Source organism: Erpetoichthys calabaricus, chromosome 10 (assembly GCF_900747795.2).
Source record: "Erpetoichthys calabaricus chromosome 10, fErpCal1.3, whole genome shotgun sequence".
NCBI lineage: Eukaryota > Metazoa > Chordata > Cladistia > Polypteriformes > Polypteridae > Erpetoichthys > Erpetoichthys calabaricus.
Window position 1 is genome coordinate 144,236,355 of NC_041403.2, and position 253,737 is coordinate 144,490,091.

Here is a 253,737-nt window from a genome sequence, read left to right on the forward strand (position 1 = left end):
AGTCTTACTCCCACTAGCATGCCTCCGCATAAACTCAATTCACTAAGTCCATGGCAAGCAAGACGCACGCAAGACAGAGCCCTGCCCACCAACAATTCACTAAGCAGCCGACCATAGCACACAAAACAGAGCCCTGCCCGCCAACTCTAACACTCCTCCCACGTCCATTACCGTCACATAGATTTCCTTTTATTTCTGATCCCGTTCAACAACTATATGGCAACATCGACTTCTCAACTGTGACTCCAGAACAACTCAGTACGCGAGCTATATTAAGCGTCACCAATGAAGACTCGCTACACCTTAATGAACAAGTACTGAAACTTATCCCTACCAACGAAGTAACTTTCACCAGCGTTGCCTTCATCGTCACAGACGATCCTGCAGATCAAGTTTCATTCAACGAAGAATTTCTTAACTGTCTTACTCCCACTGGCATGCATCTGCATAAACTCAAAATTAAAACAGGTTCAGTCGTCATGCTTCTCAGAAACCTCATGTAAGCAAGTCTGTGATGGAACTAGACTGAGAATTACCAGCATTCACCGCAATGTACTGGAGTGTAAAACTATCGCAGCTCCTACCTCACAAACTGTCCTTATTCCCCGGATATCCCTGACCCCATCAGATTCAAATTTGCCTTTTACTTTTACACGCAGACAATTTCCTGTTAGATTGGCCTTCACAATGACAATTAATAAGGCACAGGGCCAAACTTTCAAAACGATATGCCTGTATCTGCCAAAACCAGTTTTCAGTCATGGACAATTGTATGTTGCTCTCTCCAGAGTTCCATCTTTTCATTCACTTAGTCGTATCCTCAAACCCACCCCATTTGGACAACTGTGTCATTCAGGAAGTGTTCACCCATCAATACATAATTATGCGGCGGGTTGGCTAGTAATAATAATAATTCATTACATTTATATACAGGTAGTGCTTTTCAAGGTACTCAAAGCTCTTTACACAGTGAATGGGGGGCTAATTCAGCCACTACTAATGTGCAGCATCCATCTGGATGATGTGATGGCAGCCATTATGCACCAGTACACTTACCACACATTAGCTGGTAGGTGGTGAAGGGATGAGAGATAGTTAGCCAGTTAGAGAAAGGGGATAATTAAGGGGCCAGAATGACCAGGCCATGGTGGGCAATTTAGCCAGGACATTGGGATACACTCTACTCTTTACAAAGGATGCCCAGGGATCTTTAATGACCACAGAGAGTCAGGACCTTGGTTGTATGTGTCATCCGTGGGGCGGCGACATTTTTACTGCAGAGTGTTCCTGTCAATACCCTGGGGCATTGGGCTCCACATTCAGACCACAGGGTAAGTGCCCCCCGCTGGCCTGACCAACACCTCTTCCAGCAGCAATCCAAGCTTTTCCTGGTTGGTCTCCCATCCAAGTACTGGCTGGGACCGAACATGCTTTGCTTCAGATGGATGACCTGTTCTGAAGTGCATGAGGTGTGGCTGCTGTGTTTAAATGGATACATTTGCCTTTTTTCCCATCAAGCTACACACAATAACCTATACTGACAATACTGACATCCACATTACTAACCGAGAATGCTAAACCGGATGGACGCAGGGACATCCGGCAATGGGCCGTGGACGCAAAAGACGTACTGCGCAGGCGCCCCACAAATCACCCCCCCCCCCGCAAGCAACGGGAACCGGATGGAATGCAACTTAAAATAAGAAATGAGGCGTCGCGCACAGAAAAAAGGAGTCAGACCACAGAAAAAAGGAGCACGAAACCCATTGCACACGAAACGGAACACACACAAAGATGAGGATTCAACAAGCCCCTAGCACACAAAAAAAAAGAAGCCGCGAGCACCACACAAAGCCCATTGGACATGAAACGGGACAGACTACGGACATAGCACATGAAACGTACACAAAAACGACGATTCAGACCCACGACCACAGTAACATAAATAACAAATGACACACAAAGCCCCATTTCTAAATGAACCGTCCGTATTAAACATACATCATCTCAACACGTTCACACTATGCAGCATAGGTAGATCTCATTACAATGAGGCACTATTAACCGTTCAACCGCAGAAAAGGCTCCATATTAACAGTGAGTGCGATCCTCCTTATTACTTATCCATATTTCTCACGCTCAAGAACAAACAAGTCATGAATTCACGATCACGGGTACAAAACGATACCGCTCGGATAACGGTACCAAACACAATTCACACTATGCAGCATAGGTGGATCTCATTACAATGAGGCACTATTAACCGTTCAACCGCAGAAAAGGCTCCATATTAACAGTGAGTGCGATCCTCCTTATTACTTATCCATATTTCTAGAAGAAAAAATGTCTCAGCTCCAAAAACGCAAAGCTCAACTAACACAGTTACAGAAACGAACCCAAATGGACAGACACACTGAACGTAGACGCATGCAGGGCGCGTCTCACGGTGCTGCATCGAAACAGGCACGGCTTCAAAACGAAACACCTCCCGTCTCAGACATACAGAAACGGCAGCGAGGGGACAAAATAAATAAACGCAGACGTCTACACCGCGCATCTCAAATGCCGGAAAACAAGCAGGCAAGGCTCCAAAAAGAGAAAGCTCAACTGACCGACATACAAAAACGGGCAAGGCTCAATACAAACAATGCACGCCGTAAACTACAACGGGCTTCTCACACAGCACAGGCAAATCGATTACAGCTCCAAAACAACACGTCCCAAATACTACACATGCAACAACGCGCCTCTCAAACGGCACAAGCAAAACATACACGTCACGGACATCAACGACAGACACCTGCTAAACGCTTGCGTTAGCTGACAACGCGTTCAATAATGAGTCCACTATTCAGGAAAATTCATTGGGATTAATGAATGTCATTTGCAATCATTGTCATTCACTTAACTTCCCTGAAGAAACAACTAGCAATACAAGTAATGAATTTACACGTTGTTCTCAAATGGGTCAAATTAGACTGCCTCCTTTACATTCATATCCTGAATATCCACAGAACCTTCTAACTAACGATGTACCTGAAAGTAAAAACTTTATGAACTGCATTAGATCCTACAAATCGCTATCCACTATGAACATAAACAGTAGCAACTGCACGTGACATCCGTCTTGCAAAACTGTTATTGATGAATGTACAATGTCATCCAGTCACTTACTCAACACCATTCATAAACTTCTACAAACGTTGATGAATAATAATATTCTCTTTGGAGGAAAGGTACTTTTATTAGGAGATTTTAGACAGTGCTTACCTATTGTTCCACATGCCATGCGCTCAGCTATTGTTCAGTGCACCTTAAAATACGCAGACAATTGGCATTGCTTTCAAAAGATACAGTTAGTACAAAACATGCGATGTCCACATCCAGATCATAACAATTGGTTATTACAACTGGGAGATGGTACACTCACCAATACAGATAGACCTCACCCAGATATTATTACAATTCCTCAAGCCTTTATCTGCGACGACTTAGTTACAGAGAAGCAATCTCATTAGACCAAATGCCCCTTTTAACACAACGCACTATATTATGTCCAAAAAATATTAATGTGGAAAATATAAATACACAAGTCATTGCATTACTTCCTGGAGAGACACAACTCTTTCTAAGCTCTGACAAACTTGACTCTGATCACGACAATGACCATCTTCATTGACCTTACAAGTTCTGACCTGGAATTACCTTTTACACTTAAAAGGTGTGTACAAAGAAATTTTCCAATAAACCTTTACACTGTGCCACACACTTTATTGTTTGCTTTCTATTTGCATCATCTACACCTTCACACTATTCTATATCTCATTCATACATTACGCTCTTTGTCATTTCCCAACACCAGGGGTTGGCGAGCGAAGCGAGCAGGGGGTGGAGCCCCCTAGTGTTTTCAGAAAGGCTTCCAAATGTATTAAAAGTCATAAACTGAAATTTCTCATTTTTGTAAGTATTCAGAACCTCAATTTGGTATGTTGTAGAAGCCATTTTAGCAACAATTACAGCTTTGAATCTCATCTCCTTGGGTAAGTCTGTACAAGCTTTGCAAACCTGGATTTATCCTGTTTATCCCATTCCACCTGGCAGATCCTCTCATGCTCCATTAAACTGGATGGGATGCGTCTGTAAACTGGCAACTTCAGGTCCGTCCACATATGTCCAGACGGGTCTGGGCTTTGGCTAAGTGACAGTCAGAGACTTGTCCTGAAGCCACTTCAATGTTGTCTTGGCTGTATGTTTTGGGTCATTCATTGTCATGCTGAAAGGTGAACCATTGCCCCAGTCTGAGGTCATGTGCACTCTGGAGTAGGTTTTCTTCAAGGTCCTCTCTGTATTGCTGCATTCATCCTTCCATCAATCCTGCTGCTGAAAAGCCACCCCATTGCATTCTGCTGTCACCATCATGCTGAAGCTTCAGGATAGGGATGATATTAGACACATAGTGAGCAGTGCCTGGTCTTTACCAGGCATAGTACTTGGACTTCTATTGAAAAAGTTACATTTCTGTAACATCAGGCTGGAAAATATTTTTGCTCCTGCTCTGCCATCCTCTTACTCCTTCTTTCAGAGTCATTTAAATGCTGTTTGGCAAACTCCAACTTCCAACACGTTCTCTCATCTCAGTAGAGGACTTCTGAATCTCTCTTAGAATGACCATTGGGTTCTTGGAAACCTCCCTGACCAATGGCATTCTTGCCTTGTTACTCAGTTTGTCCATCTCTAACAATAATATGGGTGATTTCAAACTTCTTTCATTTCATCATTATTAAGGTCAGCAATATTTTGATGCCCTTTCTATGATATGTGCCTCAACACAATTTGATCAATAGAGAGTTCTTTGGACTACATGACTTGTTTGTCCTGACATGCAGTGTGAATTATCCAAGCTCATATACACGGACATGTGACTTTCTAAATGATGTTCTTTCAGTTAAGTTTGCCACAAGTGGACTCCAATCAAGTTCTGGACACATCTCAAAAAGAGAATTACAGCAAACAGGATGCATCAGCACCATTTGGAGTGCCACAGCAAAGGATCTGAATACTTACAGAAATGAGAAGAAGGCTAGTTGGAGCAATGTTGGGGGGGCTGACTTATTCAGACCAATGCTATCCATCAATAATCACAATAACTGAAGTCTGAACTGCTGTGCAGGAGGCTGATGTCATCTCACCCTGGTCAGATCAAACACCTGTCAACATCAATGACAAAGAGATGGACCTTGTCTTTGCAGGTATGGCAGAGGTGGGTACGCAGTGTCTGCTGTCTTTTATTTCTATTCTGCTAGAAGTTAGTCCTCAGCCCCGTCCCATGTAAACTGGAGTTCTTAAACTGAGAAACACACAAAGAACTGCACTAATTGATGTCACTGCTTTTCTTCTCAGTACTGCTGCAGTCAGTTGTCTTGTTAGGCTGCCAAGTAATTATTGTGCTGTGCTGCGTGCCTTTAATAAATGCTCCAGGGTCAAGCTCCGAAGTCCAGCAGTTCTTTAATTCCAAAATTGCTTGATGTTTCTCTTTCAAGCTTTGTTTAGATGTTCCCACTGTTCCCACTTCAGTCTGTGGCCTATGGCCGCTCAACAGTGGGATAGCTGATGCATCTGAATCAACAATGACTGTGCAGTTTCCCCATGGCATTTCATCTCTGAACATAATGAATTAAAAATAGTATTGCGGCCTAAAGTAAAAGTAACCAGTAATAATAAAGAATTATAATTAGTTTAGCTGAGCTTTGGTAAAAGAGTGTGTTCAGATCCTGTTCTTGAGTACTGCATCTCATTCTTGTTCCTTGAAGCCTGCTGTGTCTGATGGCGTTCATTGCAGATACTGTACCAAACCATGCAGCAGATTTTGGCTGTAAATACTGTGAGAGAATAATGTACTTATCTAAGGGTAATAGGGCTATTGTGCATGAAGCACATTGATATGCTTTCCATATTAAATAGCATTTATCTTATACCTAGCAGAAAGGGTTAAGCAAACTTATTAGGAAGCCAAATAAAGGATGTGTGAGCAACAAGAAGATAAAATGTCCAAGGTAGTTCAAGAAATTGGCTGATGTCATGTCATGTACCCAGTAACTCTTAACAGACTCATTTCTATAAAAGGATAAGAGCTGAACTTAAGAGGTAGAAATTAAACTTTTATTTAAATACCCTGCTCGCTTCACTTGCCAACCCCCAGGCATGCGCTACACTCTAGCCTCTTTGCGGTTGTGTCGCTCACGTATGGGGATGCAGTTGTACAGTTTAAACAGATTTTTATTTTCATGGGAATTGTTACATGTGCATGATAAAACTATTTTATATTGCAGCGAGTAATTAACCATATTAAAAAAAGAGTAAAACATAATATTTTGAAAGTAAATTATGTTTCATGTTGCGTTAAGAGTTATTCGTTGATAATACAATTTCGTTCTGTTTGGCTTTGAAATTAACATGCAAATACATTTTAAATTTACACTTTTACTGTAAAACCTCAGTCAAAATATTTTTTGAATTAAATTTAGATAGATAGATAGATAGATAGATAGATAGATAGATAGATAGATAGATAGATAGATAGATAGATAGATACTTTATTAATCCCAATGGGAAATTCACATTCTTCAGCAGCAGCATACTGATACAATAAATAATATTAAATTAAAAAATGATAACAATGCAGGTGAAAAACAGAAAAACAGACAATAACTATGTATAATGTTGAATGTTAACGTTTACCCCTCTGGGTGGAATTAAAGAGTCGCATAGTTTGGGGGAGAAACGATCTCCTCAATCTGTCAGTGGAGCAGGACAGTGACAGCAGTCTATCGCTGAAGCTGTTCCTCTGTCTGGAGATGACACTGTTTAGTGGATGCAGTGGATTCTCCATTATTCACAGGAGCCTGCTCAGCGCCCATTGCTCTGCCACGGATGTCAAACTGTCCAGCTCCGTGCCTACAATAGAGCCTGCCTTCCTCATCAGTTTGTCCAGGCGTGAGGCGTCCCTCTTCTTAATGCTGCCTCCCCAGCACACCACCGCGTAGAAGAAGGCGCTCGCCACAACTGTCTGATGGAACATCTGCAGCATCTTATTGCAGATGTTGAAGGACGCCAGTCTTCTAAGGAGGTATAGCCGGCTTTATACTATTTATACTTTATACTACTAATTTATACTATGTTCTTGTCTAGTTGATGCTTATAAATAATTATATGTGAAAAATTATTGATGAATAAGTCTATGCAAAATGTATCTTAATTTTTCTGTATACGTCATTCTAATTTCTATTTAAATAGGCTAACATATTCAGATATGTTGAGGGTGGAAAATTGGAGCACTGCCCCGCCTCAAGCGGCACGAACTCGAGCTACGCCACTGAGCACTCGTGCCACACAACAGGTATACACTTGTTACGTGTTTTAGCTTGACATCTTTTAAATACCAGCTGCAGCAATCCTCATCCTCACTTACATTGCACTGTCTTGCTTTTACAACTTCAATAAAGTTTGGCTGATGTGAAATGACGCCATTCCTAAGACGCTGATTCAGCTTAACATTACTCATGGAACTTAGTGTGCTTGTTTTAATGACATTCATATGACAAAACCTTGACTCACAGGTTTAAGTGGATCCACACATTGTCAAAGCTAGCAAGGCCAGTTCTCCCATAGTTGGGCAGTGATGTTGATAAAGCTGAATAATCCAAAGGTCCACTGCACCCTCAGACCACAAAGACTGCTTTAATAGAAAGGACTACTGTATATCAACTACAGTATTTCCATTGTAATGACCTTGTGTCAATACACAGCATTACCTTCTTAGCTTTGGCAGTGAATTCCGACTCAGGTTTGAGGGGAAAAAGATCAATCAAAGATCTCAATAGGAATAATGGAAACCTTGAAATGTCTCTACAATGTTCTCTTTCACTTTTTGGAGAAAGTCTGTCGTGACAGGTGCAATGTGTGCTCTTGTTGATGTGCTCAAGAATACTCAAAGCCATAAGAAGTGCTGCAACCTCATTGTCATTAGGTCAGATGTGAAATTCTCTAGCCTTGTCTTGAATGTGACCCACCAAGTTGCCAACAGACTTCTCCTGCCCCTTGTAATTGTAGATTTAATGAGTTCAAGCATTTGAAAATGTCTCACAGAAAGCAGACAACTGCCATAAATTGGTTGTCCAGCTTGTGCTACAAGAAATGCAGTATCCGTTTATGTTTATACTTGTGCAGGAAGGACAATTTCCTCACAGAGTTCACAGAAATAATTTATGATCTTTCCTTTGACCTTTGGAATTTTCCACTGATATGTCAGTCAGTAGCTGGCCAAAGAGGCAATGCTGCAGGCTGGAAGTTGAGCAATGAGTCACTTATGATGACTTCTTGCCTTTAACTCTCTCTCTCTTTGCTGCCATCATTCTTGTTGAGTATGGAAGTGTAGTGTAAGTGTAGTGAAAGGCAACAGTGCTGAACAGACAGCGAGGGTTAGGGGTAGGGGTAGGGTTAAGGTTAGGGTCTACCATGCAGTGATACTTAGAAGTCAGAAATTTGCTTGGTCACCAAAGTAAGAGGAGTTCCCTTCAGCTCAACTGGATAAACTAGCGTTTTATGAGTCTGGACCCCAAATCCATGACTAGCAACGGGGCAGCGCATTGAAAGATTTTAACTGGTGACATTTGTAGGTTTAACTGGAATTCTAATGGTTGGCTTTATAGATTAGTCTGGTATTCTAACTGGTGACACCTGTAAGTTTATCTTGGGATCTAACCAGTGACATTTATAGGTTTGTCTGGTATACTAACTGGTGGCATTTAGATAGATAGATAGATAGATAGATAGATAGATAGATAGATAGATAGATAGATAGATAGATAGATAGATAGATACTTTATTAATCCCAATGGGAAATTCACATTCTTCAGCAGCAGCATACTGATACAATAAATAATATTAAATTAAAGAATGATAATGCAGGTGAAAAACAGACAACAACTTTGTATAATGTTGAATGTTAACATTTAACCCCCCGGGTGGAATTAAAGAGTCGCATAGTTTGGGGGAGAAACGATCTCCTCAATCTGTCAGTGGAGCAGGACAGTGACAGCAGTCTGTCGCTGAAGCTGCTCTTCTGTCTGGAGATGACACTGTTTAGTGGATGCAGTGGATTCTCCATAATTGATAGGAGCCTGCTGAGCGCCCTTCGCTCTGCCACAGCTGTTAAACTGTCCAGCTCCATGCCAACAATAGAGCTTGCCTTCCTCACCAGTTTGTCCAGACATGAGTCGTCTTTCCTCTTAATGCTGCCTCCCCAGCACACCACTGCGTAGAAGAGGGCACTCGCCACAACTGTCTGATAGAACATCTGCAGCATCTTATTGCAGATGTTGAAGGACGCCAGCCTTCTAAGGTAGTATAACCGGCTCTGTCCTTTCTTGCACAGCGCATCAGTATTGGCAGTCCAGTCTAATTTATCATCCAGCTGCACTCCCAGGTATTTATAGGTCTGCACCATCTGCACACAGTCACCTTTGATGATCACTGGGTCTATGAGGGGTCTGGGCCTCCTGTAGGTTTACCTGGAATTCCAACTATTAATATTTTTAGGTTTGTCTAGGTTTTCTTCCAGTGACATTTGTAGGGTGTCTGGTGTTCTAACTGGTTGTAGGGTTGTCTGGAATTCTAACTGGTGGCATTTGTAGGTGTGTCTGGAATTCTAAATGGTGACATTGATAGGTTTATCTGGGATTCTATTGGGTGACATTTTTTGGTACACTGTATTAATCTCCGAGGAGAAATTGCCTTTTCACGTGACCTTTGGGGGTCAGAGTGCAGGTTGAGCCATTGTACAGCACCCCTGGTTATTGGCCTTGCTCAAGGACTCAACATTGGTTTGTCCGAGATTCTACCTGGTGGTGGCATTTGTCAGTTTTTCTGGGATTCTAACCAATGATATCTGTAGATTAATCTGGTATTCTAAACCAGCGACATTTGTAAGTTGGTCTGGTATTGTATCCATTGTAGGTTTTTGTAGGATTCTTACCAATGACATTAGTAAGCTTGCAGTGGGGATGTAGCTCAGTGGTAGAGCGCATGCTTTGCATGTATGAGGCCCCGGGTTCAATCCCCGGCATCTCCACACTGCACTTTTAAATGTTGTATGCCTGATGCGAATTTCCCCTTGGGATTAATAAAATATCTATCTATCTATCAATCATTTTGTCTAGGATTCCAACCATTGACATTTGTAGGTTTGTTTGGCATTCTAACCTGTGATGTTTGTAGGATTGTCTGGAGTTGCTTACTTGGTCAAAGGGTATACTCAGTGCCTTATGTCTCAAAGACCCCAGATTCATGACATGCTTGTTTGTGAGAGAACATGAAATGGGCATAAGTGGGACTCTTGTGTGTTTTCCCATGGGAAGTCAGTTTGATAGCTATGTACTGTCAAAACTTTGCACATAAATAAGTCTCAGCACTTAGTTTTCTATTTTAACTTATATTATTTTAGGTGTTGGCTGATTTATTTTACTGCAAATAAGGCACAAAAAATAAGGCACAAGGCAGAATCAACACAAAACAGGGCACTCCCTCTGTCACATGGAGCCAATACAAAGTCACTGGTTAAGACGTGGGAGGAAAACTGTAGTTCTCAGGGAAAAGCTCATTCAGACATGAAAGAACCTGCAGACTTCATACAGATAGTGAGTGACCTTTCCAGCATCAGAAGTCAGGACATTGGATCTGTAAGGGTAATCTAAATTCCTCTCTCATGCCAAAAATGTGTGGTAGGGAAATCAGTGATTCTAAACTGGCTTTTGATCCTGATCAGGAGACTGCACTAGGGTACATCAAACCATCTGTCCATGAGCTGAAGCTCAAATTTTTTTGAATAAAACTTCAAGACAATGATGAGAAACAAACAGGCAAATCCAAGAATGACCAAACAAAGATGTTTAGAGCACATGAGAAGTCCATCCTGATGTTACTAAACTGAAGCAGCGGGTCAAAATGTGCCCATGGCAATCTAACATACTTGTTAGGAATTACAGTAAGCTAAAGGTGATGTCACCAACTCTTCTTCTTCTTCTTTCAGCAGCTCCCATTTAGGGTTCATCACAGCAGATCATCCATCTCTGTTTATCCCTATCTTTAACATCATTTTCTGCCATGCCGACTGCCTTTATGTCCTCCCTCACCACATCCACAAACCTTCTTTGGCCTTCCTTTTTTCCTCTTGCCTGGTGGTTCCATCCTCAGCATTCTTTTCCTAATGTACCCCTCATCTCTTCTCTGCACGTGCCCAGACCATCTCAATGTACCATCTCTCACTTGGTCACGAAACTGTCTTACCTGTGTTGCCCCTCTAATATACTCAGTCCTAATCATATCTACCCTTGCTAATCTGAGTGAAAATCATAGCATCTTTAGCTCTGCCACTTCCAGCTCTGCCTCCTGTCTCTTCGTCAATGCCTTCATCTCTACACCATACAATATAACTGGTCTTGCAGCCATTTTATAGACATTCCCTTTCACTCTTGCAGGTTCTCCTCTATCACAAATCACTCCTGCCGCTCTTCTCTACCCAGTTCACCCTGCCTACACTCTCTTCTTAGGCCCCCCCTACCATACTCCCCGTTGCTTTGGACTGTTGAACCCATCCATTCATCCATCCATTTTCCAACCCGCTGAATCTGAACACAGGGTCACGGGGGTCTGCCGGAGCCAATCCCAGCCAACACAGGGCACAAGGGTACTTGTTGAACCCAAGTATTTTTAAATTTGTCTGCTTTCACTACCTCTGCTCCATGCAGTCACACACGTGTACTCTTGTCTTACTCCTGCTCATTCTCATTCCCATTCCATCCAGTGCATACCTCCAGGTTCATCCCAACCTGCCTTCTACTCTCACTACAGATCACAATGTCATCTGCGAACATCACAGTTCACGGAGACTCTCAAACAGGAAACGGCTCAAAGACCATCCTTGAACCTGGTTGTCACACCTCAGTGCAGTCACACTGTCCTCATACATATCTTGTACCACTCTCACATACTTTTCTGTTACTCCCAACTTCTACATACAATACCACAACTCCTCTCTTGGCACCCTTTCATACACTTTTGTATCTGCATTACTCTATATTGCATCTGTAGTACTCTTTCATGGCATGAAACCAATTACTGCTTACAGATTGCCATCTTTCCTCTCAGCTAGCATCCATCTCTCTTTCCCATATCTTCATGGAGTGGCTCAGCTCTGCACATCTCCCTTATTCTTGAAATTGGAATGAATATACTTCTTTACCACACCTTAGGCATCTTCTCTCTTTTCAAAATTTTGTTAAATAATCTAGTTGGAAACATCTCACCTAAACATCCCCATGCTTCCACTGGTATATTTCCTGGGCCAACTGCTTTTCCACTTTTCATCCTCTTCATAGCTTCCCTCACTTCAGCCTTGCTGATCGCTGGTACTCTGTGATTTACTATCTCCGCTTTATCTAACCTACACTCTCTTCTCATTTTCTGTATTCTCAAGTTCTTCAAAGTACTCCTTCCACCTTTTCAACACAATCTCCCTGCTTGTTAACAAATTTCCATCTGAATCCTTTATCACCCTGACCTGCAGCACATCCTTCCGTGCTTGGTCCCTCTGTCTGGCCAATCAGTACAATTGCTTTTCTACTTCTTCTGTATCCAGCTTCTCATATAGCTCGACATACATCTTTTCCTTAGCCTTTGCCACCTCTCTCTTCACCTTGCACCACATCTCTTTGTAACTTTCTTCTTTTGTCAACTCTCTGGTTATCTCAATTCTTTTCCACTTACTTCTTCCTCTTCATGCTTTCCTGTACTTCCTCATTCTATCACCAAGCACCTTCCTAGCTTCTCTTCCTTACCACTTCAGTTATGGTGTTCCAATCATCTATTATGTCATCACCACTACTCAGAACCAGTCTAACTTCCTCTCTGAATTTCACACAATAGTCTTACCCTTTCAGCTTCCACCACCTGATCCTTGATTTCGTTCTTACTCTCTTCCTTTTTTTCGCCTGGACATTCAACCTGCATACCACCAATCAATGCTGTCTAGCTTCACTATCCTGTGCCACCACCTTACAGTCTGTAATCTCTTTCACATTGCTTCTCCTACATAGGACATAGCCCACCTGTGTGCACCTTCCTCCACTCTTATACGCCACCCTGTGTTCTTCCGTCTTCTTAAAATACTGTATTAAAAAAAACGTCGATGTCACCAATTACAGATTCTAAAGGTCAATTAGTTTTTTCTACAGCAATTTTAGACTTTGGATGACTTACCTTTTGGAATGAATGAATTGGCCAGAACAGTGAATAATGATTGGCCCTACTGCTTCATCATTTAAGTATGTGGGTTCAACATCCAACACTTGTTTTCTACGAAGTTTACTCTAAATTTGGCTGTATGTGTGTGATTGGACCCACTGGTAAAGTGATGTCCGATCCAGGGTTGTTTCAAGCTTAGCACTTTATACTGCTGGGCCTGACCTGCAAAATAATAGCCTAAAAAATTAAGGATAAATTCACTAAAGAGTGAACAAAAGCAAAACGTAATGTTATTTGTTCATTCAGGTCTATCCCATTTGCCTGTCATTAGGATTTGGATGGACATCTGAAAAATGTTACAATATGCAAACATTCAGAAAATCCAAAACCGACAGAATACTTTATCACGGAATCATCTATTAAAGCAATGCTTGGAGCTGCTTCCAAGAAGTGATCTCATTAAGTGGTGGTTCATCTAGGGACAGACTGACTCAAAGCTAACTGTTCAGACTTCCACTTCCCCACTGGCTTGGAAGGACGCAGGGTTAGTCGGACAGGACCACACGTCATTAGATTGCTGTGTTAATGGCTCTTCAAATTGTAGGGCACTGACACTTTGTTCCTTTCAGCTGATTGACAAGATGACTGTATTTGTGTCCTTTGTCACCCATCAACTAATGCGCAGAAGCCTCATGGACCAATCTCTATGAAAAAATAATTATAATCTCATCTGACCTAACACTGGCCATTTATTTGTTTTCTTTCTGTTTTCTTTTCCATCCATCCATCCATCCATTTTCCAACCCGCTGAATCCGAACACAGGGTCACGGGGGTCTGCTGGAGCCAATCCCAGCCAACATAGGGCACAAGGCAGGGAACCAATCCCGGGCAGTGTTTTCTTTTCCCCTGCAGTGAATTTTTTTTCCTCATAATTTCTGTGATTATAGGTTATTTTATTAATTTTTTTAGGGTTACCCTTGATCTACAGTATTTAAATTAGGTATACATCTTAATGGGAGTGCAGCTGGATGATAAATTAGACTGGACTGCCAATACTGATGCTCTGTGCAAGAAAGGACAGAGCCGACTATACTTCCTTAGAAGGCTGGTGTCCTTCAACATCTGCAATAAGATGCTGCAGATGTTCTACCAGACGGTTGTGGTGAGCGCCCTCTTCTACGCAGTGGTGTGCTGGGGAGGCAGCATTAAGAAGAAAGACGCCTCACGCCTGGACAAACTGGTGAGGAAGGCAGGCTCTATTGTTGGCATGGAGCTGGACAGTTTGACATCTGTGGCAGAGCGACGGGCGCTGAGCAGGCTCCTGTCAATCATGGAGAATCCACTGCATCCACTGAACAGGATCATCTCCAGACAGAGGAGCAGCTTCAGCGAAAGACTGCTGTCACTGTCCTGCTCCACTGACAGATTGAGGAGATCATTCCTCCCCCAAACTATGCGGCTCTTCAATTCCACCCGGGGGGGGTAAACGTTAACATTTAACATTATACAAAGTTATTGTCTGTTTTTTACCTGCATTATTATCAATCTTTAATTTAATATTGTTTATTGTATCAGTATGCTGCTGCTGGAGAATGTGAATTTCCCATTGGGAGTAATAAAGTATCTATCTATCTATCTATCTATCTATCTATCTATCTATCTATCTATCTATCTATCTATCTATCTATCTATCTATCTATCTATCTATCTATCTATCTATCTATCTATCTATCTATCTATCTATCTATCTATCTATCTATCTATCTATCTATTGTTATTTGTTTGAGATATAAAATCCAAATATTTAATCAATTTTTCCATTTAAGCACAATATTAAAAAGCTTAGAACTATTATCATTTCATTGCAACGCCATATTTAACTTGCTATGGGTGCCACTATTTCAGAAGCTACCCACCAGGCATTTCATTTGCAATCATTCCCAAAATTCCCTGGGAAGACTGATGTGCATGACGCCTTCGATGCAACCATAGTTAGGTTGGCAAAGAGATTGATTCCGTATCCAACTTCTCATTGCATGCTTTGAATTCTTCTTGCCTGATATTTCAAATTTAGTTTCTTTCATTTGGTTTATGAATCTGGTTAGCAGTTCCATTTTTGATGACCCGATCTGTTGGTTTTCTGGCTTTAATCTTGGTTTGGTTTGATTGTGTCTTTCTCCTGGTTCTAACATCACTGCCTCTTACAAAGTCAGTATAGGAATCACTGCCTAAGACCTTGATGAGGCAATGAAATATGAAATGAAAATTGATTTCTAGAAAAAAAAACTCAGGCCTGCTACTTGCAATTGTGACTTACCATCTTAAGATCAAATATTTGTCAAAGGTGTAGGGAGCAGCAAATCATAAGAATATGTTTATTTCAGCAATGACTAGAGTAGACAATCATCTTTATTGTGTCGAGGAGATACAAGGATAGGGAAACAAAATCAGAAGAACAAAATTGGAGTGAAATGTACTGTAGCCTAATGCTGTTACTGAGAAGCTTAAACACGATCAGCAAAAATAAATTTGGAACCAAAACATTGAAGTTTGGTTAGGTTATCCGCAAACTCGGATAAGACAAAAATGAAAGTTGCTGGCTTTTACACGTAATTATTTGTGATGCCATGTGGCATGCAGCCTTGGACTTTACTACATAGCAACCTTATAGCAACCTAGAGGCTAGCCTTGTGGGGTCAGATGTGAATTTCAAATGAGAATAAATGACTGGGGACAACCAGTTAAAAAGTGTGTAGAGAATAGTGGCAAAATCCTGCGCTGCAAAGGCCACAACCACAGGGCTTCTGCCTGCAACACTCGCCCTCAGTTCCTCCAGTCTGTGCATTTTAAACCACCACCAGGGTATCAGAGAGAGAGCAAAAGAAACAGAACAAAAGAATTTGACACTGAGAGAAAATAAAAAGCTCAAATTGCTATTACCCATTTAGGAGCTCAGTGTGTCACTATATGACATAACAACAGTATAGAGTTTAGATTAAGCATTGTGGACTGTGGATATGCAACGTGTTAAAACACTGCGGCTATTTTGTCATGGCATGTTTACATTTTCAATTAGACACGAATGTTAAATTTTGTCACTTATTCATTTAGATGTTCAGTCAGAAGGTGGATGTTGCGCTGCCTCATCTGTGCATCTACTGTTGTCTTTAGGTAGATTTGTTGATTTGGGTGTTTTGAGCACTGAAATCTGCATCTCCAGCGGCTCCTCATTATCAGCTCTCTTAACTGCAGTTCTTTTGATGGGGTGTGACACATCAAAAGCAAATCCATGCAGTTAATATTTTCACAAGCATAGCTGTAATTTCTTTCAAACTCACATCGACTCTTACACTGTTGTCGTACAACAGAGAGCACAAATGGCACCTGCGACAACGTATCATTCATGTCAACCATTTGTCCATTGATGCAGTCGAATGCCAATGTACAGTATTTTCTGATGTTGAAATGCTTTTCCCTTGCATCCGGTTATGTTTATTTTTAAAGCATGCAATGTGCTAGGGTTAGACTAAAAGGGAGTCATTTCGACTGTGGACAGTTCATTGTAAACAGAAACTTGTTTTCAGTTGGACCAGGTTAACGAGAGCACCTCTCTCAAATCCCTGCCCCTACATTGAGCGTCGCCTTCATGAGGTGTTAGATTGATTTAGAAATGTGACCGTCAGTGAGCTGTCTAATTGTTCCCACCCAGTTTTAAGCAAATTTCACCAATGGTTGATCTCCAGGCGTATATATTATATGTCTGGTTTCTGCCAGACTACCTAGATTCAAACTCATAGAAAATCATAACGGGAGCAAAATAATACAACACAATAAAAATGGCTAAATGAATAAAAATGAATGGCAAAAATTGATTGAAAATGATAGTGAAGACCAAAGGAGTGCATTAACAAGTGCCAATCATGCCAATCTTCCACACAGAGATCCTTGCCAAGCTTACATTGGGCTATGTGTCTACACACGCAGGTATCTGAGGACAGAATGGCCCTACTCTTTCTGCTCTCATTGCCAACTTTTATCGTCATGCAGTTTCCAGCTTCTACTCTAATTGTGGTTTCTTTCTGGAAATTTCCACATGAGAGGTAGTTTCAATACCATGCCTTTATCACACTGTCACCTTTTCTCTGCATGCATTTATCTCATATGGTGTTAAACACCAAAACGTAATGCAGTTATTTTGTATAAGAAGTTAAGAAGGTTTTATGTACATCTATATCAATGTATACAGTCAATTTATGGACCTAAATTTTGTGGAAATTCCTTGTTAAAAAGGCAAGGATTTGAATTCCAAGAAAATTATTCCTAATATTTCTTAAGGGGAAAGTTATACTCCATTAATTTTAACAATACATTTATTTTATGCACTTTTTGAAATTGTTAGTATTGTTATCTTGGTAGCAGTGTTACCTCAAATGGTGATGGTGCGAGGAACCTTATCAGAATTGGCCGATGTTAAGAGTGGTGTTACACAGGGGTCAGTGCTAGGGCCGCTGCTATTTTTAATATATAAAAATGATTTAGATAGGAATATAAGTAACAAGCTGGTTACGTTTACTGATGATATCAAGATATTTGGATTAGCAGATAATTTGGAATCCGTTATATCATTACAGAAGGACTTGGATAGCATACAGGCTTGGGCAGATTTGTGGTAGATGACGTTTAATGTCAGTAAATGTAAAATATTACACATAGGAAAATGTGTAATAAAATGTGTAATAGGAAAAAAACATAATAAAAATGTTAGGTTTGAATACACAATGGGTGGCCGGAAAATTGAGAGTACACCTTATAAGAAGGATTTAGGAGTCACAGTGGACTCTAAGCTACGACTTCCTGACAGTGTTCAGAAGCCATTAAGAAGGAAAACAGAATGTTAAGTTAAATAGCACGATGTCCACAGAGGTTATACTCATCTGGAGTACTGGGTGCAGTTTTGGTTTCCAGAGTACAAAAAGGACATAGCAGCACTAGAAAATGTCCAGAGAAGAGCGACTAGGCTGATTCAGGCTATTGGGGATGAGTTGTGAGGAAAGATTAAAAGAGCTGAGCCTTTTAAGTTTAAATAAAAGAAGATTAAGAGGTGAAATGATTGGTTTAAAATTATGAAGGGAATTAGTTCAGTGGATCGAGACTGTTATTTTAAAATGAGTTCATCAAGAACACAGGCGCACAGTTGGAAACTTGTGAAGGGTAAATTTCGCACAAACATTAGGAAGTTTTTCTTTACACAAAGAATGATAGACACTTGGAATAAGCTACCAAGTAGTGTGGTAGACAGTAAGACTTTAGGGACACTTAAAAGTCGAATTGATGCTTTTTTGGAAGAAATAAGTTTTATAAGTTTGGTGAGCTTTTTTGGGCTGAATGGCCTGTTCTCGTCTAGATTGTTCTAATGTTTGTTCTAATGTTCTACCTGACAGGAACTTTAGTTCCCAGCAGGCTCCAGGATCACTGTGTCCCCTCATTTCTTTTGCCTGTTGTACAGGAGCCATCTGCTATGCGCCTACAAAGGTGCAAAATTTAAAAGGACACTAGGCCTTATAATAAAGTTGAGATTTGGAGTCATGAACATGTCAAAAAGGAGTTGAGACGTACAAAAAGTGCCTCAAAAAGTGAGGTTTGCAATTGCTGATAGTTGGTCATCAATGAACCTAAAATAGCAAAACTGGCTCATGGGAAAAGGTAGAGAAACACAAGCATAAGGAAAAGCAGTGCTAGAGCTATTTGGAGCAGCACTGATCAAAACAAACGTTAAAGAGTCCTCCAAGAGTCAGAAAACATATGAGACCCTATGTAAAATAACTATAATAACAGAATATTACTGTGGCTGGTTTTGGCAATTTTTAGAACATTATTAACCTTTTTGTATTTTCCTATGACCCTTGGCCATAAATACAAATCACCTTAACTTAGTTGGCCGTAATTCGGCTGATGACTGTACTTAGACCCTTCACTGACAAATGACTATATTTTTTATTTCTTTTTCTGAAAATCTGTCATTTCCAGGCAATTAATAACAATTTTAAAGGATACATTGGATTCACTGCGAACAAACTTCATGACAGTTCCAAACCAAACTCAGTCTCACTCATAAATTGCCCTAAATTAGAAATACAGTAATCCCTCACTTATCACGGGAGATAGGTTCCAAGGCCGACCGAGATAACTGAATTTCCGCGAAGTAGGGACACCATATTTATTTAATTATTTAACGTGTATTTGGATGTTTTTAAACCCTCCCTGTATTGTTTACAACCCACCCTTTACTCTATTAATAACAGGGACAACTGCTAAGCAATATGAAATCGGTAGATAAGTTTACACTTACTGTATAGCGAAGTACACGTAGCAGCTTGTAGGCGGTCATGACATCGTCGACCTTGTTGCAAAGATTCCTTTTCCTCCTTTTTAAATAAAAAGAATCGTTGACTCATTGATGCTGTAATGGCGTCTGCAGCGGTGTAGCTGTTCCCTTCCTTCAACATATCCAAAACTTTTACCTTTTCTGCAATCATTTGCATCTTCTGTTGGTGCTTGGACACGGCCCCTGAAGCAGTAGCACATTAATGCTGAATGAGTGAGATGAGACTTCCTGGTTAATGCAGCACTCCGTTGCTGAGCCAATCAGCAGCACACAGGAACTTAACTGCGTGCTCTGATTGGGTAGCTTCTCAGCCATCCGCCAATAGCATCTCTTGTATGAAATCAACTGGGCAAACCAACTGAGATAGCAAGTACCAGAAGTAAAAAGACGCATTGTCTGCAGAAACCAGCGAAGCAGCGAAAAATCCGCGTTATACTGTATATTTAGATATGCTTACATATAAAATCCACAAAGTCATGAATCCGCGAAAAGTGAACCGTGAAGTAGCGAGGGATTACTGTACACTAGAAGTAATTTTCTGAGACTACTAAAGAACGTAATCATCATCCATTGAGCCAACTGTTAATGTAAAATAATGATGGAAAATGTAAATTAGTACTTGTTTCTTAAACAATAAGTTACACACAGGTGATACACTCAAATACTGCATATGGCAATCATTTTGACATTTCCGAAAGGTCTTATGAGCAAAGTTAATAAAATGCGAGCGAGCCTGAAGTTCTTAAGGGAAAACACGGGAAGAATAGTCTGGACAGAGCTGAAGTCAAAACACAGAGAACTTTGATTTTCTGGAAAAAAAGTCTTCTCTTCATTGAAAGTGGAAACTATCAGGAACACATTAGAAATTGGAATTCTTTGATTCGGAATGTTATTCTTTTGTAAAATATTTTATCCTACTCCCATATTTTTCATTTAATGGCCATGAACGCATTGCATTGCCAGGTAATGTGCCACACATTTGTGCAGCAGTTTACATATTAAAAGAAGACAGAGCAAAACAAAGCATTTGAACATTAAAGCCAAACCTTTCCTGTGGCTCGTGATTAGTGATGAGCGAACCCTGTGGAGCTGGCTTTTGCTGCAAGTTGGTGAAATTAGAGAAATGTTCGGAAACTTTGCAGAACTCCAACGAAATGCAGTGAAGTCAATGGGGAAGGAGGAGCGGAACTGATTTAATTGGATTATAATGGTGCAATGGTCTTAAGCGTCCCTGATGGCTAGGGAAGTGTCTACTAACTATACTGGTTTTGTGGCCAAACATGTGATCTGTCCTGTGAGGAAGCACCACTAACCACCGTGCCACCATGCCTCAAAGAACAAAAGATGCAGAAATATCACACGGAAAATTAAACAAATGGCCACAAACTAGTAAGAAGTAAATAAATTAAACAGAAGATCATTGCACTCACAGTATTCCAGTCTACACATTGCAGTGCTACAAAATCGGTGCATTGGACTGGAAGTCATGGCTCCAGATGTACCTGGAACGTCTTGTTAATTTATGTGCAGATGCTTTGTACTTTTTTCTTCCATCAAGAAGAAAGAAACACCTTGTAAATAGTATTTCTTCAGCTAATATTATTATTATTATTATTATTATTTCACAGCGTTTCCTATGCTTTTTACACACGGTTTGGGCTAGTTGTGGCATTATGTATGCATAATTAGCCATGTGGCATTCCTGCTGTGAGGGCACAGGGATCAGTGTTACGTATCCAGTGGCAGTACGTTGGCATGGAGCTAGACAGTTTGACATCTGTGGCAGAGTGAAGGGCGCTCAGCAGGCTCCTATCAATTATGGAAAATCCACTGCATCCACTAAACAGTGTCATCTCTAGACAGAAGAGCAGCGTCAGCGACAGACTGCTGTCACTGTCCTGCTCCACTGACAGACTGAGGAAATCGTTCCTCCCCCAAACTATGCGACTTTTCAATTCCACCCGGGGGGGTAAACGTTAACATATACAAAGTTATTGTCTGTTTTTACCTGCATTACTATCAATCTTTAATTTAATATTGTTTTTTGTATCAGTAAGGTGCTGCTGGAGTATGTGAATTTCCCCTTGGGATTAATAAAGTATCTATCTATCTATCTATCTATCTATCTATCTATCTATCTATCTATCTATCTATCTATCTATCTATCTATCTATCTATCTATCTATCTATCTATCTATCTATCTATCTATCTATCTATTCTTTCTCATTATGCTCAGCTCATGTACCCCTCTACGGAAGCTGAGACAGGATGTGCAATATCGTTATTTTTTTAAACTGTCTCCTCGAGATAACAGAGTAATTTTATCGAGATCTCGAGAAAACGAACTATGTTTTCTTGAGATAACGGAATAATTTTATCGAGATGTCAAGAAAACGAAAATTAGTTTTCTTGAGATAACGGAATAATTTTATCGCAATCTCAAGAAAACGAAACTTAATCTTTGCTCCTGGCATTAGACTCGCTTAGACTGCGACACCTATACAGCTGAAGCCTTGCTAACCATCTTCTTAAATGACGGACACTAACGCTATAATTTTCTAAACTAAGGCATAAACATATTTCAGCCTGCGTCAGCCCTTGATTGAACAAAAATGTGACGAGCTGATCAGTACAGTTCTGCTCTTCTGCCATTTCAAACAGGATGTGGCTTCAATAAGCTAAACATTAAACACTAGATACAATTATTTCATAATTTTGAGAAAACAAGATCTTTTGTTTTATTGAGATCTCGATAAAATTAGTCCGTTATCTCGAGGAAACAATTTAAAAAAATAATGATATTGCATGTCCTCTCTCGGCTTCCGTGCCCCTCAAATGAAAATACGGTTCTGGTTTTTGGTTTTTTTTAAACACATGCAAGGCAGAAATCCTTTGGAGTACTAATTGGATTGAAACTTCTTATATGTATGAAGCAGACCAGCAATGATCTCATAGTATGTATGTGTGAAAGTTCTACACAGGGTTGCCACAGTACGGTGATATCATATTGACCTCACAAAGCATTATGGGGCACTGGGAAGCAAATGTTCATCTAGGCCATCTGCATTGCTAATTTCTAGGAAAATATTCCTTAATAAAGAGTGTATTACAATTGTATTTATAGACAATAGATTACTCTTTACTCAAAGAACACCATCCTAAGGCAAGCTATAGTACAAAGTGTCCATGTGGAGTTTCTATGTCCTCTCACGATATTCTGCTTTTCCTCGCACATCCCAACAATAACTGGAGACTCTAAGCTGACCCCATATGAGTATGTAAAGTATGTAAAGATATGAGTGTGCCACACAATAGACTGGTTCCTTCCTAGCACCCAGCGTTACCAGTCCAGCCTACATTAAGTGGGTTTGAAAATGGAAGAACAAACTGGATTGAGAGCATCAAGATAGCAAAGTGCAATCATTCAAATCCGTAGACTGTTCTGCTTTTGTAATTACACTGTTGTGATGATCCTTGAGGGGACATTAGCTCAGCAGCTTGAACTCTAAATGACTCCAGTGAGTTAATGTGTCCTGTGATAGGCTGCTGCTCTGTCCAGTCTTGGTAATGGCTTACACCTAATAGCTTCAGATCCCTTCTGCCCCAGATGCAGGTTCATTTTGGCTTCTCCTGGATATGAAAGAACATTGGGGTACACCGCCAAGGGGGTGCCCTCTCCATATTGATAGCAGGCTCTTTGAGGTCACTGATTCGTGAAGGTCAGGGCTCTGCAGGCTTACCCGATACCCTCAGTAGAGTGCAACACTTTTCAGGACACTCAAGCCGGCCCACCACCCTTCCCCCCACCTTCCACCCACCATGCTTCAGAGAGGCTCATTCACAGGGCTCACAGATGTTCAGATGGGACAGCCGAGGCGCGAATATCTGAAGCCTTGAGCTGCGTCAGGGTCCCGTCTATTCTGGGCTGTAAACTAATAGTGGAGTCAGGCACAAGGCGCACGACAAATCCACTCTCACACGTCGCAGGGTTCCACAGCCCCTCTGTTGTTGAGCAGAGGGGAAATTTGAAAAAAAAATCAAAAATCTGTTTATGATTACACAGAAGGAATTTTTTTTTCTTCTCTTGTTTCAGCAAGGCCACAAGTAAACATTTTAGCAAGACAAGCTGCGATGCCGAGCGCAAGTTCAGGGCCGCCCTTCAGACCCTGTGTGGAGTCCTAATTAAAGAGCTGAACTTTCCCAGTATTGGAGCCAGGAAGAGGGGTGGCTTTGTGCAGAAAGGCAGGCTTGGACCGGCGCTACAGGAACGCAGCGAGCCTCCACAGCCAGTCAGCTGTTGTGCCCTGCGTCTTCTGCCTTTTCTTGGAACTGTCCATCCTTTTTTTTTTTTTTTTTTTGCTGCTTTTTTTTTGTTTTCATCACAGAACCGCAGCGGTGAGATATGTGCCTATCAGCAGGGTGCACATTGCTGTCCTGTGTGGCTGTCACACGCTTGGATCGACGAGGGGTGTGGAGTGACTGAGGCACCACCACAGTAGAGCGCAGAGGAAGACAGGACAGCAAACAGGGTGGCAGGACACCTCAGACACAGGTGAGTACGCCAACCTGCATGCTCCGGGGCGGGTTAATGGATCATCTCTGTTACTGTGCTGGAGGACATGGGGGACTGAATTTGTTCACTAAGAAGGACGCACGTTCACTTAATAAGGTCAAAGAAAATGACATGTCTGATTGTGAATCATGGAGTGGAATACACAGACAGGTAGGTAAGTGGGTCAGTGGGAAATTGTTCATTGTGGCAAAGCAGAAAGTGGGTGGACAGGCTTCTTTGTAGGCAGTGGATGGGTAACTGAGCTAGTAGGTGCCTGGATATTTCCAGTCATGGCTGTTGAAAATTGGCAATTAGATACACCAGTGAATGGACATTTAGGCTTGGTGGGTGGACAGTACCTTTTCAAACTGGATGCTAGATAGTTGCACAAAGGGGCTTAAAGGTAGGCATCGGATGGATGGAAATGAGGTCTGACTGGAAGGGGGGTTCTGTTCTGGAAGTTTGGTGTTTGAAAAATTGGACAGTTAAACACATGGAAGGATGGACATTTGAGCTGAAGGGTAGATGGGAGTCTCGTCAAGCAGGCTGAGTAGATAGATAAACAAGAGCCCAAGAAATCGGATATGCAGACAGATGATCCTTTGGTGTAATGGATCGATATCTTTTCAAGGCTGGCAGAAAGATCGCCTGACAAGTGGTTGGAATTTAAATGATTGGGCAAGTGGGCCGATTGTACAATGGGTATCTTTTCAGACAGGTGGCTGGAGACATGGATGGGTGGACATTTGAGCTGATGGGCAGGTAGATAATCTAACGCATTGGCTGGAAAGTTAGGAATTGGGTATTTGGATGGATGGACATTTTGACTTGGTGAATGTTTATCATTTTGGAAGGGAATGCAATTATACGGAAAACGAATACAGTAGCTATCAGTCATCATGAGAGAATAATTCTATCATAAGAGTTTGTCTTGTAGGCGTATATAAATTAGAGGCAGACACTCCAAAAGTAATAAATTAATATATCGCTTGAGATTGTCAACATATGGATTTAATTGCTTATTACTTAAGGAAGTGAATATTTTTAATGCTTTGGTATTTAAAATTTTAATTATAAAGTAATAGTTTTATCTAATTTCCTTGTTTAATATGTCACCATTTCCTATAGTTTGTATAATTTATATTCACCATCATGTATACAGTAAATTCATTGTAACTCTGTGGTGCATGGTGGTACATTGGTTAGTGATGGTCTCTCGGAGTTCCAGAGAGCAGAAGCTCAGTTCTGTTTCTTATTGTAATTAGCGCTCTTCACTGAGTGCAGGCACACACTGCTGTGACAAGTTCTTAGGTAAGATGCAAATACCATTTTATAAATTATTAATTCCATTCTTAGTCAGTTCCCTGTCTGTATGGGGTGTCCACATCATTTGTATGTCTGAGTCCTCCAGCTTCTTCCCATGTGTCACCGGCGTGTGACTTGGGTGCGTTAGTGAGTGTAAACTGGCCCCATGTGAATGAGTGCGGCCAGTGATAGGCTTGTGTCATATTCAGTCAGCTTACTATAGGAGGTGCTCCAGATTCCCTGCAATGGAAAAATAGACTTGAAAAATTAATACATTGATGCCACAAATGTCAGAATAAACAGGCAGACAGGCAGCAGCAGTTTGTGACACTTTAACCAGCTCTAATCATTTTGAACATTGCTATCTTTATCATGGAATCTTCCACAAATTCCGGTCCCTATATTTTTTATTTCTTTATTTACAATGACTCAAGACTCTTGAAAGTCCGACCCTCTTAATTCTTATGAATATTTTGAAGCAAATTGAGTTTTATTTTCTTTTTTTGATGATTACTTTTTTTATATCTTTCCATCCATTTCCTAACCCACATATCTAATGATGAATCATCCAACCCTGGAATGGTGCTGAGATCAACCAAAGGAGCTTCGGAAGGAACAGTTAGTACGTTTACATGTGCTTTAATAACCTGAGTATTCTCAGAAACTAAAACTGTCCTGTACTTTATACGCTTATTTCAGTTAGAGAAACCATCCATCCATTTTCCAACCCACTGAATCCGAACACAGGGTCACGGGGGTCTGCTGGAGCCAATCCCAGCCAACACAGGGCACAAGGCAGGAACCAATCCCGGGCAGGGTGCCAACCCACCGCAGGACACACACAAACACACCCACACACCAAGCACACACTAGGGCCAATTTAGAATTGCCAATCCACCTAACCTGCATGTCTTTGGACTGTGGGAGGAAACCGGAGGGCCCGTAGGAAACCCACGCAGACACGGGGAGAACATGCAAACTCCACGCAAACCAGTTTAAGAAATGTTGTTTTCTCCACGCGCAACTCAGTCATATAAACCCTTCACTGCATTGCAGTTGTGGATGTTGTAGTGTGCACATGACCAGTGTGCTTTGTTAGACTGCACAAGTCTATCATACTCTGTCAGTTTATGCATGCTGGTGGCCACTTATGTAATCATAAACATTTGAACATCGAGAGTGGCAGCAATGAGAAAAAAATGGGTAACAGTAAATCCATGCAATTTTAGAGTGATACCAAAACCACTGTAATGCTGAACCTCATGAAGGGATTTAATATTTTAACTTGTTTACATAGATGAAAGCAATGCAGCTGTAAAAAGATGCATTTCCATCGACAAGTGCCCAGTCGATCACAGTATTACTTTTCCTAACTGAAATAATCTGTTTTGATATTTAGATTTGATTAGATTGTTTCTAAAGAGGAAATTCAAATTTTACAGCAGCTCTAATATATATATATATATATATATATATATATATATATATATACAGGTGCTGGTCATAAAATTAGAATATCATGACAAAGTTGATTTATTTCAGTAATTCCATTTAAAAAGTGAAACTTGTATATTAGATTCATTCATTACACACAGACTGATGTATTTCAAATGTTTATTTCTTTTAATGTTGATGATTATAACTGACAACTAATGAAAGTCCCAAATTCAGTATCTCGGAAAATTAGAATATCAATTAAGACCAATGCAAAAAAAGGATTTTTAGAAATGTTGGCCAACTGAAAGGTATGAACATGAAAAGTATGAGCATGTACAGCACTCAATATTTAGTTGGGGCTCCTTTGGCCCGGATTACTGCAGCAATGCAGCGTGGCATTGAGTCGATCAGTCTGTGGCACTGCTCAGGTGTTATGAGAGCCCATGTTGCTCTGATAGTGGCCTTCAGCTCTTCTGAATTGTTGGGTCTGGCGTATTGCATCTTCCTCTTTCAATACCCCATAGATTTTCTATGGGGTTAAGGTCAGGCGAGTTTGCTGCCCAATCAAGAACAGGGATACCATGGTCCTTAAACCAGGTACTGGTAGCTTTGGCACTGTGTGCAGGTGCCAGGTCCTGTTGGAAAATGAAATCTGCATCTCCATAAAGTTTGTCAGCAGCAGGAAGCATGAAGTGCTCTAAAATTTCCTGGTAGACGGCTGCGTTGACCTTGGACCTCAGAAAACACAATGGACCAACACCAGCAGATGACATGGCACCCCAAACCATCACTGACTGTGGAAACTTTACACTGGACCTCAAGCAACGTGGATTCTGTGCCTCTCCTCTCTTCCTCCAGACTCTGGGACCTTGATTTCCAAAGGAAATGCAAAATTTACTTTCATCAGAAAGCAGCAGTCCAGTCCTTTTTGTCTTTAGCCCAGGCGAGACGCTTCTGACGCTGTCTCTTGTTCAAGAGTGGCTTGACACAAGGAATGCGACAGCTGAAACCCATGTCTTGCATACGTCTGTGTGTGGTGGTTCTTGAAGCACTGACTCCAGCTGCAGTCCACTCTTTGTGAATCTCCACCACATTTTTGAATGGGTTTTGTTTCACAATCCTCTCCAGGGTGCGGTTATCACTATTGCTTGTACACTTTTTTCTACCACATCTTGTCCTTCCCTTCGCCTCTCTATTAATGTGCTTGGACACAGAGCTCTGTGAACAGCCAGCCTCTTTAGCAATGACCTTTTGTGTCTTGCCCTCCTTGTGCAAGGTGTCAATGGTCGTCTTTTGGACAACTGTCAAGTCAGCAGTCTTCCCCATGATTGTGTAGCCTACAGAACTAGACTGAGAGACCATTTAAAGGCTTTTGCAGGTGCTTTGAGTTAATTAGCTGATTAGAGTGTGGCACCAGGTGTCTTCAATATTGAACCTTTTCACAATATTCTAATTTTCTGAGATACTGAATTTGGGACTTTCATTAGTTGTCTGTTATAATCATCAACATTAAAAGAAATAAACATTTGATTAAACATTAGTCTGTGTGTAAAGAATGAATCTAAGTTTCTCTTTTTGAATGGAATTACTGAAATAAATCAACTTTGTCATGATATTCTAATTTTATGACCAGCACCTTTATATATATATATATATATATATATATATATATATATATATATATATATATATATATATATATATATTGTAAAAAGCCCAGGCTCCTAGAAACTATTGAAATCGTCACAAAAAAAATTGAAATGCAGAGTCGGAGGTTTCATTTTGCAGACATGCTCGCCCCCCTTGTCTATCAGCAGCTAAGTGAGTTTCTCTCTTGTTTGTCTTTTCTCAGTGGTCTCACTTTGGCGATGGAGTCGCTTTCTTTCAGCTTCATGCTGTAGCCTCGTACTTTGTTCTTCCTCCAACTCGTTAACTTGGGGTTGCCTTGCCAGCCCTTTGAGCTTCATGCTTTGGCCTCGGACTTCCAGGCCGGATAGACAGACACACACATTTCCACGCATAGACATTTATATATAAAACCAGCTATGTAAGCCCGTGCTGTAAAAAGCCAGGGGTCCTAGAAACTATTGAAATCATCAGAAAAAAATTGAAATGTAGAGATGTCAGGTAATTGAAAGGAACAACTCTGGGCATCTCTCTTCTAGGAGGATTCGTTTTGACGACATGCTCGCATCACTCGTGCAAAAGTAAAAGGGATACCGTTTTGCTGATGTTAGCGTCTAAGACAACTTTGTCTTTTTTCTGAGATTTCATTTTGCAGATGTGCTCGCCTCGTTTTTGTTATTAGAGACTAAGGGAGTTTTCTGTTTCCTCGGAGGCGAAACCCTTTCCCTGATTCCACCTCTTACTTCCGGGCCAGACAGACACACACACTTCCATGCATAGATGTTTATATATATAAATATACTGTATATATAGTGATGAAAACAAACAACAACCCCCCAAGCACACATAAGAACTTGTGCCTTGAATAATAGAGAGCTGCTATTGTCAAGGTTGTAGGTGGCAGTAAAACAGGGTGAGGTTTATATTAATTCTGTAGAGCAGGTCCAGCTGGTAGTGTCCACAAATGTAGCATACTGTTAAAAAACTGATTCCCTGTCTGAATGTGTGGGTACCAGTGCTTGCTCCCCAACCTGACCTGACCTTGTCACCAGAATTCAGAATGATTTATCATTAAGATGTTAGTACAGAATGAATCATTTCTGTTGCTGAGTAAGCCTGGATGATGTAAGTTATTTTCCTGGGCAGTAACGTGAGTAAATTCAGTCAGCATTTCGATGTTGTAATCACATATTTTGTTTTAATTCTACTGAGCTCCCTTTTCCACCACTGCACATTCGCAGAAATGTTCAGTCTCCCTCCTGCTTTTTCCACTCAGTCTGATGAAACTCATCCAGCATTAAAATAATGTCTGAAATAACAGGTTTAAGGCAGTACCCAAAATGTCATAGTACCTGAACTCACCATAACTTACCATGAGATACAACAGATAATACAACTTAAATACATGAAATCAAACATTTCTCATTATATGGAGCCAGGCCATTTCATTCAAAAATGTATAGTAACCAGCCAGAGGGAAAATCTTAACATTAATAACTTTAAAATCATTAATAATTGTACAAAAAAATAATTGTAAAATAAATTGAAAAAAGAGAGAGGCTAGGGCATGGTGTAGTGCCTGGAAATATAGAATAAAATATTTCAAGAAATCTCCACATTTATGCTGCTAAGCTTAGTAGTACAATCTTAGGAGGCATGGGACCCATGCTTGTTTTCGGATTCACAGTGGCCAGTGATGACATTTAACTCATATTTGCACAGTTTAATGAATTTTGAAGATTTTGTCAAGGGAGAAGTCTATAGGTGGTCTCGTTCATGTATACAGGCTTATTCCTTAACCATGTTGCTCACCGTATCCTGGTTTTGTGTGTGTTTGTAAATGCACTCATTGACCAGGTTCCATCAGTATGTGTCACTTCCCATTCGTGGACCTGCTTTATTTAAACGTCAAAGATGCCTTTAAAGGTAAACCCATGGCACAACTGGCAGATCTGACCACAGCCTGATCCACTGTACTCCCACCATAAGCATTTTATTAAATGGAAATCAATGTCTTATCATTGGCCAAACCAGAAGGTCTTGTGTGTGTGTTTCGGTAATAATATTTATATATTTTTCTTGAGTATTTTGTATAAATAAAGTATTATATATATCTAGTTCAGGGTCAGGGTCAAAGGGGAGAATATGACAGTATTTTACAAATAAAGCAGAATTTGAAACTTTGGTTATCATGATACTGTATTCTCAAAGCAGATATGCAAATGGAGTTCATTTTATAAATCTGTTACTTTAGAAGAGCAATAGCATTTGAAGTTTATCCTTCCACGTGTCCACTATCTGAGACTATTTCACTTGAGATGAGTAGCAAACATTTGCAGTAACAACATTCACTTCTTCAGTAGAGATAAAGACAAATATTAACAAACTACAGCACCTGCCTTGTTTTCAGAACAACTTCTACATCTTCTTGTCCTCCAAAATAATCCCCCCATTTTTTAACCTTTAATAAAGCAGAACCACAAATTATTGGGCAGTTCTCATTTTTAGTAACAATCTGACTAATGTGTACCTGATTTTCCGGTTACTTTAAATTTATGTTCTTTTCCACCTTAAACAGAAAGCCAGTTATTTACAGTATTTCTTGTTTCTACTTTTTGGTAAGCTGGCAGTATTTTTGAAATATTTGATTCATGTGACATGAAGGTATTTTAATGTTGCTGCTTTTCTCCCCCTTTGCAGAGTAAAAGTCTGTTTGCAGTCCCATAAATTGTAAAACACACACACACACACACACTCCATTCCGCTTGGTTACCTCCTTACCGATTTGGACCTTTTAATTCATTTTACAATCCATATGACGGCCCTTCAAATACAGTCGGTCCACATGTTCCCCAGGTGACCTGCTAGAGCTCCCGCTGTGCAGCACTCATAGCCGGTGAACCAAGTCTGGCATACGACGGACTGAAGGCACATAACTCATGCTTTCGAGAAGAATGCAATCCAACAGGATGCTTAATGGTCCTGAAAAGATCCACGGCTGCACTTGCAGTCCGCTTTGGCCACAAATAATTAGCACCAGTTAGCTCGCTTCTGCTTTTCTATTAAATCATTTCTTTAGCTTGTTTCATTAGTCTACGTCTTGCTTTACAGCTCCCAAGCTTTCAGAGCGTTAGGTTTGAAAAACTGCAAAAACAAAGATCAGCGGCAAAGAAAAGCCAGGCAGGGTCCAGAAGTGGCGCCCCTTGGGTTCACACTGGGGTTACGGCTGATCCACATCTATATTTCTTTTTCTTAAGTGTATAAACAGACTAATTTTTCCATCCACATCACTGGCGCAGATGAACAAATGGGACCATCAACACCTTTAATTATGAAATTCTAAGCAAAAGTGCAAGCTTACGTCTTTCCTTAACTGAACCTAACAGATGACCACATCTAGATAGCTGGAACTGGTCACTCAACAGCTTTCTTCAGTCCTAAACCATTGTCAGCTGCCATCATTGCCTGAGGTGTTCCTAAGCATTCACCCCCAGTCAGTCCTTTGTCTCTTATCTAACTGGATTCTGACTTCTGTACAGTGGCATCCTTAGAAATTGATGGTCTCTAATGCAGAAAAATGAATTAATAAAAACACCAATAACATTGAGATACGTCAAGCGCATAAACTACATTATAGTCCTAATTAAGTTTTATGGAGTAACACTGTCAACCTTCTTATTCCAAGTTCATGTTTTGCAAGGAAAAAACCCAGCAGTCATCATGAGCCCTTCAGCCCCATGGGTCCTAGTGCAACCAACCCAGCTACACTGCCTGTAGCTACCCCACAAGTTCTTCAAAATCTAAACCAGCAGCATTTGTCTATTTTCTGGCTTTGTTGTTATCCACTCTTTTCTAACACTGTTACACCTTGACTTCTCTTCAGCTTTGCACAACTTGCCTCTCTGCTCTTTGTGGATCACAGATCACTGCACCTCCAGGACTTTGTCTAGCTGTTTTCTTTGGTTCAGGAAAAATCTGCACCAGCAGCATTTGTCTAACAACTCCTTTTGATTTCCAATCATCTTGCACCTATGAAGGTTGTTTAAGTATGGCAAAAAAAGCAAGTTAAACACTGTTTTTTGGAAAAAATTGCTTCAAATGTTTATAGAACAAAAACAACGTGTCTCTTCTGGCTGAAATTTGGCCTGACCTAGTTTGAAGAGTGACACTTGCTAGCTGTGACATCACCAAATGAACTTTGGCGCCATCTCAAATTTACCAAACCTATCAAACAACCTCTGTATGAGGCTTGTTTAGCTGCTCTTGTCATTTCGACACAACACTTGTCTCATTAGTTCCTACACAACTGCCACCAGCAACACATATCTAACTGCCATCTGTGGCTACTACACAATATGTCCCAGTGACACTTTTCTTACTCTGTTTCTAAGCAATCTGCATCAACTTGTTGGACGTCTCCACGTGTCTTTTGCACATTTTGCACCAGCAATGCTTGTTTAACTTCACTCTTCAGTTCTATGCAATTGGAAGCAGCAGATTTGTAGTAAGTGTTCTCTTCTTCTCTTTAACACACTAGGAAGGTCTGCAGGATTGACAGTCTTAGTTGATCATCCCTGTCAAATTTGCTTCTATTTTTTTCCATAATTTGCACCATCAATGCTCGGTTAACTACTCTCTTCTGTTTTACACAGTTAGCAGCAGCAATGCTTGTCTGGTTGCACTTTTAACTTTGTGTTCAGATGGTATCATTAAAACTGGCTGCCCTATTCTTCTTGGTCCCTACAGTCGTTACCCATACTTCTTGTGCAAGTGTTCCTAATGGTGCCACCTACACAGAGCTCAGCTTTTCCTTGGATCTCACATGGTGTCAGTGAATTGCAGTGGATAAAAGTGGATTTGGTCATTAAATGGCATACAAAAATTTGACAGGGATCATCAACTAAGACAATCAATCCTGCAGGTCTTCCTGGTGTGTTTATTCAGGTATTGGCCATCCAAGCAGGACCACACTAGCAGAACATCACACACATTTAAGCAACATATGGTAGATTCAGCCATGCATTGACTATTTCCTCACCTGTCTGCATAGTCAGCTTCACTCTCTACTCCTCTTCTGATGTCTTATCAGATCAGTTGGGAAGAGAGCAGGAAAAGACCTATATTGGCAAGGTAGTTAGACCTGAAGGCTCTTTGGGGCCTATCAACACTTCTACAGCAATTCTTTGAATTTACTGAGAGTACCATAACTGTGAAAGACATCCTACTTTGTCCCAGTGCCTAAACGTGTGCCCCCCACAACCTCTTGCATCACATATCATGAGGAGATTGGTCTTGAAAAATTAGGAACCTATGATCAAAGACCACCTCAATCCCTTGCTGCTCTAATACTATTCACATATAGGGATAGATGATGCTCCAGTCTACATGCTCCACAGAATCTTTTGCCACCTAGACAAAGCTGGCAGTATGGTCAGTAACTTTTCACTTTGGGGATACGTTCAAGGCAGTTCAGGTAGATGCTCACTCACATAGTGCCTTGGATTGTGGACCGTTTAACTGACAGTTGATTTGTTTGTTGGAGACGTCCATCAGCAATACTGACATGTCTCCTTCTGCTCATCCTGCACGCAACTGATTTTAAACACAACTTCAATTCCTGTTTCCTCAGATGACTCCTCTCTTATAGTCTGTATCAGCAATGGAGATGAGGAGGCATATAGAACACTGGCAAGAGACTTGGCCTTGCGGTATAGGGACAGTCACCTCCAATTGAACATGACTAAGACAAAGGAGTTGGTGGTGTGCCAGGGAGCCTAATACACAGAAGGTGGAGGTGGTGCAAGCTTATAAACACCTAGGGGTCCATCTAAGCAGAGGACTGGATTGGGTGGACTTCCTGTACATATAAAATGGCCAGAGCAGGATGTGCATTTAATGTGTGTGACAAGCTGTTGGGAATGATCTACAAGGCCAAAGTGGCCAGTGTATTGTTCTACAGTGCGGGCAATAACAGCAGCTCAGGCGGATGTCAGATGTCTGAATATTCTGATCAGGAAGACAGGCAAGATCTTGTCTTGTCTTGTGTCATCTTGTCTTTTCTTGAGGTAAGTAGTTACCATGCACACTGATTCCTGTCAAGCACCACTCTGACGGGGTCTTGGTATACGCCAGGCCTTGTACATGCTTAAGGGGAGCCTGACGGCAGCTGGCTGTTTGCTTTGGGAGGCAAATCAGTGCACAAGCCAGAATCCACATTTTTAAAGCCTCACTAATGAAGTTGTTGCACATTACAAACTCTTTTTATGAGTCCTCCAGGTGCAGGAGGCTCCTGCTGTTGGTACTTTGATATTAATATGCACACAAAGAGCACATTCTTTACACAAGTGTTGCTACAAAAGTTAGTGCTTCCCCAGATGACAAATTGCCGACCCACCTGCAAAAAAAAAAAAAGCATGCCGAAATCCGTAATGTGTCTGCATGGAGGTCATAATACAGGCAGGCACTATGATGTAGCTGCTGAGGTCCTGGACTTTAAACCACAAAGCTGCCAGATTAGGTCCATCTGAGCCAGCCATTCCAATTGTTAAAAAATGGGAAAATACTGTACTTTTAATGTCTTGCAGTCTCATCAGTCATCTGGGATAAACAAGCCAAAAATGATGGTTGTCTCCCGGCTCCCGAGCCCTGCGTTTGAGCCTCGCTCCTTCTGCTGTCTGTGTGCGGCCGTACTTTAGTTGTTAGCTCAAAACACTGGCGTGCTTTGCGTGGCGTGAGTAAATGTGGGTGTGTGCATAAGTATCCCCTGCTGTGGACTGCCGCTCTGTCCAGGGTTGGATGTTGCCTGAGGCCACCAGGAGACATGAACCCTATCTCTAATACTTGGCCCTTGCATCAAATAACAACAAAGGAAATGTCATGTCAAAGTTATCCCAAAAAATCAACCATAACGTTACCAATCCAAGCATCAAGTAAGTAAGCCTTGAGAGGGAGTCAGTCTCAGGCTGGCTCAGTTATCATCACCAATTAACTGAGGAGACACACTTTTTGGATGTGGGAGAAAATTTGCTGTTTACTACTATTATTATTATTATTATTTTGGCAACAGTTTAGATTAGGTACTCCAAAAATGCATGACTTACTAATTTACTCTTAAGTCCAGTAACATGACTTTAACAAAGGCTTCTTTTGGTCATCATAACACTTATAAAGCATCAGTAAAGTGTTTATTCACATCTGCAATGTGACCCCCTATTTAAACTTTGGAGTGGTGGTCTGAGGTGGTTTAACTGAGACACATTTCTCTTGATATTTCATATTCAGTATTTGCAATGGTGATGGACAGGTTGACAGACGAGATTAGACAGGAGTCCCCGTGGACTATGATGTTTGCTGATGACATTGTGATCTGTAGCGATAGTAGGGAGCAGGTTGAGGAGACCCTGGAGAGGTGGAGATATGATCTAGAGAGGAGAGGAATGAAGGTCAGTAGGAACAAGACAGAATACGTGTGTGAATGAGAGGGAGGTCAGTGGAATGGTGAGGATGCAGGGAGTAGAGTTGGCGAAGGTGGATGAGTTTAAATACTTGGGATCAACAGTACAGAGTAATGGGGATTGTGAAAGAGAGGTAAAGAAGAGAGTGCAGGCAGGGTGGAATGGGTGGAGAAGAGTGTCAGGAGTGATTTGTGACAGACGGGTATCAGCAAGAGTGAAAGGGAAGGTCTACAGGATGGTAGTGAGACCAGCTATGTTATATGGGTTATATACGGTGGCACTGACCAGAAAGCAGGAGACAGAGCTGGAGGTAGCAGAGTTAAAGATGCTAAGATTTGCACTGGGCGTGACGAGGATGGACAGGATTAGAAATAAGGACATTAGAGGGTCAGGTCAAGTTGGACGGTTGGGAGACAAAGTCAGAGAGGCGAGATTGCATTGGTTTGGACATGTGCAGAGGAGAGATGCTGGGTATATTGGGAGAAGGATGTTAAGGATAGAGCTGCCAGGGAAGAGGAAAAGAGGAAAGCCTAAGAGAAGGTTTATGGATGTGGTGAGAGAGGACATGCAGGTGATGGGTGTAACAGAACAAGATGCAGAGGACAGGAAGAGATGGAAAAAGATGATCCGCTATGGCAACCCCGAACAGGAGCAGCCAAAAAAAGAAGATATAGAAGAAGTGTAAGGCCTGTGAATCTTTCATATGAACAAGTCATTTGACTATCACGTCAATGTGCCATACTGCACAGAGATGAATAACCAATCTACAGAAGTTTTCTAAGCGTTATGAAGACCAAAAGAAGCCTTTGTTAAGGTCCTGCTACATAAAAGTAAATGCAAAACCTAAACTAAAGGGTTACCCACTATTCTTTATCCAAGGCAGCTCAAAACATGTGAAACTGAACTGGTTCATTTCTGTTGTTATTTCAATTGGAGGTGAAGTGACTTGCTTATGGTCACACAGTGTCACACAGTAGCAGCATTTGAACTCACAACCTCAAGGTTTGAAGCCCAAAGCCTTAACCACCAGGCATTATCACATAGAAGCTTATTTATGCAGTTAGCCCTTTGACAGATTACTAGAAGGACCATCACTTACACTTGCTGTTCACCTCTGGGAAAATCCTGGAGAAGCTTAGGCTGTGTACTAAAAATCACAAAACACTTGAATCTCTGTTTTTCTCTGTCGCTCACCAAAACTCATTTGGCTCTTCCATTATTCCTGTTCCTATCACATTAATATTTTTTTCGGGGCTGAGTTACCAGGATGAAGATGTCCAGCCACTCCTCATCACTTTGGTCTGCATGGTGGAGTAAACCTGAATAGTTATACAGCGACAAACTGCCACCGAGTTTGGTTATAATAAGCCAGAGAAAGCCGCCTTGTTAGACCGGTCACTTTTGAGTGTTTATTTAAAGAGTTGTTGCTTTTTTGACTTTTTTAGGTTTATTTTCAGCTCTTTAATTCAAGTCAGTGATTTATATATTTCAATTATACCTTGGCTGCTAAACCTCCCATTTTGCTCGACACATCCTGTTCTTGGACACCAAGAATAAAGTGCCGCTGCTTGCTTTGGCTTTGCTCTCATACAGATCTGCCACCTACATAAAGCCACAGTCCCTTCTCAGAGGTGTCATCCATTGCACTACCATCCTAATAGCTAAAGCTATGGACTGAAAACACAAGGCTGTCAGTTCAATTCACTTGTAAAAAGTATTGACACAGCTCTGAGCTCTGAAACTGCTCCAAGATCACTAATGTCTTCAAATCTTGGCGTGAAATAGTAACTTGACAAGAACACATTACAATTCCTTCACACACTAATGAATAAAATGAACGGGAGAAAATGATGATTAAGAGTGGCCAAAACAAATCAAATTATAAAATTAAGAGAACTGTGGGCCAATCTGCAGCTCTGCTCCATTTTCGTACCTGCCTATCCAGTAGAAACTTCTTCATCCTCCTCTTCATCTTTTCCCACTTCTATGTGCTTGATCAGCCTTCTCCAAACAGCTCGGGCCTGTTTCTCCTCACCAGTTAAGCCCTTTTCCTTCAGATCCTCTTTTACTTTATCCACCCACCTCCAGTTTGGCTTTCCCTGCTTTCTCTTCCCCTGGACTTCCATTCCCATCACTCTTTTGCCCACATATTCCTTATTTCTCCTCATTAGCCTACATGTCCATTCCACTTCAACCTACTTTCCTGTACTTTCTTAGATATTCCTCCCACTTTTGTTGTACCTCTGCTTGTCTCATTTCTTATTCTGTTCTTTCCTGTAACTCTACACATCCATCTCAACCTTCTCATTTCTGCCACATCTAGCTTCTTCTCCTGTGCGCCCTTTACTGTCCACTTCTCGGCTCCAGACATCATTGCTGGTCTTACCACTGTCTTTAAAACCTTACCTTTAACCTTCTCCTTAGGTCGTGAATCACACAGTACTTCTGATACCTTCTTCTAATTGTTCCATCCACACTGCACTCTATGGGTTATCGCGGCATCTGATTTTTTATCTATGGGCTACCACTGATCCTAGATATTTAAATGTCTCCACTCTTTTCAGTAGACAGACAGACAGACAGACAGACAGACAGACAGACAGACAGACAGACAGATAGATAGATAGATAGATAGATAGATAGATAGATAGATAGATAGATAGATAGATAGATAGATAGATAGATAGATACTTTATTAATCCCAAGGGCAAATTCACACAATAAAAAAGAGAAAAATAAAAGTAGAAAAATAAAGTCATACACGGAGCTGCTAAAAAGGCTGCCACTCTCGGCGGCACCTGAGTCATGATCCCAGTAGCTCACCTTTCAGGCCAACTTCTGAAACGTGATCATCATTAAACCTCATATATTCTGTCTACTTCCTATTTAACTTTAATCCTGTATCTTCCAAAGCCCTTCTCCATTCTTTCCAACTTCATCTCCACTGTATGTTTTCTGGTGTTTCACAACTCTGCACAAGGGGATTTTGTCTTGTATCCCATGACTCAACACATTCATAACTAGATCAAAGAGTTAAGACTTAAAGACTTAAAGAAGATCCCTGGTGCAGACCTCCTCTAACTGGGATCTTGTCTCTGTGAAGACCCAGGGGTGCACCTGCCACTCCAATCCGACACAAATAGACAACTACACCAGCTCAGTGTTTATAGAAAGGCAGCCAGACACACAAAGCAGTCTCCAAGGACTGGTACCAACAAGTCAAAAGTACAGTGAAACTCCTTCCTTTTCCTCCAGAGCCTTCTCTCCTTCACAGGCAAGTCTCATCAGCGTTATCTTCCAACTCTGACTCCTCTTGGGAGGCGGCCGGCTCCTTTTTAAAGCATACCCGGGAGAAACTCCAGGTGGTTCATTAAGGAGGTCTGGAATTGCTCCCAGGTGCATCTGAGGCACAAAGTAGGGCTCAACAGCTCCTGCATTTCCCACAGCTCCCCCTTGCAGCATCCATGGATCCCAACAGGGCTGTGCTGGCAAACAGTAATTCCCACACAGTCCTGCAGGAATCTGAGATGGCGTCTCAACTCAAGGGGACTGCCAAATAACAGTTTGGGGAATAGAGAGCATCCCCCGGAAGTCCTTTCCAACTGTCCTTCTGTCTCGGAGGCATCCAAGCTGGGTAATGGTGCTGGCCACCATCTGTCACATCTCTTCCCCAAGCACTGCTTTTAACCCGAGTCCTTACTCTGTCATACATATCCTGGACAATCCTCACACACTTCTCTACTACTCCTTTCTCTCTAATGCTCCTCCAGATCCCTTGACATGGCACTCCATCATAAGCCTTCTCCAAATTATCCATCCATTCATCCATCCATTTTCCAACCCGCTGAATCCGAACACAGGTCCCCAGGTCTCCCAACTGCGAGGCAGCATCACTACCCACTGCGCCACCATGCCGCCCGTCTCCAAATCAATAAATGCCATATGCAAACCTTTCTGTTTTTCTCGATACTTCTCTATGAACTGTCTCAATGCAAAGGTGTTCATCTCCTTTGGCATAAAACCAAAAGTAGACAAGAAGAAAGCTTATGGCAGAATTGACTTAAGGGTCCATCCATCCATTATCCAACCCACTGAATCCGAACACAGGGTCACGGGGGTCTGCTGGAGCCAATCCCAGCCAACACAGGGCACAAGGCAGGAACCAATCCCGGGCAGGGTGCCAACCCACCGCAGGACACACACAAACACACACTAGGGCCAATTTAGAATCGCCAATCCACCTAACCTGCATGTCTTTGGACTGTGGGAGGAAACCAGAGTGCCCGGAGGAAACCCATGCAGACACAGGGAGAACATGCAAACTCCACGCAGGGAGGACCCGGGAAGCGAACCCAGGTCCCCAGGTCTCCCAACTGTGAGGCAGCAGCGCTTCCCACTGCGCCACCTTGCCACCCTTCTCCAAATCAATAAATGCCATATGCAAACCTTTCTGTTTTTCTCGATACTTCTCTATAAGTAGACAAGAAGAAAGCTTATGGCAGAATTGATTTAAGGGTCCATCCATCCATTATCCAACCCACTGAATCCGAACACAGGGTCACGGGGGTCTGCTGGAGCCAATCCCAGCCAACACAGGGCACAAGGCAGGAACCAATCCCGGGCAGGGTGCCAACCCACCGCAGGACACACACAATCACACACTAGGGCCAATTTAGAATCGCCAATCCACCTAACCTGCATGTCTTTGGACTGTGGGAGGAAACCGGAGCACCCGGATGAAACCCACGCAGACACGGGGAGAACATGCAAACTCCACGCAGGGAGGACCCAGGAAGCGAACCCGGGTCCCCAGGTCTCCCAACTGCGAGGCAGCATCACTACCCACTGCGCCACCATGCTGCCCGTCTCCAAATCAATAAATGCCATATGCAAACCTTTCTGTTTTTCTCGATACTTCTCTATGAACTGTCTCAATGCAAAGGTGTTCATCTCCTTTGGCATAAAACCAAAAGTAGACAAGAAGAAAGCTTATGGCAGAATTGACTTAAGGGTCTCCAAAAGTATTTGATCCAGCACATCACTGAAGGTTGGCATCAGTAAGAACATAAAAAGATGGATTTTAAATTGGTTGATTGGCGGGACAGACAAGAGGGGAGTGCTGCATATAGTGCCCTGTGGAGTCCCTTGGGGGGTCTCTCCCTGAACTGCTACTTTTTGCAATTTATATTAATGACATTAGTTAGTAAGCCTGGTAAGCTCACACACTACACTAAAACTGGAGGAATATTAAAAATTGAGGGTATAGCAAAACAATTCTAGTTTTCAAAACTGTGTGAAAACTTTGGAGAATGCCTTTTAATGAAGAAATGTTTGATGTACTACTTGTACGAAAAAGAAGCCCAAATTACAAGTCCAATATGGGAGACACCATCTTACAGAAAGCGACTTCTGACAAGGATTTGCGGTTTATGTTGACGCAACATTCTCGTCATCCGCACAATGTTCAGCAGCATTTCAAAGGCAAATAAAATATTTGATTATATTTTAAAAACTTGACTCTGAATCAAGGGGCATAATGGTCAAACTATATAATGCACAAGTGAGTATCGTGCGTAGCTCTGGTCACCACACAACAAGGAAGACAAAGCAGCACTTGAAGCTGTGCAGAGGGGACATGTGACAGACTCAGGGAACTAAACCTGCTTAGTCTCAAGAAGAGGAGGCCATGGAGACCTAATTCTCATCTTCAAAAACCTCAACGGCATTGTTACGTCAGATTGAGCACAATTGTTTAAACTAAATATCAACATACACAAGGACAGCAGAAGAAATTAAAGGGAAGTGGATTTAAAAATGAAGCCTTAACAAAAAGAACCATGGGAATCTGGAATAAACTACCGAGTCACCTAGCTGAAACGGACATCTCCACAACTAGACCACTTAGCGATTAGCTAACCAAACAAGCTTGATGGACTCAATGGTCTCCTTTCATTTATCACAATTCTTGTGCTCTTATTTTCAGTGTAGAGTTGAGAATTTGCCTAACATGCACACCTTTGGGAGGAAAACCTGAAGAAGCGAAAGAGAACATGAAAACTCAAGCACACTGGGATTCAGTCCGACCTTACTGGAGCTGCTAGGCAGCAATGCAATGCTAATGTCTTTTCCACCAAACCAGCAAGGTGACATAAATTATTTTATCTTGAAAGGCCCCAAAACATCTGAGACAAGACAATTCTGTCGTAAATGGTGACCTAAGCCCAGACAACAAAGGGTGGCATTCATCATTGATTTGCTCTGTCAGGCACGCGGGTCCTTAACAGATAAAACTGGCAGACCGCAAGTCCTTGATAGAGGGACCGAGGTCAGTGGAACAGTAAGAGATTCCGACACAGAAATGTAACTTGATAAAAAATGCAATTTATTGTGCAATAAATGGCGAAAACAGTCACAAAGTTGTGCATTGGAAAAAGGCAAAAAAAAAACAAGAATATCCTGTAAAAAGTGCACCCATCCAATTGTTCCCTCAGGGTCCTTCTCTCAAATACAGATTCATATTATTAACAGACTCCTGTTCTCAAGCAACAGCGTACGTCCTCCTGCTCACCTAGCTTATTCTCCCTTTCCACTTCCCCGATTGGCTTTCATAAGTTCTCCCAGCAATCAGCTGACAATGGACCTGGACAGCCATCCCCCTGTCCCACGTCTCGTGCACCTTTAAACCTGGGAGCTATCCGTGCGCGCGTGCTCACCTGATCACCAGATGGCGCTAGCTCTCACCCACGCACACCTCCCAACACCCGCACTGGTCCTCCTCAACCACCATCACCAAACAAAAACCATCGCAAACACAAACACAGCCCTCAAAGACCCATCACCGGGCAACATCTCGCTGCCTCGAAGCCCCCGAGGACACGGACAAGCAGCCGCTGATTCAACTCTCCGAGAGCCTGTCAAGGAGAGATGCCACCAACACCATCCAAAATCCTTCTAAGACGTGCCACTCAGTGACCACCGACACTGTCCCACACCCCCCCACGAGCACCGGAATGTGCCATTTCTCAAAGTTTAATTATAATACCACGGATGAACAAGGCACAGTTAATTATACTCATTAGGACACCTCTGGGAGGAACCAGAAACTGTCCTGCATGAAGCTGATAAGGCCTTATAAATACCTACATTGTGCTGAAGGGAGTTGCATCTTCACATGCTCCTGTGTCTGTTTCCTCAGGTAAGTAAGTGTTGCTCTGGGTATAAAATTAAATAGCAAGCAAGGTTCATGCTGGTGCCACATCCAGGGTTCCGAAAGGCCCTGAAATGTATAAGCAGGATAGAAATGTCAGGATGGATAATTATTTGTGTAGTTTGTGACTTGTTTATGCACTGCAAAACTCCCTTAAACATGTCAATGTACAGGAGTGAGAAGTCAAGCAAAATGACACCTTTTATTGGCTAACTAAAAAGATTACAATATGCAGACTTTTGAGGATGCAACTCAGGCCTCTTCTTCTGGCAAGATGTAATACAGAACCTGGAGTTCCCTGTGCTTATATGGACACCAGGACAGATGCAACATTGGAAAACCTTTAAGTGAGACATCTTAAATGTAAAAAAATTAATAGACCTCTTCAGGCTAAGATTCATTAGGCAAGAGAGGAGAACAATGTATAGGCAAGATCTTTTGATGATATAACTGTCCTACAAAGTCTTTTGATGTGTCTGATGAGTTTTTCAATACAATGTAAATCTGTGGTCAGTCCGAGAGATGCAAACAGACCTCATATCTGGCCATAAAACTCTTGTCTCTATTCAAACCATCATGTTGTAACATAAAGGTGTCATTTGGCTTGACTTCACACTACATTCATAATGGCTAACATGGTACAACACCCTAATACTACTTAAACATGTCAAAATAGGCCGAGTCATCTCTGGAAATTCATTGTTCAACAATCAAAGCTGAATTGGAATTCTTCCATAAAACCCTGTGCTCCTCTCTCTCCATCCACCCATCCATCCATCCATCCATCCATCCATCCATCCATCCATCCATCCATCCTCTTCCGCTTATCCAAGATCAGGTTGTGGGGGCAGCAGCTTGAGCAGAGATGCCCAGACTTCTCTCTCCGCGGCCACTTCTTCTAGCTCTTCCGGGGGAATCCTGAGGCGTTCCCTGGCCAGCCGAGAGACATAGTCCCTCCAGCGTGTCCTGGGTCTTCCCCGGGGCCTCCTCCTGGTTAGACATGCCTGGAACACCTCACCAGGGAGGCATCCTGATCAGATGCCCGAACCACCTCATCTGACTCCTCTCGATGCGGAGGAGCAGCGGCTCTACTCTGAGTGCCTCCCAAATGACTGAACTTCTCACTCTATCTTTAAGGGAAAGCCCAGACACCCTGCGGAGGAAACTCATTTCAGCCGCTTGTATTCGCGATCTCGTTCTTTCGGTCACTACCCACAGCTCATGACCATAGGTGAGGGTAGGAACATAGATCGACTGGTAAATTGAGAGCTTTGCCTTTTGGCTCAGCTCCTTTTTCACCACAACAGACCGATGCAGAGCCCGCATCACTGTGGACGCCATACCGATCCGCCTGTTGATCTCACACTCCATTCTTCCCTGACTCGTGATCAAGACCCCGAGATACTTGAACTCCTCCACTTGGGGCAGGATCTCGCTCCCAACCCTGAGAGGGCACTCCACCCTTTTCCGGCTGAGGACCATGGTCTCGGATTTAGAGGTGCTGATTGTCATCCCAGCCGCTTCACACTCAGCTGTGAACTGATCCAGAGAGAGCTGAAGATCACAGCCTGATGAAGCAAACAGGACAACATCATCTGCAAAAAGCAGTGACCCAATCCTGAGCCCACCAAATCGAACCCCCTCAACGCCCTGGCTGTGCCTTGAAATTCTGTCTATAAAAGTTATGAACAGAATCGGTGACAAAGGGCAGCCCTGGCAGAGTTTAACTCTAATCCGGAAACGGGCTCGACTTACGGCTGGCAATGTGGACCAAGCTCTGACACTGGTTGTACAGGGACCGAACAGCCCTTATCAGGGCTCTCTCACCTGTATGTATTAGAAATAAAGACTGAAAATCGGATCATTGAGAAAACCCCTCATTGAGCAAAACTACAGACCTACAGGCCCAGACTGCATGAAGGAGCACCAAACATCAGACAGAATAAAAATCAAAGCCACTGACAGCTTGATGTCTGACAGATTTATTGTCTCACAACCTGAAGCAGGGAAAGCATCAGAGTTCTTCTATCACACCTGGAGTCCATGTCTGATCAAACTGGAAAAAGAAAAAAAAAGATGGCTATATGTCATCAAAATGATGGTAGACCCCAATGACACCCCAATCCCCCCCAAACCCCCCCCAAGGCTGCTACTCTGGGCTTCAGGAAGATTACACAAAACATCTGTGATTTAAATATGCATTTAACATTGTGAAAAACAGTCATTCTAATCGGGATGTGGGATGAAATAACCTACACTGACAATGGGAGAACATGCAAACTCTACAAAGGCAGTGACCAGGTTGACTGGAGCTATTTAGGTAGCAGGACTAACCACTGTGCCACTCCACAGATGCCTGTTATGCCACCGAAACAGTCTCAATATAATCATTCATCCATTTTACAAACCTGCTTAATCTAAGTAGCGTCACAGGGGAACTGGAGCCAGTTCTGGCAAGCATCGGGTACAAGACAAGATCAATCTATGGCCCGGGTGGCACCCGCACATTAACAGACACATCAGGGGTCAATTTAACTAACCTGCATGTTTATGAACTCGGGGAGCAAACATGCAGATGGCACACAGAGGGGACCCCAGACTGTGCCACCACGCTACTCTCAATATAATTCACGAGGGAGAGACCTTCATGGAAGATCTACCATATTGCTAAACTCAAAGGTGAACCTTCATGCTTCAAAGAAGAAAGAATGGGGTACGAGTGAAGTATGCCCACCCATTCATTTTCACAATCTGCTTTTTCCAGAATGGCAAGACTATTCACATCCACTTTCTAAGCTGCTCATACGGTTCAGAGTAGTGGGTAGTGTGGGCCTCTCTTGTCAGTAATGGGTACCAACCCTGACGTGACACTCACCAGGCTGGAATTTGTACGCAGAATCCTGGAGCTGTACCACAAGCACGCCTTAAACATGCTAATGAGTTTGAATCCTGTGCCCAGCCATTGCATACACATTGTCTGAATGTTCTCCACATGCTTGTGTGGCTCCTGTGCTTTTCCTGGCCCATTCACACTTGAGTATTATTACTATTACTTGGCCGATGCCATTATTCAAGGCAAGGTGTAATATTTGAGACACAATTGGTTCTATTTCTTGTTTTGTTGTTCCCAATTGGAGCACAGGCAGATGAAGTGACTTGCTCGTGGTCACACAGTGTCAGCAGCAGTATTGGAATCCACAGCCTCAGGGTTTAAAGTCCAAGGCCTCACTCACTACATGACACACTCTGTTAGAGCTGGCCCAGATTAAGTGGCTGTGTGCAGATAGGACCTCTGGGGTTGTACGCCAGCAGCACTACCCAGTGTGCCACCATAGCATCAGACAGTTATGTTGCACCACCATACCAGTTTTATTGTCCCAATTATCAATCATTCAGATAAAAGCATGACATTCATTCCTCATTCACTGCTTTGAAGATCCTCATGAGCGGCCCATAATGTTCATTCATTCATGGCAGGAGATGGAAGGTTCTCGAGGACTGAACAGACAGTGAGGTCGCCTTTGGATACCTTAATGAAAGGATTAAGGAGAGCAAGCGAGTGAGCGAACAAGCGTGAGGGGGCGGAGAAAGTGCCCAGACGAGCAGGCCCAGCTGCGATTACCCCCAAACGTGCACCCCCACCAACATCTGGTAATCCTTTCCAACACATAGACGAGTCAGGCAGAGGTGTCGTGTTGCCTGGAGTTGTGTTTCAGACAAAGCTACAAAAAAAAAAAAAAAAAAAAAAAACAAAGAATGACTAAGTTTAATTTTTCTTCATGCTTAATTCCAACAATTAAAAAAAAACAAAAGCCCAAATGTCAAGTGCTAACCAATTTGTGATCTCCCAGACGACTCGTCATTTTCCAAAAGTAGCCGACGTCTCATGGTCCTTATAAAATGCCCAGCAGCCAGTCTAGCCCTCTCTGAGGCAGATCATCACCAGACATTTCAGATAGAAGTAGACAGCCAGGAGGATGATCATTCCGCTGCTCAGTCCCTGAGGTGGCCTCTTAGCAGGGGGGCTCCTAGGCTGTAAAGGAGGACCTATGTAAATGTGTCAGGAATTGAACATGACCTGTAGCCTGGCTGGTGGCCATCAAGGTAGTCAAAAGGAGCAAAACTGCTGGCTCGCTAGGCTCCAAGAAAACGCAGAAGAATTCATTTGGAATGAGACGGGCTTGCGGATTTACGAGAGCCGACTGAACTCCCAGAACACCCAAGTAAATCTGAACAAACCGGTGAATCATTCAGCACATTGTCTAGTGTGTTGAAAAACGGTGGCCTAAAACTCATTACTTTTAAAAATTTTACATTCAAAGTAACTTACAAATAAATACACATTTTTGCGACGATCATTCCATCCACAAGGGTTGCTTGCTTAGATAACAGAATGATTCTTCCAAAAATCTTCTGTAGACCTTGTCTAACACACGTCAACTACATACCTGCAAAATCTGCCCCTAATTCTTGTGCAGATATGCAGTTCCTGTTAAATTCCACTAGACGTCCTCAAGGTCTCTAAGCAGAGTAATTTCACTGGATCAGCTTAATCATTATGGAAACATCCATCCATCCATCCATTATCCAACCCGCTGAATCCGAACACAGGGTCACGGGGGTCTGCTGGAGCCAATCCCAGCCAACACAGGGCACAAGGCAGGAACCAATCCCGGGCAGGGTGCCAACCCACCGCAGATTATGGAAACATAACATTTCAAATTCTTAAGATCTGTTTCCCCAATTCAGGGTGGCAGGGTTGGCCCAGTGCCCACTGTTGAGGAGCACACGTGAGTACAAGGCATGAGCCTGCTCTGGACATTGGTCACTCAGGCACACACCCACACTCACACTGCACCGGCATTAGAGATGCCAGTTAGGTGGACTTGTTTGTCTTTGAGCTGTGGGAGGAAAACTGAAGTGCCAGGAGACACGAACGCCGACTTCAGGAGAATATGCACATTTAACCAGGTGAAATAAATTAGGTCTGACAAAACCCTAAACCCTAAGCCTAACCCTAACTTTTTTGTTCACTAAATTCCTTCAACAGGTCAGCCTCATATGGGCCCCTTTTCACCTAAGGATGCTCTTTCTTGCTCTTCTTTATTTGGCGACTAGTGCTGTTCTGTCTTTTTGACCAAATTATACAGATCTGCTCCAGCAGTGGTGTAACTAGAGGAGTGGTTTCCAACCCCAGTCCTGAGGATTACTATGGCTACCAGGTTTCGTTCCAACAAGTTTCACAATTACTGACTCATTTTCCCTCTAATTGACCCCATTGTTTAATTTAGAAATATTCATGTTTTTGCCATAGTTTCTTAACTCTCTTTTGTCATTTTCTTTCTACTAATTCACCCTTTTCTGTGAAGTTTGTTTCCTTAATTGTTTCCTAATAATGACAAAATAACAAATGGTAAAGACAGGTAACACGGGTGTCCTATATGAAAGTGAGAAAATCGACATATGAGAGGAGATCATTCGGGCCATGAGGCTCATTTGTTTAGCTAAGAGCTAAGCTGTCCTAATATCTCATCCAGACATGTTCTGCTTCAACTCCATGTCTCAGTAGTTTGTTTCAGATTCCAACAACTTTTTGCGTAAAAAAGTACTGTCTGGCTTCAGTCCTAAAGGCAACTCTCCTTAAATTTCATCGAATGCTAAAATGCTGCAGTTAGCACAGGGTCAGACCTGTTAGTGTGGTCACTACAAAAAAAATAGAATTCCTGGAAAAGCAGAAAGAGGATCGTAATATTGATGATGATGACAAAAAGCTTAGAAACCATAATATGAATCACTTTCTTGTACGCAAACCTTTTTAATGATTTAGTTTTGAATATTTTGTTAAAATATCAAATGCTATGGGTTTTCCCCGTTGTGAAAGGAACTTGAACCTCGATCTTAGTCTTAATCGACAGCTTATGAAGTGACACGTGTAACACAACCAAAGAATCGTGGAACGGGCTACCTCAGTCATGCGTGCAATCAGGCTTCTGATCCTTCTCATGTCAAATGGTGATGCAGCCACGTGCCATGGCTGACAGGAAAAGCAAAGGAGTGTCGGCATGCAGCATTTAGAGGGGAAAAAAACTGCAGTAACTTCTGCTCAAAGTGAAACACATTGCACAGGCCGTTTGACCATTTTAAGCGTAAACTCTAAGTGCAGCAGAAAGTCATACACGACCAAAGAACAGGAGGTGTGAGCTTCCTCTGTCACATTATTGGGCTTTGGGTCATGCAAGAGCTGGTGTGGACATGAGACAAGGCTACCAAGAAAAAAACAAGCGGGCAGCCACACAGCATGTCTGTCAGGAGCAGCACCGTGGTGACACTGGCTGGCAGTCGAGGACATTGCAGAGTGATAAGAGTGTTACAAGTTTAATTATTAAGGAACCATGCTTTTGTCATACGTGCCAGGGGTTTTAATGGCTCCTCTATTCCTTTAGCACATAAAACTTAATCTTGGCAGCTTCAGTCGGTGAAGATTTCAAAGCTTTGGAGTCAGGCTCATTTTGTGCCTAGTCCTCACTGAAGCCCTGAGACCTAGTTTTTGAATAAAAAATAGTTTTAAACATTTTGTAAATAAAAAACTAGGGGGCTCTTCCCCCTGTTCGCTTTGTTCACCAACCCCTGGAGGGCGCTACTCACTAGCCACTTCACGGCTCTGCCGCTCGCGTATGGGGAAACAGATGTACAATTTAAACAGATTGTTATTTTCATGGGAATTGTTACATATGCATAATAGAACTATTTTACATTACAGCGAGTAATTAACCATAGTAAAAAATTGTAAAATGTAATAAACTGAAAGAAAATGATGTTTCATGTTGCGTTAGAGGTATTTGTTGCGTTATACATTTTTGAATTAACTTTCCATCAATATCACATTGAATTTTGATTCCGTGTTTGGACTTACATCGTGACGATGAAACGTATAACTGCCCGTGAGTGCATATCGTTTCTTTCTCTCTAATAAATAAACCGACTTTTTCGAATGTTTGTCCCCGTGTATTTGTTAATTGTCATATCAAAAGCTATTCTAACAGGAAACTGTAAAAGTTTTAATATGATTGGCATATCGGCGGCACGGTGGCGCAGTGGGTAGAGCTGCTGCCTCACAGTTGAGAGACCTGGGGACCTGGGTTCGCTTCCTGGGTCCTCCCTGCGTGGAGTTTGCATGTTCTCCCCGTGTCTGTGTGGGTTTCCTCCGGGCGCTCCGGTTTCCTCCCACAGTCCAAAGACATGCTGGTTAGGTGGATTAGCGATTCTAAATTGGCCCTAGTGTGTGCTTGGTGTGTTTGTGTGTGTCCTGTGGTGGGTTGGCACCCTGCCCGGGATTGGTTCCTGCCTTGTTGGCTGGGATTGGCTCCAGCAGACCCCTGTGTTCGGATTCAGCGGGATGGAAAATGGATCTCCTTTGGTGTCTAATGTTATCCACAGAAGATATATTACATTACCTTTCTTGTTGCATGTTAAAATTTTACATGTGAGAATTGTTCAACCAGATTTGAATACAACTAATCTTGTCTTATTGCATACTCCATCACTCATACATAAACTACACAATAACATTACGATACATCCTTCTTTCAACAGTAATTCGGCTGGTGGAAGACCGGATGGTGTTAACGGTTGTAGATATTTTACGGGATATTGTAAGTTGATGTTTTCATCTTACGCACCATCACCACCAACTGTTTCAGCAAGACTATTGATGCACATTTAACCAGTTTGCCGTGTAATCGTTCAACAATTTTCACGTTAATTCGTTTGACTTCATCATTTCTCGGTGCTACGATTGCCCGTGTACTCATTTCTTCTGTTGATAACCCTTCAGGATGAAATTCTTCTATAAGATTTGGACATAATAAGTCTTCTTTTATTGGGAACTTAAAGTGAGGAAAACGTAAAAATTTATAAGAGCTGAAAGCACAGGAACTGTGTCTGACAAAAGCATTCACACAAATGAGAGTTGAGAGGACTGTGGGCATGGGCCATTAACTGGAAATGGTTGAGAGGAGGGCGGGACCCCCTCTACCAACTTGAAAAAAATCTCTTGGCAATACTCTTGTCGCGTCCCAAGATTTTCTTTTAGACTTAATTATAAAGGAACCATATATTTGTCATTTGCTCCAAGGGTTTTTACATTTTTCCCTCTCCCTTTAGTGTATAAAATTCAGTCTTGGCAAATTTAGCGACCACCTCAAAGCCTGCTTTTCGAATCTGGGGCCAGGCTGACTTTGCATCTAGGCCTCATTGAAGCTTTCAGACCTATTTTTTTTTTTTTTTTTTAAAGCTTGTTTTAAATATTTTGCTAATAAAATATTTAATTTTTAAGGAACCACATTTTTGTCATTCAGGGGTTTTAAAAGTTTCCCCCTCCTTTTAGTGCATAAAATTCAGATTTGGCATCTTCAGTCGGTGAGCCTGCTTCTCAAGTTTGGGGCTAGGCTCATTTTGTGTCCAGCCCTCAGGTGAACTTTGGTGCCTAAGTTTTGAATAATGGCCTGATGTTTGAGTTTTGTGAACCAGCAAATCCTAACAAAAGGAAAAGACTATTAAGAACCAAACATTTCTACATTTCTTGTGCGTGTAAATCTCACACTACTGCTCTTTTCTAAATGCACAGTAAGAGAAGAGAAAAAGACCAGCTAATCAAACAATGAGATCAATTAGAAGGAAAATGACTCACTTGGTTGTGAAACTGAGTGGAACAAAAGGCTCCAGACACAGGGATCCCACAGGACTGAACATGGAAACCACTAAACTAGAGTGTTATTGTTATAGTAACATATTTGCATCTTTCTATATGATATAGATTTTATTTCTAAGAATGAGACTCTTTTTAATAACCTCTGCAGTTCAGTGATGGCCTTATAACTAGTATTTCTCTAAACAGTACTTGGCACATGAGAGTCACATAAGTTAAAAATGTTACAGTCCAAGAATTCACGGCAAATGTTTTAAATACAAATGCAGAATACAAAAAAACACAACACTAGAATAGTAAGGTCAAAAGGTATCAGCAACAGAGTTCTAAACTGAATATCGAAAAAAACAGAGTTCACCTGCTACACACAGTTGCTATTAACACACTTAGTCTAATGTGTCCAATGTGTCCAATCGTCACACACCTCCCTGTCAGCAGTAATACGTCCGCAGCAGTGGATGTGATTGTTGGTCATCTCTGACACTTCTGTGGTGCATACAGGTAAGACAGCAGCCATTTTAACAATGCTATAAAATGACCACAGATAACCAGGTCAGTTCAAACATGTTTGCGACAACTTAACTCCATGTCATATAAGATGACTGTTCAATCATAGCCTTAATTTACATAATCTTAGTGAGTTGGAGACAGTCAAATGTGAGCTCCTGTGAAGCCGGTCACCTACAGTGCATCCGGAAAGTATTCACAGCACATCACTTTTTCCACATTTTGTTATATTATAGCCTTATTCCAAAATGGATTAAATTCATTTTTTTCCTCAGAATTCTACACACAACACTCCATAAAGACAACGTGAAAAAGGTTTACTTGAGGTTTTTGCAAATTTATTAAAAATAAAAAAACTGAGAAATCCCATGTACATAAGTATTCACAGCCTTTGCTCAATACTTTGCACCTTTGGCAGCAATTACAGCCTCAAGTCTTTTTGAATATGATGCCACAAGCTTGGCACACCTATCCTTGGCCAGTTTCGCCCATTCCTCTTTGCAGCACCTCTCAAGCTCCATCAGATTGGATGGGAAGCGTCGGTGCACAGCCATTTTAAGATCTCTCCAGAGATGTTCAATCGGATTCAAGTCTGGGCTCTGGCTGGGCCACTCAAGGACATTCACAGAGTTGTCCTGAAGCCACTCCTTTGATATCTTGGCTGTGTGCTTAGGGTCGTTGTCCTGCTGAAAGATGAACCATCGCCCCAGTCTGAGGTCAAGAGCGCTCTGGAGCAGGTTTTCATCCAGGATGTCTCTGTACATTGCTGCAGTCATCTTTCCCTTTATCCTGACTAGTCTCCCAGTTCCTGCCACTGAAAAACATCCCCACAGCATGATGCTGCCACCACCATGCTTCACTGTAGGGATGGTATTGGCCTGGTGATGAGCGGTGCCTGATTTCCTCCAAACGTGATGCCTGGCATTTACACCAAAGAGTTCAATCTTTGTCTCATCAGACCAGAGAATTTTCTTTCTCATGGTCTGAGAGTCCTTCAGGTGCCTTTTGGCAAACTCCAGGCAGGCTGCCATGTGCCTTTTACTAAGGAGTGGCTTCCGTCTGGCCACTTTACCATACAGGCCTGATTGGTGGATTGCTGCAGAGATGGTTGTCCTTCTGGAAGGTTCTCCTCTCTCCACAGAGGACCTCTGGAGCTCTGATAGAGTGACCATCGGGTTCTTGGTCACCTCCTTGACTAAGGCCCTTCTCCCCTGATCGCTCAATTTAGATGGTAGGCCAGCTCTAGGAAGAGTTCTGGTGGTTTCGAACTTCTTCCACTTATGGATGATGGAGGACACTGTGCTCATTAGGACCTTCAAAGCAGCAGAAAGTTTTCTGTAACCTTCTCCAGATTTGTGCCTCGAGGCAATCCTGTCTCGGAGGTCTACAGACAATTCCTTTGACTTCATGCTTGGTTTGTGCTCTGACATGAACTGTCAACTGTGGGACCTTATATAGACAGATGTGTGCCTTTCCAAATCATGTCCAGTCAACTGAATTTACCACAGGTGGACTCCAGTTAAGCTGCAGAAACATCTCAAGGATGATCAGGGGAAACAGGATGCACCTGAGCTCAATTTCGAGCTTCATGGCAAAGGCTGTGAATACTTATGTACATGTGCTTTCTCAATTTTTTTATTTTTAATAAATTTGCAAAAATCTCAAGTAAACTTTTTTCACGTTGTCATTATGGGGTGTTGCGTGTAGAATTCTGAGGGGAAAAAATGAATTTAATCCATTTTGGAATAAGGCTGTAACATAACAAAATGTGGAAAAAGTGATGCGCTGTGCATACTTTCTGGATGCACTGTACCTACCTGAAATTTACAAAGAATGGAAAAAGACGTAAGGACAAAGTCAGTAAAGCCAAATGAAATGACATTGAAGACAAGGCAGACCCATTTAATGCTCCACCATTCATTAACTGATATTTAAATCCATGGGGGCGTTATCCTTGGCATAAATAATAGCAACACCTAGATGCTTTATTTTTACATTTTCCTCTAGAAGACTGCGGTCTTACATTGTGCCAGACACGAATGACTCCATCTGTTGCCTTAGATGTCCCATAAAGCTCCCCTCCCAGGGTATTGCTCGCTGAATTACTGACATGAGAATTCAGTGGCCAACCCCAAAGATCAGTAAATCTTGAAGGGCTGCAGGATCTAGCAGAGTGATGTTTTTTTTTCTGCTAATTATTTTAAAAGATGTGAGGAAAGCAATTCTGAAATACTAGCAAGTGGGCACCGTGAGTGCAAATAGGCTCAGCTGGTGGAAGTTGGCTGGAGCTGCAGGACTCCTCTTCTGTACAACTTTGCTCCATTGCCCCACACAGCTTATCAAGCAGCCCAACTGCAAAGGCTTGCCTGACAGCACGTGCAATGAACTCGAATCCTGCTGTTTTGTTATTCTTAGACAAACTCAACCCCGGCCTATCTGAGCCTCACATACACCCGCCTCAGCTCTGCCTTCATGAGATAACGTCAGGGGGCCATTCCAGAAAGCAAGGGGACAAGACTCAAAAACCTGTCAGACCTCATGTTTAGGGAGATGTATAAAGTGGGCAGCAAAGAAAAGAAACAAATAAATAAATAAAAGCTGGAGTGGCGCAGTGGTAATGCTGCTGCCTGGCAGTAAGGAGACCTGGGTTCGCTTCCCGAGTCCTCCCTGCGTGGAGTTTGCATGTTCCCCCTGTGTCTGGGTAGGTTTCCTCCCACTGTCCAAAGACATGCAGGTTAGGTGCATTGGCGATCCTAAATTATCCCTGGTGTGCATGTGCCCTGTGGTGGGCTGGCACCCTGCCCGGGGTTTGTTCCTGCCTTGCACCCTGTGCTGGCTGGGATTGGCCCCAGCAGACCCCCGTGACCTTGTGTTAGGATATAACGGGTTGGATAATGACTGACTGACTGACTAAATAAAAGCTAGGCAGATAGGGCATGTTCATTTACAAGTTTAAACTGTTGGCTGTGCTGATGATCCAAGCCAAGCACAAGGCCAGTCTTGAGCAAATTGATAAATAATGTAGGGACAAAGGAACCTTTAAGATGAGGCTACACACATGCTAAACAACGAGAATTAATTCATTCTAAACTCAAGACACTGGCACATAAAACGGCAGGGTGAGGTCTCCACTGGCCTGTCATTATATAGGAAGTGGTCACTTATTAGCTGAGATGAACCGCCATTTGCCCCCCAGAACAGCCAAACTTTTTCAGATTCATGGATTCGGAGGCAGAGCACAGGAATACTGGCCTCTGCTAGCTTTGCGGTATTCCAGAGGTGTCATAAACAAACTGGTAATGCATGTCAACTGTAAATGAAGAGCTGACGACTGAGGAGACCTTCATTCAAATGATCTCATGTTCATGGCTGGAGTCTTATCCTAGTGAAAACGTCTGTGCTTGATTGTAGTGATTCTTTTCACATCACTACACTGGTGTCCATATTAAGTTCAAACCCTTGATGCTTATAGTCAACGGCTCAGCACCCACAGTATAAATAAGGAGTCAATTGTAAGGTCCTGTGCTCCTTCTCAACAACTAAGGGTTGCTCATGAATAGCTGGTGATGCCGCCTTTATGTGATACCAGATCTCATTTCAGACTCTTTTCATGTGTATCTCCTAGCTGGTGGAACAAGCTTTCCACCTCCATTCGAAATTCTGACTCCTTCAAGTTCAAGTAAGGAAACACGTTTCCCTGTACAATGAAATTCTTTCTTTGCTGTCCACACCAAATGACAAAACCAACGTATAAAGATAAACATAAATAATAAGTAGCAGATAGATAATAAGTAACAGAGGCAGCATAAAGTATAAAAACAGAAGTATAAAGTGTAATGTGCAGGTAGGTGTGTGATGGACAAGTCAAATACAGTTACAGTTGTGTGAGGTAGACAGAATGAGGTGAACCATGGTTATAAACTCCAGTCAGTTATTTAAGAGTTCTTTAGCCTGGAAGTCCTGTATTTCATACTTCTATACCTCCTGCCTGAGGGTAGAAGTATGAACAGTTTGTGTTGGGGGTGGGTGGGATCCCTGAGGATCGAGGCAGTTCTCCTGCGGACTCTGAAGTTGTAGATGCTCTGCAGAGAGGACAGTGGGGTCCTGGTGATCTTCTCAGCAGTCTTTACCACTCTCTGCAGGTGTTTGCAGGCCATAGTAGTAGTGTTGCTATACCACACGGTGATGCAGCTGGTCAAGATGTTCTCAACAATGCAGCTGTAAAACTTGCTGAGGATCTTAGTCAACATACCAAACTTCCTCAGCCTCCTCAGAAAGTACAGCCGCTGTTGAGACCTCAGCTGTGTGGTATTAAGTGTCCAAGTGAGGTCCTCACTGATGTAGATGCCCAGGTATTTAATGCTGCTCATCCTCTCCTCTTCAAGCCCTCGGATGAACAGTGGCCAGCGAGGTCTCCTCTCCTTCCTTATGTCCACTATCATCTCCTTCGTCTTGTCTGTGTTGAGGGTGAGGTTGTTGTCCTCACACCATGACACCAGACTGGCCACCTCCCTCCTGTAGGTCACCTCATCCCCACCAGTGATGCGTCCTATCACTGTGGTGTCGTCTGCGAACTTTAGGATGATGTTATCAATGTGTATAAGAAGCATTTGAAGACTCTCTTGTTTGGTGAATTTCTGTCTAACTGATCAGTTAGGTTTAGTAAACTAGGATTGGTAGTTTGCTTACGTTTTGTTCTGAACTCTTCACTTGTGGTGATTAATTTTGTACCCTTGTCCTGTAACACTTGCCCCCAAACAGACTGATCTTTTGAACAGAACTCTTTTGTAAGTCACTTTGGATAAAAGTGTGTGCTGAGCAAATAATTGTAAATATATTTCCAAACTAAGTTTAAGTATCCTGTGGCATTCACACAGCACTCCGCTTGTATCAAGGAGCCCATCCATCCATCCATTTTCCAACCCGCTGAATCCGAACACAGGGTCACGGGGGTCTGCTGGAGCCAATCCCAGCCAACACAGGGCACAAGGCAGGGAACCAATCCCGGGCAGGGTGCCAACCCACCGCAGAGGAGCCCATTATGAACCATGTAACCCCATGCCATATCACTACACCATCACCACCACCACCACCCAGCAGTGCTGACACATGGAGTTTTGGGCACATTCTCCTCCATTCATCAATGTCCATCAGCAGGAATTGAGACTCAGCAATCCATCAGTAATTCATCCAAATCTAATAATGTCCAGTGCCTGTGATCTTCAGTGTGTTGGGTCTTGTTGCTTGCTATCAGGTCTTTGGCTGCCATAATCCCCTGGAGACAAAGTACAATGAGCTGTACATTCTCAGAGGCCTCATTTGGCACTGCTGTTACTTGAAAGCTTAGCACAGGTCATGTCAACCTTTGTTGTCCCCTTTCTGATTGCTGGACTGCCAATGACTTGACGTGTCAGGCTGTGTAAGTGTTTCAAACCATCTCGGCATGCTTTGAAAGATTTTTTTTTCCGTCTTTAGATTCCTTGTAATTCATTTTGTTTATATTTGTATGACCTTAACATCTCACTAGTTTCCAGAGATTTTTTTCTACTGTGCATATTCCAGTTAGTTCTGTGGCAGTGGACTTGGAGTTGTAGGTGCACCCTGACTGAACTTTAAATGAAAAAGATAAAGTTAATCTAGAAAAAGAATAAAAGTATTCATTTTAAATATTTCAGGTCAGGGACTCAAAAATCTCAAAGTTTTTGGTTTACCTCTTGTGATGGACGGCTGGCAGTTCAACCTGGCCGGGACGTCCCGAGAATGGAAGAACAGGGGAAGGCAGCTACTTTTGGACACTGCCTCCCCCAAGACACTAGATGGCAGCTCCCCTGGAGTATAGCAGTACCCTGGAATGCCCACAGGGCATCATGGGACTTGGAGTTAACTATCTCAGCCCTGTTGGGTGCCGTGGGTGCTGCCAGGGAGTGCTATGGAAGGACCGGGAGAGTTGTGCTTCCCTTATAGTCCGGAAGTACTTTTGAGTCATGAGGACATAAATCCAGAAATACTTCCAGGCTAAAGAAAAATTTGAATTCTCCGTCTGACCCAGAAGTGCTGGCAAATCACGTGGGAGGAAGAACAGAAGCACATCCGGGTCAAGAATTATATAAAGGACTGCTGAAGACCCAGCCACAGTTGGGTGGAGGTGGACAATGCTTGCTGGGTGCTGTGGAGGAAAAATAGAAAAGTATTGTGCTTGTTATTTGCCTGTTAATTTGTGGCTGTGGTGCTTAGGGCACTGTTTCAAGAAGAAAAGTATTAAAATACCTGTTGGTGCTTTTAACCTGTGACCTGAGTGTCTGTTTGTTAGGTTTAAAGGGGCAACAGTAACCTCTAGTGTCCATACTCTTAAAGGAGTACTCTGGCCAAAAAATGACCTCATGCAGTTTGTACTGATGGCCAAAAAAAATGCATCTCATGTTTTCATGCAGAATGGAGATAACAAAATTTCAGCTATAATAGGATTCTATGGTGACCAGAGCAGGACAACAACAGCAAACAATATCAAAAATATCCATCAAAAAAAATCTCACATTACTTGGGTCACATAATCCACATGTCACGTCATCCTGTCTTATGCTCACAATTCCCCAAACACATGTATTATTACTAAAATGTTGTTAAATAAAACGACCCCACAAGACATTCTTGTGAACAAAAATGGAATGTGCCCAGATGTGAAAGAACATGAATTGAAGGCCTGTCTCCCCCCCTCATTCATTGATCAGGAGTCCAGCGGTAGTAGCAGCTTTTTCATTGGCTAACATTGTTCTTCATGTAATATCAAGAAAAAGTGTGCAGTGAGAAGCGTGTTAAACGAAAGATTAAAGGTTAAAGAAAGGTGAGTGAAGACATTATCAGGAGTAGAATGTGCCTCATATTTGTGCATATCTGAGATGCTTTAACCAGCAGAAGGTCAATCCACATGTGCAGTTTCACTGACTGCCACCAAAACGATTCCACGGTACTCCAGTTGAGAATCTTATATATAAACGTCTACGCGTGGAAGTGTGCCTGTCTATCTGCCTTGGAATTAAGAAATGGAGTTGGGGTAAGGGCTCCACCTCTGAGGAAACAGAAAACTCGCTTAGTCGCTAATAAGACAAGTGGGGCCAGCACGTCAGCAAAACGAAACCTCAGAAGAAAGACAAAGTCGTATAGCCGCTAACATCGGCAAAATGCTATCCCTTTTACTTTTCCTTTGCTAATGCACAAGCGATGCGAGCACGTCGGCAAAATGAATCCTTCTAGCAGAGAGATGCCCAGAGCTGTATCTTTCAATGTCAATGTCAATGTCAATTTATTTATATAGCACATTTAAAACAACATAGGAATGCTGTGGACAAAGTGCTTTACGATAGTAGAATAAAAGAAAAAACAAGCAAATAACATAAATAACATAAATATAAATAAAAATATATGAACATAAATAAAAATAAAATAAATAATAAATAGAAGTGATGTTATATAATAACAACGAGGAAACCATCAGCATTACTGAAGGTCACGGAATGCAAGTGAATAGAAATGAGTCTTTAATCTTGTTTTAACCCTTTAACCACCAACTCCCTAAATATTCCCCACGCCAGGCGAAATCTGAACAATTTTCGTTTTTTTACTTTTTTACATTTTTTTTACATTTTTTACATTTATTCAAGCAGTATTGACCACTAAATGTTGTGCAAGTTGTAGAAATGGGCAAACACATAATAAAACACAAAATGTACCTTTTCTCAGGCTTCTGGATTTATTGTCTACTACAAAACGGAACAGTCAAAAGTAATTCAAAAGTCAAAAGTAGTTCAGTCAATCATAGTTTCATTCCCAGTATTTGAGTTTGCTGTGCCACAAGCCAAAGCAGGGAACTGCACAAAGTCCTGCATTGCTGGGACACTTTGAGTAGAAGGTCTTGACATCTCTACGCTGACCCTTCTTTGAACAGACACGACAGCGTTTTTCTGAAAGTCCAAAGTCCTTACATTCATCTGGCAACACTGCTGAAATACTACTCATAGGATCCTCTTTGCCAGTGTATACACGAAATCTATAAATGTAACCTGAATTCTCAGCTAAGCAAAACATCTTGATACCAAACCGTGCCCTTTTCAATGGTAGATACTGTCGAAACTGTAAGCGGCCCTTCCACAACAATAAACTTTCATCAACTGCAACTGATGGTCCTGGCATGTAGGGCAACTGAAATGCTTCAAATAAATGGTCAATCAAAGGACGTAGCTTGAACAAGCGGTCGCGGTTTGGATCTTTATTTTCTGGCTCATTTCTGTTGTCATTTAAATGAAAGAATTTCAGCAGCAAAGAGAATCGGTTACGTGTCATGATAGCTGCAAAAATAGGTGTTGCATACATAGGATCTGTAGACCAGTACATCTCAATATCTGGTTTTCTGATTATTCCCATCAACATCAAAATCCCAATGAATTTTTTCATTTCGTTTTCATCAGTGTCTACCCAAGCACGAACACGGGAATGTGGAGGTAAATTGGGATTTTTCTCAATAAACTGTGCTGCATACAGATTTGTCTGATGAACAAAATGTCTGATCAAATCAGGTGACACAAACAGCTCATAAAACTGCTCAGCAGTGTAATTGTTTACATCAACAGTAAAGCCACACGTTGCCTCAAACGGATGCAGAAAAGGTAGTTCACCTCGGGCAGCAGTCCAGTTGAGATGCTGGGGATACACCCACTCATCGCCGTCATCCGATGCGTCTTCATTCACAGTATCATGCAGCGCACGTTGCTGCTCATCATTGTCGCTAAAATCTTCTTCAGAACTGCTACAATCATGATCAGAACTGTCCAAAATCGCCTGCAAAGCCTCACTTGAAGTCAGTTTACTTTTCTCCATATTCACAGTTTTCACTTTCGAATCACATCACGTGATCGGCCAATACAAGCGCAGAGTTGTCGAAATACAACGTAGTAATACCCACGCCAAACTGTCAGTTGTACTACGTGCCAGGCATTCACATAACCACAGGCAAATGTGCCGGATAATTCCGGCAGTATGGCGTTAGCAATAAAACAACGGTGCCGGATATATCTGGCAGAGGGCGGTTAAGGGGTTAAACAATTCAATTGTTTATGTGATGAGGTAAAGAGTTCCACAGGCGAGGAGCAGCAGCTGCAAAAGCCCTGTCCCCCTTAGTTTTACACTTGGTACAAGGGACAACAAGAGACAACTGACAATTACTTGGCATCTCTACATTTCAGTTTTTTTTCTGATGATTTCAATAGTTTCTAGGACTCCAGACTTTTTATAGCACAGGCTAGTATGAATATAAAGGTAAAGATGGGAGGCAATTCATACAATGTGTTTGAGAGTTGGGGAAGCTCTGCTGTGAAACTTTCCCATTAAGAAAAAGGCAAACATAAAAACAAGAACAAAACTCAAAGGTTTGAATGGCCTAAGCTGAATGGCACAAGGTATCATATCAGACTTGTGTAGAACGCAAGGTAGGAGCTCCATCTCCTGTCTTGTCTGGTTCTTTAATAAACTACCTGTTCTGCTGGTTTGTGAGCTTATTATATTGTATGCCCTGGAAGAGATGGAACTTACGGGGAATTGAGGGAAATGACCTCAGTCGGCTTCTGAGTGTTCTCCAGGACTGCAGAGGAACTGGGAGAAGGCATTAGCAACTGTACCCCCTGTTGGTGTGGACCTTATTAGGGATGTGAAGGTGTCCCCTAAACACTTGTGTCTGACACAATTTTTTATATTGTTTGCTGTCATCCAACATTGGTCACCATTGTCCCTTTTTATATTGCTATCTCTGTTCTACATGAAAGCAAGAGATTAAGAACATGGGATAAGTAACATAAAAAATATCATGTTTGGGTGGAGTATTACTTTAATGAAAGTTTGTTTGATTGATCAACCCGCACTTGTCTTTTGCTTTCAGTTTTTGGTCTACCACTTGAAAAAACAAAACTAGGTATGTGTAAGACGAGCTTGTCAGTTACACAGGTTTACGCATAAAACCTTGGTAGGCTCGCCACTCCTAATCACTGATGTCCATTGGCACATCATGCTATGTTCAAAGCCACTCTCTTCTTGCCCTTTATCCCTCACACATATGTCTTCTGTTGTTCCTGGCCTACTTACCTCAGATAGCACATGAGATTGTGTGGTCATTGACATAGGACCCCATTAAGCTCCCTCCGTGTATAGCTGCATTCACAGTGACGCCCCTGCCAAAACTCTTCAGCATTCTGAGGTTTAATAGAATTTGCCACACATATCTGAGCGGGTGGCACAAACTGAGACAGTGATTCTCTCTATGCTTCAGCGTACTGCTCATCAGAAACGCGTCTAAATCATCGAGCCTGGCTACACAGCACCCCTAATTCACTCCATGCATGTCTGGTCTTTGGAGAGCCTCGACGCCTTCCTGTCGGCTCTGCCGTGCTGCTCAAAGTGACCAGAAACACGCACAAGACATCTGAACACAATTTCAGTAAGGATGACAACAAAAACAAAGCCTACAATGGTAGCGGAGGCAATGAACGCTTTCTCTTTTCATGTTTAATCTTATTACAAAATAAAGATTTGCCAGCCCACGGAAAGCCCCAGTGTTCTTAAAAAAAAATAAAAACGGCTGAAGTTCTTATGCTTTCCAATTAATTCTGGTGATGGCTTAAAGGCTCGATTCATTTTGCTGTCAGCGGAACAGAAGGGAATGCAATAGTTGTTCTGCAGCATCATTGATGGCACTTTGCCAGGCACTTTAAGGCCTCCTGTGGGAGCGCTGCAGTTGGTGTTAAAGTTCATTCCAGCCGGAATCTTCTCCTGGGATCAATGATTTCACTGCAGAGATAGAGAGCGTCAAACAAAGAATGAGAAGGCCGAACTGCTCCATAGCTACCTCAGTTCCCCAGATGTGGCCTCGGCATGTGCACAGTTACAGCTTGGCTGCCCGCTCCCCCATTCGTTGGGCACATTCTTATGTCAGGGACACCCCAGTGGCCACTATGCATCTTATTAAGCAGCTAGTGTGTTTTATAAACTGCTATGTAAGCCTTGAAAATAAATTTTAAATCCATGCTTAAACAGAATCGGTCCAGAACATCGTGGTATTCAAGTTCACAGAATGGGGCGAAGCTCAGAAGTTGAGTGTAAGAGGATCCTCAAAATGCAGGGTCCAGCCTGATTCTGCCATAGTCCATATCTTGTCCATCATACAGGCCTGTTCAAAGTTTCCTTTTCCCTTTAGTATGAGCCTCTGGGCCAATGATGTGGATTCCATGCTTGTGCCCATCTGTCAGCTCCAAAAGATTCTCACAAGAACAGGCAACTTCTGTGAAAGAGAGGATAGTTCTCAGAGCTTCAGGCCACTTCTCTCTTGTCCGTGTTGAGCCCAGGACCTTGTATACTTGTCAGCCAGCCTCTTCACAGCTAAGTGACTATCTTTTGGAGATACACCACCTTAGAATAACTGTAAAGTAAATCAAGTATGGGCCCCATGTTGGGGAGTTCTGTGGACCACATATTTCCCTCCAAGGGCAACCATTTGAATGAGATATGTACATTGGGACATGTGAGTCCTTGTCTTGCACCCCAAAACACGAGGCTGAGTCTCAGTACTTTAGCAAAACCAGCTTTATTCAGCTTGAAGCAGGAACAGCACGGTTATTTATTGTAGCGGGATCTCCTATACACAGACACAACAATCAGGAAGGGTCGTGGCCAGGTTAGAGGCCAAGTAATCCTGTTCTCTGCATTTATAAGGTTCCTTGCATTACCCATCAATGGCAGGTGCTTATAGCGTGACCGCGATTGACTCGGATTTGCTTTCAAGACAAGCCACTGCAGCTGGTAGCCCGAGGTTGCCCAGGCAATGGATAAGCTGTTTTCCACAGATGTGGCGATCGCACTTTGGGACACTCTTCTGTGTGTCGCCCCGTTGAGGGAAGTCCCAATAGAGGTTAGGTACCTTACAACATAATGGTCATTCATTCCTATGATGAAGCCTACGTATTCCAGCACATATTCAACTGATTTGCTCTGGGAACCTCATGTGCAACCTCATGTGCGCAATATAGGAACCAACCCTGGAAATGGAAACCGTAGCATTGTAAGCCCAAAGACCTGAATGTAAGGCTTATTGCCAGTCTGAACTGATGTACTGTGCGTGTTTGGGTCTTTGTCTTGAGCTTGATGTTCCTAGGATACAGTACATGTGTAATGGAATAAGTGAGTTCTTAAAAAAAGGGAATGTGGTAACACTTAAGAAAAGGTGCTTTAAAACTACAGGCTTGTTATAGGGTCTCTACTGGTCACATATAAACTGTACATGTAACATCAAACAAGGCCTTTGTGATTGTCTTGTGATTGATGTTGTGTTCACGCCCTGTAAAGTCGGAGGTCCAAATCAGACAATTCGCAAGAAACAAAGCTACCTGAAGCTGAGCTGTAAAAATTATAACCAGGCAGAAATACCATTTTTGTGGTCGAATTGCATTTACATAAAAAAATAAGGAATTTGTCGAACGAGAGAAGACCATTAAGCCCATTGAGTGCTTTTGTTTGGCTAACAGCTAAACCATCCCAATATCTCCTCCAGATTCTTCTTAAAGGTGGTCAAGGTTTCTGCTTCAACTCCGTGTCTCAGTAGTTTGTTCCAGAGTCCCATGACTCTTTGCATAAAGAAGAGCTTCCTGGCTTCAGTTTTAAATGCACTTACCCTTGAAGACACATTTAATACATTTAGTTTGCTCTTTATTTTCACAAAAAATATAAAATTTAATTGCTGTTTTTGCAAACCAAATAACAAGTCACTCCTGCATTTCCAACAGGAAATTAACATGAATGTACTGAAATGGAAAGGTGAAACATCACAAGTTGGAGCTCCAGACGCTCTAATAGCACGTGAACGCAGCCATAAGCCTTCTGCAGGTAGTTTCTGTTTTAAAGTGCTGTCACTGGTGTGTTGAAAGTCTTATTAATAATAATAAGGCAAAACAATGCCTTTGATAAGGTCTCATCATAAAGTAGCCATAATTGAAAAGTGTTCCCAGAAACATTCTTTACTCTTCCTAAATATGATGCCTTTTTAAAAGTGGTGGGTACATGTTGCACGTGCTCTTCTGGTTTGGTTGGATTTTCCTCCTGGTGCTCCATTTTTCACTCCCATATCCATTTTAGAACATTAGAACATTCAGCCCAACAAAGCTCGCCAATCCTATCCACTTATTTCTTCCAAGAAAACATCAAGTCAAGTTTTGAAAGTCCATAAAGTCTTATTGTCTACCACACTACTTGGTCACTTATTCCAAGTGTCTATCGTTCTTTGTGTAAGGAAAAACTTGTTTGTGCAAAATTTACCCTTAACTAGGATGGGAATCGAAAACCAACCGGTTCCCACTGTTTCAATTCCTTGGAATTGTTTGCCATTTTTGCAAACGATTCCCCTATCAATTCCAGTCGCCTCGAATGACGTCACCACGTTGCGTAGCGTCATTTACCAGGCAGGAAACATGGCACCTAAGCGGCACAAACGGTCAAAAGTTTGGTTATACTTTACGAGAAAGGATGACAACAGGGCAACTTGCAATACTTGCAAAGTAGATATTTCATCAAAGGGAGGAAACACTACGAATATGCAAAAGCATTTGCTCACAAAACACGCGATAACCTTAAATGAATGTAGTATTTTTGATCCGCTCCGGACTAGTGAATCTCAATCCAGCAGCAGCGGTAACGTTTGCACGTCCTCTCCCGTTAATACGGCAGGTAACTAATCAACTAACATTGCATATTATGTTAGCGCGATTTGCCTTATTGCAAAACCTGCTATTACTGTGCATTGCATTTAGATGACCATGGCGAGAGAGACAGAGTCTGGCTGTTTCAGATGCTGGCAGTTCTTGCTGCAGTCTACCGGTAGCTTCTCCTTTCACAGAGGCGGGGAAAAGTAAAATGACACAGGCCAGGATAGACGAATGTCACCGAGCAGTGACTAAGTTTGTGGTAAAAGGCTTGCACCCATTTGCCACAGTAGATGCCCCCGATTTTCGGTAAGTGAATGTGTTTAATTGTAGGCTAAGTCAGGGAATGTCAAAGTTGCATGTTCTCCTCTTACCAGATGTTTCATCTGTTTCCATTTATATATCTTTTAGAGAAATGACAAAGACTCTGAACCCTAAGTACAAAGCCCCAAACAGAGACAGTTTAACCAACCACTTGATCCCTGTTTGGTATGCGGTCGAAAAGGCAAATCTGATTTCTGAGCTGAAACATGTGTTGATGGCAGCCATCACTGCAGATGGGTGATCAAGTTTTAGTCAAGATCATTACCTCACAGTAACGCTGCATTATGTCAGGAATGGCCAGGCTCAAGAAAAAGTCCTCAAAACCAAACCAGTGTACCAGGCACAGACAAGGACAGCTGTAGCAGAGGAGATTGATGAGATCTTGGAGGAGTATGGTATCAAAGACAAGGTTGTGGCAGCCACTGTTGATAATGCGACCAACATGGATGTAGCTGTCAAAATAGTTGATGGTTGCAGAATTGCACTGTGCACAGTTCCATTGGACTTGAGTTGATTGTATTTGTTGCTGGCTGATGTAGTTTTATTTTTGAGTGCTCAGCTCATACATACTTTTAAAAAGGAGAGTGTAAATGTTACTGGACATTCTTGTGTAATTGCCACAGAATAATTTATGTTATACTTTGTTATTGCTACAGAAGAATATTTATTTTATTATTATTTTAAATTTACAAATTTTTTTCTGGGGACCCCGTGGCACCCCATCAAGGAGCCGTAGGCTGTGGATCTGTTAAGATTTCACTGTTGGGTTTGTAAGGTCATGCTACTCCTAAATTTCTATCTTGTTCAAAGATAAGATATAAAACAAAGTTCTAAGCTAATCGACCTGTGTGTTCTCCTTTTTTAAAAATAAGAATCAATAGGAGAATCGATAAAGAATCAAATTGTTAAACAGAATCGAAAATGGAATCGGAATTGTGAAAATCTTATCAATTCCCATCCCTACCCTTAACAAGTTTCCAACTGTGTTCCTGTGTTCTTGATGAACTCATTTTAAAATCACAGTCTCGATCCACTGGACTAATTCCCTTCATAATTTTAAACACTCCAATCATGTCACCTCTTAATCTTCTTTTGCTTCAAGTGTAAAGCCTCAGCTCTTTTAATCTTTCCTCATCACTCATCCCCTGTAGCCCCGTATTCAGCCTAGTCGCTCTTCTTTGGACTTTTTCTAGTGCTGCTATGTCCTTTTTTTAGCCTGGAGATGAAAACTGCACACAGAACTCCAGTGATAGTTCTAAACAGGTCTCATGTTAAATGCGTGCTGGTGGGATTGCGTCCTGCTTGATGAATATACGGATGGATTTATGGGTGGATGAAGATGAGGTCATTTCAAAAAATGATAACACTTCATTGTGTATTACACTCATAAACTACGCTCAGTGTGGAAGTATTATATGTCCTGACACATCAAGTCATTGGCAGTCCAGCGATCAGAAAGGTTGACAGGACCTATGCCTATCTGCATCCCTCAAAGCAGAGCCAAATGAGGACTGTCAGAATGTAGAGCTCATTGTACTTTGTCTCCAATGGAGTATGGAAGTCCATCCAGGTTCCAGACCTGACAGCAAGCAACAAGATCTAACAGTAAAGATCACAGGCACTGGTGAGTCTTCTGTACCACCATAATTTCTTACTACTCCTGATGTGCCAGCTGTGCCAGCTGAAGATGAACCTCCCAAGCCTTTCAGAAGACCCACTGGATCTGACGACATCTGATATCACATATTTTAGCAAATCAGCATGAAGTGTGCGTCACATCCCTCACATGAGTGGAGTTGTGCCCATGCCACAGTCGTTGTGTTTCCGTAGTTAGCCATTCCTCATCAAAGTCTCCAAGCTCATTCCTTGAATTTGCTGATGGCAGTCTTGATAGGACTTGAGCACCTTTGGGACAGAGAGTCCCAGAACCTCACCCACTCCCTATCCAAGCCAACAATGGCCCCTCAGCATGTCAGACTGGTCCCAGTTTCTTTAAAAAAGGCTCTCAATAATTTGATTCTCACATCATGTGGAAGCACTGAAGCTCTCCAAATTGTACCCTTGTGTTGAAACAGTTTGGCCTCTAAATTGCAGCCTAGACTTTGGCAGAGATGTTTACTTCTCATATCCCGGGTCCAGCCCACCATCATAAAATGCCGACCACTCTTTTCATGCCACATTCTATGCAGATTTACAGCACCCACAAATGTTCACAACAGTTGGCAAGGGTGGCAATGCAATTTAAAGAGGCTCTGTAATGAAACCCTTGTTTTGCATCTCTCCTCTGCCCAGCTCGAGGCCGCCACTGAGCCGTGTTGCTAGCATCTTTCATAAATTCAGCCTGGAAGGATGAATTTGAAATACAGACGGGCTTCATTAAAGTCAGGCTGAGTTGCCACAAAAAGGCCCAGAATTACCCCCCCCCACCACCAAATCCCCCAGTGCCCATATTTCCAGAACACACATACACCCCCCTTGGCTTTTTTCTGGTTTACCTCACTGAGGGCCACTAAAGACAGAAAGCCTGCTCTGTTTAACCTTTCCTCAGCTCCATAATTAAAACCATTGTGTCTGTTTCCTCTTGGGCACTGTACCTCTTAAACAAAAAATACAGAAATCTAATTTTTCTATTAAAAAGGGACCCCTGTCAGACATTTTTGTAAAGAATCAAGCTGGCTTTGGAGCAATTGGATCAATACCGGGCACTTCGTTGTACTTTTTCTGTACCGGCATGTTAGTGAAGTGTGTGATGGGAATCCTCATATTTGTGACACGGGCCAGCCTTTAGTGCATGGTGTGGCTTGAGCACTATAAGGCGGACTTCTCCGACTCTTTGTGGTGTAAATCTTTATAAAAATGGAGAATATGTGGGAAAAGCCACTCCTTTTGCGAATGACTCTCTCCTGTTTATACAGTTTACATGTTGCAAAATTGTCAATAACAAGCAATCAGATCCTGGAAGGGCGGCACGGTGGCGCAGTGGGTAGCGCTGATGCCTCGCAGTTGGGAGATCTCGGGACCTGGGTTTGCTTCCCGGGTCCTCCCTGCGTGGAGTTTGCATGTTCTCCCCGTGTCTGCGTGGGTTTCCTCTGGAAGCTCCGGTTTCCTCCCACAGTCCGAAGACATGCAGGTTAGGTGGATTGGTGATTCTAAATTGGCCCTAGTGTGTGCTTGGTGTGTGGGTGTGTTTGTGTGTGTCCTGCGGTGGGTTGGCACCCTGCCTGGGATTGGTTCCTGCCTTGTGCCCTGTGTTGGCTGGAATTGGCTCCAGCAGACCCCCGTGACCCTGTGTTCGGATTCAGCAGGTTGGAAAATGGATGGATGGATGGACCCTGGACTGATGCACTCGGAGGGAAGGAGTTGCTTAAACAATGCAGTTCAGACCATTTAAGAAATATTGAACAAGGGATCAAAAAAGGATGGATGGATAGGTAGGAAGACAGATGGATGGCTTATGTTCTCTGCTCTTGTCATACCACCATTATCTCATTCAGGGCGGACGTCAACTCTTGTCGAAATTCAGTTCTGGAGGACAATAATTAGCTGTAAACTGTGATAAAAACTCGGCTTTACATTCTAGTTCATCTCTGTTTGCCTGAAAGAAAGTTGATTTGACCCCGACTCCCTCCATGTTCATAAGTAGTGAAGAGCAAACAACCTATATGGCATCGACATCCACAGACAGATCGAAGTGAAAGAGCAAAGCAAAATATTCCATGGACAACGTATCATTGATGAATCAGACTCTGATTTTGATGCAAGTGATCTGGTGATTGAAAACACAAGCGAGGAGAGCATGTTGGCAAAACAAAACCTCAGAAGAAAGACAAAGTTGCTTATCCGCTAACATCGGCAAAATGATATCCCTTTTACTTTTCCTTCCACCTCTAATGCACAAGCGAGGCGAGCACGTCGGCAAAACGAATCCTCCGAGGAGAAAGAGAGAGATGCCCAGAGTAGTTCCTTTCAATTACCTGACATCTCTATATTTCAATTTTTTTTCTGACGATTTCAACAGTTTCTAGGACCATGGGCTTTTTACAGCATATCCTTACACAGCTTGTATGTACATCTATTTTAATAATATATCTTAATAATATTGATTATTATTGTTGACAATGAATACCTAATTGTTTATGCACAGAACCATAAGGGCTAACATACAGTGCATCCGGAAAGTCTTCACAGCGCATCACTTTTTCCACATTTTGTTATGTTACAGCCTTATTCCAAAATGGATTAAATTCATTTTTTTCCTCAGAATTCTACACACAACACCCCATAATGACAATGTGAAAAAAGGTTACTTGAGGTTTTTGCAAATTTATTAAAAATAAAAAAACTGAGAAATCACATGTACATAAGTATTCACAGCCTTTGCTCAATACTTTGTTGATGCACCTTTGGCAGCAATTACAGCCTCAAGTCTTTTTGAATATGATGCCACAAGCTTGGCACACCTATCCTTGGCCAGTTTTGCCCATTCCTCTTTGCAGCACCTCTCAAGTTCCATCAGGTTGGATGGGAAGCGTCGGTGCACAGCCATTTTAAGATCTCTCCAGAGATGTTCAATCAGATTCAAGTCTGGGCTCTGGCTGGGCCACTCAAGGACATTCACAGAGTTGTCCTGAAGCCACTCCTTTGATATCTTGGCTGTGTGCTTAGGGTCGTTGTCCTGCTGAAAGATGAACCGTCACCCCAGTCTGAGGTCAAGAGCGCTCTGGAGCAGGTTTTCATCCAGGATGTCTCTGTACATTGCTGCAGTCATCTTTCCCTTTATCCTGACTAGTCTCCCAGTCCCTGCCGCTGAAAAACATCCCCACAGCATGATGCTGCCACCACCATGCTTCACTGTAGGGATGGTGCCTGGTTTCCTCCAAACGTGATGCCTGGCATTCACACCAAAGAGTTCAATCTTTGTCTCATCAGACCAGAGAATTTTCTTTCTCATGGTCTGAGAGTCCTTCAGGTGCCTTTTGGCAAACTCCAGGCGGGCTGCCATGTGCCTTTTACTAAGGAGTGGCTTCCGTCTGGCCACTCTACCATACAGGCCTGATTGGTGGCCTGCTGCAGAGATGGTTGTCCTTCTGGAAGGTTCTCCTCTCTCCACAGAGGACCTCTGGAGCTCTGACAGAGTGACCATCGGGTTCTTGGTCACCTCCCTGACTAAGGCCCTTCTCCCCTGATTGCTCAGTTTAGATGGCCGGCCAGCTCTAGGAAGAGTCCTGGTGGTTTCGAACTTCTTCCACTTACGGATGATGGAGGCCACTGTGCTCATTGGGACCTTCAAAGCAGCAGAAATTTTTCTGTAACCTTCCCTAGATTTGTGCCTCGAGACAATTCCTTTGACTTCATGCTTGGTTTGTGCTCTGACATGAACTGTCAACTGTGGGACCTTATATAGACAGGTGTGTGCCTTTCCAAATTATGTCCAATTAACTGAATTTACCACAGGTGGACTCCAATGAAGCTGCAGAAACATCTCAAGGATGATCAGGGGAAACAGGATGCACCTGAGCTCAATTTCGAGCTTCATGGCAAAGGCTGTGAATACTTATGTACATGTGCTTTCTCAATTTTTTTATTTTTAATAAATTTGCAAATATCTCAAGTAAACTTTTTTCATGTTGTCATTATGGGGTGTTGTGTGTAGAATTTTGAGGAAAAAAATGAATTTAATCCATTTTGGAATAAGGCTGTAACATAACAAAATGTGGAAAAGGTGATGCGCTATGAATACTTTCTGGATGCACTGTACATCCTGTTGCACACAGTGAATGATCAGAGTGAGCTGGACATTATGAGGTGACATCTGGTGTTGAATATGAAATTACAGAAAAATATTTGGCACTTTAAACTTTGTTCAAAATAAAAATCAAAAGTTTGTCAGACCTAATACAAATAAACACATCATATGTCGTGGAGCAGGGCTCACCAACTCTGGTCTTGGAGGACCACCGTGGCTGCAGGTTTTCATTCTAACCCTTTTCTTAATGAGTGACTTGTTTTTTCTTGCTAATTAACTTGTTTTGAATTAATTTTAGTTGAACCTTTTAAAGATTTGTACCTCTGAATTTCTCAATCGTTTCTCTGAATTGCTTCATTTCTTTCCTTAAATGGCACTCAAACAGAAATGAAATGTGAAATGAGGGAGCCAACAGAAGACCAACTAAGTCAGGGCCTCAAACTCCAACCAATTTCACTCCAATCAGCTGCTTAATTAGGTGCTGATTCCTTTTGTTAATTAAACCCGTTCTTTAATTCCATGGCTTGTTACTACTCACAGTGTGCAACAGCAGACATATCCAAAATTTTTGATTTTCTCTTTTCTAAGACCGCTGGTCAAATGTTTTGTGGACCTGAGCAGATCAGCATTCCTAAGACCTTCATCTTTCTTTATTTTCAGATATTGTATGATGGACACCAGTGGTTTTGGTTCATTTTGTATCTTATAATTTGGCAGCTAATTAAGGAAAAAGAAACAATTAAAGGGGCCAACGTTTTCAAGAGCAAGGCAATTAAAATGAATTCAAAAGAAGCTAATTAGCAGCAAAACCAGGTCACTAAGAAAAGGGTTAGAATGAAAACCTGCAGCCAGGACTGGAGTTGGTGACTCCTGTCATGGAGGACAGTTGAATCGACTATGTGTTTCAGTATGTTACACCAGTACACTTGTGGTGCAATTAAATCCTTGGCTATACGGAAATCAATTTTAGCATCCATTATTCCAAACAATGAATGAGTTAACGCTGCATTAATTTGTTCGTTTTCAGATAACTGATTAGAAATGTTTTACTAGTCACCATATCCTGAACTAAATGTAGTGCTTTTTAAAGAGGTATCAGCATCAGCTGATCGGTCCCCAGCTGATCATGGTGCTGAACATGTTTGTGTAGCTGACACACCTGCAGCAACGTTCCCTTGTGAGAACCACCACTCATGATGACAAGATTGTGTTGCACTGTGACTGCCACCGCTGCCCACCTGCGGTGTGAAGACAGCCAGGCAGCCAGCCTTCTGGCCTCTGAGTTGCCCCTATGCAGCCTCTGCTGCCATAGATGCTAAACGGGCACCGACAGGGGCCTCAGCACGCAGCGACAGATGTTTTATGTTGATTTATGTGTGAAACCATTGCCTTGTGTTGCTTTCAGAAAACTGAATTTTTTGGAAAAAATATTCAGCCCTCAAATAGTTAATGAACAGCTCTACTGTAGGGGGCACTCATAAGACATGTTGAGATTCTAATTCCAGTGATATATATGTGATAAGGTGAAATGGCATGTGCGTTTAAGCAGTACTCTGATCATCAGCCTTAGCTCATCCGTTTTCCTCTTCCTGTGTTCCTTTTGGGACGCTGACTTGAAGAGACAGCTAGGAATTTAACAAAGAGGAGACTTCAACAGAAGCCGTGCCAAGTTCACTAACCAGAAATCAAGCCTATCTTTCACCAATGCAAAGTACTTATCAAAAATCAAAGTCAAAAAGCTCAGAACATGAAGTCTTTAAAACAAAAACATAGCAAAGAAACAATTTAATAATACAGTACCTTATCAGGTGGATCGAGGAGCCCAAGTCCACTCAGGCAGCCAGTTTGGTGTAGTGGTTAAGGCTTTGGACTTCACACCATGAGGTTGTGGGCCCAAATTCCACTACTGGCCCTGTGTGACCATTGTCAATAATGACAATATTTAAACGGCTGACTCCATCAAGGGGAACTTGTCTTACTGACAATGGCTTTGATAGGTTCTTGCAACCTGGTGTCAGTGCCACATGGGTTGGATGGGAATCCTGGCCAGGGAAGAGGAAGGAGCCAGACCCAGGAGGGATGGCAAGAAGGGATGGATGGACAGCCCATCAGTTGTGAAAGACACACCAGGGGATGTGTTATTCTCCCAGGACATGAGAGGGCAACAGCCCTCCGTATTGGCGCCCATTTAGGAACCAACAGGGAATGTTGGGAGATGTAGTCCTGTAACACAACCCTGCTGGGGACCATGGGTGCTGCAAGGGTTGCTGATAAGAGATGCGCTCCCCAATTTATAGGACTTCCGCATGACCCGGAAGTACCTCCATCGGGCAGTGGCTCTGGCACTGGAAGTACTCCTGGGTCCTGCACATCCTTGTCCAGGCAGGTTGGAACTGGGAGGACGTGGAGCAACCCTCAACTGGAGGAGGGCAGTGTGGTGAGAAGAAGAGAGGTGATTGTAGAGAGAGAAAGGATACTTGTGTTTGTGCTTTTGTTACTTTGTTACTTTACTCTAACCAATTAGAAATTGTTTTAACGGTCACTGTGTCCTGAACTAAATGTAGTGCCTTTTAAAAAGGACACAGAGCTAGTTGTTGACGAGTACACCCAGTATTCTCTCAGGTGAATCTTTGTGTTTTTTCATTTGCTGATAAAAGTGATCGCTAGTTAGGCTCCGGTTTACCGGCCAATGCTTTGCCTGGATTTGCTAAGGGGTCCCTAACACTCATTTGCTGACCCTTCTGCTGGAGCTGAGGAGTAGCTGACCGCCGCCTGCCCTTCATCTTGATGGTGAGCTACTTGTTTCCTCTCAGTCTTGTGTCATTTTAGCTGGCTCAGATGCTTCAGATGGAGAGACACCACAAATTGAATCCATGAGTTAAGGCTCCTTGTCGTCGTTGTGACAGTCCGCTTTCCTCAACGTGGACACAAACCGTCACATGGCCTCTCGCTTGTTCTATCTTTCTTTTCATTCTTTTAATGCAGATAAAGTGATAAATTAACAGACCTCTTTGCATCTGACGTACAGTAGTAGCAACACAAACATAAATATTGCTTGACACAGACTATTGCCTTGCAATATTGATCTTTAAACATATAGAAAGAAAAGTGACATCAATGATGTGCTGTAATTGGGGTCCACTCGGAGTGTGCCTGCATAGGCATAAATCCAGCCCTTTCTGCAGTCCCCCAGACTGATGCTGACTCTATTATGTTCACCTGTTTTGTAAGTTACTTTGGATAAAAGCATCTTCTAAGTAAAGCTTTGGACTTCAAAACCTGAAGTTGTGGGTTCAAATCCCAGCACTAACCCTGAGCAAGTCACTTCACCTGCCTGAGCTCCAACTGGAAAACAAAAGAAATGTAACCAATTGTATCTCAAACATTGTAAGTTGCTTTGGATAAAGGTGTCAAACAAATAAATAAAGGTAAAACATAACCCACAGTTTTTTATTCAATTTCAAATAATATGGAAGTGTTCACACTGACCTTTATAAAGTGTAAGGGCGTGAGGAGGCACAGCGACTCTCAAAACAGTTGTCTGCCAACTGGGCAAACCCAATTTATTTATTTTAACATTTGATTGAATTTATTAAAATCAAATAATATTCCATACAAGCAAGTCAAATTCTACAAAACTAGGTTTGAGTCCAATTAACCTCCACCCATGAGAAAGAGAACTAGACCAATAGAGTAAAACGTTAATAGTAGGAAAAATAAGTAAGTAAATAAATAAAAAAATAAAACAAATACAATGAAAAAGGAAAGAGAATCCGCTTCTCAATTTACAGTAAATGATCCCACTTTATTTCAAAGAAAAAAACAAGTTTAAAAAACAAATAAATAAAATAAACTTATCAGGTTGATGGTTAAGGACAAAGCAACCAGTGGCCTTTTATCGCCCTCCAGCAGCATTCTCTGTTGTTTTCAGGTCTGGAGTCATGCCTTGCAGTTTGGGCTCTCAGGTCAAAATGAGACAACACCTTGAGGGGCCGAACCTGAGTGGGCGGAGCTTCTCCAGCTCTGTGGCCCTCAAGGGGCAGTTTGTTGGCATTGTGAGGGAAAAAGAAGACAAGACTGTTTGCAACAACACCTCCTGTCATCCAGGGGTGGTACTACATACCTTAGGTCAGCCTGGAAGGCGACCCTCTGGTGCTCATGGGTGACAATAGTCAAGTCGATGACATCACACACAACACAGCCTTGGGGAATTTTGGCAAGAATTATAATGGAAATTACTCATTTCAAAGCCAGAAGAACAAAGTGATGTCTTTAACCACAAAATACATGCTAGGATTCCTTGGCTATCAAAACTGGAGAATAGACACATAAATAAATGGTCACAAACACTTCTGGGAAGCGCAAAAAGAAATGAAAGAATGACACCAGTCTCTATCCTCAGCATCCTTCTCCCAATATACCCAGTATCTCTCCTCTGCACATGTCCAAACCAAAGCAATCTCGCCTCTCTGACTTTGTCTCCAAACCGTCCAACCTGAGCTGACCCTCTAATGTCCTCATTTCTAATCCTATCCATCCTCATCACACCCAATGCAAATCTTAACATCTTTATCTCTGCCACCTCCAGCTCTGTCTCCTACTTTCTGGTCAGTGCCATCGTCTCCATCCCATATAACATAGCTGGTCTTACTACCGTCCTGTAGACCTTCCCTTTCACTCTTGCTGATACCCGTCTGTCACAAATCACTCCTGACACTCTTCTCCACCCATTCCACCCTGCCTGCACTCTCTTCTTCACCTCTCTTCCACAATCCCCATTACTCTGTACTGTTGAGCCCAAGTATTTAAACTCATCCACCTTCACCAACTCTACTCCCTGCATCCTCACCATTCCACTGACCTCCCTCTCATTCACACACATGTATTCTGTCTCGTTCCTACTGAACTTCATTCCTCTCCTCTCTAGAACATATCTCCACATTTTCATGTGTTTATTGTGTCTCTATTATTTCCACTCCTAAAAGTCACTTTGTGACTTTCACATATAGGTCTCTAGTTCAATAATTACAATTGCGTCACCAGTTCGCATAATCTCAAGGGACTCAAACAAACAATGGAAAGAGGGCAGAGTTCAACCTAACAACTGCTCAGTAATTACAGATGCATGGCAATTGCAAGCAGAAGGTGTTGCCAAGAAAATCCTGCATGTGGGACATTAAAAGAGGGGGCGTCCAAAGCATGTCCAGACTCACAATGGCTGTTCTCCAATATGCAGGCCTAGCCCAAGATGGGTAGTGTTATGACCAAGGTTATTATAGTTTTGTCTTTTTATATTAGTTTTTATTTCTATATTTTTTCTAACCTTACTTGGGAATTCAGTTTAGTTTTAGTTTAGTTTTTATTTTACAAAGACTTTTATATTTTATTTTTATATATATTAGTTTCAGTTTTAGTTTTAGTAATTATGGCATGGAGCGCCTACGGAGTTAGTTTTGTGTCACAATCAGACAGAACTGTACACTTAACAGATTTGGATATGAGTTTAATGTTAGTGGAAGCTTACTACACTGCCTGGTTTACTATCTTGTTTTGTTTTTGTCTGATAAAAACAAGCATAATCAAAACTAGACACTGAATATGAACAGTTTTACACATTTTTATAATTTTTAAAATATTTTCTCATGAAAATCACAGGGGCTTAGGAAGAACAGGGCTCTTAGACTTGAATCAGTGTGTAGACCCCACCTAGTTGTATTGAGGGAAACAAAGAAAAACAAGCATATAGTGTCAAGGTTAGGGGGCAGTGAGTCTTGAATAGCCCACCATAAAGGACAGTAATCCCATAATGAGCAGAGTAAGAGCAGGTAATAGGACTATGGACAGGCATAAAACAACAGAGACAGCGTCTGAGATTAAGAACAATATATACATTATCTACACCTGTTTATCCAGAGCAGGATTGCAGGAAATCTGGTGCCCACCGCAGCAGGTTTGAATGTATGGCAGGAAAACTCCCTGGTATACAATATGTATGATATGGCTGATGTTAAGAACAAAAACAATATGATATTTCAACTATCTATTTTGAGAGAAAGAGAAAAGCATTGAAAAAAGGGAGGTAAATATTTTAAAATATACTTCTGCTAAAGGATTACTTTCACAATATCAGGTATTTTGAGTTGTGAATATGAACTAAAAAAGACAAATGAATAAATATGGAATAAATACAAAAACCCATTAGTATGTTTAGTTTTTCATCACTTGTCAGACTCTCTACCTTTGTTTATATCGCTTCGTTGTTAAACGATGTTTTTAAATAAAAGGTGATTGGTCAGCAACAATATGCTGATCTTGTATGATGACCTAGTCAGTCTCTCGATCAGTGCCATTTTATTTTAAAAAATCGGGAGTGGTCTCCCCTCGACTTTCTTGTATACTCAGATATGGGGATGGATATTTGAGGAGTAAACGGCAAGACAATGATTATATTTTTATATTATGTACGTTAAGGAACCATCAACAACAAATCAAATTAATTATATATTGAACAATTATTATGAAAGTAAAGTTGAATAAATCGGACTCTGCAGCTGTATAAATAAAAAACAAATCAAGTATGTGTTCAGGTAAAGTACCTCTTCCGGGTGATGGATTTGGCCCAAAAGTTAACACAGATCTACAATTGTGGTGTAACAACCACATGCCGAATTTCATCATTCTATCTAGTTGCGTTTTTGAGTTACCGTGTTTACACATACACAGACACACACGCGCACATGCACTCTCACAATTCCAAAATACAGTATTGTTGGACACTGGTTAGTCTATAACGTCAAGATTCATCAAAATATCGAGGTCAAATTTTTTTATGATTTTTTCGTATATGAGAAAGTAAAAATGATTTCTCCTGTGCGAAGTGGCAGGAGAATTGCTGTCAACAAAAAGCAGACACCAGAGAAATAAACTGAAACGTTACTCACTTGTGATTTTTCTGTCCATATGGTAAACGTTTTGTTGACCAGCACATTCTGATTTCAGCCTTTTGAATTACATCTATACAACAAGCGCAAAGAAAGGCGGCACGCAGATCGCTTTCTATTTCTCGCGCGCTTATTTCTTTACGCACCCACACTCAGCTTGCTCTGTCACCGCAAATGCTGTGTGAACAGCCGCCCTCTGTCATCAGCCACCGTTCACTGGATGAGTATGTGCGGGGACGGCTCGTGGTGGATGACTTTCTGTTTTAGGGAAAACTTACAAGGGTTAAAGACTAACAGCAAGAATATTCATTCAAAAACAAAAACTAAAAATACTTCAGTAAATTATTATCTTATTTCAGTTAGTCTTTCCAGCAACTTTAATAGTTTCGTTTAGTTTTAGTTTTGTTAATTATTTTATTTCAGTTTATGAAAATGTTTTTTTAATAATAGTTTCAGTTTTGATTTTAGTTTTCGTTAACTATAATAACCTTGGATAGAGCTGCAAGGTAAGAGGAAAAAAGGAAGGCCTAAGAGGTTTATGGATGTGGTAAGAGAGGACATGCAGGTGATGGGTGTAACAGAGCAAGATGACGAGGACAGAAAGATATGGAAGAAGATGATCCACTGTGGTGACCACTAATGGGAGCAGCCAAAAGAAGAAGAAGATTGCTAAATATATTTCAAAGGATTTTATTAGATGATAATAATAATAATAATAATAATACATTTTATTTCTATAGCACCTTTCCCATGCTCAAGGTGCTTCACAGAATCTTAGAAAAAACAGCAGGGTATATGGAACATTGGATATGTTTTCCTAAATAGAACAATGAAACAGATAACAAAGCATTAAATAGAATAAAGAACAATAAACCAGTAAAATACTAAATTCAATACTAAAAGAAAAACTTAACAAATAACCTAATTTGTGATATAACAGACACACAAATTATCCTGAGCACCTGGACAGAGAGGTAGACTGAAAGAAAGGGCAGAATGTTAAGTTAAGTTAAAAGCCTTCCTAAATAGATGAATTTTAAGTTGTTTTAAAAACAATAAATGGAGTCCACTGATCTAATTAATTTTGGGATGTCATTCCAAAGTCTGGGTGCTATGGACCTGAAGGCCCTGCTGTCACCCACAGAGTGCAGGTTAGTGTGAGGCACAACAAAATTACCAGAATCAGAGGACCTTAGTAGGCCAACAGGAGCCTAGTGATTTAGAAGGTCACTGATGTAGTCCGGTGCAAGGCCATTTAAAGCTTTGTAGGTTATTAATAGAATTTTATATTCAGTCCTGTAAGACACAGGGAGCCAGTGAAGGTGAAGCAGGATGGTTATTACATGCTCGCTGTTGTTCATGTAAGGACTCTTGCAGCAGAGTTTTGAATCAACTGGAGCTGTGATATAAGATTAGAAGGGGCACCAGCCAGCAACGAGTTACAATAATCGATGCAGGATGTGATAAAAGGATGGACAAGTTTCTCAGCATTAGAGAAGGAGAGGAATGACCGAACATGGGATATGTTATGGAGGTGAAAGTAAGAAAGTTTCTTAATGTGGTTAATGTGGGTGGAAGAAGAAAGGGAGAAATCAAAAATGACACCAAGATTCCTTGCATCAGAAGAAGGTCTGATGAGATCACCGTTAAGAGAAACCGAAAAGGAGCTCATTTTCTTAAGTAGCGCTTTAAGTGCCAATTTGCTGGAGTTCAGTTTTGTTGCAATTTAATTTTAAAGAGTTCCGCTCCATCCAGGTTTTAATTTCACTGAGGCAAGTTGTGAGCTGAGAAAACTCTGAACTTGCACTTTTGACATTGAAATAGAGTTGAGTGTCATCTGCATAAAAATGATAACCCAGTCCAAAGCTACGAATAATATGGCCAAGGGGAAGCATATAAATACAGAAGAGAAGAGGGCCGAGGACAGAGCCCTGTGGAACTCCTTGTGTGACTGGCGCTGAGCTAGATCTGTTGTTGCCAAGACTAACAAACTCTTGCCTATCAGTCAGATAGGACTTGAACCACTGGAGGGCAGTGCCAGAGATACCCAGCATGTTCTCCATTCTGGACAGTAGAATATCATGTCTGACCTGAGTGTCAAATGCTGCACTGAGGTCTAACAGAATTAATATGCTGGTTTGTCCAGAGTCTGCTGCCATAAGCAAATCATTGGTTACCCATAGCAGAGCAATTTCACAGCTGTGCTGTGCCCTGAAACCAGACTGAAAGGGTTCCGTCAAATTATTAGAGGTTAAGTAATTGGTGAGCTGGGATACAACACACTCAAGAAGTTTTGACAGAAAAGGTAAGTGGGAAATAGGCCAAAAATTGTTAGGATCGTCACCATCAAGACCAGACTTTTTTAACATGGGGGTTACAGAAGCGATTTTAAAAATGGCTGGCACAAACCCAGTGTCGAGGGATGTACTGATTATTGTCGTAACAGTCGGGATTATGGCATGAAGGCAGGATTTAAGAAGTGTGGTGGGGTCCAGTACACAAGTAGTGGGCCTCATCTTACAAAGCAGGTCATTAACAAATGCCGATGTGACTGGTGAAAATTTAAAAAAGGAGCTGGATGGAGTGGGGAGACAGGGAAGGATATAAATGGATGATGGATTTATGTTAGTTGAAGTATTTAGATCTTTAATTTTATTGCGGAAAATGTGGAGGAATTTTTCACAGACTTCAGTAGAGGAGACAATTGGGCCAGATGCAGGTTGAAGTAATTTATTAACTACAGAGAACAAAACCCTTGGGTTTTCATGGCCACTTTCTGTTATTCTAATGTGTGTTCTTGGCTGCAGTTGGTGCATCCCTGTAAGCCCTTTGATGGTCAGAGAAAGCCTGGATGTGAACAGTGAGGCCAGTCTTACATGACATTCTCTCAAGGCATCGGCCAGTTGTAATTCAGCCATGGTTCTTTCTGGCTGGTCCTTAAACGTGTTGATTCCTTTCTTTATGTTAATAGTGTTGGTAATTTAATTTGCATGAGCTGTGAACACCAGAGGGTGCTTCAACTCCCCAAACACCCAGCACAAGCAGGCTCAGACACAAGTTAAAAGACTAAAGAGTCTTTTATTGTGGGAAACTCTTTAAAGCAAGCATTTCCCACCACAGGTACAAGTATGATAAGCACAATACAACACACGGCAACTCTTTCCTTCCTTTTCTGTGTCTTTCACTGCCTTCTCCACTCTTCCTCCTCCTCCCGACTCTGACTCCCTGAGTTTTAGGTGGGCAGCTCCTTTGATGTAATCTCTTGGAGTGCTTCCAGTAAAATGACACTGCACCTCCAAAGCACTTTTGGGTGAAATTGAACTTCCCAGTCCTGCAGCTCCCCCTGGTGGCTCTCACATGATCCAACAGGGCTGTCCCCCAGGACTACAATAACTACAATGCTTTATGGGTATTCATGTAGGGATCCGAGCCTGGGCTCGCTGCCAACTAGCATCCTAAGGGAGACAAAGCTCTGTGTAAGTTGTCTTCCCTTGTCCTTCCATCCCGAGGGATGTCCCTCACAGGACAAATGCTCCGTGTGTTTTGTGGGTGGTCCTCCACAAGGCAGGACCTCCTGTTCATCACCGTCAAGGGACTTCCCTCAGTGCTATAAAGGTTGAGGGAAGCCCCCAGTCCCCTTGTGTTCGTGGTGTGGTGAGATCTCTTGAGTTTATTATGTGCTTGTTGTGATTTGTTGTTGTTTTTTGACTTCGGCTTCTGGATTGCATATTTGGACATTGTTTACCTTCTGTGCCTTTGAGCTCCTCAGAGCTATTTTTGTTTAACAGAGCTTTTTGTTAAAATAAATCTTTTATTAATATTGATTTTTCATTGGGCTCTTTTTAAACTAGCCAGGGTTTGATGGTAGTTCTCCCTCTAGTGGACGTTATTGGAATTTTTGTGACTGTCCTGCTTAGAAACTTTTTAGCTCCTAGTTTCTCGTATGTATGGGCCATGCAGGGCTGTGACTGACCGTTGTATTTAAAGGGAATGATTTGCAAAATGTCTCACAATGAGCCGTTTAAGCAATTGACATTGCTCCTGCTAAGGCTGTCAGTGCGCGATTCTCCCCTGATCTGAAGGTCATTATGGACTGACTCTCGAAGACACTAAGAAAGGCAAGATTGGGTAGCGAGAAAAATATTTCAGAAACACTGCATTTGTTAATAACAAAAAAACAACATTATTTTTATTTTTTTAATTATTGTTAAGATTTTTTTTTGTTTTGTATTTGTATTTCTTTCTTGAACTAATTTTATGTATAAAACACACAATAATTTTGTAGTTGCTGAATTCATTTTCAGTGTTAATTTTTTGACTTGAAGTAGTGACTTTAAATAATTTATGCCTTTTTTTCTATCCCATCTTGGTTTTTATAAATGCTGCCATTGTGTGGAATGGTTGCTAAGTGTTGCTATGTAATTAGCGTTATAAGTGTGTCACTTGACATCATCAATACGATGGCATACAAGATCACTCCAGATGTTTGGTTCATGCAAGATTTGTATGACAAGTGTGAAATGTGGGCTTTTTGCTTTTCTTTGTTCTTTCTGGTGTAGCCTGCAGGGAGCGCTCCAGCTCCCCTAACCCAGACAGCGCAACACACAGGCTTTTATTTAGCTGTGGGAAACTCTTCTTTAAGCTTTTCCCACAATTCAGCCACAATACACGGAACAAAACACAAATAATGCAAGCACATCTCTTTCTATCTGTTTCCAGTCATCCTCCAGCAAGCTTCGTCTTCTCCCTCCTGACTCTGGTCTTGTAGGACTGGTCCAAAAGCACCTCCGGGCTAGGTGGGAGCCTGATGACATAGGGCTCAGGAGTCCCTACAGCACCCCCTGGTGGCACACCTGAGACTCAACAGGGCTGAGCCACCAAACTCCAACTCCCAGTATGCCCTGTGGGAATTCAAGGTGCTGTACCAACCTAGGTGGCCTGCCACCTAGCAGCCCGGGAGGAGATGATGCCCTGAGCACAAGCCTCTCCCCAGGTCTTTCCACTTTGAAAGGTACCAGCCGTCCATCACACTGGTTATAGACAGTTTAGGTGTGATGTTTGACTAAAATTTAGGCTTTTGTTTAATAGTTTTTCAAAAGATCGCTTCATCTTCTCGTTAACAACTCGGTTAGGTTTTTGAAGCCCGCCTATTCTTGTGGTCCCCTTTTCATAACAATTATATTTCAGCTTCTGTCCTTTCCTTTTGCTGTGGATATGAATGTGTTCCAGCATCAGGTGTCATTTTTTTTAAAAATGCGCTATATAAAACTAGATTTTTCACACTAAAGTTTTATTTCCATAGTAGGGGATGCTATCAACTTACAAGCAGGCACTGCTTTACTCCAAAGTTAAAAAAAAAGTTTAAAAGAGGCCAACTTTGAAATAGAAGAGAACATGAAATAAAAATCATGCAGGCATCCCCTTCAATTATCAAGACCACTTAGTATGGAGGCCTGCCAGTTCAGGAGTGGGCCTGCAGAATTCATTCCGACTGAAGCACTGCTGTCTGGATTCAGGTGAAGACACACAGGAGCCCGCCCAGTGTCCCGATGGACCTTCTCCACACAGCCGAGAAGCAAGAATAAATCACAAAGTAGTAAAGGGGAAACTCTCATTTTTCACAAAACCCTGGAGACATGTCGGACTCTTCATTTCTATAGAAGGAACATGTAGAGCGTAAATCACCCTGCACCGGCAGAGCGTTATCTCGGCGTACCCACATGCTGACACTTCCTGTTGAAACAAATGCAAAACTATTTTGTCAATCTGTTTTGGATTAACAGGGAACAGAATTCTTTCACAAATTATGGGCATGAAACAACACCCTGCAAAGGGCCTTTTGGGAAATCCCACGCCTGCATGGTTCATCTCCATGGCATGTGTCCTACATTTTTAAATATGGCTGTAAAAAAATAAATAAATAAAGCCACAGAAAGTCGTATTTTCCAGGCAAAGGTTGAAGACTGAACTCTCCCCTTGAAGGCCTGATGTTGTCCTATCAGTCCACAAGTGACGTCACAGAGGTTAGCCATTTTTCCATCACACGCAAGTCTATAATAAAATGCACAAAGCAGCAGCCTAATGGGCAGATGTTAGACACAAGCTCGGTAGCTTTTAGGATGAGGAAAAAAATTCTGATCACACTGCTGGGCAAATTCCTTGTTTGTCTTTCTGCGTCCTTATGCTTCTTGTCCAGATTGCTGCTTTTAATGCGTAAAGAACTGAACTCAGTGACTCGGCAGTAAGTCTCAGGTGGACTCGAGTGCTCAATTCAAGTCGATGGGACAGTGGTCAGCACTGCTGTCTCACATCATCATGGAGCTGGGTTCAAATTTTACAGCTGGTGGCTGTCAGTATGGAATGTGTACATTCACCATCAGAATTTTCTCCAGAAATTTCAATTTCTTCCAACCAACCTACAGCTTATGTTGGTTCATGGCATGGATGAGCTGCTGTGACAAACTGCCATCTTGTCCAGGGTTTGTTCAAAAATAGATGGTCTAAATTGAAGTTGCTTTTTTATATATACAGTAGATTCAAAAAGTATTTAGACCCCTTCACTTTCTTCACTTCACTTATTGTGATGTAGATTTCAATTTAAATTGAAAAAGTTGCCATCTTTGCTTTGCAATTTCCCCCACAAATAACCTCTCATCTATGGGTCAAGAGTGAAAGCTTTAGATTCGTCAAAAATTTCGATGGATCTCAGCGTTTTAGGGTCCCCTGATACCAAAAACATTGATATCTTGATGATTGGTGTGTGTCGCAGTTTCTTGAGGACGGTCTAGAGCTAAACTGGAAACTTGTAGCAGGGAGTGCGTTTTGTTTCATCGTCCCGTTTACTGTCCGTTATATGTGCGTCAGTAAATGTTGTCCCCGTAAGTGAAGAGGGGAAGGATAATGGAGAGAGACCACAACCCCAGAGATGGAAAACTTTGCTTTTAAACAAGAGGAGTGAAAGGCGAGAAAGAGGTGAGGAGAAAGGAGAGAGGAGAAAGGAGACAGTTTACACAATCATTTACAAACTCATCACTGCCGTTTATTGTATCATTCCATTGCTTGCTTTTTTCAGCTTCCGATTCGACATCACGACAGCCAGAGCCGAGGAACCCCGGGGTTTGAATTCATCCCAGCCATTGCCAGGACTTTCACGATGAGGTCGTTTTGTTTTCGCGAAAGGAGCACAATACACTACAGCCCGTATCAGTACTGCCGGACTTTATTTTGAACTCATTTTTCACTACTTTTCAATCGCTGTGTTTACCTGATCTGTGTTTGTATTTGTGTTACGTGTTTTTATTTATTGTTTAGGGGCAAGGGAAGGTCAATGTAAATATTTGTACTGTATATTCGTGTTTTTATATTGTAATTAGTCTCTGGTGTTTTTGGGATAGTGGTGTTGTGCACACACATACATATATATATATTGTGAGCTGCAAAGCTAATCGTACCCCCAAAAGATACCGACGCCCCTGGGAAAACCCCTAGGAAACCCCTAGGAAACATAGACAGGCTACCTTCACATTTCTCCTTTCCCTTCTGGCCAGCTCTGTCGCGTAATCTGCCTCTCGCGCGGTGCTCCGCCTTCTCATAAAGCCTGTATAGGCTTCTCTCAGTTTTGTTAAATTGATCTCTTTATCTCTCAGACATTCTCTGCTCATGGCGGAACTGTCATCTCTGTCTTGTCATGGAGCACGTTTAAACTTTCGAAAAAAGACAAATGTTTGTTTGCAGTGCTTTGAATAAAGTTCCTTTTTTTCTACAACCTCCTGTGTCTCTGTGCAAATCTGTGACCCAAGCGTGACAATATATATATATTATCGAATATTCGTCTGTCCTCGTATCTATCACTTACAATATATCCATACTTGATTTTACATATCTGTCTACTGTTTTATGGTTATTTCGTCGTGTGGGGGAAAAAAAAGGACAACTTGTAAGGAGTACGACTTGTTATTAGAGCAAGAAGCCTCAGGTGATCCATGGAATAGTCTTGGTAGTGTAGTGGCTGGTCTGGGTAAGGGGTCGGCCGTTACAAACTTAAGCCTGTTATGAGGTGACAAAGTGCTGATTAGTTTTTGAGCCAAATTGTGCAAGAGAAAGAGAAACTCTAGAGGAACCTTCTAATACTGGTGGAGTGGTGGCTCTGAGGCTAGGGATCTGCACTGGCAATCGGAATGTTGCTGGTTCAAATCCCGTAAAATGCTAAAAGGGACTCTGCTCTGTTGGGCGCTTGAGCAAGGCCCTTAACCTGCAATTGCTGAGCGCTTTGAGTAGTGACAAAAGAGCTATATAAATGCAAAGAATTATTATTATTACTGTAATTCTGCAATCAATTATGAATTCTTCTTGTCAATTGATTTTCGTAATGACCTGTTTCATGATCAGAAAGATCAGCATCAGAGCGGTAAATAATTGCTCAAATGTTATAGAATAGTTCAGGTAACTCGATTTCTAGGGCTTAACGCCTACTGACACTCACATCTGAATTTTTTCCATCAGGGTACTCTCAATAACCCATAATGACAAAGTGAAAACATGTTTTCAGTTAGATTTACACATTTATTCAAAATCAAAAGCAAATCTTTCATTCCTATAGGTATTTAGATCCTTAATTCAATACTTTGTAGAAGCCCCTTTGGCAGCAATTCCAGCTTTGGGTCTTCTTGAGTAAGTCTCTGCAGGCTTTGCACACCTGGATTTGGGCAGTTTCTCACATTCTTCCTGGCAGATCATCTCAGGCTCTGTTAGAGTGGATGGTATGACATCTGTAAACTACAATTTTTAGGTCTCTCCACAGATGTTCTATGGGGTTTAAGTCTGGGCCACTCAACGTTGTAACGGCCGACCCCTTTACCCAGCCGGCAGCTACACTTCCAAGACCTGTGGCCTGGATAATCGACTGAGAAATAATCTAACTATCAAGCCGTACTTCTAACCAATTAAACTTTTCCCCCACAATCGACGGTGAAAAGATAAGTACAAAAACAGGATGTAAAATTTAAACGGATTATATGTATTAAGTGAAACAAGACATGCAAAAAATAGAAACATATAAATATAAATATCCCTCCACCCCAGAAACAACAAGACACCACCAAATATGACTATAACACCCCAAATATAAATACAACAAAAACCCTCCCTTGTCCCTGTAACATATAAACACACAACACGAATAACGACAATGACTAATAAACTGAATGCTTGTGAACGTGAGTCCGGTAATAAAGAAGCTGTCCTGAAAGCGGTTGACTGAATTAATGAAATTGAGACGTTTGATTCTCCCCGGAAAAAATGGAGCAGCCTCACCATGAATCCTCGGTGTGTGGTGGATGATTAGGTCCAACCCCGGGGTCTCTCGTGGTGAAGTCCTTGAAGCAAGTCCGGCAGATGGAAAAACAAACTGGATGGATATGCGCGATATGGAAAATAACAGGTACAGTTGGCTCGTGGTCGTGAATGTGAAAAAAATCTCCTTCTTTCCTCCCCCCTTCCTTCTCCTCCTGCTGACTTAAATAGTCCTGTGACGGCTGTGATTGATTAATTGTAAACAGGTGTTTTCCAGGTTTGTGGCTGTGGTCTCCTTCCATCATCCGTCCCCCTTTACGGGGACGGCATTAACTGATACACAAACAGTAAACGGGACAATGAAACGAGACGCACTCAGAACTGACATTTAACACTAATTATGTGACCCTGCTACAACGTCAGCCAGAGACTTGTCCAAAAGCCACTCCAGCACTGACTTGGCTGTATGCTTTGTGTTGTTGTCATGCTGAAAGGTGAACCGTCACCCCAGTCCATGGTGGTGTGCACTCTGAGCGGGTTTTCATCAAGGACCTCTCTGTATTTGCCTTCCTTCAGTTCTTTTTTTTAACATTTTATTGAATTTATTAAAATCAAATAACATTCCATACAAGCAAGTCAAATTCTACAAAACTAAGTTTGAATCAAATCAACCCCCACCCAGCCTTCCCTCAATTCTGTCCCATTTCCCTGCCCCTGCCACTGAGAAGCCCCCCCATAGAATGTGGCCACCATCTTGCTTTAACTGTATGGATGGTATTAGTCAGTGATGAGCAGTGCCTGGTCTTCACTAGACATCGTGCTTAAACTTCTGCCCAAACAGTTCAGTTTTTTGTCTCATCAGACAAGAGAATCCTTTACCTCCTGCTCTCAGAGTCATTTACATGACTTCTACACAAAAGCAGCTTCTTTTTAGCCACTCCACCTTAAATGCCTGACTGATGAAGTGTTGCAGAGATGTTGTCCTTCCTTCTTTTGGATTAGATTAACTCTAGGAAGAGTTCTGGTGGTTACAAACTTCTTCCATTTCACAAGTATTGAGGTCACTATGCTCCTGGAAACACCTCAAAGCTTTAGAAATGGTTTTATAGCCTTGTCTTGATCTACGCCTCGCCACCATTTTATTGTGGAGGCCTACAGAGTTTAAAAAAAAATTAAACTTTATTATGCCAATTACACCAATTCCAAATCCATTTAGTCACCATCAAAATACTACCATTGGGATGCAATTTACTTGTCTCGGTGTTATTCCCTTTCCTGGAAACATTTCTTATACCCATCTGTTGCTACCATGTCTAGAGCCTCCTGCAAACTGTCTTCCCTGCAGTCTCAATTTTAATATTAGGAACAACAGAAGTCACAGGGAATGAGATCATGTGAATAGGTAGTCATGAAGAAGCAGCCATATTGTTTTTGGCCAAAATCTTTGACTGACGGAATGTGCAGGTGCTCTGTCGTGGGGGAAAATGCAGTTTTTCCTGCACCACTGCTCTGAACATTTTTTTTTCCTGATACTTTTCCACAGATGTCTCAGCAGCAGCTCATTGAAATGTTGATCATTAACAGTTTGCTCACAAGGAACAAACTCTTTATTAAGAGGTCTGTCAATGTTGAAAAATGCAATCATTAGTTGTTTTTGATATGACCTTGTAGCGGTCACGGGGATGCTAAGATTCACAGGCAGTGATTTGTTAATTTTATTGTGTGGATCCTAGCAACACATCTAGCCTTGACCCAGCACGCACACACTCACACACAGAGGCACTGTTAGTGGCACAATGAATGGATAATAAACTATGAAATATATTCATCAAATAATGAAAAAAGAACACACAATATAACTAAAGCCAGGTACACAAAGGCCCTCCCTGGCTCCCTGACAATGATAATAAATTACAACAGTAACAACTAACAATAAACACTTACAATGTCCGAAACAGTCCAGTATTGCAGGGGAAGTTGATGGTGGGTGTAGCGTTTCTGAAAACCCAGCTTTTTAAAACCCGATGAGTCCGGGTCGGGTTCAGATCCAAAATCATTGTATTAAAAAAATCCAAATTTTACATTTGATACAAAAGGTTTATTATTATCTACATAAAGTTTACAAGTATTTTTTTATTAGCTCTAATATAATAATATTTAAGGAACACCAAAGCATTAAGAGACTTATCTCCCAATGCCGATCTAAGTTTGGTGCAAAACTTTTCAGACACCGAGAATGTTCTTTCGTTATCCGTTGAAGTAGGTTTCACTGTGCATAGCGCGTCATAGAGCCTCTCAAGATAAATGGTTCACTTTTTGGTGTTTTTGAAAAGTAAAAAGTCCTTTCGTAGATTTCCGAAATCATCAGCTTGGATATCATCAGTTTTTTATGCATTTTTCAGAATTAAATTTAACTCTTCCTCCATTGTTAATACTGTTTCATCTTTGTCGATTAATATTTAAAATAATTAGAAATAATTTAGTCGATCATAATCTAAATAGGATATAATCATTATATTTATATTTAAGACCATTTCATTCGATAATTACCTTTCTTGTAAATGGCCGATGACGGATCGTATGCAGTGATAAGCCTTCTCAGTCCCGCTGTCAGTGACATACTAAAGGCCAAGCTACATGTCCAACCCGACATCGGACCCGACAAGAATAAAAGAAGCCATAAATCATTCCGCTTTTGTGGTATATCGAGCATACGACGTTATCTCTTGCTTTGAAGTCTAGCGCTTGCTGCACTACAGACGTGTGTGTTTAGTTACGGGTAACTTTAAATGGTAAATAATTATAAATGCTGTTACGTATCCTATATATTTATTAATTATCATATTATTTATTTAATATTTCGTCGAATTGTTAATAGTACTACCGAATTACCGTGTTTTAAAGTTTCCCATAACTAAACGCAAACGTCTGTACGTCTGGAATCGATCGATTCTAGAGTCTAATTATAGCTTTGTTATGGTGCAGTTCGCCTGGGGTATGCAAGAAAAAATGCGCACTTGGTCGAATATTTCATGTTATTTATTTTATTCTTGTTTTTTTTCCGAAATATTGTTAGTTACAATTAAAACAATTTAAACGTAATAATACATTTTGATTTTTACAAAAATTGAAGTCATTACCCGGCGGGTTTGGGTCTGGGTCGAGTCGAGTCCACAAATGCTAGGTGGGTGTGTATTTGAAACACTCTGTGAACAGCTTTCTGAAAGCAATGAAAGGTTTTATCCTACCAGGTTCCTAATGTGGTTTGGGTTTAGAAGTGATTGGGAGCTCTCCCTCAGGCAAAGACACACCCAGTCAGCACAAACTCACATGGACAGGCAGGCACAGGACACCACATAATCTGTAATTTAAGGTGCTCAATATGTAATCCAATTGTGTGTATGAGGTGTACTGTATTAACAAACAGACAGAAGATCACACCTCCTTGGCGTCTTTTAGGCTCCTTTTTAAAGGGCCTGCCTGCTCAATCTTCTTCCCAGCTTCCCCTGTACCCCCGGAAGCAGTCCAATAGCGTTATTCTCCTGGTGCTGTTGGGAGATGTAGGACATTTTAAGTAGCGCTGCTACAGTCTGATTTGCGTTTTTTCAGCTTGGAGAGAAACAATTGTCTAAGTTACGCACATGATTGTAGAGTAAATGTCAAAAATGCAAACTCAATCAACTTAGCACAATGCCACTTGGCAGACTGATTAACAAGACTATAGGCATAGGACCCATGTGCTAGCTTCACCCTGCACAGGCCTAAAAGGAGCCCTAGCTGTCAAAGTTCCAAGCACTTCTTTAATGTCCCAAAATCTATTAAATGCACAAACATGTCCTTCTAGGGAAATAAACTGTAACACCTTTGGCTAGGCAAGACAAGTCTCAGAGAAGAATATCAATAAATTTGACTATTTATTGGTATAAATACGAGAAGCACAAACAGTGGCAATAATGCAAAAAATGAGGCAAACCCACAAAACACATGGAGAACACATAATAGATACAAATACATACATACATAAATAATACATACAAAAATAATACTTTACACAAGCCAGGGAACACCCCATGGCTGAAAGGTGACAATCACCAGGTCTAAATGTACTGGAGAGGGCAGCCAGAGTAGGGACCCAAAGTCCTTTCCACTGCACCTGTGTTCAGCTTCGGAGACTTAGCTGGTTTCATTTTCACGTGGGGTCCCCAAACTTTGGGTTTGGGCCCAAAAGACTCACTCAGGGGTCCATGTAGGCCTTTGACCAGACCTTTCTCGTGCTGAACTGCAGTATATCTTTCAGTGGGGAGTATTTAAAGTGAAACGGTAAGGCTCCAAGATATGACACCATATTTAGCTTCAAAACGTAGTGATGGTATGCTGTAATCACCTTAGAACATTAAATCAATCTAGATGAGAGCCTGCCATTCAGCCCAACAAAGCTTGCTAGTCCTATCCATTATACATCTCTGTATATTGTGAGAGACGGCCGGTAGCCTTACCAAGCTGGGAAGCCCTTGGAATGGAAGGACACAGGCACAGAGCATTATCTCCCACAGACCATTAGATGACTATTCCCCTAGGTTGCAGTGGTGCCACAGATTCCTACAGGGCAGCATGAGACATGGAGTTCTTCAACTTAGCCCTGTTGAATTCCGTGGGTGCCGACATTGGGGTGCTGCAGAGACTGTGGGGCCCTACTTCATGGGGATTGTTTTCAAGTGTTTTTGAACCTTGTGGTGGAAAATAAAAGGAGCTGCCTGTCTCAGAAGGACGTGCTAGAGTTGGGTGGAAGGTGGACAAGCTTATATGGAGGAGTCAGTAAGAGAACAGAAGAAGACAAAGAATTGCTATATTGTATTGTGCTTAGTGTACTTGTGGGTATGGTGGTGGGAAACGCTTATTGATAAGAGTTTCCCCACAATTAAAGACTCTGTGCTTTTACCTTGTGTCCTTGCCTGTGTAGGGGGTGTTTGGGGAGCCGGAGCACCCCGTGGTGTCTACAATATACAGAAATGGTTTTGATAAATATAAAATGAATGACTTAAAGTCAGTGAGATATATAAACCTCGTGAGTAGAGTGACCAATGGTGTTAAAAGCTGCAATTAAATCTAACACCATAATAATTGTAGCACCTTGTCCTTAAGAAGAAATTAGGTTGTCTTTGCCAACTTAAGTTACTGTTGTTATTGTGCTGTGAGGAATGCAAATGCCAAACATCTACTCAGTGAACATACTTTACAGTAAAGGGTTACATTAAGATAATTTTGAGGAAACAAAACCCAAATAAATCTCTTCTCAAATCCATTTTAAAACATTTCTGTTCAAAGCCAGTCGTGGCATCACAATGTAAAACATGTGGGTGGCCATCTGAGTTTCCTTAAAACAATTACAGTCTGGTCTGTTTGTTTCTGTTCCACAATATGAAGGGAGGGGGGTCTGTACAGCAAGCCAACCGTCTCTTTATAAAACTGCATGTCGCCTGTTCACAGGACGCTGGCTGCACTGGCATCTGCTCTCACCAGCTCACATGGTCATTGAAGTATTGCACATACTGAGAAGCGGATCATATACAGTAAATTCATTCTTGAAATTATTTTACTCGTTTCGCTGTCTGCCTCACTGTCTGACTTGTATATCTGGAAGAGTGACACATTCCAGTTAAGAATCATTAACCTTTGAGAGACAATCATCCTGACAGGCAACTTTATAAAGCACCGTTCAAAATGAAAAGCAGAAGGAGCTCTACGAAAGCCTGCAACTCAAAAAACACAAATCACAGCCAGTGATATCAAAACTTCAGTCAGGATGGAGGGCAAAATTAAATGTCAGGAATGGCTATGATTGGAAAGTGACAAATTTGTGCCAAGTTGACCAACATATTTAGTCCACAGAACAATTTAGACTTTAATTGCACAACAGGATCATGAGAGAGTTTTGCCAATTTAATGTTATATATTGTTAGGGATGGCCTGGACGCCCTGGTGCCAGGTGTTACATGGGTGTCCCCCTTGGCCTGGTCCAGCCACTCAGGCCCTCAACAATGAGGATCCTGTGAGCCAGATCACCCTTGGTGAATCGTGCCACATGGCTATAGTGTCGTAAATGACGCTCCCTCACAATGCAGGTTATGTGCCTCATTCGGGACTCCACAAGCAACTGGTCATCCGACACAAAATCAAGCCAGCGGTACTCAAGGATTCACCGAACAGACACAGTGCCGAAGGAGTCCAGTATTCATCTAAGGTCACTGGATAGCATCCATGTCTCACAACCGTATAGTAAGACAGGGAGCACCAGGACTCTAAAGGCTTGGACCTTCATTGTTTTGCATTCCGGAGGAGGTGGCAACAGGCAAATTCATAAAGAAACATTCAAAGAATGTGAAACATGATCAACATGGAGGACCTCTAAAAAAAAAAGGTTTGATGATGTGGAGAAGAGAGCTGGGCTGGACTGAATGGTGAAGACATTCAGCTCTTCAAATCTGTCTTCATGGCTAATCTTCTACAGTCCTGGTTTCAGTTACTTCTCTGGATTTTCTTGAGCTCTCTTATATCTTTTTAGTAATACGAAGAACAAAACTTCACATAACATTTCAGAAATGCTAAAGACAAACTTTTCAGTTTGTAACTCGGCACCCTATCAGACTTTTAAATAGCTTGTGCACACTGACCAGTCGTGGACTGTAATTGGTCTACTAGGACCCACAAGTCCCTCTCATAAAATACACTTTCTAGCTCCAAGCCCCCAGTGTGTAATTATATTTAATGCCTTTAGTTCCTAAGGGAAAGACTTTCATATTTATTTGCATTAACCTGTGTTTGCCAAGTATTTATTTGCCCATGTTTGAATTATTACTGACTTTCAGTCATCTGCAAATTTAACTTGACTGCTTATTCATATCATTTACATGCAGTATTGTAAAAATATTGAACCTCAGATGACCTTAACTAATTCTCAATAGGCATCATAATGCCCTTTCTTTACTAATGCCAGCTCATTTGTGCCTGGAAACCCAGCTGGAGGACTCTGAAAATGCCACATGGAATGAAAATGAGCTGGCCATCCGATCTGGCAAATGAGGCCCCTGCGGCCACTGTGACCATTGTGCCACCCTGCCACCTTACACGCCGATGTAACTGTTGCTCAGTGTTTAGATGATTACTGGGATCGGCTCCAACTTCCCAGTAATGGAAGGGTTTGGAAAATAGAAAGATGAATGGATGGATGTTCTCACACTCTTTGATCCTAGGAACTATAATGTCATTGGGTAGGTGTGTGTGGCTATTGTAGTGCCATACTGAAGTGCAGCTTTTCCTGGCTTTACTCTTCACAAAACGAAGGATGCAGTGATTCAGGTAGCCACATATAGAGCAGCACGCACATGAAACACACTTGACGCTTTATTCTCCATACTTTAAACCTTTCATTCATTTTCTAAACCCACTTACTCATTTCACAGTTATGTGAGCCTATCTTGCCAGCATTGAACACAATGAAGAACTCAGAACTAGATGGTGAGCTGGACCACTGAACGTCACGGTCACACACCTACACCAAGCCTTTTTACCATTGTGAACTAACTTAATCACACATGGTTTTAGGATGTGCCAGGAGAAACATCCAGATGAACACAAGGGGTACATGCCAGATCCACACAGGCAACCATCAGGCAGAGATTTGAACCCCAGATTCACCCGAGATTAAAACACCACTCTGCCATCCTCACTTATAACCCTTCATGTCCAAATGGAAAACTACCTGCCACAGGAAGCTGATTTCTGCGTTTCTAGGGAATTCTGACACATTTTTCAGCCATTGAAGCTTAACTGAATGACAGGCCATATTTCATGCGATTCTACACATCTATCAACCACTTGCATTAACAAAAATTTAAAAAGAGAACATTAAAATGGAACATTCCACAATAACCCTTAATCTAATCACTCTCTAATGTGGCTGCGCACAGTAACACTTGTGTTTGGACTTTATCTGCTTGGGTTGAGAGGGGCATGTTGTCTGTTCAAGTCTCCTGTGTTGTCCTTCTTCTCTTCACTGGCTTCCTGTTCGCTGCAGAATTGAGTTTAAAATGGTACTGTCTGTTTTTAAGTCCCTGGATGGTTTAGCCCCCTTCTATCTTACTGACGTCTTGCACCCTTACTCTTCTTCACGGTCATCGAGGTCCTCTGACCAGACATTATTGGTCATGCTGCTGACTTCCAGACTTGAGCTTAGAGGGGACTGCGCTTTTGCAGTAGCTGCCCCTAACCCTTGGAATAGTCAACCTTTATATTTTAGGTCAGCACCAACTTTGGTTTTGCATTGTGAGGGAGCGTCAGTTACGGCACTACGGCCATGTGGCGCATTTCCCCGAGGGTGATCCAGCTCACAGGAACCTCATTGTCGGGGACCCGAGTGGCTGGACCAGGCCAAGGGGTTGCCATTGTAACACCTGGCTGCGGCAGATAGAGGGTCATTTCTGGAGGGTGGGACTGGACCACGTGTCTGCCTGGTGGGGTTACCAACCGGAGTCCCGAGCTGTTTCGCCGTGTAGTGGGTGCTGCAACACACTGTAGCGGTGCATGCTCCCCAACTTGACCTGACTTGACCAACTATGGTCATTTTTACATCTCACCTGAAAGCTTATCTTTTTGACTTAGCTTTGTAAACTTGTATGTATTTATTTTTGGTGTATTTTTTAAGTGATTTAGTGATTATTGATACAATTTTGTGTACTGGGAATTTGTCATTTTTCGCATACCCCAACTTACTGTTCAGAGTGTTTTGGGATCAGAGAGCAAGGTCAGCTATTTGTACAACACCCCAGTAAGCAATTCCTGGTTAAGGGTCTTGCTCAAAGGCTCAACAGAGTAGCATTCCTTCTGTCACTGCCAGGATTCGAACCGGCAACCTTCAAGTTACCAGCCCAAATTTATTGTGGCCACCAGGGGCTGCACCACCTCTCCAAACCTGACACAGACAGGTGGGGGACACAAGTTCAGCACAACACATTTTTTAGTTTCCTTGTGGGAAATGCTTCCTTTTTGTTTCCCACCTGCACAGCATAGTTACAAGCACCAAGCACTCTGGCTCTCGGAGCAGTGGCAGCTGGCTCCTTTTACCCTGCACCTGGGAGCACTTCCAGTTAGCATGGTTCTGAAGCACTTCTGGGTGAGATGGAAAGCCCAACATAGTAGCATCCCCTACCGTCAACCAAGGAACTGAACAGGGCTGTGCCGCACTCCAACTCCCATGAAGTCCTGTGAGAATCCGCAGTGCTGCAGCAAACCAGGGGTGGCTGCCATGTGCTTATTTTCTCCCTGAGTCGTGCCTCTACATACTGTAGGTGTTCATGCCTGGTAAGGGCCCTGCCCGTCCACCACAATATATACTGTATGCATTTAGTGTATTTATGGACGCTGTACAGTACTTGGCCGACTTCTGTTATTTTTAAATGTACTCTGTAAATAAAATTGACTTGACTTGTTAGAGTGTTGGGTGAGCTGGCAAGCATTAATAGCAATTTTGTTCGCTATCCCTTGGCTACGTCCCAGGACATCTACCATTTATTTGAAGTGGCATGCACCTCAAACTGCAATACTTTTCATTTCTTTTTGCTTGTTAGCTCCATTTTAAAGATTTTGTGGCTTAGTTCATACTGTATAACATAAATGGTGACTCATGCCTAAATGTTAAAAAATTCCATTTTCTCATTTTATTTTCCAACCGGTAGAACTTAATAACGCATTTTGTGTAATTAAATAATTCATTCTTTTGTGTTATGATTATTACTTTTTTTTGCATTTTATACATTTTTCTATATGTTTTCTTCATTGTTAACTTACCTTTTACAGGTCAAAGGAATACAGTTGTTTCATTTATTTTTGGATTTGAAGTGTTTGTGACTCTGTTAAAGATGAATTGCTTTTCCCATGATGCCATTTTGTGTTTTTATGGGTGTTGCCATTTTGTGATTTGTGTAATGTGGGTTGCCATGCCGTTGTGGAGCCTTGGGCTCATATCAGACACTTGTGCTTTGTTTGCGACTACTCTTTACAATCGAATTACTTATCTTTTCTGGCTAACAACTATCTGTTCTGTTCTGTGAGTTTGATTGTTGAATTCCCATTTTTTGACAATTGACAGATTGGCTTCATTAATTTGGTTTTGATGCGTGCTTTGTTTTGACCACATTTCATTCACCTTCTACCTACCTCTGTGTTGTCAGAGCAATTTGCCTTTCAAACTTTCAAGATACAGGTTCACGGAGCTCTTCTTTGGCTTTGATATACCAGAACTGAACTGTTCAGTGGCACAGTGGGGCCTGCTACCCATCAGGGCTCTCTTTGTGTTAAGTTTAACTTGTAGCAGGGCTGCATCAATGGGGATGACTTATTGTGTTTTCTGCCGTGTCATGTCTTTCATAGTGTTGTCGCGTTTATGTAGTCTATAGTGCGTCTGTATAAATGTTGTCCCCTGGAAACAAAGGGTGGAAGGAGAACGCTGCAGGACTGTGACACCTCAAGGTAATTTTCCTGTCCACCCATCAAGTCCACCTGGTTTATTTCCTATAAAAAAAGAGGAGAAAAGGAGGAAAAAAACCAACAGAACACAACACAGAAACGCATCAAGAAAGAGAAACGTCAATCCTGGTCGTCATGCACCGTTCCACAGCTTGCTGCTCTCAATGCCGGACCTGTAACGATCTCGCCATTTTCACAAAACCCCGGGGTTCAGTAGTAACAGGACACGCCGAGGACCTTATGGTCAGACCGTTTCTTTTTATTTTGGGAAAGGAGCAAACATGAGGCAAATTGGGGATCATACTCTACCAGAACACAAGTGGTGGCTTACACGTGATGTGAAATGAGTCTGGTGATTTTCTTCACTAGAATTCTTTACTTAATAATATTAACTGACAGGAAGATGCAAGCAGAATTAATGCACATAAATTCTTCCAGTCAGGACTAAACACCTTTCTTACTGTGTCAATGGCACAAATTTCACTGAAAGTGAAATACAGTTTGTGCCAAGTGAAAAACTGTGTTTCACTGTAATACAAGGTGATGTGACACATTGTACTCATTACTAGTTATTTTCTTATATTCACTTAACTGTGGCAACATGTATTTGGCTAAATTAACAAGAAACATAGCCAGATTGCCTCATTTCTTAGTTTTCAGGTAGGACGATCATTTAAAAACCTCACACCTCAAGCACCCCGACCCACCATCACACTCATCTTCCAAATTCTCTCCTGCTCTCTCCTCAAATAATTTCACAAAAGCTTCTGCCTAAAGTTCAAAATCATTGTGTAAGCACACAATAATAATTCCTTTCGTAAACGTGCTTAATCCATTACAGAGTTGTGCCAGTCCATCCCAGAACACACTAACAAATAAACAGACCAATATACTCACCAATCGGCCCAAAGTGTGCTTTTGCGGCATGTGGGAGCAAAGCCATGTACCTAGAGGTTTCCTTCCCTGACTTATAGACAGTAATCGAGCTGAGATTAGAGCCCAGGTATCTTGAAATACGAGGTGAGACACAAAAATAACCAGAATGGACTCGGGGTTTTCCTGGAAAACCGTCTGGAAGTCGGCTGAACGTGAATCATAGAACTCTATCCCCTCCTACACGCCCTCATAAACTGACGACCGGCTTGGTATATCCTGTGAATAGCCCAGTCAGTACTTGTACAACAATCGCTACATGAGATTTCGCTATAATGTCGGGTGAAAAAAATCGAACAGCGAATCAACATCAAATTTCTCACGAAATTGAACAAAACGGCCACAGAAACTTATGAAATGACAAAAATAGTGTACGGTGATAACAATTTGTCTTGCACACAAGTTTTTGAGTGGCACAAACGTTTCAAGGAAGGACAAGAAAATGTGGAAGACGTTCAACGCCCAGGTTGGGAAGGGGGTGGGTACTTCACCAAGACAATGCTCCCGTGCACAATGCTTGTTCCGTAAAGCAATTTTTGACTGATAAAAACATTCCTGTCCTCGATCATCCTCCCTTTTCACCTTTAGCTCCCTGTGGTTTTTATTTGTTCCCAAAAATCAAAAGTGACCTGAAGGGAACACATTTTTCTTGAATGGATGAAGGAAAGACAGAAATGGCAAGCCTGTTGAAGAGCCTCAAGCAAGAAGACTTCCAGCACTGTTTCAATCAATGGAAGATACATATGGAGCGGTGTAGAGATCAGGAGGGGGGAGTATATAGAAAATGACAATGTTTACAATGCTGTAATTCATCAATAAATATATTTTTTACCAATTATTTTTGTGTCTCACCTCGTATCAAGCAGTAGCATTCACCACGCTACCACTACACTAACATGAGTTCTCCAATCACCACTTTAACACCGTCCATAGATTCCTCTCTGATTCTCCCCAGCTGTCAGATTAACTCCACACATGGAAACTGATGGAAAGAAAAACTTCAAAGTAATCATCATCTACATCAACCCGGCACGATCAAATCCCCAAGCACCACTTTAACAATCTGGTGCCTGGCAATAACCGAGCAGATCAACTGTGATGTTGGAGCGAGCTCTTTTGTGTGGAGTAGGTACAGCAAATCCAATTTTAAAAGCAGGTACAGAGCTTACCCTGAAGGGTCTGTGCAAGTCTCTGAGGTATAAATTAAAATCCAGACTCGGTCTTGCCAATCCTGCTATTCCAATTAAGTGTGTCCCGGTGGCTCAGTCCAGTCGTTTCTCGTATCCTTTGTCTGGGGAGGGCCAAAGGAGAGTGAAGCTCATCATTCTACACTTTCTGACAGGTTGCAGCTCCTACTAAGAAAGCAGAAGGAAATGAAAAAAACTGGAAAGAAAACAAATGCTGAAGCCAATAAACAACAGCTTGTTGGCTTCTCCGAGAAATCGGGAGTGCATCTTCTGCTACAATGGTGTCCCAAAAACAAATGACAGCCAGGGGTTGCATACCTTTCCCACTTCCTTAAAATAAAATGTTTTTAACCTCTCTGTGCATTTCAAGTTCACAAAATATCCCCAATGACGGAAACCATCAAGGATATGTGTCGCTCCAAGTTTCGCATTTCTCAAATCTCTGGTCTATTGAGATTTCTAAGACTCTTTTGTTGTAAGGCTTGTCCTCTTTAATAAAACCCTTGTGTGCGTCCAATGTCCAGTGAGAAGTCTGATGAAGTGCCCATGTGCGGGGCACGGTGCGGCGCTTTCAAAGCAGATGCTTCAAAGGCCGCCTGACGTGTCACACAAGACAGAGAGGGCGGGTCCTATAAAATATCGTGCGGCCAATCCAATCGGATTTCGGTAAATGAGGTAAGACCTAAAACATAAAACACAAAAAATCCAATCGGGTACTGAGACCCAGAGACCAGCTTCCCGAATCCCCATTGTTGCGCAAGTGTTCACTCTGAGGATATCAGATTTGCGATTAAGAAGCTTGGCCCGGTAAAGTGTAAAGTGTCAGTCGTTGAAGGGGTTTTCCTAAATATACGAATTTTCATAATATTACAATACAATGACTTTTATTTTCGTGCACATTACATCAGTTGCTGGGAAGAATGTGCTGATTGCCCACTGTTGTGACAGAAAATTAAACGCATATTACGGACAGCAAAGCCAGTATTACTGTCAGAGAAAATTACAGGCATTTTACGGAAAAAATTTAATGAGGTTAAAGGTCCCTTGCCATTTAATATAGACTGTTCCTACTAATGTTTATGGACTACTGTTCTAGTGCCCGTTATTGTAACGGGCTTAATGTCTAGTTTTATCATAAGTCAAGAGTTTGTGACCCAACTTTAATGTGTAAGCCAAAAATGTAATGTTTTCCAATTCAGCACGGTTAGTGGTTGTATGGTTGGTTGGGCTAATTGCATAGACATGAGTTCTGTGTTGGAATCTCATTTTTGGTTTTCTCCAATTGAATGCTTTCCATTCCTCTACCACTATTCTAGATTAGCCCTTAACAAAGCTCCAACATCAAATTAGATTACTTCTTTTCCAGAGCCGAGACATGACTGTCACTACTGAGAAGTCTTTCAGGACATTGCATCTCTCAGCTTCATGGCCTCACATGGAGAGACAGGCTATTAATAATAATAATAATAACTAGGGGGCTCTGCCCCCTGCTTGCTTCACTCACCAACCCCATTGCGGTCATTTCCTGGATCTGCTGCTTGCAATGAATCGTGCTTTACTTTTGGATAAACACGATTATATCAACTCTGTCTTTGATATTTCTGAAACTATTATTGCTGACAATTCGTCACATGTTGGTTTATTATATATGCGAGCGTGATCATTTGGATTCATATAGAAATCCAAGAAAACGTCTTTGTCTGTATTTTTCAGATAAATTTAGTATAAAGTGCGATACTTTTGGACATATGGATTTTTATCCATTATTGGCTATAGAATTTCTAATATGTCATATCATTTAAATCATTCGATTATATGTTGCATCGCTTCTCCGTGATCATAAATATGAACCTGACCGAAATACGGTTTCTTTGAAATTAAACTTGTAGTAGCTTTAATTGTTGCGGGACCACAGATTCTCATAGTGTATGGTCCTGAATTGTGTAAGTCTACGTTTTGAGAATTGAATGATGCGAACCCGAACAGATTATTGAAGGTTTGGAAATTTTGCCTATAGTGTTTGTGGATTTCACTTTCATCAAATAAATCTTTTATTTCTTGTGGATATGCCTCTTCATTGGGAAGAAGCACTACTTTTCCCCGATGGCAACACAAATTAGACGATCTACAAGTCTCTGACTTAAACTTTAAAACCAAACAATATCTACATACGTCTGTCATATCACCTATGTCCATATATTCGATCTCTTTTCGCTGTTCCATTATTTCACTGAGTAATAATTTCCGTTTGTTAGTGCTAATGCGACCTTTATTATCAGTTTTTTGAGAATCATAATCTCTAACCTGCTCTATGTGTGTGTCGCACCAACGTTTTTGAACCTCTTTACGACGTTCTACTTTGTCTTCTACTCTTTGATTTGTATTTCCGCCCCCGCATGGACCTGTTAGGTTTTCAATTCCACTTGGTCTGGACTGATTATAACTTTCCTTATTTTCCGAATTTGCACTTAGATTATTATTGTTCTTTTTTGAATTCTTTTCTCTCCAACGCTTTTGGGCCTCTTTTCGACGTGCTGCACTTTCTTCTTTGTTTAGTCGTTGACGTTTCATCTAGAATGTATAAAATAATTGTCCAGAAAAGGATTACATTGAAGGAAACGAAAAGATTGTATGTCTTGTATTAAAATGAGGAAAACGTAAAAATGTATAAAAGCTGAGAGCACAGGAACTGTGTCTGACAATAGCATTCACAGTAATGAGAGGTCAGTGGTCCATGGACGGGGTTAAATCTCTTGGCCCAAAGTCTCATCTCGTGGGACTTGAAGTTATCTCTCTGAAAAAAGTCTCATCTTGTCCCAGGATTTTTTTATATAATAGAGAGATAATTTAATTTCATTTTATTAACTTGCAGCCCTAAAGTCAGGAAGTGGCAGTTTATCGAGCTGAGCGAAAGGAAGTGTTCCCCTGCTTCATTAGGCTTCTATCTACAAGAATGTCTCCAATACAACAGCCTCTCTGTATTTGCCTCTCCGCTTACACTTGTTCCTATGATGAGTGGGGGATTTGCTGCTATAGGAAGTACTCCTTTATCTGAACAGTTGTAAAAGATCCAGGGGTCGATTCAGGACATGTTGGAAAGAGTATGTGTCCCAGATAGTCAGAAAGCATCTTGGAATTTTCTAGCTTTCTGACCATGGATTGTGTAAACCTTTGTGGATGAAGAATTTAATTTCACTAAGAATGGACCTTGCATTAAGTGGTTGTAAACGTAAAATTTGCTTTCAATTAATGGATGGCCACCCTGTTAGTTCTGATTTTACAGAATGTATTACCAAGCCCCCCAAATTTGAGAGCTGCATTGCGATTCTGGTTAGACAAGACATCCTCATAACATTATATGAAACACAATGGAGGTGCAACATTGTCATAACTTGTTTAGAGGTGTGGATCAAGGTGTACAATTCAGATGAGAAGTTAAGCAGCCAAGGATCATATTATGGATGAGTTTAACACTTGTAATAAATTAAAGACGCTGGGAAAACTCCAAGAAGAGTTGGGGAATAACCCTGTATAATCAGACACAATGAAAAAAACAGCAAAATATGGATCAAAAAGCAAGAGCATTTGACAGTTTGGTAATGGTTACATGGAGTTTATATAGAAAATGGTGGCAGGAAATGATCTAGACAGGAAATTACATCTAAAGCAGACAGACGGAAGTGATGTCATCACTAAGGGCCGGAAGTGACATCATCATGTAGGGCTGGAAGTGACGTCATAAATGGCGGAGCCAGAAGTGACGTTGCCAATGGAATTTGGAGATGGGATTGTTGGATAGTAGCCATTTTGGGGAACCGAAAGTATTGTGGGTGTAATATGATTTTCCTTCTTTGATTCTGTTGATGGAGAGAGGCATTAGTACATACAATCAACCCTTCATCTCTAGTAATATCACTCACCTTAGGGCTTGTTGGCTGCCTCCTAAGTGCTCGTGTGTGACACACTGTCCTTATTGCAGTAGCGACATACTAGGACGCAACCAACGATCTGGGGAAGCCTCGTTCTTCATGTTTATTTCAAATATTTGAAAAGGAAGTCTACCACAGTGACAGACTTCCCATTGGCCTTGCTATTCTCCCATTGAAAGGGTGCAGATTCAGGGAATGAGGCTTGTGATCCTCACTGCTGTTCCTTCTTATTTTGTCTGTCTCTCTCTCTGTCTCTTGAAGAAGTTATGTCTCCTCTTCACCTCCCAGGTAATTTTTGAAACTGTAATGCCCTTCTTCTTATGCTGTCAGTAGTGTAACCTCGTATTTGTGACTTGAATCCAGCACTAACACAAGGGCACTTCTAGATTTCAGAAGATGAACAACTGAAAGGTACAGATCAGGGCACAGGTGGGTCTAGAGCTGTGTGCAAGCCCACTTTTTGAATCCCACTCCCAGACACTCTGTCTGCTTAGCCTGCACACTTTGATTTGGCCAGGGAGCAGTAAACAAGCATATCCCAGCAAGCCACAGGTAGCTGTTTTTAAAAGTCTACCACTTTTATCATAGCTAAAAGAGCTCAGCTCCTTTCCATTTAAATTTTAAACCAGTGAAAATCTGCTCCCAGTCTCTGATTGTCCTGTCATTTTTTATTGTAATAGTCTGGTTGGTTTTGATTACACATCAACTATCTCCATTTTCTCCATATGCTCAGAGTATCTGGCACTTGGAAATGGCATCATAACAATAACAGTATCAGGTTCAGATTTTGAATACGTAAACAACGGGAATTTTTCTGATGTAATGGTTTTTTTTCTTCATATCCAAAGCAACTGTAGTGTTATTGTCTTATTGTCATTTGTCATCCTGCCTGTTCCTAGCTGTATGAAAGTGAACCGGTCCCATGATCACTACTTCTGTGTTGAGGCTCATGGGTCCTCAAACACATCTCTACTGACGTCTTTGTATGAACGGGCCATTTAATTATTTACTCTTCTTACTGGGAAAGCAGAATCCAGTAATTAGTAGGAACAGTTAATGTAATCGGTGCCTACAGAAATTTCATTTAGATGCCACCATCAAAACAGAAAGTAAAGCAAGTCCATTCTGCTACTCAAGGGGTACTGGCTGTCCAAGTAACGTGCTGACTTGGCCATTCAGCTCAAGCTCCTATGTTTGCATCAAACTCCTCTTAGAGGGTCACACAACCAAACAGTGGATAGCAGTTCTGCTTCATTGCTCCAGCGTCCTGGGTTTGCCAAGATGTTGTCCCTCTGTCTGTGGAGGTTCGACTTCCAGAGAGGGTCTTCCTCTCTGAAAATATGATCATGATTTCTGTGGGATGAGTGTGAGTGTAGGTGTGTTTGTAAGTAAGCCCTGCAGGGTGTGACATAAGTCTGTGGTGTATTAGCGAGTGTGAAGGGTTTTTTTTCCTTTTAGTGCTGCTCAGATTCATGTTCAGTGTATGTGTGTGCAGGAGCGACTATGCCTAATGGGGGACTGGACTAATTAGATATTCACGTGCAGAGAAAGCTTAGCACTGCCATCCCTCCATAGCAGCTCCATGAGTCAGTTAGTGTAGCATCTACACTCAAAGTTCTGAACCCAAAGGGAGGGGAGGTCAAAAAACAATGGCTGGAATAAAAGATAGATGACAGAATGTAACCAGTGAAGGAGAGAGAGAATGAATCAGTCTTGTAGATGTCCAGGGAACTAGCAAGGAGTTCTGTTCCAGGAAATGTTGATCGAGCCTGCTGATTGTTTGGGACCATCAAGGGAGGTTGTGGACTAAAGGGGGTTCACCGCAGTGACCGGTGGAGATGGCAGCGTGTGAATGACAGAGAGAGAGAGACAGGCATAAGGGGAAAGATCGCTGTGGTGACCAGCAAAGATGGCAGTGAGAAGAGTGGGCTCTAGTGGACTCTGCGGGTACTGACGGAGGTGATCGGGAGAGGGAGCCAAGAAAACCAAGTCCATTGGCATCTCATGCCTCTTGACTGGTTTTATGGTAAAGAGCTGAAGAGATCATGGGCTCTATGGGCTCCACGCTGTGACTGGTGGAGGTGGCAATGAGAAAAGTGGGCTCTAGAGAACCCAACAGGTACAGATGGAGGTGGCTGGGAGAGGGAGCTGGGATGTCCATTGATTTCACAGAAACAGCAAAGGAGATGAGAGGGGAACACTGGAGAACAAAAACTAAGAAGGCAAATTTTGATTTTAACCAGGGGATTTAATTATTTATGGACTTTTAAATTATTTTTACGTAAATGCCCTATTTAATAGATTTATTTTTATTAAAGATTTGTAACTACTTGATGGTTTCTATTGCGTAATAAACGCACACTTTGGCACATTTTGCACCTTACCTTACCTGCTCTAGTCCACGCTCAGTTCATGGACCACTACATGCTCCAGAAGCAATGGTGCCCATGGCTGTGGCACTGGAGCATCACAGAATGAGGATGGATGTTGATTCCTGTTAGGATCCATCTATATATATAATTCACTAAGTCCATGGCAAGCAAGACGCACACAATCCATGGCAAACAAGACGCACGCAAGACAGCCACGCCCGCCAACAATTCACTAAGCAGCCGACCATGGCACGAGATCGAAAGCATTTGCCAAGAATGTGTTCATTAATCAAGAATGAAAGTCGGAGATTCGAAGAAGATCACATACCGTCGTAGTTCCGACCATACACGATGCCGACTGGCAATCTGGCGGCGTTATTCCCATGACCCGCCGGGCAGCCAACCGGGTAACCAAAGTCTTTGGGTTCCGAGGGGAGTGTGGTTGCAAAGCTGAAACTGAAAGGAATTGATGGAAGGCCACCACAGGTGTGGAGCCTGTGGCTTAATTTGACTCAACACAGGAAACCTCACCCGGCCCAAACATGGCTCACAGGTGCATGCGACTGAGGCGGTGTTTGGAAAATGAACAGTCAACGTGACTCACAAGTGCATGTGGACTGCACACAGATGAAAACAATTCAGGTGAGGAGTTGGGGGCGGACCCATGAGCAGCCAGTGCGTACTGAACGATGACTAAGAGATGACTAAGAAATCAGCAGACTAGAATGGCGGGGGTGGAATGAGCGTCAGACTATCTAGAGGATGTAAATGTCCTAACAAGGTTTCCATAAGTGAACCTGCGGAAGGATCGTTACCGGTTGTGCTGACCTGTCGTTGGACGGTTAGGACCCAAAACCTCTCGGGCCCGCTTCCCCACCCTCTCTACAGAGTTCCATCTTTTCATTCACTTACAGTCGTATCCTCAAATCCACCCCATTTGGACAACTGTGTCTTTCAGGAAGTGTTCACCCATCAATACATAATTATGCGACGTATGCTACGCCGCGCGGGTTGGCTAGTTTATGTTAATCGGCTTGGAGGTGCTTATGTGTGTGCATTATATATATTAGTAGTACATAAAGTTTGTGGTTCTATTTTGACCTGTTATAAGAGTTACAGCACACTAAGGCTAAAGTGCGCTCTACAAAAACAAGCTGAACTGAGGTTTTCTGAGATCCTGTGGTCCTGCACCGGGAGCTCAGAGTTTGTCTGAGTTACCAGTCAGCTTTGCCACCTCGTCTTTTGTTCTTGAACAGCTTTCTAATATCAGCCAAGAAACTCTAGCTGTGAAAAGAAATCATTCATTTTGAGAGGTAGAAGTGGTGTGGGACAAATGTTAGAACTAACATTTCAATAGAGCAGAAGATGCCGTGATGGATGAGAGTTTTTAAAAAGTGAATGTGATGATTTGAGATGACTGCTGGTCTCTGTTAGAGAGCTCAACAAAATTCAACTCCAGCAGCTTCATGTTTAAAATGTGCTTTTGCTCTGCATCCCTGACTTCTTGCTTTGCCTTCTAATTTCTTAGGCATGTCAGTCAAGCTGCACTTCTCCATTCCAGTGGAGGGCGCCGGAGTCAATCGGAGTCGCTCCTTTGCTGGCTTCAGTGGAGTCCACAGCAGGAGGGCACAGTAAGTCAATCAGCTAGCAGTGGCGTCTGTAGCCTGCCATAGTGATATCCTCTAATCCTGGCCTTGCAAAGTGAGGACCTTAACAGATAAAGTAATCGAGGCCCAGATTAATTTAAATGAATGCTAAAATAACACAACTGCTTGCACACTCTGATATTGGATGCTTTGACAGAATCGTTAGAATCTTACCCTTTTAAAATAATCCAACCTTTTATCTATTTGATTAACTAAATCAAACTTGAATAAAGGTGGACTTGTGTTTTTCACATGTGTATGACCAACGTAGAGACCCTTCTTGGTGTATCCTAATACCAAAATGGCAACCAGAAAGTCTGTGACTTTAGAAATGATGGCTGATATTTCTTAAGCACACAAAGGTAGGAGACACACAGAGGAAACACAAAAGTATAAAAAAGCAGAACAGAAAAAAGAATTGAGCTTTCCTGCCCAGGTCTAAGTTTCAATCAGTTGTGCCCACTCACCCTTCACTAAAGGACTCCCTACTTGCCGTCCGTCTCCCTCTCTGTTTCTCTTTTCACCCTGGCCTATTACTTTCACTTATATCCTAGTTGCTAGTCTCATTTTGGGTCATGTGAAATGTCACAGGTGACCTGTTTTAGTTTGCGGGGTCATCAGGCCGGAATTTTCCCAGCAGCCCCTGCTCCACTCCCATTCCCTTGAAGAAGATGCCATTTTTGGTCAGTGTGCTGCCATTTGAAGGGATGAAGGCAAATGATGCCAGCAGCTTTCCCTTACCCCTCACACTCACTCAGATGTCCTGGTTAGGGGCTAAGTGCTGCTACTTCTTGGCCAGAGGGGTCTTCTGTCATCTCACCGAATGACCTTGGCTTCACTCACTCTTTCATGCCATCATGTCAATCGCTTCTCGGATGCTCAGTACATTCTGCAGATCTTATCTTAATCTGTTGCCCTAGTTTAAGTGTATTTCTTTTGTTTTTAGTTTTTTGTGTTGTTATTTGAATATAATTTTTGTGTACTATGTTAATAATTCTGTTTTTGGCTTTCTTTTGCCTTTGTATTTTGACAAGTTTATCATTTTCTTTGTCATATTGTTTCTTTGAAGTGTTTTTTTTCCCTCTGCTATGCTCTTTGCATGTAGAACCTAAGGAGGCAGGGCCACCTGATCATGAACTTAGGGTGCTGGCCGTAGCAGAACGTAAGCCGAAGCTTTAGAGTATTCTAATAGCGGTGGCTATTGCTTTTGATTTGCTTTGTTTTTAGGTACATTCGCATGTCTGTCTGTACGTCTGACCGCTCACATGAAACAACCCCCTCCCCATTTTGGCACATTTAGTACTGCAAGAAATTTGTGGAAGCGGTTCAATTTTCGTAATGGTATCTTGAAAAGATTTTTATACAAAGTTAAAATTTCATAATTTCCCACTGAAAAGCATTGGCGAATTTGAGAACTTGTCCATCCTAAAGCAGAGAAACGTTCTGTGTGACTTAAACTACGAGTTCATTTACTGTTTCAATCTTACCTTGAGTGTAGTTGCTTGTACTTGTTTATTTTGTATATTTTCCTCTTTTACTTGTCTGACAGCTGCTCAGATACCCAATGCAAGCGAGTCAAACTGTGGAAATCAGTGGAAGGGGAAGCATATATTTAAGTATGAGTAAGAATGAAAGACTGAACAATATTATCTACAGATTATTATTATAAGAAAACAACGTTAACAACCTGCAACTAAATGGTGTTTGAACTGAACTGATTTATTGACTGATTGATTGAATTGTGTTTAATTAATAACATGGGAAAGGTGAAGCTGCCCTAACTGATATAAACACAGGATGATTTTAAAAATGGACAGTGGTGGGAAGCTTCAGAGGCTTTGGTCCCTGATCTCTGACACCCAGCAGCCCCTGATTTTTCACTCCTAGAAATATACACAGGCAATCGTGGGAAGCCACGTGTGCCATTCATATTCCTATTATACAATATATCGGATCCTTTCCAAGTTCTTACTTATTTATAAAATTTTAATGAATTGCTGTTTTTTAACTAACATTAATAGTTAGATGGGGAACTTATTTCATTTACTTTTCTCCTTTCATAGGGTAATACTGTATATATACTGAATTTATACAAGTTTTGATCATTTTGCATTAATAGATTTTTTTTCAATTGCTAACTATTGGATGCTGCTCTATTGAGTATACTTTCAAAAATGTTAAGTTTAAGAAAACTGAAGGACAATTGGCCACAGACTATTTAGTCACATCACTTGAATTCGACTCTGCTGTGTATGAATGTTATTGAGCCACCACAATGTGCTTCATTTCTAACTCCATTGTAAAGTGCTGTTAAAAAACATATATTTAATGTAGTCTCCTAACACATAACTGTTACTTTGATTACTTCTAAATATAATTAATTGTTACTGAAACTATTTAATAAAAATGTAATAACTGACTCTTGGATGAACTCAGTTGCCCAATGCACCTGAATGTAATGCCATGCGTATATCATTTAACTTGTTTGTTCACTGGATTTTCTGTCTTTTGGTCTACATTCACTTTTAATAATAATAATAATAATAATAATAATGAATTTTATTTATATATTTTATTTATGTATATAGACAAGATAAATGAAGAGAGGTTTGATACCAGGAAATGAAAACAAGTCAAAGATCAAAGCAAAAGTCTTTAATAGAAGGACAGTGAAATCAACAATAACAAAACTAAAATCGATAAGCAAACTCATAGTTGAAAAAAACACGTAGGGAAATCGAAACCGGAACATCAGAATTCGTCTTTTTTTTTTTTTTGCATAACGCAATACAGATTGTGCTGGTATGTAATGTATCACACACAAACATAACCCCGGTAAACCGGGGTTAGCATCTTGATAACCAATTCACAATATAGCTGAGTGCTTCAAAAAACAAAACAGTGACATGATGAATATGGTACAAAATGGAAACTAAAATACTTGTTTTCTTAGAGACAGAAAATACTTAGAGAATCACAGGCCAAAAAGCACTTCATAGAAAAGATACCAATACTACAAGAAAAAGTCTGGAACTTTCATTTAGTAAGAGTGGCATTCACAACATCGATAAAGTGCTGTTTCCAGGTTGGTGCTTCATGGATTGGATTTACAGTGGAAACTCGGTTTGCGAGTAACTTGGTTTACGAGTGTTTTGCAAGACGAGCAAAAATTTTTAATAAATTTTGACTTGATAAACGAGCGAGCTCTTGCAGTACGAGTAGTATGTATACGCTTTGTCTGCTGAGTGTCATGTGATCACAACTGAGCTGATGGTTCTTCTCTCTCTCGCTGTGGGATTTTGGGCAATCGTCTCCTATTCTCCATCTGAGTCGGCGTCCCTCACTCATATAGTCAACATCCGTATGAGCGTATAGTGTTTACTACAGCATTAGCATTGTGACTGTGTGTGCGTGCGCACATGTGTGTGTATGTGTTTGTGCTTGCTCACTCGCGTGTGTGTATGTGTGTGTGCTCGCTCACTCGCTTGTGTGTGTATGTGTGTGTGCATGTGCGTGCTCTTGTGCGTGCGTGTGCTTGTGCGTGCGTGTGTTCTGTGACGTGCGAGTCCCCGTCTAAAACACGAAGCTGAGTCTCAGTACTTTAGCAACATAAGCTTTATTCAGCTTGAAACAGCAACAGCGCGGTTATTTATACATAGACACAGCAGTCAGGCAGGGCCCTGCACATTTATAATGTTCCTTGTTCCTTGTATCACCCATCGACGGCAGGCACTTATAGCATGTCCGCGATCTTTTCGGATTCACTTTTACGGCGAACTGCTACAGCCCTGAGAGACTGCGATTGCTTTGGGACGCTCTTCTGTGTGTCGTCCCTTTGGGTGCAATCCCACAAGAGTTTAAAAACTCACTCACACCAGCCGTGATTCTTTTCAAAGGTAAAGTGCAGGTTAATTTGTTTTATGTATTTTTACTTTATATTTTGTATTAATCATTTTTATATGAATAGTTTTGGGTTGTGGAACAAATCATCTGAGTTTCCATTATTTCTTGTGGGGAAATTCACTTTGATATACGAGTGCTTTGGACTACGAGCACGTTTCCGGAACGAATTATGCTCACAAACCGAGGTTCCACTGTATTTGCTTTTTGGTTTTCTGTTTTGCTTCATTTTTTTTTCCTTGCTTTATCCATTTTTGAAGTCTTTCTTGTAACAAATTATATATACTGTATATATATATATATATATATATATATATATATATATATATATATATATATATATATATATATATATATATATATATAGATACACTGCTCAAAAAAATGAAAGGAACACTATTGAATCAGAATATAGCATCAAGTCAATGAAACTTCTGGGCTATTGATCTGGTCAGTTAAGTAGCAGAGGGGCTTGTTAATCAGTTTCAGCTGCTTTGGTGTTCATTAAATTAACAACAGGTGCACTAGAGGGGCAACAATGAGACGACCCCCAAAACAGGAACAAATGGGTTAACAGGTGGAGGCTACTGACATTTTTCTCTCCTCATGTTACTAGTTTTTCATTTGGCTATGGTCCGTGTCACTACTGGTAGCATGAGGTGATACCTGGACCCTACAGAGGTTGCACAGGCAGTCCAGCTTCTCCAGGGTGGCACATCAATACGTGTCATTACCAGAAGGACTGCTGTGTCTCCCAGCAGAGTCTCAAGGGCATGGAGGAGATTCCAGGGGACAGGCAGTTACTCCAGGAGAGCTGGACAGGGCCGTAGAAGGTCCTTAACCCATCAGCAGGACCGGTATCTGCTGCTTTGGGCAAGGAGGAACAGGATGAGCACTGCCAGAGCCTACAAAATGACCTCCAGCAGGCAGGTTATTGGTGTGAATGTCTCTGACCAAACAATCAGAAACAGACTTCATGAGGGTGGCCTGAGGGCCCAACGTCCTCTAGTGGGCCCTGTGCTCACTGCCCGCCCAGCACTGTGGAGCTCGATTGGCATTTGCCATAGAATACTAGATTTGGCAGGATCAATTTAAATATATAAACAAAGATCTTGCTTTGCTTTATGTTAGATCAGAGGTTTCATGGTTTTCTTCTTCTCCGTGTTTTTGACCATTTATAGAGTTTTATTATGTAAGACCTTCAGCCCCATTTTGGGCCTGCGCAGGCCTGAAGCCTGTCTTTTGAATTTGCTACGAAGCCGCCTGAGTTTAAGCCATATCCAATGGGCACCGACCTGACTGTTTCAGGGTGAGATTTTAAAGGACTGCTGCCCTGTTTTTTTTTGGTGGCAGATGTGACAACAATAGCCCTGTTCCTCTGTTTCCATGTTCCTCATGCAGAACTGCACTTCCATTACTAATGTACTCATTACAATGACCAACGGAACATTTGGAGAGGCTTAAAGACCATAATGACCATAATAAGCAGAGTGATCAGCAGGTCCGCTATGACCCTAGTTTCCCTGACACCTTGAACAGTTTCTTTGCACGTTTTCATGCATCTAGCAGTGGGGAGATTGTACATCTCCCTTGGCTGGAGGAGCAGCATTAGCCTCTAGTCCTGCAACTACAACAAGTGAGGTCCACCCTGAGGAGGATCAACACCAGCAGAGCTGCAGGACCGGATAAGGTGTCGGGTAAGACACTGAAACTATGTGCTGATAAATTGGCAGGAGTCTTTCTGGACATTTTCAACCTTTCTCTACAACTTGCAATGGTCCCTGTCTGCCTCAAATCCTCCACTATTGTGCCAGTGCCTAAAAAATCAGCAGTCACCTGCCTTAATGATTACCGCCCTGTGGCTCTGACCCCAGTAATAATGAAGTGCTTTGAGAGAATTCTCCTAAAGTACATCAAGGATGCCATCCCTGCTGGATTTGACAACCATCAGTTCGCCTACAGGAGGAACAGATCTACAGAGGATGCCATCTCAATAGCACTTCACACAGCCCTGACTCATCTGCAGTGCCCTAACACTTATGTTAGGATACTATTCGACGATTTTAGTTCAGCATTTAACACCATAATCCCGGACAAGCTGGTACAAAAGCTTATTAATATGATTTTGTCCACATCGTTGTGTCTCTGGATCAGGGACTTTCTCACTAAAAGGCCTCAGGTGGTTAGAATTGGAGATTGTACATCAGCCACACTGGTTTTGAACACAGGCACGCAACAGGGTTGTATGCTCAGCCCAGCACTCTTCATGTTGTTTTCGCCACGTTTGCTCTGCCATCCGTACCACAAATATGGTTGTGAAGTTTACAGATGATACGACCGTGGTGGGTCTCATATCAGACAATGATGAGACTCACAACAGAGAGGAGATACAACACCTAGCACTATGGTGCTCAGCCAACAATCTCATCTTGAACACCAGCAAGACCAAAGAGATCATTGTGAATTATAGGAGGTCCAGAAGAACAGAACATGCTCCTATATTCATTCATGAGGAGGCTATAATGTGTGTGGACAATATCAAGTTCTTGGGTATCCACATCACATCGGATCTGACCTGGTCCTTGAACACATCTCATCTGGTAAAGAAGGCCCAACAAAGTCTCTTCTTCCTCAGGAAGATGAGAATGTGCTGGATTCTTCTCTCGGTTGCTCACAAACTTCTACAAATCCGCTATAGAAAGCATTCTCTGTCACAGTATGACAGTGTGGTATGGCAGCTGCACAGCTCAGGACAGGAAGGACTTGGCACGGGTGGTGAGAACAGTACAGGGGATCATGTGAAGTCCTCTCCTAGACCTGGACTCTGTATATGCTGGAAGGGTGCAGAAGAGGGCCAAATGTATAGGTGCGGATCTCACCCATCCGGAAAATGGACTGTTTGTACCACTTCCTTCGGGAAAGCGGTACAGAAACATAAAAACACGTACCAGCAGACTGAAAGGAAGCTTTTTCCCCAGAACTGTGAAGTCCATCTGCCCCTGCTGATACACACACACACATCTACAACTACCCCTAACCTGCCCCTCTGTAGACATGCACACTCACTTACCCTCGTAATCAAACACACAGACTCGTATTCCTACCCTGCAGACCCACGCATACAGATTACTGGTCTCTGCAGGAGTACTACCTCAGGAAAAGTCTGGACTTGATGATGTTTTATTGTTGCTGTCTTTAAAACTTATTATGTTTATTTTATTATTTATAGTGTATTGTGTATTTAAGTATTCTGCCTTGAAGCCGAGAACTACCAAAAAAAATTTCATTATGTGTATGCATAATGACAGTAAAGAAATCTATAAAGAATTCTATCTAATGTGGCCCTTCTCCCTGTCCTGTGCCACTCTGGTCTTTCTTTTCTTATTGGGAACCCCTCCTATGCACATTACATACCGTGCTCCATTACGTCTGTGTGCTCTGTATCCTTGCGTGACAGTGGCATTGACCCAGATGTTAAAGAAACAGGATAGGACAAGCATATTTATTTTACTTGAAGTAAATACCAAACATAAATGGAATTTAGGCGTCTGTTATTGGCGATTACAGCAGACAGAAATTCAGCCCCCACTTCCCCAAACACACACATTTCACAAACAACAAAGTTGCACGCTTAGCCCTTCTGGAATCGCCACTCGGCCAAACAGTTTCAGCGAGAATAAGTCGAGTATTTGACCTGAAGGAGTTACGGGCATCTGCTTAGGGAAAACAGAGGAGAAGATTAAAACTAAAGGGGAAAATGAGAAACATGACACTACAACGGTCGAGACTTCGTTAGGTGTGTGTCATAGCATTTGTTGTAATACAGTGGACTCAGAAAGTACTCAGCACCCTTTATTGTGCTGTAGGATTAACTTTAAATGGATATCTTTGCCATTTTTGCTCATGAATCCACACTCGATAACCCATAAAGACAAACTGAAAACATTCATTCAGAAAGGTATGCACATTTATTAAAAGTTAAAAACAAATCTGTAATTTGCTGTTTTCTACTGTATTTCACTATGGTGGCATTCCCATCTATTGATTGCTTTTTGCAGAATTACAGCCACAGTGATGGTGATTTTAGTCTTAATGCACTGCAACGGTACAAATGTGGTTTCAAGTGTGACTTTGAAATGATTTGTGAAGCTCTGTGCTTCCTTGGCTGCTGTCATCTTTATGTTGTTGATCACAGAGAAGCCAGAATGGCAGCTGTGGTATGATGGTATTCAGGAATGTCCTAGCGGAACTGGTAAGGGGTTGTTGTTATAGTCACAAGACCACAGCAAACAGAAGAATACAGACCACCAATAGAAATTAGTGAATGTAGAGTTAATTTGGTTGGAAGCAAGGTTATTATAGTTAACGAAAACTAAAATCAAAACTGAAACTATTATTAAAAAAACATTTTCGTAAACTGAAATAAAATAATTAACAAAACTGAAATGAAAAACTAAAACTAAACGAAACTATTAAAGTAGTTGGAAAGACTAACTGAAATCAAATAATAATTTACTAAAATATCTTTAATTTTTGTTTTTAAATGAATATTCTTGCTGTTAGCCTTTAATCCTTATAAGTTTTAACTGTAAAACAGAAAATCATCCACCATGAGCTGCCCGCACATTTTCATCGAGTGAATGGTGGTTGGTGATGGAGGGCAAGTGTTCCCACAGCATTTGCGGTGACAGAGCAAGCTGCGTAAAAAGTGAAATAGAAAGCGATTTACGTGCCTCCTTTCTTTGCGCTTGTTATATATCAAGATGTCATTCATACGGCTGAAATCGGAATGTGCTGGTCAACAAATCCTTTACCATATGGACAGAAAAATCATGAGTGAGTAACATTTCAGTTTATTTCTCATGTGACTGCTTTTTGTTGACAGCAATTCACCTGCCACTTCGCACAGGAGAAATCGTTTTTACTTTCTCAGAAAAATTACAGTAATCATGAAAAAATTTGACCTTGATATTTGGATGAATCTTGACGTTATAGACCTCGCAGAGTCCAAAATGTTTTTGAAAATGTGTGTATGCATGCACGCATGTGTGTGCCTGTGTGTGTGTGTAAACACGGTAACTCAAAAACGCAACTAGATAGATGGATGAAATTCGGCATGTGGTTGTTACACCACAATCTGTATTAACTTTTGGGTCAAATCCATCACCCGGAAGTGGTACTTTACCTGAACACATACTCAATTTTTTTTTTTTATTCATGCAGCTGCAGAGTCCGATTTATTCAACTTTATTTTTATAATAATTTTTCAATATATTATTAATTTGATTCGATTTGTTGTTGATGGTTCCTTAATGTACATAATATAAAAATATAATCATTGTCTTGCGGTTTACTCCTTAAATATCCATCCCCATATCTGAGTATACAAGAAAGTTGAGGGGAGACCACTCCCGATTTTTGAAAATAAAACGGCACTGATCGAGAGACTGACTAGGTCATCATACAAGATCAGCATATTGTTGCTGAACAATCACTTTTGCTTTAAAAACATCATTTAACAACAAATCAATACAAACAAAGGTAGAGAGTCTGACAAGTGATGAAAAACTAAACATAATAATGTTTTTTGTAGTTATTCTATATTTATTAATTTATCTTTACAAATCAGCTCAAAATACCTGATATTGTGAAAGTAATCCATTAGCAGAAGTATATTTTAAAATATTTGTCTCCCTTTTTCAATGTTTTTCTCTTTCTCTCAAAATAGATAGTTGAAATATCATATTCATTTTGTTCTTAACATCAGCCTTATTATACATATTACATACCAGGCAGTTTTCCTGCCTTACATCCAAACCTGCTGCGGTAGGCCATAGGTTTCCTGCGATCCTGCTCTGGATAAACAGGTGTAGATAATGTATATATTGTTCTTAATCTCAGACGCTGTCTCTGTTGTTTTATGCCTGTCCGTACTCCTATTACCTGCTCTTGCTCTGCTCATTATGGGATTACTGTCCTTTATGGTGGGCTATTCAAAACTCACTGCCCCTAACCCTGACACTATATGCTTGTTTTCCTTTGTTTCCCTCAATACAGCTAGATGGGGTCTACACACTGATTTAAGTCTAAGAGCCCTGTTCTTCCTAAGCCCCCATGATTTTCATGAGAAAATATTTTAAAAATGATAAAATTATTTTAAATTGTTCATATTCAGTATCTAGTTTTGATTATGCTTGTTTTTATCATACAAAAACAAAACTAGATAGTAAACCAGGCAGTGTAGTAAGCTTCCACTAACATTAAACTCATATCCAAATCTGTTAAGTGTACGGTTCTGTCTGATTGTGACACAAAACTAAACTCCGTAGGAGCTCCATGCCATAATTACTAAAACTAAAACTGAAACTAATATATGTAAAAATAAAACAGAAAAGTCTTTGTGAAATAAAAACTAAACTAAAACTAAAAATACATGATGAAGGAAAACTAAAACTAAACTGATTTTCCAAGTAAATTCAGAAAAAATATAGAAATAAAAACTAATATAAAAAGGCAAAACTATAATAACCTTGGTTGGAAGGAGATTCTTGGCATTGAGGAAAGAAAGAAGGAGACAGGCAGGGAGATAATATCAAACCTGCTTAATCCGGTTCAGGGTTGTGGGGTCTGCTTCCTATCCTAGTCACATCAGGAACAAGGTAGGAATCTTGGGAACACACCATGTCGTGCACTCCCACCAGGACCAAAGGATAGTCTGCAGTTTGGTGCAAATGGAGGTCTGCCACCAGTCCAGTTAAGTTTGAAGGGGTTAGTAAGCTGCTGAATTTTAAACCATAAGGGTGCCCATTCAATTCATACCTCTTAGCATTATGTGACTCTGCGCAAGCTGTTGCTTCAATTGTAAAATCATATACATAAAATATGGTAAGGAATCATGATCTTGTAAGCATCCTTGGATAAATGTGTTAGCCAAATATCTTTATATATAATAGGCTACCGTGGCTGTTCATTTGTCTGTCCAGGATTTTAAATCACCTGTAGCTTGTAAACCGTTTGACCTATTGACCTGAAATTTGGTACACATATACTACCTGTCATCTACTATCCATTTTGGGGGTGATGATTGACCTCCAAGGTTATTCCTCTTTATGTTTTTATTTTATTTATTGTAGAATCAGCTCTTGGCAGCAATCAGCATGTGTACGGGTACACCTTCACCGTCACTTTCCCTACCTCTTCATATCTTAAATCATTCTTGAGGTAGTCTGAAGACTTAAGTGCCAGCTTAAGTGAAAAATTAAAGAAAACATACTAAGTAATTGCAATGCAAACACTGACTTAATCAGTTTTAATGTGAAAATATGCCGATGAAAGAAGAGAAGAAGCGGACCGCTAGGGTGGAGAAAAGAAGATCTGCTCAGGAAGCAGCAAGCGCATCAACCTCTGAGCAAATGAATGCTAAATGTACTGAGAAAAAGTATGAAAACTAGGAATGCTCAAGTCAAATGTATTTACTGTACGTTATTATGAAGTGCGCCATTACTGGTATTATAATAATAGCAATAGATATTTAATATAGCAACATGCCATAGATAGGAGGGTGGCATGAGACCGGCAAGTGAAAATCTACTGTGAAATAATGGAAGCCACCAGGGAGCAGTAAACACATAACGATATAGAGAGGCCCAGAAGGGGCGGCCTGATGACAGTGGTCTACCATCTTGGGTTAGAAAGCTGCGCCTAGTCTTTCTCTGTGAGAGTTTACACCCACATCCCCAAAAACATAATGCCAGGCTGATGCCAACTGGTTCTGTGTAAGGGCAGGTGCACACATTCATAGGCCTTGCAAACAACTGAAACCTCATCCGTGGTTGGTTCCTTCTTTACCCCATTGTTTTCAGGATAGTTTTCAGCCCCCCTTTAACCCTGAACTGGATTTGAAATATATTATTTTATATACCCCAGAATTTAAGGGCAGCAGCCCATTGGCTCTGGTACAGAGCCAGTATTATTCCCACAGACACATGAATGGCAGCAAGTGTGTCTAACAAGTGACAGATGACATCCTGCTGTGTTAACCTGCACTTATGGTGGCAGAGAGCATGGCAGCCCCCGAGTTAAAGGCAAGGGGGTACGACCAGGTGTTGCATAGCGATCCTGGCACTTTATTTTGAGCCTGACAGTGAATCACAGTGTTGTAAACACAACAATACAACAACAACAACTCCTACTTACATGACTCCAGAGAACTCTGAACTGAAAGCAAATGAAATGTCTGGATGGGATGTCTAGCCCAGGGTGGGGGAAGCTGAGAAAGTGAGTGTAGTTCAGCTAACAGTTTTAATTAAAACATTAAAGCGTTTTAGATAAAGGCTGCTTTGAATTTATTTACAAAACAGCTGGAAATCCACTGTAAGTTTACATTGCAATTACAAAAAGTTGGATAGACACACATAAGGCCTCACTACAAAGCTGGGATTCTGTGTCATCCCAAATATCCATCCATCAATTCTGGAATTAAAACCATGTTTTCTCTAAGCACGATGGCTGGGTTGAAGCATTACAGGCATCACAGAAAGTGGGACTTGAGTCACTTCTTCATGCCGCTTTGACTAACAATTCAATAACAAGTTATTTTCTCCATAGTGCTCTTCACCGGGTGCAGATGTAGAGCAATGTGAAGAATTCTCAGTTAAAATACAAGAGTATGGATGATACTAATTACTAAATACAGAACTGTCACATACTGTATATAAATGCAGATTTTTTAAGACACACTCGTTCAATATAAATGGAAGCCAACAATATCTGCCCGTTGGCCAGTTGACAACAGAGGAGATTAAAATTGTAAAAGAGAAAGTCAAAAATAATGTCATGGTCCTGGAGAACTTGGCCAACTGGTCACTTACCTCTGCCTGGGTGTTCTATAGTGGAGGTCCAATCTGATGAGAGAATCTTCCCATCTGATGATTCCAGGGCTCCTTTACCCGAGATGACTTTTTCATACGCAGATCGGCCTGGACGTAAAGCAGCGGCACTGAATGCCACATCAAGACACAGAGAAGAGAAGCAGAACAGAGGAGGGTTAGTAGTAACAGTTTATAAATATCATACTACTTATATTGTAGTACTAATGACCAACAACACAGATGCAGTCTGCACAGCTGATCAGCAGCTCTAGTCAGGGTATGCTAAACTGAATTTACTAGTCTTCAGCCAGGATTTCCAAAAGGGTACCCCTTTTATTAGAAGGCAGGTCATTCCAGAGCTGTTATCTTTACTGTAATTTTATTTTTAAATTGAGTATTTCTTGCCTGTAAGTGTGCAGTGGAAATGTTGTGACATAACAGTTTGATAACAGGGTGTCACAGCTCCAGGAGGGTGGATTTCAATCCCAGTCGTGGCCCATGTGTCCACATGGGACACTCCAGATAACAATGGGAGCGTAGTACGTGTGTGGAAGCTGTTCCCGGAAAGACATCCCAATCTGGACTTACTCTATACCATATGATCTGGCTTCCCATGATCCTCTATTGGAAAACTGGCTCAGGATGGATGGTTGTATTATTGGATTTTATACATCAAACTAGCCATGTGCGCCCAACTACGTTGCGCATATTAAAGTTATCTGTGAAGGGCTCCCTGTTTAAACGCGGCTGCCAGTCGTGAACTGGGCCCTTCGTCGCACAGCATTATGATTTTTTATAAGGGAAGCAAAATTACAAAACAAAACCCTTGGACATTGATTCGATAGGAACGGCCTACTCGGAATCACTGTCCGAATAGTAATTATGTGGTGGTGGAGGAGCATTTCTGCTTCTCTCCGTTCACAGTCCGTCTCGTTTTCACGACGCTGTCGTTTCCTCTCACAATCTCTTCTCAACCTTTCTCCAATCTCGTAGGTTGCTTTGTGGCAATCCAAAGAGTAAGGCAATATACACGGAGCAATGGTTATAAAAGGGGGACACATAGGTATCCAGGCTCTTTAAAGCATAAATAGGGATCACTTCACTGACATGTGAGCAAGCCACGGTACAACTGTGAGACGCGCAGCACTCGCCGGCTACAATGTAACAGTAATAATTTCCGGAACGTGCTATTACGTTGTCATTCATTTTACCCACTGTCTTTCTTTCATTCATATGTTACGTTGGCACGTACCTTTTATCTTCGGCAATCTCATTCTCTAACCAGGCCTCAGGAGCTAACCAGCGTAACACTGTCCACCACCCCTTTCGTTATTCCGGCACATTGTTGACATCCGTGAGTAACAACAATGTACTAAACTGGAAGGTGGTCTACGCATACGTGGAATTCGCGGACAAACAAAGATCAAGATCCAAATGAAGATTATATATAAAGATTAGTTAATTGAAAGCACAACAATTTGTTTAGTTTGAATGTCTGTGTTTTGAGGTGTGACTGGAGTACTACAGTCTTCAGTAGTATAAGCCTGGAGGAGATTCTTAATGCAATGCCTATGTTTTAGCTGTCTCTCTACTGCCATCTAGTGCTTCTTCTTCTAATTCATTCGTGGACAAACAAAGATCAAGATCCAAATGAAGATTATATATAGAGATTTTTAAATATCACATTTGTTTAGTTAAGTTTACGCTTCATATTAATCTTCAACAGTCATAGGATTGAGTCAGACTTGCTTGAAAGCTTTTTGTGATGTCTTTCGTTTTGGTTTTGTTCATCTTTAGGACCTTTGGCTCTGGTGGTGCTAACATTCTGCACTGACTGGCAGACACAATGCTGAATGGAGATCATTAACAAATATACAGTAGATATGCTAAGTTATATAAGATATAGTACACATGCTAAGATCTAGGCTACACTGTGTCCATCAAAACGAATGTACGTGTTGCCAGTATGTAACATGTGATGTGTGTCAGATCGGTGGTGGTGTTGGGTTTTAGCCCCAAATCTCAAATGTCCTGCCCCTGATCTTCAATAGAATCACCCATACCTCATTAAAAGGTCTCTGATGTGCAGCCCCTAATCTCGGAGAGCCAAGTGCCAGCTCTTACACTGCAGAAAAAAACCTCCAAGGGGACTAGACAGTGGCGTAGCTAGGAGAGGGCGGGTGCGCCTCGGGCAGCACAATTTTTTGGGGGTGGCATTATTGGCCAAAAGGCTCAGTACAATTCGTGTTTAAGCAGCAGAGTTCAGGAAAAATATCACTCATGAATGATAAAAGTCAAATTCTCTGATTTTTATCCACAAATGCTTCAAAAATAATTTTCAGACTGTCCTTCTGTGATGGCATCAGACACAGCAGTTGAAATTTATGAGGCAAAAAAACAAAACAAAACATAAGCATTACTCTGATAATAATTTCTAGGAAGATTTACAATTTGTAATTTCGTTTCGTTATCAATCCGAATGCGTTCTTGCTCTGCTCAGAAAACATCCCCACCAATCACTTGTGCACTACACTGGTTTTCGTAGCGTAATTATATCCATCCATCCATCCATCCATTTTCCAACCCGCTGAATCCGAACACAGGGTCACGGGGGGCTGCTGGAGCCAATCCCAGCAAACACAGGGCACAAGGCAGGAACCAATCCTGGGCAGGGTGCCAACCCACCGCAGGCGTAATTATATTAAACTAATAATTAGAACACAGATTATCAGTGCGTCTATACTATATTCTTGTCTAGTTGATGCTTATAAATAATTATATGTGAAAAATTATTGCTGTTTCTCTATATATGAATAAATCTATGCAAAATGTATCTTAATTTTTCTCTATTTAAATAAGTTAATACATTCAGATATGTTGGAGGGTGGCAAATTGAAGCACCTCCCTGCCCTGAGTGGCACGAACTCCAGCTATGCCACTGGGACTAGAGGCAATAAGAGAATGGGGGAATCAGCCCCTCATGTGTGTAAATGCTAGCGACGCCTCTGTGCCAGATAGAGAATTAAGATAAACTCCCTTACAAAAACACTGGAGAACTTATAGCTTAAGAATACATGAAAAATGTAATATGCAGCAAAGACTTACAGGAACAAATAAAACAATTTTCCCAGCACTTATCATGTCATAGAGCAACTATCCTGCTTAGAACCAATAAAAAAATGGAAAATATGCTTGAGAGGTCAGCTACAATATCAGCTCACTCAGACTCTGCTTAATACCACAACAGCTGCATGAGGAGCAGCACAGTTTTAAATTACAATTTAGACACATTAGTGACATGGTGGCACAGTAATTAGCATAGCGGCCTTACAGCTCCTGGCTTCTAGCTGTCTATGCGGCATACGCACAGGTGGGATGATTCTCCTCCAACATTCCAAAGACGCCCTTATCAGTTTAATCAGCAAAGCTAAATTGGCCTTGAGTGTGGGTGTCTGCGTGGTGGACTGACCCCTGCAGCTAGAGTCTCACCTAGGGCTGATGGGGATGGGTTTCCACTCCCCTGAACCTGAATTGAACAAGTGGGTTAGAAAATGAAAGGATTTGTGCAAACAGCACTTTTTGCAGTTTTCGTGGCTTGACTACAAAGTGACATTTGTTGTTATAAAGATACATTGGTTACAAAAGAGGGGGCCAGGAAGGCTGCGCAGATATTCCTCTCTAGTTGACTCCATTTGTGACTCTGTGATCTTACAACCTAGCATACAGTATCAACACTTGCAAAGCACCATTGAACATATTGTCTTAATTCTAGCTGTCAGGGTCCACAGTCCTTGAGGCTGATCCTCCAATTGGCTGTGGACCCCCCAGTCTCACTGAGATTGCACAGGTGGTGAACCAGCTGAGGGGAGGAAAGGCTGCAGTGATCTGTGGTATCCGGGTGAACTTCTCCAGGCTGGTGATAAGGCTGTCTTCCTGGCATTGCAAGCAATCTTTGCTTCCATTTGGGTGACTGGCGTCATCCCAACTGACTGGGAAACGGGACTTGTTGTCCCCATCTGGAAAGGGAAGGGTGATAGCCTGGATTGTGAGAACTACAGGGGGTAAGGTCCTTGCTAGGGTTGTCCTCAATGGGATCCGTGATCACTTGCTCACCTACCACCGACTGGAACAGTCTGGTTTTACGCCTAAGAGTCTACCATCGACCACATCCTGGCACTGAGGGTTCTCATGGAGTGCAAACGTGAATATCATCAGAGTTTCTTTGCAGCCTTTGTCGATTTTTACAAAGCGTTTGACTCAGTTGATCGAGCTGCCCTGTGGGACATCCTGAGGGTTTGTGGGATCCCCTCGAGGTTGCTGGATATCATGGCCGGCCTGTACACTGGTACTGTGAGTGCTGTGCAGAGTGGAGGCAGGACCTCTGCGTTTTTCCCCGTTGATTCTGGGGTTCAGCAGAGGTGTGTTCTGCTCCTACTCTGTTCAATGCTTGTATGGAATGGGTGTTGGGCAAGGTCGTGGGGTCCAGAGGCTGTGGGGCATCTGTTGGTGAAGAAAGATTCATGGATCTTGACTTTGCTGACGATGCTGTGATCTACGCGGAGTGAATGGGGGCTCTGATTGAGGCGCTCGAGAGGTACGTCCAGCCATTACTTAAAAGGAGTTGCCTGCCACTACTCTGGGAGCCAGAGTCTAGATGAAACTTGCTGAAGGAGGAGGAGGAGTGGAGGCAAACAGAGAGAAAGAGAGAAGAAGAGACAGAGACGGAGAAGAGAAAGGCATTGCTGTGGGCTGTGTTGTGCTTTATATTGTGCTTATGTGGGAAACAATTTGGGAAGAATTTCTCAGAGCCAAATTAAAGTCTTTATTGTGCTGGATTAGTGTCTTGTTTCTCTCTCTGTGTCGGGTTTGGGGAGCTGGTGTGCCCCCTGCAGGCCACAGTACATTACATAAAAGAGCGCTCTTGTATTTAAACACTTGAATTGGGTTAATTAGCTTCTAAAACAGACGGACATTTAAAGGTGCCAGAGAAGTCTTACAGAATCCAAGACAGTAACATCTACTGAGCTACAGCAGATCGGCTTATAATCAAATAACTGTAGACCTCCTAGTTGAAATTATAAGTGAACAGTGTTAGGTTATTGTAAAAAAAATACAAACTCTATGACCAGCTAACACACAACCTGGGCTTCCAGTTGTTTCCTAAGAAAATACCACCTTACTTTGCACTGGGGGTGTCCTTTGTCATCCTGACCTCATGTGAGATCTCCAAGGCTTTCCCCACCCTACATTGCTGCCCTACATTTGTAGGTCTGGGCCACCAAGAGGTCATGTCATCTAACATGTCCTGTGCTCACATTATTGAGAAAGATTAGATATGGCAGGCAAACTGACAAATGATAAAGTAACACAGATATCTGTAGGAGTTGGCTCTAGGAAGGTACCTTCTGCCCTCATGGTGACAGCACATGTGCAGATCTCAGATAATCAATGTCCTCGAACCTGTGAGCTACGATCAGTGGCTACTTTATTAGGCACAATCAAATAGAACCACATTTTACCTCCATAACAGCCTGATTAATCCAGGCGTGGACTCAGCTAGGTGCTGGGAATATTCCTCAGGAGTTCCGATCCGCATTAACTCTGTCCTGATCTAGTCCAGGTCCTTTAGATCACACATCTAGTCCATTCTAATATTCAGCAAACAACATCTCGACCACGTGTGCCTCATCTGTGTATTGTATTTCAGATGCAGGATTGGCGGTTTGGTTAACTATCATGTGGACCCCTGAGTGTATGCTTCAGGTCTTGAGGGTGCTAGGCCGGCAAATGCTATGTTTAGGTATCCCAGTCAGCTACTTGTGATGACTATGGTGTCGAGCACACAGAGGAACCTTTGCATGGCATTGATAGTGTGTATGTGTGCCCCCCGGTCACTTTCTGCTCCCAGCTGAGGAGGGTCCCCCTGTGTGGAGCAGCTGCTCCCAGCACGCCCACGGCTCTTATTCTAGACTCCACATTTTACATTTAATGGTTACTCTGAACTCTATTTGCGGAATATCTTCCAAAAAAGCAATCTCGGACTCGGCCTAATTAGAGGCTTGGCAGCCTGTGTGCCCACGGAGATGCAATAAACAGACTATAGCGGTGTGTCTGATCCCAGCCTTGCATTTGCACACATGGCAAGAGAAAATCATTTTTAAATGGAGTGATGGGGCAGATGAGACACACCATTGTTTTAGAGATGTTTGGGGATATTTAAGGCAGCTGTCTCGTCTCTTCAGATCAAAATTATAGTCATTTCAGGCCTGAATCACGTCCACCACAAGATAATTGACAGCACAGTGGCTTTGTCTGGATAGATTGAGGACTGAAGGGCTGTGCTGGTCACACCTATATGATTTAGCACAAATTACTGGATCCAGCGTCCAAGCCAGCCATACACCACATACACTAGGTGTCTGAGTCAAAGTCATAAGTCATGCAATCAGTAGGTGCAGCAGAAGGACGAGTTCTGCCACTAATAGGCCACACAGGCCTCATCTTCCTGATTTCACAAGAGCTAGTGAGGAAGACATATGGTGCAACCCCACTCTATTTCATCATTTACTGATGTTTTCAAAATCTCAGCCCTCACTCTCGTGTCTTCCACTCTTCCATCTCTTCCATGTTGTATTGTCCTGACGTACTCTCTCTGTCCTCTTTGGTCCTTCTCTTACCCACCACCTCCTCTTCAATCTGTTTTATTGTAGGTCCTACTCCGTCAACAGGAGCTCTGTGAGGTCCAAAGTGTCCCTGCAGAAGTCCCCAAGGATGCAGTCCAGCTCCAGTAAGGCAGCACTGGCCCGGGACCATCAGCCACAGCAAGTAGAGAGGATATTCAAGGCTTTACAGAAAGGCTTAAAGTAAGACAATGTGCAGTGTGTGGTGATAAGGTTCTAATATGTGCGAAAGTGCCTACACCCGTGTGCAGAGAGGTACACATGCATAGGTGTGTACAGAATGATTGTGTACATGAACAAGACGACTCAAGCAAAAGCAAACACACAAGACCGTCATACATAGAGCAGCATTTTCAAGCGTCGACATTCATGGATTGATTGTGTACACATATAAAGAATCACATGCAAACTAGATAGATAGATAGAAAAGGCACTATATGATAGATAGATAGATAGATAGATAGATAGATAGATAGATAGATAGATAGATAGATAGATAGAAAAGGCACTATATGATAGATAGATAGATAGATAGATAGATAGATAGATAGATAGATAGATAGATAGATAGATAGATAGATAGATAGATAGATAGAAAAGGCACTATATGACAGATAGAAAAGGCACTATATGATAGATAGATAGATAGATAGATAGATAGATAGATAGATAGATAGATAGATAGATAGATAGATAGATAGATAGATAGATAGATAGATAGATAGATAGATCTATGTTCCTACATGCATACTCTGGGGTATTTGACGAGGTACGTTAACACATATTCTGACATGTATTCACAGTCATATGCTAATATGCACACACATGTACAGTACATACATGAGGACATACTGTAAATGTGTAGTATGCAGGCTGATGTGTGTGTAGTTCCATTACTGTGTATTCTCCATTTTTATTTCTTTCTCATTTCTTACTCCTCCGGCACTCTCTCACTATGGATATGTTTGCACTCTCTATCTTTGGAAGAACATTTTCTCAGAATTTGCACTCATAAGCAGGAAATGGCAAAGCAAGAGGCTTAAAAGAATTATTTATGCAAAGACAATCTGAGAACATAACGAGAGGGACACTGAGAGCAAAGATCCTCTCTTCCGGTATGACAGAGGCATTCCAGAGACAGCAGCTCATCTGGAGATTCTTGGCAGCACATCATGTGTGGACCCTAAGATGGCGTGAGGAGGCACAGCATGTCACAAAGATCACAGGATAAACGTTTTTTGTCCTGGGACTGCTTAACAGCATCAGTAAGCAGCTCACCATGAGGGAGTATTTGTAGAAGGGGAAATAAAAGTAAGCAAAATTGCATTGTGGGCTGTAATGGGTTGGGGGTGAGGGCAACTGAGTGCAGCAGCACAGTGGCTGTGGTGTGTGACTGGACACACTGGAGGTGAGGCACTGCATGTATCTGTAGTGCTTGGCATGTGGGCCAAGCCAGGGATCTTTAACTGCTGCTTTCTCTGGGCCAAAACGACACGCTTACTCAATTCACGGAGTAGAATCGCACATTTCATTGAATCAAGGACTGTTTTCCCCTCTACTTTATAGAAGGCAGGTGGGTCAGACTCGATGGGCGTGATCATTAGAACACTGCCTTCTCTTTTAAATTCAGAAGTGTCTGGTAAAGCATGTCTCCATAAGATGATAAGAAGTAACAGTAGCACTAGATTAAATGGAAATGCTATTTACACTTTTTTTTTTAAAGTTGTGTTTATAAGAATTGTGTTGGAATGCTTTGAAATCACTTCAGTTTTTTTTACCTGTGCCCCATGACTCTCTAGTACGAGAAAACCCTAACATACTGTATGACATCCTGTTGCACTTGCCTTGATGTCTAGTTATGCAAGATGTCAAGCATTATGGGGTTCCTTCCTATTTTATTCCCCCTAGACCCAAAAACCCTGATTTGTAGTTCATTTTCAGACCGTATTTCATACAGTAAATGACACCCTGATGATAAAGAGTAATCCAATGGGCAAAAATGATCTTAAGTACTTGAAGTACTTGTGTATGGCACATCAACCAACCCCAGGGGTCCACCCAAAAAAAATGGGCAATGATAATACAGGCGTGTGGCGTGTCGTTTAATGCAATTTCGAGGTTGCTGATCATAAATATGATACTTTTTTTGATATTTAATTCTTTAGTGGTGGCCCTAGCCCTCTAAGAGCCACTCCTAGCAGGTTGACAAATAATTACACATAACCATGAGGGTTATCATTTCAGTCTGTTTCAAGATCAGCGATTATGAATATGAGGTGAGACACAAAAATAACCGGACTGGGTTTGGGGCTTTCCTGGGAAACCGTCTGGAGGTCGGCCGGACGTGAATCATAGAACTATATCCCCTCCTACACGCCTTCTCACACCGTCGACCGGCTAGGTATATCCTGTGAATAGCCCAGTCAGTATTTGAACAACAATCACTACATCAGTTACCGCGATAATGTCGGGTGAAAAAAGCGAACAGCGAGACAAGACAAGACAATGCTCCCACACACAATGCTTTTTCCATAAAGCAGTTTTTGACTAACAAAAACATTCCTGTCCTCGATCATCTTCCCTATTCGCCCGATTTAGCTCCCTGTGATTTTTACTTGTTCCCGAAAATCAAAAGTGACCTGAAGGGAACACATTTTTCTTCATTGGATGAAGTGAAGACAGAAACAGCAAGTCTGTTGAAGAGCCTCAAGCAAGAAGACTTCCACCACTGTTTCAATCAATGGAAGATACGTATGGAGCGGTGTAGAGGTCGGGAGGGGGAGTATATAGAAAGTGACAATCTTTAGAATGCTGTTATTCATCGATAAATCTTTATATATAATCTTCATTTGGATCTTGATCTTTGTTTGTCCGCGAATTCACTGCCTTGTGTGGTGTTCCTGCTGTGTTCAGTAGAGGGCAGTAGTGATAGAGGAGGATCGTTGGATGAGGTTGGAGTGTGGTGATTAAAGAGGATTGAACTAAAGGAGACTACGTGCTGTTTGTACTGGCTGAATACACAACACCTTGGTTGTTACTTTTGTTTACAAACACTGTCGATATCACTCTTTGTGTTTAGTTCTGGCATCGACACCGTGCTTTGTGTTTAGATCTGGCGTCGACACCTGCTTCGTTGTCGAGACTGTGGCTTTTTGTGTTTCTATCGACCGTCGTTGGCAGCACTTCGTCCAAATCAAATGTTCACCCACTTCTTGGAGTCGGCAATCAGAGTATATAAGTTGGACACACTTCTGTGATTTTCCATCAGTCGGCGTTTGGAGTTCAAGAAAGAAGCATCTTCTTTGGATTGCCACAAAGTAACCTGTGAGATTGGAGAAAGGTTGAGAAGAGATCATGAGAGGAAACGACAGCGTCATGAAAACGAGACGGACTGTGAACGGAGAGAAGCAGAAATGCTCCTCCACCACCACATATTGCTATTCGGACAGTGATTCCGAGTAGGCCGTTCCTATCGAATCAATGTTCAAGGGTTTTGTTTTGTAATTTTGTTTCCCTTATAAAAAATCATAATGCTGTGCGACAAAGGGCCCAGTTCACGACTGGCAGCCGCGTTTAAATAGGGAGCCCTTCACAGACAACTTTAACACGCGCAACGTAGTTGGGCGCACATGGCTAGTATATATATATTTTTTACCAATCCGGTTATTTTTGTGTCTCACCTCGTATAATGTTATTTTTGAGTTTTGACCCTTTACTAGCTATATAGCCCACTATGGACTTCCATCAGGGGGTGAGAAATTACAAATGTCTTTTACAATCAAGAATATTTAGATTTAAACATTTAAATTGAAGCACATGTTTTAATTTCTGTTCTTGTTTTCTATGTAATTGTACCCCATGAATTAAATCATTACATTTGTTATGAACAGCCCAGATTACTGTGGCTTACAATAATTCAGACTTTTTTTCATTTCTTTTCCATACAATTTTCATAGAAAACACAGCAACACTTGGTCCCGCTCTCTGTTTACAGAACTCAAGATGAATTTTCGATGTGTATTGTCAGTAAACACTCATACAGAAATGGCAGTCAGTGGCTGGCCGGAGTCACTGTCACTGCAAAGATGGAGTTGCTTATCTACTCAAGACTCCTCACTTTAAAAATGAACATTTTTCTTTTTTCTTTTTGAATTCTACAGTTGACTATTTCATGGATGAAGTAATTAGCTTCATGGCTCTAAATCCATCTTTTGTATTGTCTCATTTCCAATCTAGTGAGTACCTGGAAGCCCACCAGATGGAATTAGACTTCCTCGCTTCCCAGCAGAAAGACACCAGAAGGAATTCCAGACTGGTAAGACCAAAATGAGGAAATCAAAAACTGGCATGAAAAACCTGCCCACTGCTCTTGAATCAAAATGACAAAATAAGGTTCTGTAATGGACTGGTTCCCTGTCTAGGGTTGGTCCCTGTCACATGCTGCCCCCATGGCTCTGAATCTCTACATATAAAAGGCAAAGCCCTCACTGGCTCATCACTAATTCTCCCACTTTCCATATAGGTGGGCAGCTGAAATTTCACGTGCTCATCCCTTGCAGTGTACTTACAAAAGTTAGGTATGTTTCATGTCCTTTTGCAACACCCAAGGAGGGGGAAACACGTGTACTCCCTAAACTGTATATATTGTCACGCTTGGGTCACAGATTTACACAGAAGCACAGGAGGTTGTAGAGACGGGAACTTTATTCAAACACTGCAAACAAACATTTGTCTCTTTTTCAAAAGTTTAAATGTGCTCCATGACAAGACAGAGATGACAGTTCTGTCTCATAATTAAAAGAATGCAAACAAATCTTCCTCTTCAAAGGATTTAGGAGCAGAGAATGTCAGAGAGAGAGAAAAGCAAACAATCAAAAACTGACAGGTGCTGTTCAGGTTTTTAAGTATGCGAAGTACCGCGCGGGTGGAGCGATAGATCAGCCGCAAGTAAGCCCAGCAAGCAAGGGAGCAATGTGAAGGTAGTCTTTCAGTGCTTTTTAGAGGAGTGTCCGTATCCTGTAGGGGTGCGATCAGCCCCCCCAGCTCACAATATAGATAGATGAAACCCCTCCTCACTATTTCTGCAACTTCCAATATACGTAGGAAGTCCACATTTTCCATGCTCATCCTTTACACTGTACTTACAAATGTTAACTATGTTTCATTTCACGCCCTGTAACGAACTTTTGAAAATAACATCTTCTTTTTGGCGGTTCTCACCATTATGCTGTAAGGAATTTTCAGAACTGACCTCTCCTTTTGGCGGTTTCATTCCTTATTTCCGTTAACAGAAGATTTATTTCACGGCAGAGACGCACAAGGGCTGTCCCCAGTCCCCCTTCCTTTTTCCGCTGTCCGCTCACCTACCACGTGGTTGGCTCCCTGCCTATACACATTAACAACATCCCACGCTCATGTGCCTCCTCACGCGCTTCCTTACTTTCCTTACTTTCACTGCTCCCTTCTTCTTTACTCCACCGCTTCAAGCCTGTTATTGTTGGCCTTGCTTCACGTCTTCCTGCCTTTTCATTTAGTTTCTTCACACTCTTAATCCTCCAGGCATGCTTCCGCACACTCTACTTTTGAAGGTCGGCGCACCAATTATGTTACTACGAAACTTACATGCACCAAAACTTTGTAACGGCACCAGGCTTCAGATCAGATCTCTGCACAAGAACCTCATTGAGGCAACTGTCTTCACTGGAACTGGCTCAGGGGAGACTGGATTTATTCCTCGCATCCCTCTCATACCCTCTGACCTCCCATTCCAATCCAAAAGCCTCCAATTTCCAGTAAGGGTCTGCTTCGCTAATAATAATGATAATAATAATAATAATAATAATAATAATAATACATTTTATTTATATAGTGCCTTACCCATGTTCAAGGCCCTTCAACAGAATTTAAGAAAGAATGGCAGGGTATACAGTATATAGCACTGTACAAACCAGATAAATAAATAAAGAAGATTAAGACAGTAAATTCAGAGAAAAAGCCTAACAGACAACATAATTGATGGTCTCGCACACACACATACAGGTTACATGGGTATCTTGACAGAGAGGTAAACTGAGAGAAGGGTAATAAAGTCAAGTAGAGCTAAAAGCCTTCCTGAACAGTTTTTTAAAAGAATTCATGGAGTCAGCTGACCTGATTAATTTCGGTAGGTCATTCCACAGTCTGGGAGCTATACAACTGAAGACAATAAATAAGTCACAGGGCCAGACTCTAAAACAGGTCGGCATTGACTTGACATAAGATTGCTTCTCACATGGCCAACTGTACGTTGCATGCTCAAGAGTAAGCTCAGCAGACAGCTTGGTCATTTTACAGCTCGAGGGCAGAACTGTAAACGTCGTTTACAAAGAGATCCTTACATCCTAAAAATGTGCATTTCTCATACACAGCATTTACAATCATAAATTAAACTCTTTACAATCATCAGATTCACTCTCAATACTAAAATAAGCCTACGACAATTACATTGACAATCATGTTACGTTATTTTTAAAATGTTTTCTTTGTCATAACTTCTTTAACACACTAATTCTCCGCTGTAAAGCGCGGGTATTTTGCTAGTTGAGTATAAAACTGAAGGCCTGAATAGAAAGGCAAACGCTAAGAAAGACTTTCTGAAGTTCCCTTTCCACTTATTGACTTCTTTTGGGTCAGGCAGAGCTCAAATACAAGCACTGGCCATTATAGGATCCACGCACTGGGCCAATTGTCGCACGTAACATAAAAACAAAGAAGATTCTTGTGAGAATGAATGTATTTACCACTTCACAGTTTCTAAGCGCCTAACCACAGCGTGAAGAGAAGACTACAAGCTGCAGGATTGACAGGTTGCCATTGCTAAAACGGTCAAAAATTTTAGAACACCCCCATTTTTCAAGTTTTTATTGAAATGTACGCAATTAATATCTCGATGTACTCTGAAATGAAAGCATTGCTTCCTTCGACTACTCTTAAGCTGTTCTCCTGTGAGGCGCAGATCATGCAAGCTGTTGACTCTCAGACGTGTCTTCTGATTCTGTTGCGGCCTTGGCTTAAGAGTTTCTTCCATTTTTCAGTTTCCTTCTAATGGTGAAGGACACTGTCCTCACTGACACCTCGTTGCAATTTCTCTAAAAGAAAGTCCTACACTGTAGGGTTACAATGGTCTGTCTGTCTTCCTATGTTAATTGACCTTTCACCATTATGATAGCAGTATACAGTGCAATGCTGTCGAAATAACGCTTCAGAGGGTGAAGCAACATAGCTCATTCCAACACTCTTTTTACGCAGTATGTATTAGACATATATTAACAAAAGACCTGTGTGTGTATGTATGGAGCAAGTCATGCTCAACCACAGCCACTAGATGGTGCATGCATGCACTTCTACATTTGTTGGCACCTCACGTCTCACTACGAAAGACCCGTGAGCAGCAAACGCCGCCACACAACAATGATGCTGGGCTAATGACACCGATGAAGAGACACAACGTCGTAACGAATGCTGCAGCTCGACAACGTGCAAGTGAAATGGCAACGGAGGGCAAGGCTTGAAGTTTTCACTAAGAGCATTGTCTATCTGGAGATATTTTCTCAAGACAAAGATTAATAGGACTCGGCTAAGAGATGGCATCACCAGTGTTTTACAAAAGCCAGTGGGGCAGCGAGCACAGGTGGATCCACGTTCTTTGTACCCTTAAGAGTTAGTTGACGCCTCTCCAAGTTCATGAATATAGTAAAGCTGCAGGGTCTTCAGGTTGTTTTTTTGTCCCAAAGACCACACACAGCTAGTATTTACATAATTTATACATCCATCAACCCTGTTGATAAATGAAGAGAATAAAACTGATTATCGCGTTACAGTGGTACCTGTCGAGAGTTGGGCTTAGGCAGCAAGTGGACAGTCAGTTCTTGATGGTGATGTGTTAGAAGCAGGGAAATGGACAAGCATAAGGATCTGAGCAACTTTGACACAAACCAGACTGTGATAGCTAGACGACTGGGTCAGAACATCTCCAAAACAGCAGGTCATGGGGCGGTGTATGGTGTACAGTGGTTTATTACCTACCAAAAGTAGTCCAAGGAAGGACAACTGGTGAACTAGAAACAGGGTAATGGATGCCCAAGGCTCATGGGGAGTGAAGTCCAAGCCTGTCTGCTGCATTATCCCAGCAGAACACGAATTGCATAAAAACGTAATTCTGGTGGTTAAAGAAAGGTGTCAGGACACACAGAGGGCTTTGCAGCTTGCTGCATGTGGGCCTGCATAGCCAAACACCTGAATGCATTTACAATGGACATGTGAGAAGACAGTAGCATGGTCTGATGAGTTAGGCTTCTTTTAGATCATGTGGACGACCGGGTGCATGTGCGTCATTTGCCTGGGGAAGAGATGGCAGCAGGATGCACTGTGGGAAGACTTGCTAATGGAGGCAGTGTGATGGTCTGGGCAATGTTCTGCTGGCAAATACTTTAACACATAGCACCTACCTAAAGATTGTTGCAGACCACATACACCTCTTCATGGCAGTGCTATTTCAGCACCATGACACTCTGCAAAAGATTTGAGGAACATGACAGATATCTGAAGGTGTTGGCTTGGTCTCTCATTTCAAATGAGCATCTTGTGCTTGAAAAGCAAGTCTGATCCATGGAGGCCTCACATCGTAACTTCCAGGACTTAAATGATCAGCTGCTAATGTTCTTGGTGCAGATACCACAGGAATACCTTCAGAGGTCTTGTGGATTTCTTTGTCTCGACAGGTTTGGAGCTGTTTTGGCGTTATGAGGGGGACCTGCATGAAATTAGGCAGGTGGTTTTCATTTTGTGGCCAGTCGATGTATATGTTATATTATCAACACAGGCAAATTAAGTATCACTCCATGGCTCACTTTGGGAGTCAAAGGTGAAGGAGAACTGGCAGCCTTGTGGTGTAAGATCATCATCTGTCTTTACCCCATGAACAAACCCATAATGCCATGCAGCTCCAGGGTCTCACAGTGCATTTTTCACTCATTTTATTCTGATTAGCAACTGGAAGTAAAACCAAGATAATGTCTGTCTCCTGTCAGTATGTGCCTGCAAGGCCGATGAAAGGCAGAAGGCCAGTGTGTGATCACAGGCACCTCAGATTCACTCATTGTTGCTCCTTTGTCTCTCTTTCCAGGCTTTTCTCTACGACTTGGAAAAGGTATGCATTCTTCCTTCTTTTTTGTTTCACAGAAATGACCTGACCTTGTGGCTCAGAATGCCTTTTTTTTAATCTTATATAGCAAACAAGGGCAGCTGAGAGGTATATCCGGAGGCTGGAGTTTCACATTAGTAAGGTAAGGCCCTAGCGGGCTCGACTGTGTTTTTACGTCGTATATCGTAACCCAACACCTGAGAAAACAGAAAGCTCTGCGCCATTCAGGTAGTCCTCACCTGTTAATTTGTAGTATTCACAAGAAACAGCAGTACAGGAACACCAATGTTACTGTTGGACAGTCAGAGCTGCAAACATAAAGATGCAGCATGCAGCATACTAGCCGCCATTGTTTTTCCCATTACGAAATGACCGTCTTTCCTCTCATTTTAGATCGAGGAGCTCTACGAGTCGTACTGCATTCACTGGCGCCTCTGTGATGGGGCTCAGAATATGAAGAAGGCCTTCTCAATGCTACCGTCCTCCAAGGCGTCACGGGAGAGTCTCCTGGAGCTCAGCAAGAACTACAAGGAGTGTATGGAGGTATGTGCCTGTCATAGGTGGGGTGACATTGTAGCAACTAACACAGGATGGAGCATGCCAGGATTTCCAGGCAAGGAAAGCTCAGGTTCTCTATAGAAAGTATTCATTCTTGTTCAAACTCTTCATCATTACAAACAAAATTAATCAGAGCCTTCCATGTTATTTATGATTAAAATGAATATGTCACTCAGTCATTGACTGGCATGCTGATATCATCAGGGGCACTCAAACTCAAATGGGATAAACCAGCTTTACAATGGGCCGCCCTAGCTTGACTAGCGCTTTGAGTACTGAGAAAAGCGCTATACTGTATAAATGTAATGAATTATTATTATTATTATTATCTGCCACCTCCAATGAAAATCTGAATGCTGTTTGTCATAAGAAAATAGAGCAAAAAATGAGATTCGCTCATTAAGGTAACAATTTTATAATGATTATGAGCTATGCTACCCATTTAAGATGGGTTGAAATCTATCAGCGTAGACCTCGGCGTTGATGTTTGCAGTTGTGTCTCTGTTGCATGCCATTTGGTATAAAACTTGCAAAAGTAGCATTGATGTTTTCAATACGCCATCTGTTGGAATGACCACTGCAATGCATTTTATTACTGAAAGTGTTTGTGATGCGCCATCTTTTGGAATGACAGGGACATCGCAACTGGACGGACACACAGATACACAAACACTTGTCCATAACTTAGTAGTGCTGCCTCATGGATCCAGTGCTCTAGGTTTGAATCCAATGCCTCTATGGCGTTTGCATGTTCTCCCTGTGTCTATGCAGGTTAGTCTGGTTTTCCTTCCACATTCCCCCAAATATGTGCTGGTAAAGTTGATTGGCTGCTCCCAATTCACCCTTGTGAATGAGTGGGCCCTGTGATGGACTAGTACCCTCTGCAGTACATGGTCTTGCCTTGCACCCATTGCTCCCTGGACATGCTGTAGCATTCTGAATCTGGAATAAGAGGGTTAGGAAATGCTGCATAGATGCCATTCTATAACTTATTATATACCCATCAAAATAAGTTTATAATCTACTGTATATTTATACTTACCTTTGCAGAGAGGTGGCATTTCGAGGTTATCCTGGCATGCACTGGCGGAGGAACACTCACAAAACCATGCTTACTCAAGCTGGCCACAATTAACAAAATTAAAGAACACAGTAGAAGAAAATAATTCCATTCATTTACTGAGCACACATAATGAAGGTTAGGGCTTGCGTGTGCAGCAGCACTAGTGGCATAACTGGAGTCTCATCTGAAGTGGGCTTCATAGGACATGGCCACACTCATGAATGCTGCATTTTATTAAATAACTAGACATTAAGCCTGTTACAATAACGGGCGCTAGAACAGTAGTGCATAAACATTAGTAGGAACAGTCTATATTAAACGGCAAGGGACCGTCTATTTTCTGTTACAGTAATCCTGGCTTGTATGTGGCTGTAATATGCGTCACTGTATTGTGTGCCTTTAATTTTCTCTCGCAGTAATACGTCTCTCCAGCAAGTACTGTGCAGTTCCCCAGCAAGTATTTTAATCTGTGCTGGCGTGGACCTGATTATTGTATGTGTGGCGTCTCCCCAGCAATGGATTTTAAATCTACTTTTAAAAGTCATCCTGTTGTAATATCATGAACATTCGTATATTTAGGAAAACCCCTTCAACGACTGACATTTTACACTTCACCGGGCCAAGTCTGTTAATTGCAGTTCTGACATCCTCAGAGTGAACACCTGCACAACAACAAACACTAATCCCACCTCTTTGAGGAAGCTGGTCTCCGCGTCTAAGTACCCGATTGGATTTTTCGTGCCTTATGTTTTAGGTCTTACCTCATTTACCGAAATCCGAATTGGATCAGCCGCACGATATTTTATAGGTCCCGCCTTCTCTGTCTTGTGTGACGCGTCAGGCGGCCTTTGAAGCATCTGCTTTGAAGCATCGCACCGTGCCCCACGCATGCGGACTTCACCAGACGACACACACACACGGACACATGGACGTACACAGGGGTTTTATTAAAGAGGATAAAGCTCATTCATGAGGAAAAAAAGACTAAAATGTCCTTATCTTACTCTTAACATTCCATGAGAAAGACATGGATACTTTCAGAAAGCCGGGTGGCCAAACATTTGTACTATAAGCTGTAAGACTGCTGGCTCAGTACCCATCAGTGTGACCCTGAGTGCGTCACATCAATAAGCGACTTGTAAGCAGCTTTGCCACAGCTCAGTAAACGTGAAGCTGCACTCAATACATTTATTACTATTATTAAATTATGGTGGAAAGGGCCTACATGAAATAAATTCCTGCTTGCGTTCAACTTATAAAATATGTGCTCTGTGTAGGCAGCTGTAAATGACTCAGCACTTGTGTAGGAAGGCGCTATATAAAATGAAATGTGTCCAGATTGTGGCGTTGCACATACCTAAAATCGACATCTGCCTGCATTTGTCAGGTCTGCTTTACATGTGTTTGGGACGCGGGAGCCAACCCTGGATGAGGTGCCAGCCCATCAAAGGCTCTGTGCTCCCTCATGCAGCCAGTTAACTGAACATGTGCATCTTTGGGGTGTGAGAGGAAAACTCACACAGTCATGGAGGAGATGTGCAAATTCCATTCAGATTAGGACCAGGCCAGGATTTGATCCAAGGACTCCAGAGATGTGAGTCAGCAGTGCTAATCCAAGTCTCTCCATAAGTGTCATCGCTGACTGAGATGAAAGCCTGGGGTGTTGGTACTCAGCACAGCGTGAGCCCCCATCTGTTACTTTGTATGGTGCTCTGATGTCACTGTTGTGCGGTGACAACACAATGGCATCTGTTGCTATTCAGAATTCTTTCTTACTACGCCCATACAGGCCTGTACACCAGTAGGCAACATGCATGTTCCACAGTGGGTACAGTGTGCCACTTTTCACCCTTGAAGGCACAGACTCACTTCTTCTGCTTTTCCTTGTTTTTCAGGACATGTGCTTAATAGAAGGAGCCCTTGAAATCCTCCTAGGCGAGCTACACGTCAGCATGAAAGGTAAACTCCAGTGAGAAGGATGAGGTGACTTCCGAGTTGGAGATGCGGGGCTGCTGGGGTGTGTTGGGTCTGTATGTTTCCAGGCCTGTGAAGTTTGGTGACAGGAGATGTTCATTAGATGTTAGTAAACAATGCCCATTTATTCAATGTTGCTGAATCTTTTTCAGGACTGATTGGCTTCGCTCGTCTGTGTCCCGGAGATCAGTATGAGGTACGTTGGTCCAAGACAAGTTCAGACCACTGTTCTTAGGTGCACATCCATTATTACTGCAAAACGGCACAGAATGGTTGAATTCTCCCTGAGTGGCCCAGAAGAGTGAAGCGTTGACTCTAGAAGTCCCACAAAAGTCTCCTTTGTCTACAAACTTGGATGCTACCCCCAAGTAGAGGCTGTGACTTTTAAGAATCTACTGGCTTAATCATATGCTGCACCTTGAAATGAAGGGCAAACAAATGGCTGCTGCCAAAAAATGAGTGACTCAGGTTTCTTCTTTTGAAGGTTTTAATCAGACTTGGCCGCCAGAGGTGGAAGCTGAGGGGAAAAATTCAGACAGATAACCGGCAGACGTGGGACACCGAACGGATGATCTTTCTGCCTCACATCCATGAAAATTTTGAAATCAAGGTACGGTAATTAGAAAGAGAAGGCAAAGCCAGGGGCTTGCGAGCAAAACAGAAGGACTGGCCCGGTCTGTAAACACAGAGGGGCAGACGGGGTCCGATGTCATGTTTACTCTGCCAGGAATTTGCATATTCAGAGACATGCCAGCTGGGTGCCTCTTGATTGCACACAGATGCTCCACTCGTGGTTCCCTGTGATCTCGTGCCCAGATGTGCTTTGAACAAGCCAAACATGCACCAGGGACGCGAGTGCAGAACCGACAAGCAAGTTTATTTATTTGTGTGAAACAATGTCCAAAAATTGAAGTGAATGCATTCTATAACAGCAACACGTAAACAGTGAGGAGTGTGATCACACTGGGCTCTCGTGGCACCCCATTAACGTCCTCCACACTCCGGTGGGCTAATACCCCAATTTTGTGTTCTAATCGGAGACAGTGTCAAACTTGATGACGGCAGTTACCAAAGTCATCATCAGACGATGTCAGGTTACATGACTGGATATCACTTGGGACGTCGAATTAGACGACTCTGTGGTGATGTTTTAGCACAGCATCATGACAGCCAATAACGTGCTGCTTGATTGTATGGATGTTATCCAGGAATGGGGTGTTCAGCCACAATCTCAGCCCTATTTTTTCTAATTTCATTTTGTTTTTAATTTTATTGTAATCACACAACATTCCATACAAATAGTTCAATTTTTACAAAAATAGGATCGAAAAAACAAATCAATCCCCACCCCTGAAAAGAGAGCATGGCCAGCAGAGTAAACTTAAAGCTAGTAAAAATAAGTAAATAGATGAATTAATAAGTGAATAAAGATAAATGGAGAAAAAAATGAAAATGGGGAGAGAATCTGCTTCCTGAGTGCTTTAAAAGCTTATTCTAAAATGTTATTGATTAGATCCTGCCAGGTTTGGAAAACGTTCTGCACAGATCCTCTAAGCGAGAATTAGATTTTTTCCAATTTCAAATAATATAAAACATCAGTTACCCACTGACTTAGAATTGGTGAGTTAAGATTCTTCCAGTTGAGCAAGATAAGTCTACGTGCTGATAGACTTAAGACTGTAAAGGCAATTCCAGTTTGTTTGTCCTTCTCCACTTTAAGCCCCTCTGTGAGCCCACCACACACAGCTGTTAGTGAATTAGGAGGGATCGGGACACCAAGGCTGTCTTGTAGCGGTCAGGGGCCGCTAAGATTCACACCATCAAAGGTGACGGTGATTTATTTATTTTAATAGAGGAGATCCCAGGAACGTCCCCAGCCTTGGATCGACCCACACACACTCACAACACTGGGAAAGGCAAACAATTAAGAATATAATGAAATAAAATGAACTGAATGAAAAACAATAAAACCACCCCTGACCCTTTCGGCGATATTACATTTAACATATATACATGAACACCACACTGCAAAGTCCATGAAAACCAAACCGGATGAAAATGAGAGGTGACGAAATTAAGTCCAGCAATCTGTAAGTTGAAAGGGTGAAGGAAAACACAGTCCTACCGGTAGATGCTGAAAGGATGAAGTCGGATGGATTGTTTAGGAGGGCTCCTTTTCTTCCGGGAAAGCCAATGAAATCCAAACGCAGTCCTCAGAACACAGGTAGACAGACGAACCAGACCCCAACAAACGAATACAGTCCAGGACACAATGATTAAATATGGTTCAGTTAAACAGCAGGCAGAATGACAGATAAACGCAACACACCATGTACAACAACAAAACAACTTTTTTTCACCTTTTGCCCTCTGCCCTCCTTTTAACCTCCTTTGACCACCTTTGACCCCAGCAGCCCCAGAAAGGACAGTTCTTATTTAGTAGCACTGCTACAGTCTGATAGGCATTTAAAGATTTTGGTCTAGAATGCTGTTAATTTGGTGCAGGCCAAAACATGTGACCCAGTGAGGCTGGAGCTCGATTGTAACGTTCACAGGTCGGATCTTACCCTGGAAATATTTTGGACAATTTTAAACGAGAGAGATGTGCTCGATAGATTATTTTAAGATGACTAATTGTATGCTTTGCGCATATGGAGCTCGAGTGAATTATCTGCATTGCTACCTTCCACTCCTTTTCTGAGATATTGAGTGAGAGATCCTTTTCCAACTGTACTCTGATATCTTTGAAAGGGAGGGACTGTAAAATGGTTTTATATATTACAGAAATGCTGTCTGACTCCTCGAGACTGATCAATATTTTTTCCGGCATAGAGGTAGGTGGAAGGTGAGGAAAATTGAGCAGGTTCTGTTTAACAAAGTTAAATTTGGAGTGTAATTGTTCATGGGATGTAAACACGTTGTCTATATACAGATCTCTAAGTGATTTAATCCCAAATGTTTTCCATTCCTTTCTTATTAGACAGACAAGTCTCTCTTTTGTTTGTGAGGTCCAAAACATTGTCAGTCCTTATTATTGCCGGTGCTGCTTTATGGGCATTGTACTTTCAGATGAGCAGTGGTTCTCAAGTCTCACATATGCAGAGCTCATCTCTGTGACAAAAAGGCGAGTCACAGACTGATCAGACTACACGACCGGCGTTCAAAAGCACACGGCACAACTGCCTCTAACTCTCTACGATTATATAAATGAAGTCGGAAACAGAAAACTGGAGAAAGTCATGTAATGTGAAAGGTCCTTAAGAGTGTAGCCAACAGGCTTTTCTGTTACACGGGATCATTGAAAAGCATCTCTGAAACCGATATACAGTACTGTAAAATGCACAACAAAACATTTGTTGTTTTACCTGTAGATACATCACAAGAAAGAAAATAATAGGCTCTAATGGTCACATATCAAAAACTGAAAAACATCTGTGCAGAATACTCCAACAGTTAGGGTTTTACATAGTGGAAGGACCTCCGGGTACCCTGTGTCATTATAACCACAAAAGGATTGTTGGGATCAAAATGAACAGAAAATAAAGGGGATGGCACCACCATTGAAAACATTTGCCATCTAGGCTTATTGGTCTCCATAGTTCCATCTCTGGAGTGAAATTGAACAGCCGAGTCGAGTGCTCACTATGAGTTAACGTGGACGGCAAACAGGAGCTCGACTTTACTGTCACATCTCTATGGAGAAAGATCACTGTCAAAAAGAAACTCGTAATAATTTAAGTCAAATTTACATTTCACACGTGTCAAGTTCAGTTGCTTCTGAAAATTACGCTTGTTCCTAAAAAATACTCTTGCACTTCTAAAAATTACAAGTACAATTCTCAAGTGTGAACAAAGTGTCAACAATACATCATTGGATGCACAAGTCATTCGCTATCAAGGAAGAAACAATCGCTTTTTGTTACTACGCATGTGCCTCAACGGTAGAATGCTGGAGTTATTTTTGACAGCGGTCCTACTTCATACTTAGGCCCTCAGTGGCTCCAAAGGGCAAAACGCAAAAGGATAAATAAAACCGACACAATGAAATTAATTAAACAATGACAACATGCAATTAATAATACAAAGCAAATGCATTACATTAACAAATTAACAACGGTGCGTTTTAAACTTTACGTAACGACTTGTGTTTGTTATATGTGTATAGGAGTGCGAGATGTTGTGGAATGTTCCCAACCTTCAGATTTCAGAACTCTTGGTCATAGATTTGGGGTTGGGGTGGGAGGCACAGAATTATGACACCCCCCACCCGGAGGATATGAATATCTACAAAACAGACGTAAAGACCGGGGGCTTTGCACAATATAAACTTCTGAAGCAGCCCCCCTTGTGACGGCACTGCTTTTAAGTGAGTTTTCTTTTAGAGCTCACGATTTTGCTATGGAAGCACTGAGCTAGATTAAAAACTGAGTGTGGAGAATGTTACACCTTTATAATGGAGGAATACTTAAGACAAAAATAAATAAGCAAAATAAACCAAAAAAACATGCATTATGACAATAAATACATAATAAAATTTAATATGGGAGTTTGCAGGTTCTCTCCGTGTCTGTGGAAGTTTCGTCCCATGGTCCAAAGAAACTGGCTGGAAGCAAATAACTTCAGGCTCACGTGAAATGGTAACATTCTCCCCATATCTCTGTGGGCTTTATGACAGACCTCCCGAAGACTTGCAGGTGAAGTAAATAGAGGGTCCAATGGCACACCCCTATGATGGATTAGTGCCTTTGCCCATGGGCGTTCACTAAATGCTGCTAGGGAAAACTCTGGTCCCCAAGACCTTCAGTTACATCACAAACACACAACGACGAGGTCGCAATTGAACCGATGACCAAAGCTTTAGCCCGTATATATGGAGTACAATCACTGTCAAAAATAACTCCATCGTTCCACCTTTATGGCACATGCTTAGTAACAAAAATCGATTGTTTCTTCCTTGATAGCGAATGTCTTATGCATCCAATGACGTATTTTTGACAGTTTATTCAAGCTTGAGAATTGTACTTGTAATTTTCAGAAGCAAGTGAAACTTTCAAAGGAGTAAACGAAATTGACATGCGTGAAACATAAATTTGACTTAAATTATTCCGAGTTATTGTACTCCATATTTTACTCCATGTTATTTAATGTGGACACCAGTCTGGCTTTGTCTCCATCGTACACACATCGCTCTGGGCACCTGCCGTTGATCTCGATTTATACACGCAGGGCTGACAGGCATAAATGCACCAATATGATGGCATTTAAAATGGACTGTAAATACATATAAATGATGATTTTTGATATTTATACATTCTTGTGCTCGTTCTAGCTAGCTTGTTCAGAACGGTTATATATTTATGATGTTTTTTTGAGGAATACAGAATGTGAACCTGAGGTCTGTTTTTGTGTTTTGTGTCTCCTGAGAAAGTTGGATTTTCACGTATGCCACGGGCGCTGCTACCCTAAGAGTATTGTGCTATTGAAACTGGTCTCAGAATTCCCCAGGATGCACTTGTTAATGACATCAATTGAGCGATGGTATAAAGTTCAGTTCCAATAATTCCTGGGTATCCAAGCTTGACAGATAGCAACGCTTTACTTAATAATAATAATAATTCTTTGCATTTATATAGCGGTTTTCTCACTACTCAAAGTGCTCAGCAATTGCAGGTTAAGGGCCTTGCTTAAGGGCCCAACAGAACAGAGTCCCTATTGGCATTTATGGGATTCGAACCGGCAACCTTCCGATTGCCGGTGCAGATCCCTAGCCTCTGAATTCCTGGTCTTGAATCTTCTCTTGTTTTTGACGTTGTGTTTTGATGGCATTTTTGGCTCTGACGAAAGGATCTTTCCGTTTCCCAGTTTAGAACTTGGCCCATCTTTTGGTTTTTGCATCTTCTAGTTATTTTCATTTTTTTGACTTTTGTCACTTTATAGACAGAACAATATAAACCAGGTAACATTTTAGGCACTTTGGATAACGAATACCACTGAGAAGAGTTACTGTATAGTATATGGCCGGGTCTATTTACTATGGTGGGGAGGAAAATATTTGAAATGAGAAATACTTTACAGTACATGAAGAAGGTGGCATGCTGGTATATAGTTAATGCTGGTGCACAGCTACCTCAAAGCCTTGGGTTCAAAAGCCAGCCTAGTCGCTGCCTGTTTGCTTACTCTCCATGCCTGCGTGGGTACTCCGGCTTTTGTCCCAAATCCCAAACACACGTGTGATGACTCCAAGTTGGTTCATTCTGTAAGTTGTAGAGGAGTGTGTCCTTCAATGGGCTGGTGCACCCTCCAGGAATGAGACTGCTGGGTTAGATGCCAACTCCCCAAAAGTGCTTTAATCAACTCAGCAGGGTAGGCATATATTACCCCAGCTCTATGCTTTAGGGTTGACAGCATAGCTGTCCATCTCTGCAAGTGCTCGGTATTATCAGAGCCATGCTTTTCATTACACTGAGTGGCATGTGATATGCAGTCGTCCTTGTGATTCCCACTCCAGCTGATGAACAACTGCAGAGTTGAGCACAAGCTGAAGTGTCTAATGTTAGAAAAGTATGGCAGTCGGGCATGAACCAGCTTTTCAGTTTTCTGAGCAGGGGGTCCTCCCAAAGAGGTGCTCTGGCAGGTGTACCCATTCTCCATGTGCATGTTAACTTGTACAGCAGGGAACTGAGTTCTCTCTGAGACTTTGGCTTCTTGTAGCTTAGCTACAAGACTTTTTCACGGACATTCCAGTGTAGAGCTGTAGTGGCTGATGATCTCTGGTTTTGTGTTTTTATAGGTGACAGAACTCAGGGGCCTCAGCACCATTCTTGTTGGTGAAGTGACATGCGAGAGTGTGGATTTCTTCTCTGTCCGAAATCAGATCATGGTTGTGGACATCACAGAACTGGGGACCATCAAGTTACAGCTGGAGCTTGTATGGAAGTGAGTTCAAAGTGGATCTGTGTGTGACTGGCAGACCTCCTTCACCTCAGCCAGCTGTTCCTTAAGTCCTCCTCTTCAGGCTTATCTTCAGACATGCTTGGTTTCCTATCTCGCTTTTTACTTGCACAAAGCACTTCCTGCATGACTTGCAGGGGAAATTCATGTGCTTGTGTGGCACTCAGTTCTTTGAAAATTAAATGCAGCCAGTGGTTCAGTGAATGGGCTCACAAAAGCAGCTGGTGCTACAGCCTTAGGGGCGACGCTCTGGCGGGGCGCAGCCACCTTTAAGGGTCTTTCATTTCAGACATCAAGATGATTGTCAACTGATAATAATAAAAGCAAATGTATTTACAGTAGTAGTTTATTACTTGGTTAAAAGAATTGTTATATCATTGAATTTTTTAAATAACTGTAAAACAATTTACATTAAAAAAATATAAAGATAAAGCAGATACTATTAAAATGAACTAAAATGTAAAACAATAATAATACATTATTTATATTCCTGTTTTAATTAACTGAATGAAGCTCAAAATTATTTACTAAATAATTTATGTTTAGAAAACTATAATAATAAAATTAATGGCTGATATTAGAAATAATTGAACTTATTACAATAATAATAATAATAATAACAATAGTAAAAATAATCATCATCATCATCATCATCATGTTGGATAGAAAATTCAAAGAAGGTTTGCATTAAAGCAAAGATGTTTATCTGACAAATTGAATGAAATGGCTATAAATAATGGATGCATATATTTTAAAAATAAAGGTATAAAGGTAAATGTATACATATTATTATTATTATTATTATTAATAATAATAATAATAATAATGTATTTTAGGGCGGCACAGTGGCACAGTGGTAGCGCTGCTGCCTCGCAGTTAGGAGACCTGGGTTCGCTTCCCAGGTCCTCCCTGTGTGGAGTTTGCATGTTCTCCCCGTGTCTGCGTGGGTTTCCTCCTACAGTCCAAAGACATGCTGGTTAGGTGGATTGGTGATTCTAAATTGGCCATAGTGTGTGTGTTTGTGTGTGTCCTGTGGTGGGTTGGCACCCTGCCCGGGATTGGTTCCTGTTGGATTCAGTGGGTTATGGAATGGATGTATTTTAGTTACAAGAATCAATGGAAAGATTACAGTTGTCACACCCATCTCTACATCTGCAGAGGTTTCTGTCTGTCTTTCTGTGTCACTCGATTTATTTATGTTTATTTATTTATCGTTTCCTCAGCCCATTTGACTTTGGAGAGACTGACCTACTGAGCAGCTCGGCCAGCAGGCTCTCAATATCCAGCAGAAAGGGATCCCTGTACAGCTGGACACCACCCAGTACACCCAGTTTCAGAGAGAAATACTTCATTGTAAGTAATGATAATAACAGTAACAGGTACAGTATGTCTGTAGTGCATTTTCATAGAGAAGTGTAGCTATAAGTGCTTTACAAATTACAATGGAAAAAAAGTCTCTCATAAAATTAGATTAGATTAGATTTACAATTACAATTTCCAATTGCTCTATCTGATTTTAAATTTTGTATTTTAGTTTTGTTTATAATGTGTGTTTCATCTGTTGTTCGGTGTCCTTGACTGTTTAGAAAGGTGCCTATGAATAAATAAAATGTATTATTATTATTATTATTATTTGATTAGATAAACTATACAAATCCCAAGGGAAAATTTAGATGCATACAGCAGCAGACTGTGGACGCTAGAGGCGCTGTTGCCCCGTAAAATCCACCAGACAGACGTCCAAGACACACTTATAAAAAGCACCAAGAAGAATTTTAATATCTTTCTTCTGATACAGTGCACAAATCACAACACTCGCCACAATTCTCCAAAACTAATAATAATCACAACAATAAATCAATCCTCCACTCCCAGCAGCTTAGTCACCCAACCTCCCAACTCCGGCTCTCTTTACTGGGTCTTCACCAGTTCTTTAAATAGTCCATAACCCGGAAGTGTTTCTCACGGGTTCAACGCCACATCATCCTTCCTCAAGTAGCCCGGAAGTACTGCGGGCTTCCGTCCTCGTGACTCCAAAGTACTACCGTGTTGTCGTAACCATAGTAGTCCCCAGGTTCTTTGTGAGCTCCACCTGGCGGCACCCAACAGGGTTGAGAAAATGAACTCTACGTCCCAGGATGCTTTGAGGGAATCTGGGGAACCGTTGCTGTCCAGGGGAGCTGCCACCTAGTGTCCCGGGGAATGCAGTGCCCTGAAAAAGCTGCCTTCCTCCATTCTTTTCTTTCATGGACGTCCTGGCCAGACTGAACCGCCGGCTGTCCATCACAAGACACACAAAAAACTAAAACTTAATCAAGTAATCCTCTTTAATAAAACCCCTGTGTGCGTCCATGTGTCCGTGTGTGTGTGTCTTCTGGTGAAGTGCACATGCGCGGGGCACACTTTAATAAAGGACATCATTGCTGGGGAGAGTGCTGATTGGGTAGTCGCAGCCAAGATGGAAGTACAGGAAAGGGCGGAATGAGTGGCAGAGTCACCAATTAGATCAATTTAAGAAAAAGAAAATGAGCGTCAGAAAACGCTAAAAGAGAAAGACTCAGAAGAGCAAATAGATCTATAGAAGAACAGGAAAATGAGCGTCAGAAAAATGCCAAAACACACAGAGCTAAAGCTAAAATAAAGAGAGGCAGGATAAGAGATCTTCAAACAGACACAACACATCAATCAACAGCCACAGAGGAGAGGATAAATGTAATATTAATTATACTTACTGTAATGTCATATACGTTTCTATTTTATTTTTATTATTATTTTACATTTAGTATAGACTGTACCTACTAATGTTTATGCACTACTGTTCTAGCGCCTGTTATTGTAATGGGCTTAATATCTAGTACATAAATAAATCGATAAATAAATAGATACAAGTACAGTCAGTCAGTCAGTCCGTCATTATCCAATCCACTATATCCTAACACAGGGTCACGGGGGTCTGCTGAAGCCAAACCCAGCCAACACAGGGTGCAAGGCAGGAACAAATTCCCGGGCAGGGCGTCAGCCCACCACAGGATACAAGTACAATACCGGTCAAATGCTTTTGAACACTGCGGTGGGTTGGCACCCTGCCTGGGATTGGTTCCTGCCTTGTGCCCTGTGTTGGCTGGGATTGGCTCCAGCAGACCCCCGTGACCCTGTGTTCGGATTCAGCGGGTTGGAAAATGGATGGATGGATGGATGCTTTTGAACACCTCAGTTTTTCTTCAAATTTATTCAGTTGAAATGCAATGAATGACCTAAAATGGTGAAAAGGTAAGCTGTTTACTGCCAGAGGTTTAAATTTAAAGTTTAGATTAGCAAAAACTAAAAAGAAAGGAAATTTCAAAATATGCAAATTGGCCTTCTTCAGGGAACGACTAATAGGTTACAACCCGCAGATGTTCTGCAGCAATTAAAGGAAATGAAGCCTTGCAAGTTGAAGCAAACAGTTTGCACAGGTGTCCCAACTTCTATTGATTACTTAAAAACTCTCTGTCTGTCTTAAAGCAGTGGTGGTACGGGGACAGTTTTGCAGGCTACTGGAACAGGAGGAAGACAGAAGTAGCAATTAGTGACTGGAATAATTAAATATGAATAATCAGAATCCTCTCAAAGTTGTGCTCAATGAAATGAGCCATGCCTGCCACTGTGAATGTGTGATGATGAAGTGACAGTGCAAGTTAATCATTTGAATGTTCTGGATGCTGTTATAGTTTAGAAATTCCATCCTACTGGCAGAGGCTGCTTCATTTTTAAATAATGAATGGTCAAAATGACTTCAAATATCTTAATACATCATGCAGCAGCAATTTATTTTACAGGGGTGATTGACTGTACAGTGAGAAATTGTGTCAGTGGTACGTCAAGCATTGATTTTTGGGAAATATAAATACTTTGCTGTTTAATATAACAAGTGGAAAAGGATGTTGTATTGAGTTGTGCGTACTCCTTAGGGAAGCAGAATCCCAGATTTGAGTGATTCACCCGGTGGTGGTTTGTGTGGAGCTTACATGTTCTCCCCATGTCTGTGTGGGGTTTCTGTTTGGTCCATTGGTTTGCAGACTGGCTTTGTGTTGATGTGTAATTGAACCCCATGATGGACTGCTGCCAGGATGGGCTCAATTTAGCAGGTACGTAAAGCAAACAGAAAACATTTAAAAGTGCCATTCAGTGCTGGACTTGAAAATGAACAGATAACTTGCACACTGTTGGAATATTATGACATCTGGTATACTCAAAGTAGGCTAAACCTGTCCTTACCTGTCCTAATATTTGACAGATCTATTCAAGCACCTTTTCATTTTCTAACACTGTCACACTGTTGTTCTCACGGGCACCGATGCGTGTGCTCGACTTGACACAGGCCAGCTACGCCACGACTTTTCCTGGAATGGCTCCCCACATGATGCTCTGAAATACAGAACATCACCTTTTGTTTGCTACACACTGTTGACGCAGGAGATACATACTGTATATGTGTGTCCCCACATCTGTGTAGTCAATGTTAAGCAATGGCGGTCTCTTTTACATAATCTCAGTCCCCTTAACAAAAAGCAAGGCACACTGTGTTGTATATTTGAGTGAGAACGCAGAGCGAGTCCCAAAATAGTTTGTGTGCCAACCAGGCAAACCCTGTATAATTTCAAACAAACAAAAAGGAGCTTAGCAAGCAACACTGGCAATGACCTGCCATCGCCCTCTAGTGGTGTTTTCAGGTAATTATGAGTCATTTCTGGAAGTCGGGTTCGCAGGTCCAAATGACAGGCCACCTACCAGGGACTTCTCCACGTTATATTGGCCGGACTGGAAGATGCAGGGCTCCTCTGGCCCCATTTCCCCTCAATGGGTAGTTGCTCGGAACTGTGAAGAGAAAAGGGAGGCAAGACTGTTAGTGACAGTGCCCCCTCTCGTACCTCAGATGAGCCTGACCCTCTGTCATGTATGCGTGGCAATTGTAAGCAAACAGCTTTTAAAACAAATCTATCAAATTGTGTAAAAGAAGGGACTTCAGCTTGTGCGGTGTTTTTCTTTGCAGCTTTGAAGTGGTCACATCCTTATATCCTTCCATTATCAAACCTGCTTACTCCACTTCCGAGCTGCTTTTCTGGCAGTAATGGACACACGCCAGGGCCAATAAATACAGTCCTGTGGAACACAGCACAAAGGCACAGGTGACCCTGACCACTTTAGAGCTGCTCGCTGTCACCTTGAGGTCTGCGTCAGGGCCAAAAGAAGCACTGACATCTTAATGAAATGCCCTTCTTTTAGAGTGCTTCGTTTTTATCTCATGTCTGTTCAAAGGTAAATCACCTGCCTGTTTTAAATGATGTATTATCGTAGTATTTCCCTCTACTTACCCTTTACCTGTTTTCCTCAAGGGCAGGGGTAAGCAATGTTGGTCCTGGTGAGCCGCAGTGGCTACAGGTTTTCATTCCAACCCAATTGCTTAATTAGAAACCAATCATTGCCAATCTCAGACCTTATTTAATTTTATGGCTTGTTAGTCTGTGCAATGTAAGGCTCTTATATCGTAGATTTTTTTTCCTTTCCAAGGATATCATCCAAATGATTTGAAGCCTAAAACAGATCATTTTCAGTCTGTTACATTTTTCTATTAAGTGTTTTATTAAATCAAACAGTGCATGATGAACACACACAGATGTAACTGGAAAAAAGCTAGCTGGAGAACTGCTGGCTGCTTTGTCTTTTACATCTTATTGCTAATAAGGAGCAATTAAAACACTGAATGCAGCAGTTTAAGATTGAAATAAGCAATTAAGGTTGGAGAACCTTAACAAGCGAGACCACTAAAAGGAAGCATCAAAATGTCACTTAAGCAATATGTGCTTCATCAGCAATAATTGAGTTCTCGTTAAGGAACTGGGTTGGAACAAAAACCTGCACATACTGCGGCTCACCAGGACCAACATTGCCTACCCCTGCTCATGGGTAAATGTTCTCGTCAGGTTCGTTATCGGGCTGGTCTACTGTTGCACTTTAAAATGAACACACACACACATAGATAAACACACACACACAGACCCCAACCACAACAGTGCCCCATGAATGACACACACACGCTGATTAACCCTTAGCACTTTAAACCACACATCAGCTGTCACTCAGCACTTCAAGAGACTTACTTATTATCGGCACGAACAACATACGATGTTTTAGTGATATCTCAGACCTAAATATTACTTTTGGTCTACAAGAATACATTTAAACATACAAAGACTCAGCACTCTTGACTATAGGCCATTTATCAGCCAAGAATACCTTCTTCTTCATCGTACTGTCCCTTCTTTTGAGTGGCGCCCTCACTCTCAGCCTTATAAACCTCGCAGCACAGAAATAATGGCAAAAAATCCAGGTGCTCAAAGAAACCGAACTTATTAATTCAATCACTCTAGATATTAAGACAAAGCATAGCAAGTTAAAAGCAGCATGGTATTTATTACAAGAATAATAATAATACCACTGGAACAAAGAATAATAGAAAATAGGTACTGATAAGAAAGTCTGAATATATATAGTCTTTAGAAATAGCTTGCGAAAAGCTGTCCCAGGGAGGTGTTTGATTTAGCAATCGATGTTCATGCCGTCTTCGTCTGTTCCTCTTCTTCTCCTCCTTCTCTTTGCTTCTTCTCCTTCTTCTGCTTCTTCCAAACCAAGGCATATTTATTATGAAATGTCATGCCTTGGTTTCACGACACATGCACCTGATTGGCTGGCTGTCAATGTGATTAATGAATTTTGCTTAAACTCTTTCCCAGATAATAAAGATCTTTGATATTGCCTCAGTTTCCCTTTCCCAGGCCATAAACTCAATTGTTAAAGTAATCAATAGCTAGAGGTGTCAGCTCAGCATCCTTTCCCAGGTTGTAAAATAATTGAGCCATCAGAATGTCTTCCTTTCAATGTTGGAAAGAGCTGTTTGAAAGTGAGGTGTAAGAAAACCTGCTTTGATTTGTCTTAATTGTAGTTCATCTGTTGTTTTATCTTGACCAAAATATAATGGAAAATTAAACCAAAATGTACAGATTTTATACACCATAACAAATGAGTTTGGAGTGGAGCAGGATGCTGCAGTGCTGACGGATCTGAGGCTTATTCACAATCTCCATCCAAAGTGCTTCACCTCTTCATGTCCTCCATTTCTCCATTAGCCAGTTTCAGGCTGACTGGTGGTCAGGGCCTGTTTGTGACTACCTTGGAGGAACCATTTAGGAAGGTGTTTTGTTGTGGTAGGGTCCTAGGGTGACCCCATTCCCCCTTTATAGTCCTTTATGTAGACATGTATTATGCCTCACATCCCATACTCTTATCACAGTGTCAGGACTGACTACTTTTGTAGGTCAATACTTACGCCTTTCTTTTATATCTGTAACCACAGACAGTTAGACAGAGTACCAGAACAGGCAGGAGGGAAAGTTACACATTCATTAAACATTACTTAAATAGAAAGTGCCATTAAGAGAAGCCAAAAAAACACCATATAACCTGGCACTGCTTGTTGTTTAGTCTTCACAAGACAACCAATTTCTTTCATTCCCTGATGTGTCAGCAATAACTTGTAACGGCCGACCCCTTTTACCCAGCCGGCAGCTACACCTCCAAGACCAGTGGCCTGGATAATTTACTGAGAAAGAATCTAACTATCAAGCTGTATTTCTAACCAATTAAACTCTTCCCCACAATCGACGGTGTAAATATAAGTACACAAAAGCAGGATGTAAAATTAAACGGATTAAATGTATTAAATGAAACAACAAGACAGGCAAAAAATAGAAAACAGATATAAATATAAATATCCCTCCACTCCAACAACAACAAGACACCACCAAATATAAATACAACAAAAACCCTTCCTTGCCTCTGTAACATATAAACACACAACACGAATAACAAAAATTGAAAAAGATACGGAAATGAATGTGAACTTGAGTCCGGTTATAAAAAACTGTCCTGAATGCAGTTGACTGAATTAGCGAAAAATGAGTCGTTTGATTTTCCCCGGACAAAATGGAGCAGCCTCACCGTGAATCCTCGGTGTGTGGTGGATGATTAATTCCGACCCCGGGGTCTCTCGTGATGAGGTCCTTGAAGCAAGTCCGGCGGATAGAAAAACAAACTGGATGGAAATGCGCGATGTGGAATATAACAGGTACAGATGGCTCGTGGTCGTGAATGTGAAAAAAAATCTCCTTCTCTCCTCTCCCATCCTTCTCCTCCTGCTGGCTTAAATAGTCCTGTAATGGCAGTAATTGATTAATCGTGAACAGGTGTTTTCCAGGTTTGCGGCTGTGGTCTCCTTCCATCATCCGTCCCCCTTTTACGGGGACGGCATTAACTGATACACATACAAACAGCAAACGGGACAATGAAACGAGATGCACTCAGAACTGACATTTACAACACTAACTATGTGGCCCCGCTACAAACTCATTACCTTGGAAGTCAGATGTTGGAGCTGCGAATGATGTCACACTCGAGTTGAACGTGTTCCAGTAAAACATTTGGAAAACCAGTATGGTTGTGTCCAGGAAAACCTTTATTTTGCTTACTCAATCAGAAAAAAGTGGCAGTGGATAACAAGCATAATGCAGCATTTTGTGTATTCAAGCACAGTAGCAAGACAGAAGTTGAACAGTGCTGCAAACAATGTAACTATCTTGGCAATTGCAATCCTAAAGATACATCAGGGACAGAAAAGATACTGAAACATCCACAGTGCTTGGAGAGCAGATGTACTCAATCTCTTCTGCATGCATCAAAAAACAAGGGCGGCTGCTGGGGATTATGGGGGAGGTGTCTTCCCTTATAGTGAGATTTTCCTGTGGTGAAATGTAGATAATGGTTCATTTCAGTGTGTCGGCTTCTGGAAAATATGCAGCAAATTCAAATTTCTAAATAACTGCGCACCCTGGTGATGTGAACAAGAGGCATACTAAGAACAAATTTACTGGTGGGGGACAGGTCACAAGCATTACCTAATTGCACAAAAATAAAATGCAGGTAAACACAGAAAAGTGAAAGAGGCTTTAGGGAGCGATTGTCCTCATTTTCCACTCCTCAAAAAATAAAAAACTTAAAATCCCCAAAAAGCACTTTTCAGTTTCACAATTGCAAAAATCTCTCTTATAAAAAAAAATCTTGGAAGGAGACGAGACGTGATTGTCTAAGACACACTTTCACGTCCCACGAGACGAGTCTCCGTGCCAAGCGATGTAACCATGCCTGGGGCCAGCAGCCCTGCGAGACAAGAGTTTATGCAAAGAGATTTGGAAAAGTCCTGCCTGGTTATGTCAGACACATTTCTTGTAAAAATAAAGAAATTATATTCACTCACGGGGCAGTTATATGTTGCGTTGACACGATGTAATTCCAAACATGGAATCAAAATTCAATGCGATATTGACGAAAAGGTAAAAGCGAAAAGAGATTGAATATATGGTGTAGCAATTGAGGACTTTAGTGTCCTCTTGAACCCTCAGGTATGACTCCAAACACCAGGTAAAAGTCCAAGACTTCTTTATTTTCTTATAATACAGTGCACCAAGCACCCTCCACTCCACACTACTCATATAAAGACCAATCCACTACAATAATCACAATTCCTCCTCTCCCAGACACTTAGCCACCCTACCTCCCAGCTCAGCTCAGTGTCTGGGCTTTCCCAGAGTCCTTGTATACTCCCTGACCCGGAGGTGTTTCTGCCCAATAGTCCACAAGTCCTTATTACTTCCGGGTCAGGGTAAAAGTCCTTTTCTTCAACCTGGAAGTACGTCATCTCTCCTGTTCACGTAACCAGGACGTACTTCCAGGTTATAGGGCACATAAGAGTCCATGAGCCTCCCTACAGCGACTCCCGGTGGTCCCCCAGGGTATCCAGCAGGGCTGTGCATAAAAACTACAAAGTCCATGAGGCCCTGCTGGAATTTGGGGCACGTCCATGGTGTCGGGAGAGCTCCTCCTGGCGGCCTAGGAGTGAGGGCCGGAATATGTAGCCGGCCATCCATCACAATGGACATAGGTGATATGACAGAAGCACGTTGTGTGAGATGCAGATCAAGAGTGGGTGTCGGAGGAGTGATTACGTCTCCTTGAGGTGTGTTCAGCCCCCCTCTTCACAACGCAAACGGCAGAAACACGAAGTGGTTGGTGCGTAGCACGGGCAGGAGTTGGTGGGTGAGCAAAGCGAGCAGGGGGAAAAGCCCCCTAGTCTTCTGTAAAATGAATGTTAGTGTGCATTTGGTAAAACCTGCCTGTTTTGCTGATCACTCCAAACTAACATTTATTTCTAGGACTTTGGAGCGGTGAGACAGCAATGCTAACCACTGTGTCACCCCACTTCCAACTTGAGACCCTCATTAAGTACGAGGGCCTGGAAACGGTTTTAATAAAATCAGAAGAATAAGATGTATCCGGTGGGCTGGCGCTCTGCCCGGGGTTTGTTTCCTGCCTTGTGCCCTGTGTTGGCTGGGATTGACTCCAGCAGACCCCCATGACCCTGTAGTTAAGATATAGCGGGTTTGCTACTGGATAGATGGTGGGATGGATGGAATAAGATATAGTCCTCCAGTTAAATGACACACTCCATTAAAAGCTGGTGTATAGCATCTTTCATACTGAACACCATCTCCAACCATTTTCATGTCATGTACGATGTGAACTTTAGGGAGCACTCAAGAACACAATGAATGAACAGAGAAGCCAACGCAATCATGAAAAAGGGACTGAAGACTCTTCCTATGAAGTCAATAGATGGATTTGGAGAGCATGGGGGGTCATGAGGTCACTGGGAAATAGATGTGTGGCTCTCACAATATCTATGCAAAGGGATGAAGGTCCAAGTCTTTAGAGTCCTGGTGCTCTCTTGTTTTGCTATATGGTTGCGAGACATGGACGCTATCCAGTGACCTGAGATGAAGACTGGAGTCCTTTGGTGCTGTGTCTCTTTGGAGAATCCTTGGGTACTGCTGGTTTGACTTTGTGTTGAATGAGGCACATTACCTGCATTGTGAGGGAGCATCAGTTATGACACTACGGCCACGTGGCGAGATTCCCTGAGGATGATCTGGCTCACAGGATCTTCATTGTTGAGGACCTGAGTGGCTGGACCAGGCCAAGGGGATGCCACATTAACACATGACTGCGGCAGATAGACGGTTATTTCCTGAGGGTGAGTGTGGACAGGGGATGCCAACCAGGATCCTAAGTTGTTTTGTCGTGTAGTGGGTGCAGCAACACAGTGTAGCAGTGCATACTCCCCAACCTGACCTGACCTGACCTGACTCTACTAACAAGCAGATGTTTCCAAGCAGGCAAAAGTTGCACAAATAAGAAGGTAAAATAACAAAAGCTGAAACCTGCAGGAAGTTATTGACTGACCTGTGATGTAACCGGTCTACTTCAAAGTTAAAGTCAAAGTGAACTTTATTGTCATCTCAACCATATGCAAGTATACAGATAGACGAAATTGCGAAGTTCAGGGTCCACAGTGTAACAACATGAAGTGCAAATAAATTACAAATAGAATTAAAATTAATATTTAAATTTAAAATTAAAACACAAACAAGACATTGTGCAAAGACAAGACAAAGAAGTAGCAGCAATATTGACGTGTAGTTAGCAATATGAACATTGATGCAATGTATGGTATTTGCAATCTAGATACATAAATATAGTCAATAGATATGTAATGTAATATAATAAATAAATAAATAAATAAATAAATAAATAAAATATATAGATAATACAGAAATTATCAATGTATGATAATAGTTGTTTAAGACATGTGTAAACAATGACAGGTCAGAATGTTTCACAGTAAGAAGGATAACAAGAGTGTCAAAATACTTAAAGGTCAGTATGAGATTTTCAGTTCTTCTCTACATGTACACTCGTCTTTGCAGGAAAGTGACTTGCATGTATAAAAGTTCTGTTTTTACTTACCTCCTTTCACACACTTCTCTCCTTCTGACCTCTTCCTTCCTGCCTTCCTTCATATAATTTAGTAGAGCCCTTGTCTAACTGTCACCTCCCAACTCCTAAGGTTTTGTGAAACTGGTCAGAAGAGCCTTTATGCCTGGGATGATGATTACTTGTGGGTTACTCAGAGTCCATTCAAAAGCCCTAGTTGGCCCTTTGAGGAGGCCCCACACATCACTGAATATTGCCCATGCCACCAGCATATACTCAGGAATACCAGATTGGTTGTTCGCTCCAATAACCTTACAAGAGTGGCAAATAGTGCCCTCTTGTGGTCATGGAAATGCAGGCATTTTTAACAATGCTGAGCCAAGTCTGGAGAACATGAATAATGTTGTTATCTCCAGTTCCTTCAAAACAATAAAATATTTTATATAGTTAAACAACATGTCTGCAGCTTCATAACCATTTAGACAAAAGCCTCTTTGGAATATATCCATCCATCCATTTTCCAACCCGCTGAATCCGAACACAGGGTCACGGGGGTCTGCTGGAGCCAATCCCAGCCAACACAGGGCACAAGGCAGGAACCAATCCCGGGCAGGGTGCCAACCCACCACAGGACACACACAAACACACCCACACACCAAGCACACACTAGGGCCAATTTAGAATCGCCAATCCACCTAACCTGCATGTCTTTGGAATGTTGGAGGAAACCGGAGCGCCCGGAGGAAACCCGCGCAGACACGGGGAGAACATGCAAACTCCACGCAGGGAGGACCCGGGAATTGAACCCAGGTCCCCAGATCTCTCAACTGCGAGGCAGCAGCGCTACCCACTGCGCCACCGTGCCGCCCTCTTTGGAATATATACTTCATTTTATTTTTTACAATGAGCACTATCTCAAAGTACTATACACTTACAGTGGTTTAAAATATCTGAGAGAGTGTGGATACAAATATCCTCAGAGTAAGTGGTGTGGAATTGAATCTGTGATTGTAGGCACTATTTGTAAGTTCTCTGGTGTATCCAAGGGCAGATTTACTATGAAACTAATAAAGCTTAATTTTCAAGCACTTTTAATCCCGGAGGAGCCTCAAAAGCGACTTTAGTCCACATTGCTTAAACATTTTGGGTATCTACTGCTTGTGTTTTAAAATATCTTTTCCTTCTTTTGGCTGCTCCTGTTACGGGTTGCCACAGCGGATCATCTTCTTCCATATCTTCCTGTCCTCTACATCTTGCTCTGTTACACCCCCCACCTGCATGTCCTCTCTCGCCACATCCATAAACTTTCTCTTAGGCTTTCCTCTATTCCTCTTCCCTGGCAGCTCTATCCTTAACATCCTTCTCCCAATATCCCCAGCATCTCTCCTCTGCACATGTCCAAACCAACGTAATCTCATCTCTCTGACTTTGTTTCCCAACCGTCCAACTTGAGCCGACCCTCTAATGTCCTCATTTCTAATCCTGTCCATCCTCTTCACACCCAATGTAAATCTTAGCATGTTTAACTCTGCTACCTCCAGCTCTGTCTCCTGCTTTCTGGTCGCTGCCATCGTCTCCAACCCATATAACATAGCTGGTCTCACTACCATCCTGTAGACCTTCCCTTTCACACTTGCTGATACCCGTCTGTCACAAATCACTCCTGACACTCTTCTCCATCCATTCCTCCCTGCCTGCACTCTCTCCTTCACCTGTCTCCCACAATCCTTGTTACTCTGTACTGTTGATCCCAAGTATTTAAACTCATCCACCTTCGCCAACTCTACTCCCTGCATCCTCACCATTCCACTGACCTCCCTCTCATTCACTTGTATTTTAATATATATATATATATATATATATATATATATATACATTGTGAAACTAGAGGCTGCTGTTGCTCCTGAAACCCAATAGACAAACGTCCAAGACACCAGGTAAAAGCACCAAGAAGTATTTTAATTTATTCTTTCCTCCTTGTAATGTGCCTTCAAAGCACCACCACAATACACAAAAAAAATCAATAATATCTAATACAATTCTCCTCCCAGCAGCCCTGTCACACTCCCTCCCAACTCCAGCTCCCTTGCTGGGTCTCCACTAGTCCTTCATATAGTCCTTGACCCGGAAGTGCTTCTGTCCTTCCGACCATGACTTGGGAGTACTTCCGGGGTATACTGGAAACAGAAGTCCCCGTGTCTCCCTGCAGCACCCATGGTACCCAGCAGGGCTGTTAAACCAAACTCCATCCTCCATAGTGTCCTGCGGGAATCTGGGGCACTGCTAAGCTGCAGGGAAGTTGCCATCTAGCATCCTGGGGGTTTCGGCCAGGTTCAGCTGCCGTCCGTCCATCACAATATATATACATATAGTCACACACGTGCGCATGGGAGGCAGCTAAAGGGCTTGAGTAAGGGCAATTCTGAATCAGACCGGGATGTGGCAGAGTGCACTGACTCTTTTACTCCCTTTCCTGCAGACCATTCATGGGAGATTCCACCTGGCCCTCTTGACGTCACTTCCGGGTCTGAGCCAATGGTTGAAGACCCTTATGACCCCTTTAAAAGCCTCCACCTTTTCCCTGTTCCCTCAGTTCTGTTTTGGACTCGGTTTTCTGCACATCAGTTCTGTATAACATTTTTACGATTTTGCAGCCAGAATACCAATTATACGGGTGGCTGCCCCAAACCTTGCTGTGACTTGTGGTCACGTTTGTGACAATATAAAATAATAGTTAAAATAAAAATCAAAGGTTATTAAAATATCAAAAAGAATTTGTATTGATAAGTCATGGAACAACCCCATTCAAGAAAAGATAACAGTGGCAAACCAGACACCATTGTCCCAAAAAATGTAGATCCATCACTTTTTGTTTCCATGGGTTTTCTTCCCACGTCCTCAAAGACACCAACCTTAGTGGGATTGCCTATTCTAAAGTGGCCCTCTGTGAGGATGGAGATGTGTGTGAGTGGGCCCTACATCGCTCCATCTAGGTTTCCTTCAGCACTCTGGCCCACCCCAGGACCCCGAAATGGATTAAGCAGGTCAGAGACTGTCATATTCCTATCTCATGCTCAGGTGTGGCAGCCATAAACCAGGAAACAGGGGTCTACATAGAGATCTAGTCATACAGAAAGACAAAAACTGAATTTTTAAAAATCATTAATGGTGAAGCCAAGTAAGGGAACTCCACAGTGTAGGGGAGGTTGACAATTAACATTATAATTAACATTATAATTAGAAAATGTTCACAGCTAAATTTATTTAACATATGAAGAACCAAACCATTTTAAATTTCATTTTCCTATTCTTCTCATCTTTTTACAGCCACAGCAAGAAATAGTAGCAATGTTTACATATATATCAGGAGAAGTCAATTTTATTTATAGAGCAAAAACAACAGAAGTCGACCAATGAATAACAGTAAATAAATACACCAGAAATAAATTGAACACAACAGAACATAAATAAATAAATTTGATCTAATATAAAAAGGTCGACTATTCCAAGGCTTAGGGGCAGCTACTGTAAAAGCACAGTCCCCTCTAAGCTTAAGTGTGGAAGTCGGCACAACCAATAATGTCTGATCAGAGAACCTCATTGACTGTGAAAGAGAGTAAGGGTGCAAGAGGTCAGTAAGATAGTAAGGGGGCTAAACCATTCAGGGAGTTATGAACAAACAGTACCATTTTAAACTCAATCCTGTAGCGAACAGGAAGCCAGTGAAGAGAAGTACCTGTTTGATGCCTGGCAGCAATCAAGAGCGGTGTCTGGGGTGGCAAGTGGGGCAACTGCCCCATGCCCTGTGCCCAAGGGGGCCCCACTTTTGAGGTCCACGTGTAATGTTTGAGTGGATCTGTCAAGCTATATTCTCCAGTTATATTTTGATAAAGTAAAATTTAGCTGAATGCTGCAATGAGAAAATCTGGTGTATGTTAAAATTATTTTTATTAAATTCCCACGCAAGTTTATACAGTCCACACATACCAGTAACAGCATTTGACGTAACCAGCCCCACGTGGGGTTGGTCAGCCCTAGGGTTAGGGTACACCCCTAAGGCCACCTCTGGCAGCAGCATTCTGGACTAGCTGAAGACAAGCAAAGGATGACTGAAAAACCACATTTTCATAAAAAATTGTAGCTGTAGGTGTTTTACAGGAAATAATAAATATAATTACAAAGAAAAAGTAAAATCTACTTATACAATAAAACACTAAGGTCTATGTGTCTGGTCCTCCTGAGCAATCTGATGGGTTTAGTTACTTCATGTCCACATTTTATGTGAAACACTAACTCGATTTATCGTGTGCTCTTTGTGTCCATCAGGCGACAGCCATGCAGTCTTCAGGCACCTTGCAACTGATCAGCAGGAAAGTGAACGACTTCTTCAATGTTGGTACTGTATTGTAGGTAGAGCCCTGAGAATCCTTGGTAGCTGCCACTCGCTCAGAGCGATGTGCCATAAGGCAAGATCAAGGATGTCATAACCATTGTCTTAATGCGACCATTACTCATTCTCAGTCATAAAGGAGCATGAGGTCTCTATCCATTAGGATGTCCATATACAACAAGTGCAGCAGGGTCATGCAGAATGCAGTTTTATTTATTAACAAAATTGTGGGAACTTTTTAATTAAAATGTGTACACAAATTAACTAAATTGTGGAAATGTTTTAATTAAAACATGCACACAAATTAACTAATTTGTGAGAACATTTTAATGAAAATGTGCACATGAATTAACTAAATGGAGGTAATGTGTTTTAATGAAAACAGCCCCATGATTTAGTTAACTCATATGCCTGCATTCTACAATTCCCTGCTGAGCTTGTTGCTGCTTGTGTTCTTTTTTCTCACCCATGTTCTATCCAGGACTCCATAGTCACCCCTGTGGTGCACCCTTTGTTCTATTAAAAGTTTTAGCAAGTAGGAATTTTAATCAGGGACCAGAAGAAGAAGTTAAAGAGGCTAAAGCTGCTGATCAGAAAAAGCATGTGGCCTGACATCTAACCAACAATAAAACCCTAAACCCATAGTCGTTATATCAAAGATAAGTCTATACCAGGAACACTACAAACACAATTAGAAAGCTTTTACTTGGGGTTTATTTTCTGAAACTCAGCTAACTTGGAAATGCATGGCACTGACTCTTTATGCCATTGTGATGTTGATGTCGGAAAGCTTCGAATGTCTGACAGGTATTTCCCTAGCAACACAACAGCAACCATACCAAAACAAATCTCTCTCTATACGAAATCCAACATCTGTCTGAATGTCTGTTCGCTTTTCACAAGAGAAGTACTTAATGGATTTAGATCGGGTTTTTTTTGATAATTTGCTTGATAATGCGACATCTCTCATGGCGATAAGTATCATTGTTTGTTCATTTGCGTGAATCCAAGAGAGACGCAGCGGGCCAAGGGGAGAGGCCCACCTCACTCACGCCCCAGCCTCGGGGTGTATCCTACATCTGTTTAGAGAGAACTACTTAACTAATTTAGATCGGGTTTTTTTCTATAATTTGCTTGAACATTCCAGTTGATTTTGCGACTTCTCTCATCGCGCTAAGAATCATAGTTCGCTTTCAGGAGCGATATATTTGCACTAATCTGAGAGAGAGGCTGCGGGCCAAAGGGAGGGGGAAGCGTGACATCAGGAGTAGGGAGTTGGTCTACCTCTGCGTTTTGGAGCATACCTTGCCTCCACTTAGCTAGCGATACCTTTTTGTTTATTGATTTTTAAAGTTTGTCCTGTTTCACTACTATGCAGGCAGAGTCGCGGGGAATGGCTAGTTACTAATATATTGAATAGTTATTACAAAAGTAAAGTTGAATAAATCAGACTCGGCAGCTGCATGAATAAACGGTAAACTACCACTTCCGTTAGCGGAAATAGCCCAAAAGTTGATAGAAATCTATGTTTTGTACTTAATACTTGAATGCAAAATTTGGTTGACCCAAGTGAAAGTGTACACAAGTTATCGTGTTTACATACACACACACACACACACACACACACGTACACACACACACACACACACACACACACACGCACCCACGCACACATGCACACACATAGACAGACATAATGTATGTGTACTTTTCTATCTATCTATCTATCTATCTATCTAATTCCAAAAATGGTATTTTTGGACTCAGGGAGGTCTAAAACGTCGAGATTCATCAAAATCCCGAAATTGAATTTTTGGAGGATTCCAATACTTTCTCTATACTTCGTTTACGAGAAAGTCAGGGAGGTCTAAACCATTGAGATTCATCAAATTCTTGACATTGAATTTTTGGACGATTACAATACTTTCCCCAAACGTCATATATGAGAAAGTAAAAACTAATGTTAGAACTGCATTCTGTGCCCCATGAAACCATAATAACATCTACCTGCTGTGAGAAAAATCTGTTTAAACGTGAGGAGAAAATTGATATCATAAAATAATCATAACACTCTCTCCATGAGAAGAGTATTCACATTACAGCAATTCCCTAATGTAAGATAAATATTTTATTAAGATAAGCAATCCAGTTCCAAGTCTATCTGCACATCTCTGGGACTTAGGAAATCTCTCTAGGATAAACACAAGTCTTAAGGGGTTTATGTTTTTAACAAGTATGTCCAGTTGTTACATGGCGAATACTCAAATTAACCTTTGCACAGCTTAGAGTTTTTCCTCCATTTCTGACCAGATGTGAACTGCCTTCTCTCCTTCTTGCTTCCTGTTTCTCTGCCTGGTGCACTGTCATAAGACTTGATGAGGTTGGCTTGGTTTTACCGATTCTTGACCTTACTGGGTGTTTCTGTTACCTAATGGCCATCCTGGCCATGTCAGTTCCTTCAGATTTCCAACCTGGCCATGTCAGTTCCTTCAGATTTCCATCCTGGCCATGTCAGTTCCTTCAGGTTTCCATCCTGGCCATGTCAGTTCCTTCAGATTTCCATCCTGGTCATGGCCAGTTCCTTCAGATTTCCATCCTGGTCATGGCCAGTTCCTTCAGGTTTCTGTTGCCCACCACAGAAAATAGGAGAACATGTTTGCTTTGTCATGTAGGTGAGCTCTCTTGAGGAATTGTTTCCTGTTGTAGTCCAGTGGTTAAAGCATTGGACTGTTAAACAGAAGGCGTCCAGCTCAAATCTCACCTTTTACTGAGAAAGTCACATAACTGTGTGTTCCTCTTGCAAAACCAGCTATACAGTAATAACAGTTTTGATGTTTTGAGTTTTTATTGAGAAATTAAATGTATTCTCTCTCTCTCTTTCTTTTTAAAGTCTGTTGTTCAACAGATCCATGACCCAGATGGATCCTTTCCCCTAACTCCCCGTGACACAAGAGGAATCTCAATCCTGGATTACTTAGCAGACAGTCCACACGGATCACTCTCTCCCATCTTCCTCAAACACAGAAAGAATTTTCAGACTTCCAGTCAAACGGTTTTCTCCCCCAGCAGCAGAGATGAACCTCAGGCAAATGGCACTGGACGGCAAACACGACTCTCATCTGGGGGCTGGTCGGAAGACTCCTTATCCAAGGAGGAAAGCCATTCTGATAACCTGTTACCTCAGCAGTGGTACGGAACACCTGATATTCTAAAAGAAAATGGTCTGAAGGCTGACGGCTACCCCTCTAGTGGTCAAATCTCCACAAAACAGCTAAAATTAGAAGAAGGAACAGACAAAGGCAAAGACAGCCGAGACACACAGGATAAGAGTCACTTAGGGAAAAGCAGGCACAGCATTTCTGGGCTGCTACAAGATGTGTTTGAAGCTCTGAAAAGCCTGCAGAAGGAGGACAGGACACTGAAGCGTTTGGAAAAGCAGACTCTGTACTTCAGAGACATTTTAAAGGTGGGCTCTCCTACTGCTTTAAGTCACCTTGCTTGCTTGTCACTTTCTCTCTGCCTGTACAGAGATCTCTTGGACAGCAGTGAGAATGTTAAGGCTGCTTACTGTACATACATATAGTCTCCAATGCAGCACCCTAAGGCTCTCACACTAAAATCAGCTAATGTGGTGGCACATACCATACATCTCCTTCAGTTAATGGTGAGACGACTCATTACCTTTATTGATGCCCACCCTCTCTCTTTTCATTCCATTCTCAGGCTCTTCTCTATGCCAGCTAAGGTCCCTTTGGCCAGCATCTCTTACTCTTCATTTCATTCTCACATTTAGCTTCATGTTTTCAGGAAAACCACCATTTTCTGATGTTTGCTCCCTGCTCACCCACTCACAGCTCTCTTCTCCTCTTTCACAATTAAATCAGAATTCTTATTCATGTTAATTCTCTCAGTAAAGGATCAAAAAAGAGCATGAGAAGTTTGTCAAATGAGAGGAGACCACTCACTACATTCATTTGTTTAGCTAATAGCTAAACTGTCTCAATATCCCATCCAAATTGTTCGCAAAGGTTGTTAAGGTTTCTGCTTCAACTACACATCTTGGTATTTTGTTCCAGATTCCCACAACAATTTGAGTACAGAAGTGCTTAATGGCTTCAGTCCTAAATGCTCTTCCTCTTAATTTCCACTGCTGTCCTCAAGTCAGTGATTTACTATTTATTTAGAAAAAAATCACCCTTTGAGAAGTTTGAAGGCCTAGATTAGGTCTTGAACAAATTAAAAATCAACAATAAATTATAAAGTATGACGTACCCTTTAGCATATTGTCTATATTACTAAACCACAGTTAATTTATGCACGGCGGACGCACCAGGGCGCAAGCGCACTGTGGTGCGGGGCCCCAGAGTCAAACGCAGCGGCTTCCCAGAGTCAGTAGGTGGCGCCCAAACACCATGGATAAAAACAATGAACGAACTTGCCCACACAAAGAAACCGCTTTAGTTTAAATGGGGTTATTGAATTACATGGAAACTTTACCATGCCTACAACCTGTGAACTAAACCTGAGGTAAAGCGTGCACGGCAGGTTGTACAGCCGTCCGGACGCGACTGCCCACACCACCGCATATACGACGACACAGCCATAAAAAAACAAAAACAAGACTGCATGAAGAAAAACAATAACAGAAGCGCGTTGAAATGAACTGTCCCAGGACGCACCCACCCTCCATGATAATTCATCACGCAGCGGCTTCCCACCGAGGCGCATACGTACTGCGCCGTGGCGCACGCCCCACAGTCAAACGCAGCGGCTTCCCAGAGTCAGTAGGTGGCGCCCAAACAACACAACCTGTGAGCTATACTTGCTCTAATCCACTGTGCCAGTAATATAGATCACATAACGGTCACAGACTCAAACCCAGCGGCTTCCAAGACTCAGTGGCTGGCACACGAACACCACAACCTGTAAACTAAAGTTGCTGTGCTCCACTCTGCCAGCAGTTGGTGTCAGCAAAGGCAACGGAATCACGTCTCCACAAAACGAAACCGCTTTAGTACAGATATGCTTATTTAATTAAATGACATTTCCCCAGACGCACCCACCCTCCATGATATGTCATCCATCCAAATATCGGACGGAACAGAAACTGATTGCCATTCTTGGATTTACGATTCTCTAGAGAATCGCGGACTTACTTGTATAACAGATAGTCTATAAAATCCAGCACTGAGCAGAGTACATTGCCAAAGGGTGACATTCATCTCTCTTGATGGTAGTGAACTGCAGCTATTCAGGTTTTGATATCAAGATAAAGACCTTCTGAATTTGTCTGGTCTTGATTTTATTCCATAGTACCATTGACCAAACTGTAGAAATGCCCAAACTGGATAAAATTTTATAATAAAACAAGCTACTTTAGAGTTTTTGTTTAATTTTGATATATAGGAAATATTTGTGCTATTTGTAATAACAACAAGACTGATGTAAAAATGTTGCTGCAACTTACACACTGCTCAAAATAAAAAGAAAGGAACACGTAATCATCACAGTCTAACACAAAGTCAAGCTTCTGGAATATCAATCTGGCCAGTTAGGAAGCATAAGTGATTGTGAATCAACTTCACCTGCTTTGGTGCAAATGAAATTGACAACTGGAGAGCCAACTCCAAGACAGCCGCAAAAAAGGGAATGGTTTTGCAGGTGGTGGCCACAGACTGTTACTATCTCCATATCCTTGCTGACTGATTTTTCTCTAGTTTTACATTTTGCTAGTGTCCTTGTCACTACTGGGTGCATGAGGCGGTACCTGCAGCTGATTCAGGTTGCACAGGTAGCCCAGCTCTTCCAGGATGAAATATCCACATATGCTGTCACAAGTAGGCTTGCTGTGTCTTCTTGTGATATCAGGTGACAGGCTGTTACACAAGGAGAGCTTGACAGGGCCATAGAAGGGCATCAACCCAGCAGCAGGACTGGTATCTGCACTACCAGAACCTCTAGATGGCTACTGGTGTGCATGTCTCTGACCAAACTGTCAGACACCATGAGAATGCCAAGACGCCCCAACATCCTCTAGTGGGACCTGTGCTCACAGCCCATCATCGTGCAGCTCAATTGGGATTTAACAGAGAATACCATAATTGGTAGCTCCGCCATTGGTGCCCCATTCTCTTCACAGATGACAGCAGGTTCACACTGAGCACATGTGACAGATGTGAAAGAGTCTGGAGACACCGTGGTGACTGTTATGCAACCTGCAACATCATCCAGCATGACCGATTTGGCAGTGGGTCAGTAATGATCTGGGTCCTTGGAAAGTCACACAGACCTCCACGTGCTAGGCAATGGTACTTTGACTGTCATTAGGTACCGGGATGAAATCCTCAGAGCCATTTTCAGATATTAAGCTGGTGCCGTTGGATCTGGATCCCTCATGGTGCAGACCGTCCTCAAGTGGCCAGAGTGTGTAGAGAGTTCCTAGATGATGAAGGCATTGACTCCATTCACTGGCTCATACATTCCCCAGACCTGGTTCCAAATGAGAACCTCTGGGACGTTATGTATCAGTGCATCCAACGCTACCAAGTAGCACCACATACTGTCCAGGAGCTCACTGATGCCCTGATCCAAGTCTGAGAGAAGATCCCCCAGGATACCCTCTGCCGTCTAATCAAGAGCATGCCTAGATGTTGCCGGAAGTGCATACAGGCTCGTAGGGGCCATACACACTACTGAGGCACATTATGAGAAATTCACTCAATTTATATCAGCCTGTGATTTTAATTTTTAACTTTGATTTTGGGGATGATGTTGAATCCGGGCCTCAATGGGTTGGTGATTTTGGTTTCCATTGACTGTTGTTACATCATTCTGTTCTCAACGAATTACGCAGTATTACTCAGTAAAGATTTTCCACTTGAATATTTCATTCATTGAGATTCAATGTGTGATTTAAATGTTCCCTTAATGTTTTTGAGCAGTGTGTATTTGTAGCGCTCCTTTTTCATGAGAAAATCTTAACATTAGTAAGTAGCATAGCATACACAGATGTGGCAAAGCAAAACTAAATGATCAACATAACTACGTGAGGGGCGAAAGTTTTTCTCTCTTTGATGAAGTGTAACCACGTGCTACTAACACTAAGGGGGAAATGTATGATGCTATAGGCGGCATGCTTGAAATACCAAGGAGACGACTGATGTATCGTAAGACTTACTGCACACTCATAACACCGAAGGGGGGAAACATCCTCTGCCCCGCTGTTTCAAACGACAGACTGAATGCTCGAAACACCAAGAGATAGTCCCCTAGAATTCAATGTTTTTATATATATACTAGTCATTTAGCCCGTTACAATAACGGGCGCTAGAACAGTAGTGCATAAACATTAGTAGGAACAGTCTATATTAAATGGCAAGGGACTTTGACCTCATTCTTTTTGTTGGTCGTATTTTTCTTTCTTTCAGCCTTTCTTTTGTTGATGTTTATTTGCTGAGCTGACCGTTCTTCGTGGGCTGCCGCCGTGTATTGTGTGTCTTTAATTTTCTGTGACAGTAATACTGTCTTGTACGACTCTATTCAATAAGGGCGCGCACAAAAAGGCGCCTTTATTCGCTGCGCCCAATTGAGGTCGCCCTTTTGAGGCTCGCCTTTTTGTGCGCGCCCTTATTGAAGGATACCGTCTTGTACGTCCGCTGGCTTGTACGTCCGTAATATACCTTTCATTTTCCCTGGCAGTAATACAGGTGTGTGTGTCGGTAATATGCCTTTAATCTCCTCTGACAGTAATACTGGCTTGTATGTGGCTGTAATATGCGTCACTGTATTGTGTACCTTTAATTTCCTCTCGCAGTAATACTGGTTTGTATTTACGTAAAACTCCTCTAACTTTCTCTGACAGTAATATCGCGCGTCGCACCGTGCCCCGCGCATGCACACTTCATCAGAAGACACCCACACACGGACACCTGGACTCACATAGGGATTTTATATATATAGATGACTTGAAGTTCAGTGCTCATAACATCCAGGGTTAAAAGCTGTACAATGTACTCCTTCATAATATTGTGTATGAGTATCGCTGTGTTAAACTGAGTAATCCAGGATTTTTACTTCCATTGTCTATGCAGTTACTTTACTGGGATTTTTTGGAGGAAGTGAACCTTAACCAGTGCTCTAACTGGGCTTCGACAGCACTGGGTTCACCTTTGTTGTCGGGTTTAATTAAGGACAAAGTAAGTCCTTTAAGTATATTGTTTCTCTCTTTTTATCTACTTTAAATACATAACTTTAACTCATACATTATTATTACTGTTTTATTAAACCCTGAAACACATTTTTACTACAACATGAAATGTTTGATTAGACTGTGGATTTTGTAGAGAAAGAAGTTCATTTAATGCGCATATTGCTTTTGGTCTCAGTTTTGCCGGTTATTTATTTAGAAATCTATCTTATTTACTGTATCATTCATATATTCCATTTTGAGTGTGCCACACTAATGATGCCATTGGGCCGGCCTATTGGACATCCGTAATGTGGCTGGGGGTTCAAACACATCACTTGCAAATGTAACAAATGTGATCTTTGATAAGAGAAAGTTCTATTTGTGTAAATCGTTCAGACTTTGTTTCGAGGAAAAGGCTAAATATTGAAAAATCTTTTTTTTTTCTTTTTAAACTCTAAATTGCTAATAGAATTTTAGGAGTGAGCTTTAAGCCATTTGTGAGCTTTGTCTATGCCCTTATGAGATGATGAAGCATTGCTACAGTTCTTTCCTGTTATCGAGTAGGAGTTTTTCTGGCAAATCATCTTAAATCTCTGGTGTTCAGAAACAAACATTTGCTCTGCTAACTTCTTCTTCTTTCAGTTGCTCCTGTTAGGGGTTGCCACAGCGGATCATCTTCTTCCATATCTTTCTGTCCTCTGTATCTTGCTCTGTTACACCCACCACCTTATAGGCCTTCCTCTTTTCCTCTTGCCTGGCAGCTCTATCCTTAACACCCTTCTCTCAATATACTCAGCATCTCTCCTCTGCACATGTCCAAACCAACGTAATCTCGCCTCTCTGACTTTGTCTCCCAATCGTCCAACTTGAGCTGACCCTCTAATGTCCTCATTTCTAATCCTGTCCATCCTTGTCACACCCAATGCAAATCTTAGCATCTTTAACTCTGCCACCTCCAGCTCTGTCTCCTGCTTTCTGGTCAGTGCCACCGTCTCTGGCCCATATAACATAGCTGGTCTCACTACCGTCCTGTAGACCTTCCCTTTCACTCATGCTGATAACCGTCTGTCACAAATCACTCCTGACACTCTTCTCCACCCACTCCACCCTGCCTGTACTCTCTTTCTCACCTCTCTTCCACAATCCCTGTTACTCTGAATTGTTGATCCCAAACATTTGATCTGCTAACAATTGGCCATTTTAAGAATCAGTCTATACAGTCACAGCAGACATGGTCAAGGCTTGTTAGGATCACATCTGACATTCGTGTAGTTTGTTTTGTCTTTTTACTGATTATTAATTTTCCAATTTCTTTTTGAAAAATGTTATAATTTATGCCATAATATCATTGCATTGCTGTTTTATGTGGTTGTTTTTGTGGGTGCATCCATGTAGTTTGAACCAACAAGACCTGTTGCCAGCCATGTGCTTCTGCTGCTTTTGGACATGTGACATTATGTCACACACACAAGGGAATCTTCAGACATTAGACTTTATGTTGTAATGATTCGTAAATAAAAACCAATTTTGTGTTTTGACTACAAATTCTGGTTAGCATTGTGATTTTGATACAAAGGATTGTTCGACATCTCATGAAGGAGACCCCTGCATGCTTATGATTTCTTTTGCCTGTCCCACTTAAGGCAGACAACAGTTTGTCTCCAAAAAACTTCAGTCTGCTTTGATCATTTAAAACTGATCCTAGTAAGACTTGTATATTTGCATACATTGTGGTCACCCAGCACAGAAATGGCACAGACATACATGAGACGTCACCATGTTGTTTCTCAGGGCTTCCCTCATTGCCTATTAGTAATGCCCCTCTGCCTCTTTGTGTTTTTATTTTAGTAGACTTTCATGCATAAACATTATTTATAACAGAACAACTGTTCCCTGACTGCTACTGAAAATTAGTTGTTTTGTTCATAGAATCCATCATTATTACTTACATTGAAATTGTATTACTAAAGCAGCAGCCACCTACTGTTAGAGTTTAAGAGCAGAAAAACTGAAAAGCGATTGAAGCTTGTGGGCTTTTAGAGCTCATTCTTTTATAGAAAACATCTAGCGAGTGCCATAAGAGTTCAAGGATTTGTCCAATAATGGCTGTTAACCTTTCCAACAGAGCACCCTCTATGTGCATCAGACGTCATCCACAGAGACTCTGGCAGTCGAAGAGGTCCTAGAAAGCTTTGACTTCTTGGCGTCCGATTTTAATGCTGATGAGATGTCCTGTCATGGGAGTGTAAGAGTACGAGACCCCAGGTGAGAGTTCAAATGAATGTGCTGCTGAGTAGAAATAAATACTTGGTAGTAAGGGTGGGCAGTATTAACTTCTAGCATGACATTTTGGGTAGCAATCCATGCAGGAAAATTCTTGTGCTTGATTTCACTGCCTCTTCTTCAGCTTCGTTAACTCTTTATCTTTATGGTCTTTGATGCATCCTCCATAGTCTTCTCAGAACCATATCTAACCTATTTTACTTGTCCCATCCATTTTGCTGTGCTCGTCATTTACTATTCCAGACCTCCTAGTTAGCAGAAATACGCCCAGTTCAGAAATCCTACCTTTACCTCATTTTGTTATTCCCAACAATTTACGAAGGCTTCTCTTTTCATTAGCACTTTATATTTAGGGCTTATTTCAGTAATGATTTACTGATGCGGCTTGTCTTTTTCTCTACATGTTTTTTTTGGGACTTTGTTCCTGTGTTCTCAGAGAGTCGGGGCTGGGGAGCGGTCAAAAACTGAGACATTCATTGTGTATATTTGGGCTATACAAGAAATGTATGGCTGTTGTTGTTGATGTGAAACTCAGTTCATTGATTTCTCGGTAATTTGTGATTTCCAAGAAGTCTTCTACCGCAGCGTGTGTGTGCAAAAACAAAAGTAAAAATGTGTGAGGCCAAAGGTCCAAATAGCCTTATAGAAGAAGTGTTGGTGTTTGTTTGTGTGAGGCTGGAAAAAGGAATAATCCGGGGACCAGGCCAAGTACTGCAATTAAAATTTAAAAAATGTAAGGGTAAAATACTTAGATTAAATCTGAAAAGTATCAATAGATGGAGGGTGCCAAAACTAACAAATTATAATTCTAATGAAGAAGCCATCTAGAGTTAGAAGACAAGAGCATAAAATCTGAAAGGTGTTGGAAAAATTCGTAATGGGCTAAAGTACAGTAAATGAAGCTACGAAACAACAGATATACAGTATATTATTCATATCCATTAACAGTAAGAATGAGAATGATCATGACGATTATATTTCAAATGTAAACAGAAAAAAATTGAGAACAACGCAAACACGAGAGAAATAAAACAACAATATTGTCACAAGAGCTGAGACAGGAGAGACACCACACAGGATGAGATGTTTAAGCCCCACCAACAAAACGGCATATTTGTTATTTTACTAAGAATAGTCAAATTTCCGAGCCCTAGTGCATCTAAGCAAGCCTTCCCACCACTAAGAGTTATGTGGAATCCCAGAAAAACAACAAATACACAGCCACCGCAACAAGTCACGACTCACCTTGTCTTGTCCCTTCATCACCTTCAGCCACTATGCCAGGTCACACTTCATCATACAGTTGTGGCCAGCCCTTTGAGATGTACATGCTTTCATGGAGCTCCTGACTCCTGGACCAATGTGGTGCACATGGTCTATCCCAGCTTCTTCTCACTGCACAGCTTCTCCTTGATTCAGCACTTCTGCTCCCCCAACTCCTCCATTCTCCATGACTGTCCTCCTAATGCTGCTACTGAAAATGTGGGGCCACCTTATAATCACAGCCCTCCTACTTAATTCAACTGCATCATCTGGTGATGTTCTGCTTGACATCTGCAGCAGCTACAGCAGCCGGCCCACCCAATAAACATGTGTTCTTGTGAAGTGGAAGTTACATAGATTATAAACATCACCTGAAAAAGAAATAATTAAATGAAGAAGCAATATTGAAATGATAAACACATTGAGTGCTAGCATAACTGTAATAAATTAACTGCAAGAATCATTAAGGACACGTCGGCACGGTGGCGCAGTGGTAGCACTGCTGCCTCACAGTTAGGAGACCCAGGTCTGCTTCATGGGTCCTCCGTGCGTGGAGTTTGCATGTTCTCCCCGTGTCTGCATGGGTTTCCTCCCACAGTCCAAAGACATGCAGGTTAAGTGCTTTGCCGATCCTAAAATTGTCCCTAGTGTGGGTGGGTGTGTGTGTGCACCCTGCCAAGGATTTGTTCCTGCTTTGTGCCCTGTGCTGGCTGGGATTGACTCCAGCGGACCCTCGTGACCCTGTGTTGGGATATAGCGGTTTGGATAATGACTGACTGACTGACTAACTGAATCATTAAGGACAATTAAGTTGAAAGTCTCTATATAAATTTTTTTTATATACTAGAAAGATTTTTTCAAATCCTGTGAGATGAGACTTTGGCCATGAACATTTTTTCAAGTTACGCCCTCCTTTCAACCATATTCAATCACACACACGGTACTCTCACCTCTCATTCGTGTGAATGCTTTTGTCAGACACAGTTCCTGCACTCTCAGCTTTTATACATTTTAATGTTTTCCTCACTTTAAGTTCCCAATTAAAGAAGATGTATTATGTCCAAATCTTATTGAAGAATTTCATCACGAAGGGTTATCAACAGAAGAGATGAGTACACGGGCAATCCTAGCACCGAGAAACGATAAAATCAAACGAATTTTAACACCAAAAATATCGATCGGTTATACTGCAAATTGGTTAAATGTGTATCAATAGACTATGCAGAAACAGTTGGTGATGATCGTGAGGAAGATGAAAACATCAACTTACAATATCCCTAAGAATATCTACAACTGTTAACACCGTTCGATCTTCCACCGCACGATTTACTGTAGAAAGAACGATGTATCCATGAAAGGTAATGTAGTACATCTTCCTCAAATAACATTAGACACCAAAGGAGATCTTGATATGTCATTCATTTTAAAATGCTAACAGTTTCCCATTACAATATCTTTTGCAAATTAACAAATCTCAGAGCCAAACATTGAAGAAGTCATTTTATTTAATAGAGAAAAAGAAACGAAATTCAATCAGGGGCAGTTATGTGTTGCATTGTCACGATGAAAGTCCAAACACAGAATCAAAATTCAATGCGATATTGACGAAAATGTAATTAAAAATATTGTTTTACTGAAGTGTTAGAGTAAAAGTGTAAGTTTAAAAAGTATGTGCGTGTTAATTTCAAACCCAAACAGAACTAAATCATATTACGCAACAGATATCTTTAACGCGACATGAAACATAATCTACTTTGCAAATTATTACGTTTTACTCTTTTTCAATATGGTTAATTAATCGTTGTAATGTAAAATAGTTCTATTATGCACATGTAACAATTCTCATGAACGTAAAAATCTGTTTAAATTGTACAAACGCATCCCGATATGTGAGCGACAGAACCGCAAAGAGGCTAATGCGTAGCGCAGGCACGGGGGTTGGCGAGCGAAGTGAGCAGGGGGCAAAGCCCCCTAGTACACTAATAAGAAAATATATTCATACAAAGGAAAGATAACCAATGAGCGGAAAACGTATATGGGCATCAAAAATATATTTTCATAAAGACAGCAAAACAGAAATTGACTGTTTAACAATCTTAGTTGAATGTTTTATAAATGCGTCTTATGGGTTTTTTACCATGTAGAATCTGCTTTTGAGGTTATTGGATCGTTTCGATGTGATTTGACAGGTTTCTTTTATTCCTGTGCTGTTTCTTTATTTAAATAACGGGGTAGCGATGCATCACAACACATCGCTGCAATTGAAGCATCAAAACAGGATGTGACAATATACATATCTTACTCATCATATTAGACATTACCCCTCAGTAGATAAACCTTTGTGATCTGCAATTCAAGCGTAGTGAGCTTCTTTGACAAGCAGACCACAGAGATCAGGGTTTTACTTTCAGTTTTTGATCTCCTTTTCTAACATTGACTTGTGATTCTTGTGTTTTGGTGGCCTGATCATTTATCCCATTGACTCTGACCTCATTTTCCTTTTGAATTCAGTTCTTCAGCTGTATTACCATTTTCTAGTTATCTTCTTTCCTCATAATAATCCTCCAACGTGTCCTGACACCGGCTCAAACATAATGAAAACCAAGTGTGATTTATATGCTAAAAGAAACAAGGTCAAGGTAAGCAGAGTGCACGTATTAAAGGTGAGCAGGCCGGTCACAAGTGGAATACGTTAGTCCATCACACATGAGCACAGGACTTGAACTGTGTATGTTTCACGTGGTCATCTCTCACAGACCTTGTAGCAAGGCACTTACTGTTAGCACCAAATCACAAAAGCCATGAATCCATGGGTGATTCTGAGACAAAGAGCTCAAGTTATTAACTTAGGACTTGGTTGGTTGTAGCCATTAGATGCAACTCCCAGGATCCCCTGTCCTTTGACTCCCAATATTGGTCTGACTGCTACTGACCATCCTTATGAACAAGAGAATCTCAATTAAATCTTTGTGGACACTTAAGCTGCTTATCTTCTGTGTTGTACTGTATGCATCATGGTGGCTGCTACCTTACCAGCCTCACACATTTTTGCCTTGTAGTGTTTTCTTTGGTTGAAATAATATAAAATAACATTTTACTTTTGTGAGATTTATCTTTCCCAGTTTCTTTAGTATTCCGCCCTTGCTTACACTCCAAGACAGCAGATTCCCACCCGGTTTCATAATCTTCCAACAATGCACATAATTGTACCTTTTGTTCTGCTTCGCAATGACATGATGTTCTCGGCTTTCTTGTAGGAGTGGAAATCTCCAAGCTGGCACTCTTAGAAGCCTCCAATTTGGCTCAAAAGATTCCAAATCTGCCCCAAGTAATACAGAAAGTGTATCATTGACTACAGGCAACGAAAGTTTAGATGTGGCGCTCGTGTGTCATCTGTGGGTTTGTAAAGTTCTTTTACAGGTAAGTGTGATAATGCATTTTCAAGGCTGTTCATTCATTCATAATCTGAACCGGCTTACTTGAATGTGTCAGATATTTTGTGTGTACATACTTCATATATAAGACATATAGTTTGGTACAGACTGGCATCTCTCTCTAATATAAGTTTCAGAACTTTGGCATCTCACATATGAGTAATCATAAACACTGTCATGAAGCTAACTAACTCAAGGACTGATAGTGCAGGTGCTGTACTGAGTGACGATACTGAAGAAAGAAGCAAGACTTAGGAAAAGGCTTTCTAACTACTGGTTAGTCTTCATTACAGTCGTCAGTTTTAGTTACCAGCTTTGACAGGCTTGTGTTGGCTCTTTAGCTTTCATACATTCCAATACAAGTGTTGTACAAAGGTTGCATTGAGTGATGATCTGTTGTTAGTTGTTGGTTGAGGAGGGCCTGCGACTCATTGTAGCTCTAATTTTTAAACATAACATTTGTCAAAGAAGTACCTGAATGTGAGTTAAAATCTGTTCAGGTCTTAAGGTAAAACTGTTGGCTGCTTTAGACCAGGATGTAGAGCAGCAGGTGTCAGTGAAATATTAAATCATTGTAATGTGCAGATAATGAGGCCATAAGGGTCTTTTAGTGTAATGTACTGGGAATCCCTTTCTATTCCATTCATTTCATGATTAGAGACTTTAATTATTATTTTTCCGTTCACGGTTAACCTGCAAGTACCTTAAGTGGTAGAACTAAGCAGGAGTAGCAGAGGTGCAGCCTGCTCTCCAGCCATTTTACAATGTGCTTGTACTGGGGATCTGTTTGGCCATGAGGAGAGGCTCCTCGAGGAGTAAATGAAAAAATACACAAAACATGCACATTGTAATGATCTCTTTCATGGTGAATTTGAAGTTGTAAACTAATCTGTACTTGATCAGTCATATATATTTAGATACTTCTCTTAATGCTCCTATGTGCACAATCAGTGATGTTACCTTGGGTCATGAGGCATTTCGGTCCTTCAGCATCAGAAGCTCTCACCCAGGGGACCCAGCATGGCTTGTCCTCAGGTGGCATTTTCTTGACCCCATGGGTCCTCCCTATTCTGATCTCACTATTACGATGTAATAGATATTCAGGCAGCTAAGCTCCTCTCTTTATCAATATAGCAACTCGGAGACTGGCTTGACATGAGGTGTACAAATCTCCAGTTTACTAGAAAAGAGCAGGTTAGAAACTACAAAGTAAAGAAACACAGTATTCAGCACACATATAACAAAATAGTGTGGTAACAGCTTTCAAACTATAAGTAGCAATACAGAACAGTAAAATGTTTACACATATAAACTTACTGGTGCTGCACAAGAAGGATGAACTTCACTGAATGTGTTTCTGAAGATCCACCACTTACATTGGGAACGCCCCACTGTAAGGCAGCTCAGGAAGGACAAATATCACAAAGTAAGCATATTTTGAGCATGTCAGTTTACAAAAACTGAAATTATTCATTTTGCCTATTTTTACAAACGTGACACACCCCATGTTGCTCTTGATGGCTCCTCTCCTCCTCTGTCTGAAGATGCCAAGAGTACTGAACAAACTGCTCAGAATGTTTCTCTATTTAGACAATGATAATTGAACTTCACTGACAAATTTCCTTGACGAATATGTGGCTAAATTACAACAACATTGGTCTACTAGACGATGAGTTGTTTCTTGTGAACAAACAGACAGAGAGACAAACATGGGAACCACAGTAGGTGCTTTTTGCATTACCTGAAAATGCACCTAAAAAGGAAGCAGGGCATAGAGGATTCAGACAGTGCACTTCATAATACAGAACTCCATTTAGAAAGATAGATGGACAGATGTGAAAGGCACTATATGATAGTTCTCCCGACTAGACTCATTTGGAACAGTAAGAAGGAGAAGCTTTCAGAAACCCACCTGGATTACTCCTGCTGCTCTCTGTTGAATTCCTTCTGGTGCTGGAGCTGCTGGATCAGTGCTGTCCTGTAATGACCTTTAAATCCTTTTTGCCACCATATCGAATCTGTCTCTCTATTAAAAAAGAAAATTTTGATACGAGATGAGACTATTGACAAGAGATTTTTTCAAGACCTGTCCTCCTCTCAACCATTTACGGTTAACGGCCCACGCCCATGGTCCTCTCACCTCTCATTCGTGTGAATGCTTTTGACAGACACAGTTCCTGAGCTCTCAGCTCTTATAAATTTTTACGTTTTCCTCACTTTAAGTTCCCAATAAAAGAAGATGTATTATGTCCAAATCTTATTGAAGAATTTCATCCCGAAGGCTTATCAACAGAAGAAATGAGTACCCAGGCAATCCTAGCACCGAGAAACAATGAAGTCAAACAAATTAACACAAAAATTGTCGATCGGTTGCAAATTGGTTAAAGATGTATCTATAGACTATGCTGAAACCGTTAGTGGTGATGGTGCGGAAGATGAAAACATCCGCTTACAATATCCTGTAGAATATCTACAACCGTTAACACCATCCAGTCTTCCACAGGTCGAATTACTGTTGAAATTACTGTTGTGTAATTTATGAATGATTGATGGGCTATACAATAGGATAAGGTTAGTTGTATTCAAAATTGGTCAAACAATTCTGACAATTTTAACAGATGACAAGAAAGGTAATCCAGTACATCTTCCACGGATAACATTAGACACCCAAGGAGATCATGATATGCCATTCGTATTAAAACGTTTACAGTTTCCTGTTAGAATATCTTTCGCTATGACAATTAATAAATCACAGGGACAAACATTCGAAGAAATCGGTTTATTTATTAGAGAGAAAGAAACGATATTCACTCACAGGCAGTTATACGTTGTGTTGTCATGATGTAACTCCAAAAAAGGAATCAAAATTCAATGCGATATTGACGAAAAGTTATTTCCAAATATTGTTTTTACTGAAGTTTTACAGCAAAAGTGTAAGTATTTGTGTGTTAATTTCAAAGTCAAACAGAATGAAAATGTATAAGCAAAGAATACCTCTAACGCAACATGAAACATAATTTTCTTTCAATTTATTACGTTTTACTATTTTTCACTATGGTTAATTACTCGCTGTAATGTAAAATAGTTAGGTCTATTATGCATATGTAACAATACCCATGAAAGTAACAATCTGTTTAAATTGTACATCCGCTTCCCCATATGCGGGCGGCAGAGCCGCAAAGTGGCAAGCACATAGTGCCCATCCAGGGGTTAGCAAGCGAAGCGAGCAGGGGGCAGAGCCCCCTAGTCTTTTAAAGGAACTCCTTGATGGATCTCAAGGTCCCAGGGGTCTTATGTGGAAACTCTTTACTGCCACCTAATTTACCACTTTATTGCCTGCCGGTACCTCTTAGCTCTCTTCCAACATGGGCCCCCTCGTTTTAGGTACCCTTCATATTTATGGCACTGTCTTTCTCACATCACTATACAGAGGGCCTCCCTATTTGCCAGTGTGGGTTTCAATTACTTGTGTTGTGCCACCTTAGTGCCACTTCTGACTCAAATAATGCCTTGACATCTATGCATACCACCATGATACACACAAGTCTACTTGTCTTTTCACTTTGGTGTAAAAATGGCATATAAGGCCCTTTTATAATTTAACTATACTGAATATTTTAACACAATCCAGTTTAACAGGGGTAGCAAAATGGCTTGTGAGTAAACTGTGTGATAAAGTAGCAAGTGCTGCTATGTAGTCTCCATTTTTTCAGGTGTTGACCAGGAAAAACTGGATGACAGACTCAGCAGATCTTTTTGTCATTTTGTCTCCTCTATTAAGCACCTCAAGAGCTCAGAATCCAAACTGGTCCAAGATGTTCTCCTGGAGGAACTTTCTTTGCAAGCGGATGTACTACAGAAGATAAGCAGGCTGTCAATGGACACAACTAAGAATGGCTACTTTGCAAAGGAAGGTATATTGGCACCATAAGGCACACAGCTGTTTTGTGTTAATTAACTTTTTTTTTCAGTATGAGTGCACCAATGCCCACCTGCAAATGTGGTGACTAGTTAGGCTATCACATCTAGAGGAAGAAAAGTCGTAAAAGAAATAAAATAAGTCATCTGGGCCTCATACATTTATGGGCTCCATTACTTGCTTCATTCACTACAATCCAAGTAGGACAGATCTGTGTCATATTGTCTGTAGTCTGACATCGCCCCCTGCTGACAAGAAAGTATAGTTACAAGTAGAGTCCTAATAATGTTACTGACCAGGCCAGTGTGCTCTGAATATCCAGCACAGACTGAAATCCTCCATATCTTGTGGGCTTTTGCATTGATTTATAAAGATGCACAGATGAAGACTTACTTATGACAGCATAGAAATCACATGATTTTTCCCTGCAGCCTCTTACAATTGGAGTCACACTTTATTAACGAAATATTCATTTTTTCTTCATGTGCTCAGAATGAGTTGAAATCCTAAAAAAAAGTCAGAATTAGCATAAGCCACCCGTTCCAGGGTGTTCATAAGAAATGTAATGATTTATTTCATTAGAGAAGAATAGTTGGATCATAGTTTTTAAATGTTAACACAGATGTTTCAATTTAAATGTTTAAAGTCTAAATATTTTTAATTGTAATAGAAATGTGTCATTTTCTACCCTCTGATGGAGGTCCATAGTGTACCCACACAAGTCACAATGAACACTCTTCATCATATGAAGCTGGGCTTTTCACAATGATGTCATACAAAGAAGCTCTGGATGCTTGCAAAACATGCATGCCTGCCATTTTGGTGTAAATTGCCATCTGAGAGTGATCAGTTTTGCATTTCCTTTATGTTACTTTATTGTTCTTTATAGCTTGCTTTGAGCTTGGTTCAAAGATATTGTTAAATAATACCACTTAAGAAACTGGTAATCCACCTGAAGCTAAGCATGTTCGGGCCCGGCCAGTACTTGGATGGGAGACCAACCAGGAAAAGCTTGGATTGCTGCTAGAAGAGGTGTTGGTGAGGCCAGCGGGGGGGGCGTTTACCCAGTGGTCTGAATGTGGATCCTAATGCCCCAGTGCAGTGATGGGGGACAAAATGAGATGTAAAATCGAGATCCTGACTCTTTGTAGTCATAAAATATCCCTGAGCATTCTTCATAAACAGCAGGGTGCATCCGATGTCACGGCTAAAATTGCCCTCCGTGGCCTAGTTGTTCCAGCCCCCCTAATAATCCCCTGTTTCTAATTAGCTATTTCGTCTCTCACCACTTCATTCCATAATAGCTAATGTGTGGTGGGGTGTACTGGCACAAAAATGGCTGCCGTTGCATCATCTTGGTGAAGGCTGCACGTTGGTGGTGGAAGAAGTGGCTCCCTACTCACTGTGTAAAGTACTTTGAGTAGTGAGAAAAGCGCTTATAAAAATGTAAAGAATTATTATGATTATCAGTGATGCGGGCTCTGCATCAGTCTTTCGTGGTGAAAAAGGAGCTGAGCCGTAAGGCAAAGCTCTCAATTTACCAGTCGATCTACGTTCCTACCCTCACCTATGGTCATGAGCTATGGGTAGTGACTGAAAGAACGAGATCGCGAATACAAACGACTAAAATGAGTTTCCTCCGCAGGGTGTCTGGGCTCTCCCTTAAAGACAGGGTGAGAAGCTCAGTCATCCGGGAGGGGCTCAAAGTAGAGCCGCTGCTCCTCCGCATCGAGAGGAGTCAGATGAGGTGGCTCGGGCATCTGATCATGATGCCTCCTGGACGCCTCCCTGGTGAGGTGTTCCGGGCACGTCCAACCAGGAGGAGGCCCCGGGGAAGACCCAGGACACGCTGGAGGGACTATGTCTCCCGACTGGCCTGGGAACGCCTTGGGATTCTCCCAGAAGAGCTAGAAGAAGTGGCCGGGGAGAGGGAAGTCTGGGCATCTCTGCTCAAGCTGCTGCCCCCACGACCCGACCTCGGATAAGCGGAAGAGAATGGATGGATGGATATTATGATTATTATTATTAAAAAGACTGTTATTTTGTTAAGAATTACTGCTTTCCTAACCATGGTTGTCTGTTCTTTTTTGTACCTTGTTTTCTGGATCAGATGGCTTACAGTACTCATCTGGGCCTGATATTGTAGATCAAAGGAGCCTTACAAAATCACAGAAAGTGCTGGCTTACACATTGATGTCATTGTACGCAGGAATCATTCTTTCTTTCCAGATTAAATTCAAGAGGTTCAGTTTTAAGTTTTATTACTTGGCCCTAGCCATCACTGACCTGCTTCTTGTTCTTCTTCCTCCTAGTCGTCCCAAAGTCACAGCACCTGAAGCCACTGCTTGCCTTGTGGGATGAATGCGCTGCGTCCACAGCTGTCTTCCACTGCTCAACAGAGAGGCTGCTAAAACAACTAAAGAAGCACTTCATCCATAAAGTGAAAGCCAAAGAGCCGGGGCAAGCCGATAAAGGTGAATGGGAGTAACAGTGCTAGGAAGATCACCGTTTTCATCTTTTTAAAATATTTTGGATAAAATGATCATCATCTGCCCTTGTAACCCAATAATCCAAAGGTTCCACCAAGGCAGATGCACTTCCTTCTTGTTGGGTTTGCTTTACTTCTGTCAACATGGGTGAAGCTATTTGAAGACATGTCACTTCTAATGTGACTGTCACACCAGACCAGGTTTCAGTTTTTCTCACTGCCGTTAACGTGTGCAATATCAAGTCAGTCTAGCCATCCCTTGGTAATAATAATAATCATTGATTATATTTATATAGCACTTTTCTCACTACTCAAAGAGCTTTACATAGACAGAGAGGGACCACTTTAACCATCATCAATGTGTAGCACCCACCTGGATAATGCGATGGCAGCCATTATCATGCCACTACACTCAATACACATTAGCTATTAGGCAGCAAAGGAGTGATAGAGATAGAAAATTAGAAACAGGGGATGATTAGGGGGCCAGAATGGACAAGGCCATGGCGGGCAATTTAGCCAGGACATCGGGATAAATCCTACTCTTTTCGAAAGATGACTAGAGATCTTTAATGACCACAGAGAGTCAGGATAACAGTTTTAGTCACTGCAACCTCTATTTTCTCTCCCCCGGTGTGTATCTCCAAACAGGTCTCCATAAGACACTCACCAGATTCACATATCTCACACAACACATGCATAAGCCTTGCGATAGACAAACAGACAGACAGACATCCTGTTGGCGGCTCAGCTTGTGTCTTGTAGCTCTTGTCGCTGGCTCACTTACTCCTCAAGGCTGCAAGGAATTCAATGGGACTGGAAAGAAAATAAAATATTTCCATTATTCGCCGGATGATGCAATCAAAAATGAGCTACTCTGATTTCCAGTAGACTCATATTAAAAAACAAATGCTGTAACCCTGTTACACATTGTAATTTATTAATGCTCAACATATACATAGTTATATGTGAGCACTAACACCACATGTATTATTTTCTTGATAAATGTTTATTTAAATATATAACAGCTGAGAATGCAGAATATCTAGTTATATTTTACCATCCATTAAATATGCAGTAAATCTGTATGCATTAAAAAAAATCTCACATGATAATATATGACAATACAAAATGTACATGAATATATATGGTAGCAGAATGCAACATAAATCATGCATAAAGTTAACGTATTCTCCGGGTCAGATTAAGACCTTTAGAGGCCCTAAGCAAGATTTTGGTGACCCCAATTATATCTAATTCAAAATATAAACAATAATAAACCGTAAAAATAAAAACTTCATTTTTCAAAATGTCAAATCTATCGATTGTACTGCATGTGTGTATAGTGATAAGGGGAATCTTTGTGTGTAAATTCAAAATACATGGCATAAAAAAATATTTATTTTGTTTTTATATAAAATGATTTTTATAATACAAAATGCCTAATGGTACTATGCTATGTATTATTGTACATGCCATAAAATTAGCATACATGTACAATAATTATCATACGTCTGGCAATGCTGCACTGCACTCACTCTCAGTGGACGACTGAACGGAACAGTCGAAATGACCAAGACAAGAACGATCACGTGGGTCTTGGTGGACCGTGTGGCAGCTACAAGATTCTAATTTCGTTGTGTTCCCAAGATTAATATCTGTCATTATCCTGCATTATTATGATTTAATTATTGTATTTTTTTATTATTGTATATGTATATATGTATGTAATTTTTTAAATTAATGTGGGATACTCTTTTTTTTGGAACCTGGCAATTTTGCACCATATGGCCCATGGTAAATCCAGCAGTGGAGAATTTCTCTGGTGCCCCCTTCCCTTGATGCCCGAAGCACGTGCTTATTTTGCTTAATGGTTAATCCAGCCCTGCATATATTTATGGTATATAAAGCACACTTATTAATCCACTAGTCAATTTTGGAGCCTGCTTAATAATCCAAAGTAAGATTGTGGCCATCGTCAGCATCAGCTTACTGGACAGGCACTTAGCAGCTAGTCACACTTACGTACACACTCACATTTGCTCACGTGAGGCCAGTGGTCATTTCTGAGATAACGCTAGGTTTTATTGAGAACAGAGGATGGGCTGGATGGGAAGTTCAGCAATGCCATCAAGATGGTGACTTTCTATGTCTTGATGGATCATGGACAAACTCAGATGTGTATTGTCTTCAGAAACACTGTCAAATACAGTTTATGTTTTCATGTCCTGTGTTTCAGCTGGCCCAGTCTGTAATGATGTTTAACTATTGAGAGATGTATTTATGCATTCCATTATTATAAGATTTAGCCCTTTACTCACATAATATTATGGTGCCAATTTAACTATTAAACGATATGTAAAAATAAACTCAGAATTGGTATGTGATATATATTATATAATATACAATAGACCTGCGGTGGGATGGCACCCTGCCCAGGGTTTGTTTCCTGCCTTGCTCCCTGTATTGGCTGGGATTGTCTCCAGTAGACCCTTGTGACCATGTAGTTAGGATATAGTGGGTTGGATAATGGATGGATGGATAAACATTAGACTTTAAATTTAGTACTCATGCTGTAATTTCAAAGAATATCCAACATTTTCTCCAAAAAGCCCAATTTACAAACTGATTTTGGTGGACTAAGCAAGCTTTTGAAATGTCCTCTTCATGTTAGTACTTTTTTATGTAACAGTGGATGGTTTCCGGAGTTAATTACAATATGTCTATATCATCCATTGATGCAGTTTTCAAAACACTCCTCGAACAAATGCTGACATGCTGCAGGAGAGTCCCATCAGCCACCTACTCAGAGGGAGTGATAAGCATCTTCCAGTTCTTCAGCTACTTAAATGAAAGCAGCGGCGTCGATTTTGGAGAACATCTGGCCCAACTCTCTAGAGAAGGTGTGTAGCTTTTCTTGGATTCTCACAAACAAAGGTCTGTAAGCATTTTACAGAGAAACAATAGTTCAAAGGTGATTGATGAAGTCACATCTATTGTGACAAAAGCTTGCAAAACTCATCAGATGACAAAAAACTAGCTTTCTTAAAAGTTCTAATTTCATTAAAAGCATATACATTAATAGGGCAGTGTGCCCAGATTCTTTGATGAGGGGTGAAGTAAAAATGTAAAAATCTCATAGGCAAAGACCACAAAGCGCTGTATAATTATATACACAATACAAAAAACATTCACAGATAAAACAGCATTGTTTTCAGCAGGCAGACCTGTTGACCATGGTACATGCATCCGTAAAGTATTCACAGCGCATCACTTTTTTCACATTTTGTTATGTTACAGACTTATTCCAAAATGGATTAAATTCATTTTTTTCCTCAGAATTCTACACACAACACCCCATAATGACAACGTGAAAAAAAGTTTACTTGAAGTTTTTTCAACTTTATTAAAAATAAAAAAATTGAGAAAGCACATGTCCATAAGTATTCACAGCCTTTGCCATGAAGCTCGAAATTGAGCTCAGGTGCATCCTGTTTCCTCTGATCATCCTTGAGATGTTTCTGCAGCTTAATTGGAGTCCACCTGTGGTAAATTCAGTTGATTGGACATGATTTGGAAAGACACACACCTGTCTATATAAGGTCCCACAGTTGACAGTTCATGTCAGAGCACAAACCAAGCATGAAGTCAAAGGAATTGTCTGTAGACCTCCGAGACAGGATTGTCTCGAGGCACATACCTGGGGAAGGTTACAGAAAAATGTCTGCTGCTTTGAAGGTCCCAATGAGCACAGTGGCCTCCATCATCCGTAAGTGGAAAAAGTTTGAAACCACCAGGACTCTTCCTAGAGCTGGCCGGCCATCTAAACTGAGCGATCGGGGGAGAAGGGCCTTAGTCAGGGAGGTGACCAAGAACCCGATGGTCACTCTGTCAGAGCTCCAGAGGTCCTCTGTGGAGAGAGGAGAACCTTCCACAAGGACAACCATCTCTGCAGCAATCCACCAATCAGGCCTGTATGGTAGAGTGGCCAGACGGAAGCCACTCCTTAGTAAAAGGCACATGGCAGCCCGCTTAGAGTTTGCCAAAAGGCACCTGAAGGACTCTCAGACCATGAGAAAGAAAATTCTCTGGTCTGATGAGACAAAGATTGAACTCTTTGGTGTGAATGCCAGGCGTCACATTTGGAGGAAACCTGGCACCATCCCTAGAGTGAAGCATGGTGGTGGCAGCATCATGCTGTGGGGATGTTTTTCAGCGGCAGGAACTGGGAGACTAGTCAGGATAAAGGGAAAGATGACTGCAGCAATGTACAGAGACATCCTGGATGAAAACCTGCTCCAGAGCGCTCTTGACCCCTTCATCTTTCAGCAGGACAATGACCCTAAGCACTCAGCCAAGATATCAAAGGAGTGGCTTCAGGACAACTCTGTGAATGTCCTTGAGTGGCCCAGCCAGAGCCCAGACTTGAATCCGATTGAACATCTCTGGAGAGATCTTAAAATGGCTGTGCACCGACGCTTCCCATCCAACCTGATGGAGCTTGAGAGGTGCTGCAAAGAGGAATGGGCGAAACTGGCCAAGGATAGGTGTGCCAAGCTTGTGGCATCTTATTCAAAAAGACTTGAGGCTGTAATTGCTGCCAAAGGTGCATCAACAAAGTATTGAGCAAAGGCTGTGAATACTTATGTACATGGGATTTTTTTTATTTTTAATAAATTTGCAAAAACCTCAAGTAAACTTTTTTCACGTTGTCATTATGGGGTGTTGTGTGCAGAATTCTGAGGAAAAAAATGAATTTAATCCATTTTGGAATAAGGCTGTAACATAACAAAATGTGGAAAAAGTGATGCGCTGTGAATACTTTCTGGATGCACTGTATCTGTTTGCTGGATTTCCTTGATATAGTGGGATTTTTGCCAATACACTGCTCTGAAAGCAACACATTTAAACCCAGATACCTGAGGATATCAAGGAAACAGTGTGTGAACTACAGTGTAAAAGTGAAGCTGAGAAGTTACTTCATAAGCTTCAGGTTCTCAGAAGAATAGTGTTTACTAGTGACTCTAGCAAGGCGTCCCCACTGTTTTCATTTTTCTGGATCTGATGACAATTGCAAAGTGAGAGAAGCTGAGGGAAATGGGGTTACTGAGCTAGAGGGAACTGTGGTATAGCGTGTCCACAGCTCTCAGCAAAGGCCAATTTTTTAAAATAAATAATCACCGCACTTGCGGCTTCGTGAGGGAGTGTGGTGGTTGTGGCTGAAGCAGTTCTCAGGGCGATTTACGGTGTGGGCGTTTCTCACCTAAGTGCACAGGTAAGAGACTGCCCACATCCATGATTGTTTCTGGGGCTGTTAATTTGCCACAGCTGCTATGCCCTCTCGATATACAGTATATAGAAGCGCGAGTCGGCTAGAAGGGGAGAAAAATGAATGAAAAGAGTAGAACAAGAAAGGAAAGAAAGACGGAGGTTTCTGGAGAGCACGGAACAGGAGAGAGAGAGAGACAGAGAGCCGGAGCGAGTGAATGCTCGCAGGCAGCTGTACAGTAGCCTGGGTGTTAGGTCGACACCCAGAAGTTCTAGTAGTGGTCGCTCCCGCTGAGTGATCGAGTAGCGGGAGTGACCAGTGAAGGGCGACTGGCCATGTAAGGCAGGGAAGGCAGCGGGAGTCGGGAGGCTTGGTGTGAAGTCCTTGATGTGAGTGTCCTGGTCATCAAGGATACCAAGTCTTGAGCCTGGGATGAGTGTGTGAGTGAAAGACAGCTGCTGAGAGAGCGTCTCGCCTGCTGCAGGGCCCAGACGGGTGAAGCAGGAGAGGCGCTAGGACAGAAGACATTGGGCTCTTAATTGTATTTTAAAGGATTGCTTCCAGCATTGTTTTAACCTCGGTTTTAAAGGATTGTTTTTGTATTGTTTTTAAACCTCCACGTTTCTTTTATGGATTATTTGTTTAATGAAGAATTTGACTCACTGCACTTTATTTATTTGAATATTTTGTTTTTGATTGTTTAATAAAAGCACTTTTGCACTTTTGTACCATCCATCCATGTTATGGCCTCACTGTCTAGCTCATCTGTAACATTACCGATGGCGTAGGGTTCAAGGGCTCCCGAACAGCAGATGGGAGCATGGAGCCGAACCCGCATCGTCACAGGAACATCCTGGCACTTATTTAACAGCCCATTTCTGTAGGAGTCCATGCAATGGACTGGCAATGCATATATAACACAGAAGGATGCCAGTTTACCAGGACATCCTTCAGACTGCTGGCAGTCTCTTCATCATAATTTGTAGATCAGAGAATCATGCCCTAAACTATTCACTAGAACAGTTTACGTTTGGCTAGTAGTAAAGTGTATCAAGTTTATGCCAAGATTTCTAATAACTGTGAAAGCAAAAAAGGCTCATTAAACCTTTGCCTGCTCAGAGTAGTGAATTAGTACAGGAGCCAGTGGCGTAGCTCGAGTTCACACCACTCGGGGCGGGGCTTCAATATGCCGCCCTCCAACGTATCTGAATATGTTAACTTATTTAAATAGAAAATTAAAATGATGTATTGAGAAAAATAAAGATACATTTTGCTTAGATTTATTTATATATAAACAGCAATATTTTTTTCACATATCCATATTACTAACCGAGAATGCTAAACCGGATGATGGACGCAGGCACATCCGGCAATGGGCCGTAGCTGCAAAAAGACGTACTGCGCAGGCGCAAAAAGAGTCCGCGAGAGGCGGATGAGGAGCCGAGAAAGGCAGACAAAAGAGGGCGAGAGAGGCGGATGAGGGGCCGCGAGAGGCGGACAAGACCACAGAAAAAAGGAGTGAGCACAGGAAAAATGGAGAAATGAGGCGCAAAGAGCACCGAAAAAAGGAAAAGGCACATAAAAAAGTATTCAAACGCAAGCAAAGCACGAAACACATTGCACACGAAACTAGACCCCAAAAAAAAAAAAAAAAAAAAAAAGAGGCTCGCACACAACAGCAAGGCACCCCCCCCCCTACAGGCACCGGACGGGACACACACCAAGAGGGGGATTCAACAAGCCCATGGAACACAAAAAAAAGAACACAAAACCACCCCACAGACCCTACAAGCAAGGGACGGGACACACACAAAGAGGGGGATTCAACAAGACACAGGAACACAAAAAGAAAGAAGACGCTCGCGCGACAACAATCCTCATACCCCCCCCCCCCCCCCCACACACACACATCCATAAGAAGTGACACCCAAAGCCACATATTCTAAAGTGAACATCAACACCTTCACACTAGACAGCATAGGTGTCAGCATTGGTGGATCTCCTTACAATAAAGCACTATTAACCGTTCAACTGCAGAAAAGGAAACATATTAACAGTGACTGCGATCCTCCATATTACTTATCCATATTTCGCATGCTGAGAAAGAAACAAGTCATAAATACACGGTCACGGGTACAAAACGAAAAGGAAAGGATAACAGGAACAAACACACGAACACGAAAGAAACAACAAAATAGACGGCTATGCAGCATAGGTGGATCTCATTACAATAAGGCACTATTAACCGTTCAACCGCAGAAAAGGCTCCATATTAACAGTGAGTGCAATACTCCTTATTACTTATCCATATTTCTAAATGAAAAAATGTCTCGACTCCAAAAATGCAAAGCTCAACTAAAGCTTCTAACTAACAATGTACCTAAAAGTAAAAACTTTATGAACTGCATTAGATGCTACAATTGTTCATTTGCTTTTGCATCTACCGGAGTAAATATCAGGCCACCAAAAGGCAATGGACCATACTGCTTTCGCATATGTGCACAAATACTGCATCGCATTGGAACAGTGCACCCTGAAACAAATCAACAACGCAAATATGCACAAATCTACATCCTAGATCCACATTACGCAAACTATCAATCAAAGTGCTGCATCGCAACAGGCACAGATTCAAAACGAAACACCTCCCGTCTCAGACATACGTTAATGGCAGCGAAGGCTACAACGGGCTTCTCACACAGCACAGGCAAATCGATTACAGCTCCAAAACAACACGTCCCAAATACTACACATGCAACAACGCGCCTCTCAAACGGCACAAGGAAAACATACACCGGGAAAATTCATTCGGATTAATGAATGTCATTTGCAATCATTGTCATTCAGTTCACTTCCCTGAAGAAACAACTGGCAATACAAGTTATACATTTACACGTTGTTGTCAAAAGGGTCAAATTAGACTGCCTTCTTTACATTCATATACTGAATATCTACAGAAGCTTATAACTGACGATGTACCTGAAAGTGAAATCTTTATCAACTACATTAGATCCTACAAATCGGTATTCACTAAGAACATTAACGGTGGCACTGCACGTGACATCCGTCTTGAAAAAATGTTGTTTATTGATGAATGTTCAATGGCATGAAGTCACTTACTCAACACCATTCATAAACTTCTACAAACGTTTATGAATAATAATATTCGATTTGGAGGAAAGGTACTTTTATGAGGAGGAGATTTTAGACGGTGATTAGCTATTCTTCCAGATGCCATGCACTCAGCTATTGTTCAGTGCACCTTAAAATACTCAGACAATTGGCATTGCTTTCAAAAGATACAGTTAGTAAAAAAGATACGATGTCCAGAACCAGATCATAACAATTGCTTATTACAACTGAGAGATGGTACACTCACCAATACAGATGGACTTCAGCCACATATTATTACAATTCCTCAAGCCTTTATCTGCGACGACTTAGTTACAGAGACATTTGGAACAGCAATCTCATTAGACCAAATGCCCCTTTTAACACAACGCACTATATTAGGTCCAAAAAATATTAATGTGGAAAACATTAATACCCAAGTCATTCCATTACTTCCTGGAGAGACACAACTCTTTCTAAGCTCTGACAAACTTGACTCTGATCACAACAATAACCATCTTAAATGACCTTACAAGTTCTGAGCTGGAATTACCTTTTACACTTAAACGGCGTGTACAAAAAATTTTTCAAATAAACCTTTACACTGTGCCACACACTTTATTGTTTGCTTTCTATTTGCATCATCTACACCGTCACACTATTCTATATCTCATTCATACATCACGCTCTTTGTCATTCCCAACACCAGGGGTTGGCGAGCGAAGCGAGCAGGGGGCGGAGCCCCCTAGTTATTTATAAGCATCAACTAGACAAGAATATAGTACAGACGCACTGATAGCCGTGTTCTGATTATTAGTTTAATATAATTGCGCTGCGAAAACCAGAACCGGTGTGGTGTACAAGTGATAGGTGGGGATGAGCAAGAACGCATTCGGATTGATAACGAAACGAAATTATACATTGTGAAATAGTTGTTTATCTTCCTAGAAATTATTATCGGTGTAATGTTTCTGTTTATTTTTGTTATTGCCTCATAAATTTCAACTGCCGTGTCTGATGCCATCACAGAAGAACCGTCTGAAAATGATTTTTGAAGCATTTGTGGATGAAAATCAGAGAATTTGACTTTTTTTCAGTTATGAGTTATATTTTTCTGAACCCTGCTGTTTACACGTGAAGTGTTCTGAGCCTTTTGGAGAATAATGCCGCCCCCAAAAATGTGCCGCCCAGGGCGGGCAGCCCTCTCCGCCCGCCCCTAGCTACGCCATTGACAGGAGCTGATCCTCAAACGTGTTACTGTTTTGCCACACTGGTGTCCAGTCACCAGAAGCCACATTCTCTTCTTATTCTCTAACCTGACACCAGTAAACTGATGATGGGTTGAAATAAGGAGGTTGGATATAGTACTTTAGTACTAGACATGGGCCATCTGTAAAAGGGTGTTAATAGGCACATTCACATGTGTCTCAATAACCCCGTTATTCACAGAAACCTTGTTTCTTAAATGCCACGTACACCCTTATTCCAGTTAGAGAAATCGAGTAATTGGACTCTGAGAACCCTGATTAACAGAGGTAGATTTCTCCATGAATAGCCCAATTATATGGCCACGTAATCTGGTTAAACGTTTACAGGATTTTGTAGTCTGTGCATGTCCGTCGCACTCTGTCAGCCTGTGGATGTTTTTGCTTAGCACACAAATCCAGCAACCGTGGGTAGAAAACGTTGGAATCGTCCACAAAAATACATTTCCCGAGGCATTAACCTGAAAATTGCTCTGGAGTTCTGTACAATGGCTGACCCTGTGCTCTGACCCACAAAGGTCATGCAAAAAGACAATTTCCCCTCGGGGAATAACAAACTATATCAAAATGCACAGACGATCGATAGTATTATTCCTTGTTCTGGTGGAAATAATTTGTCTCAAAATTTCAGAAATTGCTACATTTAAACATACAGTGCTAAACTCAGCAACACAATCTCAAGAGCAGTAGAGTAACACACTAAAAGTAATTTGCATTACATAGTATGATTACTTTTTAGCGTAATGAGTAACCTAACACAATTCTTATCTTAATTGAATGAATATACCTGTGTTGTTATTATTCCAGCAGCACTGAATGTAACTTAATAAGCACACAAAGCGGGACTTTGCAGATAAGAGCATACTGCAAGCAATCCACTAACAGAAACCTATAAATAAAGTGGCGATTTCACTAAACATATTTATAAAGCACAAGAAAATTATTATAGCTGACACACTCATTTTCAGATTCACGGTGGCCGACGTTTAGCTCTTTTCTCTGCCATTTAAGGATATTGAAGCATTCGACAAAGGAGAACTCCAGAAGATTACTTACACTTGTAAATATGAATTTTTAAGTAACGAGATTTCTGCCTTAACCAGGTTATTCATCTTAGATAGATAGATAGATAGATAGATAGATAGATAGATAGATAGATAGATAGATAGATAGATAGATAGATAGATAGATAGATAGATAGATAGATAGATAGATAGATAGATAGATAGATAGATAGATAGATAGATAGATAGATACTTTATTAATCCCAGGGGGAAATTCACATACTCCAGCAGCTAAAAATATTAAATTAAAGAGTAATAAAAAATTCAGGTAAAAAACAGACAATAACTTGAATAATGTTCAACGTTTACCCCCTCTGGTGGAATTGAAGAGTCGCATAGTTTGGGGGAGGAATGATCTTCTCAGTCTGTCAGTGGAGCAGGACAGTGACAGCAGTCTGTCGCTGAAACTGCTCCTCTGTCTGGAGATGACACTGTTTAATGGATGTAGTGGATTCTCCATAATTGATAGGAGCCTGCTGAGTGCCCGTTGCTCTGCTACAGATGTCAAACCGTCCAGCTCTATGCCAACAATAGAGCCTGCCTTCCTCACCAGTTTGTCCAGGCGTGAGGCATCCTTCTTCTTAATGCTGCCTCCCCAGCACACCACTGTGTAGAAGAGGGCACTCGCCACAACCATCTGATAGAACATCTGCAGCATCTTACTGCAGATGTTGAAGGATGCCAGTCTTCTAAGGAAGTACAGGCAGCTCTGTCCGTTCTTGCACAGAGAATCAGTATTGGCAGTCCAGTCCAATTTATCGTCCAGCTGCACTCCCAGGTATTTATAGGTCTGCACCCTCTGCACACAGTCACCTCTGATGATCACGGGGTCCATGAGGGGCCTGGGTCTCCTAAAATCCACCACCAGTTCCTTGGTTTTGCTGGTGTTCAGTTGTAGGTGGTTTAAGTCGCACCATTTAACAAAGTCCTTGATGAGGTTTCTATACTCCTCCTCCTGCCCACTCCTGATGCAGCCCACGATAGCAGTGTCGTCAGCAAACTTTTGCACGTGGCAGGACTCCGAGTTATATTGGAAGTCTGATGTATATAGGCTGAACAGGACCGGAGAAAGTACAGTCCCCTGCGGCGCTCCTGTGTTGCTGACCACAATGTCAGATCTGCAATTCCCGAGACGCACATACTGAGGTCTGTTTGTAAGATAGTCCACGATCCATGCCACCAGGTATGAATCTACTCCCATCTCTGTCAGCTTGTCCCTAAGGAGCAGAGGTTGGATGGTGTTGAAGGCGCTAGAGAAGTCTAGAAACATAATTCTTACAGCACCCCTGCCTCTGTCCAAGTCGGAGAGGGATCGATGTAGCATATAGATGATGGCATCTTCCGCTCCCACCTTCTCCTGGTATGCGAACTGCAGAGGGTCGAGGGCGTGTTGGACCCTAACGCGGTTTTGCGTGTGCATGTAAATGCACTCTATGTTTGAGTGGAAGGCACCCTCCAACATCGGACAGACCATTAGTTATTTCTTACTGGCTGAATGAACTGACCACCATTTAGGTTTGTGTGAGTCACATGCCTCCTGGTCTGGAAATTAATCAAGCACGTTATCTCTGTCAGAGCCTTGCCAACCTGCTTGCATGTTGGCAAAGATCCACATCCACCTTGGATTGCACACAAACACCTGATTCTCATGACTAACCAGAGACATTTCCAGGCTTCCAATAAAGAGTATCTACTCATGTACTAAGTGTGTAGCCAAAACCCATCAAGGCCAAAGTACAATCTCTAGATTTTTGAACAGCTAGTGAATAATTGAAAAGATTTTGTTATATAATTTCAGTACTAGCCATGGTACCTATTAAAGACAGTTGATGGAATAGATAAAAAATATTTGCTGTCTCTTGCCCTTTGTGCTCCGTCAGTGCCTTTCCTTTGTGTTTCATGTGTGAGTGTCTCTTAATTGGTGCACCATTTCTCAAGCGTATTCCCATAAAGCCTGCTCCTCAGACACTGTCCCTATTTTCAAGGTGCCTTTCTCACCTCCTGTCCAGTTTTAAACTTGTCCATGAACGTGATGCTCTCAGCATGCTCATACACTTTTACTTCTCCTTGTGCGTCTCACACTCACACTTCCTCTTTCGTTGCATTACCAATGCCAAACTGACCAATCAGATTGCTCAGAGGGACTGGACGCAGTGACCTTAGTGTTTTATTATATAGTAGATTATAATTATGTTTAATAATATTTTTTTATGACATTTGTCACATTACTTTTGTGACTTTTTCAGAGAGAAACTTTCAATCAGCATGGGGCTAACATTTTCTGATGTTTCTTCATAGACAGAGCAAAGCGAGCAGGGGTAAAGCCCCCTTGTATAATATAATGGGGAAGCTAGGACACCACTTAGTTAAGTGTGACTTGCATACCCTTCGGATAAAGACATATCACACTGCGGTAAAATAGCCCAAAATATGTATTCAATAAACTATTTACCACCCAAAACAAATATACTCCAGTTTCCAAAACTCCTCCTCAATAACCCAAGATGACAACATACGACAACCTTCTTACACAGTCCAAAAACAAGGTCTGGATTACCAAATGAAGTTGATATTGATGCATGGAAAAATGCCAATGTGAACAGTCCTTTGGAAAAACATTAAATTTGTCCCACAGTATTGTTGAATGTTGGATGTTGATTTGAGGACACAAAACAAGAATATGCAACGAACAATCCAGACAAAGGGCAAAGAACCATAAACTCAGTAAAGAACTGTAATTGCAATAAACTTTAAGTCGGAGACTACTTTTTTAGTCCGTAGTAATCCCCCCATTCCTTTGCATAAGTCACAGTACATTTCTGCTGCATGACATTCCAAAAAGTCAAGAGACCAAGCCCAATATGCAAGACCAAAAACTAAACTGAATAAAGCATACAAAAAGTTTTTAATCCAAATTTAAAAAACAAAATGCAACCTAACACCAGATTAAAAGTCTTTTTTATTAGAGATCCAGAATCTTGGACAACACATTGTCATGATTTTGTCCTTGTATAATAAATATTTTCAAACAATTTAGTTTATTTCTGGTTGCCGCCATTTTACCCGGTGGTAGCTGGTTTGTGTCAACATGTGTCACAGACCGTGGTCTTTGGATGTCATGTCTACTACATCATCTCTACTGTGGTGTAAAGATCAGTGTGACATTACCATAATTATCTGAGTTTGACACATACCAAATAAAAACCTTGTTGTTTTTGTTTTTAATTCGGAATCTTGGGTGTGATTTGGTCTCTCTGTTTCATTCTTGTGGTTGCCATCTCTTGCCTGTTTTTATGACTCCTCTCCTGGTCATTCCAATTGGTTGCATCTCACTGCTTCCTTAACACACATGTAGCAACATACAGTGCATCCGGAAAGTATTCACAGCGCATCACTTTTTCCACATTTTGTTATGTTACAGCCTTATTCCAAAATGGATTAAATTCATTCAACACCCCATAATGACAACATGAAAAAAGTTTACTTGAGGTTTTTGCAAATTTATTAAAAATAAAAAAATTGAGAAAGCACATGTACATAAGTATTCACAACCTTTGCCATGAAGCTCAAAATTGAGCTCAGGTGCATCCTGTTTCCCCTGATTGTCCTTGAGATGTTTCTGCAGCTTAATTGGAGTCCACCTGTGGTAAATTCAGTGGATTGGACATGATTTGGAAAGGCACACACCTGTCTATATAAGGTCCCACAGTTGACAGTTCTTGTCAGAGCACAAACCAAGCATGAAGTCAAAGGAATTGTCTGTAGACCTCTGAGACAGGATTGTCTCGAGGCACAAATCTGGGGAAGGTTACAGAAAAATGTCTGCTGCTTTGAAGGTCACAATGAGCACAGTGGGCTCCATCATCTGTAAGTGGAAGAAGTTCAAAGCCACAGAACTCTTCCTAGAGCTGGCCGGCTATCTAAACTGAGCAATCAGGGGAGAAGGGCCTTAGTCAGGGAGGTGACCAAGAACCCGATGGTCACTCTGTCAGAGCTCCAGAGGTCCTCTGTGGAGAGAGGAGAACCTTCCAGAAGGACAACCATTTCTGCAGCAATCCACCAATCAGGCCTGTATGGTAGAGTGGCCAGATGGAAGCCACTCCTTAGTAAAAGGCACATGGCAGCCCGCCTGGAGTTTGCCAAAAGACACCTGAAGGACTCTCAGACCATAAAAAAGAAAATTCTCTGGTCTGATGAGACAAAAATTGAACTCTTTGGTTTGAATGCCAGGCATCACGTTTGGAGGAAACCAGGCACCGCTCATCACCAGGCCAATACCATCCCTACAGTGAAGCATGGTGGTGGCAGCATCATGCTGTGGGGATGTTTTTCAGTGGCAGGGACTGGGAGACTAGTCAGGATAAAGGGAAAGATGACTGCAGCAATGTACAGAGACATCCTGGATGAAAACCTGCTCCAGAGTGCTCTTGACCTCAGACTGGGGCGACGGTTCATCTTTCAACAGGACAGCGACCCTAAGCACACAGCCAAGATATCAAAGGAGTGGCTTCAGGACAACTCTGTGAATGTCCTTGAGTGGCCCAGCCAGAGCCCAGACTTGAATCTGATTGAACATCTCTGGAGAGATCTTAAAATGGCTGTGCACCAACGCTTCTCATCCAACCTGATGGAGCTTGAGAGGTGCTGCAAAGAGGAATGGGCGAAACTGGCCAAGGATAGGTGTGCCAAGCTTGTGGCATCATATTCAAAAAGACTTGAGGCTGTAATTGCTGCCAAAGGTGCATCGACAAAGTATTGAGCAAAGGCTGTGAATACTTATGTACATGTGCTTTCTCAATTTTTTTATTTTTAATAAATTTGCAAAAACCTCAAGAAAAGCCAAGTAAAATGACACCTTTTATTGGCTAACTAGAAAGATTACAATATGCAAGCTTTCGAGGCAACTCAGGCCCCTTCTTCAGGCAAGATGTATTCAAGGCATTCATAATGGCTAACACGGTACAGCACCCTAGTACTACAAAAACCTCAAGTAAACTTTTTTCACGTTGTCATTATGGGGTGTTGTGTGTAGAATTCTGAGAAAAAAAATTAATTTAATCCATTTTGGAATAAGGCTGTAACATAACAAAATGTGGAAAAAGTGATGCGCTGTGAATACTTTCCAGATGCACTGTACACAGACTTCAACCAAGAGGATGGCACACCAAGACGTGACATAATAGTGTGACTATGAAAATGACTTTAAATTGTCAAATTAATAACAGAAAGATATTCCTCACAATTCAGAAAAAAAAGAAAATGTGCTAAACAGAACATGAGAAAAACCATCACAGGCTGACAACCAGAACTGAGGTAGACAATGCATAATCAATCATGACACTTTTTTGTTCAGCCACATTTGTTTTAATGCACCAAATGAAGCCAAGGCCAGGTTTTATAACAGAAAGAAGTTAAGACTATTTATGTGTATGGGTGGTGTGCATGCTTTTTGAACACATGGGCTGTTCCACACACTTCACTTCAAGATTCCATTCAGACATGCACACGTAGATTCTTCTGCCTTGTAGATGACCGAATGGTGAATGGCTGGCCTGTCCCATTAGTTCCAGTAAAATGGTTGCCAGATAAACCTGCTTAACTCAGGATATTTTCCAATGGACAGAGCTTATAAAAGAGAAACATGTAAAAGCAGCATGACTTTGGTTTGATCCGTATATGGAATGGCACTATATATATTAAATGTATTATTATTATTATTTAACTTTCTCTGCTTGATTTAAAGTTAAATACTGAGTCTAGACTAATGTATTTGATTTTTGAATAAAACCTCACCATAGTTAATATACTGTATCATATCTTGTGCCTCCTTGAGTGTAGTTTTGATAAAAATCTGATTTGTGATCTAATGGTGGACTACATGATCAAGAGCTGAGCCACATTAATGAAGAACTATTGATGAAGCACTTGCTAAAGGCACAAATGTGAGATTCCTTTTAAAGTCTCTCCATTAAATAAAAAGCTCATTGGTTCAGGCTTCAACAAATGGAGCACTGCACCATTAGCCTTGACAGGGGCTCGTTTTCAAGAAGAATTCATGTATAAGTATCCTGTAATTATAGGATATCATTTTTAAAAAGACACAATTCAAATGGCAACTTGTCCAGTGGAGAAATTATTGCTTGGACAGAGTGTTTTTATTTTTTAATTATGTACTTATGCAGCTTATCTGTTGTGGACTTGAAGGTGGATTTAGAACCCATGTGTTGTATGATGTGAACATTAACAGTATGTGCAGACTGAGTATGCTGGTGGAACTGTTGCTACATTCATCCTTCTCCTAAAGGCAGCCATCAGGTCTGCATAATGCCCCTCTACAAGGTTATAGTAGGGATGTCTTATCAATAAACTGTTGTGAGGCTGTAAGACAAAACAACAAAAAGTATGGATAGAACTCAAAACAATCAAAAACCAGACCAGATCTTTAAGGGTCACCTTAAGAAATTGGCCTCACCCCAGGCAGCCAGACTCCAAACTCAACTAAAATGGAACACTGGCTTTAGAAGTTTCAAAAAATGCCCTTCAAAGGAGAGGGAAACCATAAAACCTGTGGCATGAAAACACAAAGCAAAGCAATGTTCCTCCAGCATGAATGAAATAAAAAACAAGGAACAGGTCAAAGCAAGGCAAAAGGATTTATCTAAAAGGACAAAGCAAATAAGTCCAATCCAAAATCCAGAGAAACAAGATAAAAAAAGAAAATCCACAACAATACTCACAGTAATAACTAGATAGATAGATAGATAGATAGATAGATAGATAGATAGATAGATAGATAGATAGATAGATAGATAGATAGATAGATAGATAGATAGATAGATAGATAGATAGATAGATAGATAGATAGATAGATAGATAGATAGATAGATACTTTATTAATCCAAAGGGGAAATTCACATACTCCAGCAGCAGCATACTGATACAAAAAAAAAAAATATATATTAAATTACAGATTGATAATAAGGCAGGTAAAAACAGGGAATAACTTTGTATAATGTTAACGTTTACCCCCCCGGGTGGAATTGAAGAGTCGCATAATTTGGGGGAGGAACGATCTTCTCAGTTTGTCAGCGGAGCAGGACAGTGACAGCAGTCTGTCGCTGAAGCTGCTCTTCTGTCTGGAGATGATCCTGTTCAGTGGATGCAGTGGATTCTCCATAATTGATAGGAGCCTGCTCAGCGCCCGTCGCTCTGCCACGGATGTCAATCTGTCCAGCTCTGTGCCCACAATAGAGCCTGCCTTCCTCACCAGTTTGTCCAGGCGTGAGGCGTCCTTCTTCTTTATGCTGCCTCCCCAGCACATCACCGCGTAGAAGAGGGCGCTCGCCACAACCGTCTGATAGAACATCTGCAGCATCTTATTGCAGATGTTGAAGGACGCCAGCCTTCTAAGGAAGTATAACCGGCTCTGTCCTTTCTTACACAGAGCATCAGTATTGGCAATCCAGTCTAATTTATCATCCAGCTGCACTCCCAGGTATTGATCCTTTCTCCATCACCCTCAATGACACTCTAATGGGACCAACTTGGTAGTCCCACAGAATTGAGGTCATGGTGGTTCTGCCTTTTGAGGTTTCACCCTCAAAACACAAATGTAATAGGAGGTCCGTTGCGAAGCGTGATTTTAAATAAATAACCGGGTCCCAGAGTGCGTAGGCTCTGAGCAGGTGTGGGTGTGCTGCTCTGGCGTTGGTTGGAGTGCTTTGCTGAATACACATTTACATGCAAATGCGAGTTGATCAGTCAGGTGCCTCATCCACCTTGAAGTGGGTGGTTGCTGCTAAAACCAGGGTTGAGTTCCTTAACATGCACAAAGCAAAATTTTCATTTGCCACCATGTAGCCCTTTAAAATAAATGCCTAATTATGGTGTTTTAAATAAGATTACCATTAATAACAAATATTACTCTTTCTAAAGATCTCTCTTACTAGAGCAAATGAGTTAATTTTAATTAACCGGATCCACAGAGTAATCCATATTTCTGAGGACAATGAGTGGAAAAATGCATGTAATAATACTTCTGGTCATTATGAGTATTTGGTTATGCCCTCGAGACTGTCTGATGCACCAGAAGTTTTTCTAACATTAATAATTAACCTCTTTAGAGAACTTTGAGTATGTTATCTGGATGTCTATATTATTAGAATATATTTATTGCCAATCATCTAGATTTCTCTTGCAACAACTCTAAGTTCATCCAAGTTACACTGTTTAAGTTGACTGGCTGAGGGGCTGCCCAAAAAATGTCTGAGTATGGCATAGGAATGCTACCTGAACCCACATACTGTACACTTTTTAATGCCAATAACACCTTTACAATTAAGGATAAGTTACAATATGTGCTCTATAAAAGATGACCAAAGGTAACACTGGAAGAGAGGTGCTCATTTAGATTATCATGTCAAACAACCTTTGAGATCAGACTGCCATTTACAGGACAAAGAATGACAAATCTGCTTTTATATCAAAATTATAAAGGTACATACATAAGAATCTAATGAGCAGTTGCTGTTTTGATGCATCCAGTGCAGCTCCTGGAAGCTCTGGGAAGCCCAAAGAGACGTAAAGCCCTGAAGAAGCTGAAGGGGAAGAGAATGACTCAGCTGCAGCCACTGGCTCACACCTTGAAACTTCTGGCTGCTCTTCAGGTCGACGGGAACCACAAAGTTGCCAAAGCAGCCCATTCATGCCTTGCCAGAGGCTCAAGGATCCGGACCTTCAAAGTAAAGGTATACAATCTGCCTGAATGTGGGGGCCATTTTATGGCGAAAAGAATTTATTTCAGACAGCTATTTAACTATTTTCTGTAATTACAACCTTTGCAAAATGAAGCACTTTTTGGATATTCATGTTTGTATTCAAATTCAGTAGATATATCTATATGGTGGTGCAGTGGTAGTGCTGCTGCCTCAAAACAAGGAGACTAGAGTTCAAGTCCTAACATGGAGTTTACATGTTTTCCCTATGTCCACATGGGTTTCCTCCGTGTGTTACAGTTTCCTCCTGCAGTCCAAAGACAAGCTGACTGGTTGGATTGGCATTGTTAAGTTGGTGCTATGGTGTGTGTTCAATCTGCAATGGGCTGACATCCCATCCAGAGATGGGTCTGTGCTTGCTGGTATAGGCTATGGATAAAGAAGGCTTGTAAAATGTGTATCTGCCTTTCACATCGTGCTTAGTGCTGTGTCTTAAGAGACCTAGTTGCTGTCTGTGTGGAATCCGAACATTCTCTCCATGTCTGTATTGTTTTCTTCCCTGTACCTCCCAAATTGGTGAATTTAATTTGGCCCTGTATAAAAGTGTGGGTGCATGTGCATAGAGTGAGCCAACATCCAAGCTGGGATAAAGGGGAGACTCTGGCTCCTTGCAGCCTCTTCACTTTTTATACATTTTGTTATTTTGTAGCCTTGTGTTAAAATCATTAACATTCACATTTTTCCCCACATCAAACAATATTCAATACCCTATAATGGCAAAGCGAGAAACAGGAATTTATACATCTTTGCAAACTTATTGAAAATAAAAAACTGAAATATCACTTTAATGTAGGTGTTCAGACTCGTTACTAAGTACTTCATAAAAGCATCTTTTGCAGTGATCACAACCTGAAGTCATCTTGGGTCTGACACAAGAGGCTTTATACATCAGGATATGGGGATTTTCTGTCATTCTTCTTTGCAGACCCTCTCATGGTCTGTCAGGTTGGATGGACACTGTCAATGGACATCTCTCCAGGGGTGTTCGATTGTGTTAAAGTCTGGGCTGTGACTGGGCCACTCAAGAGCTTTCCATGAGCTATCCCTAAACCATTCCTGTGTTGTTTTTGCTTTGTACTTAGGGTCATTGTCCTGTTGCAAGGTGAGCCTGTGGCCCAGTCTGAGGTCCAGAGCACTTTTCAGCAGGTTTTCATTAAGGTTATTACTCTGTTCAGCTTTTTTTTCAACCCTGCTTTTGAAAAACAATCCCAGAGAATGATGCTTCCACCACCATGTCTCATCATTGGAATGGTATTGAACATGTGATGAGCGGTGCCTGATTTCATATGGACATGATGCTAATCTTAGTTTCATCAGAACAGAGAACCTGAGAATTATTTTTGCAAACTCCAAGTGGGATTCCATGTCTCTTTTACTGAGGAGAAGCTTCTGTCTGGCCATTCTGCATAAAGCCCAGATCAGTCGAGTGTTACAGTGGTGGTTTTCCTTCTGGTAGTTTCTTCCATGTCCTCACAGGTTCTCAGGAGCTCAGCCAGAGTGAACATTGGCTTTTTGGTTACCTCTGTTACCTTAGCTCTTCTCCCATGATTGCTCCGTTTGAAAGGATGGCCAGCTGTAGGAAGAGCTGTAGTTGTTCCAGACTTATTCCATTTAAGAAATATGAAGGTAACTGTTTTCTTGGGAACCTTCAGTGCTGTAGAAACTTTTTGTAACCTTCCTCAACATAGTCCTATCTGTAAGGCAGTGTTTCACAACATTTTCCTATGATGGCTCACTTTTTGTAACCAAAAACAACCCAAGGCACACCACTATTCTACTAACCACAAACACATTGTGCATCTCACACACACATTCAACTGTCTGAAGTGGAGGGACTATCAGAGAAGCTGCAGCTCCAAGATCACTGGTCACAGTCACAGCACTTAGTGAGCACTTTGGTAGCATCTTGCAGCTAGTTAGTCCCTTTGCCCGCCACTCTTTGTCTCAGAGGCAACTCATATGCCCTCTCTTCACTAGTCCTGTATGACTCACTGGTGAACACACACATAGGCAGATAGATTCTAGCAGCCAGTAGATGTATCCAAAGTGCTCTAAGGCTGTCTGCAACATAGCGACTGCAGAACCGCTTAAATGCCAGCTTCTTCAGGTAATCATGTCCACCTCAGAAAAGTCTCGACCACCTGAAGCGCTTGACCCTCTCAGGTTCAAACTCAGGTCCCCTACACTATTATTTCCATGGCACACCTGAATAGCTCTCACAGCACACCACTCTGTAGCAACGAACTTGTTGAAACACACTGCTCTAAGTTCTGCAGGCAATTCCTTTGACCTGATGGCTTGGTCTTTGTTGAACTGTGGACCTTCTATAGACAAGTGTGTGCCTTTACTAACCATGTCCAGTCAATTGAATTGACCAAAGCTGGACTCCAAACAAGGTATGGAAACATCTCATCGATGATCAATAGAATGGGAGGCACCAGAGCCAAAATACAAGTGACAAAGGGTTGGAATACAATGTGATTATATATATACTAGGGGGCTCTGCCCCCTGCTCGCTTCGCTCGCCAACCCCTGGTGTTGGGAAATTACAAAGAGCGTGATGTATGAATGAGATATAGCATAGTGTGAAGGTGTAGATGACGCAGATAGGAAGCAAACAATAAAGTGTTTGGCACAGTGTAAAGGTTTATTGGAAAATTTCTTTGTAAACAACATTAGTAGTAAAGCTGGTGTCTTGTCCTTGAATGAGTTTTCCTTGGCATGGAGCATTTATGACCTTAACTTTAACGTCAGATGAACGTCGAAGTTGTGAGAAGGCCACATAAACTTGTCCATGTACAAAAACGGGCTCAGATAGGTAGATGCCAACCTTGTGTATAGTTTGTCCTTGTGATTTGTTGATGGTCATGGCAAAGGCAGGTTTAATGGGGAATTGTTTCCGTTTAAGTGTAAAAGGTAATTCCAGGTCAGAACTTGTAAGGTCAATTTTAGGAATTAGAACTGTATTGTTAGCATGTGATCCTGTAAGAACTGTTGCTTGAATAACACTGTGTGTTATGGTGTAGACAACTAAACGTGTACCATTGCATAAACCCTGTTTAGTGTTAAGGTTTCTTAATAGCATGAGTATTGTTCCGTTTTTAAGGCTAAGACTGTGTTGTGGTAATCCGGCTGGGTTAATAGTGTTCAAATATGCTAAGGGGAAATTAAGATGGTCATTGTCGTCATCAGAGTCAACTTTGTCAGAGTTTAGAAAGAGGTGTGACTCTCCAGGAAGTAATAAAATGACCTGGTTGTTAATGTGATCAACAGTAATATTTTTTGGACATAATATACTTTGTTGTGTTAAAAGGGGCATTTGGTCTAATGAGACCGCTGTTCCAAATATCTCCGTAAGTAAGTCGTCGCAGATGAAGGGTTGAGGAATTGTAATAATATCTGGGTGAAGTCCATCTGTATTGGTGAGTGTACAATGTTCTAGTTGTAATAACCAATTGATATATGCTGGGTTTTGGAAATCGCATGTTTTGTACCAAGTGCATCTTTAGAAAGCAATGCCAATTGTTCGCGTAACATTTTTTGTTCCGCGGTTTTAGAAGCGCGCCGAGGTGAATTTTTTTTTTTTGATGCGGGTTTGTGTTTGTGGTCCCGTTACTCGAGCCGTCTAGTTTTGTATCCGTGATCATGAATTGATGACTTGTTTGATCTTTATCGTTAGGAATATGGATAAGTAATAAGTAGGATCGAACTCACTGTTAATATGCGGACTTTTCGTTTCTTCGTATTATCACCAATCAGGTCTCGCGCCTGTATATGTATTGTAGTTCGGTCTCGTGTTGTTTATATGACGTCGTCGCGTATTTTAAGGTGGACTGAATAACAGCTGAGCGCATGGCATGTGGAGCAATAGGTAAGCACTGTCTAAAATCTACTCCTAATAAAAGTACCTTTCCTCCAAAGGGAATATTATTATTCATCAACGCAATGCCAATTGTCCGCGTATTTTAAGGTGGACTGAACAATAGCTGAGCGCATTGTAAGTGGAGTAATAGTTAAGCACTGTCTAAAATCTCCTCCTAATAAAAGTACCTTTCCCGCAAAGGGAATATTATTATTCATCAACGTTTGTAGAAGTTTATCAATGGTGTTGAGTAAGTGACTGGATGCCATTGTACATTCATCTATAATTAATAGTGTGGCAAGACGGATGTCACGTGCATTGTTACTGTGCATTGTCATAGTGGATACCGATGTTTCTGTGATTGGGACCGGTATTTGGAATAAGGAGTGACGTGTTTTTGGAGCCGAGACATTTTTTCTTCCGCGGTTTCAGAAGTGCTTTGTAGGTGCCGACGTGATTTGTGCATATTTGCGTTCTTGATTTGTTTCAGGGTGCACTGTTCCAATGCGATGTAATATTTGTCCACATACGCAAAAGCAGTATGGGTCATTGCCTTTTGGTGACCTGATATTTACTCCGGTAGATGCAAAATCAAATGAACTATTGTAGGATGTAATGCAGTTCATAAAGTTTTTACTTTCAGGTACTTCGTTAGTTAGAAGCTTCTGTAGATATGCAGGATATGAATGTAAAGGAGGCAGTGTAATTTGACTTTTTTGACAACAACATGTAAATTCATTACTTGTATTGCCATTTGTTTCTTCAGGGAAGTTAAGTGAATGACAATGATTGCAAATGACATTCATTAATCCCAATGAATTTTCATGAAAAGTGGACTTATTATTGAACGCGCTGTCAGCTAACTGGCGCAATCGTTAGTGTGGTCGTGGGTCTGAATCGTCCTTTTTGTGTACGTTTCGCGTGCTATGTCCATAGTCTGTCCCGTTTTGTGTCCAATGGGCTTTGTGTGGCGCTCGCGGCTTGTTTTGTTTTTGTGTGCTGGGGGCTTGTTGCCTGAGTTTTTATTTCTGTTAGTGGAGGGGGTGTTTGTGTGTCGTGGGGCTGAATCGTCCTTTTTGTGTGCGAACCGTTTCGTGTGCTATGTGTGCTTGCTTGTTACTCCTTTGTTTTTGGTGTCCTAGTGGCGCATGGCCTCATTTATTATTTCAGTTACTGGAGGGGGGCTTTGGGTGTCGTGGGTCTCAATCCTCTTCTTTGTGTGTGTCCCGTTTCGTGTGCAATGGCTTCGTGCGTTTACGTTGCATTCCATCTGGCCGGTTTCCGTTGCTTGGGGGTGGGGGTGGGGTGGTTTGTGGGGCGCCTGCGCAGTACGTCTTTTGTGGCCACGGCCCATGTCCCTGCGTCCATCCGGTTTAGCATTCTCAGTTAGTAATATGGATATATATACTAGCCGACGCCCGCCATACCATATGGCGGTGTAAGAATAGGAACGGAAAACAGTGAGAATGGATTTCAGAAATCAAGAAAAAATAAATACTTCTTGAAAGACGCAGTTGTGAATAGGTGTTTTGGTGGAGACGACAGATAACAAGTCGAAAGATCTAACCCTAGAAAAAGCCATGTACAACTGACGCTTCTGAAATTCAATTACATAGATATAATCAATAACAACCCCAAAATGATGTTGTTGTAGAATGTCTCTAAGTAATTCCTGCAGCTTAATCCAAAACACTTGTAGTACAATATCAGGTCTGTGCTCTGGTCTTTGTGTATCCGACAGTGCATGTAGTATTTCCGACCAAGCAGGATTACATGTGAAAGTGATAAATAAATCAGGCTTTCTGAATTTACGTACTATGGCCATGGCATCCTGATAGTTTTGTTGCATGTATCTTGGACTTCCTGGAAATGTGGACGGTAATATGATCATTTTGCCTACACGTACGTTGTTATTTTCAGTGTTTGCTTGCAGTGCGTCTGATAGTCCTTTGTATTGTTCCACGCGCAGATCTTGTTGATGTAATCTGAGATAGTTGAGACGTGCACCCTCTGTTTTAACATACGCATCTATGACGTACGGTTGGAATAGTTTGCCGCTGGAGTGCAAAATACTAAATGTATTCCTCATTGCTAATCTGTACACGTAAAATTGGCATTGAGTAAGCCTTATTCGCTTGGCAGTTCTTTTATCAGGAACATGTTGTAAATGTTTGTGCCAGCCAATGTCTCCGTAAGGGAATGAAAGTGGGTAAACCATAGGATCGCAGTTCATATTGAGCGTGGAAATCTGTTTACAGGAGTTGCCGATGTTGTCCGACGAAAATCGCTGCAACATCGGTGTGACATGTCGGGGCATTGTATCGTTGTAAATCCTGCCTAGGGTTTTTCTTGAAAACCATTCATACAGATGCTGTTGGATTAGACTGAGCGATTTCATGCATGTGTTTGTATGATTTAGCGAAGGGGTTGATGGTTCTGAGCATGGAATCTAGCTGGAGAAGTAAATTTTCGCTGCATGCAGAGTTTGCTTTATTTTGTAAGCGTATTTCAGTAGCTTTCACTGTGTCAAAATCATACAACTGTCCATATCCTGGAGAGGTAGAACTGTTAGCATATAGTGGAGAGATTTGGTGATAAATATGCCCGTGTATTTTAAAACAGTATGGTCTGTGGCCAGGAGGTTGAGTTACCTTTGCATCCATGAAAGTAAACACTAGGGAAGAGTTGTATTCTGGTGGTGGATTTTAGGAGGCCCAGGCCCTTCATGGACCCCGTGATCATCAGAGGTGACTGTGTGCAGAGGGTGCAGACCTATAAATACCTGGGAGTGCAGCTGGATGATAAATTGGACTGGACTGCCAATATTGATGCTCTTCAATAAGATGCTGCAGATGTTCTATCAAACGTTGTGATGAGCGCCCTCTTCTATGCGGTGGTGTGCTGGGGAGGCAGCATAAAGAAAAGGGATGCCTCACGCCTTGACAAACTGGTGAGGAAGGCAGGCTCTATTGTAGGCATGGAGCTGGACAGTTTGACATCTGTGGCAGAGCGACGGGCGCTGAGCAGGCTCCTGTCAATCATGGAGAATCCACTGCATCCACTAAACAGTATCATCTCCAGACAGAGGAGCAGCTTCAGCGACAGACTGCTGTCACTGTCCTGCTCCACTGACAGACTGAGGAGATCGTTTCTCCCCCCACACTATGCGACTGTTCAATTCCACCCGGGGGGGTAAACGTTAACATTATTCAAAGTTATTGTCTGTCTATATACCTGCATTGTTATCAATCTTTAATTTAATAGGTGGTAAAGCTACTTTACCATCGTGGCAGCACCTCGAGTACTTGTTGGATGTATTACGCAGGCAGCGTGGGGAAGGGTTTGGAAGAAGATGAATAGGAATCGAGAAATGCAGTGTCGGCTGCGTGTGGGCAGGACCGGTTTTGAAGTGGAAGCAGGACGAACCAGTACCTGTATATTTTTTTTAAGAAATTTGTAAAAATTTCTAAAATACTATTTTTGCTTAGTCATTCTGGGGTGTTGAGTGTTGCTTGTTGAGGGAAAAAATTAATTGAAATGACTTTAGCACAAGGCTGCAACATAACAAAATGTGAAAAAAGTGAAGGGAGTTGAATGCTTTCTGAATCCCCTGTATATGTATATCTTAAGTCCTATAAAGTGGGCTCTGCTGTCCTAAATGTCCAGACTCTAAGCTGCCCGTGTGTAACTTTGCAGGGTTGTCTCCTGGATACCCTTTCAAATTATATTGAGAATATTTGTGACACACACACACAAACAACAAGCCTCCTGTCCCCCTTTATGAAGTGAGATTTCTGAAAGTCCACCAAAGCCTAGAGCCTGTTTTAAATTCATCCCTTTTCTCCAGGATACCCCTAGACGGCTATTTGACATTTGCTGGGAAGCAGACCATTGACAGCTTTTTCCAGCTGGCTTATTTACCACCTCATATCAATGATTTGTCTGCACTTGATCCCTGGGTACATCAACAATTACACAGAAGAATACACTTCTTCTCTTTTCACAGGCATCGGTTTTTTACACAGAGGTTTTGAAAGACAAAGACATGAGAGTGCAGCTGGCGGCTTGCTGGGCCCTGAAGCATCTCAAAGTAAGTGGTTATATTTGTAAAATAAACCTGGGGAGAGAACACCAATAAACAAGCTAGAAAATATGCACATGGCATAACATTTAGGTGGGTTTGTGGAATGTAAAGGCATTATAACCTCAGTGGACTGAGTTTAGTAGATCGGTTCTAGAACCTTCTCAAACCATTTCAGGGTTGTGGTGGCCAACGTTTTTTTTTTATCTCATCAGGATTCTGCAAAAGGATGAAAACAGAACTGGACAGGACTCTATTCCATAACAAGGACCAGTTTCACTCACTCCTACATCTCCTAGCGGTCCCAGCTGTATAACACTATTGGTGACCACTACATCAGAATGCTTACCTAAACTATATTTGCTGTTGTTATGTCATAAAGTGATGCAACAAGTAAAATGACAGGAAGATATTGTAGCAGACAGATGCACTTTAAAGTCATGTAGAGCTCAGTAGCTGCGGTGGCCAACATGTATGTCTGTCTGTTTGTTTCCCCTTTCACAGCGCTCATTACAATGTGCAAATGAATCATTAAGCTTCAGTTACCTTGTGCTGCTGAGCTCCTGAATTGATAACATCAATTTGTCAAGTCTCTTGTTCAGTATCTTTTGCTGTTTCCCTGATACCCTGGTGACGGTTTAAAATGCACGGACTGGAGGAACAGGGGATGGGTGTTTCAGGGAGAAGCCTTGTGGGATTAGCCTTTGCAGTGTAGGATTTCAGTACACTTTTTAAGAGGATGTCACATCTGGCCCCTGGAGAGTAGCCAGTGACAGCAACTTCCTACCCACATGCGCAGTCTGATGGTGTTTCATTAATGTGTATCAGTGGTCTGTTTCCAGTCAGTAGCAGCTATTGAAGGAGAAAAACAGGAAAATATATAAAATATACAAGTTGGTGTAACTGCTGTCAAGATAAAATTGATATAGTAAACTAATTCGTAGCTGAAGTCGCAAAAAACGTTTCTTTGTTTTAAGACAGACGAGTCCATAAATTCGTGAATGCTTTTCAATGGGAGATTTTGAAATTTTATAACTGTGTACAGTGCAATCTGTTTGACATATTTAAACCAAACTGAACTTCCACATTTCATCAAAATTAGCCAACGGGAGGCCAAGTTGTATCATGTGGACACACAGACAGACAGCCAGACAGCAGACATTGGCTATCACAATTGAAGTTTCACGCATTATATGTGAATGCACCTATAAAGGGAATGACCATGGGCCTCTTTAATAAATGTGACTACCATCTGGAAGCCGATACTAAGCACTTTTTACTGAGACCTGTCTTTGCAATAGTCGAGTGCGTTTTGTTATTAAATTAATCAGAGAAGTGTTTTAAAGATGCTTAAGAAACATAAAGAAAAGAGCAGGACAGAGAGATGAACCACTTATACTTTAGATCAGGGGTCCTCAATCAAAGTCCTGGAGGGCCGCAGTGACTGCAGGTTTTTGTTCTAACCCAGTTGCTTAATTAGAAAGCAATTCTTGCCAATGATTTAATTTCATGGCTTGCTAGTGCTTTAACTCTGCTATGTCAGGTCATTCTCATATCCTAGATTTTCTTCCCCTTTCTAAGGATATGATCCAAATGATTTGAAGGCTAAAATGGAGGAGTAATTCTCACTCCTTCATTTTCCTTCCAAGTATTTAATTAAACCCAATAGTGCATGATAAATACACAGAGGTGTAAATGGTAACAAGCTAAATGGAGAAATGCTGCTCTCATTTGTCATTTGCATGTTATTGCTGATTAGGAGCAATTAAAAACTGAGAATACAGCTGTTTAAGTCTAAAATAAGAAATAAGGGTTCAAAATCTTAACTAGCGAGACCACTAAAGTGAAGCAGAAGTGTCACTTGAGCAATAAGTGCTTCTTATTAAACAACTGGGTTGGAGCAAAAACCTGCAGCCACTGCGGCCCTCCAGGACCGTGATTGAGGACCTCTGCTTTAGATCATCAAGGCTGTCACCACTCAGGTGCTACACTTTGTGTTTAAAACTTTCTCAAAGTCACAGAGGAAAACTGGTAACATTAACTTTAAACAGATATTTTTATCAGTTTAACAAAAAAAACTAAACATAAAATTCAAAAATTTCAAAGCTCCTTCTCTCCCTTGTAGCGTGCTGAAGCCTAATTAACATGAACCCCTTCTTCTCTCACAGGCTGTGGATAGCCTTGATCAGATTGTTACATTGTGGCATTCAGAAGATGAAGAACTCCGTGGTGCTGCCAGAGAGACAGTACTTTCATTTGGTAAGTTTGTCCTTTGATACAGAATCACAGAAAGCCCTGTGCCTTCAAAGAAACCCAAAGGCAGCAGCCATTGAACCTTCCTCACTTAGAGAGCTGGGATGTGTTCTACCAAACAGATAATTTAAATCAGATTTACACATCTTTCTAAAAACTAAACCTGCAATTTTGTTTTAGGCAAAAAAGGACAAGTGGCTTTTTTGAGAATGGATAAAATTTGCTGTGAGCTACAAGAGGAGCCCTTCAGAAATGCAGACACTGAAATCACCATTCTGTGAGTGCTCACCGAAGACCCACCCTGCTCCAAACTCAGAGCTAAAATGACAGTAATGTATCCCTAAAAGACAGATGCTGGGAATGAATATTTGTTAACATGCCTGGACCACTGGAGGCTATTCCCATGTATGGCGTCTTCTAAAAAGAACAATTACAGTCATTAATGAACTGCTATTATTTTATTATCAGCTGTAAAAAGTCTGGGTTTACCGATTTTATGTTGCCACAGGATGTTAGTACTCTCCACTGACCTTCCTAAGACTGGAAATACTTTGGATTGAGCACAAGAGACTCTAGGATTGACTCCTCGGGCAAGCTCGGTCGCTTAAAGCAATGGATTCTTAATAAACGGCTTGTGCGTGTGCACAAATTGTTGGGGGGCTTTCTTCTCCACAACCACTTTAGTGAGCTCTAAGCTCCTGATGATTGTTATGGGATCCAAAAACAGATGAAACCATTAGATGTGATGCTCACGGGACAGTAGCAATGAGAAAACGCCAGCATTAAGTTAAAATGTTACACTATATGATATACATATTCAGTTTTCTTATTAAAAAATCTATATTTATAATTATATCGTTCATGGGTCTATTGACACAGGGACAGGTTTGCTTTTCAACATGAGCATCTCTTTTGGTTAAAAAGTTTAAAAATTTATTTTTTTAATTGTATTATAGTTAAGCACAACATTCTATTGTCAGACAACGTGCTGATTGTATTTGATTGGTTTCATTTGCCAGTTTAAAATTTTTATTTAAACTTTAAAATGTATTGCTAAGATCATGTAAATAAGTGCATATCAGAGTCAACCTGAATAAAATGTAAATTGGGGATAGGCTGGGATGGAAGAAATTTGTAGTGGGGCTTTCAAATGATTTTGTTGATTTTTTTACTTACATTAGCTCTCTCCTGTTTTTTGCATAAATCTCATTATGACAGTTGGAGCTTTCAACTTTCAACACTCAAATTATTTAAAGGAATACTCCACCATGTGTTACTTATCCCATCTTGTTTGTATTGATGACCAAGAAAAATGGAACAATGTCTCTGCTATAATAGTGATGACCAACCTTTGACAATTGCAAACATATCAAAATGTCAATTAAAGAATTTAACATTTCAAGACATTAAGTCATATGTTCATAACATCAAACACTTGTATTATTACTAAAATACTATTAAATAAACCACTTCTCATTTAGCAGTATTATAATAACTACATAGTCTACATGAGCAAAATTTAATGTGTTAAAATGTGAACGAGCATCTGAATTGTAAACGTGCCTCCCAGGTCTTTACATTTATATTCCTATACTCTTCTGGCGTACTTCAGGATTTTTTAGAGACAAACTGACTTAAAAAGGTGGGCTGGAATTCATCCTGTTGAGCAAGATAATTCTACAAGCTAGTAGTGAGGTAAAGGCAATTAAAATCAATTTGTCCTTCTCCACTTTAAGCCCATCAAACATTCCTGTTAATGGGTTAGGAGGGATTGTGACACCAAGGCTGTCTGATTTAGATTTTGGTCCAGAATGATGTTAATTTGGTACAGGCCCAAAACATGTGGCCCAGTGAGGCCAATGCTAGATTGCAATGTTCACAGGTTGAACCTTGCCCTGGATACAATTTGGACAATTTTAAACTAGATACATGTGGTGGACAATAGATTTTGAGTTGAACGATTGAACGCTTTGCACATATAGAGCTAGAGTGTATTCACGGGTGCCTTCCACTCCTTTTCTGAGAAATGAAGTGAAAGATCCTGTCCCTACAATACCCTGGGAACTTTGAAAGGAAGGAACTGTAAAATGTTTTCATATATTATTGAGATGCTTTCTTCAAGACTAATGAATATTTCTTCTGGAATAGAAATGGGTGGGAGGTGAGGAAAACTGAGCAGGTTCCACTTAGCAAAGTTTCTGATTTGAAAGTAGTGGACATATTGTGTTGATGGGAAGATAAATTTGAAGCGTAATTGTTCATAAGGTGCAAAGACATTGTCTATATACACATCTCTAATTGCTTTAAACCTGGACGTTTGAAATAATGTTGTTAGTGAAAACAGAGACTTCTGGGCTGGTATAAAGTAGTTTTATCCATTTGCATATGTTTGGATCAAATCCAAATTTGTGCATTGTGATGAATAGGTAGTCCCATTCAACCATGTCAAATGCTTTTTCTGAGTCCAAATGCAATAAAATGTCTGGTGTGTTAGATTTTCTGGATGAGTAAAAAAGATTAGAAAGTGTCTGTCTTTAATAAATCCGGTTTGGTATTGTGATATTACAAAAGAAACTTTCTCAGTCCTTCTAGCTAGAACTTTGGAGAGTATCTTAGTATCATTATTCAGAAGTGAAATTGGTGTATAAGATGCACATTGTAGTAAGTCCTTATTGTTCTTTGAAAAGACAGTAATTAATGCTGGAGTTTGAGGTAGAATGTTGTTGTTTCTAGCTTCTGTGTTTCTTATAATAGTGTAGCTGACTAATTGGAAACTTTTAAAATAAAATTCCACTGGGTAGCCATCATGGCCTGCTACTTTCCCACTTTGGAGTGAGTTTATAGAGTCCAGTAATTCTGAGAGTGTCAGAAATTTACTTAGTTCCTCTGCACTAAGAGTATCTAGCTGTGGTATTTGTAATCTATTAAAAAAACCATTAGATTGTGTCTTATCTTCTTTAAACTGAGTAGAATATAAGGACTTACAATACTCTCTAGATAGATAGATAGATAGATAGATAGATAGATAGATAGATAGATAGATAGATAGATAGATAGATAGATAGATAGATAGATAGATAGATAGATAGATAGATAGATAGATAGATAGATAGATACTTTATTAATCCCAATGGGAAATTCACATTCTTCAGCAGCAGCATACTGATACAATAAATAATATTAAAGAATGATAACAATGCAGGTGAAAAACAGAAAAACAGACAATAACTATGTATAATGTTGAATGTTAACGTTTACCCCTCTGGGTGGAATTAAAGAGTCGCATAGTTTGGGGGAGAAACGATCTCCTCAATCTGTCAGTGGAGCAGGACAGTGACAGCAGTCTGTCGCTGAAGCTGCTCTTCTGTCTGGAGATGATACTATTAAGTGGATGCAGTGGATTCTTCATAATTGATAGTAGCCTGCTGAGCGCCCTTCGCTCTGCCACAGATGTTAAACTATCCAGCTCCATGCCAACAATAGAGCTTGCCTTCCTCACCAGTTTGTCCAGACGTGAGGCGTCTTTCCTCTTAATGCTGCCTCCCCAGCACACCACTGCGTAGAAGAGTGCGCTCGCCACAACTGTCTGATAGAACATCTGCAGCATCTTATTGCAGATGTTGAAGGACGCCAGCCTTCTAAGGCAGTATAACCGGCTCTGTCCTTTCTTGCACAGCGCATCAGTATTGGCAGTCCAGTCTAATTTATCATCCAGCTGCACTCCCAGATATTTATAGGTCTGCACCATCTGCACACAGTCACCTTTGATGATCACTGGGTCTATGAGGGGTCTGGGCCTCCTAAAATCCACCACCAGCTCTTTGGTTTTGCTGGTGTTCAGGTGTAGGTGGTTTGAGTCGCACCATTTAACAAAGTCATTGATTAGGTCCCTATACTCCTCCTCCAGCCCATTCCTGATGCAGCCCACGATAGCAGTGTCATCAGCGAACTTTTGCACATGGCAGGACTCCGAGTTGTATTGGAAGGAAATGTGTAGGTTATATTTTTATGGTCAATGATATTATCTCCATCTGTGCTGGTAATTTCTGTTATCATGTTTCAAACTTCCTGCTTGTGAATTTGTTGAGCTCAGATCTTATTAGCTTTCTCTCCATGTTCATAGCAATAATGTTGTGATTTAAACATGACCTGTTCCATTTCTTTTGCTGTCAAGAGGTTAAATTCTGATTGAGGAACCTGTCTTTGCCTGTAAAATAACTCATTTGGAGATTTTGCATATCCGTAATCTATTCTGGTGATTTCTCAGATTAACTCTTGACACCTTTTTGGTTTTCAGCTTATCTTTGTGGGAGAGATATGAAATAATCCATCCTCTTAAAAAAGCCTTCAGAATTTCCTAGAGTATTCCTGCAGAGATCTCTGATGATACATCTAGCTCTAAAATAATTTCCTCAGTTTTCCTAGCAGATTCTCAAAAGCCCCATTAGATTGTATGGGAAGCACCTGTAAACTGCCATATTCAGGTCTCTCCACAGTTGTTCCATGGGGTTTAAGTCTGGACTTTGGCAGTGATACTTAAGGACAGTCAGAGACTTTTCCTAAAGCAACTCCAGTGTTTTCTTGGCTGTGTCCCTCAAGGACGGCTCTGTATTTGACTTAATTCATCCTTTCATCAGTTCTGACCAGTGTCCCTGTCCCTTCCACTGACAAGCACCCCCATAGCTTGATGCTGCCACCACCATACTTGACTTTATGGATAGATTTGAGATGGTGATGAGCAGTGTCTGGTCTTCACCAGACATAGCGTTTGGAGTTCTGCTCAATGAGTTCAGTTTTTATCTCATCAGATGAGAAAATCTTTTTCCCTCATGCTCTGTGAGTCCCTTAAAAACAGTTTAGCAAGCTCTAAGTAGAATTTAGCCATTCTACCATAAACACCTGATTGATGGTGTGGTGCTGAGATGGTCATCCTTCTGACAGGTTCTCCTATCTCAGAAGAGGACCTCTGAAGCTCTGGTAGGGTGGCTAATGATTTTTTGGTTACCTCCTTGCCTGGTTAGTCAACTTGGCCAGACATTCAACTTTAGGAAGAATCCTGGTGGTTCCAAATCTCTTTCATAATTACTGCAGCCACTGTGATCCTGAGAATGCTCAAAGCTTTATAAATGATTTTATACCCTTGTCCTGATGTATGCCTCAACTTAATTTGATCACGGAGGTCTAAGAGAGTTCCATGAACTGCATGACTTGGTTTTTGTTCTGACATGCATTGTGAATTGTGGGACCTTATATACAGAGGGGTGTACCTTTCTAAATGATGTCCAATCAATTCAATTTGCCACAGACTGTGTCCTGTCAAGTTCTAGACACATATCAAGGAGAATTTAAACAAACAGGATGCAAGTGATCACAATTTGGAGTGCCACAGCAAAGGGGCTGAATACATATATGAATGAGAGATTTCAGATTTTAATTTTTAATAAATGTGTAAATCTCTCTGAAAACATGTTTACACTATGTGGTTTTGAGTTATTCAGTGTAGACTAATGAGCAAAAATTCCAAATTAAACCATTTCTAATGAAGTCTACAACACAATAAAGTTTGCAGAAAGTGAAGGGGCCTGAATATTTTTTGAATTCACAGTAAATATTAAGAAAAACACTTCTATAAATGTGTTATTTCCTTTCAGTCGCGTTGTAGTCACTGCCTATATACTGAATCAAACAGTGCATTCCACAAATACACCTGACTACCATTTATCATTTAATCAAAAACAATACCTAAATGAATGTTAAAGTAGTGCCAGGATGTATTAGGAAAAACAAATAATTAAAATATTACATTACAACAAAATACACACAATTACAAGCTTAGGTAACAATAATGAAATTACCATAGACATATATAGATAGACGCTGCATTCACTGTGTTGCCCAGTCGACACGATATGTCAGCGCGTGCGCCATATTGCGAGTGGCAAAAGTGCCATTTAAACTAATACAGGTAAACGTGGAAACCGGGTTTTTCTGATGAAAAAACAATAACGTTTAAAACAGTATCATTTACATACAACAGATTTTGGCAAATCGTTTAAATGCAATTATTTATATCCATTTATACACTAATAATGACAATTATTAAATAATAATTATTATAATTATTATTATTAAATAATTACTCCTATATAAGTAACATTTCTCGGATTGCCTTCTTCCATCTCTGAAACATTACTAGACTTTTTCCTGTTCTTAGTCAACACAGTACTGAAGCATTGGTTAATGCCCTAGTCACCTCACGTATAGATTACTGTAATGCTATTCTATCTGGCATCCCACAAAAATGTATCCATCGCTTACAACTTCTTCAAAATTCTGCTGCCAGGATAATAACCTGCTGTTGTAAATCCATTGAACATATTACACCTCTTCTCTCTCAATTTCACTGGCTCCCTGTTAACTACAGAATACGATACAAAATACTGCTCTTAACATTTAAAGCTCTCCACAACCTCACTGATCTCCAACAGACTTGCACTCCCTCTCGCTCACTCAGATCCTCATCTGCAGCTCTACTTTCTGTACCACACATCAAACTCTGTTCTATGGGAGCTCAAGCGTCTCCCATAGTGCTCCTCAACTCTGGAATTCTTTTCCCTCTCATATACGTCAGCTCGATTCAATAACACATTTTAAAACTACCCTCAAAGCTTATCTTTTCAAACTGGCATACCAATTGTGAATTTTGCACTGTTACTGTCAGTTATCTTTGTTTGTCTTTCTTTTAACAGTGAAATGATACACTCAATGACAAAAATAAAAATTTTATTGTGTACAAATTGGCTTAATAATTTCTGAAAACATTTCACTCGTCCCTCTCTCAGTCTCTCTCTCACACACACGCACGCACACACACACACAATGTGGTTACTTAAATATATACATAGCTTTTTCCGTGTGTTGCCACTCTGTAATTTGAGAGTATTCAGTCTGGCAATATGGTGCAGCCTTAGTTTGTGGAAGACAGACACAACTAAAGACATGAGCATAAAATGATGGTTGTCAATTTCAAACTGTGTTTCCTCAATGTGCTTCTTGAGAAAAAACACATAATCTGAACCAATCTCAGCCCGAACAAACTGATTGATCAAGGATACACTGACAGCTTGTTCTAATGTCCACTGTCGGATAACACGCTCAACTGCTTTGACCACCTTGACTGGACCCTCAGAAGGAATCATCAAACCTCCTTTGTTTTTTTAATGTGAGCAAGTGGTAGCTTTGATCATATGATGCCGGTACAGCATCTGTTACCAAACTAGCACGGCACACATCACAGGACAGCTTTCTCAAAATCCCGTCTAAGGGCTACCTCCCACTGCTCCATGAGGTGGATTTCTTTGGGAAACTTTCAAAGTTTGAGAAATGTTAACAGCTAACAACAATCTACATAGTTAGTGACTAAATACGTTTAGCCAAAACGTTGTTTGGAGGCTCACTTGAGCACATAAATGCATAGCATTTCTAGCTTAGCCTGGCGTAGCTAAAGTTAAGATTATAAAACGGGATTTTCTAATGGCCAAATATAACCAATACAATTGTTCAGCTTCTTTACCTATGAAATGTAATCCCTGTGATCTGGTTTGGAGTGTACAGCGGTTTGTACAATCCCAAGCAGCACATGCGTGAGGCATCTTTATCTATTACTTCACTCCACAGAAGTGCCTCTCGCAATATGGCGGTGACATTGACGTACGATGCAGCTGATCTTGAGGCGTCTAGTAATTCTATGTCTATGGAAATTACAGTATATAAACAACACTCAAGCATCTCTCCATTCTTGTATTTAACTATAAATTTTACATGTACAATTAAAACCAGTTATACTGAAGAATGAAGTTACACTCATAAACAACAAAAAAAAAACCTTACTTGTTTATGAGGACAGTTTGGGTTCTTCCTAATTGGGGTAATTTCAATTGTTACGCCTCTCCATGGACTTAGTGCCACTAGAAGAAGACTGAAAGCTGAATATCTTGAATCCTTTGATCATCTTTAAGTGCCTCTGAGGTTGTGGATAAACATTGAACATTGTCTATCTGTCTATCTGTTTTTTTGTCCAATAGCTCCTTTTTCTTTTTTCTCCAGTACTGTTCTCCCAGTTCACCTACCATTCCATGCACTCTCCAATGGAAGCCTCATTAGTTCAAACCTATGGGTAAAAACTTTTTCCTAGCTGACATTAATACAATACAAGCGCATTTGAATTATAAAACTTTAAACCAGCTAATATAATAACTTGCAGGTATGAAGTTATAATTTATGCGGCAGTGTCATAACATTTTAACACAAAAAAGTTACAATAAATTATAAGCAGACATAAAAAATGTGCTGTTGGGTTGCACGTAGCACTTGAGTGGAGTGCATCAATAATAAAGCTGCTCCCTTCTGTTTTTGTTCTCTCTTACCTCACACACTCTTTGAACCTTTGCCATGAATTACAATAATTCTCAACTACAGTATATATTATTTTTGCTTATATTCTGAATATTTTGTTGTTATGTTATTTATTTTATAAGTGTGATGGTGACGTCACCGTAACGCCTTTTTAGACTAAGTGCTGCCGCTGTTCTCACGCTTTGTGTATAGCAATGATGCCATTAGCTAACTATATGATTGTATTATAGTTCAGGATTTTTATACATTTGTATGCACTTATTCTGTATTTTTTTTGTTTTTTTCATTCGTATTAAGGTTTTGAAACAATCAGAATTTATTCCTGCTTACTAAACATTTTTTTTTAATAGTTTTTAAGGTGTTAAATATTTTTCACTCCGACTTTTGTCACTCTGTTTTGTTTTTGCTACGTGTGCCACCATCTTATTGGCTGGTCTTCCAGGGAAACAACTCGAGAAGCACAATTTGTGACATCAGAGATGCAACTTCATAAAGGTCGGTCTTTAAGGTTTCTATGTCATCCATGATTAGAGCAAAAACAAGTTACCGTTTGTTTGGCATACGCTTTGTTTATTTACTAACTCAAACCGAAATAGTTTAATTTTTATGAAAGGACCAGCAGATACGCAAAGTCAATAAACTAGCCAAGGTCAAAACTGACAGTCACCAGATCTATCAAAGAAGCCAAATAAAGTATAACAATGAAAGTTCTGAGTCAACAGCAAAAGATTGGAGAACTAGGAATAGAAAAATAAAGGTTTTGAAAGTCACAAAAGAAGATAACTTTGTTATCTGTAACTTGAATATTGGCCTTTAAGAGAACCCTTTAACTTCTCACCACCTGACTCTTCAAAATCATAACTACCCCTTGCAACCAGAATCTGAATCAAGATGACAGATCCACAAACTGGCAGCACCCGGGGAAAAACCAAATGGCTTTGCAGCAAAACACCAATAAATTATATGTTCCTCAGAAACCTAAAATCTGACTGAATCTGACTAAAATCAGAATTCTTGAGGTTCAAACCTCCAGAAGAGACATTTAATTAGCTGGAATTCTTTCTGCATAAAGCATGAAAAATTATGAACAATACCAATCATAACAGTTTAGATTTCTGGTCAAAAGTATGTTTGCTTTGTTTCTTGAAAATGATTTTTGTGGTTTATGATTTTTGGTTTGACAAAAGATGAGTTTTTAATTATTAAATTAGGCTCAACTTGCGATTCCATTTCATCTTCTGATCCCTTGTATAAAGCAAATAGCCTTTTCCAGTACAAGCTGAAAAGTTACTGGTGTGGTGATGAATGACGCCATCACATGATCAGCATTTACACTTTTGCATGAATTCAGTAGATCTCTCACTGCTTTAGATTGTTTTAAGGATTATTTCTGGCTAATGTTGGTTATCAACTACCTTTCATGCTTTTTGACTAATGATTTTTGTAACATTGTTTTGGTTTTACCACCACATAGTTTTCCCTCCTATTAATGAACTTAGCTTGACTTCTGACCATGATGTTTGCCTTCTCCATTAAATTCTCGTAATCTCCTGGGGCCTCATGTATAAACGGTGCGTACGCACAGAAATGTTGCGTACTCCCGTTTCCACGCTCAAATCGCGATGTATAAAATCTAAACTTGCCGTAAAGCCAAGGTAACTCATACCTTGGCAAACGCAATTTCTCCGCTCGGTTTTGCAGACTGGCGGCACCCAGTGACAAAGCAGTGCTACTGTTCCTGCGTGGTCACCCTTTCTTTCTTAGCTCCACATTCCTGACGCGGCTTTATAAATACACTGAAACTAACTACATATTGTTTATTAGTGTAATGCATCTGATTGTAATTAACCTGTAGCAATATAATGGTCCAGGGAATAGCCATAGTATTCCAAATACCATAACTGCTTTGGCGTTGTAACTCTCACTGCATCTTCTTCTTCTTTCAGCTACTCCCGTTAAGGGTTGCCACAGCAGATCATCTTTTTCCATATTACTCTCACTGTATCACTCGGAGTATCTATATCACTGTATCTGAGTGAGGAATCACAGCAGCAGCTGATCGGAAAGAGAAATATCGGTATACAGCATGAAGCAGACGCTGCCTGAGCCACAGCAAAACGCTTCAGAGATTTCCCTGTACGGACTTCGCGGTTTAGAAAAAGTTTCATCCCAAGAACTATAAACGCACTCAATCAGTCCATCAAGTGCTCCTTGTAGAACTGTTTGTACTTATAAGTACAATCACCTCACTGTAAACTTGCACTACAGTTATAATATTGCACAACCTGCGCCACTTTATAAAGTGCGTATTTACATATGATGACGGTATTCATTTTTAAGATGAAATGCAGCAAAATATGTTGATTATATTATACAGATAAAACTTTAGCTTCATTTAAATAATCTGTATTGTTAATAATTAAACATGTGAGGACACGGTGCCGCAGAGCTAGCTAGTTCAGGGAATGTTCCAGCATTGCGTTGTATTCTTGCTGGTGCTGACGCGACATTGGAAAGATAGACGGATAGAATAATTAAACATGTACTACGAAGATATTTCAATGTTCCTTAAAAGTTTTGAAGAATCGGCGTTTTAAGCTTACAGATGGCTTCACGTCTATATAGCTGATTGTGTGGCGATTTGGGTTTTTGGAGAAAGAAAAGTAAGGACAGGAATTGGAGGTTAGTACGTTTGAAAGAGACAGTACTTCTGTAGTAAATTATTTCATCGAAGGTCGCGCATGGCGCCGCAAGCCTCTTGCGTGAGACATGAACAAGCACTGCGCCACCGTGTCCCCATGTTTAATAACATGCTTTCATTCCTATCATCATGAAAAAGATATCACGTATACATCTCAGTATTTTAATTATTCAGAGAGCTGTAAAATCACGAATGTAATGGATTATGTGTCCTGTTGGAGAAAGAGAAAGCCCGTTTAAGAAGCAGGTAGTGATTCACACATGTAGAGCACATAGAAGATCAAATACAGAACAAAGCATTTAATGTGCCACTTTAGTTACAATGGGATTTGACAAACTAGTAAATTAAACGATTTTAAGATGAAGTTTATGATGTTCTACTTTAATGGCAAAATAAACTACGTGATTAAAGTGGAAATTTCGAAATTAAAGTTGACATTTCGTGCTTTTTTCCCACTGTGTGCCTATTTTTTTTGTCTGTACCCTAATAAGCTTTCATATGACACTCAGACGGTGGGCTACGATTCGCCTTTTCACGGCGACTTTGATATGTGATTTCTTTTTTATTTCGGGCACTGTGCGACTTTGTGAACTTGAGCCTTCGAGTTTCTCCGACACTCTGTCACTCGATCAAATTCCTTTTGTTGATTATACCACTGTTTAAACCAACAAATAGTACGTTTTTCCTTTGCCTCCACTTGGTATTCGCTGAAATTCTTATATTTCCCCCTGTGCTTTTCCCATTGTCTTTTCACAGAAGGCTATTTATATTGATTTGCATATTCAAAGAGGCGTAATTCTGGGAGGAGTTGGGGCGGGACAGAAGGCGCGTGCACGTACATTACTTTTCACGCTGATCGGGATTTATGTAGTGGAAGAACGTGAAAGTTTGCGTACGTACAGATTCCTGCATCTGGATTTTTCTGTGCGTACGCACATTCCCGCTTTTTTGCTTACGCCATGTTACTGTGTGAGTTCTACACACGCCGTTATACATGAGGCCCATGGTCCATACTTTCACTCTAGTGTACATATATTCCCCATCCCAAGGCGTAAACAATACTGAGGTCATTATCAACAATTAGGTTTGTACAATAAATGGACAAGACAATAGGAAACAAAAGTGTGTACTGTTTTGTTTAACAAGTTACATGAGCATAAAATACCCTTTAATCCCCATCTCTCTTTAGTTCAATTAAATCCATTTTGAACACTAACCAATGCAGTGTACTGAAAAACTAAGTACTGACATAGCTGGCTCATTCTCCATCGAAGGACGCCTATAAAAAAATATTAAAAGAAGGAGGGGGTAAGACCTTTGTCGGTAGCCTTTCTGTGACTTACAGAATCAGCTGTACCGTAGGCATGGTGGGACTTAAAGCTGATGACAGCCCCTAACATGTACTGCTTGGATTCTTGCTTTCATCCCTACCTACCAAGATCAGGCCTTACATTCCTGGATCCATCCATCCATCCATTATCCAACCCGCTGAATCCGAACACAGGGTCACGGGGGTCTGCTGGAGCCAATCCCAGCCAACACAGGGCACAAGGCAGGAAACAATCCTGGGCAGGGTGCCAACCCACCGCAGGACACACACAAACACACCCACACACCAAGCACACACTAGGGCCAATTTAGAATCACCAATCCACCTAACCGGCATGTCTTTGGACTGTGGGAGGAAACCAGAGCGCCCGGAGGAAACCCACGCAGACACGGGGAGAGCATGCAAACTCCACGCAGGGAGGACCTGGGAAGCGAACCCAGGTCCCCAGATCACCCAACTGCGAGGCAGCAGCGCTACCCACTGCGCCACCGTGCCGCCCCATTCCTGGATCCTCATGTATAACTCTGTGCATAGAATTCACACTAAATCGTGGCATACAAACAAAACTGGAAATGTGCATATGCACAAAAAAATCCAGATGCTATGCATACGCCAAGTTCCACATTCTTCCCCTTTATAAATCCCAATTAAGGTGAAATTTAACGCATGTGCGAATGTGTACAGCCCCACCCCAACTCCTCTCAGAATTTCACATATTTGAATATTCAAATCAATATAAATAGCCCCTTCTATTCAGTATTTTTCTACAAGATAATGGCAAAAGCATGTGGAAAAAAAAGAATTTCAATGAATATGAAGTGGAGGCAACAAAAAATGTACAGTTTGTTGGCTTAAGCAGTGGTATAAGCAACAAAAGGAAATTGATGGAGTAATACAGGGTCGCACAGATACTCGAAAGTTCAAGATCAGAAAGTCACATAGTGCCCAAAACAAAAAAAAAGTGGTCACACAGGAAGTGGTCACATATCACAGTCGAGGTGAAAAGTGAATCGCAGCCCTCTGTCTGTTTATTCTATTTCAGACAATATTACAAAAGCTAACCCCCATGCCAACAATGCTTTGCATCGGAAACCACTGTGTGACCATCTGGGCATATCCTGACAGAAGCTGTTCAGGAGTCACATAATGCAATAGTGGATACTGTAAGTCTGCTAATTACATTCAAATGAAGTTGCAACACTGTGCTATTTGGCTGGTGGGTCAGGTTCATGTTCATCACACCGCATCTTTTCAGGTATTTGAAAGCCACGATTGTATGCCACATTATATATGCAGCACACTTGATGCTTGCACAATGCAACACACTCTCTGTGCTCTATAGAGCAGCACAATAATAGAATGGAAATGCTTTCTATTTGCATAAGCAAATTCATTATCTGAGGGCACCTCTGTAGTGTAGCATCTGCACTGAGCGCCACAACTGTTAGATTCTCTGCTCTTTACATGGCTCTTTGAGGTGGCTCGCTATCTTTAAAATGACTGCTTGCTTTTTGCCACACTTGTTGCAAAAAGCACCTGCGACTGTGCGGAGTTGCTGTTTTTATAGGCTCTCCTGCTATAAATGATGTAATGCCAGCTCATTCTTTTGGTGCTTCATCCCTGGCTGATGTAACTTGTCCAGCGCCACTGAAATAGCAATGTATGTGCAGTGATCTGCATCTTGTGAGGCGCACTTCTGTCATATTACCTATGTACGATCTACAAGTCTCCGACTTAAAGTCTAAATCCGAAAAATATATTTGATCTCTTTTCGCTGTTCTGTTATTTCACCAAGTAATAATTTCCATTTGTTTTCTCTAATGCAACCTTTACTATCCTTTTTTTGAGACTTTCAAATTTTTGTACTTCCATTATCTCTAACCTGCTCTGCATGTGTACCGCGCAATGTTTTTGAATTCTTTATGACCTGGGCGAGGTTAAATCTCTTGGCACAAAGACTCATCTCGTGGGACGTGAAAGTGTCTCTCTGAGAAAATCACACCTCGTCTCCTTCCTTTGAAGATTTTTTTTATAATAGAGAGATATAAGCCTAGTATGTAACAACAAAACCATAAAACGAAGAGCACACACGGACTAACACGTTTGTCATTTAGCAGTTCACTAGTGTGGTCTTCATGTTGTTATCTTGGGTCCTCCAAAAGTTGTAACCTGAAGAAGCCACATGTCTTTGTTGGTGCTGATCAGAACACAAATCAAAAAGATATATCAGTCCCTGTTAAGAAAAGGACAATATGCAATGCCACTTTTAATAACATTTTAAATGTATTTTTCCTTCTAATTCTACTTACAGAGATGTTCATAACTGCATTTATTAAGTAAGAAAGTTGAGAAGAACTTTTTGTGCTAGGAAATTTTAAAACGGATCATACCAATTATTCTTTTTGCTACTGGGTTTTGACTTACATTCTTCAAAAACTTTGCCATAATTCGTATTAATAACTTGCTATAAAGCCAATCTTTCCTACCCAAATACCACAAGATAAATGTATGAAAAAGTGAGAAAGGACAAATCCTCACAATTCACGTCTTATCACAAGTGTGTAATGCAGGACACAGAGAAAAGGCATAGGAGGAATGCTGAGAGTTGCCTTCAAAGACGGGAAGTATTCACAGGAATATGAATGGTGTTTTCACAGTGGATAATGGGGATCCATCTGCCATTGGTGGTAGTCAGAAAGCAGACAGGAGGTCAGCAAGGCACTTTGAGATTCTGAGAAGCAGGCTGAATGGGAACATGATCGAGAGAGAAAGCACCAGGCAAGCAAGGCTGAAACATATAAGGATAATGATACACGTAGTGCAATACATTTATTCTGTTACCTATCTTTGACAGGTAACAGCTAGAATATTCATAAAAATGCATTAATGCATTTTATCATGGAAATTATATTATATTGAATATATATTTCAGTATTCTATATGTTCAAAGAACGGGCTCTGTCGAGAAGGATCTGACAAGTGGATGTGGCCTCAGAGTGGATGTCTGCAGCCAGGCTCTATTGGGGCTCTGTCTAGCGACTGTCATTTGTCACTAAAGTTGGCATAAGAGGAAGCCAGTTTAAATTAATGATTGATTTTGAGATTGAGTTTACAAAGTTCTTAGAGTTACAATGCTTTTGGGAAACTCACTGCCAACTATCAGACTGAAAATAAATCACAAACAGACACAGTATGTTGCAATATGGCTCATAAATAAAGAGGGGCAAGAAGAGCACAGGTAATAAGAATGTAATCAAAATGTACTTCTACATGTATGCATAGTTATTTTCTTTTAGAAAGATGATGGTATTAGGCTGTAGGGCCTAATATCATTAAATTATTTTTGGGGCCTTTTGTATTTTACAATGCCATTTTCTGCACAGTGAATATTTATTGCCACTGGCAAAGTGAGCATAAAAATTCTTGCAGCTGTCATATTTTATCAGCATTAAAATAATCTCCTTTGTAATCTGACCTACTGCTATTTTGGGAAAAAGACATCTAAGCACATAGGGTTAATGACCGGCTGCTCAACAGCCACATTAATGAATACAGTACAGCTCACCCAGTAGGACAACATGGCCACTTTATAACAATCACAGCTGAAATAATGATTTCATGGAAAGTGGAGAGTCAATGGGACAATTGTGTGTACTGTAGGAAAGATGAGTGATCTTAACTTGCCCACTATCAGGGACGGCAAAATAATTGTAGGAAAGAACGTGGGGGTTTAACTTCAAGTAATTAATTATTAAGTTTGGCAACACCAATAACTGATTAAATAATTTGGTAAGGTTCCTACTTTATTTTCCCTACCTTTCTCTGTCATCAGACTTACTGTATATCAAGATACCTAAAGCACACTCACTTTAAGAAACAGAATTTATTGATAAAGACAAGGATTATATAACCATGATATCTCTCTCTCTCTCTCTCTCTATATATATATATATATATATATATACAGTGGTGTGAAAAACTATTTGCCCCCTTCCTGATTTCTTATTCTTTTGCATGTTTGTCACACAAAATGTTTCTGACCATCAAACACATTTAACCATTAGTCAAATATAACACAAGTAAACACAAAATGCAGTTTGTAAATGGTGGTTTTTATTATTTAGGGAGAAAAAAAAATCCAAACCTACATGGCCCTGTGTGAAAAAGTAATTGCCCCCTGAACCTAATAACTGGTTGGGCCACCCTTAGCAGCAATAACTGCAATCAAGCGTTTGCGATAACTTGCAATGAGTCTTTTACAGCGCTCTGGAGGAATTTTGGCCCACTCATCTTTGCAAAATTGTTGTAATTCAGCTTTATTTGAGGGTTTTCTAGCATGAACCGCCTTTTTAAGGTCATGCCATAGCATCTCAATTGGATTCAGGTCAGGACTTTGACTAGGCCACTCCAAAGTCTTCATTTTGTTTTTCTTCAGCCATTCAGAGGTGGATTTGCTGGTGTGTTTTGGGTCATTGTCCTGTTGCAGCACCCAAGATCGCTTCAGCTTGAGTTGACGAACAGATGGCCGGACATTCTCCTTCAGGATTTTTTGGTAGACAGTAGAATTCATGGTTCCATCTATCACAGCAAGCCTTCCAGGTCCTGAAGCAGCAAAACAACCCCAGACCAGCACACTACCACCACCATATTTTACTGTTGGTATGATGTTCTTTTTCTGAAATGCTGTGTTCCTTTTACGCCAGATGTAACGGGACATTTGCCTTCCAAAAAGTTCAACTTTTGTCTCATCAGTCCACAAGGTATTTTCCCAAAAGTCTTGGCAATCATTGAGATGTTTCTTAGCAAAATTGAGACGAGCCCTAATGTTCTTTTTGCTTAACAGTGGTTTGCGTCTTGGAAATCTGCCATGCAGGCCGTTTTTGCCCAGTCTCTTTCTTATGGTGGAGTCGTGAACACTGACCTTAATTGAGGCAAGTGAGGCCTGCAGTTCTTTAGACGTTGTCCTGGGGTCTTTTGTGACCTCTCGGATGAGTCGTCTCTGCGCTCTTGGGGTAATTTTGGTCGGCCGGCCACTCCTGGGAAGGTTCACCACTGTTCCATGTTTTTGCCATTTGTGGATAATGGCTCTCACTGTGGTTCGCTGGAGTCCCAAAGCTTTAGAAATGGCTTTATAACCTTTACCAGACTGATAGATCTCAATTACTTCTGTTCTCATTTGTTCCTGAATTTCTTTGGATCTTGGCATGATGTCTAGCTTTTGAGGTGCTTTTGGTCTACTTCTCTGTGTCAGGCAGCTCCTATTTAAGTGATTTCTTGATTGAAACAGGTGTGGCAGTAATCAGGCCTGGGGGTGGCTACGGAAATTGAACTCAGGTGTGATACACCACAGTTAGGTTATTTTTTAACAAGGGGGCAATTACTTTTTCACACAGGGCCATGTAGGTTTGGATTTTTTTTCTCCCTAAATAATAAAAACCATCATTTAAAAACTGCATTTTGTGTTTACTTGAGTTATATTTGACTAATGGTTAAATGTGTTTGATGATCAGAAACATTTTGTGTGACAAACATGCAAAAGAATAAGAAATCAGGAAGGGGGCAAATAGTTTTTCACACCACTGTATATATATATATTTGCAGTTGGAGATCCACAAAGGGAGAAAAAACGAATCACGTATCATAAAATAGTTTTATTCCTGAGCTTTCAACCCCTATCAGGGGTCTTCATCAGAGGATAATGCTTAGACTTACAAGAATCAAAGGCAATATATAGCATCACATTCAGTATTGGGGGGGGTTGGCGATGACTAAGTCAGTATGATCAAGGGTGGGGGGGGTGTATCGTTTGATTAAAGTGCATATGTCCTTCTTAAGTTGGCATATGCTGGGTTTATGTCTAAGTGTCTGTTGATGGCGTTTTCATCGGATAGCCAAGACTCGGCCAACTCTCTGGCGCTTTTTGTACTGTACTGTACTGTCTGTACTGTACTGTCAAAACAACCTGCTTAAGTTCAAACCAAGCATCAGAATGGGGGAGAAAGGTGAATTAAGTGACTCTGATCGTGTAATGGCTGTTGGTGCCAGATGGACTGGTCTTGAGTATTTCAGAAACTGCTGATCTACCTGAAATTTCACACATAACCATCTCTAGGGTTTACAGAGAATAGTTAAAAAAAAAAAGGAAAATATCCAGTGAGCAGCTGTTCTCGTGTCAGTTCTTGTGCCTTGTTGATGCCAGAGGTCAGAGGAGAATGACCGGAATGGTTCAAGCAGATAAAAGGGCAACAGTAACTCAAGTAACCACTTGTTACAACCGAGATATGCAGAGGAGCATCTATGATCACACAACATGTCGAACCTTGAAGAAGATGGACTACAACAGCCGGAGACCAAATCAGTTGCCACTTCTTTCAGGTTAGAACAGGCGACTGAATCTACAGTTCACACAGCTCACCAAAAATGGACAATAGGAGAATAAAAAAATATTGCCTGGTCTAACAAGTTTTGACTTTTTCTGTGACATTCAAATGGGTAGGGTCAGAATTAGGTGTCAACAACATGAAAGCATGGATCCATCCTGCCTTTTATCAACAGCCTACCTGAGTGTTGTTGCTGACCATTGTCCATCCCTTTATGACCGCAGTGAACCCATCTTCTAATGGCTACTTCCAGCAAGATAACGCTCCATGACACAAACCTCAAATCATCTGGTTTCTTGAGCATGACAATTAGTTCACTGTACTAAAATGGACTCCACAGTCACCAGACCTCAATCCAATAGAGCACCTTTGTGATGTAGTGGAACAGGAGTTTCTCATCATGGATGTGCATGACGCTATCATTACAATATGGACCAAAATCCATGAGGAATGTTTCCAGCACCTTGTTGAATCTATGCCACAAAGAATTATGACGGTTCTGAAGGCAAAAGGGGGCCCAAGGTGTACCTAATAAGGTGGCAGGTGAGTGTACATGTGTATATATATATATTGGATATACAGTATATTCATTGCATTCGTAGTCTGAGTCCCGACCTGAATTGTGTGGGTGGTTACCTACCAGGTAACACTTCCATGATCTGCTTCTCTCAACTGAAGAGGGCACCGTGGCGGATGTTTGCCGAATGGCAGACCAACCACAAGCGTCGGGACTCAAGGTGGGGGCAGAGGATGCCATCATCTACATGCTACACCGATTCCTCTCCTACTTGGACAGAGGCAGTAGTGCAGTAAGAATTATGTTTCTGGACTTCTCTAGCACCTTCAACACCATCCAACCTCTGCTCCTTAGGGACAACCTGACAAAGAGTAGATTCATACCTGGTGGCATGGATCATGAACTATCTTACAGACAGACCTCAGTATATGCATCTCGGGAACTGCAGGTCTGACATTGTGGTCAGCAGCACAGGAGCACCACAGGGGACTGTGCTTTCTCCTGTCCTGCTCAGCCTATATACATCAGACTTCCAATACAACTCGGAGTTCTGCAAAGTGCAAAAGTTCACTGACGTCACTGCTATCGTGGGCTGCATCAGGAGTGGGCAGGAGGAGGAGTATAGGAACCTAATCAAGGACTTTGTTAAATGGTGCGACTCAAACCACCTACAACTAAACACCAGCAAAACCAAAGAGCTGGTGGTGTATTTTAGGAGGCCCAGACCCCTCATGGACCCCGTGATTATCAGAGGTTACTGTGTGCAGACCTATAAATACCTGGGAGTGCAGCTGGATGATAAACTGGACTGGACTACCAATACTGATGCTCTGTGCAAGAGAGGACAGAGTCGACTATACTTCCTTAGAAGGGTGGCGTCTTTCAACATCTGCAATAAGATGCTGCAGAAGTTCTATCAGACGGTTGTGGCGAGCGCCCTCTTCTACGCGGTGGTGAGCTGGGGAGGCAGCATAAAGAAGAGGAACACCTCACCCCGGAGGCTCCAGCACGGGGCTGAAAAGTTTGACATCTGTGGTGGAGCAACGGGTGCTGAGCAGGCTCCTGTGAATCATGGAGAATCCACTGCATCCACTGAACAGTATCATCTCCAGACAGAGGAGCAACTTCATCAACAGACTGCTGTCACTGTCCTGCTCCACTGACAGACTGAGGAGATTGAAGAGTTGCATAGTGTGGGGGAGGAACAATTCCACCATTGTAAACGGTAACATTATACAATGCTATTCTATCTATCTATCTATTGACTGTTATATCTGCCTTGCACTCTCTACCTTGCATTTTTTAACTTGTACTGCATTTTTATCACTCTTTAATTAATATTGTTTTTATCAGTATGCTGCTGCTGGAGTATGTGAATTTCCCCTTGGGGATTAATAAAGTATCTATCTATCAATCAATCTCAGGCTCAGACACAAATTTGCCAACAAATGATGGGTTTTCATTGTGTGAAACTCTTCCACAACAGCAAATGTTTCCCACACCACAATATTAAACACACAGCACACAGCATTCTTTGTTGCCTCATCTCCTCTACTCCTCCAGCAAGCTCCATCCTCCTTCTGACTGTGGGTCCCAAAGTCGAGGCAGGCAGCTCCTTTTATGTAGCAACCAGAAGCATTTCCGTTGTCCCGAAGCTGTTGCTTAGAAAACAGTTCCAGCAAGATGGGATCCCAAAAAAGAAGGGGCCACCAGTCCCTTCAGTACCCTCTGAACAAAACAGGGTGGAGTCAATGAACTCCTTTTCCCAAGATGCTTTGTGGGAATCCACGGAAATGCTGTAACCCAGGGGCACTGCCATCTAACATCACAGGGAAGATAAAGCCCGGTGCAAGCCGTGTCCCTCTGTCCTAATAGGTTGTGGGTGCCACGGCAAAGTAAGGTTGCCAGGAGTCTCTCAAAATAAAACCACCTAAATACTTGGCACACTGAAAATCTGGATGGAAGAAAGGGCAAAGTTAATTACATAAACACATGATGGCAGCCACAAAAAAAGACAAGCAGCAAGAAGGGAGAGGGCTTCTACCACATAGGCAGACTTGAAAAGGAAATCTTATGTTTGGCAGCATCATGAACCTTCTACAAGTGTTAAAATCAAAAGAGGTAATTTTGAAGTCTTGAACTTGTGGATTTGCTCTGGCTATAAAGACATGATGAATGAGCTCTGCATTTACAAAGGCATTCTTCACAAATACTGCAGCTGACTCAGTTAATTCCTAGAAACTATACAAGATGGCACACAAAAAAATAACCCCCATCCTGGTTGTATAAGCAGCAGATGCAGACATAGTGATGTAATGCTAGCAGGACATCCCCATGCATATTTTATTTTGATCCTATTGCAGTTGATTCTGTCAACCAACTCAACAATTGGTTAAAAACTAACCTACTTTTAGTTTTGTGAAAAATGCACTGAGATGAGGAAACCCTTTTGTCCATACCCCAGAGGGTGTTACATTGTGGACCACAGGGAAAGAAGTCTTGATAAGTTAGTGTGGTGATGATCAACATAGATGGAAGCATCAGAACAGTGTCCTCTCCATGATTTGAAGGATTTTTTCATGTGCTACCTAGTACTAGGTTTATTTTTTCTCATCTGACTCTCAGCATACTGTACCTTCAGACTAATTATAAAAAAAAAGACAGAAAGAAGAAAAGATGTTTTATAAACTCATTTATTAGCCTTAAACCATTCTGAGAACATTTTGCAAATCATGCTTCAGGCCAAAAAATTATAGATATGAGGAAAAATACAATGAGCGTCAATGCAAAGTTACAGAAAATAATCAGGGAAAAATCAGGCAATAACAAAAGCCTTTGGCAATATACACATGACTAAGTTTCTCCTCTAGGTAATGGGTCATCAAGCTGCTTAAAAAGTTATCAATTATTTAATTGAAAATGTCTGAGCACATACATGTGTATATATGATAATATCCAAAAAAAAAAAAAAAGAATGTAGTCTCCTTCCCTCCATTGTCAAAATTACCCTATATAAAATACCCAGATTTAAGATCATGTCTTTACTTTTACAAGTGAACAAAACGGGCCATAAAAATGTACTAGCTGAATAACTCAGCAACTGACCATATTCTGACAGAAGATATTAAATAAGCAGTACATTTCTATAGTTTTTCCAAGACACAACTTTATACACACTGAAGAAATTTGTATCCAATGTGGATTATAAAATAAATTTTATACAAAGAAAATAAAAAAAAAATCCCCAGGCTAATGTACAGTATAGCACTTGTGCAAACATTGCATCATTAAACAGCCATTGTATCAACACAGAGATCAGCAACATAAACTCGCTCTTCCCTCTCTCAAGACTTGATTATGACGACACGAGGCTGCCACTTCAGGACTGAGATTACCACTTGCATTTATGCTAGCAGATCCAATTTCACCTGAGTGAGCATAACTATCAAAAATAGAACAGCTGCTTCTCTGTCACGTGTTAAGTGTACATATATATTTACAGAATGTTGTAGGGCAATATTGACCAAAAGAACGGAGGCGATCACCAAACTGAAATCGAAGTGTAACAACAGTGGACTAACAAAAGGCAGTCAAGGCTTGAATTCAAAGAAAATGAAAAACAGGTTTTATGTTCCACCTGACAGATATACCATCTTGTGTTATATTTAGGCCAAGAGTATAAAGTTGCTTGGCTACTTACCATGTATGCTGCCCAAACACACACACAAATGAATGTCTTGAAACTAAAAAAAAACACAACAAAAAGAAGTATTTCACACTGAAATACTGCCATATAATGTACTTTATCCATTAGGACAGTCCCATCTTTTTGAAAGTAAACCATATTAAAAATATCTGATGTAATGGTTTCTAATTGCAATACAACACTGAGCCAAACAGAATAACACTTTTCTTACAACATACATACTTCTGTGCCAACACTGGTTAAAAATAAAATCATACATTTAAGAATCTTTAGTCAGCGATGTGACTAAACTTAAAATAACAAACAATATTAATACATTTTTTTCTTAGTTGCAATAATTCAAAATGGTAGTGGGGTTAATTTAAAATAGTTTTATGGGACCACAATGTGTCCTGAAGGAATATGGTCTTGGAGGCAATGTAATGGAGTAATTAATGATGGTAGCAACCACAAAAGACAGGATAAGTATTTCATGGTGAAAATAGTTAGGGGAAGACACTGGTAATGAGCACAATCACAAAATGCAGGGCATATTTACTGAATGCAGCCGTAGACTTTGATAAGTGGATTAAAACTCCATACAATAATTACAATAATTCATTCATATTTTGGATTGAAAAAAAAAAAAAAAATCAGTTCTTGAGCCACCAGAAGATTGTGCTTTCTTTGAAATCCTTCCCTCCTCCATGAATACAAAAAAAAAAAAAAAAAAAAGATACAAATGCATTGCACTACTTTTTTATTATTAAAATTTGTTACAGTGTCACTTTAAAACATCTCCATCACAATGACAGAAACAAATTCCATCACATTATTGCCATGCTTCTTCTCTGTGTTTTTCTCCAGCAACAGGAAAATTTGAAAGAAATTCTTACGGACATTAGACCCAACTAAATGTCTTTATTGTTTCTTAATCCTTTAGCAGAATTACACATTTGTGAAACACTTTATATATATAAAAAAAAAAAAAAAAATCACAAAATGATTATGTTCACATAGTGGCACTGCATCTGTGCATTCATAACTAAGCAGTAGAGTGTCCATGCAAAATACACCCAAAACAGTTGGGTGCTCTGCAAACCTCCCAGCCCACAGACAGGTGGCTGTTAACAAAAAAAAAAAAAGTCTCCTACTAAGGAACTATCCCCACAGGCGAACTTCACACCATTGTGGAAAGAAAATCATTCACAGCCTGAGCATTTCAGATTGCCGAATCTGATGCAGAAATAACATTAAAAAGAAAAAGCTCAGAAATATGATGTTGAGGATCACAAAGTATTAAGTGCCTATGATGTTAGGATCATGTGCAGACTCTGGAAGTGGAGAATCATTGCAGTGGTACAGAAAGCAGTTTCCCCAGCAGCTGTAACAGATTAGGAAAAGTGCTGCCAGAAAAACCAAGGCACAGATGGTACAAGGTTTCCTCTCTAGAAGGAAACTCAACAGGTAGAATCCCATAAACATTGAATGATTGAACCATAAAGCAGGATTAAGAGGTTTGGGGATAAGAAGCACTGGCAGCAACCACTGAAGACAGTACATCTTTGAATGAAGGTATATACAAAAAAAAAATTCAGGTGGATGAAGAACTGGACTCTGCCAAATCTGCTTGGTTAACCATCAAGAGGAACCTTTGATGGAGAGAAAAAAAAAGGAGAAAGAAAGAGAAAGAATGAAAGACACTTTAATAGGAATACAGTCAATTTGTAAGACATACAAAAAACAATACCCATTTCTGCTGTATACCAATGCTTTACTCAGTCTGAACAAAGAGAGTCCACCAAAGTCCATTCGCTGCAAAAGGACATCGACTGTATCATGAATAATTACTACTATTTGAACAGCTAGGACTTGCTCCGGAAACGCAAGGCAATCAAAAACATTACACAGAAAGCCATTTAGCGGTGGCTTTTAAAAATGGATAGGTTAAAAAAAAAAAAAAAAAAAAAAAACTTAAATGTTCAGACCAATAACAAAATTGGATCTTTATAGTATGTAAGATGTTACAGAATAAATTAATAAAAAAAGTGTCTTAAGTAGAAACAGTGAAACATCCATTTCAAAACATTCATTGAAAGTTATATCCGTAGTTCTTTACAGATTAATAATACAGGGTGACATATTGACAGGCAAAGAAACAGGTCTAATCATTCTCATTCCAGGATTTCCCAATAAATTTCCGTTCTCTTTTAAAAATCTGCAATTTCTTATTTGTGATTTGTTAATGGTCATAGCAAAGCAGACACAAAGTCAGATGTTGAAAATTGCAGGCATTGATTTAAGGATCATTTGTTTCACTCATACGCAGCTTTATGTTGCATTCTTATGAGTGACGTCGATCAGGTCCTTACTTATATGCACTCCATGAAATACACTGTTGTTTACAAAAGAGCAATTTTGTGACACCTGACGTTCATTCACATCAGTTTTAAATTAGTAATCCACCTATTACAGTTGGATACCCCAGCTAGTCTGCTTAATTCAAACAGCCTATAAACTGATTTCTGGCTCCTGTGTCATGTTAAAACACTCCTCAGTGCTAATTCCAAATACACTAAGCAAAAACAGCTCCAGATGAAGTCCTGATTGTTGAAATGCGGAGACAGGTGCACAGAAGGCTGTAAGCATTAATGCTATAGTATACCCTGGTGTGTAAACTGAAATTCTCTTTTAAGTTCTATAAAAATGAAAGTGAGGCAAGAGAATCCACGTTAACAAGAACACGAGGGAGAGAAAGTGAAAGAAAATATACTTCCTTGGTCTAAATGAACAAGAGTAAAACACTACGTGCAAGACATTTTAAACCAACACAAATATCTTCAAAAAAAAATCCAAGAAAATGAATGCCCGATTATACACAAAGAATATGATTATATCTCAGCAGGACTAAAAGTCTGCAGCTACTGGGACCCTTGTTTGACATTTATTTTTGAATATCAAGTGGACCCGGTCGTTTCAAAACAAAAACTAATGCCAATCTCTAGTTTACTTGAAATTGGTAAACATAAAGGACTGGTCGTTTTGAAAATATGCTTTTTTACGAAAACCATTCCTTGCCCTGTGCTTTCTATCCGTTATAAATATAGCACACCAAATGCAGCGCGATCTACTTTTAAACAGTAATCGTTTCCGCCAGCTCGCGCGTTCCTGCATGACTAGATCGAACTTGAGCTCCCATTCTGAATTTACGGTAAAGGGTGACGATGGTCAAGCAAGGCCCGAAACGAATGGGTGGCAGTAAAACAAACAACTAAAACAAGCACGCAAATATAGTCGTCGACAACAAATCTCAGAAACGAGTTGTGCGTAGCAAGTAAACCGCTGGCCCAAACTTGCGCATGGCTTTATGTGATCTGCAAGTTCCGGGCAGATGCACTTGACAACAACGTGATACGTGGATTTACTGAGTAGACATTATCATCCCGTTTCACAAAACTGTTGATACTTATCCCAGTGTTGTACTACAGTGAGAGAGACGTCACGGTGCCACCGAATAACAGGTGCCCTCCGGAAGAATTTAAAGAGGAACAACAAACCTGCGAAAAAAGAAGCTGCGTGATTCTTCCTCCCGAGCCGGCTCTGACTGCTTTCTTCTTCAGTGCGAACCACCTGAGCCGGACCAGTTGATTTTACACAGAATAATAGCAAGATCCTTGTATTTTCAAATTACCCGGTGCAGCCTACTGTGCTGCACTTTTTCAGTACACAGAAACACATTTACACGAACTTGCCATCACAACCAAACAGCTGACGCTTTCACCATCACTTCAGAGCGCGGCCTTCTTATTAGGGCTGTTCATCGGTATGCCTGACAAAAAACAAAAGGCGGAACAGATAACACAGAAATAATGTACTCTTAAACAATTAAAAGGATCGGTCACTTACAGCGTATTAAGATGATTCAAGACCCGAATTCGTCATGTCTAATAGTTCATATTTATTTTAATCAGGCATTATTTGGACAGCTTAGTCGGAAATCATCCCCTAGCTTGCTTCAGTCCTCTGGGTGAAGGAAAAAGATGGTGGCAGGCAAGAAGAGAAGACGGAAAGAAGAAAGAGGACTTAAATGCTTTAGACTTTAGAGCAGCTAATGCTGTTTTCTTTAATAAAATGGACACCACATGATTTGAAAATGAACAAAGTTTATTATATAATTCCTAATCTAGTATTTAAAAACGTCGGTGGTATAGACCTCCTACTTAAATGCAATTTTGACCGGAAAAATTCCTTTTGAGCTTAGTTTCCATGAACAGGTTCTCCTTACAGGGTCACATGTGTATAAACATGTATGTATTTCCTCCCACAGATTTACGATTTACAACAATAGATATTTTAAAATAAGAAATAAAACTTCGTTTTTTGAAAATTAGGTTAAAATGGTGCCATTTAATTGTGTGAGTTAAATGATGATGATGATGATGATTCAAATAATTATACGGAGTATATTAGTAATAAAGCATTTATATTAACCTTGATGAATATTATACTGCAATAAATGCAGTTCATAAAGAAATGCGAACTCTTTTAATAAGTTGTGATGATAGTCCAAATAGTTAACGGATTTACAGTTTGCATTAAATTACGGGGAAAGGACATACTGAATTATGGATGTAATAATCAATTTCTAAGATCTTTATTGCAAGACTTCCTGATTTTTTTTAAGATATTGGGCCTCGGTACAATTAGTACTATAGAACTATATAAATATATAGTAGAAGAAGAATTTTAGGGTAACATAGCATTCCATCTTAAATAGTATAAAGACTTAAATATCAGGAAACCAGATAAATGTCAAGCGAACAACAAAATGTGCTGAAAGAAAACTAAGAGATGACTAAGAAATCAGCAGATGTCCTGTAAACAATCAGAATGGATAGTTTGTATATGCACAAATTTCAAGGGTGGTGGCTCAACTTAAAGGTATAAGAAGAACTAGAATATAATATAATCGACTTTTATTTTATACAAGTCATTTGGGTGTAAACCAACCAGAATAAATGTATGCATTGATTGACAGTTGTAAGAATGGCACTATATTGCGCCCGATCTGACACAGGAGGCACGTATAAAATAAAACAAATATTTATTTTTCTTCATCTGTGGGGCACATCTTCCCGTGAACCCACAGACACAACACAGTCCCAAGTACAAGCACTAAACCTAATTAAGGACTTTGTTAAATGGTGCGACTCAAACCACTTACAACTGAACGGCAGCAAACCAAGGAGCTGGTGGTGGATTTTAGGAGGCCCAGGCCCCTCATGGACCCCATGATCATCAGAGGTGACTGTGTGCAGAGGGTGCAGACCTATAAATACCTGGGAGTGCAGCTGGATGATAAATTGGACTGGACTGCCAATACTGATGCTCTGTGCAAGAGAGGACAGAGCCAACTATACTTCCTTAGAAGGCTGGCGTCCTTCAACATCTGCAATAAGATGCTGCAGATGTTCTATCAGACGGTTGTGGCGAGCATCCCCCTTCTACGCGGTGGTGTGCTGGGGAGGCACCATAAAGAAGAGGGACGCCTCACGCCTAGACAAACTTGTGAGGAAGGCAGGCTCTATTGTAGGCACGGAGCAGGACAGTTTGACATCCGTGGCAGAGTGACGGGCGCTGAGCAGGCTCCTATCAATCATGGAGAATCCACTGCATCCACTGAACAGGATCATCTCCAGACAGAGGAGCAGCTTCGGCGACAGACTGCTGTCACCGTCCTGCTCCACTGACAGACTGAGGAGATTGTTCCTTCCCCAAACTATACGACTCTTCAGTTCCACCCGCGGGGGTAAACGTTAACATTATACAAAGTTATTGTCTGTTATACCTGCATTTTTATCACTCTTTAATATTATTTTTTATCAGTATGCTGATATGCTGCACTTCCAGGTGTGATGAATACAGTGCCCACACGGGCTCAGGAGTCCCAGTTACAGAACCCCCTTGTGGTGTTTGCGGGACCCAACAGGGCTGCACCCAACTCCAATTCCCATGGAGCCCTGCGGGAAACCGAGGCACCGCTCCAACCTAGGAGGGCGGCCATCTAGCATCCAGGGGGAGGTATTGCACTGTCCAGGACTGCTCCCCCGAATATAGAGTGCAGGGGTGTCCACTGCCACACAGTGTATGTAATTTCAACAGTTTATAAAATTAACCTCTATTCTTTGTTTTTCTGATCATTCTAATCATGCTGTAACAGACTGCTTTTGAAGAATGCTCCCTCTAAGGCAATGAACAGTGTTTCTCCTGCGTGATTACTGATTTGTCCTATTAGAGGATAAGTTGTTTTCTTTTAATATGTTGATTTCTGCCACTATATATATATATATATATATATATATATATATATATATATATATATATATATATATATATATATATGCTGTATTATAAAAGAAAATCTTGAGACGAGTATTGCCAAGAGATTTTGTCAAGTCCCGCCCTCCTCTCAACCATTTACAGTTAACGGCCCATGCCTACGGCCCTCTCACCTCTCATTTGTGTGAATGCTTTTGTTAGATACAGTTCCTGCGCTCTCAGCTCTTATAAATTTTTATATTTTCCTCACTTTAAGTTCCCAATAAAAGAAGACTTATTATGTCCAAATCTTATTGAAGAATTTCATCCCAAAGGTTTATCAACAGGAATGAGTACACAGGCAATCCTAGCACCGAGAAATAATGAAATCAAACGAATTAATGTGAAAATTGTTGATTGGTTACACGTCAATGACATGTAAAATTTTAACAGGCGACAAGAAAGGTAATGTAGTACATCTTCCACGGATAACATTAGACACCAAAGGAGATCTTGATATGCCATTCATATTAAGATGTTTACAGTTTCCCGTTACAATAGCTTTTGCTATGACAATTAACAAATCACAGGGACAAGCATTCGAAAAAGTCAGTTTATTTATTAGAGAGAAAGAAATGATATTCACTCATGGGCAGTTATACGTGTATGTAAGTCCAAACCCGGAATCAAAATTCAAAGTGATATCAATGAAAAGTTAATTAAAAAAATAGTTTTTACTGAAGTTTTATAGTAAAAGTGTAAGTTTAAAAAGTATTTGCATGTTAATTTCAAAGCCAAACAGAATGAAAACGCATAATGCAACGAATACCTCTTAACACAACATGAAACATAAATTCTTTCAATTCATTATGTGTTACTATTTTTACTATGGTTAATTACTCGCTGTAATGTAAAATAGTTAGTTTTATTATGCGTATGTAATAATTCCCATGAAAATAACAATCTTCCATCTGCTTCCCCATACGCGAGCGAAAGATCCACAAAGTGGCTAGTGCGTACTGCCTGCCCGGGGGTTGGCAAGTACATTTTTTTTTGTTTTTTTCCCCTAGGGTCTTGTATTATTAGTTCAGTGGAGTTCCTTAATCTTGAAAAATACATACAGTGCATCCGGAAAGTATTCACAGCGCATCACTTTTTCCACATTTTGTTATGTTACAGCCGTATTCCAAAAGGGATTAAATTCATTTTTATCTTCAGAATTCTTCACACAACACCCCATAATGACAACGTGAAAAAAGTTTACTTGAGATTTTTGCAAATTTATTAAAAATAAAAAAATTGAGAAAGCACATGTCCATAAGTATTCACAGCCTTTGTCATGAAGCTCGAAATTGAGCTCAGGTGCATCCTGTTTCCCCTGATCATCCTTGAGATGTTTCTGCAGCTCAATTGGAGTCCACCTGTGGTAAATTCAGTTGATTGGACATGATTTGGAAAGGCACACACCTGTCTATGTAAGGTCCCACAGTTGACAGTTCATGTCAGAGCACAAACCAAGCATGAAGTCAAAGGAATTGTCTGTAGACCTCCGAGACAGGATTGTCTCGAGGCACAAATCTGGGGAAGGTTACAGAAAAATGTCTGCTGTTTTGAAGGTCCCAATGAGCACAGTGGCCTCCATCATCCATAAGTGGAAGAAGTTTGAAGCCACCAGGACTCTACCTAGAGCTGGCCGGCCATCTAAACTGAGCGATCGGGGGAGAAGGGCCTTAGTCAGGGAGGTGACCAAGAACCCGATGGTCACTCTGTCAGAGCTCCAGAGGTCCTCTGTGGAGAGAGGAGAACCTTCCACAATGACAACCATCTCTGCAGCAATCCACCAATCAGGCCTGTATGGTAGAGTGGCCAGACGAAAGCCACTCCTTAGTAAAAGGCACATGGCAGCCCACCTGGAGTTTGCCAAAAGGCACCTGAAGGACTCTCAGACCATGAGAAAGAAAATTCTCTGCTCTGATGAGACAAAGATTGAACTCTTTGGTGTGAATACCAGGCGTCATGTTTGGAGGAAACCTGGCACCATCCCTACAGTGAAGTATGGTGGTGTCAGCATCATGCTGTGGGGATGTTTTTCAGTGGCAGGAACTGGGAGACTAGTCAGGATAAAGGGAAAGATGACTGCAGCAATGTACAGAGACATCTTGGATGAAAACCTGCTCCAGAGCGCTCTTGACCTCAGACTGTGGCGAAGGTTCATCTTTCAGCAGGACAACGACCCTAAGCACACAGTCAAGATATCAAAGGAGTGGCTTCAGGACAACTCTGTGAATGTCCTTGAGTGGCCCAGCCAGAGCCCAGACTTGAATCAGATTGAACATCTCTGGAGAGATCTTAAAATGGCTATGCACCGACGCTTCCCATCCAACCTGATGGAGCTTGAGAGGTGCTGCAAAGAGGAATGGGCGAAACTGGCAAAGGATAGGTGTGCCAAGCTTGTGGCCTCATATTCAAAAAGACTTGAGGCTGGAATTGCTGCCAAAGGTGCATCAACAAAGTATTGAGCAAAGGCTGTGAATACTTATGTACATGGGATTTCTCAGTTTTTTGATTTTTAATAAATTTGCAAAAACCTCAAGTAAACTTTTTTCACGTTGTCATTATGGGGTGTTGTGTGCAGAATTCTGAGGAAAAAAATGAATTTAATCCATTTTGGAATAAGGCTGTAACATAACAAAATGTGGAAAAAGTGATGCGCTGTGACTACTTTCTGGATGCACTGTATGCAGTAGATAGAAAACCACATGCCTGTTGTTACAGTATATTAGAATACTTTTTTGGAAAAACATTAATTAGAAAAAGTGTCGATGGTACGCAATGAGTACTGTATAACTAATAAAGTTAAAGAGGTCACATACAAGATAATTAATTGAATATATCCTGTAGTAACTAAATTGTTCAGCAATTTAAAATTAATACCAATAAGTGTAGTTTTTGCGTCAATATTCTTGAAATTATACAGCATTTATTTTGGTTATATTACATTATAAAAAAACTTCTGTATAGTATTATAAGCATATTTAAAAAAAACGAATTTGGATATTGGTTATACAGAAATTGATATCATGTTAATCTACAACCCCACTAAAGATAATTTAAAAAAAAGTAATATGTAAATTGTAAGGGCCATTTGTTAGGTTATGTTAAATTGATAGAAGTATTTTCTTAGTTATGTTAAAATGCTTGCCTAAATATATTAGAGCATAGACAACGAGAGCTTCTGTTATATCCCCCACAAGCTAAACAGTAAATTGAATATTTTAATTATTTCTTCTCCCTCTGATGAAAGATTAGTCCCAGTTTATGTTCTGCCTTGCTGTTGGTAAGGCATGGAGGGCAAACAGTTTTCAAACCGTACTGAACGTACTTACAGAATGTACAGAATGTATTAAGTGAAGCCTATGTAAGTTTGCCATAGAGAAATAAAATGACTTTTAAGTATTGAAAGTAACTGAAGTTTAATGAGAAAACGCTAATATTGTAGAAGAACCCTATTTTTCTCTTTTTGCTTTTTATTCAGCGAGTGTAATAACTTTTTTCTGAAATTGTGTGATTCATTTCTTTTTAAACTAGGGGGCTCCGCCCCCTGCTCGCTTCGCTCGCCAACCCCTGGTGTTGGGAATGACAAAGAGCGTGATGTATGAATGAGATATAAAATAGTGTGACGGTGTAGATGATGCAAATAGAAAGCAAACAATAAAGTGTGTGGCACAGTGTAAAGGTTTATTTGAAAATTTCTTTGTACACGCCGTTTAAGTGTAAAAGGTAATTCCAGCTCAGAACTTGTAAGGTCATTTAAGATGGTTATTGTTGTGATCAGAGTCAAGTTTGTCAGAGCTTAGAAAGAGTTGTGTCTCTCCAGGAAGTAATGGAATGACTTGGGTATTAATGTTTTCCATATTAATATTTTTTGGACCTAATATAGTGCGTTGTGTTAAAAGGGGCATTTGGTCTAATGAGATTGCTGTTCGAAATGTCTCTGTAACTAAGTTGTCGCAGATAAAGGCTTGAGGAATTGTAATAATATGTGCCTGAAGTCCAGCTGTATTGGTGAGTGTACCATCTCTCAGTTGTAATAAGCAATTGTTATGATCTGGTTCTGGACATCGTATCTTTTTTACTAACTGTATCTTTTGAAAGCAATGCCAATTGTCTGCGTATTTTAAGGTGCACTGAACAATAGCTGAGTGCATGGCATCTGGAAGAATAGCTAATCACTGTCTTAAATCTCCTCCTCATAAAAGTACCTTTCCTTCAAATCGAATATTATTATTCATAAACGTTTGTAGAAGTTTATGAATGGTGTTGAGTAAGTGACTTCATGCCATTGAACATTCATCAATAAACAACATTTTTTCAAGACGGATGTCACGTGCAGTGCCACCGTTAATGTTCATAGTGGATACCGATTTGTAGGATCTAATGTAGTTGATAAAGATTTCACTTTCAGGTACATCGTCAGTTATAAGCCTCTGTAGATATTCAGTATATGAATGTAAAGAAGGCAGTCTAATTTGACCCTTTTGACAACAACGTGTAAATGTATAACTTGTATTTCCAGTTGTTTCTTCAGGGAAGTGAACTGAATGACAATGATTGCAAATGACATTCATTAATCCGAATGAATTTTCCTGGTGTATGTTTTCCTTGTGCCGTTTGAGAGGCGCGTCGTTGTATGTCCAGTATTTGGGACGTGTTGTTTTGGAGCTGTAATCGATTTGCCTGTGCTGTGTGAGAAGCCCGTTGTAGCCTTCGCTGCCATTAACGTATGTCTGAGACGGGAGGTGTTTCGTTTTGAATCCGTGCCTGTTGCGATGCAGCACTTTGATTGATAGTTTGCGTCATGTGGATCTAGGATGTAGATTTGTGCATATTTGCGTTGTTGATTTGTTTCAGGGTGCACTGTTCCAATGCGATGCAGTATTTGTGCACATATGCGAAAGTAGTATGGGCCATTGCCTTTTGGTGGCCTGATATTTACTCCGGTAGATGCAAAAGCAAATGAACCATTGTAGGATCTAATGCAGTTCATAAAGTTTTTACTTTTAGGTACATCGTTAGTTAGAAGCTTTAGTTGAGCTTTGCGTTTTTGGAGTCGAGACATTTTTTCTTTTAGAAATATGGATAAGTAATAAGGAGAATTGCACTCACTGTTAATATGGAGCCTTTTCTGCGGTTGAACGGTTAATAGTGCCTTATTGTAATGAGATCCACCTATGCTGCATAGCTGTCTATTTTGTTGTTTCTTTCGTTTTCGTGTGTTTGTTCCTGTTATCCTTTCCTTTTCGTTTTGTACCCGTGACCGTGTATTCATGACTTGTTTCTTTCTCAGCATGCGAAATATGGATAAGTAATAAGACGGATCGCAGTCACTGTTAATATGTTTCTTTTTCTGCAGTTGAACGGTTAATAGTGCTTTATTGTAAGGAGATCCACCAATGCTGACTAGTGTGAAGGTGTTGATGTTCACTTTAGAATATGTGGCTTTGGGTGTCACTTCTTATGGATGTGTGTGTGGTTTGGGGGGGGTTGAGGATTGTTGTCGCGCGAGCGTCTTCTTTGTTTTTGTGTTCCTGTGTCTTGTTGAATCCCCCTCTTTGTGTGTGTCCCGTCCCTTGTTTGTAGGGTCTGTGGGGTGGTTTTGTGTTCTTTTTTTTGTGTTCCATGGGCTTGTTGAATCCCCATCTTGGTGTGTGTCCCGTCCGGTGCCTGTAGGGGGGGGGGTGCCTTGCTGTTGTGCGCGAGACTCTTTTTTTTTTTTTTTTTTTTTTTTTTTTTGGGTCTAGTTTCGTGTGCAATGTGTTTCGTGCTTTGCTTGCGTTTGAATACTTTTTTATGTGCCGTTTCCTTTTTTCGGTGCTCTTTGCGCCTCATTTCTCAATTTTTCCTGTGCTCACTCCTTTTTTCTGTGGTCTTGTCCGCCTCTCGCGGCCCCTCATCCGCCTCTCTCGCCCTCTTCTATCCGCCTTTCTCGGCTCCTCAGCCGACCCTCGCGGACTCTTTTTGCGCCTGCGCAGTACGTCTTTTTGCAGCCACGGCCCATTTGTGCCTGCGTCCATCATCCGGTTTAGCATTCTCGGTTAGTAATATGGATTTTCACTAAACGTTTAAAAAAAACCTCATTGTATAAATGTGTACATTCAAAGAGGGTATCTCTCTTTGGTGATCATTATTTGAGCCTGTTGTAATAGGTATATTACTGTAGAAAGGTCAGGGGTGGCATTCTAATAAATGACTCCGGGCAAGGTGCTTGAAAACTATCATTTATTCTGTACCGTACCATTTTAAAAATTGTTTTTGTTTGGTGTACCACACAACACTAGTCCACAACCTGGGTTTTCATTAAAAACAAATACATTAGTCTCCATTTTCCACCTTTCGCCCACACCACTCCAATGTTTTTAACCCCCAAAAACTCAGACTTTAGAAAACTCTTCTGCAAATGCTGGCTTGCTGTTGTAGTGTGGATGGGTGGAAATGGAGAATTTTGAAAACGCAGATGCTAATCTCAGTCTGATTGATCATATCACCTTCTCTGATTGGACCCTGCTGATTACGTTTTCTCAAACCACTTTGCTTGCCTTATATATCTGCGTTGCTCTCGGTAATCCACCTCATCATCCGTCCAACCCTTCCTTCAGTTCTGATCAGTCTCTGCGTCCTTGCCACTGAGAAGCACCACCATAGCATGATTCTACTACCATTTTATTAGGCAGGTGACAAACAGTGCCTGCTCCTCGCCAGACATAGAAAAGGAGTTTTGCACAAGAAGCTTAATTTTTGTCCAATCACACTGAAGAATCTTTAACTGACGTTTGGAAAACTTGAATGGGCTGTCATATGACTTTTACTTAAGAGTGGCTTTTATCTACCCACTCTTCCATAAATGACTGATTGAGTGCTACTGAGATGGACATCCTGCTGATAGGTTCTTCCTTCTCAGCAGAGGATCTCTGAATCTCTGTTACAGTGACCATTGGGTTTTTGGTCACCTTAATGACCAATGCCCTTCTTGCCTGGTTACTCACTTTGGCTAGACCGCCTACTCTAGGAAGAGTCCTTATGGTTCCAAACTCCATCTTACAATTATTTTAGCCACGGTGCTCATTGGAACACTCAAAGCTTTAAAAATGTTTTTATACCCTTGCCCTGATCTATGACTAACCACACTTTGAGTGTGGAGGTTTTGTGAGAGTTCCTTGGATTTCATGCCTTGGTTTTTGTCCTGACATACAGTGTAAACTGTGGGACCTTATATATGCAGGTGTGTTTGACCAGTACAGTTTGGCACATGTAGACTCCAATCAAGTTCTGGACACACCCCAAGGAGAATGAAAGCAAATAGGATGCACCTTACCACAATTTGGAGTGCCACAGCAAAGGCTCTGAATACTTCCATGAATAAGAAAATTCATTTTTTTTTGTAATTTTACAAAACTTTCTGAAAACATGTTTTCACTTTGCCATTATGGGTTATTGAATGTAGCAAAAAATGGCAAATGTATTCATTTAAAATAAAAAATAATACTAACCATAATGTGTGCAGAAATTGTAGGGGTCTGACTACTTCCAGAATCCTCTGAACATTCTCAGTGGATGTTACTTAGCATTTCTAAGGAGTGTTCCTCATCCCAGCAGCAGCTGTTGTTTATATTTCTCTCTCTATATCGTTACAGTTCTAGCATCTGTTTCAGGTATTTCTTGACTTCTTTTATGGGTAAGGCACAGCCATGAGATTAAATGTCTAGTTACCAGCACGTTCTTACTTGGAGCTATCAATAGTGTTAGTAGTATTTTTTTCTAAATGCTTAGAAAAATGAACTGACCCACATTAATGTTAGAGCTTCTATGAAAGTTAGTTATTAAGTTACTACAGTCAACTACATCATTAGAAGAAGAGTGAATTATGTGTGTAGGATTGAAGTGATGAGGAAACCCTAACTTGTTTTAAATAATGCTATAGTGTCCATACTTTTAGTACATAATCCATATGTGTGCAGTCTTGAGATGTGCAGTACCATACAGAACATTTTCAGGGTAGAATTGGTCATATTACAGAAAGTTTGGTTAGGCCTCTTTCATGATTGATTTAATGAGACAGCTTAGCTATTAGCTAAACAAACAAGCTTGATGGACTGAATGGTCTCCTCTTATTTGTCAAATTTCTTATTTTCTTCTCTTCTTGTGCTGTATGGATGTGCACTGTAAGTAAGTACTACTTTAATGAACAAAGCAAGCTCTTGGAGCAAGTGATAGCACGACACCAATGAGAAAAACTAACCTTCAAAAATACGAAAGCACAACTGGTCCGGAGGTGTCATTTAGAAATTCACAGTAAATGGAAAAACTGATAATGTTGAACAGAGACAAGGAGGAGTCATGACAGGATCCAGGACTGGATTTGTGGCCTAACCTAGCAATAGCAACAGACCAAAATTTGGTGACCGGAACACTGTCTCGGGTTTCTAAAGCAGTTAACAACTAGCTAACAACAAGAGTTAACATCTAATATTCAAATGAACGAATCATTCT

General features: G+C 41.3%; 2 protein-coding genes and 1 non-coding gene across 6 annotated transcripts; 2 read left to right on the forward strand and 1 right to left on the reverse strand.

Annotated features, from left to right (window-relative positions):
• Positions 1 to 10,057: 10,057 nt before the first annotated feature.
• On the forward strand, positions 10,058 to 10,129 carry trnaa-ugc (transfer RNA alanine (anticodon UGC)). The gene has a single exon. It is a non-coding gene; the product is annotated as a tRNA-Ala (tRNA).
• Positions 10,130 to 23,554: 13,425 nt separating this feature from the next.
• On the forward strand, positions 23,555 to 217,115 carry ripor3 (RIPOR family member 3). 4 transcript variants are annotated; one of them, XM_028812023.2, is made up of 22 exons: positions 23,555 to 24,238; positions 108,984 to 109,086; positions 128,582 to 128,734; positions 132,788 to 132,866; positions 137,715 to 137,738; positions 137,821 to 137,874; positions 138,126 to 138,275; positions 141,249 to 141,312; positions 141,480 to 141,523; positions 141,812 to 141,937; positions 148,118 to 148,263; positions 149,502 to 149,631; positions 167,481 to 168,056; positions 174,904 to 175,043; positions 179,582 to 179,744; positions 183,540 to 183,672; positions 185,990 to 186,151; positions 188,910 to 189,068; positions 205,419 to 205,621; positions 213,517 to 213,600; positions 215,760 to 215,850; positions 216,025 to 217,115. In XM_028812023.2, exons 2-22 carry the CDS (start codon positions 108,986 to 108,988, stop codon positions 216,123 to 216,125), a joined length of 2,883 nt encoding a protein of 960 aa, XP_028667856.1. In that variant the 5' UTR covers positions 23,555 to 24,238; positions 108,984 to 108,985; the 3' UTR covers positions 216,126 to 217,115. The 4 variants fall into 4 exon arrangements, with proteins under 4 accessions (XP_028667856.1, XP_028667858.1, XP_051788494.1 ...); XM_028812025.2 differs by lacking the exon at positions 108,984 to 109,086; XM_051932534.1 differs by lacking the exons at positions 23,555 to 24,238; positions 108,984 to 109,086 and adding an exon at positions 121,892 to 122,046.
• Positions 217,116 to 237,864: 20,749 nt separating this feature from the next.
• On the reverse strand, positions 237,865 to 242,814 carry blcap (bladder cancer associated protein). The gene is made up of 2 exons (XM_028812026.2): positions 242,430 to 242,814; positions 237,865 to 240,524 (listed from the first exon to the last, which is right to left on the reverse strand). The coding sequence occupies exon 2, from the start codon at positions 240,433 to 240,435 to the stop codon at positions 240,172 to 240,174; it is 264 nt and encodes an 87-aa protein (XP_028667859.1). The 5' UTR covers positions 240,436 to 240,524; positions 242,430 to 242,814; the 3' UTR covers positions 237,865 to 240,171.
• Between the last annotated feature and the right edge of the window lie 10,923 nt (positions 242,815 to 253,737).

Bases quoted from the DNA above. Each gene is read 5' to 3' on its own strand.
- ripor3 (XM_028812023.2), top strand. From the start codon at position 108,986: ATGTCAGTCAAGCTGCACTTCTCCATTCCAGTGGAGGGCGCCGGAGTC. The intron at 137,739-137,820 runs GTATGCATTCTT...AATCTTATATAG, and splicing joins TTCTCTACGACTTGGAAAAG to CAAACAAGGGCAGCTGAGAG. The intron at 205,622-213,516 runs GTATACAATCTG...CTCTTTTCACAG, and splicing joins TCCGGACCTTCAAAGTAAAG to GCATCGGTTTTTTACACAGA.
- blcap (XM_028812026.2), bottom strand. From the start codon at position 240,435: ATGTACTGTCTTCAGTGGTTGCTGCCAGTGCTTCTTATCCCCAAACCT.